At 39.5% G+C, this 241,229-nt stretch overlaps 3 protein-coding genes and 2 long non-coding RNA genes across 13 annotated transcripts; 2 read left to right on the top strand and 3 right to left on the bottom strand.

The window, feature by feature from the left end:
* Positions 1-532: 532 nt before the first annotated feature.
* LOC143725727 (uncharacterized) lies at positions 533-75,540 on the bottom strand. Of its 2 annotated transcripts, none has more exons than XR_013198316.1 (3): positions 75,400-75,540; positions 74,650-74,770; positions 533-896 (listed from the first exon to the last, which is right to left on the bottom strand). It is a non-coding gene; the product is annotated as an uncharacterized LOC143725727 (long non-coding RNA). The 2 variants fall into 2 exon arrangements; XR_013198317.1 differs by lacking the exon at positions 533-896 and adding an exon at positions 31,179-31,383.
* klf15 (Kruppel like factor 15) lies at positions 16,347-26,481 on the top strand. Of its 3 annotated transcripts, none has more exons than XM_077218364.1 (3): positions 16,347-16,726; positions 18,892-20,156; positions 24,149-26,481. In XM_077218364.1, the coding sequence occupies exons 2-3, from the start codon at positions 18,976-18,978 to the stop codon at positions 24,315-24,317; spliced, it is 1,350 nt and encodes a 449-aa protein (XP_077074479.1). In that variant the 5' UTR covers positions 16,347-16,726; positions 18,892-18,975; the 3' UTR covers positions 24,318-26,481. The 3 variants fall into 3 exon arrangements, with proteins under 3 accessions (XP_077074479.1, XP_077074478.1, XP_077074476.1); XM_077218363.1 differs by having other exon boundaries at positions 16,434-16,726; positions 18,899-20,156; XM_077218361.1 differs by lacking the exon at positions 16,347-16,726 and having other exon boundaries at positions 18,857-20,156.
* LOC143725724 (solute carrier family 41 member 1) lies at positions 67,424-97,779 on the top strand. 5 transcript variants are annotated; one of them, XM_077218358.1, is made up of 12 exons: positions 67,424-67,649; positions 73,469-73,555; positions 77,932-78,249; positions 83,227-83,334; positions 83,465-83,536; positions 83,805-83,949; positions 87,830-87,976; positions 88,668-88,812; positions 90,264-90,343; positions 91,322-91,456; positions 92,108-92,256; positions 96,904-97,779. In XM_077218358.1, the coding sequence occupies exons 3-12, from the start codon at positions 77,956-77,958 to the stop codon at positions 97,075-97,077; spliced, it is 1,449 nt and encodes a 482-aa protein (XP_077074473.1). In that variant the 5' UTR covers positions 67,424-67,649; positions 73,469-73,555; positions 77,932-77,955; the 3' UTR covers positions 97,078-97,779. The 5 variants fall into 5 exon arrangements, with proteins under 5 accessions (XP_077074473.1, XP_077074471.1, XP_077074472.1 ...); XM_077218356.1 differs by lacking the exons at positions 67,424-67,649; positions 73,469-73,555 and adding an exon at positions 75,220-75,344; XM_077218357.1 differs by lacking the exons at positions 67,424-67,649; positions 73,469-73,555 and adding an exon at positions 76,390-76,547.
* Positions 97,773-116,464, bottom strand: LOC143725726 (carbohydrate sulfotransferase 11). Its single transcript, XM_077218365.1, has 3 exons — positions 115,824-116,464; positions 102,457-102,539; positions 97,773-101,609 (listed from the first exon to the last, which is right to left on the bottom strand). The coding sequence occupies exons 1-3, from the start codon at positions 115,915-115,917 to the stop codon at positions 100,764-100,766; spliced, it is 1,023 nt and encodes a 340-aa protein (XP_077074480.1). The 5' UTR covers positions 115,918-116,464; the 3' UTR covers positions 97,773-100,763.
* A 69,776-nt stretch (positions 116,465-186,240) lies between these two features.
* Positions 186,241-200,527, bottom strand: LOC143725830 (uncharacterized). 2 transcript variants are annotated; one of them, XR_013198341.1, is made up of 3 exons: positions 200,411-200,527; positions 196,240-196,357; positions 186,241-186,758 (listed from the first exon to the last, which is right to left on the bottom strand). It is a non-coding gene; the product is annotated as an uncharacterized LOC143725830 (long non-coding RNA). The 2 variants fall into 2 exon arrangements; XR_013198340.1 differs by lacking the exon at positions 200,411-200,527 and adding an exon at positions 197,225-197,334.
* Between the last annotated feature and the right edge of the window lie 40,702 nt (positions 200,528-241,229).

The following is a 241,229-nucleotide window of genomic DNA, read 5'->3' as shown; positions in this document are numbered from 1 at the left end:
TGGCTCTCGTCTCTTTCCCACGGGGCTTCTCAGAGGATTCGAGACCTCCAGCACTTCTCCCACATGGATCTCGATGAGTAAACATCACTGGAAGGCTAAGTTTACTCTCACACCTCTCCACACACGCTTCTCCAGCGCCTATACAGTATTCTCACCAGTCCTCAGAGAAACAGAGGTGGTGGGTATTTGCTGTACTTGGTAAGGGGAACATTTTGTCCGATCACTGTCCTCTAGTGGTAACAGAAAACTTCTTTAATGTGCCAGTTCATATAAGCAGAGCATGCTTAGGCATTATACTGCTTTTTAGCCCCATAACCCCTATATTTAGCTATACTTTGATTACAGATTTCCTCAGAAGTGACCTAAATTTGAAAAACCCTCCTTTTTGTAATGTTTGTGAATATCCTCATTTTGAAAACTATTTAGAAATTCCCTTAGTTCTAAAAATGCAGTTTTTGGAGTAGGTTTAGGGTTAGTTTGCAGTAATTATAATTAGCATTAAATACACATTTATTTCAAGTTTAGCTTCAAGTTTAGTCTCTCACTGGAGAGAAGCCAAAAGAAAAAAACGTACAGTACAAAGAGGCCGCTGTATCTTTACAACTTTAACATTATCTCAACACTCTGCCATTTCCTTCAGATTAGATAATGTTTGGTCTTAAGTGGAGCTGTTAGGTAATTATCTTAACCAAAAAAGTCACGGCCGATTGATCGACCGCAGCAGAAGACATTCAGGAGAGTAGATCCACATGCAGCGATGAAAATGTTTACAAGGAGAGGCTCTTTACTGCTTCTCATTAGAGCGGAGAACTTTGTGGTGCTGTCGAGGAATATCTTGCTCAACTCGGCTCCAAAACCACAGAAGAATCCGTAGGGGTCTGGATCAGCATTCAATGCTGCAATAAAAAGGCAATTAAAATCCATGCTTTAGGAAAGTTCAGCCGGCAAATCAATTACGCTGAATAACTATCATTACTGAATCTTTCTGTTGTTTTCTTCTGCGGCACAATAAATGTTTTCCAGATTTAATTAAATACTATTTTAAGTTTTCTAATGCTCTGTCAGAGATTTTCACGCAAAGGATGCTCCACCCAAAATGTACTCACCCTCATGTGATTCTAAACTTGTATATATCTCTTTCTTCTGCAGAACCAAACAACACGGTAGCCAATTGGCTTCCATTGTATGGACAATTAGCTTTCTTGAAATGTCTTCTTTTAAGAAGTCATACAGTTTTGGAGCAACAAGAGGGTGAGTAAATGATAACAGCTGTTGTTCATTTTTGCATGGACGATCTCTTTAACTTCAACCAAACCCAACAAAGATGTGTCGGCAAACCTTATGTCTGCAATACTGAACACCCAAAATGATTGAGTGGCAGCAGTGAGCATGCAACAGAAGTGACGTCCCAGGACTCGGGGGTACCAGAGTTTACTCATAAATGTGAATTCTTGTTTAACGACTTTCATTACACAGGAGGCGCCTGTGCTTCTGAGAATTGTTGTCTCATGGGCCTGGAGGAGGTGGTGGGGTGGCTGCAGAAGAAATACGGTGTCTTTTACCCATCCTGATCAGACTAGTTGTTTTCCATCTTGACCTGTTTCCCATTACCAGAACAACTGGCTGGCTTTGAGAAAAACAGCTTGTTTCATCCTCTGGAAGGGTGTAGAGAATGTAAGCAGTGAAGAACAGGGGTATTCATAACATTTGCATTGAGCTCACACTAAATACAAGCACTTAGTTTGTTATGCGTCTTGTGGCTTCATGGGAAAAAAAAAAAGTTTGTGGACTTTCAGTTTCACTAGCATACGCAACATCTTCAGTCAGATTACGCACGCCGCTAAAATGCCTGCGGACTGATGGCTTTCAGGTGTTTATATATTCTTCATTTATTTATTTGCACTGGAAAAGTAACAGCGGGACAGCATCATTCAGGCCTGTGACGCTTCGCCTGCTTTAATGAGGGAGCGGAAAGAAATAAGGCAAACATGTGTTGAAAATGGAACGTTTTAAAGAGGCTCAAACAAAAACTGTTTTGTCAGAATGTGGTAGTAGGTCAGACGCAAGCTTAGCTCAGGGAAACTGGGCAAATATCAACAGAGGCTCTGATGGAGACGGACGTGTGGACTTAGCTTCTGGTGAAGTGCTCTCTGTTTCTGGAAAACAATGATAGATTGGCTGCATGTTTCCACTTACCTCATCTCCAACTGCTTTTATATAACAATGTGTTTGAAGTCGTTTTTCAATGACAGTGTAGAGACAGAGACTTGAGAATTGTCTGCAAAGTTAGTAGTGTTAGTGTCTTAGCTATAGACCATCTCAGACCCTGTCCCAAATGGCACACTTCATGTGGACTTGTGGTCATGTGGGCTTGCATTAGCCGTTGTGTGCACATGTCTGTTAAGACCGAAGGGTGTCCGATTTGTCATTTTAGGTTTCAGAAGGGACCGTCTCCACAGCAGTGACAGTGAAAGTGCCATTACATCACAAAAGTGTGAACTTGGGGTTCCTTTTGGGACAGGGCCTCACTTATACTACATTATCTGTAACAGTGTCATCAATCCTCACCACTCCCCTCTCTACAGTTTCTCAACAAACTGTTCATCATTGGCCCCTTCAAAATCAAAGTGTTTGTGATTTGTTTATTGGTACTTCATTGGTTTGGAGCTGTTCTAAATGGGATAGTTCACTCAAAAATGAACGTTCTGTCATTATTTACTAATTAATCACTATAGTCAACATTATACTTGAATTGCATTAATAGCTTACCTACATAAGATTGCAATGAACATGAATTACATTTAAATGTAATTTTATAGACTACAATCCAGAATTTAAAAGCTGTTTTGACCAGCCATTTCTCATCTTTCTTTCTTTCTTTCTTTCTTTCTTTCTTTCTTTCGATTTTGAGTGGAATTAAGAAATGAATACTTTTATTCCGTATACAGTTATAATCTTTCAAAAGATTTAAATTTTAAATAAATGCTGTTCTTTTGAACTTTCTATTCATCAAAGAATCCTGAAAAAATGGGTCATGGTTTCCACAAAAAAAATATTAAGCTGGTTTACTGGTTTTAGCTGGTTTCAACTTTAAAAATAAGAAATGTTTCTTGAGCAGAAAATCAGCATATTAGAATGATTTCTGTAGGTTCATGTGACACTGAAGACTGGGTAATAATGCCAAAAATTCAGCTTTGCCATCAAAAACAGTTATTTTAAGTAATATTTCACAGCTGTTTTTGTTGTATTTTTAAACAAATAAATCAAAAATCTGGGTGAGGTTCAAGAGCTCCTTCAAAAACTTTACAAATCTTACAATATTATATTTATAAATTAACATGAACCGAGATTTACAAATGCTGTAAAATTGTTTATTAGTACACGATACATAATGCATTTGCATAATTGATGCATAATGCATACTTTTACTTGAGGCAATTCAGATCTGGCTTTATTAGTCAGTACAAATATTGATATTTGATGTGGTCATCAGTGCATGAGTCAACAAATATGCAGACTAAAATGTGGACAAACGATATATTGTAAATGCTGTTTACAGGTGTGGGTGGGGGGGGAGGCAATTTAGTGCTACAGTGAGTAATAAGTGTACAGCCTACCGCCCAGGAGAATTGCACTGAAATTGAGAGTTGCACTAGTTGCATATAATTTACATAATTGCACTTGATGTGCTTTGTAAGTGTTCAGTCGAGGCTGCTGAGACGACAGATGGCCGCTGTCGTTTTTCCTCTCTCAGCCATCTGATACTGTTGCTTTTATTGTATTTAAAAGAACATACATTGATCGACTGCCGTATGTAGTCCTGGGATTACAAGACTATTTTTTAGCCTGTCAGCGGGTGCAATATCTACTATAATATAAAGAAATGTCTGCTTTTTAGTCAGAAACATAGTTACTTCTGAATGCAGAAACAGGCTTTTTTGTCCACATAATGGTGTTATGAAATCCACCAGCTGGGTCTAACTGGTAAAGTCTTTAAATCAACCTGAGAATTCGCTACGTCTGAATTCACATATTATAGTAGGTACCTCATTTGATTTGAAACTTACTTTGCGTTTGAAATTCGGATGTACAACATCCGCCATGTTGTATGTCACTCTCATGTGACCTACAGCTTCACTTGTGTCGCTTCACTGCCGTACAATAAACCACTCTCCCATGGACTCATGGGATAGTAAAATGTCCATCACATGAGCACTTCAGAATCTAAACTGAAGAAGTAAGTCATCTGGGTACTTTCCACCTACTGTTTTATGAATACTATGAATTCGGATACACTACTTGCTCACATACTGATTTTCGCCTACTATATTGTATGAAAGTAGTCTTATTTGGATGCAGGGATTGTTTACTTTATTGCTCTCTGCTGGGATATGAGAAAGTGTTCTAATATCGAATAAATTACCCCCATCACCTTTAATCAGCTTCACAGGGTTTGAGCTGCACACCCAGCGTGAGCAACAACAAGGTGATATTATTAAGAGTGGAACAACAGGATGTCTGGAAATTAATATTAAAACAATTCTAACTCCTGTGACATTAGCACGCTGGTTTAACAGCAGGTCGTTTGGCTGGTTCAGCCTCGCTGTGTGTGAGAGGCTTGAGGCCTTCGCTCTCACTGAGGGTGTTCCCATCAGCATGCTGTCTTCTCGAGTGAAGCTGAAGCTTTCAGTGACTACAGCACGGGCCCTTATTATGTATCATGGGGTCCTTGTGCTGATCAGGGTTAGGTATCGTTTGAATTTTAGCAATTCGGATTCCGACTTTGCTACCAAGTCTGTACTGAAATTTAAAAAATGTGACGATACCAGCATTTCCATCTAGTATTTTGAGCGCTGTTGAACTGATTCTTAAACACCTCTGATTGGCCATTGCGTTCACGCGTTCAACATATGTCTGTGATTGGCTACAATGATCAACGCTTCAAAAACAAGTTGTCTTCACCGTGTGCTTAGACGGATACACACGGGAACATTTGAAAGCAGGCATCTATCAGCTTATCCCTAATATATCCATTGATAGACGGACCCGCTGGTAGACACCTGCTCTCAAACGCACTGCTGTCACTTTATGATAAACTGTTACACATGTTTTGACATAATTTTGTGTGCATTTCTCAGTTCAAATATAACCAGTCTTACTTTACCCGCTACTTGACCAAGTTATGATGTTTTGGTGAACTATTGCCTTAATGGGACCAAATACATTCTGTGCTAAGTTAATTTACTTAGTTAATTTACTTTCAAAGTTTGCAGGTCTGTTGATGGGTTTTAGAGTGGTTTTGGTCACTTTTTAGCAGATCAAACTGTGAGACCAGTATGCAAACAGCTCAACTCAAGTTTATACCATTATGTTTCTACATCATGATTATACACCTTAAAGGATTAGTTCACCTCATAATGAAAATTTCCTAATAATTTACTCACCCCAATGCCATCCAAGATATCCATGTCTTTCTTTCCTCAGTGGAAGAGAAATTAAGTTTTTTGAGGAAAACATTTCTTGATTTTTCTTCGAATAATGGACTTCAATGACAACCAGCATTTTGAAGTCCAAATCAATGCAGTTTCAAAGGTCTTTGAAGTGCTTCAACGGACTGTGCACGATCGCAGCTGAGGAGTCACCGGCGCCGGCGGAAGTACCGCCATACTGTTTATAATGCAACCAAACCAAATTGAACTATCCTCCTTCGCACGGTCGAGTGGGGCGGTACTTCCGCTGGCGCCGGCGACATCGAGCCTGACCTTTCAACGTGATGACGTAGTTCCAGGTGCGTTGCAGAACAGCTCAATCCAAACAATTGTAGTTTTAAAGTATATATATATATATATTTCTTTTTTTGAAAATTACCTATTGTTTCGCTCGATAAGACCCTCTTCCTCAGCTGCGAACTTCAGCTCACCTCCACTTAAAAGACCTTTGAAACTCCATTGATTTGGGCTTCAAAATGTTGGTTGTCATTGAAGTCCATTATTCAGAGAAAAATCCAGAAATGTTTTCCTCAAAAAACTTAATTTCTCTTCTACTGAGGAAAGAAAGACATGGATATCTTGGATGGCATTGGGGTGAGTAAATTATTAGGAAATTTTCATTTTGAGGTGAACTAATCCTTTAATACCATATCGTTATAATGACTAATAGTATTTCATTGCAATGGTCTTTTAAATTCATTTTGAATTTTTATGAGACTTTTATGTGTTTTCTCATTCAGTATTCCAGGGATGTGGCTGGTTTTGTCCAGTTATCCTCTGGTGTTGTGACCTGCATAAAGTTCAGAAAGAGTTTAGTGTCTTGAGACGAAAAGGCCTCCCACTCCACCTGTCACTGGGGGAGGAAATTAACATGTCCAGGTTGGTGGTATTTATAGATATGCGAGAGATATGCAAGTACTTTATTTTGACCCAGTATTTGACTACACTAAAGTTTTCTCCTTTCTTAATGATAGCCTGCTAGTGACATTTACATAATAAGTACCTTTTGGGCTCAAATTATGCTCCCACCAGCACATTGTGCCTTTAAAAAAAAAAGACACACTATTATTTATGGGCTATTAACAACAGTGATAAAAATATGCTAGATTTGATAAAATTAGAGATGTGTTTGTCAGTTGATAATGGTTAGGACACTTCAGCTGTCAGCTTGTTTTGTTGCTGATATGGCTCTGACGTAATAGAGGTTTAACGAGATGACAGGTGCATGACAGTTCAAGGGTTATAAGGGTTGACTGACAGAATTCAATGGTTTGCCATGTTGTTTTAACCATTACAAAGAAGATAAAGAACATTTCTTGTTGACAGCGTTGCTGGGAATAAAATCCAAATAAGCTTTAATCCTATCATTCATATATAACTGTATAATATATTATAAACATATTTTATCATTTTAAGTACTTAATGGCCATAAAGATGAATACAATCAGCCAGTCCTATTACATTCATTCATACTATTTTATTCTGGTGAAAACAACAACAACACACACATTATTGTTGTTAATGTGTATAAAGATATGTTGTTATAATAAATAACAATTATCAAATCACCATCATCATTATTGTTGTTAATATTGTATTCTTGTATAAATTACAGCAACAACAATACATTGTTGTTGTTTTCTCATATAAATAACAATAAAATATGTTACAATTGTTATTATGATGGCTGTTATAAATGTGTATAACTTATTATTATTATTATAATTAATAATAATTTAGTTGTAGTAATAATAATAATAAAGTATTATTATATTATTTAATATAAAGTATTATTAATATTATTGTGTAATTGTTTTTTTTGTGTATAAAGATTGTTGTGTAAATTTGTATAAATATGTATTATAATAAATAACAACATTGTTTCATCATTATTATTAATATTGTAATAAATGACAACAACAATAATATTTTTTCTTATTATTACTATTATATTATTGTTGTTGTTGTTGTCGTTAATGTGTATAAAGATTTATAAATGATAATAAGTATGATTATTATTATTATTACTACATATAATGCAGTTTACTATGTCTATAGTCATAGTTATGCTACTTTGAGTTATAAACAGCTCTGACCCCCTGTGAATATGTTCTTTGAACCTTGATCGCAGAGGGAAAACAGCAATTTTCATTCTGTGTAAGTGTACTTGTTGACCACACTGTGGGTAAAAACGACCTTGAGGACAATCAGAGTGCAAGTGTCCCTTGAACTCTGGGTGTGTTGTTTTTCTGCTATAAACAAACTAAGAAAAGTAAGGGACAAAGATTTATGTATCCTGGGGGACCGTAGTGTGTCCTGCAGTGAACTGTGCTGAAAGCTGTGGCCTCTGCCCCTCTTTGTGTTGTGATACTAATGCACATTTTGTTGTCCTTGTTTTGCTAATTTGAAAATATATGCAAGGCCTGATAAACATCATATTTCTATAATAGAGACTAGATTTTTATTTATTTATTTTTTAAGATTTCCTACAGTCACTTTTTGGAAAGAAATGACTTGATGTGCCGTTTACGCAGCACCATTTAAAAAAAAAACATGTTTTGGCAATTCATTCACATGAAAACAGCGTTTTGGGGGCCTGTAAACGTAAACCCAATACGGGTTTCAAAATGCAAGTTTTTGAAAACGATACAGTTATCGTCTCCGTGTAAACTACAAAACTACAAAACCACGAATTTGTGAAAATGTTGACATCATTCGCATGCGTATTTCGTGTTCAGTCTAGAAACACTGAACACATAATACGAATGTGCATGATGTCACCGTTTTCACAAATTTGTGTTTCCGTAGTTCACATGGAGATGATAATGGTATATTTTTCCAAAACTTGCACTTTGCACACGTTTTCATTAGGTTGTTTTCAGCCCCCCAAAACGTCTCTGGTTACTGATGTAACCTATGTTCTCTGAATAGGGAACGAGACGCTGCGTAGCTTAGACGCAGTGGGAACGCCCTCCGGGTGTGCCGATTGTCTGAAGCCCTTATAGAATCACGCCAATTAATTGGCTGATGGCGCGGGCGCCGCCATGACGCTCCTGCGTCATCTTATTATATTAGCGCGCGCGCCATCTGCTCCTCAGATTTCTCTGCCGAAAAAGGAAGCTTGACGGCAGCGCAAGGAGCTTGGCAGCGAACGCAGCGTCTCGTTCCCTATTCAGAGAACATAGGTTACATCAGTAACCAGAGACGTTCTCTTTCATAGGTTCACTTAACGCTGCGTAGCTTAGATGCAGTGGGAACGAAATACCAAACTCGCCAAGCTAAGCGCTGCAGCAACTAGTACAAGACCAGATAACTCACACGACTGGTTCAGGCAGACAAAACCTGGGAACCTGGAGTCGTGTCAAGATCCAAACTGTAGAATCTGACAAAAGTGTGCAGAGAGGACCATCCTGCCGCCACACAAATGTCCTCCAGGAGGGCACCTCTAAAAAGGCTTGAGAGGAAGCCACGTCCCTGGTGGAATGTGCTCTGATGCTAAGAGGTGAAGGTAGACCGCGCACCTCATAAGCCAGTGAAATAGCTTCTGTAACCCAGTGGGAAATTCTCTGCTTTGATGCGGCAAGTCCACGGCGGCCAGCACCAAAACATTACAAGAGCTGGTTGGATTTTCTCTAACCACCAGAGCGATCCACATATAACTTCAATGCCCGGACCGGGCAGAGCAAGTTAAGCTTTCTGTCCTCCTCAGAGACAAAAGGAGGAGGATGGAAAGAGCGAAGGCTAACAACCTGAGACCGGAAAGCTGTGGACAAAACTTTGGGCACATAACCTGGTTTCGGTCTGAAAGTCACTCTGACCAAGCCAGGAGCGAAATCAATACATGACTCGCTAACAGAAAGAGCTTGCAAATCCCCCACCCGCTTCAAAGAGGCCAAGGCTAACAAAAGTCAAAATCCGCTCTGGAGCTGACTCTAAGGGCTCAAAGGGGGCCTCCGTTAAGCCTTCCAGGACGACCGACAGGTCCCAGGAGGGGATTCCAGGGGAGCGTACTGGCTTCAGGCGCCTAACCCCACGCATAAAAGCTGAGACTAACCTCAACTTGCCCAGGGGGATCTCATCCGATTCTCAATGAGCAGCAATAGCGGCAACATACACTCTCAAAGTAGTAGCGGCCGCTCCAGAAGCAAACTTCTCCTGCAGGTATTCCAGCACTGAACCGACTGGGCAGTTGACTGGGTCTATAGCGTGTGCCGAACACCACGATTCAAAAACCCCCCACTTAGAAGAATACAACTTTCTTGTGGAGGGGGCTCTCGCATTCGCAATGGTCTCCTGGACGTCAGCGGGAAGACCAAAGTTTAAACCTAACGGCCCCTGATGGGCCACACGCATAACTTCCAAATTTTGGGGCGAGGATGCCATATCCTGCCCTGAAGCTGGGACAGCAGATCCTCCCTGACCGGAATCTCCCAAGGGAGGAGTTCCAGGAGAGGAACCAGCTCTGAGAACCACTGCTGGGACGGCCAGAAAGGGGCTACAAGTAGGAGACGAGCACCGCTCTCCCTTACTCTGGACAGAACTGCCTGTATCAATTTGAAAGGCGGGAATGCATAAAGCCTCCGCATCGGCCATGGGTGGGCGAATGCATCTATCCCCAGTGGCGCTGGGGGGCTCAGGGAGAACCAAAGTGGGCATTGGGATGACTCCTTTGATGCAAAAAGGTCCACTTCTGCCTTTCCGAACACTTCCCAGATCAGGGCTACTGTTCGGCGGTTCAACATCCATTCCCCCGACTCGAGTTTCTGCCTCGACAGAAAATCTGCTGCGAGGTTCAGGACCCCCGGAACATGGACTGCCCTCAGTGACAGGAATTTGTCTTGAGACCATAGGAGAAGGCGGCGCGCATGCCTGTCCAGGTTGCGCGACTGTGAACCCCCCTGTCGGTTTACATGAGACACCACCGCCATATTGTCTGTTCTGACAATGACATGATGCCCTTTGAGAAAGGGGAGAAAATGAAGGAGGGCCAGGGAAACAGCTCTCAGCTCTAAGCTGTTTATGTACAAATCGAGAATCTCCCCAGTCCAGACCCCGTATGCTGGCCTGCCCTCGAAAACCGCACCCCATCCGGTTAGAGAGGCATCCGTCGTAATCATTTTGCGATGGAAAACCGCACCCATGCTGACCCCTTTCTGAAGGAAAAGAGGGTCCCGCCAAATTGAAAGCGCGCGGAAACAACCTGAGAGTTTCATCCACCACAGAAACGGTCTCATGTGGAGCAACCCTAAGGGGAGCACGGGGGATGCTGTGGCCATGAGACCCAGCAGCCTGCGACAATTGCCCACAGAAACATGATGGCCGAGTGTGAAGCGGGCCAAACATGTCAGAAGACTGGAAATCCGGGCAGGAGCCAAACGGGCCTGCATCAGAACGAAATCCAGGCGCACCCCTAAGAAGACTGTGCATAGAGCTGGGCCAAGAACACTCTTCTCTGTGTTCAACCTCAGGCCGAGAGACTGAATGTGACGAAGGACAATGTCCCTGTGGTGAGTCACTAATTCCCTGGAGTTGGCCAAGAGGAGCCAATCGTCCAGGTAATTGAGTATACGGATGCCCTGGAGCCGCAACGGGGCCAGAGCAGCATCCATACACTTTATAAACGTTCTCGGTGCTAGAGCGAGACCAAAGGGGAGGACCCTGTACTGGTATGCTTTTTCTCCAAAGGCGAACCTGAGGAACCTCCTGTGTCACCGTAAGACCCGAATATGAAAATATGCATCCTTCAGGTCTACTGTCACGAACCAGTCCCCTGCCCGAATCTGAGATATGATAGCTTTTAGCGTCAACATCTTGAATTTCCCTTTGTAAAGAGAGAAATTCAGCCGGCGCAGGTCTAGTATCGGTCGCAGACCTCCGCCCTTTTTCGGGACCAAGAAGTAGCGGCTGAAGAAGCCTTGCTCGACTTCCTTCGGAGGAACTTCTTCTATAGCTCCCTTGAGGAGAAGGGACGAAATCTCCCGCTGTAGAACAGAAGCCTCTGAGGCGCTGTTGACTACAGTAGGACAGACCCCGTTGAAGCAAGGGGGCGGGCGACAGAACTGAAGTGTGTAGCCGAGCCGAACCGTGCGGAGGATCCAGGGCGATACCCCTGCCAGACGCCTCCATTCTGGAAAGAAGTGAGATAGAGGAGGTGGAGTGATGCAATGCAGCGGACATACCTGAGTTCGCTGTCTCCCGTGGTGTGGCGCGGTCCAGCGTGAAGGAAAGCACTTGACGTCCTGACACGTAGTGGGAGGCACCACTGCCTGCTTGACCAAGGCCAAAGGGTCTGCCTGCTCCTGAGAGAAAACGAAAGTGTCTCCGATTCGAGCGGCTGGTATCAAACGCGTCGGGTGCGAGGGGAGAAAGCTGAATGAGTCTCCTTCCTCCTGCGCCAGACGGCTTGAACAAAGTTGAGGGGTAACTGCACTTCGAAACACGCTGGGTGGCGAAGGTGACAGGTTTAGAGAAGGAGAGCAAGTGAGAGGTGGGCAGAAACGCTTGCGCGGTCTGTCCCAACCTCGTAGATCGAGGGAGGCTCTCCTTTTTCTGACCTGCGGGTCAGGAACGATTCGAGGAGGCTGGGGTGAAGGGATTGTTTGACCGCTTCAGCTCCAGACGCTTATGGGGCCGCTGGTGGGGGAACGGGCGACCGCGGGCTCCCCAGACCGTAGCGGGTGGGGGATGAGCCGAGTCACTTCTCCTAGTGGCAAAATCCGGCCTATGAGAAGGACGTTCTCTGGGCTGGGATTGGGAGGAGTTGGAGGATTCCCTAGCTCTCCTGGGCATAAATTGTCTGAGGGCAGCTGACTGGGATTTTGCGGCCCGAAATTTTTCAACCACAGTGTTGACCGCCTCCCCAAACAGACCAGATTGAGACACTGGGGCATCTAAGAGGAAAAACCTTCTCTTTATCACGGATTTCCGTGAGATTGAGCCATAGGTGGTGCTCTGCAGCAATCGCCCCCGCCATAGAACGCCCTATAGCGCGCGCAGTGTGCTTGGTGGCCCTTAAGGCCAGATCCGTGGCCTTGCGAAGCTCCTTGACAGCTTCCGGTGTGATCCCCGTTCCCTCATCCATTTCTTTTAAAACATCCGCCTGGTAGGCTTGGAGGATGGCCATAGTGTGTAGGGCCATGCCTGCCTGACCAGCTGCCATGTAGTACTTTCCGATAAGGGCGGAAGTAGTCCTGCACGGTTTAGAGGGAAGGAGGGGCCGAGATTTCCACGACGGAGCAGACGACGGGGAAAGGTGTGTAGCTAGCGTGTCCTCGACCGCTGGAATAGAGGAATAGCCCTGCTCCACAAAACCAACGAGGTTGGTGAAGTCAGCGGCTGCCGCGTTCGTTAGGCGCGCGGAGAAAGGCTGCTTCCAGGATCTGGTGATCTCGTGATGCAGATCGGTGAAAAAGGGCAGCTTTCTCCGCTCAGGCCTAGAATTAGGGCCACTAAAAAATCTTTCGTCGAGTTTAGATGATTGTGACTCGCGGGGCTCATCGGGCCAGTCGATGGAAAGCTTTTCAGTAGCGTGCGAAAGCACGTCGATAAGCTCCGTGTAGGCCGCGCCTCCTGGCCGCTAGGCGGGAGAGCGTCAGAAGCTAAAACAGGCCCGAAATCCTCGGAGTCGGGGCTGTAGTGTAAATAATATCTTCCAGCCCGAAAGAAACCGACTCGCGTGCTCTCGGGCTGGGGCATAAATAATCATGAGAAAACTCGACTGGCCTAACACCGCGTGCGTGCTCGGGAGAGGGAGGGAGAGAAAGGGCCTGGCCCGTCTGCTCGTACTCTATATCCTCGAGCTCTACATCCGAGACCCCAGACCGCGACGGGGGGAACGAATGACTCCTTCTCAAAAACCGCGAGCCGAGAGCGGAGGGTTTTGAGAAGGAGGTTGTCACAGAATTTACATTTAGACGAGCCTAAAACAGCCTCGCGCGCATGCGAAAACCCCAAACACTTGACACACTTACTGTGCGGGTCGTCGTTCGCAATAAGGCGAACGCATGGCGGCGGGCAACGGCGAAACTCCATGGCACTTCACCGCAAGGAGAACAGAGTTCCACTAATCGCAGTCGCTGAAGTGCAGATGAAGAAGCAGATGAAGAAGCTGGTGATAATCCGAATATACGGGCTCAGAAAAACCGAAATCGAAGGGCTAAGATGGCCGCTTCGTGAAGGCAGAGAAATCTGAGGAGCAGATGGTGCGTGCGCTAATATAATATGATGACGCAGGAGCGTCATGGCGGCGCCCGCGCCATCAGCCAATGAATTGGCGTGATTCTATAAGGGCTTCAGACAATCGGCACACCCGAAGGGCGTTCCCACTGCGTATAAGCTACGCAGCGTTGAGTGAACCTATGAAAGAGAACACTGTTATCGTGTAAATGAACTGCCAAAATGCATAAAAAGTTTCCCGTTTTCAGTTGAAAACTTAGTGTCGTGTACAGAATTTACCCTTTCCTGATTTACCCTGTTACAGAATATCCTGTTTCACGATATGGAAGTGTTGATTTTAAAACTAGAGCTTCTTTGACTTTTAATGAACTCTCTTAATCTTTGTTATATTGTCTTTTTGTTGTTTAAAGTGCTTGTTTTTATAGAATAACTGAAAAGCGATACTATATTTGTTCAATCTCACATCACCTGGACACACACAGTCTGGTCTGCTATCATAGGAAGTGGGTGAAAGGCTGTACAGTAATCCTCTAAAGCAGATAGAGAAACACTGTTAGCTGCTTAACACACGTAGTAAACGAGAGGAAGTTCAGCAGGGGACGAGCCATGTGGTGATTTCAGGCAGCATTAGGGTTCAGAAAACAGCTTACATAACACGCTCTCATCTTGTTTAGTGGCTGGCTTTTCTCCCGTGTTTGTCTCTGCACATTTTCTTCAGTGGTTCTTTGCAGAAACTTAGAACCCTTGTTCGCTGTATATGAAATGTTTTAAAGTTGACTATTGTTATATTATAGGTTTCTTCAGGTCAGTTTATTAGTTCCAGACATCATCTGTTAACTGAAGAAGCCCATCTGGGTTCTTTGAAGCAGCAGTCAATAGATGTTTTGTAACCACTCATACAGCATCCAAAGAAATTCTTTTATGGCATCAAACTGCAAAACCTATGTGGAAGCATTCTTTTTAAGAGTATACAGTATGTTAGTATATGTCCACTATGATTAGTCCAAAGCTGCCAGAGTTTACTGTATCTGAGTGCTTGCTTCAAAATTAGGTTATCAAGAAATAAATAAATCAGCTAATTCAATGGCATTATTGATGGCCTGTACATTTTTGATTTCCAGGGACTGTGACAGTCTGTTACTCAGACTCAAAGTCATATGTTGATATTAAAAACATATGCTAAATTAAGACAAGTGTGCAGTATTACCTGAATAGTAGCATTTATGTTTATAATATATACAAAACAACACTTATACCTGGCCATTACACATTTTTTCAGGCAATATGAGAAAACAAATCTACATAATGTTTTAGACTATTGAGAATGCTACACCTCAGTATTCCTACCAAAACTAGTTTTGACCAAAGTTTTGCTTACAAGTTCAAAAATATTTGGCAGCCATAAAGTCAATCATGCAAACAGGTTGACTCTCTTCAGCGGACAGGTCTGTGTTTGCCCTCTGTCATCACTTAACCACCCACTGGCACCACAACTGTGCCTTCTTCACCACAGTTCAAGTACGAAACTGCTCACTAGTGCTTGAAGACCCGTGAGTCTTGCTTGGCCATCTAGAAACAAAACACGTTTACTGTCAGTAAGCACTGAAGAGGTGAGTTAGCCGAGACAGATTTGATCCCCTCTACTAAAAATACACTGTGACTTCCTACAGCCACAAGTGGAAAGCAACAACAACACCTCGTGTGTAAGCTGCGTCCAAGATTATCCTTAAAGTCCTCCTGTAGTCCATTTCAAACCGTGTTTTTGAGATTGTTTAAAGGAGAAAATACACAGCAAAAGTGCTGACTGATGAATTTGCACACGGTTTGTCTTAAAGCATATTAAAAAACACCACATGACATATAAACATTAAAAAACTGATTTTCAACACAGAGGGACTTTAACACATAGGCCTATATCTATCTATCTATCTATCTATCTATCTATCTATCTATCTATCTATCTATCTATCTATCTATCTGTCTGTGCTATAAATATGTAGTTATAATTCATTTTTATTAATATATATATATATATATATTATTAATATATAAATGTCATTGTTTTCTATCTGTTACTTTAATGGCCAAATAGGCTATTTGTATTTCTAAGCAGGCAGAAAATCTTATCTATTGCAACATTGTTTTGACCTATTTGACTGCCTTTTATCAGTACGTATTGTACTGGTTGTGAGTTGTTTGACTTAATTGTGAATGTCTGCTTTTTTTTCTCATGAGCTCTGACACACCCTTGAAAAGTTACAGAAAAAATGCTGGTTCAAAGTCTTTCTTCCCTCTCATACATTTAAGCTAGACTGGTTAAAAGTTAATCCAGAACACAGAAATATTTTCACAGGCTCATAGTTTATTTATCAATGAAAAAGCATGAATCGGGTAGTCATTAACATTGCTATCACATTCAAATGCTTGATATGTAATTTGTCTATATGAGGACAAATATCCTATAGGACTTAAATCCCATATTAAATTGTCAGCAGCAGTAATCTTGTCAGATTAACCTCACAACACTCATGCCATTTGAGATTAATTTATTGTAGGCTATAATAGTGCTGTTATTAATTTGTGAAATAAAAAGCTCCCTTCATTTATGATAGTCACATTAATGAAAACGTTTGAACTTTGAACTCATCCTCACCAGTCTAAATCATCTTTCTTCGCCAGTTCAGATGCACTGATATTACAGCACCACTGCAACAGTTAAAGCTCCTCCAGTCGGACAGTTGACAGAAGCAACTATGTACTGTCCATTGACGACAAAAGGCAAGAGTCCTGCCTCCGTCGACAGCTCCACCAATCCCAGTGTGTGGAGCAGGCGAGCCTTCAGCAGCCTTCCCCAAATCTACTCTTAAAGCCCACAAGACAAGATCGTGTGACAGCAGCGTAATAGCTACTATAGAGGAGAGCATGATCTGCCATGAGACCCTTCATGTCTCAAGGGCACATTTAACGGCTAATGAAGCATTCTTTCGCGAAGAGAAACGGATCGTACTAGAACTTTAAACGGCAAGGATTAATCAGAGTTCTTTTTTTTTTTTTTTAGAAAGGTAAGTTTGATTGTTTTATGCTTTCATTTGCGCGTCGAGTAGTCGCTTGGCATGCGCGGAAACTGCAACTATTTGCTCCGTCGAAACGTGAGGCAGATACAGCAGGGGGAAAAGGCAAAACAGCCAGAATTAACTACTTATTGAGATAACTATATAAAGCGAGAGAGAGAACGAGAGTTTTAAAGGGAAGACAGGGCAGGGTAAACAAAATATAACCTATATTAAATATTTAATAGTCTATTATATAAAACATGCTCTTTGCATATTTTGAACTTTATTGTACTGTTCACATTTTGCTCGTAATTAATATTTTTAGTGCAATAATTACAAAAGTAATCGAACAAAAATTCAGCGCTTTGCATGTAGCCTAGTCATGAAGTTCATTATTAATAAGTATACTTTTGTAACATGAATGCTACACTTGAATGCTACAAAAATCATCCCACTAAGATTATTAAGTATAATCAAAGTTAATACACGGAATACGTTCATTGCATATTTCGACCACTTTGAATTGTAGCTATTACTGAAGTAAATCGAGTTCTGAAAACTTAGATTTTGAAAACCTCATTAACGACTGACATGATTGTGACAAGCTAAATAGATGGAAACGCAGGCTATGTGATGTCGAACGTGGAAGATTTAAAGTGTCTGAGGGTATTTAAAAAAAAACACAATGTCTACTCCTGAGTTTGCAGTGAACACATGTGGGTGTTGACACTGCCTGTAGGTGTCAGGGTTATTCTCGGACATTCTGCGGCAGACAGGGGGCGCTAGAATATGCGATTAATCAACAATTAAAGTTTCCAGTACTTATTAATGTGCTACTTCTGTCATTAGGCATCGCCATAGGAAGCTGATCTATAGACTTAGACCTTTAGTGTATGTTTTAAGGATGTGTTAGACTTTCATGTTTGCTTATAGAAAGATTGGGTCTAGTTGTCAATCATTACCATGGGTGCAGATTACCATTTAGGCTACACGTTCGCTGTTTCACGAGTTATTTTAGATTTCATAATTGTTTTACATTTGGTAAATGCTTATCATTACTTCTTATTATGACAGTATTTGTATTTGTATTGTATACAATCTCTGTTGGAGTGGTTATTGCATTTCTGTAGCTACAGATTTCTTTTTCTTCATTTCAGTGCACGGGCCAAGGAATGCTTTAATGTAATTATAGCTTCAGTATTGAAGTTAGACTTTAGTGCTCAAATTCCCAGAAATGAACAATGTTGCTTTCTTGGATGTCTTACATACAGCTGATATGCTGATAGCAGCAGTACAGTTGGTCTTTTATGCTAACAAAAAAGCATACAAGAGTGAAAACTAAGAGAGCAAACTAAACAGAGTGAAAACTAAACATTTTTTTATATCAAGTAGAACACAGACAAAAAATGGAGAAAACTCTAAGTTATTGAAGATAGCTTTTTGATTAAACGATGAGTTGTCTCACACATATCAGGATCACTTAATATGCTTGGTTTCCAATTAGCTAAGACTCTTTGTGTGCACACAATGCTATCTTGCCTTAATGTGGTTAGCTTATAGCAAGAATTGTAGTGAGGGAGTAACATATTCAGATCCTTGTTTTAACGTTGACTTACACAGCTATTACAGTTAATTGTTTCCAGTGTCTTACACATCCACAAGGCAGGAGGTAATGGTTGCTTAGCCATTTGCTTGGCTGTTTTCTAAAATATTCCTGTGGAGTGAAAGAGTAATTGATTGCACAGAGTATGTTAAAATGGACTTTTAGAACCTGACTTCAGCTGTTTTTTGCTAAGTCATTGAATATTTGAAGGATTAAATTCACTCTGCACATCACTGAAAAAATGCCAAGGCTAATTGTAATCTGATTAACGTGTGTATACAGTACATGACGAACGGCGTCTAGCTATCTAGGTCTGTTAACGCAGACTTCGCAAAAATGGGACTGGTATGAATTCAGTCGGATTAAATTATTACAAATTATTATTTTAGTCTGACTGAAATTTAACCTGTAAAGTGCATGTATACATACTGACTGAGATAAAAAAAAAATCTTGTCTCAAAGTCACTTCAGTTGGACAGCCATTAAAACGGTTTTACATTAAATCGCTTTAACTGTTATACAAAATGTCAAAATATTGCTAATCCCAAATTTGTTTCTTGTTTTTTTATAGACAGAAGACAGAGAAAGACCCGCATCATTCATAACAGGGAATTGTACAAGTTGCCGCCGTGCTAGGGACAGGCAGTAGCCAGGAATGGTGGATCACTTGCTGCTTGATGCAGAGACTTTCTTTCCTTACACTTGTTTGCTGCCAGCCTACAACCCATCGGATATGGTGACAGACGAGGGGGTGTACCATATGCTTCCATCTCCATTCTCAGAGGATAACCTGAGTGACTCATCTAGCCCACGTTCCTGTTCCAGCCCTGAGTCTCAGGTGTTGGGCTCTAGTTGTTGGAGTAACTCAAGTGGAGAAAGCCAAGATGGCCTTCTTGACTTCCTTCACTCTCAGTCCCTAACTTTGAGCCAAAACCTGTCCTCTTCTACCATTTTATCTCCCATGGTTCCTCCTGTCCTTCCCATGGGTCTGGCTTGGGAGTCACGACGGGACCGCACCACCAACACCAAAGAGGAGTGCTTTGAGTTCCCTGTTTTCCCTGGAGATTTGGAGGACCATGCTGGGCTACTGTTTCAGCCCACTCTTGAGGAGATCGAAGAGTTCCTAGAGGAGAACATGGAAGTGGTGGCCTTGAAGGAGGAAGCCGGTGAGGGTCTAGTGACCTGTACAAGCATCCAAGGAGCTATATCAGAACCTTGGGCCCAAAGCTTAGACCAAACAGTGCCTGTTTCATGTGACATAGTCAACGCCATTTCTGATCCAAAAAGTGTGCAATCCACAGTAGGGGCCTCCACAAATCCTCAAAGCTCGCTGAAAAAGGAGGACTCTTCAGGGAAGGTTGTGGTGGTGGAGAATCCTAGTATGCCTGTGATCCTACAGCTTCAGCCCATTCAAGTGAAACAGGAATTGAGCCCTAAAACAGCCCCCTCGCCACCAACACCACAACCTGCCTCGGACATCAAAATAACCCAGCTCCTTGTAAACATCCAGGGTCAAACCTTTGCCCTGGTACCTCAGGTGATCCCTCAAGCCAGCCTTAACAGCTCTTCCTCCAAGTTTGTCCGTATTGCCCCAGTTCCCATTGCCGCTAAGCCTTTAGGTATCGGGGAGAACGGAACAGGTGATGGCCAGGAAGCAGGGCTTGTTGGGGGTCACAAATTCCAAAAGAGCTCAGTAGCTGATCTTATTAAAATGCACAAGTGTACTTTCCCTGGCTGTGCCAAGATGTACACCAAGAGCAGCCACCTGAAGGCCCACCTGAGGAGACACACAGGCGAGAAACCTTTTGCCTGCACTTGGCCTGGCTGTGGCTGGAGGTGAGTGTACAAGGACAGGTATCCACAACTTATACATTGTCTTTGAAAATGTTGTTTGGACAGATAAGGCAACAGATTTTTGATCTGTACAGTTACAAATGTGATTGTTGTACACATGTTTTTTTCCCCTCACTCAAACACTGAGGTTAGCTGTCAAGGTCTGTACATGTACAAAGGGCTTTCACTCCACTAAGTTGTAGTTATTGCGAAAGCAGTGTGGTACATCATTATCTTTGTTGTCCATGAATGAACTTCAAACAGAGGCTACTTAGGACTATGTGGACTTGCCAAATCTAAAGATATGCTAGCTTATTATTCATATTCCTTGCTTTTAAGGCATTTTGTAAATTTTAAATGTAAGTGCACATTGTTGCCATGAACCAATTACATTAGGGGTGTCTAACCCTGCTCTTGGAGCGCCAATGTTCTGCATAGTTAGCTCCAACCTACCCCAACACACTTGCTTGGAAGTTTCTAGTAATCCTGAGGACCTTGGTTACCTGTTTTAGGTGTGGTTGATTCTGATTTGAGCTAAACTCTGCAGGAATAGTGTCCCTCCAGGAGCAGGATTGGATATCCCTGAATTGGATGAGCCGATTCACAAGAATGCATCAGACTTTCCAATGTAACATAAAGGATAACTTGTACAGTTTAGTAGAGCAAGTTTGGTTACTACCTTTACTTTGCATTTAAAATACAATGCGATTTAACATGCAATTGGGCCATGCTACACCACTACTTGTTGAAAATGTTAGCATGTTACTACAAAAAAAACTATACTATTTTGAAATCAGCTGAACTATGATCACGTCAGTGATAAAAGTTGTTTAGTTCAGTCAGTTCTCAACTCCAGTCCTCGGGACCCACTGCTCTGCACATTTTGTATGTTTCTCTTATCTGACACACTCAGTTCAGATCAAGGAGTCTCTCCTAATGAGCTGGTGATCTGAATCAGGTGTGTTAAATAAGGAGACATAAAAAATGTGCAGAGCAGTGGGTCCCGAGGACTGGAGTTGAGAACCACTGGTTTAGTTAGTAGCGTTGTTACTTTACTCCCCCAACATTGCTTGATAATCACTTTGTATTGTAGCTGTAAATTTCATTCACAATTTGTCCTTAGATTTTGGGTCTTGTTTTGTGTTATCTCTGCTGTTTGCAGATTAGATAAAGTCTTTGAAGAGGCAGACTTTGCCCTATTCACTGCTTCATTTGTTTACTCTTAGTCTATGTCCAACTCCAATCTTTCTGAACAGGCCTGGATACTGTGTAAAGCGCACCAGCAGTTGTAGTGAGGTCAGGATTGACATAATAGATAAAGTTTCAAGTGCCGGTCTTTGACAAAGACAAGTTTGGTTCTTATATTTTTGTATGCTTGTGGGTGATGAATCTTCAATTGATTGCATTAGTTGTCAGGTTTGAGTTACTACATTCTTCTAGCACTTGGTCTTAGTAGTATCCCTGATTTAGCTATTTCCAGGTTCCAATTCCCTCTTTCAGATTTTTTTGAAATGTCTTTCTCAGGCACTTTGGGTAGGCGACATTATTACGACCAACGACCCCCCCCCAGAAAGACAGGTTAATGCTGAGAGGCCACTTTCTGTTCGAGAGGTCTGTTGTTATCAGTGACCTTGGTTAGCCTTGCTTCTGGATAGCAGTTGGCAGTGACTGTCCTTCAGCAGTCTTAGAGTCTGATTGAGGTCTCCGGGACACTGTCAGGAAATGGATGTAGGGAAGAAAGTAACAGAAGAATGCCCCATTGGCTGCCTCAAGCCTGGCTTCAGCAATGCTTTGCCAGCATTTTTAGCATTCCTTTGGTACTCCGCAAATAAAAGTGTCCAAGTGACACAAACACACAAAACCATGCTCACACTTAGATTGGAAATTTCTTAGACCCAAAAGCACTCACAATAGCTTTAAACATGGTTCTTCATTGGAAAACACACCAGTTGGCTTAGCTGCAGCATGCTAACGTCTTTGCACACACCTCCTGTGCTTTGCCATTTCTCTTAGAGGGCCGAACACCTGAAAACAAACCAGGAAGTACATACTTTATTTTATACAACTTGCACACAAAGGTTAATAGAGGACAAAACCTGCATGAAAAGCTGCAATGGAACTGATGTAGTTTGCAGTATCAACATATGCGTGTAAGAGAGCAAACCAAAGTGCTCATCTGGTTTTGAAATGGAAAATGCAGATTTGAAATAAAGTTGAGGGCATAGATATAATATATTGCAAATGAATAACTCTGTCCACAATGCAAAAATGTGTGCATTTGAATGGAAGTTAGTTAATAGCATATGCTGTAGAGCGTGCTAGAACAGCTCTGTTTGTGAGCTCTGATGTCCAACAAGGAGGGGCACCTCATCCCATTCTATCCCACAGGGCAACAATTAGTCCACCACCATCCCATCCCAACATGCTTCAAAGATTTACTCGCATACCATGCATGTGATATTACAGAATAAGAGATACTTTGTCAGTCAAAAAAAAAATCATAGTTTGCTTGGCATCATAGTTAACCTATGCTATGTGAGTAAGATGTTGATATTGTCTCTTTTGAGAATGAAATGAGAATCATCTTGTTAGTTTTGTTAGTCATGTTGTCGCTGCAGGGGTTTTATTTTTGGATTGAGCACAAAGCTTGTGCATTACTGTTAGCATAGCTGCAACTGTACTTTTCCTGTTTAAGCTTGTTGTAAAACTGGAAGAAAAGCCTGGCAAAGACTGTTTTTTTATAGCCTTGCAAATACTCTACACATGTTCCCGGTACATTAGAAACAGATACTACCTCGCCTATGGCTTCATGTGAAACCGTGACATGGGCTTGAGCAAGAGTTTGTTCTCCTGGTTTTCTCATTTCAGAAAGAAGTACACACTATCTTCAGATGCTTTTTATTGAGTAAGATATATATTGGTAGTATAAAGGTAGTGTAAAGTTGACAGTTATTTGTATACCAGGGATGTAATATAACTAGTTTCCCAGGAGTCTCTATTAATTTGGTCTGTGTAGGGTTAATGGTATAACTTGAGAAAGAGAGAACTGCAAATTGAGTTAAAGAAAATGCTTCCATATATTTCTAAAAAATAAGAAGAAAAAAGCTGTGTGTTTTCCTCCTCCTGGGTCTTGGTTCTTATAGTTGCTTTCAGAAAACATTAACAGTCGTAAATGTGGTGCAAATCTACTTTTGGAACTTGAGCACCGGGTTAAGCGCCAAGTTAAATATAGTTGCTCATTAGATCTGCTCCGAGCTCAAACCATTTGCTGCTCAGTTGTGAAGACACTGAGCAATTGTTTGACAGTTTTAATGGACTTTGCATGCAGTCCCTATCAAACTATTCAACTCGAAGCCTGTGAAAAGGATTTCACTCTCACTGATTCAGTGCTTTTCATTTTGTTACTCAGTAACTCAGCACAATTTTTAACTTTTGTCTGATTTCACAGCAACGATTGCTATTACAAAATCACAAATATAAGGGAAGACCAAAAATGTCAAGTAGGGTTTATTAATGTGTCTACTGAGCTCTCTTGTCAAAGTAGGTTTTGATTTATGATCTGTTCTGCTCATTGACTTCTTTTCACAAACTTTTATTTCATAATCTGATGCATTTCTTCATGAAAAAAAGGATAATCAATTAGAAAAAAATAAATCTTGAAACTGTGGCGTAACAGGATATTGGTTTTGAAAAGAAAGAGGATAGATGTTTCAGAAGTGGAAGAAGTTGGCATACTCAAATGATTACGAAGATTACCTTGATTACAATGACGAGGAACATACAGATTAATTAAGGACCATGTTGTCTTCAAAACAACTGTAACTGAAGCATTTAGGCCCTCTGCCGTTTTTAGATACGGTCATAAATCAAAATACAAACGAAAGCAAAAAGCCTAGTACAGTGCTTTTCACAATGCATGAGCTTCACAGAGAAAAAAAAATCGGATCAGTGCACAACCATTGATATTTGGCTTTATCTCTGGATTCTTCTTGCAGATTCTCCCGGTCGGACGAGCTGTCACGGCATCGTCGGTCCCACTCTGGAGTTAAGCCCTACCAGTGCCCTGTCTGCGAGAAGAAATTTGCCCGCAGCGATCACCTGTCCAAACATATCAAAGTCCATCGCTTTCCACGAAGCAGCAGGACAGTGCGCACTGCACACTGACCCCACACAGCCCCCCGCCATGGAGAGAGATAGAGATAGAAAGAACGGACGAACAAAACAAAGAGAGAGAGAAGGACAGAATAATTTGTGGTACTGTGATAATTTATTACGTGAGGCTTGGATGAACTGAAGAAGAGTTTGTTCTGAAACTGTTACTTGACCTGTCGGCCTCACAGATGTTGTTAGCTTCGTAGATTGTATTTTTGTAGTGTTCATGATTGTTTTCTATGTTCCGAGAACAAATTTATTTGCAACATGTAACATTAAAAGTATTTTTTTTGTTGTACTTTGAGGTATGAATTGTTGATGTATCTGCCAGTCATCAACATTCCTTGCTCAATATCACGATAAAGTTGCTTCTTTTTGCCAACATAATGCGTTTAGCTCCTCTAAACCAAAAAAAAAAACAAAAAACTCGGGTTCATTTGAACTACTGATCATTGGTAGGACTGTGCCATTATAAGCTATTGGCAAACAAGGAGGCTTTTCCTGTTGACTTTCAGTTGTATGCTAGTAAACTGTGAAACGCCTCTTGGACAGACCATAGAGCGAATCATCGGAAGTCAAAACACGCACATTTGTCATATGTGAATTGCCCTCATGATCAGTATTGAATTTTTTCCCCTTATGTTGTCAATACAAAACCTTTTTTCATTTCATTTTTGTCATTTTATTGGTTGCTCTCATCATAAAAAATAAAACCTTCCATGCCTTTCTCTAATCTAAATGTTTGCAGCTGGGGCCAAGGCATTTGTGGTCAAGTGTTTGCAGTTAGAAAATATTTTTGACAGCAATGCAACACATTTCACATCTGAGAAATCCCATGATCCAAGTCAGTCAGTTGATGGCTAAGCTAGGTCAAAACACACGTATCAACCATTTCTAACCTGCCTCAAACAGTCCTTTTGACCTGGGACTACTTCACGATCTGCCAAAATGTCTCCGCGAGACAAGCTTGAATGACAGAAACTGGAATTGCAAGGTGCTAACCGGCCTCATCCGCGAGCTCCCGCTCAGGGGACTCATGCAGCTCAAATCCTCATGCTTGGGAAATGTAGTCTGGAACTCATCTGGAGTTCAGAGAGGACATTCTTCATGGGAACTGTAGTCATGGACACAGCTTGACTACTGATAGAGCATGCTGACCATGTGTTCGCTAAAGAATGCTGATAGTTAATGCTAATATTTAACTAAATTATACCGTGTTGTATAATTGGATTTTTAGGAGAGCTTCGGATCAACCTTGGCAATGCAATCTGTTCTATGCAATCTGTTTTTGCCAAAACAATAGCCTGAATGGAAACAAGTTAACCAGAGTGATCCAGAGCCTCAGGTGATGGATCAACTTGTTGCACTTTGTACTGCGCCAACAGGCACAACAGCCAGCGGTACCTATAGATGCATATATATATATATGTACATATAGTGTGATGACAGGAACTCTAGAGTTTTACCAATCATCTTTTCTGGTTCTCTACTTGTGCTCCGATTTGACTGTGGTTTAGAGGAAAACATAGAAACGATTATGGTATCATTTTGCTGCTCTGCTTATTTAGCAAATGTTGTGGTCAGGAAATCTGATCTCAGATCCGACATCGCAGAGCGGGAGAAACTAGAACCACTCAGACCTCTCGCAGACCAGAAGATTCTTCTAGAAATGAAGGAAACACATTTGTCTACATACAGTATATGAATGTTTTGCTGCTGTTGGTGCCTGTTTAACATACAAACCAGTGCCAAACATGTTTTTGTTGCTCTCGAAAAGAGAAAACCGCGCAAAGAGTCCATGATTGGTTCCGTTGTTCAAAACCCCACGCACTTAAAACAGAAAAATTACGTCACGAGTAACACAGACACCCAGGCGAAGGCTGCGTACTGTTAGTGATGCATTCCTTGCCGTCTACATGAAAGTCTAGGTGAAATCGGTGCTTATGGCCAACATTGAATGTATGTATACTGTATGTACAGACTTTGTACAAAATGTTGTTGGATCAGAGAGTACCGGATATTCTTTTACTGACGTATCTCATATCTTTGATTGTATAAATGTCCCCTGTAAAATGTAAACCAATGTACATAATAACAATTCAATATATATATATAAATATTATATATTTTTCTTGATATACATAAGATGCATTTACAAATAAATTGAAAATAAGAACTTTTTGTTTTCGAGTTACTCTGTTTTCTTGTAGCTTAGGTTTAAAACACACTGAAGTATGTGAATGCAAATGCAAAAGGCAACATGATCGATTTGATGTGAATGGAAACACAGCTGTGCACTGCATTGTCTGTTAGCGCAATCGTCAACAGTTGTAAGTGCATTTTGCAGAGTAATTGAATTAAAATAGATGTGATTTCTTGGTGCACTTGTGTAGAGTATGTTTCTGGCTTCTGATATACAATGTTGCCTTAGAATGACTCATGGCCTCATACCAGTGATGTCTAATTATAGTTGTACCAATTCAAAATACTATGTAAGGGGTCGAGAGAGAAATCGTGCCTTATAATTCCAACTCCTACATTGAAACCACTCACTTCCTAAAGAAAGAAAGCATTTGAGCAGCCATGTGCTTTTCTTTTTAACAACAGAGTATAAGTGAGCCAAAAGGTAAAGGTTAATATGTCATAAAAGATCTTTAGTAGATCTGTTAAATCTTTTACAGATGAACCTTATTTGATACTCATAATCTGATGCTGATAAAAGATTTATTTTAGGACAACAGCATTTTTATTTATATCTTTTTCGACTGTATTTTATGGAAGCTTGATTCCACTACTGAATAAAAAAAACATAATTGTGACTTTTTAATCCAACAAATCAGATTTTTTTTTCTCTCAGAATTGCACGATATGAACTCTCAATTGCGAGATATAAACTTGCAAAAAAAAGTCTGTCTTATTTTCCTTAGAATTGGACTTTATAATTTACAATTGCGAGTTTATATCTCACAATTCTGACTTTTTTTATCAGAATTTCGAGATATAAACTCGCAATAGTAAGAAAAAAGTCATTATTGTGAGTTTATATCTCGCAATTCTGACTTAATTTCTCAGTTGCGAGTTTATTTCCCGCAATTCTGACTTTATAACTCGCAATTGCTAGTTTGTATCTTATAAGATATATATTCAGAATTGTGAGATAAAAAGTAGCAATTATCTTCTAAATGGTTTTATTCCATGGTGGAAAAAAAGCTTCCATAGCATTTACTTTTAAAAATATAAAATAAATAAATAATAATAATATATACATATAAAAAAATTCCATATATTTAAGGTTTCAAAAAGCTTAATACCTGATTTTTTTGTGTTTATTTTGTTTTAATTGGATTTTTGTGTTTATTCCCTCGTAGGGAACGACTACTTGTACCGTAGTTCGCAACATAATCAGATTCACTAACATCTAAACAACATCAACAAGAACAACAACCAATAGTACAGGAGTCCAGTGCATGTTGTTTAAGCTGAGTCACCCAGGATAAAGGACATATTGAGTATGATGCTTGTGAAGGGCCCTGATGTTTATGGCTGACAACTCCAATTTATGTTGCTCCCTTCACAAGCCCCCTACCACATGTGGCACTCCTAAAGATGAGCGGGAGGGAGTCAGGAAGAAAAGAATGCAGTGAAGTGATTCTCTTTTTATGGCCATCTGTTGGACATACTCACTGGTATGAAGGCGATCCTCAGTAGATTGCCAATATCTCCAGACGTTAGCTAATATGACTGATCTTGGACCTGTTTGACCATAAACGGCAGTCCTGTCAGGATGACTCCAGATTTGGTTCTCGAAAATGTAATGGTTTTTTTTTTCTTCTTGCAAATCATACAGATCAACTATCATGAGGTCTTAGAGGAGAGTCAGCTGTTTACAGAGTGCTGGCAAATTTAGGTTCATAGTAAGAAATGAACTTTCAGTGGATCGTTTGCAGTAATGAATAATGCACTTATTGCATATAATGCATCTATTCTATTCTATGTCAGCAGGTACTTTGAGCTTCTTGATTTATTACAGTATACTATCCAGGCAACTTATTAAATGAACGTGTTTTATGATTTTATTTTGGTTTAAAGCTATTAATCAATTTTCCCGCGGTGGCTTCAACACTCACAGTTGTTTAGGGAACTATGTTTCCTCAGCTCTCTGGGTCTTGCTGTGCTCGGGGAAACGCAATGGTCTTCCAGCCATTTGACAGATTTATTTTTTGGAGCATTTGCCGTTGTTGGAAAGAGTAGATCAATCTGTCATGACACCAAGGTAACTTTAGGTCAAGCACATGACAGGTCACAGGAAATGATGTGGTGACTTATTTTATTAACGATTAAATGGAGTTGCTTACAAATGAGGCATTCATTTAAACCTGAATAAGGATGCAATTTCCATTTAGTAAATTTCTGTAATGTTTTAAACGTTGAGCAATGTTGCAATGAATGGGCAATCAGGTGAGATCTAAATTATCCAGATATAAATTTGTTGCACATTCTCAATGGGAAAGTGCCCAAGCAACATTACCCGGAAAATTTGCTCAAAGAAGTTGCCCCATGTATCATCACTTTTAGGCAATGAATGTATTTAAGTGTTAATCAATTGCATTGTGCAATTTTCAATAAAATACAAATAAAAATTAATATGTTATGAAAAGGCGGAATATTTCAAATCAAATTGCTGCTCTTTCTGTTATTAACGTTAGGTCTTATTTAATTGACAACAATATGACATTTCTATAAATAGTGGAAGAAATAAAGTATTAAAAATATTAAATATTTAGAAATAAATTATTGATGTTTTTATATATATATATATATATATATACATATACACACACACACATATATGTGTGTGTGTGTTCGTGAGAAGATTTTTATATGAAAACTCCATTAACTTTAAACTGACAGCTCAAATTATGTTACTTCCTTTTTTATTATAAAACTAGTGATAGAGAAACCAAAAAAATTTTTTTTATAAAACTGATTGATAGTGTTTGTTTTAAATTAATTTTAATTTCATGTAATTTTTAATAGCATTTTATAATACAATAATATTTAAATCTTATTTATATACTAAATAATATTTCTATAATATATAAAATTCTGAATAATAATAATTCAATATAAAACATTATAATATAATATATTGACTGGCTATATATGTAAAAAAGCATTCCATCACATGAACTAATATTTTTTTTATAGCAAAAGTTGTTCATAATATAAATATACAATTATTATAAATTAACATTCTCCTCCTAAAAAAAGGCAGAGCATTTTTAATTCTCAGTGGAAGCTGACAGCTTTAGTTTGAAAAACGACTTGCTGGTGTACATGTGTGAGATGATTTATGAATATTCCTGCACATATTGCTTTGCTTTTGTTCCCTCTGCACAGGATTTCATTATAACTCAAAGCTTTGCGGTGAACATTTGTAGGATTCTCATTCAAACCTCTGACCGCAACGTTACCATCAGATTCATCCCAGATAATAAAACACAGATTTGAACATTGTTGCTGTGGTCAGTATTCTGAAGGCTCTCTCTCTCAGCTATTCAGTTTTCATGTTATCATATCCAAACTTCATGCGGACGGGATTCTTTTTGTCTTGCAGGAGGGATCAGAATTTTAGATCCAAGTCCAAAGGATATAAATGTGTATAAACTTGATCTCTTCATCAAGATCTCAGTCTAGAAACATATTGAAGGAACGGAGAAGATGTTGGCAGCTCCTCTCACCTCTGTTTGACGTATTCTTTTCTTCCGGTAATAAAACTGTCTATCCCTCTAATTTACTGTGAGTCTGAAGGGATGACTGCAAAGCCTGTGCTGCAGTCACTTTGTGCACAAAATGTTTTCTGTGATCACATTCAAGAAATGAACTTGAATACATCGGTGCACATCTAGCTGCATACCCAGTTAACAGGGAGCATTCTCAGAACTTTGGCTAACGTTCTGTAAAGGTTCTCTCTCAAAGTTCTGAACAAATATAATGTTCATTCACAGTTATCTGGTCTTTAATAATGTTCTCAAAACATTAACAAAAACATTATACATCGTTCATGACAGCCCATTCTCATCCCAAGGCGTCATCTAACTGACGCTGTTGACCATGCTTCAACATCCGACGCACAAGGCACCCTTTAGCGTCAATATGAGACGCTAACCCTACCCCAGACCTAAACCTACCCATTACGGAAGCGTCATGTAACTGAGGCTAAAAACGGAAGCGTCATCTAACTGACGCTAAAGGCGTTAGATGACACGCGAGGATAAGCGTCATCTACCTGACGCTAAAGGGTGCCATGCGCGTCGGATTTGGAAGCATGGTCAAAAGTGTGAATAAAATGACGCCTTGGGATAAGAATGCGTTGTTCATGAAGCATTTCTTTCTAATGTTATTTAAATGTTACTAAAAAACTGTAAAAAAAGTAAGTAACCTTGTTGCCTTAAAATTGAGTTCATTGAACTTAAAAATTTGAATTAAAGGGATATTTCACCCAAAATCAAAATGTTGTCATCATTTACTCACCCTCAAGTTGTTTCAAACCTGTAGAGTTTCTTTCTTCTGATGAACACAATAGAAGATATTTTAAAGTATTTTGGTAACCAGACAGTTGACGGAAGTCATTGACTTCCATAGTATTTTTTTTACTACGATGGAAGTCAATGGCTATGTCAACTCTTTGATTACCAAACATTCTTTAAATTATCTTCTTTGTGTTCAGTAGAAGAAACTCATATGATGTATATAAAACGTTGGTAAATGGACTTGAACTTCTATAATTCTGTATTCATGACACATATAAGCAGAAAACAACTGGATTCCGATATTCTCAGATCGGTTTCACTCCTGATTGATATGTTTTACTTCCTTTTCGGCCTTAGCTTTTCCGGTTCAGTATGTCTTACCTTGGTTGTTTCGCCAAGTGTATAGTATAAATGCAGAGTCACTTTTAAAAGCTGGTTGGATATAATCAACAAATCGGAACTGGGCATCAAGACCTGCAGTGTAAATGCTGCCTGCGTCAGGCCTCAAACCTTGGCAGACATTCCTTTCCCTGGCGAGTACAAGCCTGAAAACAGAAGTGCATTTGTTAACTGTGAAGATCTTTTTTCCTTGCCAGCTCAAAGGAAAGGCAAGTGATTGCTGAAGAGAAAGGACAGCACCACAATACAAAATGTCAAGCATGGAAAAACCCTATCTAATATCTCACATCAGTATTTCTTTTTTTTTTATACTTGTAATAAGCAAGGATTTGTGAAATTGATCAAAACTGACAGTAAACACTTACATACACACACACACAAAAAATCTAATAAATGCTGTTTTTTGAATTTGGTATTCATCAAAGAATCATGAAATATTTGTATCACTGCTTCCACAAATAATTTGAAGCAGCACAGCTGTTTTCAATATTGATAACAGTAAGAAATGTTTCTTGAGCAGTAAATCAGCATATTAGAATGCTGTTTGAAGGATCATGTGACACTGAAGACTGAAGTAATGATGCTGAAAATTCAGCTTTTCCATAACAGGACATGTTAATGACATTTCAGAATATAATAAAATAGAAGACAGTTACTTTAAATTGTAATAATAAAAAATAAAAAGTGTTGCTGTATTTTTGATCAAATAAATGCAGCCTAAATGAGCATAAGAGGGTAATTTAAAAAAAAAATCATTTTGAACAATATTTGGATATACTGCTGTGATATATTGACTGCATAGAATAAATAAATATATATATATATTTTTTTTTTTGCACTGGGAATGAATTACTCATAAACCCCGTGGCACATCTGTTCCACTTCGATACAGATTAAGAAATATATTACCAGCTGACTGAGGCTGGCATGGACCAGGGTTATCATTAGACAATATGGTGTTACAAGAGCGAAAGGAGGAGACATGCACTCATTTCACTCTGCTGAAGGTTATTGGCTCACAGCCCCATTGTGTGTGTGTGTGTGTGTGTGTGAGAGAGAGAGAGAGAGAGAGAGAGAGAGAGAGAGAGAGAGAGAGAGAGAGAGAGAGAGAGAGAGAGAGAGAGAGAGAGAGAGAGAGAGAGAGAGAGAGAGTGAGAGAGAGAGAGAGAAATTGAGAAAAGATGCAATTCGTTGTGACAAAATCCTTCATCAGGAGGGTTTCTAAATGTATAATGTGATGGCCTCATTTCACACAGCTGTGCAACGTTTACATCGCTGAGACATGCAATTTAGTCTGTCTCGGGTCGGGTGATCCATGAATGTATGTTGTGTGTACATTAGTGTTTAGCATGCATGCATGGGTAATAGTGCTACATTTAAAAAGTACATAAATTAACAAAAAACAGGACTGCAAAAATAAATAGGTTATCCAAACAGGATTGGACCCCATTGACTTTTATTTTATGGATAAAAAACACAGAAGCGTTGTTCAAAGTATTGGTCGTGCTTCATAGAAGAAAGTATGTCAGAGGATTGGAATGACATGAAGGTGAGTAAATGATGACAGAATTTTCATTTTTTGGTGAACTATCCCTTTTAAGATTTTGTTTTATCCCATGTCTGACCAGAACAGCAGATGTCCAAACCCGCTGACCTCATCTGGAACTTCAGAAATATCCTGATGAAAAATGTTTACGCATCACGTGTGTGTGATCCTGTTGCATGCAAGAAAGTATATTTGGTCAGCCCTTGGGAACACTGCAGTTTCAACACTTGTAGTGATCAATAATGAAATAAAGCAATACTGCCAGATGCTTTATTTTACCAGATTTTTGTCAAATCCGAATGTCTGGAAGCACATCACATGCAATTTGCCTTTAATTATAGTCTGAGCACTATAATCTGATATGTGGAGGAAATGCAAATGATTCTCAACACATTGTTCTCCTGAACTCGCTGAAACAGAAACAGTGGCTGTAATCTTTCTTCCATAATAAAAGACTGCAGACAGACGGGGGTCTCTGTGAGTTTTTCCCCATATAGAGCTAAAGCAATTTACAGCAACTTGCACAATGGCCATAATTTGATGGTTTAGGAATCGGTCTTTACTAGAATATCAAATCAACAGCTAGAAAACATTGTTATCTGTGGTTCAGTCATCAACAGGAAACTTGCATAACTTAATGTGGATTTATTCAGTTAGAGTTTGTACAAATAAAAAAGACTTTGATCCAGTACAGAGGTATCAAATTACATTATTTTCAGTATATGCAATTGTATGTTTTTTCATCATATTTTCTAGTATTTTTTTTATTGCATATAAGAATGTGCTTAGTTAATGTGTGTAAGCTATGTGCAATCTTTACACAGTGCAAAAAATGTTTTGTCACGTAATTTAAAGGGCACCTATTATGCCCCTTTTTACAAGATGTAATATTGGTCTTGGGTGTCCCCAGAATGTATTTGTGAAGTTTCAGCATAAAATACCCCACAATTAATTTATTATGACCATTAGAAAATGTCATTTTGGGGCCTGTTTTAAAAAGAGCTGTTTTGGTGTGTACCAACTTAAATGTAAATGAGCTGCATATCCCTGCCCAGCCTTTGGATGAGGGCGTAACTTGCATACCTATGGCAATAAACCTGCAATAAACAGTCGGTAGCAGCAGAATGGGTGAGAATGACAGACCCGCTGTTTTGTATGGCATTCAGCCGTACATGTTTGAACCGGAATCAGACCCAGATGATGAAGAGACTCCGGCAGAAGAAACACATATGAGAATGGACCAGGACGTCTCGGAATGGTTATTTGATACATGTATAGTACTTATAGAGTTGTAATCGCGTCCCCTTTGCAATTATGGATGTGCAACACACACACAGACTCACACAAACTGTGATAACGTTGGCGCAATTTTTTGAAACTACAAACACAAATACTGTGATAACGTTTGCTACGTACAAACGAAATTACATTTATGCGAGGGACATGTTGCATCATGTTTACATTACTTGTCTTACAGGTGCTTATGTGGCAAATGTGAGAAGATGGCTACAGAACAAGAAAATATATGCAGCAGGGAGATAGAACAGGTATTAATTTATTTACATTTATAGTTGTTGCAAAAAATAATACGTGACAAAACTGTCTGACGCTATTTGTTGTATGGAAGGTTACAAGACGGATGAAACAGCAATTTTGATGTCTTGTCTTTACAGAAAACATGCACAGTTTTTAATACAACATCTTTAAAAAATATATTTATAAACGTGTGGTTACACACTATACAAACAAGGTTTAAATTATTACACAGACATCCTACGACGACGACAACAACTTTAGACGCATTTGTTGTTGAATTGGCTGTCATCGACTGAAATGACTATTTGCTCAAAAATCATAAAATACACTTACTTCTACTGGAGGTGACGTTGGATCGCGAACAGTAGGCAACGACCCACACTTGAGGATTAACTTTGAAGCAAGACCTGCTTTGAATTTACCCTCGTTCACAAAACAGTCTGTCAGAAAATGATTCGCGCAAACATAAATGTATTTTGGAAGTTTAAGTGGCGCCTTTCCTTCCTAAATAAAATCCATCCACTGCGTTTTCAGTGGCTCTGATGTCGGAAGTAAGTGAAAACTACAATGAACATTATTACATCCCACAACAGAACAGTTATGTTCCTTAGGAGACATTTTCGACAAGGCAGCACAAATCGTCAGAACACCGGCTGTCGTTGAAACAATGGAGGATGGTGAACACATTACCGAGGGCGGGGTCTATGCCAAAACCACAGTGTCAATCAAACCACGTGGGTGGGGCTTGCTCAATTCTACGTCACACTGAGTCGAATCTTAGAACAGCTTGTTCTTTGACAGTGCTTATAATTTATTGAGATTATAAAAAAAACACTGGGTGGATTTTTATCATTCTAGGGTGGTTTTGCTCACATACTGCCAACACACATTTATGTTCAAACACCTTGTAAAAGTGAATTTTGCATAATAGGTGCCCTTTAAAAAGAAATCGTCATTTGAAATGTGTGCTTTTAAGGGAAGAAAATTAATTAATGTTAATCAGTCAGCCATGATTAATTTATTAATATTTTCTCCACAAAAGTAATATTAATTTATGTGTAAAACTTTTTTAATGGGTAAACCTGAAAGGCATATAAAGTCTTATGTATTGAGACTAGTTTGTAATTCAAATAAATGTGTTCAAAATATATAATTCAAACAAACAGAAACCTATGACACTTTCTGACGCAGTTTTGCCAGGCTTGACCAGACACAACTTTCTCTCAGTCCTCTGTGTTATCGATCATGTGTTTACAGTGACGGTAAGAGCTCAGATTCAATCAATATTTGTCTCCGTGAACCTTTGCTGTTCAGGTAGCAATGACGTAAATGATTTCCAAACAGTCTGCTCTGGCAGATAAATGGTTCATAGGGACAGTTTCACCTCACTGGATGATGATGACAATCCTTGAGTACAATCTGAAAGTCCTGTATGGTGTGTTATTTGCTCTTTGATTAGAAGTCTTGATTTTTTAACAATCGCTAAAGCTGTAGTGTGTAATTTCTGTGGTAGAAGCTTCACCAAAGAGAATTGCAAATTTAGTGATTGTTTTCAAACAGGTTTCCTGAATATTCTCCCTGTCTCCCATTGGTCAGCTAGACTGATAGTCCCACCCCCAAACTCACACCATTGATTGAGCCCCTGTAGCCCCTACTGGTAGATTTTGTAACTACACCATCTGGCTTGAAAAAGCATCTTTTTGCATTGACTGCCATTCAATGTATCACTATAATCTGGTGAAAAAAATTCTGCATACAATTTTTTTTATTATTGCTATTTTTTTGTAGCAAATTTGCTTTAAATTATTTTAAAATCAGAAAAAAATAACATTAATCTGGTGTTATTTTTCTCCTTTGCTCCAGGTTTCATGTCTCAGTAAAGTGACCGTATTTACTATATGGTAGTGTATAGAGGCCCATTAACATGTCTATGTTTCTTGACTCCATTTCACTTCTGCAGTTATTTATGACGTCAGTGTTTTCAGGGTCATTAAATGCATCTTTAACTGATGTAACCGTGGCCTGTCGAGGAAAGCATGTGGATTTCATTGGGGTGGAACGCCAATCCATCTCAGTTCAGAAATGGACTGAGAGTTTGCACTGTCGTTTGATGATTTGTCAGTTGATATCGAAGATTTTAAAGCTCTGTAATTGTCAATGGGGATATTTCCTGAGAATGCAACAAGTTTTTTCAAAAGTATTTTTAGTGCTAAGGCAAACATCACTATAACTAATGCTCATACTTAAGATTTGGGGTTATACAAAAGCATTAACGCTAAGTATTAAACTTCTGTGCATAAATTATACTGTACCTCAAATTGCGCATTTGAGTGTTATTGGGGACATTTAATTCTATATTTAACAATATTATTGCAACATTATTTTCCTGTTATCTCTGTAAAGCTGTTTTGAAAGAATCTGTATTGTAAAAAGCGCTATATAAATAAAGGTGACTTGACTATTACTTTTCAAAGTGATTAGACTTTTCACCTAGCAAAAGACAAAATGCATGAATCCAGAGCCACTTACAAATTGTTTAAATATTTTCTATGTGCACCCATATCTCAAACGTTACGGTTATGCAAAGTTATTTCGATCATCTTATGATCTGCCAACACTCACTTGGCAAAAAACATAAATTGCATAAATCTATCTCATTAATCTTCAACCAAAAAAAGAATACTCCAATCTAAGCATGTATACAATAGCTCTGCTTGCCAATGGGTAAAAACAAGCCAAATTCAACACAGAATTTAGTAGTAAAACGTATTCCCTCAAGACAAACTACTGATCGTATAATCAGGTCTTGAACAACTAACACAGAGACACGATTTAGAAAGAAACTGAACAATTGTGCCAACCAGCCTGAAGAGAATTACTCAGTGTTGTGTAACATTATACAATGGGCTCCCTTCAACGGTGCGTACCTTAAATAAAGCTCTTTCTAAGTAACTAAGTGCATAGGAACAACACTCTTATGTCTCATTTGCCTCACTTGAGAGTTTGCGGTTGCCAATATTTTGCTGATCTCATAAAAGCCGCCCGTAGCTGTATGTCACCATCATGGATCGCTCAGCTGAAGCAGTGTGTGACGCATTCAGACTCCATGAATAGCATGAATGCTGAGTCATTTCTGCTGGACTAATCGGGGGCCATTGCTGAATTTATTCCATGCTGTGAGCCAATGATCGATGATCAATGGTTCAAAGAACAGATGGGCAACATCTTGAACAGTTTTACAGGGCCATTGAACAGAGATGGCTCTATAGGGTCAGTGGATATTCAGAGCTTAGCCAGACCTACCCTTTGAATAAATGTTGCAATAGAATGTTATAAAATTACACTTTGTTGAAATGTTATTTCTGTAAAAACTATTTTTATGAAATAAAAAGTACCTACTAAATTAGGAACAACCCCAGGTTTGCCCAGAGACCAGAAGTCTTGTGTTTTTATTGCTACGTGCTTTTTAAACCACTGTACTAATGTGCAGCTTTCCATTGTGCACTGAATCCACTAAAGTTCTTTATAGTATTCTGTAGTATTTATATAGGTTTGTTTATTCAGTGTGTATTTTGTAATCTTGACGTACTACATTTGTCATGCTGTTATTATCATGTGATCAAGTGTACCAGCGTCAGTTGTGTCGCTTCACTGCCATTCACAAATCCTCTCTCATGGCATCATGGGATTGTAAAGTGTCCATTGCACACTTCAGAATGTTGCCAGAAGAAGTAGGTCATCCGCGTACTTTTTGCCTTCTCTTTTACGAGTACTGTGAATTTGGACATACTTCTTTTGTCACATACTTTTTTTCCGCCTACAGTAGGGAAGTACTTTAATTTATTAACGTAACTATAAAACTATTTTTTAGAGCAAATCATTTTACTGTTTACTGAACATTATTATTTTAGTAGTTATTTACATAGCGGCTAAGGAATTGAAAGTCTCATACATTCATTCATGCATTGCAAAAAAAAAAGAAAGGTGGATACTGATGACAGTCAGGTCATACCACTGATTTTTTTAGTTATTTTTAGGATTGTTTAGAAGATAGAGTGCTTTTAAGGGAAATATATTTGCTGGATTATATAATTTTTTTGCAGTTTTGTAGGACAAACAGTAGGGCATAGAAATAGGCGGATTGGGAGCAGCACAGGAGTTTATCATTAGTCTCTCTGCTGCCCCCACCAGGTCTGGAGAATCCACACATTTATGTGATTTTTACTGCAGGTTGGCTTGTGCATGACATGAAAAGTTCACATTCTCTTGGAGATACTGGAGTTTGTGGTAAGTTAGCCTGATGGTTTTGTTTGTTAACTTCAATTGTAAGACACGGCTGGTCATTTGATTTCAAAATGGCTGCCCTCATTTTATATAAATCAACTTTAAAGTTTCACCCAGTATGTTTTTTTTTTTTACACGTCACTGGCTCTTTTTTGTTACCGTGGTTTTGATCTTTATATTGTTGCCTGTCAGTGTGGATGCATGAGATTTGCTGCCCAGTTCATACTGAAGCTGTATATTTTTTGTTGTGTTGTTGTCTCGTACATTTTGGCATTTTGGATTGAACCCAACAATTTTTCAGGTTTATGCTTGCACACTGGCTGAAAGTCCCATATAAAGCAAACATATTTTTTGAAAGTCCCATATAGAGCAAAAAATTATAATTGCTGTTATTATTATTATTAGTAACTAGTAATTTGGATGACCTGGCAGGTCATTATGTGACTTTAACATGGCATTGGGCCATATGCTCCATTTACACTAAAAAGTTATTTCTAGGCCACTAACAGGACTGGATCTTCATATTAATGATATTTCTCAGATGTACAGTTTGTTTTCCCTTGCATAAAACTTTTCTTAAATAGCTTTTTCTCAGTGCAATTTTAATGGATAATAAAAATAAATAGGAAACCAACGTCTTGACAATAAATGCCAAATAGTTTTACACATTTTGCCTCACATTTTTAAATAATTTATCTATAATAATCCTCCATCTTGTATTATATTACAATTTCATTGTGCAGTTTACAAGGAAAATTAGACTCTTGGTACTCTTTAAATCTGGGTGCTTCATATCAGTTATATAATTTAGCAATTTACTAATTTATGCTTGTTGCTGCATTTTTCTAATGAGTCCTTGTTTGAACTATCTGTCTTATCCTGAAGTATTGCCAACGTAACAAAGAATTTGTTTTTGTGCTGCTTCAAAAGAAATGAATTCCGGATATAAGTCTTTGTGCCCAAAATAGAATGTGAGCCAGAGAAAACACTGAATAGATAATGGTAGACTTTGATTGTATCTTGTTTAATTCACTCTGTCAGAACTCATCAGAAATGGCCGACCTCATCAGCTTCTAACAAGCTGATTTCAAAGAATGATGAAGTAGGCCATAGGCTTCTTTTTGTGTGTGTTCGCATGTTGCTGGAACACTGGGTCAGTGCTGGATCAACAGTGTTTTTCTTTTGTTAAGGGCATCTCGGGTACAAGGGTACACCTCAGTCCCTCAATATAACTGCAATAATATGATAAAGATTTGTTTTAGCTTGTCATGGTTGCAGAAAATTATATATATATATATATATATATATATATATATATATATATATATATATATATATATATATATATATATATATATATGAGGATTCGTTCAGAATTACAAACACAAATAAAAAGTGTTGAAAATTTTAGGCTTTGTTCACATGGCGGATGTGCACATCCAACGGTTATGTAGAGAGATTAAGATAAAGCGTTTGAGTGACTAATAAGCAACATTTAACCTGATAAAAAGGTTAAATTTAATGCCATCCGTGTTATATTTAACCTGCAACAACAATGTGAACTTCCGTGAAGATCTGTTTGGCCCAAACACACAAAAAGAGTGCATACTTTTAGGATGTAATATAAGTAGTCGAATTGGGACGCAGCAATGGTCAAGACAAACTGCTGAAGTTCAAACTGAGCATCAGAATGGGGAAGAAAGGTGATTTAAGTGACTTAGAACATGGCATGGTTGTTGGTGCCAGGCGGGCTAGCCTGAGTTTTTCAGAAACTGATGATCTACTGGTCTTTTCATGCACCATCTCTAGGGTTTACAAATAATGCTCAGAAAAAGAGAAAATATCCAGTGAGCAACAGTTCTGTGGGTGAAAATACCTTGTTGATGAGGAGAATGGCCAGACTGGTTCAATTGGTCTGGTCTGCAGAAGAGCATCTCTGAACGTACAACACGTCAAACCTTGAAGCAGCAGAATACACACCGGTGCCACTCCTGTCAGATAAGAACAGCAAACTGAGGCTACAATTCGCACAGACTCACCAAAATTGGACATAGAAGATTGGAAAAATGTCACCTGGTCTGATAAGTCTGGATTTCTTCTGCAACATTCAGATGGTAGGGTCAGGATTTGGCATAAACATAAAAGCATGGCTCCATCCTGCCTTGTATCAACGGTTCAGGCTGCTGGTGGTGTAATGGTATAGAGGATATTTTTTTGGCACACTTTGGGCCCCTTAGTACCAATTGAGCATCATTTAAACTCCACATCCAACCTGAGTATTGTTGCTGACCATGTCAATTACTTTATAACTACAGTGTACCCATCTTCTGATGACTACTTCCAGCAGGATAACACACCATATCACAAAGCTCAAATCATCTCAAACTGGTTTCTTGAACATGACAATGATTTCACTGGATCTCAATCCAATAGAGCCATTTTGGGATGGGGTGAAACGGGAGGTTAGCATCATGGATGTGCAGCCGACAAATCTGCAGCAACTGTGTGATGCTATCATGTCAATATGGACTGAAATCTCTGAGGAATGTTTCCAGCACCTTGTTGGATCTATGCCAAAAAAAGAATTCAGGCAGTTCAGAAGGAAAGACAGGGTCTAACCAGTACTAGCAAGGTTCACATAATATTATAGCATTTGAAGCATATATGGCTCATAACACTGTAGGGTTGTAACGGTATACCGGTATGGCGGTTTATCGCGATATTGACTTGTACGATTATCATATCGTGAACATTTGCTTATCCACGGTTTTGGAAAAAAAATTAAAGCAGATCTCAAATGCGCATATGCAACTTATTTCCACTTGACTACTCCACCTATACATGTGCACTGGAGAAAATGTCTGAGACTGAGGCTGCGAATTCTTCGAAAAAAAAAAGTTAAAATCTGCAGTGTGGGAATACTTTGGGTATCCGAAAAACGAACGTGGGTTTTTCCTTGAAGATTGATATCCAGTTAAGAGAGTGGCTGCAAAATGAGGAAATATGTCAAATATGTTCTCCCATATTCGCGAACACCTTCCCTCCCTGCAGATAAAGTTCCATTTATAACTTAAGTCCATATTATTTACGAGTTGCTGAGGGAATTTACAATATAACGCAGATGTCACGTAAAATGCGCGATTTGATAGATGGATGAATAAATCTAAAATATAGCTGTGCAATAAATAAAATCGCTATATGAGTGTGTCTATTAAACAGCGCAAAAAACTGTAAATCTATATTCTGCTTGTTCAGCGTGTCTGTGTGAATGAGCAGCACCGTTTCACTTAGTATATACTCAAGTATGTGGGACGCTCATGGTGTTTAAAGCGTCTGCCGTCTCACTCACTATATAAGGACGTGAACACATGAACATATCCAGAGCTGCTCTGAGAGAACTAAATCAGCATTTCATAATTTTGTTGAAAATAATCATTGTCAAATACACTCTGACTGAAACTCATAGGAGTTTAGTACAACCTGTCAAAATAAAAATTATCTTAAATAATAATTAATAAATTAAGAATTTTATTAATTCAATTGATCAAACATGTTTGTTCAAATGGGAGATCTGCAGCTTTATTTTTTCTTTCTTATTTTTTCAAAAGGTAGATTAAAAAAGTTTGTTTTAATAAACCATATGTTCAACCAAAAAACCCTATCAGTTTTCATTAATTTAAGGTTCATTGCAGCTGATAATAATAATCATTGTTTAATACCGTAAACCGTGAAACCGTGATATTTTCTGAGACTATTATCATACCGTGAAAATCTCATACCGTTACAACCCTATAACACTGGCGTTTTTGTGTGCAAGTTTTGCTAATGATCATAATCTCTTTAATCATATTTGGGGAGTTTGATTGATGTTGATGTGAATGTAGTCCTAAAAACATTTCTAGGACAAATTAATGATTAAACTTATACCTATATGGGCCTGTCTTCACATGTTTTTGAAAGCGAGAGAGAACACTGGTACATTTTGTGCCCTCCACAGCCCTGTCACTGCCAAACACATCAAATTAGATCAGTGTTGTTGTGTCTTTGGCTACGAACGGGCACCAGAAGGCCCTTTGTGGTTCCTTCCTACTCCCTTTTTTCACGTCTGCTCAATTACTTTTAGATATACAGTATCCACACAGATGCAGAGAGTGTAAGGTACATTTTGTGCATGCCTTTAAGACAAAAAAAGTTTCTAAACCCTTTTTCTCTATTCTGAAAAAATATTTTTAGCTCCTTTGACATGCTTTTATGAACATGATGTCATCGCACTTGGCCAATCGAGAGCCAAAGAGCCGTCTCTCATGATCAGAATATATTATACTTATCACAGAGGGGGTCGTAGAGAGAGTGTAAACACTGAGTGTAGTCACATTTCCTTAGCACAATACAGCACGGCTCACACACTGAAAGCTCCATTTGGGCCATAGATTGACTCTCCTCAAGAATGGGAGGGGGGTGTTGCTGGGGCCCTTCATCGCTTGAAGGGGTGTTGTGGGGCCCCTGTATCCCCATGCCCAAACACGCTCCACAAGTCTTTCACTCTGCACATTTCAAAATAAGCACGTTCTGGCTCAGTTAGGGACCGTAATACAGGACTGGCAAAGCACGCTCTGAAAAACAGTTCCTTGAAAACTACCCTCCGACCAACTCTGGCCCCAGTGAGATGAATTTTCTCTTCCAAATTGCTATGCAGGAAAAATCAGCAAATGGATGTCTTGTCTGAAAGAAACAAGTCTTGATATCTATGCACAGTACATTTGTCTAAAGGATTTTCAAATGGAAAACAAGACAAATATACTTATTAAGATCAAATTTTATTTAATTTTGGCAAACAACTGCATGCCATTACTAAATGTAAGCTTTTTCCCCTATAGCTTCACACAAATGATTTATATCCCTATACAACACTGCAAAAATGTGGCCTATTTTATTTTATTTAGTCATCCTCTTTAGATTTATTCTACGTGAACTAGGCTAAATTTATTTATACTATCACATTTGGTAAAGTGAGTTTTGTGTACTTTCTTTCAATATCTGTAGTGTACTTATAAAAATCTGCTAAAATTCACTTTTAGCAGAAATACAAATGTAGTCTTTTTGAAAATCAGACTATTAATGACTCTTTTATCCAATACATTTCTTTCTGGAATGAGAATGTCCCTCCCCTTTATACCATATATGGTGTGAAGTTCTGGCTGTGACATAACTAAAAGGCTATTGGCTATTTAACAAATAAATGACAAGTCATCCCAACTTCCTGGAAGTAAAAATCTGTAAAATCCTTTTATGGGGGGTTTCTTTGTCAAACTATGAAGGACTCTATAAATCTAGCTTGGTTTTATTTTTTCCTGGCTGTCCCCAAGTGCCAACTCGTCACCTCAGTATGGCTCAATCTGTGGCCACCGGGGATTTTGGCACTTTGCCAAAACTCCTCACAACAGGATTCTGTTTTGCCATTTCACTGATACCGACATGCTGCTTCTTCTGTATGCTCTCTCTCTCTCTCTCTCTCTCTCTCTCTCTCTCTCTCTCTCTCTCTCTCTCTCTCTCTCTCTCTCTCTCTCTCTCTCTCTCTCTCTCTCTCCCTCCCTCCCTCCCTCCCTCCCCAGTGCTTGTGTGAGGCCCATAGTCTGTCTAAAAGCTGTGCAAGTGTCTGTAAACATGCTGTATGATCTGGCCTTGAGAAGAGGATGTCTTGAATAAATTAACATAAAAACCGTCTGTAACATAAAAAAGTGTTTGAACTTTCCCTAATTACATTATTACCATGGGGTCCTCATAGACTCCCAACTCGGTGAAGCGTTCACCTAGAAGTTGTTCAGGTGTGGCGAAAATTACACAAGCGGCACCGCAAGGATTAAAAATCAAATTCAAACTGTAAATAAACTTGCTTCATAAATAAACTCTCTTGTGTTACCCCAAACCCAATTTCGGTTGTTGAAAAATGTCTCTCTCTCCAAAAATGATATGCTCGCCTGTAGAGTAAACACAGCCATGCATTGAGCAGTGTGTTTCTATTTTCATAAATGATCCCTGTTATGGATGACCTACATATTTAGAAGTGTTTGCTGAGGCAAGGTTTACTATGACTGTTGCTTTTGCGGTTTACCGATCTGAACAAACCCTGCATAAGTGTTCAATTTAAATCCTTCACCGTTTTAAATCCTTCATCCTTCACAGTTTGTACAACAAACATGATACTTCACATCATGCAGCTTCATGCACATCATGCAGCAGAAGTACATTTTTAACTGGTGGACAATAAAGCAGGTAAAAATTGCACAGATTTTAGAATAAGAAAAGGACTCGGGAAAGCAGCTCTCACATTTTCTTCAGAAATTGCAAAAAAAGAAGAAAGAAAATAATCTCTTGCCTTAATTTCTGTTAGTGCCTCAGAATGTATGTTTCATGCCACTCATTCATTTTTGATTAGGAAAAAGACTGAAGTGTGGAATGGAAATATGAAGTGCATAAAACAGGAAAGAGTGGGGAGAAGAGAGAAAGTTTGTCAGCTAGTGGTATATAGAGAAAAAACAACACAGAAACCCAATCTCCCAAGAGAACCAGTCAGAAAAACACAGAGCAAGGATATAAAATCACTGAAGACCCAATAGAGGGATTCTACTATCACTGTGACAACAGTAACCATAAACAAGAATGAAACTGAGGGACTAGAGAAGCTCCGCCCCCTCCCTCGCTTCACTTCAAAGATAGCTGATAATGATCCCTGTTACATAACAGTTGGAAGGAGAGCGAGAGAAAAAGAGGCCCATTCTGTGCAAGGGTGGATGGGGGCCGTTTTGTATAGGCCAAAAGAATGCCCATAAAGTGCTGCTTTTCACAGTAATTTATGAGTTCGGGGACATGAGGCCTGTGTTATGTTATTTACATTCACTTTTCATTTCTTTTTGCGAAACAACTCTCATCATGAGCCAAAGGTGAAGCTGTATAAAAACGCACTCTGCATGTTGGGCTGGTAAAGTTGTGCTCTCTGCCCTCTCAAAGAACTTTTATGAACGTACAGACCCCACTGTGTGTAGTTTGTACAGGGGAACATTTTGCACGATGGTTGCTTTTCAATCACACACAAGCAAATGTACTCAACGGGGAGCACTTAAACGCATGCAAAGCAAGCTTTATAGCTTTGTGTTTTTGTGAGGGATATTTGTTGCAAATGTAAAGCAGATTGTAGATGTTTGTATATCGCTTGTGCACTGCCAGAGAAAAAAAAATCATGCATTTTTCATTAATTTGCAGTTTAGTTAATTAATGCATATCAAGCAGAGATTCAATAGTCCTGCTTATAATGGGCTAAAAGCTATATGGAATGATTGAGATGAGTTTTTTTGTTGTTTGTTTTCACCTCATGAATGCAAGAGCCTCATGCTGTGCTTTTCTGAAGGTGAGGTTCATGTTCGCCCTTAACAGGTTTGTTTATTCAGTGGAAAATAAAAGTGGAAACAGTGAGTTCTTTCACAGTGTCTTTACAGTGTACACCCCCCCCCCCCCACACACACACACACGCAGATTGACTGATTTAAAACACCCCAGGAGTTCTAATAAGCAGTACAGTACACATTTGCTTTTTTTTTATTTTTATTATCTGTTGAATGAGCCAGCATACTTTGATAAGTTGACCATATTCTGCATCCATGCCATGTCTGAATTATAATAAGTCTTTTCTCACACTGTTCATGTGAGAGATGAGAGATATAATTTGTAATTATGAGTTTGATAAAGAGGTGGATGGTTTTTACAACCTGGAATCATGTAATTGCTGTAATTCTGACATGATATGAGTGCAGCATTCATTACCCATAGAAAATATACCATAGATTAGCCATACATCTGAAGTGTGTAGTTTGTTTTCAAACAGGTTTCCCATTTGCCATTGAGCTGTTGTTGCTGTGTTGGGCTGGATGCTTAGTGCTTACACTTTTTCAGAGAAATTGCTTAGACAGTAATTGGCTCAACAAATCAAAATGCAATAGTATTTGAACAAAATTGCAACAAAAAATAGATAAGATAAAAAATACGCAGTGTCATTTCTAGGATTTCCTGATCTTTCCTCACAATATTACAGCTATTGTGACTGCTGATTTGGACTGACGTTGCTTGCTCAGCGTTTGCATTTGGAACAGACCTTGAGGTTATCTGAGATTAGGTAAACACAAAAAAGGACAAAAAAACCTGCAAGTTTTTGTGACTTTAGCCAAGTTCTAGAAGTTTGTTAGCAACCATAAGAGTTAATATGCACTTCCTCTGCAGCGGGATGTGCCGTGTTCAGGGGTAGACAGGTGTGCTTGCCGCTTATAGTGCAGGTATGTGGCATGCTTACACGCGGCTCTGGGTTGTTTACGCACAAGCACGAGAGGGTCAGAGGGACTGGAAATATCCGTATTACTTCTGTGACTTGGCCGTTTGTATCTCTGTGATGGGGTCTAATTTTACACATGCTGAATAGGAGCGTTGAATCATGAGTGTTAATGCTAAAAGCTACTTTTTCAGGGCGGTGTGTGCGGTGAGTGAGAGCAGCTCTTTAACACCTCAGGCAGGTCTGTGTAAAGTGCCGGCCTCGCCCATCATCAACGGCTTAGAGGAAATGCAGGTCTGGAGGTCTGGGACTGGCCGGACAGTGCACAATTTCCGTCAGGGACTTTTAGGCTTGACGTCAATACCAGGGACATTACATTAAACCTAATTTAAAAAAATACTTAAGTTGTTGTAAATGTTTGGGCAATTGAAGGGCAATTGAATCAACGCACAAGACCGCTCCCTTTCAGTGATTTAAAATGACTGAAACCTCAGATCTCTGATGACCAAAGTTTGTTTGGATTTACAGTCAATGCAAGAAATGTAAAAGTCGACTGTTGTCACAAATTAATTGGAAGCTAATATTCTACTTTTCTTCAGAATGAATTATATTTTTTCTTTTGCAGAATTATTTTGAATGTGACCGGTTAACATCTTTGATGTCTTGAATTTTCTTCCCGATCTAAACTTACTTGGGCTCATTGGTAATACCAGAACATATTTTAATTAGATTTAATTAAATGACTGGGAATTACACAGAATTATAGTGAAATTATATACATCATTTTTGTTTGAAAAGATTTGTTGCGTGTTTGATTGCACCACATGGAGCTTTTCTCTCGAGACAAAGTGCTAAAATGTAGAGTCATATGTCTTCTGGTAAACTGAGTGATTTCATGTTAGCCTTCTTTAACAGTGGCTTCCTTCTAGCCACTTGCACATGGAGGACAGATCTCTGACACGCTGAGAGATTGTCCAGACATCCAGAGTTTCTTCCATTTTATCCAAAGAATTCTGGCTGCTTGGTCACTTCTCTGACAATTGCCCTTCTTGTTTAGTAGAAGTGCCTGATTTTAATAGTGTATGGGTTGTGGCATGTTTTTTTCCATTCTGATATAATGGAACAATCCACAGCTCCTAGCAAGATGTCAAATTCACCAATTATTTTATAACCTTTTCAAGATTTTTTTTATTACTCCAAATGACTTCTAATCGGATCTACTGCTTTATGCCGAGTTCACATTGCACGATTTTCAAAGTCGTGAGATCACTGTTGGATGGATCGGCGACAGGGGGTTACAACTCTGACTGGCCCACGAACTACATTTCACAACCAAACACACGCGAGAAGTGATTAAAGGCTAAACTTTCCCCCATTTCTTGGGTCTAAACAGACAGAGAAGGAGCCGAAGCTTTGCTTGCTGATATTCTGGCATGCCAAATATCTCACGGGCGACTGTGTCTTTGATAATGCACATTGTGTGATTGTCACAAAAAAATTTGCAAAACTCTGACCTTTCATTGAAGTAACATAATTGAAAGTGTGGGGGGGGGGGGGGGGGGGGGGATCTAACTGAATTGCAAAATAATGATTATTTTCAAAGATGTTTTACGATCACTACCACCATCTGCCATTGTCAGTCAAAACTGTTAGCTCCGCCCAGAATTCCAGTGGAATTCTTCAGAATACCGGAGTGTGGTAAGAAGTCATTTATATATCTTTTGCATTGTGATTTACGCCTCCTCAATGTTTGTTGGAAACTTCAGATTTATCAATCCCATAATTTTCAAATGTTTACTATTGACCCTTAAATTCTACTCAATTGTTAACATTGTGAAGTGTTACTAAAGGAATTGAAATACAGCTAATTTAAATCTGTTTGAAAACACTTGATTTACAACAACTCAGTATGGTTCAAATAATCACTCGGAAACTAAGCCTCCACTTCCTATGGTGCACGACATCTCAGTTTCTCTGAACATTTGTACAGCTTAAATTAAAGTTGAGGGATTTTTTTTAGTGCCGTACCATTCCCCACTGAGTCCCTGCGGCCTAAACTGTCCCAGCTGTAATTGCTCTTGGCTGACAGCAGTGTGTTTAGGTAAAACCGCTCGTAAGCCCCACCTGTGGGTATGGAGCCAATTAAGCAGGAATGAGGCTTACTGTATGGATCATAGTAATCATCATTCAATTCTGTTGGTTAAATACTAACTAGAAAATTCATCATGTGTGTTTCTGTGAAAGTGTGTGTACGTTTGGGAGCGTTTTTAACATTTGAACTTTTAGTTTGCCTCACAGTTCATTGACGTCAGAGTCTGGTTTGTTTGATTGGTTTAAAAGCTGTTTTTCAAAAAGGTGTGCAACCAGGAATTGCACCCAAGGCCACATTTAAACAGGAGTCGAGGGTAAGGTTGGGAAATCAAGAGTCGGTTCTAATTCTGTTTCCATTTAAAGCAACAACTACACTGCAACCAAATGACTTTGAAGATGTTTAGTTTGTTAATTTTTCTTGTAATGATGTTTAGAGTCAAAAACAATGCAAACATATAGTGCAAGCAGTTAAGCTTGACTCTTTTCAGTGAATTGTTCAGAAACACTCATGAATCACCCCAGAACTCATGACCAATCAGGTTAAATGTATTTGAATGAATAATTGATTTGTGTATGGATATATACACACACACACACACACACACACACACACACACACACACACACACACACACACACACACACACACACACACACACACACACACACACAGTGTTTGTTTTTCTGTGTAGGATTGATGTTACATGTGAATGTGACTGAGTGCAGTCACATGTGTCTAGTACCTGACTAATGTACAGTATGTAAGGACGCACACATTTGAGTCACAGTGGTGTGACCGTCAGCTGATAAGAGTGGCTGGATACCAGAGCGGCATTCTTTTGGCACTCTCCCCCCTCCACTGTTTCCACAAGCTTTCTGACCCCATGCCAGGATCACAGGGACTCAATCTGAACTGGCAAGCCTTGGGCCGGTGCTTTAAAACCTTACTAATGGAGTTGGCACCATTTCTATGATTGAGACACAAGCTAATTCTGCTGATTTTGCAGTGTTGCAGTCACATGCAGAGTCTCTCTCTATTCGTGCTCAGATTTCAGGCCTTTATTATGAAAGAGTGTGGCCGCTCTACCATGTCGAAAGACAGAAGGACAGTTTGTGATACAAAAAGCATGTGATTAGTCTGAGGATCATCCTCTATGCTTTTTATTAAGCATGCAACGTCTGAAGGCACATAGCTTCCCATCCACTTTTGCAAGAGGTACGATCAAAGTAACAACATGCTGCATATCATAAGTATCAAAATTCAAGATCAAAACTATCCACTGTAGGCCTGGCTATTGAGACAGAAAGAGAACTCTTTCTGTAGCCCGGGATTATCTTACCTTGTAAACATGGTAATTTATCTTGATGGGGTTTTAAATTCTGATTTGCGGTGCATGAGTTCTGTGCTTTTACTGTATCCATCTGGTTTCAAGCCACCAGGCGCAGTAACGAAGCTGTGGTTTGAAAGCTTGCAGTCCTCAAAAACATTAAGGCTGCATAACTTCATTACGTGTTAGCTTAGCACAGCATGGCTCGAGGCAGAGGTGCTGTTTCCTGAGCCCCCACAATCACGCAAGACCCCCTGCCCACTTATATTCACTGTATGTGGTTGAATATACAAAACAGGGAAATGGCAGATAAGCATTTCAATTTGACTTATGTGAGTTGGTGTAAATGAGACTAAATTCAACTACTACCACACACTATTATAAGCTCTCTGCAAAGATCTGATATGTGCTCTTACAAGATTAAAATGAGTGGTGCCATTGGCACTAACAAACCTGCATCTGTGCCTATGACAAAGATGGCAGTATTCAGGTCCTGTACATGTATAGGGGAATCATATGCCTGCCGAATAATGATTGATCTACCTTTTTGGGGCAGTTACCGAATAGCGTTGATATGTAAATGTAGGCAACCGGGAGGGCGAATGGATGGTCATATGTTAATGTAATCATGGTTTTGACATCAATACCTTTAAATGTTTTTTTTACAGGGTGAACTCATATTCATATGGTAACAAATCTTATGTAGTGTTTTCACATACACTACAATTCAAAAGTAGGTAAGATCTTTTTTATATTTTTGAAAGGGGTCTCTTAGGCTCAAAAAGGCTCCATTTATTTGATGAAAAATACAGTAAAAATAGTAATATTTGTGAAATATTCCCAAATATTGAAAGGGAATTGTGAAATATTATTACAAATAAGCCAAGGTAAGGTTTTCTATTTGAATATATTTTCAAATGTAATTTATTCATGTCTTCAGACTTCAGTCTTCAGTGTCCAGTGATAGTCATAAAAAACAAGAAAGCAATACAACAAAACAACAGCTGTTTACCATTAGGTAATTTAAATTTGATTAGAAAAAACTCGTTTAAATAAATACGTTTTAAGACATGATTTAAAAATAGTCAGACAATCCCTTTCTAGTATAAATTGTGGAAGAGAATTCCAGAGACAAGGAACAACTGAACACCCTGGATCCCATAGTGGCTAAACGAACAGAGGGTACAACAAGGGAAACAGAGGAAGAAGATCTAAGAGTACGCTTGGGGATGTTAATATGAAGCAAGTCGAAGAGATATGAGGGTGCAAGATTGTGAAGAGCTTTAAAAGTGAGAAGCTGAATCTTGTACTCTGCACAACATTTAAAAGGAAGCCACTGAAAATGATAAAGAACAAGAAAGATATGCTCAATAGAGAAGATTCAAGTAATTCTTGACCAACTGAAGTTTATGAAAAAGTTTTTGAGGTGACCCAAATAGGAGAGAGTAACAATAATCAATGCGTGAAGTGACAAGAGTGTGTACAATAATGGCTGTGTTATTGGGTGTGAGAAATGGATGAAGATGGCTGATGTTCCTTAAGTGGATATATGCAGATCGAGTAACATTGTTCACATGCGTTTCAAAAGACAAAGTGCTTTCAAGGAAGAGTCCCAGACTCTTAACCTGAGGAGATGGGGAGATTATAGAATTAACAATACAAAGTGAAAAGCTGTTGGATTTTGGCAAATTGGATTTAGTGTCAACATGAACAGCTTGAAAAAACTGTGTGAAAACCAGGGTTTAATCTCTTCTAGACAGACCAAGACAGAAGAAGAAAGAAGAGTAGAATTTTGCTAGGAGGACAAATAAAGCATGGTGTCGTCCACATAGCAATGAAAACTAATACCACATTTCCTAAAACTAAAACCAAACGATATTAGGTAAATGATAAATAAAAGAGGGCCCAAAACAGCCTTGAGGAACAGCAGTGGTAACAGATGATGAGTATGATCTGAAATGTTTAAGATTGACAAACTGAGTGTGCCCAGAGATAACATATAAACCAGGTGAGAGAATAATCTTTCTAAAAGAATTTAGATGAAGTAGGATAAGTATAGTTAATAGTCCATAATCAGCTGCCATAAACAAATCATTAACAACTTTTTCCATGGCAGTCTCTGTACTATGCAATGGACAAAAACCGGACAAAATTTTTTCAAACCTGTTCTTTTTTAAAAGGTGAACACAAACCTAAAATGCAACAACCTTTTCCAATTTTTGAAAGAAAAGGTTGGGCAAAAGTTGGAACTTAAAGGGATAGTTCGGCCAAAAATGATATTTAACCGATGCATTACTCACCCTCAAGCCGTTCGAGATGCATAAGTCAATCTTGTTTCAGACGAACACATTTTCAGTTATTTTAGAAAATGTCTTAGACCCTTCAGTGGATACAATGTGAAACAACGGGGTCCACCTCCTTCAAGTCCCAAAATGTGCATAGGCCTACATCCTTCACAAAAGTAATCCATCCGGCTCCAGGGGGATAAACGAAGGCCTTCTGAGGGTAATCCGTGCGATTTGTCGTAAAAATATATATATTTAAAACTTTATAAATGAAAATATCTGACTTCCGGCAACGATCGATGCGCGTTCACGGGTGATGGAAGTCGCCGTACGAGGTAGGACGTAGGAACGCGCCTGCGCAGCCAGAGAGCAGAGCAAATTGCTCTGCTCTCTGGCTGCGCAGGCGCGTTCGTTCTACGTCACAACGGTTGCTACGCTATGTCCTACCTCGTACGCCGACTTCCATTACCCGTGAACGCGCGTCGATCGTTGCTAGAAGTCAGATATTTTCTTGTATAAAGTTTTAAATATGTACAGGTCCTTCTCAAAAAATTAGCATATTGTGATAAAGTTAATTATTTTCCATAATGTAATGATAAAAATTAAACTTTCATATATTTTAGATTCATTGCACACCAACTGAAATATTTCAGGTCTTTTATTGTTTTAATACTGATGATTTTGGCATACAGCTCATGAAAACCCAAAATTTCTGTCTCAAAAAATTAGCATATCATGAAAAGGGTCTCTAAACAAGCTATTAACTTAATCATCTGAATCAACTAATTAACTCTAAACACCTGCAAAAGATTCCTGAGGCTTTTAAAAACTCCCAGCCTGTTTCATTACTCAAAACCGCAATCATGGGTAAGACTGCCGACCTGACTGCTGTCCAGAAGGCCATCATGGACACCCTCAAGCAAGAGGGTAAGACAGAAAGAAATTTCTGAACAAATAGGCTGTTCCCAGAGTGCTGTATCAAGGCACCTCAGTGGGAAGTCTGTGGGAAGGAAAAAGTGTGGCAAAAAACGCTCCACAACGAGAAGAGGTGACCGGACCCTGAGGAAGATTGTGGAGAAGGACCGATTCCAGACCTTGGGGGACCTGCGGAAGCAGTGGACTGAGTCTGGAGTAGAAACATCCTGAGCCACCGTGCATAGGCGTGTGCAGGAAATGGGCTACAGGTGCCGCATTCCCCAGGTCAAGCCACTTTTGAACCAGAAACAGCGGCAGAAGCGCCTGACCTGGGCTACAGAGAAGCAGCACTGGACTGTTGCTCAGTTTTGCATGTCATTCGGAAATCAAGGTGCCAGAGTCTGGAGGAAGACTGGGGAGAAGGAAATGCCAAAATGCCTGAAGTCCAGTGTCAAGTACCCACAGTCAGTGATGGTCTGGGGTGCCATGTCAGCTGCTGGTGTTGTTCCACTGTGTTTTATCAAGGGCAGGGTCAATGCAGCTAGCTATCAGGAGATTTTGGAGCACTTCATGCTTCCATCTGCTGAAAAGCTTTATGGAGATGAAGATTTCATTTTTCAGCACGACCTGGCACCTGCTCACAGTGCCAAAACCACTGGTAAATGGTTTACTGACCATGGTATTACTGTGCTCAATTGGCCTGCCAACTCTCCTGACCTGAACCCCATAGAGAATCTGTGGGATATTGTGAAGAGAAAGTTGAGAGACGCAAGACCCAACACTCTGGATGAGCTTAAGGCCGCTATCGAAGCATCCTGGGCCTCCATAACACCTCAGCAGTGCCACAGGCTGATTGCCTCCGTGCAACGCCGCATTGAAGCAGTCATTTCTGCAAAAGGATTCCCGACCAAGTATTGACTATTGTGTGCATAACTGAACATAATTATTTGAAGGTTGACTTTTTTTTTTGTATTAAAAACACTTCTTTTATTGGTCGGATGAAATATGCTAATTTTTTGAGACAGGAATTTTGGGTTTTCATGAGCTGTATGCCAAAATCATCAGTATTAAAACAATAAAATACCTGAAATATTTCAGTTGGTGTGCAATGAATCTAAAATATATGAAAGTTTAATTTTTATCATTACATTATGGAAAATAATGAACTTTATCACAATATGCTAATTTTTTGAGAAGGACCTGTATATTTTTATGACAAAACCGCACGGATTTCCCTCAGAAGGCCTTCGTTTATCCCCCTGGAGCCGGATGGATTACTTTTGTGAAGGATGTATGCACATTTTGGGACTTGAAGGAAATGGACCCTATTACTTCACATTATATCCACTGAAGGGTCTAAGACATTTTCTAAAATAACTGAAAATTTGTTCGTCTGAAACAAGATTGACATGCATCTCGAACGGCTTGAGGGTGAGTAATGCATCGGTTAAATATCATTTTTGGGCGAACTATCCCTTTAACATGTTTCACTCTTTTACTCAACCTATTAATTCCATGAATTCAACATTGCATTAACCTCAAATGATAAACAAACGTTTGTACATCTGAAAGCATAAAAGTTTATGCTTTGATGTTGTAAATATTGTTGATGCCGTAAATAATATTTTACATTTCAGTGTCTATACAAACATACAAAAATGTACCTTTGCGAGAACCATGCTTTATATAGACGTTTATATGAATTATAATGTCATCATGCTGGTTTTAATGATGTTTTGCGGTCTATTCATAACTTTTATGTGTCTACTAAAATATTAATTATGTGCCATACAGTATGTCTAAATTGTGAGAATGACACTTAATGTATAACAAAGGAGCGAGGAAACAATCCTGTTTCATAAGCATTTGTGACGCACCATTGGTCGGTCATTATTATTCTGCATCTATTCATTATATAAGGAGAGAAATGTGAAAATATGCCATGATTATATTCTACAGTTCCAAATGAAATCTGGTCATGATTGATAATTTCCAACAGCCGAAGCGTTTGTGTTTTTTTTTTTTAGACCAATACATTTTAGCTTTTATTGTGTTGGTGCTTGTAATTGTGAATAGTTTAAACCTCTGTAGTGTGTTCTGGGCTAAATGACAGAATTTAACGGGACAGGCTCCATTTATCATCCTGCAAATGAGAGATGAACGTGTATTTTCATGTGTCATTAAGACAAAGGGCGTATTATTCTGTCTGCATAAACGCCACAACATCATCTGTAGAGAATGTTTTTGCTTTTCAGTACATAAGATGGTGTCCATTCATCTTTGATCAACCGGCAGACAGATACATATGCACATGATTTTACTTCTGAGAGATGCATTTTATTACAAATGTGCTGCTGTTCACTGTTGCAAAATATTTCACAAATTCAGTTTTTTCACAATAAATTGATAAAAAAAACAATAATACTGAACATCATATGTGAGGCTATAGTCAACAAAAAGTGATCCAAGCCAGATACACACCATGTGTCTCTATCATTCCATATAAGCATGTGTATACTTTTATCTACAGTCACGCAACAGCGCGCTTAAACTGATTTCCATCCCTCACTTTTGAATCCGCATACAGTATTTTGTAATACTGATCCTAATGACCATTGCAGGGATATAGAGAGAATCGTCTGCTGCAAAAAAAGCTAAAAGAACAAGAGCTGGCAGAGCAGGGCTGATATTCCACCAGAGACTTCCATAAGAATGTCTGGGGGTGAAACAAAACACACACACACACACACACACACACACACACACACACACACACACACACACACACACACACACACACACACACACACACACACACACACACACACACACACACACACACACACACACACACACAGAGACACACACACACACACACACACACACAGACAAACAGACACAGACACACACACTGACACACACACACACACACACACACACACACACACACACACACACACACACACACACACACACACACACACACACACACACACACACACACACACACACACAGACAGACGCAGGTTTCAGGAGAAGCTTTTTTTGTGCCGCACCATTTCATTTAAGCTGGCATCTTGACAATGGGTCTCCTAGCAATTGTGGCTTTAGCAGCTTTGTAAACAGAATTACAGAGAAAGCTTACAATAGAGTGAGTAGCTAATGATACCTGAGATGGTGAGAGACTGACCAAAAAGAACAACAGAACCAGCTGAAAAAAAATCCCTTTTTGGTTTGGGGGAAGAATAATTTCAGCTGGTGTGGGTTCAGAAGTTTATTCTTAAGTGAAAGTTTTTTTTACTTATATTCACATGGTTTGTGCAAGGTACTTCTATTACAATACAAGGTACTGTATCAGATAGTAATACTGATTTATGTACCATGGTAGTACTATGGTACATGACCTAAAAAGCTTGATGTTACCACAGTACATATCTGAAAACCTGTATTGTAAATGTAAAAAACATGGTTGTATTAGGTCCTAAAAAACATAATATTATAGTAAATGTCCAACAATATGGTATTACCATAGTACGTCCAAAAAAACAACAACAACATTGTATTACTGTAGTATATGTTCAGAAAACATGGTATTTATTAACATAGTACATGAGTAGGGTACAGTGTAGGGATGGTGAAAACATACAGTACTTTAGCGGGCAAATTTCAAGCCAACTCCATGTGACAATCCTGCTTAGATATTAGTCAAATTGTGAACCATGTGTGATCCTTGTGATGACACTTATTAATTTCTCTTCTGACTGACTGTGTTTTCAGTTGACTGGACTGAAAGTGAAATCTCATCAGGCTTCGGTGTGGAGGTCAAGAAACCCAGAGAAGAGCATCTCTGAGGAGAAACAACCCTTTAGAGCCTCTTTCTTTACTGCAATGTTATGGACCAGGTGTTTCACTTTAGATACAGTATACTTGAAATATCCCTTGTCTTTCTTTTTAAGACCTTTTCGTCTTATAGCAAGTATCCATATCAAATATCTCAGAGATGGTAAACGAATAGAAGATCAATACCTGGTTCCAAAGACGTTTCAGCATTTTAATGAATCTATTAAATTACTTCTCAGATGATTCTATCTTTATCATTCTGCTACTGCTGTATGTGTTATATATCATTAGATATTATTACTGCTAAAACAATGAAGACAGTATAGCAAATTATGTTCATTTCCCCATTAAACCCTGAAGTCTGAAGCCACACTTTGGCAGTAACTCAAATACTAGTAAGTACTTCCTGGTAAGCGTTTTTCTAAGAACGGTAATGCGATTGCATGGAATGTGGGCCTGTTCAATCAAGCACAAGCAATATTGTCACATGAAACTTTACAAGGGCTCAATAAGTTGAAGAAGAATAAACCTCCTCAAAAGCCCAATGAAATTGTATTTTAGTTCTACACTGCAAAAATTCTATTCTTGATAAGCATTTTAGTCTAATTGTCCAACTAAAATACCTAAATCATTAAATATAAAAAATATATTTACAATGAAGATATTGAGACTTGTTTTTTATTGATTGTATCTTATACATTATACTGTAAATGTATTTAGTCTTGTCTCTAAAACTTTGTGTCATTGCACCTGCAGATTTTTTTTAAACATTTTTTAATATAAACAAGTTAATAGCAAAAAAATCTGCAGGTGCAATAACACAAAGTTTGGGGTCGGTAAGATTTTGAAAATGTTTTTGGATGTCTCTTATTTCCAGAAAGGCTGCATTGATTACAGTAAAAACAGTAATATTCTAAAATTTTATTACAATTTAAAATAACTGTTTCTGTATTTGAATATATTTTAAAATGTAATTTATTCCTGTGATGCAAAGTTGAGTTTTCAGCATTTCTCCAGACTTCTGTCACATGATCCTTTCACTCATATGCTGATTTGCAGCTGAATATTTTTATTGTGTAAACAGTGCTACTTTTTTCAGGATTCTTTGATTAATAGAAAGTTAAAAAGAGCAGCATTATTTACAATAGAATTCTAAATATCACTTTTGATCAATTTAATGTGTTCTTGCTGAATAAAAGTATTTATTTTAAAACTCTTTAAAAAGTGTATATAGTATAGTCTATATTAAAGTTAAGATCTAAGTCAAGTAATCTTGTCTTTAAAAATATTTTTACTGAAAAGCAAGTAAAAAAAATTCAATGCAAAAAAAGTTCCATCCTTTTAGTCACATTTTAATTTTACTTTGTTTTCAACAATCAGTTCTCTATGCATAGTTTCTGTAATAGTCATCCATTGAATGAATTTCCATTCTAAATTCATTTGAACATTCTTTTTTAAAATGCCGAATAGTTATCACATCACTGCAAGAGCCCCGTTTCTGAAACACCTCCAAATACACCTCGCTGTTTAAAGCTCCGAAGCACTCTGGACTCTAACACTTTCACTTCATTACTCTTGGCATCAAATCATCTTGTTTTTGCACTGTTGTAAAGTACAGTTTTTTTCCCTCTAACTCCTCTGCCACACTATTTACTAGTCTTTTGCGGGTCAACCCAAATGTGAGCGGTATTTCAATTAAAATTAATTCAAATGCTGCCTCACCGCCCCGCTGATTGAGAACAGTTGTTTTTCACAGTTTTCTGAAAGGTGACATTATTAAGCTTCCAGAAGCGTTAAACTTTTGGCTTCAGGAGGTCTGGCAACTCGCCATCCTGACTTTTGCTTTTTATCTGTCTCCTGCATCTTTTCTCTCTTCCCCTTTTCATTTAGCATCAGCGTTTTTTGGCTTGTGTACCTCATTATTGCGTAGGTTTGTTTAGGTTGGAGTGGGACGTGGGTGTGCTTTCTGCACTGATATCACTCCATTGAGCTTAACTTTCTCACAGAAGAGGTCAGTCCTCCAGTTAAAGGCTCTTTTTTCTCTTCACTCTGCAGGTTTGGCTCCTGGGAAATGCTATCATAGACTCAAGTCACAGAACCCAAAGCGCCAACTGTGTAGCCTGATTCATGAGAAACCTTGATGATGTTTCATTTTCAAGCACAGCGATCAGATTCAGCTAACGGTGGGCCATGGCGTTCCCAGCACCCACTGAGACAACCGTCAGATGATGAGGCAAAACAAAGTATCAGTGATTGTGTATATGAATTTTGAACTTAAACCTAAGCAACAAGTTTTTCTTAAATGACTGCTAAAGTGTGTGAAATTTGACAGGACATCTTTGAATTGACACTTTACTTTGTGAAGTGACTGTATATATATTTAGTACCTTTGACTCAATTAGAACAGTCTCCATTAGATAATTCAGAGAAAATTAAGTAAACTACTGCCACTTTTGCATGTGGTATATCAGCACAAAAACCTGATAATGACACTGATGATAATGAAGTTTAATCAGACTAATTACACCTAAAAAGTGCTATACTTTTCTTTTAAGCATAAACACTTTCCTTGCCATGGAAGCTATTTGCCACCTCATAGTAAAAGTTAAAAAGTTAATGCTGCGTTCACACCATGTCGTAATTACCGTAAATAAACCTGTAAGCTTTCGAATCCCTCTTGCCGTACTTTGATGTCATACACCGCTTCAAGTTGAGCACACTTCAAATCTGCAGAGGTCAGGTGGTACAGTGGACATGAGGTACACGTTGTAGCTCTCAGAAAATTAAACGTTTAAACGTTGTAATTACGAGTTCTACAAGCACTTGAAGGCTTTTTACAGTTAAGAATCGTTACGGTAATTACATGGCGTGAATATGGAAGCTTGTTTCCGCCACAGAATAAAAAATAAAAAAGGATTGCGAGAAATAAACTTAAAATTCTGACTTTATAACACAATTGGGAGATATAAAGTCATAATTGCATGATATAAAGTCGCAATAGAGTGTTATAAAGTCAGAATTGTGAGAGATAAACTCGCAATTCTGATGAAAAAAGTCAGTATATTTTTCCTCAGAATCGGACTTTATAATTCACAATTGTGAGTTTATACCTCACAATTCTGGGAAAAGATGTCAGAATTGCAAGATAAACTTGCAATTGCTAGAAAAAAAAGAGAAATTGCGAGACATTTCTTGCAGTTCTGACTTTATAACGCAATTGTGAGTTTAAATCTTGCAATTTTGACTTTATAACACACAATTGCGACTTTATATTTTACGCAGTTCTGACTTTATATCTCGCAATTCAAAGAAAAAAAAAGTCAGAATTGCAATTGTGAGATAAAAAGTCGCAGTTATCTTTTAAAATGTTTTATTCTATGGCAAAAACAAGCTACCATACGTGAACGCACTTTAATTGAGACTTTATTTCACAATGACTTTATATCTCACACATTGTGATAAATGTACACTGTGAGACATAATATAACGTTGTAAATTGTAAATTTCAAATATTAAAAAAAAAAAAACTCATTATTTGTCTAGTGCAATAAAATAAAATGTGTGAATTGTGTTCAAAAGATTACCTGGGCCCTTTTGCATCCTTACCCGATATGGATGATTCCCTTTGTGAATCAGGTACTAAAACTATACACAAACTATACTGTATTAATATCTGTATTAATAGCTGATTCAATTAATCTGACTCAATCATAGCTTCTCAGAGGCTGGGACGTTGTCTATAGTCTGTGGCTGCACTGGTCCCAGAGAGCTCATCCCACTGTATGGTTGGAACCAGTTGATCTAGTGAGACCTCCTAGCTGCTCTTGCTTTCAGAGAGAGGAGAAATTAAACACTCCCATATGGCCAGAAGAGAACTGTGATAGAGCCCAGATGTGTATGTATGAGGAGAGCCAGCATTAGCTGCTTTGGGCCTAAAACTACACCAGATTGTACATAATTTTGATGTCCAACACTGATGGTTTGGACCGATAGTGGGGCTGATTCAAATGAGTCTGATTGCTGGCCGTTGATCCTGTGGATTCTGAACAAATACAACCATTATGGGCTAAGAGTCATTTGATTTGATCCCAAGAGTATTTGCAGAGCTGAATATACACAGCGCTAACAAAGGGGTACAACAGCACTCAGAGTAACTTATGTTATAGCCGTTGGATGGAACCAGATATACTGTTCCAGGGACCATCATCATCTTCAATATCTTGGTCAATGTTACCGTTCCATGTGGTCAAAATCTCTCTCTGTGTTTCCCCTCCATTTTAAGAGTGTGAGGACACTGGTGTTCCCTTTCCAAGAAAGGCTGTGGCCAAGCCTCCGGCCTGCTTTAATGTCATAATGACTGTAGGAAATCACAAGCAGAAGATAGAGGCGCTCTGCCATTCGCCTGGTTGTTCTATGAATGAGCCTGCACACACACATATATATTGTATATTATTCTTGGATACTTTTGACATATTTATGTGTTAGCTGTGATTAGGATGTGGCATGTACATTGTTTTCTTTAATCTGCAACTGTCTCTCTGTGTAATCTTTTTTTTTTTTAAACAATTGATTAGATGATAGGGTCGGATGCTTCAGCTAGCCTGGGCCTGTTTGTTTAGCAAATAAAGAACAGGTTTTTCCCACCTCCAAGGTGACATTCAAAGGGGACAGCAGCTTACAACTGGTGTGCTACTATGTTTTAATGCAGCAGATGAAAGATCATGAAAACAACAAATTGATTAGATTAAATAAAACCTGTACTAATATACAAACAGGTAGACTCTTTAAAGGGGAACTATGCAGTTTTTTTTAGCTTAACTGAACAGCTTCAGAGTTATTGGAATGGTTATGTGACTTTTTTGGGGTTGAATGGTGGCCGTCTCGCCACCCCCTGCCATCAGGAAGTATCGCGTAATATCAGCTCTCACGATGTAACGAATTGCTTTACTGCACTGCACACATACACGCATACACGCCCCCATCCAGGATCCGGCTAGCTATAAGAACAACTATCGTCATGGCTAAGCCGGGATATAAGAAGCAGAAAGCTAGAAAAGCATTGTCGGAGGAACAGAGGAGAGGAAACGGCAGACTGACCGAGCGAGGAGTCAGACACGAGTAAACATCGGCCCTGCGTTTCAGAATGGCGAAAAAAAAACGAAGAAAGTGCGGTCGGAAGAGTCTAGAAAAAGGAAACGAGAATCTGGAAGTGTGAGGAACCGGACACACACTCGCACAGGCTTTCACTGTTAAAGTTGATTCCTGCGATTATCATGAGAACAGTTGTCAATATCTCACATAATTATCAGGACACAAATAATCCTACACGTTGTAAATGGTGTAAATGAGCGCAATTTGCAAACTATGATAATTTGCAATAATCATGGCTAACGACATCATAACAGACATTGTTACGAAATAATGCGACATACATGTAACTTTATTGATGTCATCTGGCATTTTGTAAAGTTTACATTAGGCTACACTAAAAAAAACAAATTAAATTATACAGTTGGCCTAGGCTATAGGCTATTTACTTGTAGTTTAGCTGCAATCATGCAAAAACGGTATAAGCCATCAAACGTGGTAGGCTACTTTATTATTATAAAGTGCATAGGCCGTGAGGCAGAGACACTCTGCGTGAGTGGTATTTACGACAGTAACGTTTAATACGAGTACTCTTCAGCGACTCTAGGGATCGCTGTTTGACAAAAACGGAATTCCTGCATAGTGTGCCTTTAATAAATGACAGACAGTCTGTGCTGTTACATCATGTGATGATGGCTATACATTAAAATGATGAAAACTATGATTTTTCAGTGAGCAGGAATTTAACTTTCTTTAGTGTACTTCAATGAACACTACATGACATTTTTCATAAATTATGAAAAACTTATGAAAAAATAAATTATGAAAAATGTCTTGTGTGTGTTTGTGTATAATTTCTGCTCCAAACGAGCAGCACCAATTAAAATCTGTTCAGGTGGCTCGACTGGGATGTACATAATGGCGTGACCTGGACTACAATGGAAGAGGAGGGAGTGTTTGAAACTTTTTTTTCCAGTCCTGTTGTGAAAATGTTTTGCTGCTGGTGGAGCAAAAATTACACACATTTTAAGGATATTAGAGAGAACGATTTGCAGATGGAAGAGGTTCTTGTGATTTATATCTGCTTTGGCTCAACAAAAATACAGAGCAGACTATGAAACTAAATATAGCCAATCATTTTAAGATATTTAAACCATAGTAACTTCAAAGATTCTGCAAAAAAATAAAGTGAAGGATGAGTCTCACATACAGAGACCTTAGAGGCGTTTTGCAGCACAAAGATGTTCCAGATGAGTTGTCCCTTTTTCTCAGGTTTTGCAGTGTTGTTCTGTAACCTCAGGCAGGAAGTTTTAGAGAGACATTTAGAGAGCTTTTCCTCATGTGCCATTATCAGTATCTGAAATGATTTTTTGGGGATTATCTAGAGCTTCCTTTAAACCATAAAGATACTACAATATTTCAATACTTCACTACACAAGACTACCTTTGGCAGGACAGTGCAGCTACTGTAGTTAAGCTCCTGTTTTTTTTTTTTTTTACACTGAAGCAGAAACAGTATAATAATACATTCTGGTCCCTCGATAGCTGTGTTAATGAGATGTATTTGCCCATTTTATGATCTGCTGGGTGAAATATAACGAAGATATAAATAACAGCACACAACTATCTGGGTAATTGAGGTATTGATCATGTGCACAGCTCAACCGGTGCAGTATGAGCTATGTGCTGAAATGTAATTTATGATTAATGGCCATTCACACAGATTGAAGAGGAATGAGACATTTAAAAGTTGAACTTCTTTTAACTTGAACGCTGTGTTTTTAGAATGCTGTGTCATGCACAAGATTCTGCAAAAGACGCAAAAGTGAGCGCAGTGGTTAAACATGTCCGTCTAGCATGTTTACATATCATGCCCTGTGTGATCGGACCCTAAACCCCTTACCTCTCAGTATGAGCTCAAGTAATAGTAACACTGCCTTGGCAATCACTGAATATTAATCAGCAGCTGTCACCTCTCATTATTAGTGCACAGAGTACATTATGACAGTCCTCTGAAAATTTTATTGAGAGGGAGCATGTCTGTCTACACCTATGAGTGCCGTAACACTCCCCAAAAAGCACTAAAGCTTGTTCCGTGAGTCTCCTGTTCAATGACGTGATGTCAAAGAAAGAACGGCTCACTATTCCCATGAAACTTATCACAGAAGTTTTCCATGACTCTTCTCTTGGAAAGTCTATTCGTTTCTTTTCTGCTGCACAGTTATGCTCAAACATTGTTCTGATAAGAGTGAAAGTCCCTGTACTGATAACAGATGTTTAATGGTCTAACAGGGTTTTTCCTGCATAGAGAAAATACGAGGCGGCCGCCTCCAGCTCTGGACAAAACTCGGACAGACAGTCACATCAAAGCCCGTCTACGGAAAGCCTTGCCACTCCCTATTAAGTCCTATTGTACCGAATTTTGGTTGTAGTTCCACCAGAGTTCCACTGGGGGGCGATCGTCCGAGTGCAAAATGAATGGGAGTCTATGGGGCTAGACAGCTAAATTTGTCTCTTTCACCTTATTGCCGTTGAGAAATCTCAGATTTGAATGTAGGTTTTGCAAGTTCAACATGGGTTATAGGTCGAAAGTTGAATGAACGAGTACTTAAGTCCTTTTGATTTCTTACAGGTTGAGTTGTTGTTGCCCATAACACGCTAGCATTAGCGTGTGGACGCTGATTGGTCAGTGAAGGACTGATTGCGACCAGACATACCGCCTGATGGCATCGTGGCATCTGAAGCGGGACCAGAATGTTAAGGTGGACTTAACTCTTCTAGCACGTGTATTTACCCGTGTCAGCTGAGTTGTCGATGCCTCGAGAGCCCGAAAGAAAGTGCAGATCGCGAAAGCACCAAAGTGACTGAAGGATTGCCGTAAAGCAGTTCTCTGGTGGTACGATGTGTATGACGTCATTGACAAGACTTTTTAAAGCTGCAGTAGGGAGTTTTGAGAAAATGTTGACTTAGCCTGAAAATTTGAACAAGCACAACTTACAGGTCCAACCCCCTTGCTCTCTGCTGCGCTACAGCCCTCCCTCCACAGCTCCTCCCCCACAGCGGAGCCTGCCGTGAACGCGCAGGCTAGTAAGCAGGACCACCGATCAAAATGAACAAATCTTTTTTCGAGTCATTTCGTTCGTTGAATGAACAAAATGACTCGAAAAAAAGATTTGTTCATTTGGATGAACGAGTTCGAACAGAAGAGTCACGAACGACGGTACGCGCTCGCGCTGTGCAAGAGAGGGGTGATCAGCGCGTACACGAGCGTGATTGACACTGCTAAGGCATTCCTCCTGGCTCTGATTGGTTGTTTCTGACCGGGAGCGGTGTATTTCTGCAAACGGCAATAGGACCACTGGGAGGAGCCAGAGGAGCTTGATTTTTTCACAGATTATCTGTCTGATATTCTACTGTCAGGACATAATGACATTTTTAACAAATATTTGTTTACAAAAGTTACCTAATGGAGCTTTAAAGCAAATAAGTGACTCTAAACAATCTAACACCCAGTAATCTGTAATTTCTTTGCATCTCCTTTCGAAAACAACATTCAAATTACTAGACAAAAAATGATATCCTGAGAAAAGTGGATTTTTAGGGGTATATCTCCATAGACCCCCATTCATTCTGCACTCGTCCTGTGAGCGCCCTCATATGGAACCAGAGTGGAACTGCAACCAGTTCAGAACCCGGAAGTTTACTGCAAGTGAAACTTCTCCCCATATTAGACATTCTCTGGTCACATGCTCTTACTTTTTTCACTTCCATTCTCTAACCGATAGTTTGCCAATCCGGTCGATGGGCCAAGTAATAAAAACATAACATTACAATTAATCGAGGGTGGATGACAGATACATCATTATAATGTGTTGAGTTTAATAAAGACACGGATCTCTCATCACGGTAAAACGCAATGAATGGGCGTCACTCTTTTAATTTCGTTTTCAACAATGTAATTCTCTTCAGGAAAAAACAATCAAGGAAAATGTATATCAGGTCTCGACATAAACGCTTGTCCGGGACACGTGTGTTTTTTTGAAGGGACAACTGAAAGAGAATTGTACTTGCCCAACCGGACAAATGCCCTGATTAAAATAATTTTCAATATCAAAAAAATAAAATAAAAAATAACCAGGGACACACTGATTGCATAACAGTCCAATAAACAAATAGTTAAGATTAAGTCACTTACATTTTTTGTTTTGTTTCAGCAGCGAAAATATTTCCAAACAAAGATCACAGCAGAATCACAGCCCATCTCACAGGAACACTCAGCCATGATTTATTACTGAATGATTCAGCGTTTTGAATGAATCGGTTGAGTCAAAGATTCAATTACCCATTCAAAAACTGCCTCATTCTGAATAAATCAGCCATTTGAATGAATGACTCAATGACTCCGGTGACTCAATGAGTCACCTGCTGTCACCTACTGGCGGTTTAGTTTCAAAGTATAATTCTTTTCAACATTCCTTATTTGTATATTCAAAAAATATATTCCTCCGGACCCCCTCTAAAAGTACCGAACTCAACCCACAAAAATACTGTGGGAAACACAGTAGGCTATATGATGATCTACGAAAAATACAAATTTAATTATCTTATTATTCAAATAAATTATCAGGATTTTATCACCTCCGCCTCGTTTTGAGGTAGGAAAAACCCTGTGATATCAGAATTGAGTAATACTTCGGGTTGGTGCAGAAAACCCAATAGTGCGTGAACAAGAGAGTAGTAATGCAAGAATTACATTTGCTAGACAAAAAGGAGACCTCAGGAGACCTTTCTGTGTGCTAAGAGTGCAGTTTGCTGCAAGTGCAATATGTGTCATTTCATCAGCGTGTTGTGACATGAATGAGATTAAGCTCATAAAACTGGATGACTCAGTTTTGCACTTGTGCCCTGCCAGCAGACTGTCTTATCATCTCTTTTTCTGAAGGATTTACTTTGCCTCTTCTTTGTCCTATTCTGAAGATGAAAAGATTGAGATATAAAGCGCAAGGAGACGGGAAAGTTAATGCAGACTAAGACTGGACAGAGGAGAGAGAATGGACACTTGGCAGTGAGAGGAAATCTGAGAGCTCATCAATCACTCTGTAACGTTATGTAATCGAGCTCTGCTGGAGAGGGTGGAGACCCACACGAACAGCTGCGGCCGATCTAAGCACGCTAAGCAAGAGTAAGCGCGCTGTGGGAAAGCGAAGAAATGTGGGAGTGGGGTGGAAAGCAGTTACACCGCATTTATCCTGCAACTAACATCACGATCAGCAATAGTCAGGAAGATTATTTTATTGTAATGAACTCTTTACACTGTCTGCAAAGATCTGGAGTGAAATTTGAAAATTGCTCCATTATCTTGGTGATAGTGTGAAAACGGTGAATCCATGCACAATGCATGGACTAAATACACATTTAGTTTTAAAGGATAGCCTGTAATGGGGTGGTGTTTTGTTGTAGTGGATACAATGCAGGGTCTGTAACTGGAACAATCTAGGGTTGGGTTCTGGAAATAAAAATCCCAATCCTTTTTTCATAGAGAAATCAATTTTAACGATTATATACAAACCTTTTGTGACAGACGTACCATAAGATTGGAGGTTATACATCAATGGTATATGGTTCTGTTGAAGCCATAATTCGGAGTAATTTTAACGTCATTTAAAAAAAATCATATTTAATATAGAATTTTTAGGTGAAGAACTACACTACCCATGAATCCTAAAGAAAAAGCAATCTCAAACTCAATTGACATAATCAAGCCAGTATTCCTACATTCTTAACTCTCTTATTTGTATATGCACATACAATACCATTCAATTTTTAGGGCTGATAAGATTTTTTTTGTTTTTGAAAGAAGTCTCACCTAAGCTGCATTTATTTGATAAAAAGAGTAAAAACAGTAATGTCAAATATTATTACAATTTAAAATAGCTGTTTTGTATTTTATTACATTTTAAAATATAGCCTACAGTGTGTGTGTGTGTGTGTATATATATATATATATATATATATATATATATATATATAGTTAGCTATTTTAAATTACTGTGATGGTAAATCTGAATTCTCAGCATCCATTACTTCAATCTTCAGTGTCACATACTCCATCTATGCTGCTTTGAATTATATTTTTTATACTTATGAAATATTACTAAAAATTACGAATTTAAATTACTAAAAATCTATTATCAATAATAAATCAGTTTTACTTGTACTATTGTTTTTCATTCAAGTACGTCTGTCGCGAAACTGCTCTGAGACAGGCAAGTTAAGATCCAAACGCAGCTTTTATTATAATATAAAGTGGTAATCCAGAATCATGGTCGAACAGATAAGCAATAGATCAAAGTCCCGGTAGGCAGTCCAAACAAACAAAACATAAAAGGCAGGGAACAAGGCAAACGGGAAATCCAAAGACAGGCAGGGAAAAAAGGCAAAATATAGAAACCAGGTAAACGCTCAGAGATGCAGTGGGACACAAACAAAACTTAGCCCTGAGTGAGTGAATGAACATGGAATAAATAGACAAGGACTAACAGGGTGATGAGACAGAGGTGAATTACATGATGAATGCTGATGAATCCGGGCATTGAGTTATGGGAAATGTTGTTAGTGAGGAAGTGATCAAAGTCTATTGTGGAGCGCCCTCTGGTGGCTCTCGAGGGCACTCCAGCTGGTGATCGTTACATAGCCCCCCCCCCCAATGGGCGGCTTCCAGACGCTCCAAAACTGTCCAGGTGGGAGGTGGCATGGAGGCGGATCCGGGGGCAGGATGGAGGGCCAGGTCCGTGGAGTAGAAGAGGGCCTGGAGACTGCGGCAGGATGGAAGGCCAGGGCGGAGCAGGCTGTGCAGGCGACCAGGGCGGAAACGACCCCTCGGGCGGCCAGGGCGGAGACGACCACTCGGGCGGCCAGGGCGGAGACGACCACTCGGGCGGCCAGGGTTATGAAGACCCCTCGGGCGGCCAGGGTGGTGAAGACCCCGGCTCAGGAACAGCAGACACCGGCTCAGGAACAGCAGACACCGGCTCAGGAACAGTAGACACCAGCTCAGGAACAGCAGACACCGGCTCAGGAACAGCAGACACCGGCTCAGGAACAGCAGACAACACACACACACCGGCTCGGGAACAGCAGACAACACACACACACTGGCTCGGGAACAGCAGACAACACACACACACTGGCTCGGGAACAGACAACACACACACTGGCTCGGGAACAGACATCACACACACTGGCTCGGGAACAGACATCACACACACTGGCTCGGGAACAGACATCACACTCACTGGCTCGGGAACAGAAACGGTCTCTGGATCGGCAGACGTGACTTGAACAGTCTCTGGATCGGCAGACGTGACTTGAACAGTCTCTGGATCGGCAGACGTGACTTGAAAAGTCTCTGGATCGGCAGACGTGACTTGAAAAGTCTCTGGATCGGCAGACGTGACTTGAACAGTCTCTGGATCGGCAGACGTGACTTGAACAGTCTCTGGATCGGCAGACGTGACTTGAACAGTCTCTGGATCGGCAGACATGACTTGAACAGTCTCTGGATCGGCAGAAGTGACTTGAACAGTCTCTGGATCGGCAGAAGTGACTTGAACAGTCTCTGGATCGGCAGAAGTGACTTGAACAATCTCCGTGCTGGACAGGACCAGCGGCGAAGGCTCAGTGCTGGACGGGACCAGCGGCGAAGAGGGCCTTGAGCTGGGCAGGACCAGCGGCGAAGAGGATTGAGCGCTGGGCAGGACCAGCAGCGAAGAGGTCCTTGAGCTGGGCAGGACCAGCGGCGAAGAGGACTGAGCGCTGGGCAGGACCAGCGGCGAAGAGGACTGAGTGCTAGGCAGGACCAGCAGCGAAGAGGGCCTTGAGCTGGGCAGGACCAGTGGTGAAGAGGGCCTTGGCTCTTGCTGGACGTGGCTGACGTGAAGCTCTGGCTGGACGTGGCTGACGTGAAGCTCTGGCTGGACGTGGCTGACGTGAAGCTCTGGCTGGACGTGGCTGACGTGAAGCTCTGGCTGGACGTGGCTGACGTGAAGCTCTGGCTGGACGTGGCTGACGTGAAGCTCTGGCTGGACGTGGCTGACGTGAAGCTCTGACTGGACGTGGCTGACGTGAAGCTCTGGCTGGACGTGGCTGACGTGAAGCTCTGGCTGGACGTGGCTGACGTGAAGCTCTGGCTGGACGTGGCTGACGTGAAGCTCTGGCTGGACGGTCTCTGGGTCGTTGTGGTTGACGTGAAACTGAGGGGATACTGTGGATTCATGGAGTTCCTCATTTACCACACCGCTTAACAGAAGGGCCAGTTCAATATAGCTCTCCAATGTCCCGTGAGGCTCATGCAAGGCCATGAATGAACTGAGCGGTTCTGATAGCCTTCCTCGGAAGAAGATCATCAGGCATTCCTCGCTCATAGAGGTGAAAGGTGCCAGCTTGATAAAATATTCTACGTACTCCTCAATCAAACGATTCCTCTGACGGAGACACAGGATTTGGACTGCTGTGTCCATGGCTAGTATTGCTGCTGGATCTGGGTGTGGCTAAGTTTTCTGTCACGAAACTGCTCTGAGACAGGCAAGTTAAGATCCAAACGCAGCTTTTATTATAATATAAAGTGGTAATCCAGAATCGTGGTCGAACAGATAAGCAATAGGTCAAAGTCCCGGTAGGCAGTCCAAACAAACAAAACATAAAAGGCAGGGAACAAGGCAAATGGGAAATCCAAAGACAGGCAGGGAAAAAAGGCAAAATATAGAAACCAGGTAAACGCTCAGAGATGCAGTGGGACACAATCAAAACTTAGCCCTGAGTGAGTGAATGAACATGAAATAAATAGACAAGGACTAACAGGGTGATGAGACACAGGTGAATGACATGATGAATGCTGATGAATCCGGGCAGTGAGTTATGGGAAATGTAGTTAGTGAGGAAGTGATCAAAGTCTATTGTGGAGCGCCCTCTGGTGGTTCTCGAGGGCACTCCAGCTGGTGATCGTTACAACGTCATGTTGCAGTGCTTCATTGGATTGTTGTTCATTGCTTCATAGAAGACATTAGTTTTGAACACTTGTTGTTTTCTGATTTTCATGCATTGTATTATGTATATGTTGATTTTTTGCTTCAAAACAGTCAATGTTGTGAGTATTCTCAGAGGTGATTGCTTTGGTTCATGGCTAAGAGCTAAAGCTTTTTTTTAAAATCCTTATGGAGAAAAAGAATGGGAAAAATGGGAACCAATGCCACTGAAAAAGTGGCTAGTCACTGTTGTGCTCTATTGACTAGTTAGCGTCAACACCTTCATCCCTACTCGTGGATGTCTTACTACACCATTATGTTGTCAAAAAACATGTTTAATGGCCTTAGTAAAAAAGTAACTGCTTTTGTTCAAGCCACACAAATATTTCATTATATTAGATGCTTTATTTGGAGGGATCTTAAAAGCATCAAATTGACTTTTTTTGACAAGTGATCAGTCACATGTTTCTGGAAGCGAGTACCCATGAAACGAAGATGGCATCCTCAAGGCTGCGTACTTCAAGGGGGCCATGTGCCTTCTGATGACTGCAGCTGAGATGAGTGGGAAATGTATCAGATAACTTTGTGTATTATATCTTTGGTTTATTCCCCATAATGAGGAAGCCAAGAGCCATCACCACTGTGCCCTTGAGCAAGGCACTTAACCTCAGGTTTCTCCAGGGGAATTGTCCCAATAATAAAACCATGCCATCATTCAAATGCAACATCTCACAGGCTTGTTCATTTGCTAATACATAAAGGTTATATTTTATTTTGAGACAAAATCTGCTCATCACGAATGCACTTTCTTTGGCAGGCTGTTTGACAGCTATTACAGTGAGACTTATGTGCCAAACTTATCCTTCATTCAGCATGTGCCATGGCAGGGATTCTTCCCTCTTGGATGAGACCACGTTTTCATGAACGTTAGGGCTCAGAAACATGAGACATCATATTTTTGTTGGGGTATAACAGAGTCGTTGCTAAATTAGGAAACGTTTTGATGCCGCCCAAAATATATGAATAACGTTATAAACAATTGTGTGTTGAAGGTTCGCTGTTCGTCTTCAAGAGCTCTAAGTAGAAAGCTGTCAGTCACACTCCTGACCTTCACATCCATAACATGACCTCATAGGCCTGGAATCAGAGCCATATGATCACCACGTTCTGAACGCAGAGTCGAGAGGTCATTTGAGAACCTGTTATTAGCTCTGAGCTAAGGGTGAAGGAAACATGTAGTGTTCCGCAGTCACGCTGTGACTTCAGTCAATGATCAAATTTGCTTTTGATATTTCGTACAATATATGCACTGGGGCTGTTTCTCTCTGCAAGAAAGATTTCAAGGATTTTACACGATCCTGGCGCAGGTGCTGATAAGCTCTTTGGAATGTGTGACACTAATCCCATTTCAGTTTAAAGTATTAAACCATCTTATAAATTTTGATTTATCGGTTCCCTGTTAAGACCTTGTTAACATGTGCGAAGCTACTGCATTTCAGGAAAGGTTAGGGGTTATGTGTTTCTTGGAACTCTAGTCGATTCCCGCTGTTGTAGTCTCTTCATGTTAGTGAAGTACACTAGAGATAAAACATATGTACTTATAGGTTTTACTAAAGGCTTCACTGCCTTGTAATTTTTGTGGAAACCGGCCCTGTTTACTTGTTACTGTGATTTCTTTTGATGTGACAGTTTTATGGGGTACGTTTGAGGTGATTTGCTCGGAGGAAGCAATTAGCCATCTTTTCCTTCTTTAGAAGTGGGAATACGCCACTTGTCAACATTTGAATTAATGACTTTGATGGGCATTTATGGGTTTTGAAATGCTATAGAATGTACAGTATGCCTGCAATATGTTTCCTTTTGAATTGTCGCTGAGCACAGAGCGTCAGGTTGTCAAACAAACTGATTGATACAGAATCTGTGCGTTTTTCCAGGCATAACATTCCTTCATTTTTGCTCCTTCTCTTTTGCTTTGAAGTTTGAGATGAAGGGGAGAACAGCTGGGACGTCTGAAGCCAAAGGAAGAGTGTGGGAGGAGGTGTAATGTGAAAGTTAAGCATTGTGGGTAAGTGTTTGTGTGCGTGTGTGTGACAGGTGTCCACTGTGTCTCGCTGGAAAGGGACAGTAGCTATATTTAGCATCTCTGACAAGTTTCCACCACTCCTGTCAGGCAACAGCATACCCATAATTACAGCGTATTTGTGTGTGTGTTTGCTTCTATTTTACTACGTTTTATTCCGGTATTTAATGTCAGAGGTCCATAAGAGGCATTGTGGGAGTTCTTGTTATGTGTGTAATTCATCCACCGACACATTATTTTGCTCTATTTTTGATCAATATGCAAACCCTGCAATCCAACTGTTCTTTTAATTACGAAAACACATTTTCTTTACTTTACTTCCACCTAGTGGAACACTGTAACATTACACAGGAAGCAGAAACATATTTAGGTCATTCTCGGATATTTAGAGAATGTTATGGAATAGCATACTACCATACTATACCTACCATTCCTGTAGTATATATTTTAGTATGTATATTTGTCTCAGTATGCACATTTTCTGTATGCATAAAAAAAACTATTAAAAATAGTTTTCATTAAATAAAGCGGAAATAAAATAAAATATTAAATATAAGATGAAAAACGTATACAAATAAAAAAAACATAAATGAAAATGTGAAATGTTTCATTGGCAACTAACAACAATTAAGTAAAAGTACTAAAGTTATTAAAACTGGAATAAAGATAAATAGAAAAAAAACTATAAAAACATAAAAAAATAGAAAAAACATAACAAAAGTACAAGAACTTAACTAAAAAAGAATATATATATATATATATATATATATATATATATATATATAAAAGCTAATATTTATATTACTATATAAACATACTAAAATAACACTGGCTCTATACTGTAGTCTTTACTGTACTGTAGTCTGTAGTCATTCCATTTCCAATGTGATGAAAGAACCTAAAGTAATGAATTATTTTTACACTCATTATTTGATGTGACTGCCAAAAATAAAGATCTTTTTAATAAATATGAACTGGCAAAATGCCCATTTCATTTCCGAGAAGTTAATGTCACACACATGTAATTGTGAGATAATTTAAAGTACTATTCTTTGAAACCTTTACTATACTGTACTTACTGTTTTTGAAGCGTATACTGTGCAGTATTCAGTGAGATAGTATTCCAGTCCGAACACATACTATGATCCTTAATCAATGTCGTATTTGATTCTGGAACTGTCTGGCTTCTTCATCATGTTCCTGTAACAATAAATAACAACATTTGCTGACAACAATTTAAATAAGAATATCATTGCTATAATACTGCTATGAAATATATATAAACAAATACTGAAAATATGCTTATGTAACAGCCCTTTGAGATGATGTGAAACCAACAGAATTACTGCAAGGTAAATTTATTGTGAAGTGACCCAGTCAGTCAAAATCATACGCTGTGCTCTAACACTATTTGCATAATTACTGCACCAAATTAGGTCTAAAAGCCTTTTTCAAAACCTGTGCCTGCAAACACTGTCATTTCAAATTTGGTGGTAGTGAAGAGACAGTGATATGTGTATGGAAACCGTTTAACTGAAGTTCTTTGAAGGGAGAGGAGCATGGGTTTCCCTGTCAACACCATCTTCTCAGTGGCAGATGAGGTCAGACAGGAGGGGGTTGTTCTAAACTGCCAGCAGGATGAAATTTAAGACACTCTCCGAGCCACCCCCCATCTGTGACTCCCCCAATCCGACTGCACGTTGTTATTCTCGGTGCCATTTAAGATTTATGCTGGTCACTTACGACTTTCCTTCGCTTTGCGACATTGTGATAGGTAAGACGTATGTATGTATGTTAGATTTGCATGGACAAATCTGTGCTGTACTTACACCGTAGCAGAATTTGGGATTAGTTTGTGTTATCAGCTTTCCATTTAATTCTATGGACCATTCATATATCCAGTTATAAGTTGTCTGCCTGGTATGCAACTTTTCATGACCTTTGGAAGTTAGATGCATGCGTGGACACCTGCAATGTGGACAAATGCAAGGTAGAGAAGTCAAATTATTATATACTCAACTCTAGAAGTAGACAGCACTTTTAATCTGTCATCTCTTAAAATAAAGTTGCAGTGCCAAATTTAATATAAGAATTATCGATCAAGGTTTACACACTAAATAAAATAAATGTATACATAAAATGTTACATACGAAATGTATAATTAACAACATCACCTAGTTTCATTCTATTTGGGTTTTGACTAGAGTGCACTGCTGACAACAACTAGTGTTGTTTCGTTTTTGAATGAATCATTTAAGTGAACAAAGCATTCCGGTTCGAATGAATCATTCATGTTTTCCGTTCACTGAAGCACGTGACCAATTTCCTCTTTAAGTGAGAACGAAGCTTGTTCGTGAATAACTGATGTATATAAACGTGACGTCATTTATTATACCTTAAAATATGTGTAGCTTTGTAGCCTATGTTATAATATTCTAAGTCAGTCTGCGATCAGCGTCGTTCAAAACAAGTAGAGAAATAACAGTGCGGAAGAATTATGAATGTAAACATGATAGCCTACATAAAAAAAGGGAGAATATATTGACACAACATTAAACTACTAAATGTATTTATGCTGTTAGCTGTAGGCTAAATAAATTGGGGGCTTTATGGGTCGTTATGGATTTGAACGATTAAATTAATGATTCGATTCACTCCCTTTATTTTCGCTTGTCACCACCTACTGGCACTGTCGAATCACCAAATACTGTACGACATAACGAATTAATATTAATTTCATCATGCATACGTTGCTTTGATTCCTTCTAGGCGCGTCCCATCACGTGACTAATAAATATTCATGAGCCAAGCTTTTCTCTGTAGTACTATTGGTGAATTCGTTTCCTATCGAGGAAGTTATCATTTCGAGTAGTGATTCTACGCGCTTAAGCATTTACAGTGAATAATAGCATTATCGATAGCGAAGCTTCATATAATGTGATGAACATAAACACAAAAGAAGGGCTAATTTGAGACGGTAGGCTGTTCTTTACGTGGCTTTCTATTGCTGATGTGGAGCACAACCTAACACCGTGTGTAACCTATCATTGTTTTCATCTGTCATTGTCAATATAATAGGTCGACAGCATTTAGCTTCGATCCATATACGTGTGAGATACATTTATTAGTTAGAGGAACGGTTGTTGTGAGATTTGAGGCAAGCTTCAGTGATATATCTGTGGGAATGTGCGTTTTGATATTGCTATGGCAACGTGTCATCAGTGCCTATGGACCAAAACATGAGCATCATCGTCGGTGTGATTAAACTAAAGATCGAAGTGTTACAAACCTTTCAGATCAGACTGTTGATACATTGTGGATCATTAGTGGTAACAAGTTCTGTTTAAAAGTAGCCCGAAAAAGCTAATTTCCAAAATACTGATTAACATTATTAACGCTAATGCAGTAATATTTATGCAGCTTCACCGTTTATAAATGCCTTACATTCAAAATCACTTACAGATAACGTTAAATCACTAAAATACACGTTAGACTACTCAGATTGTACAGTGGAGTTCAAGAGTATGCAGCCACATTGAAAATCTGGGATGTGCAATCAATGTAAATGAAATGTGTAACTTAATTAAATAGATTTTTTTTAACACAAGAAAAAAATAACACAAATCAAACCTGGTTGGGCAAGTTCTGTTTTTTACTAAGATATAAACATATATTTAATATTAGTACTTATTTATACAATTAATATTTGAGCGACATATTTCATGTCACATTCAATTTTATTTAATGCTTTTCTTTACATAAATAATGCTACAAATATATGATTAGAATGACATTCTAGAATCAGAATTAAAAACAACAATGTTCATCACCAAATATTTAAAAGGATAGTTCATCCAAAAATGAAAATGATGTAATTTACTTACCCTCAAGTTGTTCGAAACCTGTACGAGTTTCTATGTTCTGCTGAACACAAAGGAAGATATTTGGAAGAATGTTGATAACTAGACAGTTGACGGTAGCCATTGGCCTTTATAGTAGGAAAGAAATACTATGGAAGTTAATGAGGCCCTGAAACTGTCTGGTTACTGACATTCTTCAAAATATCACCCTGTGTTCAACAGAACAACGAAAACTCATACAGGTTTGGAACAATTGAGGATGAGAAAATGATCACAGAATTTTCATTTTTGGGTGAAATATCCCTTTAAATTTGTTCAGCTTTTCACTCAAAATTATTTTTCTGATATTATTATCATGTAATGAATACATTTGTGTTAAATTAGAAGAAAAAAATGCAAAAGAGGCATTTTGACTTATGAATCCCAACTGTATGTTTTGGCATAAATTAAAGGTTTTATTGTATTTGACTTTGACTGAGTGATGGAATTCCGGTTTCTCAGAGGGAGCGGACAGGAGACTCCACCATGGCAGGAGACGAAGTTCGACAGAGGAAAGGAGGTGGCCGCAAGAAGTCCAAAAAGGGGAAAGGAAAGGGGCAGGTTCCTTTGGATCGGGCTGGCAGTCTAGATGAGCAAAATGACCTGCTGTTGCCGCCTCCCATCATACCACCTAAACAGCCTGTGGAGGAGAGGATCAAAACAGCCCAGGCTAAGATAGAAGATGAGTCAGCCATTTCTATCTGCCTGCAGGTGCTGATCCCATACCTGCTGGCTGGGATGGGGATGGTGATGGCAGGTATGGTGCTGGACAGTGTGCAGGTAAGAGACTTTTGAAGAACTTTCTGCCACTTTACATAACGTTTTATTGCCTGACATGTCTTTGCAACAGTGTGAGGTTGATGCTATAGCAACTAATGTGCCCACTTTAATTATCCAGCATGTCAAGTGCTGATATTTATGGTCCTCACTTACAGGTAGCAGAGTGTGAGGCAAATTAATGTGGTGGTCATTAAAATTCATTCGGAAGGAGAGAGACCGGACAAAACACTCCTATCATGAAAAGCATTAAAGCAATAGTTCACCCAAAAATGTTGTCAATTTGAAGTCACTACAAATCTGTTTTGTGGAACATAAATTGAGATGTTTAACAAAATGTTAATGCAACTTTTCTTTCCATGCAACCAAAGTGAATGGGAAAAGTGTCTAAAGCTCTAAAAATAACAAAAAGATGTAATAAAAGTCTCTAAAAAATGGAATGTCACAAAACATTTATTGAACGAAATCTGCATTTCATGATGCTGATGGATCCTTTCATCCATGAAATTAGGTGTCCCTCAAAAGATCTCAGAGGAAAAAAGTCCAAATTGCGAGATGTGAACTCAAACTTCTTTTTTTTTACAACATCTCCTTTTGTGGTCCATAAAAGAAAGAAAGACGTACACCATTAGAACAGGGTGAGTAATTTATGACTTAATCTTCATTTTAGGGTGAACTATCCCTTTACCTCAAAATTGAGAGATAAACTCAGATTTGCAAGAAATAAAGTCAGAATTATTAGATAAAAAGTCTATTATTATTCTTAAACAGGCTTACACATGAGAGCGAGTAAATATTGACAAAAAAGATTATTTTAAAGAATGCCTGCCTAATAATCGTTGTCTCAAGAGATGCTGTGTCCTGATGGTGTTCAATGCATGCGTTCAGAGGTGTGTGTGGGTGATGTGGGTCTGGATTTGCTGCGTCACTGTGCCTGCTCACGACCGAGCTGGGGTTGTTTTTAGCTGAATCATGCCCCTCTTTCCAGCATGTCCTCTACGCACTGGCAAGCAGTAGAGTGGTGAGTAATCGAACAACGCTGCTTTTACAACCCCATGGGTTCTCAATCTGTCTCTTTGTCTCTCATACACACTTGTTCTATCTCGCTCTCCTCCTTCTTCTTTCCCCCCTCTCGTCCGGCTGCCAAGCACTCAGCCCTTTCATAGCTGATAAGACAGGTTCAGTTATACGTCAGAGTAGACATTAGCAGAGAGCAGGACGGGGGACAGACGCAGGACTCTGAGCAGATGAAATGGTTGATAGGAAGTAATAAGGCTCAGACTAGCGACTGTTTAAAGGCCTGATGCACCGGTGAGGAGGGGGGTGAAGAGGAACGAGTAGAAAAAAGCCTCAACGTGTTTCTGTCACGTTCTGGACCTGTTAGACCAGGCCTGGTGACGGAGACGTCGATCCGGACAGGACTGTTTGTCTTGTGAGTCACAACTTCTGTGGCGGAGTGAAGATGCGCTCGGGAGATCATAGCGCTCGTGTACATGGACGTTCCAGCGACCTGTGAGTGGAAAAAGAAGGCGGCTTGGGAATTATCGTAAGAGTCCTCTAGAGACAGCTCTCATCAGGCATATGACGAGACTTTTTAAAAGTGGATTTTGATGCTCAGAGAACCAACTGAGGAGAAAGGAGACTTTTGAATGTGAAGATTCCTGTTGGATTTGTTGGCATTGATAGAACTGAAATATACATCAGCCAACTTGTTGGGCCTTTGCTAGCCTGGGACTATCTGAAGATACTAAATTGCCTCATTGTTTAATCTTAAGAACATCTTGTCTTTCTGAGTGTAGAGAAAAATGAGCATATTATTTTTCTTCTTCCTAATCTAGATCATTTTCTTGCCTGTTTGTCTTGAGCATCTTATTTTGTTTTCGAGACATTATGAAAGGTACGTTCAGCTATCTAAGAGAGTGTTAAAAGCTTCCAGGAACCCTCGTTGAACCTTCCGGTTACGCTGGGGAATGGGGTAGCAGAGATGGTGGTCACTCAGTTAGAGCTGGAGCTCTGTTATCATGGGACGAAGCTCAGAGGTTTCACCTGCAAACTCACCCGTTCGGCTCATGGCTTTCTGCCGGAGAGCTCGTACATCATCGCTGCGCAGGTCTTCCTGCCGTATCTGCTGGGCGGCCTGGGGATGGTGGCGGCCGGTATCGTCATGGACATTATCCAAGTATGAGCAATTTAATCTAGATTTGCCATATTTCTTGGTTGATATGTAATTGAAATTGCATTTTTACAAACTGTAAGTAATGCTGTTTTCCAAAAGTATTGATAAATGTTGGCGATACCATGGTTTAGTGGTGGGATTAGATGTAATGCCATCATACTTTGATATATCCCTCCATTATAAAAAAGTACCTTTTTTTTGGACATGTACCATGGTAGTGCTATGACTTTCTGACTTGGAGTACCATGTAAATACCATGGGAATCCTACAGTAGTTTTATGAAGGCTTGATACTACCATATTCATATACCATCTTCATGTTACTTCAAGAATTCCATGATATACATGTCTAAAAATCCTATTTCCATTGCAGCATGTCCCTAAAATCATAATACCATGGTACTTTTCTACCTTTTTGTGTGTTTTCTTAGTTAGTGGGTAAATGTTGAAGCATATAGATATTGAAGTTTAAAGAAATAAGCCAGATTAATAAATGTATTAAGTAAGTAAGAGAGGTAAAATCACTGTGATTCATGGCTTTACCTGGTTTTAATGCTTTAATAACATGACAGCGAATAAAACAAAATTGTATCATAATTTATTAATAACTTATCTCAAATTCATTAATTAATTTATCAATTTATTTAAAAACTGGTTCACTTAATATTTGCTTAATCACTAAAAAATTATTTCCTTTCTTTCTGAAAGCATTTCAAATACAAATGAAATTGAAATAAAGCTGAAATAAAATAAAATATAAATATTCGATTAAATTTTTAAACCAAAAACCTTAAGTTCAAATAATATAAATTAAATTTAAGTACTAATATTACAACTAAAAATGAAATAGATTGAAATTAAATCTGAATATAAATGAATGAAAAAAATGCACATAACAAAATGACTAAAACTAAAATTAAAATGAAAACTGAAAGTCTAAAAATAAAAGCTAATTCAAAATGTGAATAAATTATATAATAGTATATAAATAATACAAAAATAACACTGCTTTTGTATGTTCCATTATTGCACCTTTACATCAGATATGTAGAAAAATGTGTGTCGATCGTAAGTTACTGTGTTCTAACGCAAAATATCCCCTAGTTAATATACTTAATGTTTTATACAGTATGCAGTTGTCTCATCATGGAATATCAGCACACTTCACAAGCACATGCTAACTTCCAGTAACAGCTCCTCATGTCCCTCATCATGTCCTCCAGCGGTTGGCATGGACTGTGTTGTGTGTCTATTAATTGAATTCTCATGGGGGCAGGTGAGATAGACAGGGTGAGAGAATGAGAGCTTGTTTGTAGAGGGCTGAGAGAGAGAGGATGAGAAGTGGGCTAGATCCCAAGACGGGCCTGTGACACCAGCCTCTCGAAACAGCCTGCACTGTGCTTGTGGTAAAAATACCATCCCCTGGCTGACTGGCTAGCTGGCACCGGTCTCTTATCTGTTTATTTAAACATTACGGTTATTTTTAACTGCATGATGGCTTGTGAAGAGAGGAGCGCTCAACTTGTATACTGACACGTACTAAATATAAACGCACACACAGCACAAGAAGCCATTCATGTTCAGTGAGTCACTTCGACTCTTTTTTGTCAGCATGCCCATTATGAGATGATATTTATAATTTAGCTGATGACTGGTTTGTGTTTTGACTGTAAGAATCAGAATAAAGAGTTGAAACTGACACATAGTTGGATTAATCTGAAAGTATTAAGACGTCACACAGTTTAAAAATATTGACTGATGCTCACATTAGCAGTGATATATGGGAAAGCCAATGCACTATTCTGTGTAAAGTATCTGTTTAGCTAAAATTCTTGAAAAGTTCAGTACCTCAGGGCATTGCTTCAGTTCCCAGCATGCAGTGTGACTTAAATGGATAATGAGAATTATTATTTTACTGTGTAGCCTACCTTTTTATTTCTGCACCAGTGTTGTTGTATTTGTTGCCTCTTTGAATTATGTAGTGATAATTGAAAGCGATTTAAATTTTAAATGCATTTTCATTTTCAAAATGCGTGAATTTTCTAGTTTCATAAGATTTTATTTTTATTTATTTATTTATTTGTTTATTTTTTGCATATTGAAACATATTTTTGCATTGTGTTGCTATTTTTTTGTATTTAGCATATCCCTCCCCCTAGTCTCTTGTTAATCCTGTAATAATCATGCCTAGACACATTCATTTATTATTTTTTAAATTAATTTTAAAATCTGAATTAACTACATTAATCTTAATAAATACTTAAATAATTTATAAATATATTTTAAAAATAATTTTGATTTTCTTTTGAAATACTTAATACCTAATACTAAAACTTATTCTTTTTTAGATATTACCCAGAGATTACTTGAAAATTTTAATGAGATTTACACTTAAAAAGATTTTTATTTCTGGATACAGGAAATTATTTAACAACTATATTGATATATTATAAATATTATATTTTACTAACAGTTTTTATGAAATACTTTAAAATTCAGAATTATTTTGAGACTTTTTTAAATATGACCCAGATATTACTTGGCCGTTTTGAGATTCACACTTGTTTTATTTATTTGTTTATTTATTTGTAAATCCTGAATGTGTTTGTGCCAAACACTGTGCTTTCTAAAATACCAGGAAAATCTATTTTTGTTGTCTACTTGTTTTTGTGCCTACTTACACATTTCTCTTTTCATTTCATAAATACTGTTTTAATGGTTCCTGGTCAACCTTGATATCATGGAGAACAGTATGTATTCAGTTTCAGACTGTTTGTGTAAATCTGCTCTGTGTGTGTGTTTCAGCATTGGGATGTGTTTAAGGTGATCACAGAGGTGTTCATCCTGGTACCTGCTCTGGTCGGGCTCAAGGGAAACCTGGAGATGACTCTAGCATCTCGTCTCTCTACTGCTGTATGTAAAAATATTAATAATCTATCTCAAGCTGTAACCTTAGGGTTTAATGACCCTGAGTGTGTTATTACATCAAAACACTTGAAGCGGTTATGTTCTTCACTGTGGTTTTGTTTCCCATCTTCCTCAGGCTAACACTGGACAGATGGACGACCCCAAACAGCAGTGGTTGATGGTGACCTGTAATCTTGCTCTTATTCAGGTGGGTGAATCAGAATATCCTGGAATACACTGGAAACTGCCTTTAGTACCAGTCAGAGATAAATTAGACATTACAAACATGAATTAACAGAACAAACTTTCATTAAACATTAAATAAATAAGAATATGAACAATTAATCTGAGACTTCATTCTGGAGGAGTCCTCAGTCTTGAATACCAATGAGAACTCATTATAAAATGAATTTTTAATCTCTGTTTAATTATGAATGAAGGCATATGATCTGTGATTATGTGCATGTCTTCCTCAGGTTCAGGCCACTGTGGTGGGCTTCCTGGCAGCTCTGGCGGCCGTAGGGCTTGGTGCTCTGTCCAGAGGGGGTGTAGAGCTGGACCAGGCAGCTGTCCTGTGTGCTAGCAGTGTTACCACCGCATTCATGGCCGCGCTGTCCTTAGGTACACCACTTCAAGATGACATGAAATCAATTTACTTTTCTTTATAAATATCTATGGTCTTATTATTTATTATAAGAAAAAAAAAACCTGACTTTCATAATAAAGAAGTTAAAATGTAAAGAAATTTCTGTGCCTCTAAAACCATTTTTAAAAACAAGAAGAATGCATAGGTAGGAAAAAACGTACATATAATAAATAAAATTACTTCACAATACAATGGATAAAATAAAATTGCAATATTTCTATAAACAAAAATGTGTTCAGTAAAGACTCTAACACTGTTATGAAAAATTCAATTTAAAATAAATTCTGTTCTTTTGAACTTTCTATCAATATCGATATTTATTGAAGAATCCTGAGTTTTTTTCCACAAAAATATAAAGCAGTTTTCAACATTGAGAATAATATGAAATATTTGCTTAGTGGCAAATCAGCATATTAGAATGGTTTCTGAAGGATCACACTAAAGACTGCAGTAATGATGCTGAAAATTCAGCTTTGACAACACAGGAAAAAATTATATATTTTACAATACATTTAAATAGAAAACGGTTCATTTAAATTGCAATAATATTTCATGATATGACTGTTGAACTGTATTTTTGATCAAATGCAGCCTTGGTGAGCATAAAAGACAACAACATAAAAACAATTGACCCCAAACTTGGCAATGGCAAGGAAATGCCATGGGTCTGTGGAATTTGCATAGCACAACTCCGGCCCACTGCATGGATATAAAAGGAGGGACGCTGGCAATCTCACATTATGTTTTTTTGCTTCGAGCCAGGAGCTTCTCATTTAGAGGATCCTGGGGTATATAGCGTCCGCAGCGGCTGCCACACCGCTCGGACTGCTTAATTTGAGACCGCTTCAGCACTGGCTTCGTGATCGAGTCCCAAGATGGGCATGGCAATCAGGCATTTTCTGAGTACCAGTGACTCGGGGGTGCCGTCAGACCTTCACCCCGTGGTCGAACCTCTCCTTTCTATGGGCCGGAGTACCCTTAGAACAAGTTTCCAGGCGTGTTGTTGTCTCAACAGATGCCTCCACCAAGGACTGGGGTGCCATGTGCAATGGACAGGACCCTTGGCATGTCAATTGCCTCGAGTTGCTGGCAGTACGTTTTGCTCTGCACCGCTTTCGGGCGTTGCTCATCCGTTTAGACAAGACGGCGACAGTAGCGTACATCAACCAACAAGGTGGTCTACGCTTCCGCCATCTGTTGCAACTCGCCCGCCATCTCCTCCTATGGAGTCAGAAGCATCTGAGGTCGTTTCGAGCCATTCACATCCCGGGAGAGTGGAACCGTGCAGCCGACGACTGTTTCAGCCACTTCCTGGGGAATGGAGACTCCATCCTCAGTCGGTTCAGCTAATTTGGGAACACTTCGGCGACGCCCAGGTAAATCTGTTTGCCTCCCAAGACTCTTCACACTGCCGCTTGTTTTATTCCTTGACCGAGGGGACCCTCGGCACGAATGCTGTCGCGCACAGCTGGCCGTGGGGCCTCCTCAAGTATGCGTTTCCTCCAGTGAGCCTTCTTGCACAGGTCCTGTGCAAGATCAGGGAGGACGAGGAGCAGGTACCTTTGGTTGCGCCTCATTGGCCCACCCGGACTTGGTTCTCCAAACTGGTGGACCTTGCGACAGCCCCTCTCTTGCCAATTCCTCTGAGGAAGGACCTCCTTTCTCAGAGACGGGGCACCCTCTGGGGTACCACCTCCGGTGGTGGCTACCATCACTTCAGCTAGAGCCCTGTCCACAAGACACGCCTATGCTCTGAAGTGGAACCTCTTCGTCACCTGGTGTTCTTCTTGCCGAGAAGACCCCAGAAAATGCCCGATCGGGTCAGTGCTCTCCTTCCTCAAAGAAGGGTTGGAACGAATGCTGTCTCCTTCCCCCCTGAAGGTTTACGTGACTGTGATCTCTGTGCACCACAACCTTGTGAAGTCGAAAACAGTAGGTCAGCAGGACCTGGTCATCAGGTTCCTGAGGGGGGCGAGGAAACTAAATCCTCCTCGCTCTCCTCTCATACCCTCTTGGGACCTCGCAGTGGTCTTATCCGCCCTGCAGAGAGCTCCCTTCGAGCCATTGCGATCAGTGGAGCTTCAGCTCCTGTCTATGAAGACAGGACGCACCTGGTCGCTTTGGCCTCCATCAAAAGGGTAGGGGACCTGCAGGCATTTTCGGTTCACGAAGCGTCCCTGGAATTCGGGGTGATCCTGATCCTGAGACCCTGGCCTGGGTACGTGCCCAAGGTTCCCACCACTCCTTTCAGGGATCAGGTGATGAACATGCAAGCGCTGCCCTCGGAGGAGTAGTATGCACCCTCCTTGCTTACTTAGACAGAAGTCTTACCTCAGACCAGCTCTTTGTCTGTTATGGTGGGAAACTGAAGGGAAAGGCTCTCTCCAAGCAAAGGTTGTCCCAATGGATAGTGGACGTCATTGTCTTGGCTTACCAGACGCATGGTCAACCATGCCCCTTTGGTGTGAAGGCTCACTCCACCCGGAGTGTGGCTTCCTCTTGGGCTCTAGCGCATGGCCTCACTAACAGAGATCTGCAGTGCTGCAGGGTGGGCGACACCCAACACATTCGCGAGATTCTATAATCTCCAGGTAGAGCCAGTGTCCTCTCATGTACTCGTTTCCACTAGCCAGTAAGTAGGACCTGCTTGGTGTCCTCGCTTGCTGCACCATTCCACTCCATGGACTAGATACATACATTATTTAATTCAGATGAGTTTTTCTTAGACCCTGAGTTCCTCCTGCACTGTTGATGCCGTCACCTGAGTGCATGCCCAGTTGGTCAGCCCTCGTGATTGGCTAGGTGCTGTGGAAATACACATACCCCCACATGTGTATTTCCACGGTAAGTGTCCTCCGAGCACGTGTCTTTCCCTTGCCTCGAGGTTGGAACATTCCACCCTGCGAGCTGGATACCTCTGAGTTTCCATATGCATCCCACACTCGGGTCATATGTGTATTCTAAGTCCTCCCTACGGGTAGGCGCTGTGTTACTTATTCCTCCTGGGATATGCCACCCAGTGTACCTTGGTATTCTTGCGTTAAGCCTAGCCCTTCGTCCGTGCTATTCTCACGACAGGGAGCTCAGTCTTGCGCAGGGCACTGGAAGACAGTCCCTGTGGTGGGATTAAAATGGGACCCCCATTTCGTCAGTCACTGACGTAACTCGGAGTGACTGAACAAAGGGGAATGTCTCAGTTCCCTCCTCAGGGAACGAGGGTTACATAACCGACACGTTTCCTTTCGTTCAGTTACGTCCCTCTGCCACAACCGCTGTACCCCTGGAACGGCCTGGAGTTCAGTCTCGGATCTTCAGCAGGAAAACATAATGCGAGATTGCCAGCGTCCCTCTTTTTATACCCACGCAGTGGGGCGGAGTTGCGCTATGCAAATTCCGCAGACCCATGGCATTTCCTTGCCATTGGCTTGTTTTGTAGAACTGGAAGGTGATAGGCTTCTAAGCGCAACCCCCATTTCGTGAGTCACTGACATAATGTCTCCGTTCCCTCCTCAGGCACCGAGGGTTACATTCGTAACCGAGACGTTTTGCTTATTGTTGGTTCATTTTATTTAATTCATTAACTAAATTTATCTAATGAACCTTATTGTAAAGTGTTACCAAATATATATAGTATAAAAATAATTATGTCTCTGGAAAGTCCCCATAAAACATGGACAACATGTGTGTGTATAGAGTTGAATAATTTTGTTACTATTTTAATGTCTTGAGGTTTCATGTTGTTTTCACCTTTCTGAATGATGCAACATAATCTTTTTCTCTTTTTTCTTTGAATCTTTCATTTAACATTACCACTGAAATGCAGTATTTGACTCGGCTGCTTTCTTCTATGTCCAGGTCTGGTGATGATTGGTGTGGTCATTGGCTCCAGGAAGGTGGGCATCAACCCTGATAATGTGGCCACCCCAATAGCAGCCAGTCTGGGAGATCTCATCACTCTTTCTCTATTGGCTGGAGTCAGCACCACATTGTTCCAGTACAGAGGTATGGGGCCATCTAGTAATTCAGTCATTGATACTGTTTACGTAACCTAATAACTGCTAGTTTTATAGCCTAGAATATTTATTTTATGCATTACAGCGCATATCGTTACAAAACTGCCTAATATTTAATAGACTATTGTTAATTATTAACAATCGTTAGATAATAGCATTGTGGAAAAATTTTACGAATTTAATCTTAAATTACATAAATCATTTGGTTTTATAAATAAATTAACTAATCTAAACAAAAATAAATTAATTTAAAATATCCACAAACTGATCAATATATATTGATTAAATCAGTTACAAATATCACATATTTTTATAGTTTTATATTTGAGCCTCTAAATACTAAATGATTGTGAGCTGTTTAAAGTGTACCTGAAGAGGGCAGTAGAAATTCACAAAAAAATATTACTTAAACATTTTTTTTTAGCTTTGCTAAACCATTTGGTTCCCATGATTAAAGATTAATAGTGGGAATCTCCTCCCCTTGGGAAAATCATCTCTTTGTTTTGTTTAGAGACATTAGAGATCTACAGAATGTGGTTCTGATGTCGTTTTATTCTCTAGAGCCTTTAAAATCGGCATGTACTTAAATCATATAGCACATTATCTGAAAATATGCATTTATAAGACCAGCATGTACTGTATCATCAGGGTAATCTAAACATTTTTGTGTGTGTGTCCAGATGTGTGGTATTTGTCCCCGTTGGTGTGTGTCTTCTTCCTGCTGCTCATTCCTCTCTGGGTGCTTATCGCTATACGGAGTCCACAGATTAAAGAGGTTCTGAAGTCCGGCTGGCAGCCTGTTATAGTAGCCATGTCCATCAGCAGGTACAACTGTGCATGCAGAGATACACTCTTCAAACAATGTGTCAGAATAGAGTGGTGCAGGTGACATCAGAAGCTGGAATACTAATTCACAACTGGTTCCTTCGGGATTTTCCAATGGGGTTTTATGATTTACGTGTAAAATAAAGTAATTATAACTTGACTATACTTTGACGTTTTGTCTTACAAAGTAAATTACACACACCCATAGCGAAAATGTGAACTTTGAAGAAGTTAATTTTTGAAAACATACTTTTTTTTTTATAAGTAACTAGATACGACAGCTTGGGGTGTGAGTGTTTGCAGTGTACATTGTAGAACAAAACGTTGTAGAACAAAACAAGTATCGTCAAGTTATGTTTACCATAGGCTTTTTTTTTACTCATATATTGAAAACCCCGAAAATCTCGAAGGAACCAGTGGCGAATTAGGCTTCCGGGTTCTGATGTCATACCTGCAGCACTCTTTAGATATAACAAAATTAAATGTATTCTTATATATTTAATAATGTATTCAATGCAGAAAAACAATTGTGCCTGTAATATAGGACACATGAGTTGCGTCCCAAATGATACACTATACACTAAGCACTTATACACTATTTTAAGTGCACCTTTTCTTTTTGGAACTATTCTATTTCGTACTATTTATACTTAAAAACATCATAGAATAGTGCATAAGTACGCGAATTGAGACACACCTATGGTAAAAAAAATCGATGTACATTTTTCTTATTATGCTCTACTCTAGATGGTTTTATTAGTTAGAAATTGCTCTGTTTAGAGTGCAAAATTAATCATAAATGATAGGTAAACTAATTAGTTTGCATGAACGTATGGGAACCCTGTTGATTAGATCTGACATAATTTTGACTTAATTTTTTTTTGTATTTCTTAGAATCCACTGAAAAAAAAACAATAAATTTGTCTGATTCCCTCAGTCATTTTATTTGACAATAAATTTGTTTCTCTTCTAAAATATTGATTAATGTAATTCTCTAAAACGTGTAATCTACTAACAGCACTTGATTATGATTAAAATGATAATTGCTGTTGACATTACTGAAAGTAGCATATTAGTAAGCTAATATGTTCTATTCTTAGCTAATAGATTGTTAGCTGGGAAGCTATCTAGTATAATATTATTCAGTAATATGACACAGTAATATTATATTAAGTTGAATACATTTGAAATTAATAAAATAACTTTGAGGCTATTTAATTGGACCACTTAAAAATAACTTAATTTCATGAAGTTATGTGAGCAAATTGTCTTTCTTGACCAAGAATTATATAAAATAAAATAAAAAGAAGTTGAAATGATTCTTGTTTTTTTTCCATGATTAAACCATGTAAATTCAACATACTTTTCTTAGGATGTGTAACTAATGAAGGAATTATTATTTGTGGGTCAACTAATCCATTTAAAATTTATTAAACTCTTCCCAACTTAAGTTTCGGAGGCCTTATTCTTGATAAGACTGTGAGCGATCCCAACTTTGAGGGCATGGCGGTCTTCACACCAGTCATAAACGGTGAGTAAATGTCAAACACAAACCACACTTTGAGCAAAGACGCCTTTCACATACTCAGATACATTCTCAATGTACAGCAGTTATAGTACAAAGTAACAATAAACCTGAAAAACAAGTTTAGAAACTTAATTTAAGGCCCAATTCCCTCCTCAACTCCTCATTACAGTAAAATTGATCACCTATCTCTCAGTGTTTGGAACTCAACTCGTGGATTCAGGGAGGCGATCGGCCTCTGCTGCCAAAATAAAACCTTCTCATTCCAAATCGTCGCAATAAATCAGAGCACTGGCTCTTCGCTTGCGACGTTTTATCGTACATGAAAGAAGTCAAGCATTTTGACGGGAGTGTAACTAATAGACTTAAAAACCCCAGCCGAGGCAGAGTTTGTTTGGTTTTACGTAATATATTACGTGTGGTGATTTGTCAACTTCAGCAATCTGGTTTAGATTTCCCCTAGCTGGTTCTGTTCCTACTCAGCTGCACATGTGCTCTACCAATGTCCCGTCCCTCTCGAACCATGACTCAATACTATATTGGCAGAAACTACACGCATCCCAATGAGAATAGAGCATGTTGTGGTTGTAAAAGCGGCCTAATCCAGTAGTAGCTGTGATTCCTCAGCCGACAACTTTTCTGATATCTTCCCTAGTTATTTATCTGAATCTGGTTCCCTATTTTTCCAGCTCAGTCCTGAAACAAACTACTCTTAATGAGGAACAAAAGCTGGCATAGGATTCATGATGACTAATTAGATACCTCAAGCAATACCCCTCGAGCTAAAATGTGGAAAAGCTGTTAATTGTACACACAATACTCTGAAATATGCTGAAAATGTATCATTTGACAGATATCAGTGTGCATACGTCCATAGACGCATGCTGCGTTCTAACATTTGCATCTGAAATGAGGGGAATATGAGAATTCTAATGGTGTAATGGTTGGAAAGCTCTCACATTCTTTCCTTTTTGAACTTTTCAGGGGTAGGGGGGAATCTGGTGGCCATCCAGGCCAGTCGGATCTCCACCTACCTTCATTTCTTGAGCATACCTGGAGTCCTGCCCTATAAGATGAGACAGCACTGGCCCAACCCCTGTGTCACATTCTTCTCCTCAGGTGAGGTCACTTTGAAACTATTTGTGCTCCTGGGATAAATTCACTCCTTTAGATCTTTAAGATAAACTCGGTAATTAGTAGAGTTTGCTAAGTCAAGCTTCGTACTTCAGGTTCGGCATTTGAACAAAACTTGAACCCTGATATTTACTCTTTACACGCATAAATCATCTGCACCATTGTGTTGCAGTTATGAATGGTATCTCAAACCCTGCTGTTTGTTGAGGAGGGATGTTCTATTCATTTTCTTAAGTGGTTACACAGTGATTTTACAACAACAATCCCAAAGACTTACATTGAGGGAGAGGCCCGAGCCATATTTAGAGACCAGACCAGGGGCCGGATTCACAAAAAGTTTCTTAAAGCTGGGTGCACACTGTATGAGTTATAATAGTCCTTTATGACTTTTGCTTTCAGACTGTCAGAAATCGCTTACTGCACCTTTAAGTTAGAAATAAAAAAGAAAATAGCAGTTATAAAGAGTTTTATTCTTATGAATGTTTCGTAAATCCATCCCCAGAATATCACTTGGAAATGGGCTTTTTAGTTGGTACCACCCATAACCCCTTTGACAAATGTAAAAGTCTAGTTTTGATTAATGTCGATCTCGATCATTTTGAAATAATTGAAATTGCTCATGCCATTTCTCCTCAGGAGTGAACTCAAAGTCAGCGCGGGTGCTGTTCCTCCTGGTGGTTCCAGGTCATCTCTTGTTTCTTTTCGCCATCAATATGCTTCAAGGAGGTCACACTGCCATCACACCAGCATTCACCTGCTGCTACCTGAGTGCTGCTCTGCTTCAGGTGAGCCGTAGTCTACATACTTTAGAAAGCGTTTCATTTCTGCTCCGCCAGTGCTGGCAAAAATAATTACAATAAAAAATATAGCTGCAAGCAGCCATTACAGGGGCCAAGCGCAAGAAGCGGCAACAGATGCCATCATGGGTGGGAGTGGCAGACCAACTGCAGCAAGGAGCAATTAAAGACATTTTAAGAGAATTTTGGGAAAATGGCTGAAAAATCATATATAAAGTAACTTATAAGATGATTTAATGGTTTATCATTTTCAACAAATAGGTGGGGCGCAGTTACGAAATTGATGTGATGTGGTCAGAGTGAGGTGACAAAGACACATACAAAGTTTGGTTTCAAAATGTCAAGGCATTGCAGAGATAAAGTCTGAATAGTCATTTTGGCAGCATGCCTTAACTTTGATGCTGCGGTATACGAAAACGGTTTCGTCTATCAACACAAAATCCACAACTTTTAGTCGGCACGGTCTGGAGAAGATACGATTCGATTTTGGTGAAAATCGGACAAACGGTCTAGGAGGAGATCGAAAAAGTAGGTATTTAATGAAAATCAAGATGGCGGACAGGAAGTTTGGCTGACTTTGGCAAAATTGGTATCGTTGTTTTCAGCATAACCCAAGGAATCAATTAAGACCAGAGTCATTACAATAGGCAAATTCATTAAAAAGTTATTAGTGTGTGCCAAATTTGGTGAAAATATCTCAATTCAGTTATTGATATTTATATGAAAAAAACACGTAGAAAATGACTGACACGTGACTTTGATTGAATTTTATTACCCCTTACTATCAATATTTTGGCATTTTGGCAATTTCATAAAGTTAACAAGCTATGATTCCAAACTTCTGACGGTGGTATCGTCTCGATTGGACTAACGGTTTCGAAGATATAGCCAAATGTTTTTTTCGCACTAAATCACAACGCTACACAAACCGTAAGACGAAACCCAGCATGTTTGGTATCGTTGGACTCTGCAACGATTCAGGAACTCAAAAAGACGACTCCCGTGAAAATAAGTCGACCAAACCCAAAGTTATAAGCATTTGAAAAAATAAATTCACCACTAGGTGGCGCTGTTTCAAAACTTCTCAGGCTCCTTCAGGGTATCGCACTGATGACCCATACCGAGTTTCGTAACAATTCGTTCATGCGTTCAGAAAGTACAGCATTTTAGCACATAATTCAAAATGGCCGACAGACAAAATGGCCGATATGGGAAAATTGGATATCAGTCGACTCGGCATGACGCCCTGAATCTAACAGAATTTTATGATTTTTGGACAAACTGTTCAGAAGTTATAAGCAAAAATAGGCATTTTTCATATCTCCGGACCAGTAGGTGGCGCTGCGCCGAAACGCAGCATGTTTCCTCAGGTTATGCTTGTGATGACACGTACCAAGTTTGGTCTGAATACGATTAACCGATGCGAAGATACAGCCTTACGACTGTTTTTGCAAGCGCTACATAAAATTAGTTTCGAGTGGTTGTCGAAAACGATTTAACGAATCAATTTGAATCTAATAACTTTTTGTCAGCACTGCCTGAAGATGATCTGGTTCAATTTTCGTGCAAATCGGACAAACCGTCTAGGACGAATTCGAAAAAGTAGCTTTTTCAGGAAGTTCAAGATGGCGGCCATATTTTTATGACGGAAAATGACGGCATAGGGTGCAATCTAGGGGTGGGGGAAAAAATCGATTCTTAGATGCATCGCGATACGGACGTGGACGATCCTGAATCGATTCACAAATGTCAAAAATCGATTTTCAAAAAAAAAAATTTATTTTTTATTTTTTTAGATATGTAGCCTATATATAATGACGTAATATTGACGGAACGCAAAAGACGGAACTCTGAAGCGCGGAAGTGCAGTGCCAAGACCGTCTGTCTGTGGCGTGTGCACATAACACAGACGCGATGGCTGAGCGCGAAATCCAAACACCCTCCTCGTTAAAAGCTGACGTGTGGAAATATTTTGGCTTCTATGAAGTTGAAGGGGGAAAGGAGCTGGACAAGAACCACACTAGTTGTAAGCTTTGTAGAATAAAACTAAAATATTTCGGCAACACGACAAATATGAGAAGCCATATGACACGTTTCCACCCAGAGGAGGAAAAACACTCGGCTGTACCAGAGCCGTTTCTCTCTATGGCTCTGGGCTGTACCGGTGTTCAGACGATTTCTGCTGCCTTGTCGAAAAATGCTACCCAAACGCGAATCGATCACAGATAATGTTGATTAATTCTCTATTGTTTCCATAATGGTGTAAATCTCACAAATACTATGACATCGTTATTTCATTTTAATCAGGGTAAGTGTATGGGGGGCATATTTTGATATTTTAAATGAACTAGCAATTATCACATTTGATATAACAAGTAAAAATGATATAATTATATGAAATAAAATTATAATACAATTCGAAGTTAAGAGTACAGTATAATGTACTGTTTTTATTTTTAAAACGGGTGTGAAAAGTAAAAATTATCATCAAATATTCATCTTTGACCTGTCAAAGTTTCCTACAAGTCTCCACAGCAAGGATGCATAGATTTATGGGCGTGGTAAGCAGAAGAAAAATGAGTCTGCACATGCGCATAACCAGTAAGTAGCACATCTCGATGGGTAGCATGAATCGTCAGAACACCTGTTGTTGTTATATTATTAATTTACTACAAGTATGCTCATGCTGCTAGTTCAAAGACAATTTATTTTCCTGTTGGTTCTTTGCAATTTTAATAAAATATATTGTACGTTAATTCTTTATGGGTCATTACTTTGTACTTTTAAAGCAAAGTATTTATATTCACACACACACACACACACACACACACACAAAGATTCAGATAATCGTTAATCGTTTTAGAATCGAATCGCAGGCCACTGAATCGTAATCGAATCGAATCGTGAGGTGCCTCGAGATTCCCACCCCTAGTGCAATCGAACCGTCATGAGCTCAGGAATCAGATGAAAAAATAATTTTGTTGATTGGCCTTACAGTTCAAAAGTTATTAGCAAAATAAAAGTGAAATTTTGGACAGGTGGTGGCGCTAGAGGGAATGACTTAGAAACACCAAAATTTGTGTATGTTGGGACTGTCCTCTATTAGAATCTCAAACCAAAACAACTTTCCCGCAATCGGTTCTATGGGCTGCCATAGACTCCAAGAGCGGAAGAAGAGGAATAATAATAAGAACGGGAACAATAACAATAGGTGCCTCCGCACCTTCGGTGCTTGGCCCCTAATAAGAACGGGAACAATAACAATAGGTGCCTCCGCACCTTCGGTGCTTGGCCCCTATTAAGAACGGCAACGATTACAATAGGTGCCTCCGCACCTTTGGTGCTTGGCCCCTAATGACACAAATCACTTTTAAACCACTGCAAAGTTTAGATAAACATTGACTCTAATTTTTTACATGCATATGAAACAAGCACTGAAAATGCACTATTCTCACGGATGGGATCACTATATATATATATATATATATATATATATATATATATTATTATTATTTTTTATTTTTTTTTATCATCTAGCTGGAAACCAAATAAAATAGTGCTTTCGTAGTTTCAGGTAAAATGTGGAAATTGGCGTGACTGTATTCATCCTCCTCCTAATCTCCTACTTAATTATATGGATTCAAATGCAATCTATTGGCATTATCAAATGGGGTCTGTGAACAGACTGATTCTGGGTTTTACTTGAAAATTGAAAATAATTCAATATTGTGTCCAATTATTAATTTCAGATTGGAAATCTCTCTGAGGTATTATTAATAAAGGACCCCAACATGAATTAAAAATGTTGGTCAGTTTTACTATAATTTATATAATGTTTTAAAAGAATTGTCTTGCACCCCAAGGCTTCAATTATTTAATTAAAATTATAATACAGTAAATAATTAAGACAGTAAAACAGTAATATTGTACAATATTATTAAATTTAAATAAACTGCTTGATGTTTTGATATATTTTAAAATTAATTTATTCCTGTGAATTTTCAGCATCATTACCATTAAAAAAATTCAGTCTGTAATAAATCATTCTAATATGCTGATTTGGTGCTCAAGAAACGATAACGTGCTGTAAAGTCAGAATTGTGAGATATAAACTAGCAATTCTGAGAAAAAGACTTTTTTCCCCCGCAGAATTGGACTTTATAACTCGCAGTTGCAAGTTTATATCTCACAATTTTGAGAAAAGAAGTCAGAATTGCGAGATATAAACTAGCAATTGTAAGAAAAGTCAGAATTACGAGATATAGACTTGCAAGTGTGAGAAGTCAGAATTGCGAGTTTACAGCTCAGAATTCTGATAAAATAAAAGTCTCTTTCAATTTTCTTTAAAAAAAAATACTTTTGTGGCGTAAACAAGCGTCCATAGAAAACATTTGTGCTGCTTAATATTTTGGTGGAACCGTGGTAAATAATTTCAGGATTATTTGATGGATAGAAAGTTCAAAAGAACAATATTCGATAATTCAAAACGAAATCGATTTGTATACGTTGCTGAACAAAAGTATTATTTATTAATAAAATATTAAAATGTATGTTTGTTAAAAAAATCTGTCTGTAATAAGTTAGCAGGAATTGAATGTGAAATAACTGAACGTTTAATCATGTTATTCCTCACAGGTCGGGATCCTCATTTATATGGCAGACTTGATTGTGCGTTTTACGTGGAGGAAAGGTCTGGACCCTGATAACTTCTCCATCCCATACCTGACGGCACTGGGAGACCTGTTGGGCACGGGTTTCCTGGCCCTGTGTTTCCGTCTGGTCATGTTAGTGGAGGATCACGGCTTATAAAATGTTAGACCTCCTCCTTCTCCAGTTACAGCTGTCTGTTCACGGGACCTTTGCCACCCAGGCTGGCTGCAGTGGCTTTGGAGATTCAAACTTTTCTGTGCAAAGCTAAAGACACTTTGTTTCTATGCTAACAGGATAGGTTGACTGGAAATATGAAGTACACTTTTGACCATTGGCAGGTATGGACTACTACCTATTGGTCTGTAACATGATTATATTCTAGGTGTGTTGTCCTGTTGCTTCAATAATGCTGCTCTCATACACACTAGTCACCTGATCACTGTATATTAAGGTCTAAATTTAGGTGCGTGTTACAAACCTTTATGTGCCACGTATAAATTGAATTTGAAGTTTACAAAATATCAGACCCTGAAGGTCTCTAGGTTTCTTTTGTCTGACGAATGTTTCAGGATTGATTGTAAAGAAAATAGTAAAGTATCAAAATTTTGAAGGTCATTCCTTTGCTGTTTTAGTAACTATATAAAATATCATAATTGCTGCTAGATATTTATACTGGATACAATAACTTATATGGCCTACAGAGGGCCCAATGTACCTCTCCGTTTGTAATTTTTTTGCACCTACAATATTTCTCTCAAAATACCACACTTTGGGAAAAAGGCAAAATAACTATCTAATGTAATGAATGTAATTGGTTGTTCATTTGAATAAATTGATGACAATAAACACAATGATATTGTTGATGTGGCAGTTTTATTCAGTACACGTTTGTATTCAGTACACCTTAATCACATGATTCTTCCACAGTTTGAGCGTTGTGGGGCCTCATTTATAAAATGTTGCATAGAAACAGTCCTACATTTGATCTTACAATCATTTCTCAAATGTGCCTACATGTGATTCAGAGAATGAGCATACACACAAAAAACGTGTGTACGCCTCTCTTCCAGAAGATAAATGTATAAATCGCAAATGATCGTGAAATTGTGCGGAGCTGAATGGTTTCAGATCTCTGGCTTGTAAGCGGTGCATAATGAATCGCGAGCGAATACCTGCAGTACTCAGAAAGACTGCCAAGACCGTTTTTTATAAATATGAACGTTGGTGTGAATTTTAGCATATGTACAATTTAAATTCAAATCTGTCCATACGCACGTTTTATAAAGAGGCCCCTGGTCCTTAAAACAGTACAAAAAAAATCCATATTTTTCCATAAAAAGTTCCACTGTTGTACCAAAGGCAATATAATTAAAATGGTAAGAAGAAATTATGAAATGATGACTTAGTCCCTGTTGTCGACTGAAAAACAAAAATACAATTAAAAACAAGTTTATTTACCCTTCAAAGCAAGACTCCATACTGGGATTCACAGTTATGTAGCACGTGTAGCCTATGCCCACAAGCTTTCAAAACAGGTGCAAACTGTTAGTTGCATCAAATGCCACATACTGTTGCCACACTCTCAACAGCTCAGCTCATACAATGAAAGGCTTTCCTACACTCACATTTTCAACTTACAATACATTCAATGTTTTACATCAGAATAATGACATTTTGACAGAGCAAATGAATTGGGACTCCTGTAACTTTCATATCAAGGCATGATGCTCCTCTTCAAATGACAAGATATATCATCTGTTGATATGTGTTATAATACTAGACATTTACAGTTCTGCTCATAAGTTTATATCCCTTGCAGAAGATACAAATATTAATAATATTAATAAAATAATCAGGGATGCACCAATATGAAAAATTTGGCTTATACCAATAACCGATAATTCTTTATATTTGAAAGCCGAGGACGATGTATTGGCCGATAAATCTAAATCCAAATTTTATGTATAATTTTTTAGCCTGATTACAAAAACAAAAACACAATTAAAAGCCATGTCCCAAGCACATAATTATAATGATGTTCTCATTATAATTTTATGTACCCTATATGACGTATGGCGTTGCACGTGTTGCACTGAATTTTCCTTTTTGAAGTGATTCCAATCATATTTCAAGCAATTCAAAAACATCATGGCAAACAGTTCGCATCAGAAGTCTCTCAGCTGAAGGATAATTTTTCGGCTTTAATATATCGGCGTGATATATTAGGTGAAGGTGAAAAGATTCACTGATGCTCAAGATGGCAAAACGATGCATTAAGAGTCGAGATTCTGTTTAAAGATTGTTTATACTTCCCTTTAAAAGCTACATGAAATATATACATGTTTCCACAAAGAAAAAAATAAGTACAATTTACCCCGGTCATCCAATTCAAAAGGTTTACACCCACCAGCTCTCAATGCATATTCTGCAAGGGGAATGCAAATTTATGAGCATAACTGTTGATGACTCTTTTTGTCCTTAGGAAATTATGGATGATTCCAGTTCAACAATAAAATAGTGAGTAACTAGCTAGATTGAAAATATTTTCCAACAAAGCATTTCCAAGAGCAATTTTGTAAGGCAATGTGGCACACAAGGTACCCACTGTGCACCAGGACATGTCTGCCTGTCGGCCAGATATTAGTCAGACTCATTTTCATTCTCTCTAAATATTTCATAACCATTTCAACCATAAAAAAATAGTTATTAGCCTTTTCCGCAGACAAAAAGAAAGAAAGAGAAAAAAAATTATTAAAGGTAATTTCCACCAAGTGCTAATGAACCACAATAACATTTCTTAAAGTCGTGAAAACTAGCAGGACTTTAAACTGTATTGTAGTGCACAGACACAATTTTCTCACACTTTAGGAGTTTGAAGGGATAGATAATCTTCTGCAGACTAAAACACATACTGGTACCTTACTAAAACCTTTATTGCACTTCAACCCTTATAACGAATTCATAAGACGAGTGTTTCCTCCCAGAATCATGCTGATGTTTGACCTGCAATGCCCAGTGGGTAGTTTGCACCTCACCCTGCATCCATAACTCAACAAGAGGCGCACTGATGAGGGTCTACCTTTCCCCAACCACAGGTATGCACTGTTTACCCTGCCCGTTGCATGCTAAATAAAGGGGTGACTCTGTAAGAACACTGTTTCATTCCAGATTAGCTAAACCGGCCAAGGTAGACAGCCTTGTCCAGTTTGCCACTGCAAGAGAAGTCTAAATTCATCCCTTACCCTCTGACTCTCTCCGATATATGACCAGCTATCTGATTGCAAATGTTGATGGTTTGTTAGATTTAGACTTGGAAACTACCTTTGTGATCGGGGAGTGAGGTTATGGTCTGAAATCATATCCAGAGAATGTTAGAAAGGAGGCTTTAAGATCAGCCGCAAGGAGTCTCTTCGAGATTAACGTCAAGGCCTTGCTGGTTCCAGTTCAAGAACAAAATCCACAATAAATATGCTATGTAAACAATACTATAAATATCCATTTGGGTGGTGAAGATTAAAGGAGATGAAACATTCATAGCATTTGTCCGTTGATGAAGAATCCCGCTTCACTTATCAACATTCAGAAGGACAAAGGCACATACTTGGAGCTCGGTGAAAAGTATTTTGTGAACTTTTGGGATGGGAGGCAACACCCCTGCCAGTAGTAATCTGTTCACAGTGCTGAATTTCGCTTCAAGGGAGTGAGGGCAGCGCAATATTCAAGACGCATCTTCCACAGGTTCCCCCAGGCAGTTCACTTGAATCCAGACACAAGAGCAAAATTCAAACGTCTGTGCCCACAAGACATGTGCAAGATTTGGGATCAGTTGAAACACGTTCAAACCCTCATCTCAACTTCAAGTATGCCGGCACAGAGTAGTTAAAAAGCAAGAAGTCCATTCGGTAAAGATTGAAGAGTTTCTTTTGGTAAAACGGACTGATGTTTTGAAAGAACTTGGCAGCCATGTCGCCCGTGGTCCTGGTGCTCTTGGAGATGGCTGGGAATTTCACCTCTCTTTCGGCATCTGCTAACTTCAGGATGTAGCGGGAATCTTGCGCAAGAGTCTCGTACTTGCCAACCACGTCATAACGGATCAGGCAAGGGTGGCAGAGTGAGTGAACCCTTTCCCAGTGCTCATTAAATGGTTCCTCTCTCTGAGTCTGAGGGTCTACTAAATAATACACAAACTCCTCGAAGGAGACATCGTTTCCTTTTTCCAGTGCTTCAGCCTGGGGGTCGGCACGATGTCTCCTGATGATTTTGGTCCCGTAACGTTTATGAAAGGCTGTGTTGTAGCTACGGGTGAACTTGTTACGATAGGCTGAGACGAGTCTCTCGAAGGGTTCGCGCACAAAGACAAACTTCAGATATGTGCGCAGACGCTTGTTGATCTCGGCCGTGGAGTACTCCGAGAGTGAACGCAGGTTGCCCGCTACGTGAGCTACGTTGGCAGGAATAGCCAGCGGTTCACGGTAGCGCCCATCGCCTGTTAGCACCATCATTACACGCTTCCAGTTGGTGCATGCCACTTTGGGGACATAGCAATACAGTAGCTTGTGTTTATCATCCACTATGAGGTGGCGGAGGTCCTCTGGGCCGAGTACGCGTCTTTTGCGGGTGTGGGTGTGACAGGTTTCCTCCAGGAGTTCCCTTCGACCCAGCAGAGTGGCCTGCACTGCAGACTTCTCCAGCTGGAGGACAGGAAAGAGTGGTATTAGAGGAAAACGAATGAAAAAAAAAGTCACCATTTTTTACATGAAAGTCAAATGGGTTCAGAACAGATTTCATATTTGGGTTAACTATTACTTTAAACCGAAAATCTTTTCTTCTGAAACCGAATGCAAGATTTCTTAACAGTGCAATTATGCAAACCACATATTGCACTACATGTAAGCACGTGTATTTGTGTGACTTTATATGATAAGACAGATGCTGTGTTTAGGGGAAGTTCTTGTGAAATCATGAGGCACATAGCAGTAATGGGAGGGTAACGGTTTTGCCTGGGGGATCCACAGATGGGTTTGATACAGGCAAGAATATAATAGGATTTGATGAGCTGGTAGTGATTCAACGAGATGGACCGTATCTAGAGATTCCACTCAGACCTTTAAAAGCATGGTTCATCCAAAAATGAAAGATCTGTCTTAATTTACTCACACATCATGTCATTCCAAACCTGTGTGACTATGTTGTCCATAAAACACAAGAGCAGATGTTTAGCAAATCTTGGCTGTTTGTTTTTCATACAATAAAGTTACACAATGAAAAGTGTCTGTATGTATGGCTTCAAAAAAGGTACGGTGCATTCACATCTGCGTTAACGCTTCTCATTTACTTTGAATGGTTGACGTCATGCGTTGCCGAATTGAATGGTGGGTTCTGTTGCGTCACGTCATGCCTATGCAAATACCCTAGCGCAGATGCTAGCCAATTGCTTTCATGCAACACGTGGAAAATTATTTCATAATTTAATAAATAAATATTGAATAATGATTGGTCGACAACATTCCTATGATTTCAGCTGAAAAAAATACATACCTGGTCATTTTCTTGTAGTGTCTGCAAAGGACTTCTTCCTGATTTAACTGGGAAACTGTTCCGACCCGAAATCTGTTCAGAAGCTATAAGCACACAACAAAAGCAAAAGATGAGAAATGGCAATATAAAGTTAATGGCTCCATAAGCAAAACACAATGGATACATTAACTGATAATATAGTAACTTCAATAGACCAGAATATCATAGAGACCTAGAAACCAGATAACATGCTAAAAAAGGCACTCGCCTTTGCGCATAGCAATGCCTTGGCAACCACCCACAACATCCCTGCATTCTGATGCAGAGTTTTGCATGTTCGATTATCACTTACATTTCCCTCAGAGTTTCTTTGGGGTTAAGAGACTCGTGACCTTGTGTTGCGAGAGCAGAGATCAAAGTCCTTTGTCTGAACGATCCCGTTATTGAGCTATAAAAGATTAGAGCTGTTAATTCTGGGCACATGGGGAGCAGCGGGAGCAGCGGGGGGTCGTGCTGATACACAATTACTGCCTTCTCTGACTCCTGCACCTAGCTGATCAGCCATAAAATTCCTCCTTCACATTTGTATTCTCTATAGGAACAGTCTGTTCTCTTCAGTCCAAGCCACTTCCCCCCTTACTCCCCTTCCCACCCATCAAACACACACACACACACACACACGCGCATGCACGCACGCACGCACGCACGCACACACGCACACACGCACACACACACGCTCCTTCAGTCTGTGTTGGGCCCCTTACCACTAACGTAAGTGATTGGTTTTGCACATGTGCCAGCTAGGTCAAACGGATACTTTAAACGCTCCAGCAAGTCTGGACACTGAGAGAGTAGAGTAAGCAACCATGATAAAAAAGAGAAAAAACACTTTCCATGAATAGGTTCTAAAAAAAAAAAACCTTACATTTTTCTTTTTTCAATAAATGATCAGTAAAAGATGTTTAACCCTCAAAAAATGCTTATCGTAAATCTCATGTAAAAAATGTTTACAATGATGTATGTAATTATAGCATTTTATTGACTTATTTTTTTTATCAATGAACAAAAAAAACAATCAAATTAAATGTATAGTATTGTGGGACACTGATAAAACTGAGCAAACTAAATTTAAATTAAGTTAAAAAATGTTTTACCTCTAATGATTAAAAATAATTAGTGGGACACCAAAGTGGCAAAAAGACCACAAAAAAGGACCATATGAGGATCAAATGGAAAATGGAAGGGAAAAAAAACCCTGATATAACATGGAAAAGGCAGAAAGAAGGAAATGGGGAGGGGGTTGAGTACATATACAGACCAAAAATTGTGCTATGAAAGCAGGCACTGATGGCTTCCCCAGCTCCTACATATCCTCATTATTCAATGAAAATGAATATAAGACTGCAAATCCAACAAAATACATATGTCATATCTACAGTGAAATCTAGCAGTCTCAATGTGCAGCTTTTCATTTTTGTTATTTATTTTACACTTATAGTAAAGAGTGACCATGCAATATTTGCAAGTAAAAAGCTTATCTTGTTTATAATGGACCTACACTAGTACAAACTAAGCTTTCACAATCAACACGAGAAGGGTATTTCTGCAATCTCGGAGGCTGCAGTTTCAGGACCACATTTTTAGAACCGCATTTTAAAAAGAAAATGTTATGTATTAGCAGTATACCATTTTATAGTACTTACTATTCAGTTATGTATTTATTTAATTATTTTTCAGGATTTTTTTATTTGTTTTATTATATAAATGTAATTGATATAGCCTATTGTCCTAAACAACACCTAACCCAAACATACCCATTGGTAAACACACTCTTCGAAATATTGAACCTAATTTGTTTCAATATATGAGCAACTATATTCTGTTTTTCTTGGAAAGAAAGACTATTTTCTGTGTATGTGGGAGTACATGTGTGACTGGCATACTTAAAGGGATAGTTCACCCAAAAAGGACATCATTTACTCACCCTCATGTTGTTCCAAACCTGTATGAGTTTCTTTCTTCTGTCGAACACAAAGAAATATATTTTAAAGAATGTCAGCAACCAAACAGTTGACGGCACTCATTGACTTCTAGTATTTTTTTTTTAATACTATGGAAGTTAATGGCTACCGTCAACTGTCTGGTTACCAACATCCTTTAAAATATCTTCCTTTGTGTTCAACAGAAGTAAAAACTCTTTCTAAAGGGTTTTGGAACAACTTGAGGGTGAGTAAATGACAATTTTTTTGTTTTATTGAGTCAACTATCTCTTTAACAATATGCAGTAGCCTAAACGGTAAAATAAAAGCTCTACAAACTTGCGTGTTTATTAGTACGTTAATAAATTAAAATAATTTGAAAACAAATACCAGTTTACAACATCCAGAAACACAATTAACTGTTTTTGCACAGCCATATAATAACTGGAGACTGCTGACACCAAAAGCCTCAAATATTCAAGTTTAAAATGGTCGCCCCTGCTCTTACGTTAAAAAATAAGCTGAAAAGATCATAAAAAATGAATAATTTCCGTGGGTCTAGTGTTTGCATCTGTTTGTTTGAAGTTTGAATCATATCTCCGTTGTTGAAGTAGAATTGGCTAGTGGCGCCATCACCCCAAAAAATAAATAAAACCAGGGTCTTAGAAATGCGCTCCTGAAACTACAGCCTCCAGTATTGCTGGAATATAGGATTGAATCAAACAGCTAGAGCGCTAAACAACCAGTTGAATGATAGCCTGAACAGCTAGGTCACGTATAAGCCCTGAATCATTAGGCTGCAAAATTTAGGCATGTGAATATTAATTAATTCAGTCATGAAGATGTTGCTTGGTGACCTTCCAGGAGCATTTAGTCATATACCTTAATTAATATTCCTGATTGCTTAATTTGCCCGATGATTAGCACCCACCCAACAACGTCTGCCTTTCAGCAAATAGACCCGCTTTGTGAATGTCACAAAAATGTTAGCGTAAAGCCTTGGTATGTGAGCATCACAGCTCAATGTGTCATGTGCTCACAACCACGTCATGTTCACATTTTATATAAAATACTTAAAATACTCCTATCTGTTGCAAACACCATAAGAGCTCATATTTATGACCTCACAACAGATAACTTGTTAAACAGGATACCACTTGTTAAATAGTGGTGTACAAACAAACTAAGGCATAAAAAAGGACCTATATAATGTTACTCAACGCCACAATTTGATGTCTGTGTCACTGCCAAGTACAATCATATCAGAGCTGCCATCGCAAAATGATAGGTCTTCACAAGATATTTATAATCATAAACATCGGCTGATAATCGTTTTTAAAAGGAAGTGTGTGCAAGAGGCCGTTAGAGGCAGTCTGATTCACAACCACAGAAAGACGTGAACTTCCTCTTGTTACTTTTTTTACAGGAACAGAGTAATCTATAGAGTAATTTTCTTGACGAAGCAAAGACAGATGAAATTAAATGATGACAAGGCAATACAGTATCACCCAAATGAGTTCCTCAAAACTAGCTACTTGGTAGAAGAAAAGCATTAAATGGCTCCCAAAGGTGGGCAATGAGGCCTCTTTTTTAAAAGATGTTAGTATGCACTATGAGTGAGGTTCCTCACGTCAACTGAGGCCATGCGGCAACAACAAAGGTTGTTTGTTGTAATGCTACACAGGCTTGTGGCAATTTATGTTGGCCTGTAAGGGTTTACAGAGGACAACACACAAATCAGCAGGCTTTTATCAAAAGTTCGCAAGGTAATGGGCAGGAAGCCCTCATGCGGCGCTGCAACTGCTCGCTTACTAATCGAATTCTGCTCAGCCTCGTGTGGAGAGTTTTTTGTTCTCTGAGGTGACTTTTGAGTTTTTGTTTTACTCCTGAAATCAAATGATTTATCTTCTCAATTGACTTCACAGCTGGTGCTCTCGCCCCTATAGTCAGATATAATTAGGCTGCGGTATTGGAAACACATTCAAATAACTTTGAGGATCATGTTTCTCTGGTGTAAACTACAATGGAAACATACGAGCTTATGCTTCCTGGATGTTGTGTGCTGTATGGAATCATCATATGTGTCATGAAACCCATCAGAAGTGAAACAATTCTGATGTTGATATCAGGGTGTTTCATAAGCTGTTTATAAGCATGTTGTCTCACACACTTTTTACCAGAAAATGCTACTTCAAAAACGCAATTTCCAGTAGTATAGTAAGATGTAACACTCCAGAAAAGCAGATCAAACTGACTTAGTAACTTCTGTGTTTGCCTTGTCTTCCCCACCGTTTTACTACAGTAGTTTGTCAGTATCCTCTTTTGTACATAGGGCTCATTTGTGTATCATATAGCAGCACAATACCAACCACATTTTTTACTGTAATGTTCAAAAAAATTGTGGTCATTACATTTTATTTTTATATTTTGTGAACAAAGTTATTTTTTAAATAATAATGAAATAACCATTTTTAAAATAACTATTTTCTATCTGAATATATTTTAAAATGTAATTTATTCCTGTAATGCAAAGCTGAATTTTCAGCATCATTACTCCAGTCTTCAGTCACATGATCCTTCAGAAAGCATAATAATATTCTGATTTAGTGCTCAAGAGACATTTCTTATTATTATCTTTGTTGAAAACAACAAAGATGAACAGCATTTATTTAAAAAATAATTTCTGTCACTTTTGATTTAAAGGTACACTAAGCCATTTTTTTAAATTCAAAATTAACATTTAAATGAGGCAATATATCATCAAACCATCAAAATGTTTTTTTTTGTCATACCCTTATTCACTATGGCAAGCCTATAAAAGAGTTATATTTGAGATCTGACGGAATGGTTTTCACAGGAAATTGCGTATACGTCTGAGAAATGTTGCTCCTGCTACTTTTGAAAGGTGTCTGGTGTGTGAGTATCAGAGGTTAGTTATCACAACGAGCAAAAAAGGTTGACATGGAGCAGCTAAATCTGGAACCTCCGGGGAATCACCCCTTTTAAAGAAATGCCGAACAGAAGAGAGTCTGCTGGCAAAAAGAGAGCGCAACAGAGCTTGTAATAAAACAAGAATCAACATTGGCTTGGCTTTAAGGAGATGGCAAAAACTGAGGGATTTGAAATGTTGTAAAAGCAATGCACAGATGGTGTTTTTATTACTCAACAGCCAAGCAAGGTATTTTATTGAACAGATACATTTCCGTATGTTGCTCTCTAACAGAGTCTATTGTAAAGCATCATCTGTTGTGAAAGGTCATATTTATCCGCAGTCAGTTAGAGCCATGTTGATTAAAGATATTAAAGGGGCATTTGGCAACCCTAGCTATTTCTTCGCTGATTTTCACTTTTGTTGTCGCATGTTTTCTCAGCGAGCTCCCCCTACATCTGTGAGGCGTATATTTCACAACAATGTCGTAAGAAAACTCACTTGCGGCACCCTCCTCCCCCTTTCTACCGCTGCTCATGTGCATTTGTTATTATCAGAGCCGGCCAACTTTATCGTGTGGAGCTATGTCTACTTCGTGTGTCTTTATGTCGAATTGCCATAAAGCAGTTTGTGTTTCTCGGTCGTTCTCGCTTCTCACGAGACTTCCTTTTTCTAATATAACGGGACGTTAATCCTCATGTTGCAAGGCTGGTTTTCCGCCTAGGAACGTTGGGGGGGGGGGGGGGGGGGGGGGGGGGGGGTGGGGGCGGGGAAAGTCACCATTCTCACCAGAACAGGTTATTAAACCATCCAAATGATTTCCAAACGGTTTTATGCAGCTGAAATAGTTGCCAAATGCCCCTTTTAAAAAAACTTCTACAGTAAAATCCTGTAGGGCATAATATTTCTTTTAATGTCCATGTTTTTAAAACCATAGTTTTATTTAATTGAATCGCCATTTAGAGCAATCTTTGTTTGAACATGCCCAGATATGAATGAATGTTCAATTAAAGTGGACATTCTGAATAAGCACCTCATAATAATGGGTGCTGCAAAATAGAGGCAGCTATGAAAAGTTAAAGGTAGGGTAGGCAATTTCAGAGAGGCCAGAAATAACAAGCTAGCTTTGAAAGCATGAGATCTGCCAATGCCACACCTCCTCCAAAACACGTGAACGCAAACAGCAGATTCTGCAAAGCGTCACGAGACAGTGTTACATTGCCTCATGTCTCAGAGCACATAATATTACAACAATAATGAACGTAAACAACTTACAGAGCTCTTACTTGTACCACCTGACTGCTGCAGACTCATTTCAGCATCGATAGTGTTGACATAGAAACGCATAAAGTCCAATTTATACTTCTGCGTCGAACTCACGCCGTAGCTGTAAAGTAGATGTAGGCTGAGTGGAATCCATAAGCGGAAAGCTGGTGGACTGGTGCCTGATCAAACGTTACAGTAGCTACGTCGTAGGCAGTACGTAGCGCACGTACCCTTCGGCGTACCCTGACTTGCACCTCTCCAAAAATGTAACAACGCGTCAATTCTACGCGGACGCAAGCACTGTGATTGGTCTGCTAGCCCCTCCCTCGGGTTTCACATGTTCCCTCTGCATGTGTAATTGCGCGTCAACCCGGACAACGACGCAGAAGTATAAATGAAAACTAACGCGTAGTGTATAGCGTAGAGGCTCCGGCGTAGGTCCGAAGCAGAAGTATAAATCAGCCTTAACTCTGAGTCTGAGGACGTGAACAGCTCCGGGTAGAACCTCACAGGTTGCCATCTCATAACTACGGTTACGACATGGCGTGAACCCAGCATAAACTCGTTGTTTTGGTTCAGGCGGAACTGTACAAGGCTGCTGTTTGTTGTGGTGACGTGTGATGTCTGCATGAGCAGGTGCACGGAGGTATGGAAATACATATGTTGACAGGCAGGTAGGACATCCTATCATTGCATTCGGACCAAATGCAAAGATTGAATGAACATTTTTTGGTCCTGAGACTTCCACATAAGATATACAGTATGTACATGTTTTTAATATTTAGACCACTTCTATTATTGATTGCTATCAGGATGTGAAGAGTTTCAACCAGTATAAAAAAAGTGTTTATATATATAAAGAGATTGCCTACCCTACCTTTAAGCTATGAAGGAAACACATTTTTAAACAAGAAAGAACATGACTGAGAATTACTGATTTGATTCAATTACTGTGCAAAATTACTAAAATGCTTATCCTGAAATTCTAATGAATACCTACAGTGACCTGTTTCTGTAAAAAGTAGCTTTACTAACCATAAAGTGTTCTTAGGGCAGAAGTGAATAGTTATCTGACTAAAGCAATCATTTTCCTTTCTGCCCCAAGCACACTAAAGGAAGTAGAACTCCAGTGGGTGTCTTAATATGCCATAAAGCAAAATCCATTACTGAATGAAGAGTGTGCTTAATCAGAGATTTGGATAGTTACGTCCACTCATAGTGGCCCATCATGTTGTACTGTACAGTATTCCATTTATAGCAATGGTTTTACTCTCATAAGATGAATTTGAGAAGAGAGAAAGAGATGCATATGATATGAAAAGGTGAAGAAAGACCGTACTTCACTGAGCCTCTTTGTGAGGAAGTCACTCTATCCCTGACTAATATAGAGCCGTGACTGTTCATCCCAAATCCCAAAATTCCATTTAAGGCAGGAAATGGCCCTTTATTTATTAAAAGAACGCAGCCTTTTTCTCCTTTCCAGTCCTGAAGAGTGAAAATTACCAACACAAAAAGATATAACAAACTTGCAATCCTCAAGCTGTTCTGCATCAAGGAATTGCCTTATATCCAAACGAGTGCCATGGTTTGGCAATCAAACAACCTGTTTAAGTCACCTAGCATGATTTGTGTATTCCATCCAAATCTCTGACTGCTTAAAATCTGTCTTGGCTGTCTGAAAGGAAGAGCGAATGATTGGGAGAGCTGGAGGATACTGACCAATGCCCCGGCAGCACGTTAAATCAAAAGCATCTTGTGCGCAGTTGCTCATAAAATATAAAACAGGTCCATTGGGAAACTTGGCCCTGTAGAGCAGTATGGCTCCCAGAGTTATGTCATTAAATGGGTAATGTAATGCTTAGACAAACCAGCATTGGCTGATGATGCTATACTAAACACGTGCTGTAGGATCCAGTCAGAAAGTGCTGAAAGTTTATTTATCTGTGCAAGAGAGCTTCTGCAAATTGTATCATGCTTTGCACATAGGATCAAGGATAAAGGTAGGGTAATAATAAAGGGTTAGTTCACTCCAAAACAAAACTTCTGTCATCATTTACTCACCCAAGTGTTATTTCAAACTATGACTTTCTTTCTTCAGTGGAACACAAATATATTATTAGACATTTACTTACACTGAGTATAAACATCCTTAAAAATGTATTATTTGTGTGTGTGTGTGTGTGTGTGTGTGTGTGTGTGTGTGTGTGTGTGTGTGTGTGTGTGTGTGTGTGTGTGTGTGTGTGTGTGTGAGTGTGTGTGTGTGTGTGTGTGTGTGTGTGTGTGTGTTCTTGTAGAAGAGGCAAAGCTCTACAGGTTTAGAAACAACATGAAGGGGAGTAAAAAATGTCATACTTTTCAATTGAACTACCCCTTCAAATCTGTTGTTAAATACAGGTTTTCAGTCCTTGGATTATAGCCGGGGTGATTTATTCCAAAATCGATAAGGCTGACACCAACCTGGGCGAGCATAATCACTCCAATTCACAACAACTAGAGCGTAAAATGTGTAAAAGACACGTAAACAATTTAGGAAACAATTTAGGCTGCATTACTGGAGAAAATACAAATCCAAAATCCAATTTGACCTTCAATCACTTCATAATGTGACTCAATTTTCAAGGATCAAAGATAGTTTCGCTTCTAGGCCTCTGGAGTAATGGACTTCATAAACTTCATAAAAGCATTTGGAGGTTTGCTTGATGGTAAAGAATGAGCTTATGTTTTCTGGCATGCGGTATAAATGCTTTGGAACAAATTTTCCGTGTACAAATCAATCCTGTTGCCCTGCATAATTTGTCGACTAGTCGGTTGTCAGACAACTAGTTGACTGTCGTGACCCATTTCATTGCTGCAATAAAAAAGTAAAAAACAATTGTGACAATCAACAATGCCTAAAACGAATTTACCTTTTTTTAAATAGGCCTATGCATTTTTACCACAGCAAACTATAAGGGAGCGGAGTAAAACGATCGACTGAAATTAAGCAGACTGTTTGTCAAACTAAACAAGCAAAAAGAAGTGAGACGTGTGGTGAAGTCAGCAGCATGAGCAGAAGTAACTGATGGTGGTCAGATAAGCGATAAAACTGCTGCACATTCAGCAGATGCAGCATTAACCTTTATCAGAAGAGAACAAGCCTTTAAAAGGACTAGAACAGGACAAAGACATCTTCTTAGTTTCAAACTGCCCACAGTGGAGCTGAGGGCAAAGAAATGACCCTCACTTTATTGAAAATGTTCAAAGGTCTTTTGACAAAAGCGCACTCAAGGCCGAGTTGAGTATCTGATCTGTGCACTGACTCACAAGCACTTACTGCACAGAAAGGGAAGGAGCTCCATATGTTTCTCATGGACAAACCGCTCAACTTTTATTAGTTGCACCTCACAGATTGCCTTTTGGCTGGACAAGTTTTCTTGATGTTGGCTTCAGGTAAAATGAAGCAGAGCAGCAGAAGAATGAGGGGAAATTCAATATTCGATAATTAAACAACTTTCCTATTGCGAACTTGATCACAGAATAAATGCCCCAACACACAAGGACAGTTACCAAGCGGTTTCGTGAAGAAACATACATAAACAGAAAATCCATTTTAAGGTAATTACTGATTGCTGCTGCGAGTTTTAGGCCAAGACACCGACAGGGCACTACTTTAAAGATCACTTGTATCAGCTCTTTTTACTGGAACCACTTTTTAGTAGAACCACTAGGAGGGCAGAAGCTTAGAGGACACAGTGGTATATATAGCCAAACTTCCTGTGAAGTGTGTTTGACCCTGTGAACACTGAAGAGGTGTGGCTCAGCAAATATCTACCCATGACCCAAACAAGAAAAGCTTTAAGCAAATAACGCACAGAATTAACATTAATTTGCGTTATACACTCATTGGGTCTTCACTAATCAAATATTTCAAAATCATGAATAATAAGATGTTAATAATAATACAAATATATAGTAATATAGTAAACTTTAAAAATATTGCACAATATTAATTATACAGTTATGAATATAATTAAAAGTTTTAAGCTTAATCACATGTCTAAGCCTATCTTAAAGCCTATGGACATTTGTTTCTGTGAGCACCTAATTTGTACGCACTTATTAGTGAATGAGAGCCATCGAGATAAGCGTCTTCAATAATGCAGGTGTGAACATCTACAAACACCTGTTAAGGAGAGACAAATGAAGGATCACATGATGTTCTTTTGCCATAGTCAAGCTATTTGCCTCTGGCAGGAGAATTCTTAAGGGTCAGATCCTGAACTATTCTTGAGAAGCTATTTAACTGCATACTAACAAGCCTAAACAAGAACGGTTCAATGGAGCCAAATCTAGTCAGGGGAAGTGGATTATTCATTTAATAAAAAAATAATAAAAAAAGGGCAACGGCAAATTGACGCCAGCCTTGCAATCTTGGCTGTATAATATAATTTTCACCAAACAATCTATACTTGCCTCTAGTCTATGTCTTCTGGGCAAAGGGAGAGGTTTTGTTTGCAAAATAAATAGAAAAAAGATTAGCTATTATTACTACCAGGTTATGTTCAAAGTCTCTCATCCATAATTCACAGGAGACTTACCATAACGGAGAAATATTTTGTAGTGACATACTTCACCACTTCATGCTGTTTCTGATTTTGTCCAGATGGACTTCATACTCATAACTTATGGGGGTTTACCTCCATACCCTCTCATGAATGTGTAAAGTAATGAGTGGGTGAAAAATCAGATATGGTCATATGAGGCCAATCCCAAAACTCTGGGACAAAGTCAAAGCCACTGACCTTTAATTCCCCCTTCTTCTCTAATCTCATGCTATCCTTCTTCAAGGTGATCCGTTTCTCTCTGAGGCATCAGGGGAAAGGTTTAAAATGTTTTGGAATGCCCCAGAGTCTCCCAGTGGGGGCCTTCCAAACATTCCACGGGTAGTTTTTCTCACCGTCTGCTTTGTTTCCAGTGGGTTTAAACAGTCTTTTTTGTTCGCTCGGTGTTCTAAACAGGCTAAAGTCTACACATGTGCACTCTGAGGAAAGTCTGTTGTCCTTTTTTGTATGTCAGAGGAACTGCCATTATGTGGCATGCATGTCTATGTTATCTAAACTTTATCTACCTAAGCTTGTCAAATGGAACTGATGACAATGCACTAAATCGTTATTTCAATCAGACAGTCATTGCTTAAGAGCTCCCTGGTTCCCTTTAAGTCTTTAACAGTGGTTTGAAGAGTAGTTTTCAACCGGGGGACTTTAAGCCTCTTTGTTTTAGTGTCCCAACTGCTTACAGTTATATAGTTAGTTTATTTTTTTAGCACAGTATCCCTGCTCTCACAATATTGTTTATTGTGAGAGCACGGATACTGTGCTAAATAAATTAAACTAACTAATTAACTGTAAGCAGTTGGGACACTAAAACAAAGAGGCTTAAAGTCCCCCATAAAATCAAAATTGAAGTTTTTTTGGCTTTTAGTATGAATCTGTTAGCCTCACTATTATCTATAATGTAGTGTGCTCCAAAACAATGACAAAATTCGCATTTAGAAGACATAAGCGTTCAAAACTGACAATTCTGCCAATATGGATCAATGAATTTGATGACATCACACTTTTCATCAGATTTTCTGTCCAATCAAATGCTCTCTAGAATCTAAAGCGCCCCGCCCCCTATATTATAAATAGACGTTGACGCCAGTTATTTGTTCACACAATTACTATTTTCTGCATGGTGAATGGCACATAGTGAACTATTTGGGTGAAAGGGAACGATTCAGACAGTGTAAATATGCTTTCCATTGGGGCGAATGAAGTTTCACGTTAGTGACACTGAACCACCGCAGCATGCACACAGTCTGCTCCGATCCAGAGACACGATAACACAGAGCGGATTATATGCATGAGTCGGCGCAGACCAGAAAACGTATCGGACCCATTGAATTCTGCACAGAATGCTATATTTTAAATCAATATAGAGGAGATTATGAGGAGTAACAGTTAGGAAACTGCAGCTTTACCGAGCTCAACGGCTCTAGCTGAGCTGTGATATAAACAAAATGCTATTGGCTATTTAAAAAAGGGGAGGAGCTATTTGATATGTCCCACCCTGTCTTCCTGTTTCAGTGGAAATTATGTCAACACACTGAATAATGCTGCACATTTCAAGGAACTTCAGTAAACTGTTAACTTTGTTTTTTTTCATGGATTGGCCCTTTTGGGGTTCAAACTAGCAATCATTCAGCAACCAACTTAGAACTTTCACCAACACACCCCTTATGAAGTTATGTTAAAACTTAATAACTTTGATCAGACCAAAGTAAAAATAACAACCTTCCTTGATGGCATTGACCCCAGATTCCAGACCTGGGAGGAGATATGCATCAAAATGCACTTGAATCATTATTGCCCACAGTTAATGTTAATGTCATCACTGAACTAATGAATTTAGGATTCCTGATACAAGAAGTCTGGTTTGTAACCTTCATTTGGCTGGTGAAACAAGTTATTAGCTGTACACCAATTTAAAAAAAAGTACTATATTGTAGCAGTTGAATATTATGATCTTTACTCAATCTCCAACTAAATTTAAGTAGACATCTAAAAACATGGATACCGCCAACACACTCTCATGCCAATTCATGAAAATGTTAAAATGTTTTGGCAAATTCATATGATCTCATTCGTACATTAGCCTACTGTAGGATCTGTTTATGCCCCAATGACAGACACATTGTTAAACTGCAAATGAAATTGGATGTTGCAGCTTATTACTATATTATAAGCATCATATAGCCTACTGAACATATGATTATTTAAGATTTTCCCTAAATGCTTTATTGTAATTAATGTGTCTAGTTCATTTGTTGACTGCATCCCAGATTCAGCTCATAAAAACAATGTCATTTAATTAGAACCTAAATAGCTAGGCTACTGTATAACATTTACAGTGAACAATTGAAAAGCGTTTCAGCATGTTTAAATAAAATTCAAAACCAAATCTGGTGTTGATAAAACTGACATACGATTTAATGAGTCAAATCAGAATGAATGAGAAATGTCAGAATGAGACGGGTTCTTGGCTCAATGAATCGGAGAAACGCTCGGACCAATTCAGTCTGATTTAAGAACAAATTGTTCAGACCGGTTTTGTGAACCGGCTCATTTAAAAGATCCGACTCAAATGAACAAATCCATTATGAATTAGACTTTTTTATGTAGCCTAATACTCACCTGATCTTGAGATGTTCTGGAAGTATAATATGAGAATAAAAAACGACCCGACGCATGTCGCCAGAAACATCCGACCCACTTTGGGCTTTATCATTCTGATACTCCTCTAAAGGACGATGCCCGACTCTCGCCCGGCGACAGAGGTCCGCGATGGGCTGAAGAACAATCCTAAAAGCGTCTGTCCAGCGGGTTCCTCATTTTAGAGAGAAACAACATATTTGCAGTCCAAATACAACTCCGTGAAAACTAATTCTGATACACGTTTCATCCGAAGCAGCCCGCTTGTCTAACGGAGAACAGACCGCTTTATAGTTGGGTGTTACACGAACCATTCACCTAAAAAACTTTACAGGTCCAACTCTGTTTCATCGAGCCGTCGCTTCCCACGCGGTCCCGTCAACTACGCATACATTCCATTGAACATCTACATGTCTTCTGTACGTCACATGTTGCTGTTGTCAGTTGAATTCAACTTCCCTTAAACATGGAGGGCATTGTATCAAACTTTCGGGCATGACGTCACGCCCACCAGGCAGCATCTAGCTGACTGAGTGCCCAGGGGCCCCTGGATGTGACGCAACGCCTGGAACCCCTCTGAAGTGTGAACGTAAAACTCGAGCGTTTTGTAACCTGAACGAAACAAAAAAAAAAGCAAACCTGTCTTTTCAGAATTAAAAAGTAAATGTAAATTCACATAATATTTCACTTTTATGACTTTAAAGAAAAAATGTCTAATCTATCTTTTTTTCATTTTAAAATCTCAGAACTTTCGATGTGATAATCAGGCACTTTTATAAATGTGTCCAGTTCTAAAATACCATACATTATGTGTCAAAAGTGATTTTTGTACAAATAATGTATGTTTAGTGACATCTGGTGGAAAATGCAGGAACATTCTGACTGATTGCTTCACTCTTATCTCTAATAAATTTTAAGAGTACCTGTAATTAGACCTGGAGGCAAGCTGGTTGAGAACCCAAATGCAATTTTAATTCAAAACACAATCAAACATAAAACAAAGGCATGGAACTCGGAACAAGAACTTGGACAAACAATTAATACTAGACAAAGACACAGGGCAAACATACATGAGGGCTTAAATACACAGACTAATTTCGACTAATTACGATCAGACGGTTAAAAAATGACAAGACACATGGCAGGATCACATGACAATCAGGGAATCACATGACAAGACACAGAAACATGACAATTACAAGTAAGAAACAAAACCCAAACCGTGACAGTATCTGAGCAGTTTATGCAACAGACTGGTCTTCAAACTTCAAGAACTCCTTCACTGATAAATAGACAGAAGCTGTTAATCACTGCATAACATTGAGTGTTGCATTTCAAACCTGTTGATGCATTTACATCAGCTATATTTACATCGCAATGGCATTTAATAATAATCATTATTGATGTAAGCCATACTTGTAAATTAAAGTTTTCTTAAGGTTGTGGTGAATTGGCCAAACACAGCCTAAGTACGGCTTCAATTACTGAAAACCGCACAATCAGCATAAACCTGTTTCTATGATAAGGTATCACCAGTTGTCCAGCTTCACCTTTTGTTCAGCACAAAGAAAAGCAGACCTGTGTATTTACAGTGCACGCAGAAATGCCGGGTTTACAGGTTGCTAACAATATCCTGTATTCAACCAAGATTTAAATATTAACAATTTAAAATCTGATTTTAAACAAGTTCCCCATGTGAAGAGCTTTAATTATTTGCCCTATTGGAACAAGTTATGTTGATCCGGGTCAGAGTTAAAGTCCAATAATGACTGGTCTGATGTCTGGTTCATGTTGATTCAGAGTCAAAATGACCCAGGAAATGCTGTACCACTATTTATATACATGCAATATATTATGTGTTATATTTAAAATAGCAAGAAATATAATACTTATATTCCCATATTATAAAGTCATTGATCTTACAAACCAAACTTAAGGACAATAATGTATACTGGTCGAAACGGATTTCACAATATAAAAAAAACCCTGCTCAAAACTGCTGGATATAGAGATGGACAGTGAGTTAAAGAGACTTTTTGAGGATGTACTGTAATTTTAGAGGATGGTGGAGTTACACATTTCCATATTATTCTTTATAAATATTATATGTATAGTAACAAGTATAAACGAATTACAATGAATTTAAATGCCAAATTAATTAATTAATTAATTAATTAATTAATTCATTCATTCATTCATACATACATACATACATTTATTCAATGATTTTTCAGTGACAGATTGAAACACACACACACACACACACACACACACACACACACACACACACACACACACACACACACTTTTTTTATTTTTTATTTTTTTACTTTTTTAGAGTAAAAAAATGTTTGGGAAAATATATTTAATGTAAAATGTTGCATTTTTCACAACAATGAAGTTAACTTTTTTCAACTTTTTTTTTTACTTCAGCAATAATCTGCTTAAGTGCTGTTTGTAAAAAGAGACTGTGCTCCAAAGCATTCACGATTTATAACAGTTTAAGTTGGACATTTTATTTTCAGTCAAAAAGTGAATAACTGGATTATAACTACTGCATAACCACTGTATAATTTTGTAACATAAAATCCCCTATAAATACAAGATGTTAAATAAAATACATTATCAAACTAAAAACTGCACTATACTACAATAATTTCATTGAAATAATATATTTTTTTAAAAATCTGTAATTTTTGACCGAGAGTACCAGAGGCTTAAACAGGTCAGCTATTCAGATGGACATTGACTAATGCATCAGTGTGTGTGCATCTAATGTTGTTTGCTTGGCCACAGAGGTGTACTGAATGCACACAAACACATTTAGTTCACGGTCAAGATGATACATTAATATTGGTTAAATACAGGAGGAAAAACAGTCATCCCATAGGTGGGTTTACTTGTAGAGTAAATCATGTTTGTCCTCCCTTTATCACCCCAAAGCAGAAACCTTAGATATCAATCAGTGCCTGAAAGCGAGAAACAACCAGGTGTGAGTTAAAGTTCACTTGATTCAGTAACTGCTTTTTAAACACGTCATAAGGGTGTTTGAAGTGAAATATGTTTGATATGTAGCCTGGCGGGATCTTTCCTGTCAGAAAGGTCAGTACTGTGGGATTGAGTGATCCACTGCTGAAGCTTCTGTTGCTCTGAATTTATGCGCCAAATATGGTCATGATGATGTTTTTGTGGGAAGGCTTTTTCTCACTTACAGTAGATTTACACTTAGTCGGTTATATGCATTTGGCATAAACTTGGTCAAGGTATTTATCTGACAAAATTATTTGTCAAAAAAGGCAAACCACAGCTCAAGTTTTACTTCCTAGGTGAAAAAAACTAAATGTACTCTCCTGTTTATGCATGTGTTCACGATTTCACTGTCATAGACCGTGTTCATGATTTCGCTGGCCCAGAATTTGGCATCATATCTTATTGTGTTATCACAAATAAAACAATTCTCTCCAAGCTCAACTATATAATACGATTACAAAATCTTTATCTAATTTTTAATCATATTTAAATAAAGGGTTAAGATATACAGTATATATATATATATATATATATATATATATATATATATATATATATATATATATATATATATATATATATATTGCATGGATTGGTCATCATGTTGAACTGTATTTTGCTGAATTAATCAAAGACTAATTGTCAATTTGGCTGTTAAAACAAACAAAAATGACTTTGTGCACTTTTAAAGCTAAAAACATCAATAAAACAAATAATCAATTTAAATGTTTACATTTTTAGGATATTTAAAAAAAGTTACATCTTTGAAGATATCACAGAGCAAATAATCAATCCAAACACCCTTTATACATTTAGAAATATAGCTCTTTATTGTTCTGTTTTCTCTGGCCTTTGTCTCACTTGTTTTGGCAGTCGTCTCGCGGTCTCTGTGAGCCAGCATGAACGAGTCTCCACTGAGATCAGCCAGAGCTGCTCTCAAAAAGACCTTGATCTGAACCCTTTTTATTCAGGAAGTGCATCGCTTCATAAGGGCAATGAAACCAGAGTCATTTCATGACCTCCAGACCTCTGCTGACCTCTGTCTGAAGGTTATGAAAGTCTGTCATATCTCTTTTTTTAGTCCGTTTATTAAAAGCAGCAGGTTGGGTCAATGACTTCTTAGTTCACTTTTCTGATCAGATCAGAAGATAACAGAGCAATTTTTAACATAATATTCCAACGCTATCTCATGACCAATTGGTACGAATTCGTAATATTCTCATTTGATAACGCCATTTATCTTAAGGACAATACTGTATAATAATAATTATCAACCAATATTAATTTCTCTATTAATTAATCTAAAAATATATGCTTTGAACTGCCGGATATGGAGATGGACTGGACAGACGGTAAGTTAAAGAGCTGTTCGGGGATGTTAGAAAAAAGGTTAAATGAGGCTCTATAGAACTCTTAAGGTTTTTGACTCAATTTTAAAGAACACTTTATGCCAAAAAGGCATAAGGAGAAATAGTTGTATGATACTTTCATCTTTTTTTTCTTCTAGTGAAAAAGGATGTTTATGAGCTGCTTAATTTATGATATTTAATTTAAATTAAAAATGAATTAAAACTAAATTAATTAATTAATTGAAACTAAATCCCTAAAATGATTCCATGATGGGAGCCCCTAAAATGTTCTATATATGAAGCGCCTGACAGAGCTAAAAGTCTATATACAGAATACAGAACCTGAAGTGTTCTGTATTCTCAGAGGAAGATGGTGTAAAATATCACATATGTCCATGCTATCATTCAACTAAAAATTTTAATGGAAATGGAATTTACACAAAATATGTGTAATCTGTGATGCAAACAGCAGCTCCTTCCCTCAGAATTTTCTCATCTTTTTAAGGTAAATCACATGTTATAAAATGAATAGTAGTTGACTTTCTCTTATGTTCATACTCGATAAAACAAAATCATTTTCAGTCTAGTGAATACCTTTTGTCAACATTTTTTTTGAGGATTTTAATATTTAATATAAGTTGAGAAAGATTGTGTGTTTAAGCTGTACATTACCGTTCAAAGGTTTTGGGTCTTAAAGATTTTTCATGTGTTTGAAAGAAGGTTGTCTTTTATTTGGAAATAAATAGCACTATTGTGAAATATGATTCAATTTAAAATAACTGATTTCTATTTCAATTATTATAAAATGTAATTCATTCCTGTGATGCAAAGCTGAATTTTCAGCATCATTACTCCAGTCTTCAGTGTCACATGATCCTTCAGAAATCATTCTAATATGCTGATTTGCTGCTCAAGAAACATTTATTCCTTATCAGTCGGTCTCGACGTACGTAGTGACTGACTAATAGGAATCTCACTAGAGAGGCCAATCTACTTCAAGTGAAACTAAACAAGCCAATACACATTGGCGTGCAATCATTTGCATCAGCTGTTCAGCCTCGCAGCGCGTGTATATAATGAGCAGCTGGTGCGAATGCACTTCATCTTTTGAACTTGCACCGCAACTTTCTTAGGGGGGCGAGACGATGAAATCCTCCTCGACCCCCCTCCATGCCCTCTTGGGACCTTTCCCTGGTGCTTCGAGCACTTCAGGATGCTCCCTTTGAGCCTTTGCAGTCAGTAGACTTAAAGCTTCCAAGCTACCAAGCAATAGGTGTGCCCTGTCCCGCTCAGGTTGCATGCTCACTCCACGAGAGGTGTTGCATCCTCCTGGGCACTGGCACGTGACTCCTCGCTAACAGATATCTGTAGAGCTGCGGGCTGGGCGACACTTAACACGTTCACGTCTCCTCCCGTGTTCTCACCCTAAATGGGTAGGAGGAACGAGAGGTCCGGCTCTGTCGGCTTTCTGCACCCTACTGTGCACCCTTATTACTCCAGAGTGAAGAACCTGTTGAGTCCTCCAACACCCTCGGCCTGGACATGGCGGAAAGTCCAGTGCCAGGCCTTTATCCGCTGATTCCTTGAGAACCGGTTCTAGGCTGGGTCCCTATATGTGTGACCCTACAGGGATCCCATATGTGTATATCTTCTCCACGGCTGCTCCTAACGGAAGCCTGTGTCTTTCCCTTGGGCTAAGTCACCCAGTATAACCTTCAGGCTAGTCCATATGTATTTCCCACATAACTCCTTGAAGAAATTGGCTTCCGCAGCGTTCTCCTTCCTAACAGAAATGGCACGCTTTCCCAGTGCTATCCAATGTCTCACTGTATGGGTTATCATGGCACAACAGTGACAGATTCACTCTGTGTAAGCCCTCTCCTATCGTCCTTCCAGGCAAGAAGGGGTAGAGGCTTGCACGGGCTGCTGGATGGGGTGCAGCAGCTGTGACGCTTTGGTAGGGATTCCTATTAGTCGCTCATGGCGTACGCCGAGAGACCGACTGATAGGGAACATCTCAGGTAACCCTTGTTCCCTGAAGGAGGGAACAGAGAAGTACGTCCCATCGCCACATCTGCTGCCGCCCGCCGGGGCGGCCAGCTTTTCAGGCTTGGCTCCTCAGCAAAAAGCTGAAGTGCAATCGCACCTACTGCTCATTATATACCCACGCTGCGAGGCTGAACAGCTGATGCAAATGATTGCACACAAATATGCATTGTTTAGTTTCACTCGAAGTAGATTAGCCTCTCTAGCGAGATTCCTATTAGTCGGTCACGACAATCTGTATGTCTCCGTTCCCTCCTTCAGGGAACAAGGGTTACCAGATGTAACCGAGACGTTATGCTAGTCAATGTTGAAAACAGTTGTGCTGCTTAATATTTTATTGAAACTGCGATGCATTTTTCTGGATTTATTGATGAACATTAATAATCCATTATAATCCATTAATATTCATCTGGATTTATTGATGAATATTAAAAGAACAGCATTTATTTGTCATATAAATCTTTTGTAACATTATAAATGTATTTACTGTCAATCTTGACTAAATTTAATCCATGCTAAATATAAATATTAATTTCTTTAAAAACAATCTGACCATAAACATTTGAATGGTATGTTTCTTATTTGATATGCTCCATATAAGCAAACTTCATTTGAATTTACATGTGCATTTTTTTCAAGCCCTGGTCCACTTTGCGAGAGGACCGCCAAGAGCTCTGACACAATTCCAACACTGATGTGAACTTTAATTAAGTTATGTTAATCACAGTGTCACTGGACTGTGAAAACAAACCTCAGTGTTCTCTCAGCCTCGCTGGTCCTGCTTTAAACATTGTTCTTGATTCAGAAGCTAAAACATTTCTTCCAATCTTTACATCGATCTTTAAAATTCCTCATACTTTATATGCATCCCATTACTCAGATGCATTAGAAAACCGTGTCCTCCTATGAGAGAAGGTGACAGACTGGTCAAGCGTGAAGAGATGCGAGGTGTCAGATAGTTCAGAGGCAGAGAAGACACCAAGCTGAGCAGAGACTGATAGGTGAGAGATGATATATGAGAGATTTTTTGATCATCAGAACTGAACTGCAGTTCTTAAAAGCAATCAATAATGATATAAGGTTTTCAAAAGGTATAATATCCTCTCCTAGTCTTTGATTTATTTGTTTTATGTGCGGCTCAGGGATTTGTACACACACATTGAAATGTCCAAAATAGTGAACATTTTTATACGGTTCACATGTTCAATGGTTGATAGTATTTATAATCTTGTACATCTGGAATAAATGTCACAACTAGGATCAATCATTTGTGTGATCATTTTGAATTCATGTTGACTCTATAAATGTTCTACAGTTTAGCACTGGATAAACTTCAACATTCTACGGTCATAAGGTCTTACCTGTTAGAGTGAGCTCTCGACCAGGAGAGGGAAAGGAAATAAGTGCAGGCCAGTTGTCAGTGGAGTTCTGCACTACACCATCTCAGCCAGCAGGGGGCACTACAAATATGTTCTAGTCTAGTCTACAGTTTGATCAGGGGTATGAGAGGAGGAACTAAATGTGACCCTGGATCACAAAACCAGTCTTAAAGGGGTGGTTCGAAATTTTTGACATCAGGCCTCATTTCCAAGTGAGCCTTAGTGTTATTTATCAGTGGAGACAGTTTAAAAAAAATTTCATCCAGTCATTCCAGTTGCATATTTCGCCAGTGCTAGGCTAGCGCGAGTCAGTTTTAACCACTTCACAGTACACCAAAAGCAAATAAATTATAACGCCAGACTATCAATGTAAATGTCTGTTGAGGAGAATAATGTTAGAAATCAAACTACAGTTACCGTTGACTCGCGCTAGCCTAGCACCGGCGAAATTTGCAACTGTAACGATGGGATGAAAATTTTTGAAAACTGTCTCCACTGATAAATAACACTAAGGCTCACTTGGAAATGAGGCCCGATATCCAAAATTCCGAACCACCCCTTTAAGTAGCACGGGTATATTTGTGGGAATAGCCAGCAATACATTGTATGGGTCAATATTATCAATTTTTCTTTTCATGTTCCATGAAGATATTTTGAAAAATGTCCTACCGTAAATGTATAAAACATTTATTTTTGTGATTGAATGCAGCACAATTGTGAACACAAATGGACGACTTTAAAGGCGATTTTCTAAGTTTTTCGATTTTTTTGCACCCTCATTTTCATTTTCAAATAGTTGTATCTTGGCCAAATATTGTCCTATCCTAACAAACCATACATCAATGGAAAGCTTATTTATTCAGCTTTCATGTGATGTATAAATCTCAATTTCAAAAAAATGACCCATGTGACTGGTTTTGTCATCCAGGGTCACAAATTATTGTGATGATATAAGAGAATCCAAGACATTTTCTACTGTTTTTTTTTTTAAAACGTTGAGATCACTGTTATATTTATTGAACATCCGAAGTGTATGAAATAGGCATACCTCATTGAAGAGCTCTTCGGGAAAAATAAACTCCGTTTACAGCAAAGAAATTACTCGGTTGTGCGTGTTTTTACACACAGCCCTCGGCCGGACACTGTTCTGATGGAACAATCAATGGAACCATTAAAAACACAGAAAACGAATGACGTTTTGTTCCGTAATAGTTCATGTGCATTCTTCCGTAAATGTGGGCTGTTAACTTAGTTTCCTAAAAACATACAGCACAACCACAAATCCTTCTTTTTTCAATACAAGTCTTATTTCTGCTATTGTAGGCTCATTTTGTAAATGTAAGCAATTAATTTGGACAAGCACAAACTGTAAAGTTACAAAAAATGCTGTACATGCCGCCACCGAAATGGGGAGATTTCAACACGTTATGTAAGAGATAGTGTACATCCAGCCGGTTGTTATCTCAGAATAAACCCCCGACAGGGTGATGAGGATGTGTTAAATATCTGTGAAACAAGCGAATTTTAGGTGTTGTTAACGATCAAAAACATCCAGTAGGACTCCCGATTTAATCTTTTGAGACGGTTCTTTTTTTAGTGAATTAAAAACACAACTCAATGAACGCATCCAACAGTTCAACTCCTTAACGAATTAAATCTTATGACAGTTCTTTTAAGTAGAAAGTCAAAAACATTACAGGCTAGTCAATATATAGGCCAATATAGGCTAGTCTGACTCCCGAACAAATAGCTCTTTTTAGACGACTCTTTTTAGACTCCCGAATGAATAACTCTCTTGAGCCAACTTCTTTTTTACTCAAACTAAAATGGAAAGTTTGGAACTGTTAAATTCTTTGCAATCCCCATCCCTAACACACACGCACACACACACACACACACACACACAAACACACACACACACACACACACACACACACAAACACACACACATCAAAGTGCCAAAAAAAAAAATATATAATTCCATGAAGAATTTATTAATTATATTTCACATCAAAACGAGTTCATGAAAACATACCACTTCTTGATGTGAATTTCAACCAGATGTTACTTTTTAATCAAGATGTTACATTTTTTAGATATCATATTCCATATCCCTGTATCGCCTGCAGTGGGCAACACATCAAAGGCATCTTGATCTTCTCCTCTGTCCTCTGCTGCCATAGAGAAACCGAAGAGATGTAAGAATTCTGATAGGACCAAAAACAGCAGGTCATCCCAAAGACACAGGAAACATCCTCAAAGCAAACCATGCAGTGAGGTCTGTTCAATCACAGCCGGGTTAAAGCTGTCTCATAAGGTGGAGTCAAGTCTGAGACTAAAGAGAGAATGCTTCCTAACTTGCTTTGTAACAAGACAATATTTTATGATACAAAACACATGATCAGCATAACAATTTGAGTGAAAAGTTTTGATTTGTTGTGTCTTTTGCTTTACTGTGCTTCAGTGAAAGCTAGAACATCTGACCATCTGTACAAAGTTTTTATGATCAATGTCACTAATGTACCTATAGTCTAAGCAGAGAAGAGGTATAAAGCAAAGATTAAGGATTTACTGTAGGCCTAATAATGCTGACATAAGTTTTAAAATAATAATAATATAACACCAATAGTAAACTGAAATTAAAACTGGCAAGTGTACATTTTCTACCCTTATCTGAAAACGTACCTAATCCTACAGCAATATAAAAATAGCAAATGTTTGTCAGGAATGTCCTTTTAAAATCTTTCAAACAGAACATGAAAGTGTGACTCTTTCAGAGGTGCTTCTAGCTGTTCTTCTGTTCTCTGCTGGGCGTCTCTCACATACGGCACAGCCTCTCTTCTGAAACTCAGCCCGACAGAAGAAAACCTACATGGATTATTGTATCAATTCTGCAATTCTGTAGAAGCGTTAAAGTATTTAGACCGATAGAAAAAAGAAAAGCACTTTGGCAAGGAATAAAACAGATCAAAGTCAACTTTATTTATTTGAGACATCCACCCCCAACCCCCCCAAAAAAGCTGTGATCACTTACTCATCGCCATGTCATCCCAAACACGCGATTTTCTTTCCTCTGTGGAACATTTGATGCATTTATATATATGATTTTGTTGTTTCCAGCAACAACTACTCTTTTAGCCAAGAGCACACATCTTACAAATACGTGTTTGTCCTTTTCTGTGCTATTCTATTCTAATGTTTACGGTGTCATTTTGGCCTGGTTTTGACCTTAAAGTGAAAAGTGAAAGTGACATGTGAAGGCTGTGGTAACCATACTCAGAATTTGTCCTCTGCATTTAACCCATCCAAGTTAGAGCACACACATTAGGAGTGAACACACACACACACACACACACAGAGAGCAGTGGGCAGACATTTTTCGCTGTGGTGCCCAGGGAGCGATTGGGGGTTAGGTGCCTTGCTCATAAAGCCCAGCACGGGCCTCAAATCTACGCCCTAGCCCGGCCCTGGCCCAAGATGCTCAGGCCCGACCCGTGTCCGACAGCTCATCAGAATTCTCAGCCCGAGTCCGACTGGAGCCCATTTATTTCCCCACACAGCCTGTCCTATACTGTTGCAGCCATTAAAATAGTTCAGTTTTGTTTTCAATTGCAAAGTAGTTATGCTTCTTTTAACTTCTTTATTAAGTTAATTTAGACAAATGTTCGGAGAGATTTTTGTTTGTTAAAGTTTTTTTTTTTTTAATGACGACCAAGCAGTTGACAGCGAGTTAAACCTCAATTTAGCCTCTCAAATCAACACTTTACTTGGCTACAATAAAATCCATAGATATAAAACACTTCAAGCATATCACACAGAAAATTTAAACGTTTATTATCACAACCGCAGTAAAAGAACATTTTTGAAAAGCTGAGGCAGGCTGCTTGCAGTCGCAACAGCGCTCGCAAACAAAATGAGCTATACAATCTAAACAAATAAAATAAAATAAATTACATTAAAAACAAACATGGAGGTTATCTCACCTCAAGAATCAGTAAGTAAACTTGTTGCTTACAGACGGGTGTGGGCTGCGCCTACATTTATTAGCTCTTGTGCTAACTGGATGAACCCGTTCCCTGCTACCGTTTTAAATGGCCGAATGTCCATACAACAGAAATTAACGCATTTAGCTGTGATTAGTGATTAGTCACACTCAGTTGTTTGCTGCTGCTGGTTGGTCCGCTACCGTTACATCCACTACGCTCAAAATGTCTCTGTAAATGAGATGATCCCATCTTCTTACTATTGTAGCTTAGCACAGCCTTGCAAATTGTGCATTGTGCATAACCTAGTTGGCTCGTCATTTAAGGTTGCCACTATTTGAAAAACAGCCGATACATGTGCCTCTCCTCTGGTGATTTTCTCAGTTTTAAGTTCGCCATCGGCGATTTTTCTCTTAATGTTCTCTATTGCACATGAGGGGAAACCTTCTGTGTGCGTGTGCGTGAGCAGACTGTCATGTGTCAGTCATATGTCAGTGTGATAGGTTATAAAATGTCTTTCTATGTTTGTTTTTCCATCGTCAACTTCTGATATTTTCTTTTAATTAATGTCTTAAATATAAAAAGAAGGATAAGCGTAAAACAGGCCCGAGGCCCAGTCCGTGTGTGTACTATGACGTGAAAATTGGCCCGTAACACGGCACTAGGGGCGTACATAAATCGGGGCCTGTTGGGCTCGGGCTGAAATGCAGGGCTTTTAAAATAGTCCTAAGTTAAAATAGTCCAACCCCAAGTCTCTATTATAATTTAGTCTCTATAGATACAGCTGACGTAGGTTTTTCAGTTTAAGTCTATGGCATTTTTCACAGAGAGATTACTGTAGTCACACTAATCAGAAGGACTGTCACACACTGGTGGCCGCTAGTCGCACCTGAAGAGTCTTGTGAGTGAATTCGGGTATCAGACGCAGATAGTTACACACAGAGAGCCAGAGATAAAGACTGAGAGACTGTAAGGTGAAGGATCGGGTCGATCACAGGCTTGTGTGACATAAAAAAACATGACCAGACTGACAAGCTTTAACTTCCCATCAAGAAGACCATATAGTCTCGATCTTGTATGAACTCAATAGGGAACATGAGGAGTTAATCTGGACATCATGATCATAAAGTAATGAGTAATATTTGCTTTGACCATCCACACCCAACACATCAGCAACGAATTATTTAATCACAAAACTAAACTCCAGCCTATAGACCAAGTTTAGAGTTCAAAATAATTATTTGATAATCAATATTGCATTTAGAGAGTGACATTTTTACTTATTATTTTTGGTTGTCTTACTTCCCTTTGATTCCATCGTCTATCTATGTGATATATCGAAAACAAACAGATTTGAGATCCCATTGGCCAGATCAGTTCCACAAGACAGTCTGATGTTGAGCTACTGAGAAAAGTCATCTGGCATACTTACCTGTACAGCTTTAATTACAGTTACAAAACACTGTATTTTGTTGTGTGAACAACAGCATATTTCTAAAGACTTCTTCAGCCAAAACATGCAATACACATCCGTTTAACATATGTTGTAACTAAATGGTCCATTAGAGGGCAGTAGTGCATTATGCATCATGACTCGAGAGTCTTAATCATATGCCAAAGCTTCAACTCGTTGATTATTATCTTCAGGGAGAGGTTAACTGTTCTGACAAACTGTATTAAAACCATATGGATGCAAAAACCAAACACTGTTGTTTTTCAAATTGCTGCAGTAACCTAAAATGTATACAGAACTAAAGCACAAGACTTCAAATGTAAGTTTAAAATGCCAGAGTCTAATAAATGTGCCTATCGCAAAGCTGATCAATATTCTGATGTTGTAGGAAGCCTGAGTAGTGCAAAAAGGACCAAATTGCCCCATGCTGAGCGAAAATGTTGAGTGTTTCGTGTCATTCAAACTTGAGTGTCGCTCCTCTTATCGTGATTGGTTTGTCAGATCATCATTTGATGGAGGATAAACACACACTTGCATACTTTGGAAATCATTGAGGTTTTTAATTCCCAAATCACCTCTCATCTTATAAGGAGAGATGCCCAGAGTGCCCTTACTTACCAGCTTTTCATTGGCAAATTACCACACTTTTCAGTCAAACACGGTTCTTAGCAGCTGTATCTGAATTGGTCAGACGTCTACTGAGAACTGCAAAATGGAGGATGTCAAACCGAAGAGAAGACTTCAACATGAAAAATTGCAGGGCGGTGTATAATTGAACACATGCATGGCACATCAGAGCAGGTCAAAGATTTTCTAAATCGCTCCTACGCCAAGGTGGTTACGGAGGATTACAGTCAGCGGCTGATAGGCCTACAGAAAGTGAAGGGACCTTATGTGGTTCTCGAGAGCTTTGCTGTTTGAGCGACGTTGCATTACATTATTTATTTACATCATTATTCTATAATAAAACAAACCCTGACTGAATGTGCTAAGGCCATTTGAAATTCCTCTTTTCCCCCTTCTGTGAATTATCATAAGAAGATTAGGAAAGTTCCATGATGACAGAGCAGAAGTCTATCAAACGCCTTTGATCTGCAGCTCCAGTCCCAGGTACTGCACAAAGCTTTTGACAGGGATTTGCTTTGGGCTGACTCTTTTTCAAATGATAATTACTGTTTTGTTGCTGCGCTCGCACTATAAGAACACACCGACTTTAACAAGCCAAAGAAGCTTTAAAATACACCCAAATAACCAAAGTGCATCTATGGATAGAGCTGATTATTTGTGCCCTTCATTCGAGCCTGTGATTGAAGGTTTTATTGGAGGGAACAGGACACTTAGATAACATCAACAGTATTTTCTTTTGGATCTGTGTTTTTTGTTTGTCTTCAAATGCTAATTAAGTCTTTTCTTATATTATATTTCTTATACTCTTAAATTATTCCAAATCTGTACATTTTCTCATCATGGAATACAACTCCACACTCTATTCCATAAAACGATAACAACGTTTTTGAAAGAATAATTTAAGTGAACGAATCAATCTTGTTCCCTTCCGTGGACTGACTTATATTTCAATGAAGTCTTTTTTCCCTACATTACATGAATAAACGAGATGTGGCATCTTATTCGTGAACAAACTGTGACATCTTGTCTGTGAACGGTTTGCTAAATTTACATTTACATTTATGCATTTAGCTGACGCTTTTATCCAAAGCGACTTACAATTGCTATATTTCAGAGGTCGCACGCCTCTGGAGCAACTAGGGGTTAAGTGTCTTGCTCAGGGACACAGTGGTGTCTCACAGTGGATTCGAACCCGGGTCTCTCACACCAGAGGCATGTGTCTTATCCACTGCGCCATTACCACCCCCATTACCATTAAATGAGAAGGGTCTCTTGTTCATGCAGTTTATTTCGTTAAAATTATTTATCACATTATAAGAATTACAAATATACACCCAATATTTAAACCTACTGATATAACCATGTAACCTGCAGAAAGAGTCATGGGACAAATCCATAAATGAATTCAAAAGATTCACTGGGAACAAACTTCACATCTTTGAAGCTCCAAATAAAGCATCATACAAGCGGATCATATGCTGTCGTTGTCACCAAAAGCTAACTGGTTCATGCATTTTGTGTTCCTCTGGGAAAATAACCGTTAGTAGGAACTAACAGCATAAATAATGAAAGAATTGTTGGTGCGTACTTTAAGGCACAGAAAGAATTGAAAATCAATTAAGAATGTTTTTTTTAATTAAAATTAGTATTTGGTTTGCTCAAATGATTCTCCAGCATTGAAGGCCATCGACAACACTAAAATCAAGCAAGAGGAGCCTGAGTTTTGAAATCTGTGCAATTAAAACACAAATCTACCCTTCACCTGTATATATGAGGAAAAGAGATGAGACATGAAAAATGTGCATGTCTGTATTATTTTTGTTACATGCCACAGATGACTAAGCAGAGAAATGGCAGCATTTTCAAATTAAAATTTAAGCACTAAAATTGCTTAATTGTGCGGTTATTTCACCGGCTTTATTAACATAAGCAATTCCTGGGACATAGCACTACTATAGCAGAAAATTGGCATTCTGGCCAGAGGGAATTAAAAAGCTCAGCTTGTAAACGGTAGACTGAGATTTCTAAGCTAGCGGAACTGACATTTTCAGTTTCTCACCAATTATGATCCCAGCCCTGTTCCTCCCTCGCCTCTTGAACACACTTTTAAACATTACAGATTACCATGCACATAGGGAGTGAATGCTTTAGCATGTGATACTGGTACAAGTCTACTATGGACTGGCCTAAACACCCAGCATATGATATCTGTGTAATACCATGCATCACTGATTCTAGTGTATCCTGAAGAGGACACCTTGGACTATAATATGTCGGGCCCTATCACACACGGACAACGCAAGTGTTTTTTGCTAGTTTCAGCCTGACACAGTTATCATTTTCATGTCTTGCACCATGCTGTTTAAATAGCAAATGCATTCGCGCCCATTTGAGCGCCCATGCCCGTGCTGGTCTGAAAATGAAGTGTGTTCAGGCGCATTGTTGGCGCGTTGCCTTTTTAGGCAACTGAAAGACTGTGCCATTGATCAACTGAAACCTGGCCTAAAGTCAATGGCGTAGTATATTTTTTTTGTTATATTAAACTTAAATCGTTAAAATAGGGCCCATAATAATAATTTAATACAATTAAAAAATCAAATAGATAATACATACAAATATTTTAGTATATTAAGTGTACAATAAAGTATATCTCATGAATGTCTTCATTTACCCCTTTAAAATAGAATTTACAAAAATCCTGCAGTAAAACTACTTTTAAATTTAAATCAGCGAAATGAAAATACAACAAATGATTGCATAAAGAGAATGGGGATTGTGAATGTTTTGTCTTATTTAAAATGTCTTTGTTTTGATTTTTGGGGTGAAAAACATCTGGGATTCATATGTACGGGGGGGGGGGGGGGGGGCTTTACTTGTTAAGGCTTGAAATCACTTGAAATCAGCTCATGCCACATATTCTAGCATGAAAATGCATGCAATGAAGCATTGAAGCCTTTACACTTTTGATTCCAGCAATCAAAATAGGCACCCTCCCCCCCCAAAAAAACATCCTTTGCTTGTACTGTTGTAACACTCTCCCCGTTTTTCTTGCTCATCTCCCTTCAGTCGAGCTCATCCATCCACAGCGACCGAGTAAATAAAACGTTTTTGAACGAGATCCATACACCATGTAATCTCGCTAAATAACTGCAAGACTCCCGCTGCTTTTTGTGGGGAATGAAAATGATTTGCGTGCTCTCAGACTAAATGCATCACGCAGATGCGGAAATGAAGATGGTACGGGTGCGTCTGGAGCCTGTTGAAATATCTGAATCGATTTTAAAACGCAGTGAGTTTGAAGACAGAAGCCTCGTACCTGAAGAGCAAAAGAGGGGTGGCAGATATATATTTAAAGAGTGAAAATTGTGTTTAATGCTTTAGGGAGGGTAAATGGAAAAATTACAGTGTGGATCACATTGTCAAGTGAAACTGACTTATTCTGGCTATTATAAAAAACAAAAACAATTATAAAATAAGACCCTATTTGCAGTATAGCACAGCTTTATGTACCTTATAGCTTAAACAAAGCACTTTCAATTGAAAAAAAGATAAAGTATGATTGCTCTCTTACCTTACAGTGTCTAAAAGGGACCTGTTTCATACAAAAGGAGAGCTGAAAAGAATAATACACGACTCAGTTTAGTAATTCAAGCTAAAGGAACTGGATGAATATTTGAATGCTACTGATCCCGATCTGAATTCTGACTTGTGATGCAGCCTAAATCATAATGACACCGTGTTCGTTCGTTGGCCAGAGGAGAACTGGCCCATGACTGAGCCTGGTTCCTCCCAAGATTTTTTTTCTCTATTCTGTCACCTGATTGAGTTTGGGTTCCTTGCAACCTCTAGCTTGCTTTGTTAGGGGACATTTAATATTCAACAATATTATTGATGCGACTGTTGTATGAGAACTGAATTGAGCTGGACGATGACATCATTTTTTTGCAGAGCTGCTTTATACTGTAGATGAAAATTACTAATTTTGAATTGATGATCTTTACAACAAAACTGAATCAACACTGAACTGAGGCCGGCTGAACAACAGCCGAAATGCATCATTTTCCTGTTATCACTGTAAAGTTGCTTTGAAACCGTGTGTATTGTATAAAGCGCTATATAAATAAAGGTGACTTGACTTGAATTGCAAGGTTAAAATGTTTTTTATAACATTACATTTTTATATAAATCAGTATTCTATATATAAAAAGAATACTTCAGTTTGAAGCGCTTTTTTCTTTTCTCGAAATTAATAGGCTACACATCATGTTGCAGCTGATTTTTCATGCTTGAAAAACCACAAAGAAAATATTTATATAGTAACCAAAGCTAAGGCTAATTATCATGCTAAATGCTGTATTAAATGAAACTTTTCTGCTCATTTTATCACTCTGCACTCATTTGAGCTGACAAGCAACTCGGTACAGACGTCAGAACTGACGACTTCTTGCAGCAGATCGCTCTGAATGCAAGGATGCTCTGAAAGCAGGAATAACAGGTCATTTTCTTTTTTGGTCCGGACCAAAAGAACCAAGAGAACCGAATTCCAAGTGTGAATACACCCTATGACAGAAAGACCAAGCATTTATTCATCAATCAGTATGAACAGTATGGTATGGTATACAATAGTATGGTCTGGTGTTTAAGTGAGCATTCAGTTGTAGTTAGTCTCACCTTCCACCCACGGCATGTCATCAGGTGATACGGGACAGGAGCTGTCCAGGGTGCTGAAGAACATCTACGGTCCAATCCTGTGAATGAGGAGATGAGATAATAGACTAGTTTCAAAGACTTTTGCATTTGATAATGATGGGAGGTTCCTATATGAGTTTGGAAATAATAGTTATAGTAATGTGCGTTCAACTGAATTTAGGCTAAATTAAAATAAATGTGATCTCACTTCCTGAGAAAAACAGGATGATATTTAGTCATGATGACCTATTTCCGGGTAATGCATTACAAGTAAAGCGAGTTATATAATCAGATTACTTTTTTCAAGTAACTAACTCTAAAAGTATTAGATTGTAGTAGACTAGTTGGGGTTCAGGTAAATAAGTTGACATGTACTTGCAAAGTTACTTATAGTCAGAATGTCTGTTGGGGGACCATCAAAATAAAGTGTTAGCATTAAGCAGACAGTCTACTAATACTCCAATGAGAGTTAGTTGAAAGTTACATATTGTCAGTAGAATGTCTTAAGTGTTTTTGTTTTTATTTCCAAAGTAAGAGGATGTATCCGAAATAGCATACTTCACTACTATATAGTAGGCGAAAAACAGTTTGACACAAAAGAAGTATGTCCAAATTCACAGATTCATAAAAGAGAAGGCAAAAAGTACCCGGATGACCTGCTAGTTCCGTCGAGATTCTGAAGTGTTCATACGATGGACACTTTACAATCCCATGAGGCCATGAGGAGGATTTGTGAATGGCAGTGAAGCGATGCAACTCATGCTGGTAGATCACATGATAATGGCAGCATGACAAATGTAGTACGTCCAGATTACACTTATACTACACACACTAAATAAAGCATACTTTTTTAGTGGTCATGAAGTAATTACTTATTCAAATAAGTACCTACTCAAGAGAGAGATGTGATTTTGGGCGCAGCCAGAGTGTATTCTTCATATTCTTCTGCAATCCAGAATGGCAGCACAGATGAATGGTTTGTTTGAGCTGCGGCCTCTACTGTACAGGCATGAATTTTCATAACCTGCAGCCTGAGGCTTATTCATTTAATCTTTTATGTGAAAGGGCCTTTACATCTGCCAAAAATAGAACTTTTTTTGACATTAAAAACAAACAAGAAAGCTCAGCCCAGGTGAGAAAAAGTAACACAAAATTAACGTAATGCATTGCTTTCCGTAAAACAGTAATTAAGTAATGCAATTAGTTACTTTTTAAGGGAGTAACGCAATATTGTAATGTATTACTTTTAAAAGTAACTTTCCCCAACACTGATCATGACCAATACAAAGAAGCTTTCGATATAGTTAAAAGAAAATCCTGTTTGTGCTTATCGTTTCTAAAACTTTATATTTCACAGTGCAACTGTCAGCAAAAACAGAAAGACCTATTATTTCCCTGACAGGCTTTCTCTTATTGACCCTTAAAGTCTTATTTAGCCTGCTGGCACCCACACTGGCCGCTGTTGTAACGTCTCAGGATGTAATCCCACCTCTTAATGCTTTAGTGCTTTTTTTGGCTATAAAGCCTGTAATTACGCTTCCTCCTGGATTTCCATACACAAACAGCCTGCCTATGATGGATTTGCATTCATTCATCTCAGCTTCAGTAGTCAGAATGATTGTTTTATGGTCATGTAAGGATCCCGACCCCCGTTTTCCCCAGATTAATCACTTTATTCTTTAATGAGTATGCAAACACACACAGGAATACTTGATCAGGTTGCAATTACAACAACCGATCATGCAATGCTTCTCCGATTAAATTCCCCGTTTACTTCTCCAATGCATGAGTGAAACAGGATATCAGACCTAATTAGACCTGATTTTACTCATAAAGAATTGATCAAATCATGACAATAGAGTATATATATATATATATAAAAGATTTTCTTTCTCATTATGTTGTCTTGTTTTCCAGTATAGCTTTCTTAAATAAAGATGCACTTACTTGAGATCCAAAATTACTTAAGTTATTAAGTATTATTTTCTGAAAAAACAAAAACAAAATTAGACAGTTTATGCTTAAAACAAGAAAAAGTATGTGCAAGTGGGCTCAGAAAAATAAACTTAATTCAAAGAGAAAACAAGATTATTTTTCTGACCCCATTGGCAGTTTCTTGTTTTAAAGCACAAACATTTAAAAATATTTTGTTGTTGCATAAAACTTTTATTAAAAAATTAAGTAATTTTGCTTCTCAAGTAATTGTATCTTCATTTAAATGTGTTTAGATAGTTGTACTGAAAAAGACAAACATGCTAAGAAAAAAAATATATATTTAAATATCTATATTTATATATATATATATAATGCAATTGCAGTGCATTATAAAGGGACTTAAACTAAAAATTATTATTCAGGTGACCAAAATAGAAAACGCATAATGAAAAAAGAAAGCTCAAAATGCCGTTACATTTGTTATCGTTCAACAAAAATGTATCAATTTTTAATGAGGGCGGCCGACACACCTCAATAATGGTGGAATTTGTTTGGCTATTTTCATAATCAGACAGTGGTAAATATACAATTAATTATGCATGAATCTGATGCATAAATTACAGGAAGGAAGTACAATTTGGGAGAGGAAAATGTTAGTCACGGAAGCTATCAAAGGACAGTGTCAGAAAATCTTCGAAGTGTGCATAAGATGAGAAAATAAATGTTTATCCTCGGGTCAGTGGGAATGTTAATTAGAATGTGTTTTTTCCTTCGCTTTGAATATGCGTTCGTGTTCGGATACAGGAAGGGGGGGGGCCCGAGTGAAATTGCTATCGTGTTTTGTCGTCTCCGAAGCATTGTAAATGACAGCTTGTCAGCTGAGAGGACGTTTTCAATGACAAGTGGCCCGCGCAGTTTGCAGTTTGCAACACAACCTTTAGAGAAAACCCTAAAATTCATTATTATTTGTCAAAGCGATACATGAGAGGACCAATGATGTTGTGCTTAATGAAACTCTGTACATTGCACCATACATTGTTTATCTTCCAAAAAAAAACATAATCATAATCATAGATTACACATAGTTTCTATTAAGCTAAACCATGAGTTTCAAAGCAAAATAAATTGTTACACTTTATTTTGATGGTCCCCTTTCAGACATTCAGTTGACTATAAGTAACTTTGAACTTCTTTTAGCTGTAAAGGCCATTAGTGGGCAAAGCATGCAGTGGATCAATCAGGACATGAACTATCTGGTTTAGAACTTGCTTTTATCCATTTACCAGTTATATAGATGAGGCCAAGTAAAGAAAAACAGATGAGAAGAAAATAACAAAGCCTAAAGCAATCTCTCTCAAACGCAAGCTTTTATTTTACTAGATGGGCTAAACGTGGAATTGGGCCCTTTAATGAAGAGTCCTTGTTAAGATCCGCAACGGATAACCTGTAAACACCTCTATTCTAGACACAAACTGTCTGATAAGGGGGCACTTATTGTTGTTCTGGAACTGGAGTATTTCATGAGGCAGAGGAAACAAGAGAGCGAAGGAGAGAGGCTTAATAACCAGATCTTACCGGGGCTGCAGCTCTTAAATATTACTGACTGCAGGAGACTGCTGTGTGTTTGCAGAGCTCACTGGACTGAGACAGCCTTCAGCAGACAGTAGGCGCTCCAAACACCACCAAAATGATTCACTTGATAGGAAACCATGTCTCTGGGAGCGAATGAATGCATTTCCATAGGGCCTCTCTCTTGCCTGAACCTTCATTTGCTGCATCTACTGTATATTGCTTCTAGGCTCTATATGGATCTAGGCCTTAAAAGAATAGGAATAGGGCTAACATTTACCCTTTGTGTTGGTCCAAACCCACAGGAGGTTTTTATTTTAAAAAGAAGAAAGTCCAAGCATCTCTTTTCCAGTTCATCAAGCTCCATAAGGATTAAAAACACACTAAAAGTAATTCATATAAGGGTTCTTCAAGATTTATGATCTTAAGGATATACTGTGTGCACGCACCCACGCACACACACACACACAGCCACAAAAAAAGGGAAAATTTGTCACTATTTGGATTTAAATAGGTGATTGCTTAAGAGTCAATGATTGGATCATTATTGCAGTGATTATTATGTTTCTAGCATGTTCTATGTTTGGCAACAGTTCTTCTAACCCTAATTGATGGAGTGTGTAGCTTTTCATTTCTTAAACAACCATGGGAAGACACATCATGGCCATATTCCATCAATTAGGGTTAAAAGAACTGTTGCCAAACATTTAACATGCTAGAAACATCACAATCACTGTGTATCCACCTTATTCTTCGCCCGTTCTATTTCCCATGAGCGGGTTCAACGGACTAAGCGATTTTCTACTTCCGGCTGAAGTGTTTGTTAGCGTAAAGGCTATGGTGATATTTTTTTAAATTAAATAAAGTAGTAGATAATTGTTCGGTCAAGATGGGAAGTAGTCGGTGGCTACAAATTTTCATTTTGTTTTTATCAGTGATTTAATAAAAATAACGTGATTCGATTTAGTTTAGCGATGTGGGGGATATAGCCTAGATCAGACTCTGGTAACTAGGGATGAGTCACGATTTTCGAATATTCGATTAGTTGATTTTATTATAGAATATCGAATAGGTTGTGCGATTAATGTCTATAAAAAATCCCCATGTTTTCGGTTCTGATGCGGTGACACGTTCATGTAACCAGAGGGTGACGATGCCAATAATGCATCTAAAAGCTGTCAATCAACTCTCAGACAAAAGAAGAAGATACACATTGTCTCACACCAGAGCATGTGAGCGGAGTGCTAATATTTCCTCCAGAGCGGAGAGCGTCTTTCTGAAGATTACGCGCTGCTCGTCTGCGGGTCTGGTTAAATAATATGTGAAATAAGTAGGGCTCAATATATGCAAAAAAATATTATTATAAAAAGATGTTTATTAATTAAATTGCCATTTATGTTGAGCATACAAAGTCTAAAGAAATTATACCCCTATTAAGTAACACTTATAATAACTAAGCAGTTTATAAATACAGCTATAAAAGCTTTATTCTTGATTCATATTTATAAGCATAAAACCCACGGTTCGGTTCGTATCACGGTTTTAGGGTCACGGTTTTCGGTTCTGTACGGTTCTTGTTATTTTTTCTTTTAATCTTTAACACTCCAGAAATGTGCTTCAGCATATGATATAGGCTATAGCTTAATTATCCACAATTCAGGATACAGTATTTTAAAAAAAATGTATATCATGTTATCATGCACAAACTGAATTTGACTTGACTTTAAGCACATTATTGAGACCATCTCTGAGGAAAGCTAGGTGACATTTTGATACAGCAAGAGAGAAGACATTGATGAAAGGCTTTTGTTTATTTGGCAAAAAAGGAGAATGTGTATTGCTATCTCTACAGGGACTTATGTGCATTTTTAGCACACAAAGATTAAAATTAACTTGCATTTATCAAACTGTCAACGTCAGTGTAGCTCTTACAAAATGTTTATCTTTTAAAAGAAAAAGAGAGAAACTCTTTAGCACTATCTTTTAAATAAGTCAAAATATGTTACACATAATTGCCTATAATGAGGCTTTAACAATAGCAAAGGCATAACCATAAAGTGAAACATAAGTTCAACCTCAACACAAAAACAGTATCAACAATCCTTCTATTCCCTGAGAGTGAGGATACATTTTTTTCACTTGAAATTAAAGTGCATTATTTGGAAACATATGAATGGAGTTCTTATCTTAAACTTGGTGTCACTGTATTTAAATATCATAGGTAACATGAAATCCAAAATGTTCCCACACACCGGACTTATACGACGCTGGCGCAACCTCCAACTCCGGTTAGCCTTCCTTATATCTCCCACTTGGCATTTCTATACGTGACGAGACCTGCAGCACTCCATGCTCCACTTTTACTGTAGGCTTGTTCGACTTGAACCGGCGCTGCACAGATCGATCGGTTTATGACATCAAAGTACCGCGAGCGTGATTGAAAAGCATACGGAGCCGTTGCTCTCGCGGTACTTTGATGTTATTCATCGATCGGTCTGTGCAGCGCCGGTTCAAGTCGAACAAGCCGGGGGGCGTGCCAAGATGGCCGAGTGAGTAGACGCTTTCTACCGAGCTCTGCAAACTAAAGTTTTGGAAACGGTAAAACTGAATTTATTATCTCGCCAAGCACAAAATTTTGTTTTCATAAATACTACAGCACTCGTAAGACGAACGATTGAGCAATGTCGAACCAACGAGAAAGGAAAAGAGGCCAAGAGAGCGCCGGACGGAAACCAAAGCCAGATGCTAGTAATATTACTCTTAAGGCTGGCAATGCTCTAGTTGACAGTTGTCACGCTTATACCTCCACTTCTCTGCCTCTCTCCACTACGGAAGACTTCATGGATGATTTTCCACTACTACCTGTCACTCCCAGTAAGTCGCCAGCACCGAAGAAAATGATGCACGCAATCGTGTCAGAGGAAACCAACACCAGCGATATCATAGCTAGCCTCTCAGCTCTGATAAACACGCGGTCAGACAACATTGAAAGCATGGTCAGTGCCAATGCACTTAAAATTGAAGGTCTTAAAAAGACAATTGACTTTGTGTGTGCAGAGATTAAGGAGGTAAAGAGCAAAGTGCGTACACTCGAGGTGAAAATGGCAAAAGAAGAAAAACGAGTAGACACGTGTCAGCAAAGGGTCTCGGAGTTAGAAAGATACTCCAGGAGATGGAACCTTCGACTTTATGGAGTTGAAGAATCGGAAAAGGAAAACGTACGAAAGAAGGCCATCGAGGTCTGTCAGGCTGTTCTGCCGGAGGAGAAGAACAGGCTGGCTAACACTATCGACACCGTACATCGCCTCGGTACCAGGCGGCAGGATGACGGCAGACCCAGATGCATCATCATCCAGTTCATCGCACGTGTCTGCAGAGACGCCGTATGGAAAGCTGCCAAAACGTCACCGCACCTGCGCGACAACGGTTTAAGATTTGCGGAGGATCTCTCTAAGGAAGACAGAGAACGACGAAGCAAATTATGGCCAGTGATAAAAAAAGCTCGGGAGGAGGGCAAACCTGCATTCTTCATTGGTGGTCGCGGTTTTATCAACGGTTCAGAAGTCTCACTGCCCACCTAAGCAACTGACCCGCCTGCTGCATGTTAATACAAGAACACTTACTGGTTTGATTTGCACTACATTCAGAGTTATTGTAAGGTTATAGTTTTTTTGTTGTACTGCACTTTGAAAAGGTACTTTATTTTACAAATTCGCTGCCTTTTCTACTATATGTTCTGTTTTTAAGGCCATTTAATAACCGAGGCAGCTGAACGCTGTGTTTTTTTGTTGTTGTTTTTTTAAGCTGGCCGGAACTATTTACTTTATTCTTTACCGTTATATTTCTACTATAAAGCAACGCTCGGTCCCCTTATTCGGTAATACACCTCTAACTATTTGGTTATTGTTTACTTTCTAGTTTATTCCTCGTTCACGTACTTTAATAACTTTGTCTTTATCTATTGTTTCTTTAAATGCCAGGGGACTAAGACAGATCTGTAAAAGGAAAGCTTTATTTCTATTTGCAAAACAACTTCGTACGGGTTTTTGTTTTTTTCAAGAAAGTCATTCCACATCTGCTGATATCAATTTTTGGAAATCTCAATGGGGTAATGATACTTGGTTCTCTCATGGCTCAGAGAGATCTGCTGGAGTAACCACGCTTAAAAATGCTTTTACTGGTGATGTCCTACACTCAGACTCTGACTCCCTAGGACACTACGTATGTCTGATAATTAGAGTTGACAACATTTCTATCATAGTTATTAATCTTTACGGTTATAATAACAAACTTGAGAATGATAAATTACTTGATTCATTAGAGGAAAGAATTACATTTTGGCTCACAAGATATCCAAATTCTCTTCTTTTAGTTGGTGGAGACTTTAATATTGCTCTAGATAATGCTATTGACAGGTGGCCCCCTGGGCGGCCCTCCTCCCTCAGTACAAACCTTAAAAGACTCATGGGTAGATTTAACATTGTGGATGTATGGAGAGAAAAATTTCCTGATGAAAGATCTTTCACTTGGAGCAACAGGTCAGGCTCCAGCCAGTCTCGCATTGATTTTTGGCTATTGTCCAATAGCATTGATAAAGAGAAAATAACAGTAAATATCCATGCCACACCACTCACTGACCATAGAGCAATTCATATAAGCATTCAATTTAGTGCATCTAATACTTTCCATAGATCTTGCTACTGGAAATTAAACAATTCCGTGTTAAGGCATGAAAAGGTGAAGAAGGAAATTATTAAGTTAATTAATCTTTTTTACAACAAGGCTAAAAAGGAAAAATCCTACAACACTAACTGGGAACTATTTAAGTTTGAGTCAGGGAAATTATTCAGACAGTATGGAACCTCTATTGCCAAAGCTAAAAGAGCAGAAGAAGATGAAGTCATTACTAAAATTTCCTCATTCTATCAGAGACCCCCAGAGGAAGTTTCAGAGGAGGATAAACTACTTCTTTTACAACTCCAAAACAAATTAGACGAATTATATCGACAAAAAGCCAAGGGAGCCTTTGTAAGGTCTAGAAAGAGATGGCTGGAGGAGGGGGAGCAAAATTCTGCTTACTTTTTTCGTCTTGAAAGATACCGATCTAAAGTCAATACCATTTATAATTTAAGTGTTAATGGGGTCGTTACTGATGACGCTAGATTAATTTCAAATTTTTGTTCAGAATTTTATAGCAATTTATACAGCTCAAATTATAATAAAGAAGTTACTTCTCATTTTCTTAACTCCGTAAATAACATCAGAAAGATTGATTCGGCAGACAAAGATTATTGTGACTCCCCTCTTACATTGGCAGAGGTCTCTGATTCGATTGCTCTACTCAAAAACAATAAATCCCCCGGCACTGACGGTTTAACCGCTGAATTTTACAAAGCGTTCTCAGATCTCTTAGCCCCATTTTTACTACAGGTTTTTATGGAAAGTATAGAGAATGATACCCTTCCTCCTAGCCTCACTCAAGGGCTGGTTACATTGATTCCCAAACCTAGAAAAGATGTGCTTTTTATTGACAGCTGGAGACCCATTTGTCTGCTAAACAATGATTACAAAATTATGGCGTCGTTGTTTGCGAGGAGAATTAAAGAAACTCTTGACACAATTATAGATGAATCACAATCAGGCTTTTTGAGAAACAGGCACATCTCTAACAATATTAGGCTAGTATTAGATGTTCTTGACTACTCTGACTTGATATCTGAAGATGGCTTCATCCTCTTCTTAGATTTCTATAAGGCTTTTGATACGATAGAACACCAATTTATTTTTCTGTCTTTAGAGAAATTTGGTTTTGGGGACTTCTTCTGCAAAGCAATTAAAACCTTATATGTTAATGGAAATAGCTCCATCATACTGAAAAATGGAACTTCCCCTAGATTTAATCTGGAAAGGGGCATTCGTCAGGGATGCCCGATTTCCCCTTATCTCTTCTCACAACTCATGTCGGTAACAGTGCTATACAGGGAATTTCTATTGCGGGTAGAGAAATCATCATCAGTCAGCTTGCTGACGATACCACAATCTTTTTAAAAAATGCAAGTCAGGTACCTGTCGCCATTCAAGTAATTGATCAGTTTTCAGAGGCCTCTGGTCTATGCCTAAATATTAATAAATGTGAGCTATTGCCTTTAAAAGAGTGTAATACACAAACTATTTGCAACATTCCGATCAAGGAAGAAGTTACGTATTTGGGTATTATTATCTCTAAAGATCAGAAAGTTAGATGCCCACTAAATTTCTCACCAATTGTTAAAAAAACTCAGAGCAAACTGAACCAGTGGTTGCAAAGGGATTTATCTCTAAAAGGCAGAGTGTTGCTTACCAAGGCTGAAGGTATATCCCGGCTTACATACGCAGCTCTCTCTTTACACCTAGACAGTAAAATTTGTAAAGGCATTGATAGAATGCTTTTTGACTTCATCTGGAAAAATCGTACCCATTATATCAAAAGAAGTGTTGTTATGAATAATTATGAATCTGGTGGGCTCAACTTTTTGGATTTTAATACTCTAAATAATACTTTTAAGATTAATTGGGCTAAGAATTTTCTTAAAAACCCTGTCTCGATTTGGAATTTTATTCCCCACTATATATTCTCTCGATTTGGGGGTCTGGGCTTTATTTTGAACTGTAACTACAATGTGGACAAACTCCCTGTAAAACTGTCCACTTTTCACAAGCAGGTCTTTTTAGCTTGGTCTCTCATTTATAAGCATAATTTCTCACCTCACAGGTATCTAATTTGGAATAACAGAGATATTTTATATAAGAACAAGTCACTCTTTTTTGAAAATTGGGTAGTCAATCAGATTCTGCTGGTGGACCAGCTATTTAATGGAGAGGGGCGACTTTTCTCCTATAGTGAATTTTTATCAACATATAACATCCCAGTTACGCCAAGAGAATTTGCAATTGTATTTGACGCCATTCCATCAGGCGTAATCATGCTTTTTAGGTGTACTAGCAGACTTCCGCTTACTTCTGTCTCCCTCCCTGATGTGGCTGAATCACCAGTTGGAAAAGTCTGTTTTTCCCAAATACCTCAAAATAATAAGAATGTTCGAGCACTATTTCAGAAAGAAATTGTATCTATTCCAAATGTTACATTTTATTGGAACCGATTTGTAAATGGCATTGACTGGAAAAAGGTTTGGATGATTCCTCACAGATACTTGATAGTAAATAAGGTGAAAGAAGTATCTTTCAGAATAATTCACAAATATTACCCTGCTAATCATTACATGGTTAAATTTAAAAGAGACATCAATACAAAATGTTCTTTTTGTGAAGATCACCCAGAAACTGTTTTGCATCTCTTTTGGTATTGCTCACACACCAGAACATTTTGGCAAAATTTCAGCAGATTCATAATTGACCATATTTATAAAGACTTTGCCTTATTATGGAAGAATGTTGTGTTTTGCTTTTATGAAATTCAAACTAAAGATAAGAGGTACTTCATTATAAATTTATTAATTCTTTTGGCAAAATTTCACATTCATAAGTCCAAATTTAGCGCTAAAACCCCTAATTTTGTTCTGTTTCTCCACGAAGTTGCACATTATATTAATCTGATTTCTGGTTCCAACAACAAAAAGGCAATTAAAACTGTCAACATATGGTCTTCTTTCTCTTTGTAATGGTCCGTAAGCTTCCCCTGGCAAAATTGTATTGTATTCTTTTTATGTGTTGTATTTTTGTATATTGTTATGTATATGTTGATTACTTATTTGTGATTTGTACCCTTCTCTGAAATTGAAGTATAAAAAAAAAAAAAAAAAAAGTCGAACAAGCCTCATATGTATGTCCGTTGTCCGCACACATCTCTTATTTCGCGCGAAAAGTAAACACACTGTCTGAGGTCACGGGCACGAGGTTACATTGCGCATGCGTAGAACCGTGCGACGCACACACGCACCGAACCGAGACAAGCGAACCGAACGGTTCGGATGTTTTTTCACGTAGCTTACCGTGCCACCCCTAATATATATAATGTGTTTAACAATTGTATTTTCATACATCATTTCTAAAGTATGTATTACATTATTTACAAACCAGTTATTTAGGAGTTGTCAGGGGTTCATAAGATCATTTAGAAAATGTAAGTAAATGATTAATAAATGTACATTTATACATCTTATTATTTAGTCTTATAGTAGATACTCAGGGTGTTAATAAATGCTTTATTAACATGTATTCTGGTAATTCATGATTAATTAAGGTGTTTTGTTATAAATGTTATAAAACATTTAGTAGTGGTCAGTTAACTATTTTTGTGAGCTCATCTAAAGTGAGAACTATTTATGCCCGTAAAGCTTTTATAAAGGAGATTTAAAGGCTCAGTTATCTTCTAAACAGAAAAATGATACAAACACAATACAGAGTGATACATATAGCCTAAATATGTATTTCAAGATGCAAAAAAAAAAAAAAAATTTTTAAACTGTACAACCGGTAACTTGATATAAAATGAAAATATAGAAAAAAAAAATCTTGTACACCTCCAGAAAACAGTAAGCTGAAATTAAGCCTCTAAAATCTGATATAAAAATAAAAAATATTTTTTTGATCTTTTAAATTATCTTTAAAAATCTGTAAAGTGTAAACCTTGCTGAATAAAAATTTACCAGTGCCAACACTGGATTACAGGAGTGCCAAAATGCAACAAATATATATATATATATATATATATATATATATATATATATATATATATATATATATATATATATATATATATTTTATAAAACAATATTAATATAATAAAATATTGCATAGTGTCAAAACTAACTCAGTACTAACTTCAAAACATTAGAGAACAGCAGTGTGAAAGATACATCTCCTTTGTAAAAGCTTTATGAGCCATAAATAGTCTCACTTTATATGAGCTCACAAAAATAGATAATTGACAACTACTAAATATTTTATAACTACCTGAATTAATCATGAATACCGAAGGAATACATATTAATAAAGCATGTATTAACACTGCTATTACTATATATATAAACAATAAGATATAGGCTATAAATGTAAATTTAAATAGTTTATTAATCATTTACTTGCACTTTCTAAATGATTTTATGAACCACTGACAACTCCTAAATAACTGTTTTTTAGATAATGTAATACTTCATTTAGAAATTATAAATTGATTGTTAATAAAGATGGATCAATTATTAAACACATTATAGATATTCTTATAAATCAAGGATAAAGCATTTATAGATGTATTTATAAACTGCTTATTAATGTCTCATAATGTTTTATAAAGGAAAAATTAACTATTTACTAATGCTTAACTAATGATTCATAACGTGCAGTTATTATAAAGTGTTACCAAATAGGGTAAACAATGTGTTATAATAATAAAATAAAATAATACATATGACAAAACTATATTATATATAAAAGGAATACAGTATAATTATAATGAAAAATTAAAATTTTATTACAACTACTACTACTACTAATATTACTACTACTACTACTAATAATACATAAAATAATACAACAATAAAAAAAATGTTGCACATAATACAAAGCCTAAAGTAATTATTAAAATTGTATCTGGAAATTGTTTTATTATTTAAAAACGCATTTTAAAAAAATGCTGGTCGACAACATTTGTGTGAGGGATACACCAAATTTTAAGTTTATTCTCAATGAAAATCTTCCCCTCTGTTGCCACTCTCACATCTCATGAGTTGTAAAACACATTTCCCCTTTTGAAAGTTTGAATGGCATGTTTCAGGGCAAACCAGAGCATTCCATCAGTCGGGATAAAGGATGATGCATCTACACGCTGGGTGTTTTAAATACAGACATTACACACATGCACACACGTTCACACACATAGAGAACACCAAAGGTTCTGGGGCGATATGTGGATTTAGAACCCGCCATCTGTTCTTTTGTGTTCTCTTTGTGAATGCATTAAAACCAGCATTAAAGGCCTATTAGGCTTCATTATCTTTAAGTGCCACCCATTGTGAAAACAGATGCGAATGTTTAAATAATGAGGAAACATTTTCAAAAATTTGAATTTCCTGTGCATACAAAAGAGTTTGATGAAGACCGCGGCTGGTAGCTCTTAGTTCCTCAGTACCTATCCAAACATCCTGCGCAAAGACGCTAAAGAGAAAACCAAAAGCAAATGATCTACAAAGATCCAGTCGCAGCCAAGGTGAAAAATAAGAATCAAGATGGAGATGAAAGCTCAGTCTCTGCTCTGTTTTATAGATTAGACTGGTGTTTTCAAATGCTAAACATCCATCCATCCATCCATCCATCCATCCATCCATCCATCCATCCATCCATCCATCCATCCAACCATCCATCCATCCATCCATCCATCCATCCATCCATCCATCCATCCATCCATCCATCCATCCATCCATCCATCCATCTATCTATCTATCTATCTATCTATCTATCTATCTATCTATCTATCATCTAATCTTAACCAACATTTAACATAGTTGTCTCGATAAACTATGCTTTTCTCCTTACAAAATAGTTATATGCATTTCTTTGAATCTCAGTTCATTTTAATTCTACTTTCCTAAATTCAAATTTGAATTGCAGTTCGAGTGCCAGTCAACAAATCTAGTTTATGTTGTTTACCCTCATATTAAAATGGCTGAACAGTAAATAAAAGAAAACAGAATGCAGTACACTAAACACATGCTTTTCAATGCTGTTTTCAATTATCAGGGTGTGTTCTTATATAAAACTAGCTAACAAGCATATCTGTCAATTATTCCATTCTAATACACTGTGAGCAGTGCCCTTTATACCAGAGCCGCTGACCTTTTCTTTTATGTCCCACAATTCATCTCTCCACACTGTCCTGGAGCTTTTAGCCTGCATCACAACACTCTCCCTCAAATCCTGCAATCAATTGAACGAAAGCGCAAACCAATTAAACAATTCCACAAAGCACTCAAGGCTGACAGGGTGCTGCTTTCTGTTTGGAAAATGCCATTTCAGAAGAGAAACCCATGAATACATAATTTCACAAATGAATCAGAAGAGTGCTGCTTCCATCTCATGAATTCGCTGTGGACGTGTTAGGCTAGTTTGTGGTGTGGTTACTGCTCAGGCATCCGGGTTTTCAGGCAGAGCTGTTGATCAAATCAAATAACTTATCCCTCTTTCTTTAACTTGTGGATAAGTAATGTTGTCCTTAAGTGTTGTAATAATATAAAAGAAAACATCAAATTGTTTATCTGTGTAAAACTTATGACAATTTTAGGGTGTTGTGGGAAGTTATCAAGCAGAGCTGTGGAAAACAAAAGTACTTGATGTTCTGAAGCAATGTAATCTACAATCTATAATCTAAAACTAACTAACTAACTAACTAACTAACTAACTAACTAACTAACTAACTAACTAACTAACTAACTAACTAACTAACTAACTAGCTAAATAAATAAATATATAAAATAAAATAATAAAATATCAACATGACATAACATAACATAACTTAAAAACAAAACAAAACATAACAAAACAAAAGTTTATCTGTGCTTACCAAAACGTACGATCACTAGGTGTTGTAAGATGAATTGAAACTACATATCCCTCTTTCTTATAATGTTCTGAAGCATAGTAATAAAATGAAATAAATACTATATCTGTGCAAAAACTATGGGAAACACAAAGACAAGATCCAATAAACCGGTCACACTTTAGTTTAGGGTCCAATTCTCATTATTAACTAACTATTAACTATGACTTTTGCCTCAATAAACTTAATTACTGCTTATTAATAGTTATAAGATAGTTGTTGGATTAAGGGATGTAGAATATGGTCATGCAGAATAAGGCATTAATATGTGTTTTATAAGTAATAAACAGCCAATATCCTAGTGACATGCATGCTCATAAAGAACTAGTTGATAGTGAGAATTAGACTCTAAACTAAAGTGTTTCCAATAAACTTACTTATCACACTTTCGTACCCTAGTGAATAAGTAATTTTGTTCTGAAGTGTTGTAACAAAAAATTGTCAATCTGTGCAAAACTTACCATCACAAAGCTGCAGTGTTGTTGGTTGTTATTAAGCAGAGCTGAGGAAAACAAAAAGAAGATGAAGTGAAATTATTATCCCTCTTTACGAATATATAATACGTTGTTCTGAAGATTGCTAGGGTGTTGCTGACCAGTTCAAGTCAAACCAGCACCCCATCAAGCCTCTATGATATTCTGGTCCCTTCCTCATTGTGTGTATGATTGACATGTCTACAGCACAAACAATGCAATACAAGTTATTACACCAAAGTTTAATACTTTAACAAGCATCTCTAATGATTCATTACAGAAATAATTGATCTTCTCTGAAATGAAACATTAATATAAAGGATGAAGATATAATTAAATCCAAGTGTTAATTGTTCATGCTTTCATGCTGGGCATCAATTTAAGTTCCACTTTCATTCGAGAACATCCGTCACCACGTCTAACATTTGACTTTGATGTCTGTTTTTCCCCAGTTTCCAAAGTTTCAGGACAACATTAATTGATTTTGAAGGCAGGCACAAGAATCTAATTTGAGCGCTGGCAAAGACACAGTCAACGACGACTAACAGACAAGAAAAATACTAGAATTAAACACACACACACACACACACACACACACACACACACACACACACACACACACACACACACACACACACACACACACACACACACACACACACACACACACACACACACACACACACACACACACACACACACACACACACACACACACACACACACACACACACACACACACACACACACACACACACACACACACACACACACACACACACTGATGAGACCATTATGAAAGATGCAAACTGTAATTGCTGTTGTTGGTTTATGAGTCTCATATTTGGATGTGGTCCTCGCCTACACCCTTGGTCCAGTTCATTACCCATGATGTCTACAAACGAAAAAAAAGAAGAAAAAAAAAGAAGAGCGTCTAGGTTTCATTTAGCTTGAGCAAGATAATTGAGCCCAAATTAGATGTGTCAAATGAAGAGATATGCAAACGCTTCCTCACAGTGGTGGTCTTTAAAAGCTTTGGCACTGGATGAAAATCACAAACATTTCTCCTGAACAAATGTGACATCCTTAACAGTTTCCCTGTGATGTTTTAACTAGGGAGCCATGGAGATTTCCAGCGGATGAGAACTCTTGCACATTTAAAACAGATGGTGGCTATGGCTTTACACTCATTAGAGACATCCTTATAAACCGAACCAAAACACTGCAGTAAAACACAAGACTACTTAAGCATTTCAAACCTACATTGAAGTAAACCTACCAAACCTTGAATATTTCCCCTCAGACACCTGTTGAATCGACTCTAAACATGTTTTAATTCGCCTAACGAGTGAAGATTTTCTGCCGTGCTTTGAAATAGAAACTCCTACTCATCAATTAAGGTGTTTAGCATTAAATGAATTGTAGCGGTAGCTTGCAAAGAGTTAGCAGCTGCTGTTTTATCCTCCTGTAATACATCAATATGTCGGTTTAAGCCCTCTATGTACTTTTAAACGACACCATCGTGCTTATATCGCGCCGTGGCTCTATAGAAAAACGGATTCGTCTCTGTAAACTGTAAACACTAAACACCTTTCCCGCTCTCAGCCTGACAAGATTAGAGTTGCAAAAGATTTCTTCAGTTGAAGGCACTTTGCTGACCGTCACGAATCGCTCAAGCGGAATTTTTCCAGATTACATGTTGATTCGCTAATCGCTGGCTGGCTTAATGCATCAAGGCAGCGACTTTTAATTGGTCCCTTTGTGGAAGCAGCGTTTCTGATTATGATGTCGCAATCAAAAGGGAATGTTTTGGGAAAACTTTCTCAACGCTTTTAAGTAATTGATAACTGAAGGCTCCCGTAGCACAAATCTGAGCGCAGCTGATCCAGCGAAATCCTAGCAAGAAATGCTGATCCGTGGCGTGCAACACCAAAATGTAATCTTATCTCATACTAAAATGTGTGTCTGTGGTCTTGGGGTGTTTTTTTTTCTCCAGAGCATCAGATTTTTTATCCATAGGGAAGGGGGCAGATGTGTAAGAAAGAAATGATGTTTGAACACCAGGGGGCAGTGTTAACTTCAGGAAAACCTGAGCAGGGAAACGAGCAGCAGTCAGACAGAAGTGAGCTGGATCTTCTCAACCAATGTGGGAATATGCCAAGAACATGGAGATCTTCATTGCACTGTAGCGCATGCATTATAAAAACAGCCCTGGAGTCATCCCATGTGAACGTAATCACGACTACTTCCTCTTTCACCTGTCGCTCTCACTAAATAGCAATGGTTTTGGAGGAAAGCACTTCATATTTCCGTTCAGCACAATACCAGCAGGTCTCCAGTCAGCTCAGTCTACACTTAGATAAATATTACATGAGGAACAGTAATAGCTGACACAGCCATTGAAATTTAATAGGTTACTTATTATGGACAAGAACCTTGACTTATGTCTCTGTTATGGGCCGTCAGCTAAACATATCCTTATTCAGGATGTTCATGGTTTTATAATATAATCTGTATAGAGTCAAAACTTGCCATAATTGGGTCTAAAAGGCTATATATATATATATATATATATATATATATATATATATATATATATATATATATATATATATATATATATATATATATATATATTCTCATTTCACGTCACACGCAGAGTGATTTTACCATGGGTAATGGGTGTTTAGGGGCTGAAATCTCTTACACATGGTGAAATCACTGTAATGAAGGGTAAGTGGCAAATGCATTAAGGCAGCAAAAGTTAAATAAGACACCAATGTTCAATAGTCGTAGTCACATAATAATAATAATAGTAATCATAATAATTTATTATTATTATTATGCTTCTTAATTATAACAATTGTCATTACAATATATTTGCAATAACAACAGAAACCCCAATTATAATAATTGTTATTAAATAATAAATATACATATAATTTGTCGTTATAAATAAATTAAAAATAATATGAATATTTAATGTAAAAATAATAATTATATATTTTATTATTATTATTCAATAATTTTTCTGAGTTCATTAACCTGTTTATATATTTACAATAATAGCCTACTAATAATTATAATAATTATTATAAAATAATAATTTCATAATAGTTGTTATAATTATTATATTATACTCATTATTATACAATAATATAAACATAATTTATTGTTATTAACATAATAAAATAATATTTACATTTTTTGGGTATAATAATAATTATAATAATAATAATCACACCATCAACGGCTATTTTTATCTTTTCTTTTTTTTTGTAAATAGTAATTTATAAATCAATAAATATACATTTATTGTATACAAGCATTATAGATGCTTCTTTATAACATGAATTACTGAATTGACTGCACATACAATATTATTAGTGTTTGTTTACAATCCGACTTATCCAATCAGAATTCAGAGAAAGACATTTTCTATTTGGCATTAAATATAGTTGGATCTGTTAATGCAGTTACACTACATATGTGAATACAATTGTGCTGCACTGATTACTAAGACCATTATTTTGTTAATGAGCGTTTCAAAGAGAAATATGATGAGCTTTGAAACGGAATGCGATCGAGTGGGAGCGAAAGCCTGAATGGCTTATAGTTTGATACACATCTGAAAACATTCTCAGAATGTTGTATAAGCTTCTTTAGTTGCTATAATTACTGTGTGTTTCACTAAAGCAGTTCTTCAAGCTCTGCATTAAGCCGATGTGAGCAGAAGTCTCCACCTGATCGATAACTCCAGCAGTCAGGAATGTAAGAAACGTCAATAGTTAAAAGTTCACAGTGCAAAAAAAAAAAAAAAGCATCTCTGGCCCAAATCAGCCAGGAACCCCCATTTAAAAGATCAGAGAGATGTGTGTCTACCCCTCTGTAGGACCTGTGTCACCTTGAAGTGCTCTTACCGATGCCAGGGTAATTACTTTGAGAACATACGTACGAGTAAAGGAGAAAGAGCTATTAATATAAAGCACGTTCCTCTCCCCGCACCCCCTCGCCAAACCTTCAAAGAGCAGTTCAGTCAACGGGGCTCTAGTCTCTGAATGTTTGGGATGTTTATTTATTTTCTAAATAATTTTGCGGTGAATCATTGCAAAATGGCTACAGCTGTAATCACTAGATAAGTAGGAACCAACATGGCAGGTGTTTGGGCAGAGATAAGCAGGAACCATTGTGAGGAAAGACGATGCTTCCAGGAGGGAATGATTTGGGGCTCGGATTCGTGTTTGATTTGTTACCTACAGCCCTCCTCGAGGGTAGGGAGAAGATAGGGCGAGCGGCTCCTTAATATATTTTCAGCAAAGTGTGTTTATACATCCTCCAGACGTATTCAGAGAGAAACACTTTTTTTTTAACCTGGCTGCCACGCTTGTCTTCTCATGTCCAAGTGATGAACTGGGGGTCTGGAAAACTGTACACCAATGTAAAATATCTGGTTTTGTCATAGTATAGTTATACTCGTATTCAAATTGGCATGTTGCAATTATTTTACAGATGTTACAGCTACTAAATAGTACAATATAGTATATATATATGGAACAAGGAATAGATTAAAAGACCATAGATTGCCTGATTGATATACCCAAATGGAATAATATCTTGTGTTAAAAGGTAGGCAATTTTTTATGAACACTTTTTGTTATACTGGTTGAAACTCTTTTCACATCCAGATAGCAATCAATAATAGAAGTGGTCTAAATATTAAAACATACATGTACATCTTATTTGGAAGTCTCAGGACCAAAAATTATTCCTCCAATCATTGGACCGAATAGGATGTCCTACCTGCCCGTCAACATGTACTTCCATACCTCCACGCAAACATCACACGTCATCAACTTGTTTCATGAAGCTATGCAGAATAGACAGAGGCTGCATCCGAAATCGCGTACTTTCTTGAGTAGGTACTTAAAACTTACTTGTATAACTTTAAGTAATTAATATTTTTTTGAGAACCACACAAAATGTGATGTGTGTGTGTGTGTGTATGTATATATATATATAAATAATGTATATATCAGTAAAAAAATATAATTTAAAATAATATAAAATCATAATATATAAAATATAAATAAATATGAAAAAAACTGAATCTTTAAGAAAAGTTCAACACATAATCAGTCATTTTGATCAAGTCTCCTTTGTTTCTAGTTCCCGTCTGAGTTTGTCACTAAAGTAACTAATTTGATTTCGTTATTCTGTTCGGCTGTGTGTCATTAATTATCCTTATTTGCCTGTGTATTTATTTGCCTGTGTTTTCAGTTCTGTTTGTCGGTTGTTGCTAACGCATGAACTACTGTAAGGGTACGTTTACACAACAACGATATTGTCACGTTTGGGTTTTGTTCCTTGTTCATGTATGTCATGTGATCCCTTGTTCAAGTCATGTGATCCTGCCATGTGTTTCCTTGTCTGATGTGTCATGTTGTTATTGGATCATTGTTCACAGGTGTCCCTTGTCTAGTAATTAGTCCGTGTATTTAAGCCCTCATGTTTGCCTTGTGTCTTTGTCTAGTATTGAATGTTTGTCCAGGTTCTTGTTCCCAGTTTCCAGCTTTTGTTTTATGTTTGATCATGTGTTGATTATTAAAGTTGCATTTGGGTTCTCAACCAGCTTGCCTCCAGTGATTCATGACAGATATGCTTAAAACTGTGAAGTTTTTACTTCGAGTTTTCCTCGTACAAACGATGAAAAACTATAGACTGAACATGTAATACGCATGTGCATGACGTCATCGTTTACACGTTTGTATTATTTACACGGAGGCCGTTTTCAAAAACTTGAACTTTGAAACCCGTTTTCAAAAGTTTGCGTTTTCAGGCACCCAAAACACCATTGTTGTGTGTAAACAAATGGCCAAAACGCATAAGTTTTACAGTTTTAGTTGAAAACGGTGTCGTGTAAACAGCCCCTAAGTTTGGTTATGGTTTTCGGTCCTTTGATAAAGTAGTTTGTGAATTCTCCATCCTCGTCCTGTCTTCAACCTTTCCCACGCTTCGACACTGTGACAATAAGCAGTTACCAGTTAAGATACTAAAATTATTTAGATTAAACCAATATTTCTTGTTAATGTAGCCATGAACTATGCTGGATAACATACGTTATTCCTTACAAACAAGGTCAATCTGTTGTCTTTAAATACTCTAAAACTAAGTTGGTACAAGACTGCTGTTATTGCGCCTGAAACTTTTGCCTTTTATTTTGATTTGCCTTTGAAAAATAAGAACACAAGCCAGACAGGAATGCTGGACTGTGTACAGAAGCAGACAGAGATGGCTGGATCTTTAATCTGCTGCACATCTATGTGATGTTTTTCTTCATCGGCCAGCTTTTACAGGGAGTCACGGAGGGATTCCTGAAGCACTAACCCCAAAAAGTCAACTTTACTGAGAGTTACTCAGCTGATGAAGGCTGGAGCGGCATCTACAGTACAGAAGCAGCAATAAATACTTTATAGTTAACTCTCACTTGATCTCTTTCTCACTGGGATAAGAGAAGCTACAAACATACTTTGTGATAGTTTTTATCTAAATATGTGAAGTCTTTTGCCTTGAGGTGTCATGAGCATTTAGATTTTTAAAGCCAAGTGGATTTAAAAAAATATTATTTTAATAATTTATTATATTCAATTACGAATTATAACATTGAAATTAAAATCAAGTTGTATAATTATTGTAGGACAAAAAAAGCGTTTGCATCAGGGTTATTATTATAACAAAGTAAAACTAAAACCATAAAAAAACAACTTTTTTTAATGCAATTATGCTTAATCACAAATTAGGATCAGATATGAACCCAGATCATATTGCCTGCTAAACGTAAATCTGTACGAGACTAATTTTACACACACGCACGCACGCACGCACGCACGCACGCACACACACACACACACACACACACACACACACACACACACCTTTGTTTTTTTTTGATTTGTGAGGACATTCCATAGGCGTAATGGTTTTTATATTGGACAAACTGTATATTCTATCCCCTTACACTGCCCCAATCCCTAAACCTACCCATCACAGGAGACATTCTGCATTTTTACATTTTTAATAAAACACTGCTTAGTATGTTTTTAAAGCCATTTGAAATATGAGGACTCAGGAAATGTCCTCATAAATCACATTCAAGTTGTAATACCGGTGTAATACCCATGTCATTATACACATTTGTGTCCTCACAAATCACAAAAACAAACAAACAAACACACACACACACAGACACACACACACACACACACACAGACACACACACACACACACACACACACACACACACACACACACACACACACACACACACACACACACACACACACACACACACACACACGCACACGCACACGATAATACCACCTGACACTGCCAATGTACACTGATACTCCGATAGTATTTTTTTTTTTTTGTAAAAAGACCTGTTTCTTTCTGGTAGAGTATTTGTTCAAAATAAAAATGCCTGACTGAAAAATATTCAAAAAATGTCTGCATGAATTTCCTTTCTGAATCTACCTTACAGACTTGGCATTCTAGAGTTTGTGGGTTATTATTATGTACTGCTTTTGACAAAAAGTTATTGCATACTTGAAACAACACCAACATGCAAAAATACAGTAACAATGAGTGGTTTAGCCTTGGTTACCATAGAAACGCAAGCAAGGTTTTCAGAGGAATGATGAAAATAAGACCTGAGGTCCAGACTTATCAAGTGTCTCTATTAAGCAAATGTTGCTGTTGCCATTAGCCACCAGAGCCACATACACCTACCTTCAGTGTTCAAAACAAGCATTTTGAAATGTTGAAAAACTGGCAAGTGCATATTTTTTTTTTGCACATAGCAATTTAGTCAGCACCTGCGCTCAGCTGTTATTGTGGTTCTTTAAAGGAATATTTCTTTTCTCAAAAATCTCGTCACGTCGTTCTAAATCTATATGATTCTCTTTCTTCTGTTGAACACAAAAGGATTCTCTATGATACTACAAATAATGGGGACTAGAGCTTTCAAGCTTCAAAAAGAACCATAAAATATAATAAATGTAGTCCATTTGACTCACACGTTTGTATATCTTATATATCTTTTGAAGCCATACAATAGCTTTGTGTGACAAACATGCAAACATTTAAGTCTTTGGAAAGTTCATAAGAGTTCATGAGAGAAGTAGCAGAGTCTGGTTTGTTTTCTAAGTTTCAACAGATCTTTTCAATGAATTGGTTGCTCTGGTTCACTAAACCTCTTTCTGAACGATTCGTTCAGTAATCTGACTGATCACTGACTCTTCACTAACTGACTGAACGTCGAACTGATTCAATGTCAAATCCAGTCACAGCAGTAAACAGCTCATTGGAGGTGAAGCAGTGAATAACAAGTTCAGTTTCGCTTTCATGTTGCTTCAAAAGATTTGAAATATAATGCACAAGTCATGTGAACAATTTTTAAGTAATTTTTCAAAGTCGCAAAGCTCCAGTCCCCATTCTAAAATAAACAAACAGTATGTAAAAAAAATTAATTTTGTGTTTAACTGAGAAAAAGTCATGCAAGTTTGGAATAGCGGGCTGATAAAATGCCAGAAATGTAATTGTTGGGTGAACTGTTCATTAAAATGATATATAAAGAATAATTAAGCACACATATGTGTGTGCAGTGAAAAAAAATGGATGGTCAAAGCGACAAAAGCACAATTTTTCCAGCCACATAATGGCCCCCTTTCTGTTTAAGTTGATATACCACAGAGTATGATAACACTGTGATATTGTGCACCTAAAGAGGCCAGGAATTAATCTGAGGCAGCACTTCAGCCAAATTGATCAATTTCAAACAAGCACTCGAGTTTCTGCGAGGACTGAGACGCAGTCTACAGTACATCAGTGGGGGGCACATAATGACTCTCAGAAGCAGGTGAGGGGAAATGTTTCCACAGGAGACTCTTTGCTTCTCACTAAGAAACTGTGAGTGGTTTCCACAGAAGTAATGCTCTAAAATTCTCTCTGCTGGCAAAATATAAAAGGTAACAGCTGAATATTATTATAGACCTGAGGTCCAATGACTGTCAGATAATGCCTCAAGCCTTTCTACCTTGCTCTTTGCAAGTTCAGGATTCAATTTAAGACAGCCTTGACCGAGGGTGAAGGGTTCACTTGACACACAGAGCTCAAGGTGGATGTGTCTATTAACTGTGCCTTTTAATCATGATTTTTTTTTTGCTCCTTGAAAGATAGGTCTTCTAAAAAGAAACATTCTGTAATTATTAACTAACCTCGTGTCATTCCATCTCTCAAATACTTGTTCCACATATTCAAAAGGTACATTATGTATGAGAACCAATGTAGTCAAATCTGGTGCGATGGGTTGAGGTATCTTTTTCCAGTCTGAAGGAGTTTGAGTTTCGTGTGAGATTATCAGTGAATAATTAATGTGAATTTAGGAAATATTTAAACATGTTCTAACATCTATAGGTTGTTGTGCCATATAGAATTGTATTGAGAATGCCTTTTAAATTGCATTTCAATTCCTGCCTTTGAACTGAGGAAGCAAAACAGAATGGATTTATTTCTTACAGGTTGATAGACAGACAGACAGACAGACAGATAGATAGATAGATAGATAGATAGATAGATAGATAGATAGACAGATAGATAGACAGACAGACAGACAGAATGAACAGACAGACAAATAGACGGATATTTACATTTCTGTGTATTCAGTAAATTTGGAATGAATTATTCATTTTAGATAGCTGTGCCTGTGACCAAAGTGAAGCATTTATTTTGATGCACGACCTCAAGGTGGATGCGTCTATTAATTGTGCCTTTTAATCAAGTCATTTTTGCACATTATGTCAGGCCGTGCGTCTCAGCGGTGTAGAGATCTGCCTGGATGCTTCATCTCCCATGATAAAGAAATCGATTTATCCTGCCTTTCATCTTCAATGCCAGACACTCCAATAAAGTTGTGGTATATTTTTGTTGATAGCTTCATACGCCGCTGCTTTGAAACTCCCTAAACATCATTTTCCAAGCGAGAAGTTCACCCCTGTCTAACTCGACTCGGAGCTGCATTGGTGTTGAGCCAACCTGTCTACTCCTTAGCGCAAGAAAGCCATGTTTTCAACTAATTGGGAGGTCTGTGCTTGGCATATTAATGGCTGACAGCTTCTAAGGTTTGTGTTAATATTCTGGACATCCCTGCAGCATCACCCAAATAAAACCAGCTTCCTCCTGTGAGAGAGAGAGAGAGAGAGAGAGAGAGAGAGAGAGAGAGAGAGAGAGAGAGAGAGAGAGAGAGAGAGAGAGAGAGAGAGAGAGAGAGAGAGAGACATACAGCACATGCAAAACGAGATCAGAATGGTAAGCAGCATTACAAAACTCTGCCATGAGTCGTCCAGGGTTGTGTTTTCCAAGGTTACGTCCACGCTGAGACAGACATCAATATTGGAGGAACAAAAACGACCTGAATGCCACACGGGCAGATAAAACCCTGAAATAGCATGTCTTTGATTGCGTGCCTGGAGCCCATAAAGGCTCAAGATGGCCGACACAGTGACCATGTGCAAGTGCAATGTGTGTGGGCTTGTCTTCCTTGTCATCTCCTGGTCCCTTTGAGTGGATTTGGCATGGCAAGAAGGAGTTACAGATGGCAAGAAAGGCATGCACACACACACACACACACACACACACGTTTGTGGTCCCTCGTTCAGCCCATCATACAGCCAGAGAAACTCACATGCGTGATGAGTCTTTTGTCAACGCCCACGCAGCCAGAACACACGCAGGATGCCATGCCTCCACACACGCTGCGTGATCGCTCTTTGTTTTAAGTAATTATCTTTCTCTCAGTGCGACTGCTTCGTTTCTTTACTTTGATTATGTTTGTGTGCATGACAAGTCTCTGAGCTAGAAAATTGATGTTGTTTTTCTCAGAGATAGATGAACTCTGTGTATTCAATTTTGTAAGAGTCTATTCTAAAAATGTTAAACAGGGTAAAAATGTGACAAAATCATTCAAGAGTGTTTTGGAAGGTTGCTAGGGGGTTTCTTACTGGCCCAATCTTAGTCATCATAGTACTGAATCATTACTAGGCCAATATCCATCAGGGTATTTAACAAAGAATACTATGGTTCTTTCATGGTACACTGGTAACTGTATTGTATCTCCATGATACTAATTACAAAAAAGCATGGTATTACCATAGTATATGTAAATGACCACAACACTCAGCATCATAGCAAGTTTTGCACGGCCAAGCATCCTTACATTGTCTTCAGAAAAAATCTCTGAAAAAACAGATTAATTTATTACCCAAAGGAAAGCACTGCTAATTATCATTCTAAGCCATTCAGTTCAAACCATTGAGCCATTTTAAAATATATTAAAGGCAGGGTAAGCAATTTGTTGTATTTTTTTAAATATTCTGGTTGAAAGTCTCTTCACATCCTGATAGCAATCACTAAGTTAAGTGGTCTAAATGTATTTATATGTATATAGGTATATATTGTCTGTGGAAGGCGTAGGGCCATAAAATTTTCATCCAATCATTGAATTGAGTCCGAATGCATGTAACCACGCCATCACTGCTGTAATTAAGAGATGGAAACTCGTGACGTTATACTCGGAGTGGTTCGTGACTCGAATTTATGCGTTTCAAAGTCAACACTATCAATGCCGAAAGAATCTCTAGAAGTCAGGTGGTACAGGTCAGTGCTTTTTAAGTTGTTTGCGTTTATTATTATTGTAAAGTTATGTGCTTTGTGACATGAGGTAGTTTAACATAAGTGAGACGCTCTGAAGGGAGGGTGGGATCTCAAGCTATCAAAGCTAACTCGCTATTGCTAACAGCTCCGAAAATTGCCCTACCCTACCTTTAAAGTAGCCACTCAGTATTCAGGGAGGCAAGCACAGTAGAAGAGGACCACTTCCTGTGAATGTATGGTGGCCTGGCGAGACCATAAAGCAGTGGTCTGTGGATTACACAGGATAAATCCGAGTCTCTCAGAGACACGCTGACTGCTGCTTGTCAAACACACACTGAGGGGGAACGTTTGGAGCTCATCCAGGCTTTTGTGCTTGGATGATTTCCAGGAATTCCTCCCTGCACCATATTTCAGTAAATGGATCAGTGTTTAGTGTAAACTGACGACAGACTCTTATCATGTTCATCAATTATTTAGATGACTTCAACATGGACTGAGTGTCAGTATAAAGGAGGGGTGGGGGAGAATATTCTGCTTGAATGACTGAATCATTAGGGCGGAAATCAAATTACTTTTTCATTCCGAATCTCAGAGGAAAAATTCATTTCTTCGATGTTGCTCTTTCATTGGAGACTTTGTGAAATTCTCAGATATTTCATTTCAAAGATCAAATTCTTCTCAGATTTGTTTTTTCCTAAAATCCCGTAGGAGAAATTGATGGAAATCAGACGATCGTTAAGAGAACTTAAGAGTACAAGTATATAATTAATGTGCACTGCATACTTTTTGGAGAAAAATTACAAGAAATGTTAATGATAAAATCTCTTGCCTTCGATAGCATATCTTGGGAAATCTGAACACAGCTTGAAATATTGTTGAGATCTCTTGTGAAACTGTAAAGGAGATACAGGTGAGATTACTGAGAGAAATCAGAGAAGAAGCTTCAGGAAACATCTCAAGACGTTCTCCACGGAGATGTCATTGCAGACAGAGAGAAACAAATGAGTTACAGTGATATGTGATGAAAATCTTTCTAATGAAATTAAATGACTTCCAATATTAGTTGACTTCTAAAATAAGCTATTATTATTGTTTATTAATATTTTGAATTAGCTTTTATATGTTTAGTTTTAATGTTAAAGGGTAACTAAACACTAAAACAACTTTTTTTAGTTAATGATCTGTAAGAATTGAGCTTCATAATGTTCATTGATTCGAGTACATTTTTTGACATTTGGGTTTAAAGTGTTTTAATTCTACAATATATGGTGTAAGAACGTCTGAGTGCTGCCCTCTTCAGGTTGAATGGTGGCTACTGCAGTTGAATTTTCCTATTGGAAGTTGTGGTACCCTCTGAAGTCAGAGGCTACCAGCTAACCACGCCCTCGCCTAGAGAGATGCGTCTCAGGTGCTGCTGTTATTCAGTTTTGGGGAGAAAATAAAACCAAAATGGTATTTTACCCTTGCCGAGCTTTAGTCCTGTTACCTGTTAGTCAGTCAACAATAACATTAGGGTTCATGTCATGTTCGGTTGCTCTTTTAAGTGATGTTGCTCAGTAACTACATAGCTTACGGAAGTCTTAGCTGAGGTTGTCTGAGTACACTTCACAAAGCACTGTCAACATTATAATCCATACTCTTTTGTCAAGAATTAAAAGTGCAGTGAAAATGATATTTAGTCTCCCAACACATAGCTCTCGCACTTTTTTCAGCGTAATTTGTGTGCAGAGAGGAGGGAGAGAGAGAGAGAGAAGAGCTGGAAGAATGAAGCCATCACTCAGATGCTAGCAGCACGGATATGCTCAAATGTAAGAGTGAAAAGAGGTGTGAGAGAGAAAGATAGAGTGTGTGTTGGGAGTGCATGGACAGAATGGTAAATAAGCAAAGTCTGTGTGGCTGAAACACACACACACACACACACACACACACACACACACACACACACACACACACACACACACACACACACACACACACACACACAAAGGCACAGATGGCTAGGGTAGTCCCTCTGAAAGAGCTCTCAAAGCCAGTGCTGGAGATCCATAATAATAATAAAAAAACAGTACTGTGGAAGTGTAGACTGACATAAACAATAGGAGACTATCCACAACATACTGAAAGCTAATTACATATTCATTTTGTTTTTATTTATCAGGAAATTGATCAAAATCTCAAACAGGTGTGTTTGAATTATATTCTTTTCATTTTACTGCACTCTAAGGACATCTGATATCGTCATGTACATGAATATGAACAGACACTTGGGTAATAATTAAAACAAAATTGGATTTTGCCCTCAAAATGTCTTTGAAAAGAAATTGTTAGTGGTGTTTAGCCATGCAAAACTCACTGCTGTGATGATAAGGTTTGTAGGTGGCTAGGACTTTGGTTCCTACTACTAGGGTGTTGCTAAGATATTCCTTCTTCGCCGTCATCATGTCAACAGTTTCCGACCAGCAGTCTCAGGAAAGAGGTTTCCTGTTTGGCTAAGCGTTTACTCGCTAACCGCTAAGCTAGCTGTTTACTGTTAAATGCAATTGAAGCTTATTGACTTAATTAAACACATAAAATACATTCATCAACATATACAATACAAAATACATTTAATAATTTATAGATGCCAAGATACTGCCCTTTTCGGTTTTATTTAGGGTGAATTCAGGTTGACTGAGACACTTTTTCCAAGTCATGTCAATGGCAAAAAGTATCCCAATCACCCTGAATTCATCCCTATATAGGGTTTTTAATAATGCACATGATTTCAAAGGAGTTTAACAGAAAATAATGATATTTATGTTTATAATATTTCAATATTTTCATGCCTTATAGTCACATTTAGCAGATTAGAGCTGTGTACAGTCAAGTAAAGCTAGATAGCCTATACTTAATATATCTAACTTTATATATGAAGCTGTGCGATACTATAGTTTACATTTTGTGACAATATAAGCATTCACACTGATAAGATTTGCTATACATTATATACAGTATACTTTACAGTAAAAGTTGGATGTACTTACATGTGCAACTTTTAAATAGATCATTGGGCGATGATACAATTTATTTTGTGATGAGTACCATGCACAGCTTTTATTTATTTATATATATATATATATATATATATATATATATATATATATATATATATATATATATATATATATATATATATATATATATATATATACTGTATATAAGATTAAACATTTAATATTTCAGCACACTTTAAATCAGCAAACATCATTCAAAATGACATCTGTCACATGAACATGTAAAAGTTGGTTGAAGCAGTGTGGAAGAATATGTTTCCACAAGACGAGAACATGAAATGAAACTTTAATGTATAATATGCTTTAATTTGAAGTACTTTCGAGCATAATAAAGAATAACTGCCAGATCAATTAGACTGATGTTGAGGTGTTGAGGAGATGTATGGGCACTGCAATTATTTAAACCAGCGTGACCTTGTATAGAAAGGTGTTCGTTTTTGAGTCCATTCCTTTTTTGCGAGTTCAGAAGAGTAGGATTTTGCTCCTTCGGCATGCTAGTTCTCTATGCTTCACCGCCCACTCGCATGCACGCACTTCACACACATACGCAGCCTAACACAAGACACTCTTCAGAGTTTAATTAGAAGCCTCTGTGTTACTTTAAGAAGCATCTGTAAAGGAGAGAGTGTGGGAGGAGGCTAATTGGCTCGTGGTGCTAATTCGACTCTGGCCCTCAGCGATTTCAGAGTGTGTGTTTGTGTGTGTGTGTGTGTGTGTGTGTGTGTGTGCGCGAGGGCTGTGTGTTGGAATGTGAAGAACAAAGAAAGAGCAAAAGAAAATGATCGGTCCTAAAGGACAAACAGATACTCCCAACCCTCTTTTGTGTCTAACTACACCTCTCACCCACATCAGTTAGCTGTCAATTAGCATGGCAGCCCCGACATCTGTGCATCAACATCAGCCTAATCTGAGTCTTTAAGTGCCTAACCTCCTACGTAATTGAAAGCGGGATTCTCCAAATAAGTTACAGACAAATTTAAATAGCTACTTTTCAAAATGAGGTGCATCTTTAGACTAAATGTCTCCCTCAATTCAATAGTCACATTTTCATTAAACAACAGTATTCTTTTTAAAGCAGATATGAAACTATAAGTAACCATATTTACTTTTCTTACTGGTCTTATGAGAAAAGGTGTTCTCAGTAATATTTCATCAAAAACCTTTGAAACGACTTTCCTTTTTGAACTGACGTCACCAATTTTTCATTTAATTTTCATTGGTCATTTTCCACCTCATGACCATTTGTCCATTTGTTGACCACCAATTTCACAAATCTTTCTTATTTTACTTAGAAATAGGCATGGCTGCAAAGGGGGGCCATGGTGGGCCTGGCCCAACCAATCCCTGGCCCAAAGCCAAATAACGAAATTGGTGTGATGTAAAATTCAGCTCCAGATTTTGAGGGAGATCATGGTTTTTGACCACTTGCTATCAAAATTCCACTTGTTATTTAGAAACTAGCAAACAGCACTAGAACGGGAAAGCGGTCTTCATGAGGATTCAAACGATTCTAAACCGTTCAAGAAGACGTGAAAGAAACTCAATTCGGTAGACATGCCCATACACACAAAGCGCGCACAGAGAGTTCGGTCAGCACGCCATACTGAACTGCTCTCTTAAATGGACGAATTCACTCAAAATTCAAGTCAAAATGCCTTTTTTGGCAAGTATCCACGCCAGAACAGTCTTAACTGAGCTAAAATAAAAGTCTTAATGCACATCAGCAGTTGGGAGAAAATCTGATGTGTGTCAGACCTGAGCATTTGGTCTTAAAGTTACAGTAGCCTAAAACTCTGCTCAAAAAGGATGAATGTACATTTAATTTATACATTATAGCATTTGGTATCTGAATACTGAAGACCTACCTGAAATATGTTTACTTAATGTGTATCTTGTTCTATTATATTTATTTGTGCTGTTGCTTGTAATTTGTTCATAAGTGTATTTATTTAACATTATTTAGTATTGATTTATATATATCATTTATTCATTTATTTTTGTGGTGGGTCCAGTGAAACTGTTGGCAGGGCAAAAACTCCTTAGTGTTGAGCCCTGTGTGTTTATACATAGAGCGCCTTTTAAGACCCGCTCCTTTTGTTATAAAAAAAGTTACAAAATCTTTTACAGGGAAAAAAATAAAATAATGTTAAAACTCCAGCCCAGCAGGAATGTCACTTGGCCAGCCTTACATCTCAAAGCTGGAGTCGGGCCTCCTTAGAAATAAGCCCCGTCACAGAAGTGTAGGGGGCTGTGAATTTCTTTACATGTTGGCTTTAGAAATACTTCAACCATTGATGAAAATGTGGTCATCATCAACTCACCTTTCACCTTACTCACCTCACATTTACACGCAGTTTCAACCCGTACTAATTTCTTTCAACTGTAAAACACAAAATGAGATCTTAGGCAACATGTTCACGCTGCTATTCAACACAACTAAGAGATTTACAGTGTAAATCCCATTTCACTGTCGTTGTGTAGCAAAGAAGCCTAATATCTCCTTTTCGGTTTCGCAGAAGAACAAAAATAACAAGTACAGGGTTAGAATGACATGGGAGTGAGTAAACACTAACAAAACATTCTTTTTTTGTGTAAACCATTTTCTATTGTAAAAACTAAACCTTTAGATTAAAGTGTCACAGCTTTAAACATGAGGCGAGGCTTCCATTCAGAACTTTGCACCTGTTTTTCTGCTAACCTTAAAGTTGAATCTGTGGCGAACCAAAAGGTTTTGTATCTGGCCTTCTTCACTTTTGCTCCAAGGCCGCCCAGACCTGAATGCTTCAACGGTAGGCTTCTCTGGGTGAAATGTCTGCCAAAGATGTTTTCACTCTGGAAAGTCAGGGAACACGGGGGTCAAAGCTGTCTCCTGTCTGGCTAATTGGATGAGTTTGTAGTCAGAGCTTGCAGAGATTGAATCATCAAGCTGTTCCTTTACAAAGCTCCAGGGTTTTCTCTCATTGACTGTTAATGACCATTCCGTCTTCACGGCGGAACTCTGCGGAAAGTCTTAGCTCTTCTTTTCTTTGGCTTATACAGTTGGACAACTGGTTTTGAAAAGCAAAAGAAGCACGGAGGTCATTGTGGGGAAGTGGACGCTCGCTAGCTTCAAAGAGAAATTTGGACCGTGGCGTCTGTTCTGCTGTGAAGACAGTGAGTTCTACTATGAATTATTCAGTGTTTGTTAGAAATCGAGTGATGTTCACTGCGAGCATACAGATTTTCTTGCCAACTGAAAGTCCCCATGATGTATTGTGCGTGAAAGCATGCTTCTTTCTGAACATTATTAGGTGTAAAAGAAGCACTTATTTTCATTCTCACATCACTTTTATCTCTTGGTTGGTGCAGAATAGGAAAAAAATCAATTTGTTTCTTTCTTTTCGCTCAAAAGGAAACAGACGATCCTGGCAGTAGTGCCAGGGAGGAGTGTGACCGCTGTGACCAGGCTCCCTGCTGATTTCCTGACAAACCTAGCATTATAGGACAATCACTATTCACAGAGTAAGTCTCCCAACTACAGGGTGAGTATGCACTCAGACACACAGGATAAGTCAGAGAGATTTTAAGAGAGACGTTTAAATACTGGTGAAAACAAGAGAGATGTAAACTCAAGAGAAAACATGCACATAGCTTAAGGTTAGGCTACTGACTGTGTGTGTAAGTGTCTCGTAAGGGCATACACTGATAAACTAGCACAGAAACAGGTACAAATGCCATTTAAATTTGAGCAATTTAGTGTGTAAACTAGGAAAAGAATTTTCATGTACCAAATAAAAAAAGTTTTTTTTTGCTCTAACAGCCTATGTTGGGAAATAATATCATTTAAAAATGAATATTGGAAAAATGTTCCCTGTGTTACCTTCTTACACAGTTATATGTGTGATATTTCTCAGTCCCCACATTGGGGATTTTTTCCCTCTCTTGCCTCATCAATGAGTTTTAAACAAAACATTATAAATCTCCTTATCAATATATGGATAGTTGCCTGTGGCTTTTTGCACCAGAATATTTCTTTAAAAATTCTAATATCTAAATATAACCAGACTTACTTCTTTCTTAGAGCATAGTGAATTTTAAGCATTCTTTTTTTAAAGTAAATATGTCTATAATAGTCAAATAAATATACTTGACTATTACAGTTACAACACCATCAATCCAAACGGTATAATTTATAATAACAATAACATAACTACTGCTACACCTATGCTAAAATAAATAAGAATAACCAATATGCAAAATTTAAAATACCCGTAATATCAATAAAAAATGGTTTGATTGGGTCTTATGATGATTGGGTGATTAGATTTATTATTATTATATCTGAAATAATAACCAAAACTATGCATATCAGTTGCTATTTATGACTGAAATATGTCCAAATGAATCAGAATTTATTCAGAATTAATGATCAAATCAAATTTTAATATCATAAAACATAAACTCTGACGCTAAATATATGATTGTAATATCAAGTATCATAAAAATCATGTTCATGTTCAGTTTGTTTTAGTTTTCTTGGACTTTCTGTTTCTTTTCATTCATCACATGTGTTACTTTGTTCTAGTTTACCGCCACTCGTCAGTCACCATGGACACTAACACTAATCATGACAGCTGTTCGTCTTTTAGTTAATTATCACTGTGTATTTAAGTTCCTTCCTGGGTTCTGTTCAGGGTCTGGTATTGTTCGTGTTTGCATGCTGTTTCGCATGTTGGCTGTCTATTTGGATTTATTAAACCTTGGGTTAATACTATCATAATCATCTTCTTCGTCTTCACTGGATTTGAGCATTACAAATACATTATATTCCCATTCTTTTAAAGCCTTAAGCGGAGTTAGATTTCAGTATGTACCATGAGTGAACTCCTTTTATTATACGTTTCTGTTGCTTTTGTTCGCTTCAGGTTTGTGGAGAGTTCCTGCCTCAAGTGGAGGAGTTCAAGTATCTCGGGGTCTTGTTCACGAGTGAGGGAAGGATGGAACGGGAGATCGACACATGGATCGGTGCAGCTTCTGCAGTAATGCGGTCGACATACCGGTCTGTCGTGGTGAAGAAGGAGCTGAGCTGCAAGGCGAAGCTCTCGATTTACCGGTCGATCTACGGTCCTACTCTCACCTATGGTCATGAGCTGTGGGTCATGACCGAAAGGACAAGATCCCGGATACAGGGGGCCGAAATGAGCTTTCTCAGCAGGGTGGCTGGGCGCTCCCTTAGAGATAGGGTGAGGAGCTCTGTCACTCGGGAGGAGCCCAGAGTAGAGCCGCTGCTCCTCCACTTCGAGAGGGGTCAGCTGAGGTGGCTCTGTTCCACGTTGGGGGAATTATGTCTCCCGGCTGGCCTAGGAACGCCTCGATTTTCCCTGGAAGAGCTGGAGGAAGTGTCTAGGGAGAGGGAAGTCTGGGCGTCTCTGCTTAGACTGCTGCCCCCGCGACCCAGTCCCGGATAAGCGGAAGAAGATGATGAGATGATGATGTTGCTTTTGTGTCACTTTGTAGCTCGACAGCCCCAGTCCTCATTTACTTTTCATTATATTAAAACAGACGGCAAAATATTTTTTCTCTTCCTTGGAAAAAGTGATAACAAACATCATGAGGGAGAGAGAATAATAACAGAAGTGAACTATCCTTAAAGGCCAACTGAAGTTTTCACAGTGTTTCTAGTCCAGGATCTTCTAGGCACCGTATTTTTTTTTTATTTTTTTTTTACATTTTCCAAGGTCTGCATGCATCCACATGACCTCTAGCCTGCTGCACATAGCCTGGAGAGATTTCCTTTTGATTTGGTTCTTTGAGTTTGTTCAGTTCGATACCTGCTACAGTGTTAATGAACCAAGGATATCCACTGTGTCCTCTAGAGCCCTATGCCCTGTTCAAACACCCACCTAAACCAACAAGGTGAATCATCTCTGAGCAAACACCTGATGACTTTGTTTGCCAAGAGAAAAGTCAGATTCTTCCAATGAGTACTTGGATGCAACAGCAATGCATGTGGAGCTCTGCAGAATACAACTTTTAGAGATCTTTATTATATAAATGTGCGATCACATTTACAGCTGTTCGCAGTAATTTCATCGATGAAATCCAAAATCCCCACACAGATTTTGGTTGTGATCAAGTTGCTTATGCGAATTAGCTGTGCTGACCAATAGAAAGCTTCTTGGTTTGAAAGTCGCTAAGCTGACAAGCCATCAGAGTTCTCTCTCTCAGTGATGACGCTGACGGCGATTCAACATGCTCAATTGGCCAAAAAATTGTCAGACAGTGCAGAACATGCAGCAAAAACTGGGCTGGCCGATTTCCTTACCAGGCTTCAGTTAGACCAGTAGTAACTAGCAAATTCAAACTTGGGTGAGTTTATGCTGGCCTTTTCCGCAGGGTTATTGTGTGGGAAGCTTTACAAAACATTTCCCTACCTACCAAACATATAATCGCCACAGTGAAGCTCTCGCTTGAAAAGATGAAGGCTGCACGTCTTCACCTTGAACTCAATTACTCCACTATTGTCTTGCGTCAATGAGTTTGAACTTCCCCATTCTAATTCCGTCCTCCTCCTCCTTATCCGCTGCTCCTCTCCCTCCCTCCCTCCCGCCACCGACAGCTTTTCAGAAGTAGGCCGTGAGTGGGAGCCCCTTTCATATGCAGACAGTTTGCAGGCCCTGCTACTGTACAGAGCTCCCAGAGGGGCCTATTATCAGTGACACCAGACTCCAGCGTAAAGGATCTGCAGAGCAGGGCAGAATCAGACGCTAGATCCCAGCGCTGGCTCAGTTATTAATACCGCTCATCTCCCAGGCACTGCAGCAAAGGCCATAGAGTATGTGATGTCATAACCCTCACCGCAGCTACAGCAAGTGGACTTACAAACGTGTTTAATCTCAATGTGACAGTAGAAGGTTCGTGATGCACCTCATATATCCATCCACACAGTGCTGACCGGAAAGTTAAAACCACTTGAGGACTGTGGAGATTTCCTCCACATAAGCGCCCTAGGGGGGATCTCGCAAAACCTGTCAGGAACGTATATGGGACATATTTCACTCCAATTCAAAAGGTTTTATAATTTTTCTGTTTTTAAATAATATACAATTAAATCTGCATGTGGCACCAATATGATTTTTTTTTTGTCATTTTGAGATTTTCATGGCAATTTAGCAGGGTCATTATCATTAGCTAAAACTACAACTATTAACAAAAAATTTTGTTTATTGAAATGATCTAAAATCAAATAAAATATAAATACTAGATAAATAAAAACTAAATGAAAATTTGAACGGTTGTCTTTGAAACTAACTGAAATAAGTCTAAGTTGAAGCACTAAAATTTCTAATTGAAAATAAAAACTAAACTGAAATAAATTAACCAATAAAAAAAAATAAAAAATGACAAAACCTAAATTAAAAAGCTGAAAATATAAAAATAAAAGCTAATTAAAATGATTGATAAAAAGTATATTATATTAAAACACTTAAATAACACTGCAATTTCACAATGTTATTTTAGTATTATTTATATATGCTATTATAGCTTTTATGTATGTATGTATATATATATATATATTGTAAATAACATTAGTATCATTGGAGTATGTTTTACAAGAAAATACTATTTTAGTTGTTTTTTTTTTTTACTTCAAATTGTGTTACTTGTCATTTCTCATTGTTTGTGAAACTTACTATGGTTTAAACATAGGCTTAATTTGCGCACAAATACAATATAATTTATTGAAAAATATATTTGCAGTATTTTTTCTTTAGATATTGATCTGAAATGTGACCTGGACATTGTTTTTGTGCGATTCATCTGTAAGTGTTTCTGCTGGTGTGCTTAAAGTTGCTTATAGGTATCTATAAGTATTCAGTATCTCACAGTTATGTTTACCTCGTCTAGTTTCTTTTCAGTGACATGTGGCAATTACTCTCTAGAATAAGAAGAGCTAATTCTGTTAGCACTGAATTAAGTTAATTAACTTAATTGCGTTTGATCCCGTCATCTGGCGTTCCATCCCACTTCACATATAAACTGTTGACTTTCAAACTGCTAATATGTTTTTTTTCTCCATCTTTTTTTAAACATTAGCCATTATCACACAATCCTTTGACCCAGCCCAAAAACATAACGTCACAAAAGGCCTCATGGCCTCCAGCAACCATCATTTTTCTGCAATAATGGTGCGCAGTTGTTGAGACGCAGTTATTACGCTGACAGACGAGTCAACCTCAGTACGCAGATGTTGACTCTCCTCACCCGTCTGTTGGGTTGTCTGAGAGGCAACAATGTGGCAAGAACAGCTCAGAGTCAATTAGCTAAAAAGAGAGATAATGATGAGGATAATCATGGTGATGGTGATAACAATGATAATTATGTTGACAGTGGTAATGACTAAGAGGGACAGCATTTAGAAACAGCAAGGACACTTTCTTTTAAATATCACAGATTTCTCTCTGTAGATACAAATGACCCATCCTTTGTGCAACACACTCATGTCTTTTGGTTTGTTTGTTTTTCAATCTCACAACTTGTGGCATTTTTTTTTTTTTCAGTTACTATCCTAATGATTCCAAAGATCAGGGTTGGGTTGGTGTGTCGTCACAAATTTTTAAAGTAGTAGTTCATGCAAAAAAAGAAGTAGTAGTCATTTTATAATCATTTACACACCCTCATGTCGTTCCAAACCCTTTGACTTTCTTCTGTGGAACACAAAAGGAGAAATTCTGAAGTATGTTCATATATGAGATTCAGGTTGGGAATGACATGACGGTGAGTAAATAATGACAGAATTTTTATTCCTGTGTAAACTATCCCTTTTAAATGCAGACATGTCTTTAAAACATTGAGTGGATGTTTAAAATGCAACATGTCAAGTAACATGAGTGTTTGCTAAAGTGCTGATAAAAACCTCTCTTCGAGAACTATTTGATGACTATAAAAAGTATGTGCTTAAACCAAACGCCTCCCTGATATTCTGCAGTATTTTCATCTATGTTTCATTAGATTGTACAGTAAGATAAAGTAACTATGACAGCTATAAAAACACCTGCTTTGAGGACTGCTTAATATATTTAGTTTCCAAGGCAACTCTATATGGTACATACAGAAAGTTGTGCAATTTTATGGAAAAGTTAATTTGTTGCAAAAGGTGAAACTTAGTGGCAGATGAAAAGGGATACTTTTCATAACACTGTTGAAGAAAATGAAATTTAAAACATGTACATTCGTATGACATAAGAGACAGGGCAAGTTTTTTTTACACTACTGAATATTTCTCAGCATGAGATTATTTTTAAAAGTTAAGTATAAACATTTATAAAAAAAAGCTATTGAATATGTTCACTTTTATTGAATGGGGCATGTTGTCACAATGGAATACTGTAGGCCTATTATAGGCTTTCAGCTAAATTTAAACAGTAAAAAAAAAAGGGAAAAATTGAAACCACACAAAATAAATAAACAGCAAAATATCAAAAAAATTGAATTTGTATTTGGTAATAGGTATAAATTTATAACATTTAAACAACTTGCCCTAACCTGACATTATGAAAAAAAACTCGTTATGAGAACACAGGACAGAATTCCCAAAAATTATGGTAACACTTTACACTAAAATTCCATTAGATAAATTGGTAAATGCATTAACTAACATGACCTAATAACAGAGGTGGAAAGAGTAATAAAATATTCTACTCAAGTAAAAGTACTACTACTTCAATGAAATTTTACTTAAGTACAAGTAAAAGTACCGGTCTAAAAATCTACTCAAGTAAAAGTAAAAAGTAGCTCATTTAAAATTGACTCAGAGTAAAAGTTACTGAGTTACTTTTTTAACAGCGGGGGTGGGGTGGGGGACCCTCCCGTGTAGGGTTGTAATGGTATGAGATTTTCACAGTATGGTAACGTTTCAGAAAATATCACGGTTTACAGTATTAATCAATTGTTAAATAAATAAACTGTATTATTAAATTATGGGTATTATTATTATTATTATCATCAGTTAAAATGACAGTTAAATTAATGAAAACAGGATTTTTTTTTGGTTGAACAAATGCTTTTATTATAACAAACTTGAAATAATTTGTTTATTAAAATTTCAATAAAACATGTCTAATCAATTAAATTTGATAATTAATAATGAATTAGATTAACAACTTATTTTTAACATTAATAATTTATTAAAATGTTTAAGAATAATATTGTCCTATGAAATGTATTTTATTCAGAAAATTAATGTTTCTTTTTATTAGGGTGATATTCGAACCAAACCGAAGAACTGCGATACAGAACCCACGATTCGAATGGCGATACTCTCATGGCGTACCGAACACGCCCCGCCCTGCAAGCTACCCCGGCCCCGCCCAGCCCGGCTCATTGATTGGACCTGGAATCAGTGTTGCCAAGTCCGCTTATTATAAGCGACTTTGGGCTTGTTTTGCTGTAAAGTCGCTTACAAATATTGGTAGTCGCGGATCGCGGTTTTTTTTTGGGCTTGTTTCTAAAGTGTAGTTGCTTATTTGAGCTTGTTCTCAGCTCGTTGTCAAGCAGATATTTTCTATATGTTATTTAAACGTAGGAGTTTGTCTTGCCTGTTCCCTCTGTCTCTCCCCTTTCCCCACCCACATCCTGCTTCTAATTGGCTCTGACCCAGATGGCAATGAGTACTAGCCAATCAGAGGCAGAGCAGGGCAATCGTTTTTTTTTTCTGGTTAGGAAAACGTCAGTGAGTGACGTTTAAATGAAAATACGTGCGAGTCGCGACCGTCGCGACTGATGGTGACTGGACTGTAGGAGAGTTTTTATATATAAATTATATTTTAGATATTATAGATATAGATATTATAGTTTAATATTGTTTAACCCTTTAACTGTCACTCCCCCTTTTTTCGCATAGACATGAAAATCACTATTCAAACTTAAATGGTTGTAATTCAAGAATGCTTTCGAATATAGACCTATGGTTGGTCTTGTTTTAAAGAAGACATTTGCCAGATTAATGTTGAAGTGAAGTATTATGAAGTTATGAAAGTGAAACAGAAAAAAAGTTATACAAGTTTGATTTTATGAAAATGAATAATGTAAAAATATAATTATTTATATTTTATATAAAATATATATATTACAAAATATATTTTACTCTAAAACTGCCAGAAAATGTAAGCCAAAAATCTGAAGAAGTTGTGTTCCAAATTTTAGGTTGATATCTCAAAAAAATGAGCTTTCAGTAAGATTTTATTTGGCCGCAGTACCAACATTTTTCACTAGATGGACAGCCAAGCTTCATTACAGAAGAAAAATAAACTACCGTGTGCACAGTTTTACAAAACTAGGCACAGTTTAACAATCTGTCCACATGGATGTAAATTGACAATCTGTACCCACAGTTTAAAACTATCTGTCACCACGGATTGTAACAGTAGCGGCAGCGCGGAGTAAACGCGATCATCTCTTCCTCAGTTACAGAATAAACATGAATGGACACCTATGTATGTTGAAAAATACAGTATACTTACTGAAAGGCATCACAACTCGTGTAATCGCTCAATCAGCGTTTCAGCAGCGCAAAGACGTCAATATAACTGCATAGCTTGTCACTAGCATTATATTTACCTCAGCAGGCTAGTGATTAAGTGTCCACAACTTGTTGGTTCCTAGAGAAATTAACTCTTGCACTAAATAAATGCACAATATTATCCTATATATTATATTTTTACTTAACCTGTTAATTATATCTTGATTATTTAAAGTACGTTTAAAATATCTTTAATGAAAATGACAGCAACTGTGTAAATTATTATATTTCAATAACAAATTAGAGTAAAGTTAATGCAAAAACTGCCTTATGTTCAGTTTACATGTTTTCATACAATGTGTTGGGTGTTGATTATTATATCTAAAAAATAAATAGCATCTAAATTTAGGCTCTGTTGTTAACCTTTAATGTTATAGTAATGTGCGGCTCCCTATACAGCATTAGCAGATTTTTAATCCTTGCAAAACGTTTATTTGTAATTGAATTAATTTCAAGACAAAGACACAATTTTTTCATTAAACCACTGTTTAATTTTTTTTTTTAGCTTTCTAAACCGAACCGAACCGAGACGTCAAAACCGTGGGAAAACCGAACCGTCAGTTTTGTGTATCGTTATTCGTTACACCCCTACTTTTTATGATTTAATCCAAATATATTATCAAAAACGGTGGTAGGCTAATCAAATGTAAATTTAAACTTGTGTCCTTTTATATTTTTGGGGAAGCGCTGCAAAAAAAAGATTTACTAAATTAAACCATGGACAAAAAAAAATATTCCTATAAATAATGTTCAAATAAAATGTATTATTATTGTTATTATTATTATTTTGAGAAGTAGGCTACGTTCTACTGTATGCCTACAATAGTAATATATTTCTGTCATAATTTCTCCTAGTAAAACCGAACTTTTATTTTGACGGGTTGTGGAGACCTGTTAAAAGTGTATTTGACAATGGATTTTCTCAAATAAAATTATGAAAATGCTCATTAGGCGTTCTCTCAGAGCAGCTCTGGAAATGTTCATGTATTCCTCAAATTGTTTGTGAGACGCTGAAAACACCATGAACGTCACGAGTACTTCAGTATGTAGTAGACAAACGCAGCTCAGCAGAACAAATAGGGTTATATATTTACTTGCAGTATTTTTGTGCTTAGCTTAAATATCCACAGACCATGTCGCGATTGGATTTATTGCACAGTTCTACTTTCCATGTATTCATCCATCCATTATTTTGCATGTTTTACGTGACATCTGCATTAAGTGAATTCCATTTTCATGACTGGATTCTGGGATTCCCTTTGCATCACGTAAATCGGGACATACCTTTATCTGCAGGAGGGATGGTGTCCTATATCCTCTTTTTGCAGCCACTTTGCGTCCACATTTTTTGCAAATTGGATATCTATCCTCGAGGACAACCACGCTTTTTTTCTACTTTTCATACTGGCCATAATTCGCTTGGCGCTTAGCTTTCAGCTTCAGCTGGGTCTGGGTCTGCGTCAACTTTTTTGCGCGTTTGTTCTCCCGCCCTTCAATCAATTCAGTAGTTTCCGGAGTGTGTGATTTTTTTTTCCCCCTTGTATTATTATTTTTTACTCAGTAATGGATATGATTTCAAATGTAGCGAAGTACAATACTTCAAAGAAAACGTACTTAAGTAAAAGTAAAAGTTCAGATTTTAAAAACTACTTTAAAAAGTAGAAGTACACAAAAAAACTACTCAATTACGTAACGCGAGTAAATGTAATTCGTTACTTTCCACCTCTGCCTAATAATAAGCAATCCGTTACGGTATTTATTAATCTTTGTTAACATTAGTTAATGTTGCTGTTATCTTATAACCCCCTCACACAAACGCTTGTTGTTGCAGTCTCCGGTACAATTTTGTTGTTGTTGTTCCATCTCTTTAATTTCGTCCATTTCTCAATATGCGTTCTTAACACCGTGTCTACACCGGACGCAACCATTGTTGTTCGTGTCATGCCTCTCGCATCCGGTGTAGACAAGGGCTGCATCCGAAAACTGAAAAATGCTGCCTTCGGAGGACGCATTCCAATGAAGGCAACAAGGCACGTCTAAATCCAAAGTTAGCTTCACTTCCTCTCTCATGAGATGCCTTCATCTGATCGATTTTTGAAGGGAGCATAGATGTATCCGTCGCTGCCTTTGATATCCCACAATCCTATGCATCCCATTAGTGACAGTTGAGCTAAAAAAAATAAAGATGGCGTCTGAAAGTTGCGGCAAATGTAAATGGAAGTTTCTGATCATTGTTTTCCACTTTTGATGTCATTTCTAGCGAGAAATTACTATTGATATACTAAGTATTCGCTTAGTTACCACCAAAGCTCGCTCTATTTTCCTGTAGATCATGAAAGTGCTACACTGCCTCAGAAGTCTGTCCAAAATCAGTTTCGTGAGGTACCTTCAGGCGCAAACGCTGCCTACAAAGTCATTGCCTGATAGGGCAGCGAGGCATCAAGTCAGCTGCCTAAGTTTTCAGATGCAGCCATGGTGTTAAGCGATCTTGCGTCCTTGTGTTCTCGTACAACGTCATCATCAACCGTCGAAGTTCAATTCCAATACGCAAGAACACAAGTACTGGACTGTTAGTTTTAAGGGATGGCCAGGACTTTCCAAAGCAATCAGTGTGATTGGACGAGACAGCACCACTTGGCGTCTGTGATGTGATTGGATTGGGTTCCTGGGGATCAATCCGAAGGTCTGATAAGTTTTCGGATGCAGCCGAGGTGTTAAGCGATTTTGCGTCCTTGTCTTCTCGTACAACGTCATCATCAACCGTCTAAGTTCAATTCCAATACTCAAGAACGCAAGTACAGAAAACATGAAAGTAAGGCAAGGCAAGGCAAGGCAAGTTTATTTATATAGCACATTTCATACACAATGGTAATTCAAAGTGCTTTACATAGAAGAAATTAAAATAATCAAAAGAAATCAGAATAATTAAAACAGTTTAGAATAAAAGATAAAATACAGAAATCAGAATAATTAAAACATAAAATAAAATACAGTGCAAACAGTCGGACGAACAGTGGCACAGTGCTCATTCAGTAAATGCACAGTTAAACAGATGTGTTTTGAGTCTGGATTTGAATGTGACTACTGTAGGAGCACATCTGATCTCTTCTGGAAGCTGGTTCCAGCTGCGGCTGGCATAGTAGCTAAAAGCAGACTCGCCGTGCTTAGAGTGAACCCTTGGTATTTCTAGCCGATGTGATCCTAATGATCTGAGTGATCTGTTGGGTTTATATTCACTGAGCATATCTGCAATGTATTGAGGTCCTAGGCCATTGAATGATTTATATACCAGTAATAATACTTTAAAATCAATCCTAAATGTAACTGGCAGCCAGTGTAAAGACCTGAGGACTGGTGTGATGTGTTCATATTTTCTGGTTCTGCTCAGAATCCTAGCAGCAGCGTTCTGTATGAGCTGCAACTGTCTTATGGTCTTTTTGGGAAGGCCAGTGAGAAGTCCATTACAATAATCCACCCTACTGGTGATGAAAGCATGCACAAGTTTTTCCAAGTCTTGACTGGAAACAAAGCATCTAATTCTTGCAATATTTTTCAGGTGATAATATGCTGATTTAGTTATTGCTTTGACATGACTACTGAAACTAAGGTCTGACTCCAGAGACACACCCAGATTCCTGACTTGATTTTTAGTTGTTTGACCCCTAGACTGAAGGTATGCGTTCACCTTGAGAACTTCATCTTTGTTTCCAAACGCAATGACTTCAGTTTTGTCTTTGTTTAACTGAAGAAAGTTTTGGCACATCCAATTGTTTACTTCATCAATGCATTGGCAAAGGGAGTCAATGGGGCTGTAATCGTTAGGCGATAGGGATAAGTAGAGCTGTGTGTCGTCTGCATAGCTATGGTAAGCGATTTGGTTCTTTCTCATTATTTGGCTCATTGGGAGCATGTACAGGTTGAATAGGAGTGGCGCAAGAATTGAGCCTTGAGGGACTCCGCATGTCATGGATGTCCACTCAGACTTATGGTCTCCTATACTCACATAATAACCTCTGCCTCCTAAGTATGACCTGAACCATTTTAGGACTATCCCAGAAAGCCCGACCCAGTTTTCCAGCCTGTCAAGAAGTATTTTGTGATCGACAGTGTCAAATGCAGCACTGAGGTCGAGTAGTACCAGCACTGATAATTTGCCTGTATCAGTATTTAAGCGAATATCATTTATTATCTTTATGAGCGCGGTCTCTGTACTGTGGTGCGGTCGGAAACCAGATTGAAAATGGTCAAAGTATCCATTCGAGCTTAAGAATTTGTTCAGCTGATTGAAGACAACTTTTTCAATGATCTTGCCTATGAAAGGAAGATTTGAGATCGGTCTATAGTTGTTTAATATGGTCTTATCCAGATTGCTCTTTTTCAGGAGGGGCTTGACAACAGCAGTTTTCAGGGAGGTCGGAAAACTCCCAGAGAGAAGAGAGGCATTTACCACTTCTAGGAGATCTGCTTCTAAGCTGTGTAACACATTTTTGAAAAAAGATGTGGGAAGTGGATCAAGGGCGCAGGTTGATGTTTTTAGTTGCTGTACGGTTTCTTCCAAAATTTTGCCATCAATTTCTTCGAAATCAGACATAGTGGCTACTTTCTCGTGCTGTTGTCTGATCTGCCTGACACCAGCGCAACTCAAGGATGAGCTGATCACCTTTCTGATATTATTGATTTTCTCAGAGAAGAAAGAAGCAAACTCACTGCACTTTCTCACTGAGAGCATTTCACTGGGAATCTGGCTTGGGGGGTTTGTCAGTCTCTCTACAGTAGCAAAAAGAGTGCGCGTGTTGTTTATATTGCTGTTTATAATATTCGAGAAAAAAGTCTGTCTAGCTTTGCTTTGTTCCTTATTGAAAGCATGGATGCTGTCTTTGTAGATGTTATAATGGACTACAAGTTTTGTCTTCCGCCACATGCGCTCTGCTTTTCTGCATTGTCTTTTCATATTTTGCACTGCTGTTGAGTTTCTCCAAGGTGCTTTTTGTCTGCCACTCTTCTTCCTGACTTTCACAGGAGCAATATCATCAATTACACTCTTAACTTTTGAGTTAAAAGAATCAAGGAGAAAATCAACAGAGTCAGCAGATATGCTTGGTGTTAAAGATATAGCCTTCATAAATAGTACACTAGTGTTCTCATTTAAGCATCTCTTCTTGACAGACACAGATCTAGCTTCAATGGCAGGAGAGATCAATATATCAAAGAAAATACAAAAATGATCAGACAGTGCTACATCCTTAATAACAATTGATGAAATGTTTAGACCCTTACTGATAAGTAAATCTAGAGTGTGTCCACGATTATGTGTGGCTCCATGTACATGCTGAGTCAGATCAAAAGTTTTTAAAACAGTTTTGATTTCTTTTGCCATATTGTTTTCTGCATTATCTATGTGGATGTTAAAATCTCCAGCAATGGCAAAGCAGTCAAACTCTGAGGAAATTGTTGATAACAGTTCTGTTAAGTTCTCAGCAAAAGCTGGAGAGTATTTTGGAGGCCTGTAAACAATGATAAGTAAAATGCGTGGAGCACCTTTTAACACAATACCCAGATATTCGAAAGACGGGTAATTCCCAAATGATATTTGCTTACATTGATAGACATCTTTATAAAGAGCAGCTAAACCTCCGCCTCTTCTGACAGCTCTGCAGACACTCATAAAAGTAAAGTTAGGAGGGGCTGTTTCATTGAGGACTGTTGCACTGCAACTTTCTTCTAGCCAAGTTTCATTTAGCAACATAAAATCCAGGTTGTATGTGGTTATTAAGTCGTTGACTAAAAGTGATTTATTTTTAAGTGAGCGGATGTTTAAAAGTGCTAACTTAACAGTCTTACTTTTTGTCCCCACAGCAATCTTGGTATGTCGTGTAATAGGCACCAGATTAGATGGGTTTGCTGTACGGCTTTTGAAGGCCTTAGACTTTCTATCATGTAATCGAACAGCAATAGAAAAAGATACAGGCACACTGGGTTCCCGCTTGTTCTGTAAACATTTGAGAAAGTTATTGTTATCATAGCGGGGACCCGACACATATCACTGAGAGCTGGTATCAGTTGTTTTTGGTTCACCTCGAGCCGCCGGAGGAGGGTGTGGGCCCTGGCGCTGTGGCAGAGACCGAAGAGCTCTCACAGGAGGAGGGGGAGGGGGAGGGCGAGCTGGGCCCGTAGGCTTTGGTGGTTGTGGGGCCTGGCGTTTTTTGGTTGGTATCTGGGGGCTCGCAGCAAAAGAGTGGGATAGTCTAGTTCCAGCATGCACCAGTTGTTCCATTTTCTCTGAGAAGCACAGAAGTGGAGATGCTGGAGAGAGTGATAATGTTTCCGGTGAGAGTGATTTTTGCTCTGGTGTTATTGGAGGCTGTAATATGCTTTCCTGGTTTCCCTGGCTGTTTTCCAGAAAGTCGTCCTTGGGTGCTGTATATTGGAGCAGTGCTGGTATGTCACAGTCTGTCTGTGGTGAGCTCTGTGGGCAGGGCTCAGCTGAGATTGTGTCCGTGAGCAGAGGTTGTTGTGGCTGAGTGGTGTTATCACTGTCCTTGTGTGATGTGTCAACCGCATGTCCATTCAGGGGCTGAAGTGAAATCCTGTGGTCATTCATACTGTATCCAGGTGTGTGTGTGCCATTCAGGTTGAGTGGATTGGCACACATTGCAGAAGGATGACGGAGGGAGAAGTAGATATTGTCCTTTAGCACTCTTGAACCAAGTTTGTTTGGGTGGTGGCCATCCTGTTTAAACAGTTGCCTCTGACTCCAGAAAAGATTGAAGTTGTCAATAAAGTTCACTCCTTTTATATTGCAGGTTTTTTGCAGCCATGTATTAAGCCCAAGCAACCGTGAAAACCTGTTTGTTCCTCTTGCTGGGAGTGGTCCACTGATGAATGTTTGAACTTTCAGTCTTTTAAGTGTTTCAAAAAGTTCATTGAAATCCTTTTTAAGAAGTTCCGACTGCTCTTTATGAATATCATTCTTCCCCACATGAATGATGAGTCGATTTGCAGTCTTATGTTTCATCAGAATGTTCTGAAGTTCCCTGTTTACATCAGATGTTGTTGCTTGTGGAAGGCAGCACGTTGTTGTATCCCTGCTATTAATGTTTCTGATTACGGAGTCGCCCACTATCAGAGTCCTGGGCTCGGCTGCACTGTGAGCTGAGTGCCGCTGTCTGCTCGACCTTGAGCCCCAGTTAGCATCAGTGTTAGCTACTGGCTGATTCTGTCTGTGTGTGATCACATTCATCAAATTTGGGGATTCCTCATTCATTAATACTTCAAATCTGTTCTCAAGATGTATAGGCGGTGGTAGGAGACCAGTGTTTGCAGTCCTTGTCAGAGCCGTATTTGGGGTAGAGGATGCTACTGCAGTAATATGTGATGCTCGTGACAATCTGATGTCGCGAGTGCCTTTGGGTCTCGCACCCTGTTTGTGCCATCGATTAGTAAAACGATCGGCTTGTTTCTCTACACTCAGTATGGCCTGTCGAGAAGCACTAGATTCATGGGACTCACCGGCTGTATGCTGAGGACGTCCATGACGAAGCTCTGTTGTGTGTTCCGTCTGGTTTGGTGGTCCCGCAATTAACTTTGTTTCAAGAATTGCAATCCTTTGTAAAAGTCTGTGGCAGTTGGAGCAGCAAGTAGATTCCAGAGGAGGCATTTTCTTATCCTTATGAATGTAGGCAGTTGTGTTTTCTCTTCCCCGGAATGTAAGCTTTCAGTGGGAGGCTGGTTGAATAAAATAAATCTGCTTTTTTTTTGTAGTAATCCAAACGTTTGAGCACTGTGCTGATTTGCTGAAGTTAAAATTAGGTGATAAAAGGAGATAAAATATAGAAATATAAAAGCGATAGAGCAAAGCGCGGAGCAGTAAGCGAGAGCGTCCGAACAGTAGCTGAGCAGGAAGTGTCAAGTACCCGGATGAGTTCTTGATATCGAGGATGCATGAAATGCATTCTTGAGAGAATCGTCCTCGCATCCTTCTGAATTTGTTATTTTAAGGTCGCCTGTCAAGACCAGTCTCCAGGAGAACGCAAGTCCATTCTTTGTGTTCTTGGAATTGAGAGACATTTACTGTGAAACAAGGGCCCGCTCAACTGTTGCCACCTTCTAGAACAACTGATCAGGGCAAAACAAATTCAATGCTCATGTGCGAACTGAGTGTACAAAGTACTTGGGCCTTTAGAAGAATTCCTTTGTTAGTTCATGCTTACTATAATAATACAATATAATTACAGTATTATAGTTAACTAATTTTAACAAATATAACCATATTGTAAAGTTTTACAAAAAAATTAGAATAATATTATTCGTTTTGAAGTAGATGTTTGAAACCCTTTTGTGACAACTAATGTCTCCTTTACATGCTAGAATTTGACTGAGGGCAGTTGTGCCAATTTGTCCCTATTTCTTTCTCAAATAAAAATAAACTTCAAAGACCTTAAGCGTTCAACTCTCCATGAGCCGCTTCTATTTACCTGGATGCATTCGGCTAAGTTTGGCTACACATTCATGCGAACAGGAAATGGCTTTGAATGATAAGGTTGCGTTGATGGCCAGGAAGCGAGGACGTGGCGTGGCAGCTGAAGAAAGCTGAGGGAGGACAATGACAGGGCGAAGCGGGCCCATATGGATGAGGAAAGTAAAGTTCAAACGTTTCAGGTGCCATTTCCCCATTACGATTATCACCCCGACACACGCTGATGATAGACCCAGATAGAGTAAGCGCCGTGTTTACTGCCAATATTGCTTTTAAAATACAGCTGCCCTTCAAGGCCTTTGAAGATGGCCATGACATTTGGAGGGAAAAATCTTAAAGGAATTCTCTTTATTGTGATGGCTATTGAAAACGACAACAGCAGCATATTCAGTGGCACACGGGGAGCAGCAGCATCCCGCCATGCAATTTACTCTGTGGATGTCACAGTCTTACAGCATTTCCACAAACTACCCTGAGAAAATGCTAGAAAATATCAGCAGCTCTTTCTGGTGAAATGACATTCCACTTCAGTAATAGGCAAACTGTGTACAAATCTTATTTCATTATTTTTGTCATTTTCCTGGTCTGCAGTATGATTCTGCTTAATCTCAGTCATCTGTAGTGGTTCTGTGTATGTATTTTCTATGCTCTCGAAAAGCTGAATATTCCAGACTTGGCAGAGAACATGAAGCACTTTGTGTGCTCACAGAGAATCTGTAGATCTATTTTGATATTTGGATCAGATTTATCTCTGTTTTAATATTTTTGCCCATGTGGTCTTATTGAAAATATCATTCATTCAAGCAAGCCAATTATATTTACAGACTCAAAAATAAATTCCGACAAATGTTTACAAAATTTTATATGCAAAAAGTGCCTATACTATGAATGTAAAATGTGAATGCGACAATGTGAAATTTAATATTATTAGCTCAAAGTGCTTTGCGAGTCATACTATAATTATAAATAATAGAAAATAAAAATAAAAATTATAATTTTAATCCTTTACCATCAATAATAACTAATAATAACAATAATACAATTTATTATTATTACTTATGAAACACTTTAAGTACTATTTAATTAAAGTAATTTGTATGAATATTATTATTAATAATAATCTGTATTATAAATAATTATTATTTATAATATTCATACAAATTATTATTAATAATAATGTGCATTAATAGTATTAATAATAATATTATGTATTATAATTAATTATTATTAATAGTCATGATAATAATAATTTTAATCATCTATCATCAACATCTAATTAATAATAATACAATGCATTATTTTTGACTGAGTCCTTTTTATCAACATTAATAATAATAATAATAATAATAATAATAATAAATCACATTATTGTTGTTGTTAATAATGAATAATGAACATTGAACACGTTATACAAGTTGGCAATTTGTTGAAAATAATCCTTGTTTTATTCCAATTTACTTTTGAAGAAAGTTCAGTTTACTCTTCACCACATTTTTAGTCTCGCTCACATGAGCCGTGGAGCTGATTGATCCGCCTTCTCCAACCCCTCCATCCATTATTCCACCCAATCTCTCAATGAACTCTTTCCTCATGATCCGTCTGATTGTTGCGCCCTTCAAACCCGTCTCTCACTTCCTCTATCTCCAACTTCCTTTCTTCTCCCTTAAACAGCTCCCACCTCAATTAATCACCTTCACCCATCCATCCCTCCACCCCCTCTTTCCCTTTATGAGACACTTCCAGTAATTGCACTGTTAGCTTAAGGGATAGCCAGGACTTTCCAAAGCAATCAGTGTGATTGGACGGGACCGCACCACTTGGCGTCTGTGATGTGATGTGATTGGATGGGGTTCCTGGAGGGCTAACCTGAAGGAGACAGGAGGGGATCAATCCGAAGGTCTGCAGGCTCCTGTTTGAGGCCTCGGGGCTCAAAGTCATTAACGGGAAGAGAATGTGTGATTTCAACCATCCAGGTCTTCATATCAGTCATTCCGGTGACCTGGACCCAAAAGGAAAGTCATCCACATCTTAATGATGCATCTTGGAATGGCCATACTTGGAAGAAACATGGTTAAATGGCTCATAATTCTGAGAATTCACGGAGAAAAAAATACAGTAAGCCGAAACTATGATAATATTGTCAGTCTGCAGGAATTGCATCAGCTCATAACAACTTAAGGTGGTCAAACTTATTTTGGGAGCATCACAGCCTAAATACACAGCTTAAAGATGGGTTGTTGCTCCACCAAAATGGTTTACACTGCTCAAGTCGGGGTGATTTGACTGTTTTAACCAGCTGGTTGACTATCTAAACACCAGCTTGACCAGGCATGGAGACCAAATATACAAGCTAAGACCAGCAAAGCATCTTAGACTGGTTTGTAGGTCTGGAATGGCCAGCAATATGCTTTCTAATGCTCAAGTCAGTCTGGTTTAATGGCTTAGACGGGGCTTGGAGTCCAGTTGGCTATTAGCTAAACCAGCCGAACCCCGACATGACCAGGTTTGGAGACCAGCTAAGCCACCGTAGATCAAGCTATTTTTTTTCAGCTGGTTTATAGTCTATACTTGTTCAACTTGACCAACATTATCTACTAAGTTGACCTAAGCCCTACCAATTGGTATTCAAAATGATCAGTGGTATAGACAAATTTGGACCAGTTGATAATCATAAATAGCCAGGGCAGACCACGCAAAACCATTTAAACTGGATTTTCCAGGAAGGCAAATGCTTCAAAAACACTCACCTGTGTTGGTGTGCATTCTCAGAGCATTTTATTTGGCTTTGCACACTATATTGTAATTTAGCGAGAGTGACATTACCTTACAATTCCATTAAAAAAAAGAAAACGAAAACATGCCTACGCTATACGAATATGTACCCAGTACTGTTTTCAAGATACTTGGAAGGATAATAGTGTTGCATGAGTATGTGTGTGTGTGTGTGTGTGTGTGTCTGTGTGTGTGTGTGTGTGTGTGTGTGTGTGTGTGTGTGTGTGTGTGTGTGTGTGTGTGTGTGTGTGTGTGTGTGTGTGTGTGTGTGTAAATAAGGAGGATGGATCAAGGGAGAAAAGAGATGAGAGTGTGGGAGAAAAGAGATGAGAGAGCGAGAGAAAATAAAAAGAGAAGAGTGCAACAATAAGCCTGAGCTGCACAAGCACAAATTGCCGTATCCAGCACGGGTACTGCCATTATGTCTTAATGTATTGAAAACTGCAAGTGTCCATGCAGACCTCTAAACCGATGCATCACCATGGCAACCAGGCCCAGAGTAAAATGACAGTGTCTGTGTGTTTAGGAGAAATTGTGTTTGAGTATTGTGCGTGAAGTGCTTGTATAGAACATCTTTACTAATTTTCACCACACCAGTCTCCTTCACAATAGGCACAATGTTATTGATGCATTATTTTCCATTTGCAGGCTGAAGGACACAGCGGTGCACTTCAAAGATGCTACCAAATCACAGCGCTGAAGGATTGTGTCGAGAGTGAATTGAAAATGGGTTTCTGCTGTCCTTTATAACTGCAAGAAAACTGCAGCTGAACATAGGAGAGATGACAACAGAGTGAAAGATAGTGTCACATATTTTGAAACCAACAGCATCTGATAATTTATTCATATTCGTGTTTTTGTCTTTCTCTTAAAACTCACAAAGGGGAAAAAATACGAGTTCCATTAAAACGTAATCAGCCCTTTCAAATAAAACACCTTCGTTCAGTCTAACAACTGTACCCAGGAGAAAATACTATTGCTCAAATCTTTCTCTTTTATAGAGACTTAATGGACTTGTTCCATATGAGTATTATTTTGACTGATGCTTTTTCTAAAAGGCCTTAGGAGAAATAAAAATAGAAAATAATCATATGGATTAAAATAAATTCCACAGCTCCGATAATTTAGCCTCAGAAGAGTCTGATGGGAAATATTTGAGTTCATACTGAGATCCCTGACTGTTCATTACATACTTTAAAAAACTTGAGCAAAATTTGACAAATATGTGAGATTACCGGTTTCTGAAGAAAAAACAGAAAATGTTTCAATTTGGTTTCCATTAAGTCTCATTGCTGTCAGAGAGGAACAATTGTGAAACAATTATACATACTAGAGATGCACCGATGTATCGGCCAATTTTTATTTTATTCAATTTAAAACCATTGCATATCGACTAAAGCATTAAAAAGTCTGATATAAAAAACTAACCGATAGTTTATTAATTAACAATTAAAATTAACATATTCCTCTGAGGTAAATTAATTGAGTACTTGCCAAAAAATAAATAAAAAATTGTACAAAATATAGCAGGGCTCAAAAATATACTGCCCGATGGCCCGGTGGCAGCGTGGAAGATGCTTGGGATCGGGCCAGTGCTGCATCGTCAAGAAAGTTTAACATTTGCACGTGTTTTCAAGCCTTGCCAATTGAAATATTTAAGCAAAAACATGCCAGAGAACTTAATTAGATATTGTGAGTAGAAGTTTTGTGTGGACACACATCTGAAGAGCGCACACAGAAAGCCACGTTTCAGACAGCACACCGGTACTGAATTCTCTCTCACGTCGTCTTTGGCTTGAACAGACATATTCACACAAACATTATGTCAAAATGCCCATCTTGGTGAGCATCCTAGTAAACATAGTCGGTTATGTCTCAAGTGAGCGTAAACAGTTGAGAAAGAAAACGCATGTCTATCAGTATATTGGATACGTTCATTCAGTCTTAAAGTGGCAGCAGCCTAATATTCTGTGATTTTAATGTTAATCAAACAACATGAGACAAAAACAAATTTGCTCACTGCTCATGACTGAATCACTTTTTGTAACTTTAATTTTAGGATTAACTTAATTTATACAGCGAAGAATATGTATAGAGTTATTTTACATTTGATTATATCAATTTCTGTACCTAAAAACCATAGGCCTACTGTTAGAACTATCTGAAAAGCATTATTTCATTTCTATCTTTGTTTTATTGTATTTATTTGTTTGTGCTAGAAAAGTTCCTTAGCTTTGAGCACTGTATAGTTTTCACACTAAACTTTAGTGGGGAAAAAGCAGTCAATCTATTTCTGAAGTAGCAAAATTTAATTATTATAAAAGTTCTATAATAATGAGTCAAAAATGAGTGTTAAATGTTGTTAAATATTTGGTAGTAGAAATAACCTCTGAAGGTTGTCATGTTGTCTAATTTTTTTTTGTGCCTCTCTTTTAATGTTGGCATGCTGAATGTTAAATGGATCCAATCAACGATCACAGAAAAAAAACATAAGACTTCATGTCTTTGGAGCAATAGGCTCCATTTAACAATTGCAATATATAAGGGACCTGGCATGTGATTTTTCTTTCCTGCAGCCTCGGGAGGTCAAAGGTGATGTCCAAGAACTGGAGGTCTGAGGTTAGAAAGAGATAATCACAGTCAGTTAGGTTGAGGGTAACCGTGTCACTGAGCTCTCTCTGATTTCATTTTACCCACGATCACGCAGAGCGGCCGGTTCCGCGCTGCTGCCTGACCCCCATGTGCTGGAGTCTCAGATCAGGTCACAGTACGACTGAAACATTTCATAGTCATTATAAATCTCTGGGGTGGGACGTCCATTGATAAATCTATCTGATGAGGTGGTCTGTGTTTACAGCGAGTTTGGGAGATGATTCGCTTCAACTGGCCAAATAAAAATCGAATTGACCCAGTTCAATCCAATTGCGCTGGTATGGTTAATGTATTTCAACGAGCCATAAATGAGCGCAGTAAATGAGCAGGAAAAAAATCAGCGCTTGCAAGGGACCAAACACTGACATTTTCTTCATTAATCCGGACTATATATCACGCATGCAGAAACACACCTGTCCTCGTTTGATAGGAGATGCATAAGAGGTAATATAGGAGAAATAAAATGACTTAGATTAGAAAATACAAAAGCAGCGGGTGGTCTGCCATCAGTATGCGGTTGAAAGAAGCCCCAGACAATTATCTATTGATTACATTTGTAAATCCAACAGTGCAATTTAATGGGCTTTAGCTGGTAATAGGAAAGTTTCTTTGGCAAGAAGGAAACACAGATATTTTGTTGAGAGGATTAGTTTAATCTATTACCCTCTGAAATCACCAGGCAATTACACAATTGTCTCATTAAGAAAGAAAGACTATGAGCAGGAACACTGGCGATTATAAAGTGAACCTTCTAGTGTGTGCCAGTAATCCCAGCTGACATGTTGACACCTCGGCAGAACTTTGAACTTGCTGAACTCATTCTACTGGTCACTAGGGATGGGAATTGATAAGAATTTAACAATTCTGATTCCATTATCGATATTGCTTATCGATTCGATTCCTTATCAGCATTCAGCAGTGTACATATATGTTTGAGTAGTATACGTGTATGCAGGTGTTTCATATTTGTGTGCGTGGATGAAGTTTGATTTAAGCCCTATAGACGGCGCCTCATATTGTCGTCTTTTCGCGTAAAATATAACCAAACTTTAGAGTATTTCTGCCTCGATGCAATGTTTGCTGCGTTCTGAACCAAAACAAGGCAGCGCGTGCGTCACGTCATGACACATTTGCAACGAGCGGAACCGATAAGCGGAATCGTTAAGCAGGCATACTAACGGTTCCAAGGAATTGGCTGACTGGGCACCGGTTCTGAAGAAGAACCGGTTCTCGATTTCCATCCCTACTGGTCACAGCAACACGTTAGACTGTAAATATAAGCTACATTTGTTCATTTTACAAAATAACGTGAGGGTTCCTTGTCTGTGCACAAGGTGCCTTTATGATGCTGTGGGTCTCTGTGATGTCTTGGTCTTTACATATTGCTCTGGTCCTTCCTTCATTGCAGTTGTTTTATCATACACCTGGAGTAAATCATAAGTTCAGACACTTACACCTCACAAACTGCACAATTGGAGTTACTTCCTTCCTTCTGAATGGATAATTTTTTGCTAAACAGATTTCAGAATTCAGGGCTTTGTAGAAGTGCACTACGGTGGCAGGGGCTTTTGGAAGTACTTGAGCCTTTGTCTAGGGATGCCCTGATATGAAAATGCTGGCCAATACTGATAACCGATATTTCTTTATATTTGAAAGCCGATAACTGATATATTGGTCGATAAATCCAAATCCAATTTTTTATATAATATTTGAGAGTCAGATTACAAAAACAAAAGATTCACCATTAAATGCCACGTCCAAAGCACACAATTATAATGATGTTCTCATTATAATTTTATGTAGCCTATATGACAGAATTGCGCTGCAAATGTTGCACTTAACTGTATTTTCCTTTTTGAAGTGATTCCAATCATATTTCTTACAATTCAAACCCATTATGCGTGTCTGAAGTGTCTCAGCTGAAGGAAATTCAAACATTATTTATCGGCTTTAATATATTGGCCAAGTTTTCTTATTGGGCCGATAACAATAACAATAACAATAGCAATGAACATATATCGGTACCGGTTCCAGAAGTAAAGTCTCCATTCATTTTCTCCATAGGGAAATCGATTTTTAACAATAACTTATAAACCTTTAAAGACATCCTTACTGTGAGGTACGGGGTTGTTAATCGATAGCATCTGCTTCCGTTGAAGCCGTCAGCCAGCATTATTTCAACTTAGGTTTAAAATAATCATGTTTAACAGCGAGATTTGTGGTGAAAAACTACATTACCCATGATGCTGTACAGAAAATGTTACTAATAAGTCTAAACAAGCAAAATACGCCAAAAGATCTTAGCTACGCCCACTCCAATGAAGTTCTGCGTAATATATTTTACACACACACACACACACATATATATAAAAGGAAAACTCAACTACATACACTGTATTTGTGAAAATATGTCCTGTATATATATATATATATATATATATATATATATATATATATATATATATATATAGTACATATTTTCACAAATACACAGTGTATGTATGCATGTATGTAGTTGAGTTTTCCTTTTTTATATGATATATATATATATATATATATATATAAACATTATATAAAAACTGTCTCAGCCAATGGAATTGGATAATAGACAACTTAGTCATTCTGTCTCTAAGCACCTTATAGGCAATTGTCCATGATAAACCAGGATACTGATATTATTTTTCAGTCCTCAGGCTACAAATCCCATCCATACATCTAGCCATTGCTTGTGGGCTAAACAACACGCTAAAGACCAGCTTTCGAGGTTCAATACAACAGAAGCATAATAGCGCATGAGCAATGTGAATAACACAATTAAGTACAACCTTGAACTTGCAAGCTGGGTTATTTATGACGGTGGTCAGATATAATTACACATTGATCGAGTCTCCTGACAGCCTGTGGTGAGAGTTAGATTGACCCTGCATTGGCATAACACCGTCCTAATGAATGATCAGTGATACACGGAGGCGCTAATGCCACAGAAGTTTGGCTAAGCGTGTCCGTTCAGCATGGAAAAACGTCCGAGGAGAGAGAGCGATTAGGCATTCTGTGTGATCGGTCTTTTGAAATTATGGATCTGTCATGAGCGGACAATACCACTGACAAATACTGTAATGGGGTGACATCAAACCGGAATGAGAGCATGACAGCTGACAAATTACACTTTGTGCTCTCTCTCTCTCTCTCTCTCTTTTTAAACTTCCCTCTCTTTTTCTCTTAACCATCTCTTTCATTGCACCTTAGAGCTTCACGCTTTTTGTTGTGTCTTCTAAATCAGGAGGTTCTCTTAAAATTGACCATCAAATGCCAATCCAAAACACAACCAAATCAAAATTTAAACCAAATTAAAATCAAACATTGTACTGATGTATTGTACAATGAACTGATAATGAACTACACAGGCCAAACAATATACAAAATGATTAACATTCTGATTTCTTAAATGCAAAACGTACACGTTACTGTATTGCTCTTGTAAGTAGTCAAAAAGGACTTCCAAAATGACACTTGGACTAATGTTTTTAAACTTGAATGTGGGTAAGTTTCATAAAAAAGCAACATTTTGAGCAAAAAGCTGAGAAAATCATGTTTTTGTCAAAAACTACATCCAGATCGGATTCAGAACGATGATCGGGTCCATCAACACCACCAAAGCTTCACAGTCGCTAGCCCTGGTAGACATTTCATTCGGTAACATTAGGCAGTTTTGATTTATGCCATTTAATGTTGGTGATCGTGTTATTTTACATACGATTACATACGCTATCGCTTGTTTCTGCATCTTCTTCGCATGTGTTTGATCAGGAGATTCAGTACTCTTTCAGAAGATGTGTAATATTGCCCCCTGTGACAGTGAAAACAAGGAAATGGAAAATTCCATCAATGGCAGGGAAGTGTTGTCTCACAAATGAAAGAAATTTCTGTCAATGACTGGTAAAGAGTTAACTACATCTGTACACATTCAAATAAAATGTATGTTATACAAACACTTTTTTCTTCACACTTTTTACTCCACATTATAAATGTCTTTAGTTTACTGTCACTTTTGATCAATTTCATGCATCCTTGCTGAAAAAAAGTATTAATTTCTTTTAAAAAATGACCTTTTCGGATCCCCAACTTTTGTACATCAGTGTACTTCCGCAGTTGTTTTGACCAGCCTTTCCTGTGATCAAACAACTGTGACAGTAATGAGAAATAGTGGGGGTCAGGCACTAGCTGAAGGTAACATGAGGTGGATTCCCTTTTTGGACACACACTTCACTTACGACCATGTTGCTTATGGCTGACTGACCCTTCTGTCACTTCTCTGCTTTTCCTCTTACCAACAGCAGAGCGTAGACCACTGAAGGGGGAGACAAAGGGAAAAATGGCACTGATTGTAAAGCCGTGACAAGAGAAGCCATCGATTTCAGAGTAGAAATAATGAAGGTCCAGTCAGCGTTGACAGAGCTGTGGCAGCTTCAGAGGAATTATATTGAGCACTTTGCACTTGTGGCTATTAGACTAGAGATAAAGTGTGTCCAGTGATGACAGAATAAAGGATTCAAGCTGTTAAAAAGGCATTCATTAAAAAACAATTTACTCAAATGCTGTTTTACAAGAGACTGGACCATTGTTTGATTTCACCCCAACTCTAATTGAACTTTGTCAAAACTTTGATGTTCTGTCAGCCACGTCTGACCATTTATTTCAGCAAATCTTTTGTGGAACTGAAGTTTATTACATATCTGGATGATGAACCAAACCAAACGTAAGGCTTTATTTTCAGTTAACCACACCCATGTGACATTATCACGACAAAATCCATAAAGATACTTGTTTTTGTGTATAATTTTCTGTTCAGCTTGACAATACTGCTAAAACTTCTGAAAAACAATAATTTGGAAAAGAGTACCTGATGTGAACAGGTGCAATGGAAAAAAACATAAAAAATAAAACAATAATATAAAATCAAATAAAAACAATACTAATAATACAATATCCTTCATGTTCCGTGACGTTCCTTATACGCCACTTTGGATAAAATCATCTGGTAAATGACTAAACATAAATACATAAGTCAAGATGCAAGACTTGCATCAGATGGCCTGTACAGACCAGCTGACAACGAGAGCCAGCAAGACACCCCATAACATTTCCATTTCAGGTTAGGGCACACTTACGACAGTTATTATGGCGAATATAAAACTGTTCCCAGCCAGAAAACAATCATAATAGATGACGTTATTCATGGCTATTTACCCCAGCATTTCCTTACAAACATTTAATATCTTTAGTCCTCTATCCGAAGCGCACTAGCTCTGAAATACCAATAGGATTTTCAATCTCAGCACCTGCCCTTGATCTCCAGCCCTATACAAATGCAAAGCCATGATTTATTTTTCCATTCCCTGTCAGAAAAGAGCTGCTCGTGGCATCAGCCGCAGTGGCTCCACAGCTGGACCTTTCATACCATAAATACATCCTCCAAAAGAAGGTGCCAATACTGATTAAGGAGAAGAAGTGTCCCACTTTGACCTGGATTAGAGAGGTATTAGGTGGAGTGGGCTGTGTGCCGCGAGCCATCTCCCTTCATCGCCACTGCTAATGCGGAGGCATAGCTCTGCTCGCATCTAAATGTTTCATTATGGTGCGAGCGGAGATACCAATTTCTCTCCCCATCTCTCCCCGCTGCCGCCCGCTTCTCCCGCAGAGGGGGGGAGCAAAGCATGACAAATTGAAATAAATGAGAGTGCAGAAAAGGTGATGGGGGAGGCCGCTGGTCTGAAAGGTTGGGGGGGGTGGGGGGGTCGGACCCTTTTTACATGCATCTCACTCTTTCTCTCTCTCGCACTTTACTTCTTCGTCTCCTCCTTTTTTGTTCGACAAAAATAATGAAATACACTTGATTGTTATTGCCCACGACCTTCATAGAGTGATGACATTAGTGGGATTGACAGGGGCCTTTTATAGCTGGATGGCCATTTGTGTATGCTGAAATCTTTGTAGGCCCAATTTCTCAGATGCTTCCTTCGCTAGCGTGTGAAGATCAAAAAATTATGTTTTCTTACCCGTATTGGTTTGAACTTCCATTTTCATATAGTGGACGTGACTGTAGATCTCTCTGGAAAGTTATGCTTCTGATGCAAGAAAAGTTTGGCTCGCTCTCGCCTGCAGATCAAAGATGTTCTGTGGGATATAGAGAAAAGCAGTCAGTGTTTGCCAGTGCTGGTGTATGTAGCACATTTTGAAACTATGAGTAAATAAGGCATTAAGTCAAGGCAAAAAAACTACTTTATAAAAATAAAATATTTTTTGCTCCCAAAGTATTAAGACAGAATCTAAATGTTCACCGACTGAATTACAAAATCATCCAACCCTCTGATTAAACAAAAGGGAAAGCAAAAAACACTAAAGCATTGGAGTATACGATCCCACAACTTAATTTGTTTCCTCATTTTAGTAATTCGTGGCCACGTTGAACTAGCATTTTCCCTCATTTTGATTAAACTAAAACAAGGATCAACGAATTATTACTGTCAGAAATTGGTTGCAAATAAAGAGGAATGAATGGATCTAAACGCAGTAGTTTAGATTTTAACTAGGCAACAAAGAACTCAGGAACTAGTAGAAACAAGAACAGAACCACCAAATGTAATGTGATGAGAACTGATAATGAACAGAAACCCCCCCACAGGGCTTAAATACACAGAAAAAAACAATCAACAAAATTAATAATGGGTGCGCAAATTAATCAAACAATGAAAAACCATAAACGAAGGATCTGAAAACACAGGCAACTGAACTAAACCCACAAACAGACACAAACCCCAGATAGTCCCTTACACTTCTCCCCATCAAGACAACGCATCTTAACTGTAATAACAAAAAAATCCAACAGGAGAGTGCGGGAGGGGGCTTAGAAGGCTGGCGCAGGGCAGGGAAAAAGGGAAGACCACAGGGACCAGAGTGGAGCAAACTGCGGAAGAATCCAGAGAGGTGCCAGCAGAAGGAGGTGTCAGAGCAGAATCCCAGAAAGACACAAGTGGTACTCACTGCAGAGTCAATTGACGTCCAGCTCCTCCTCTCTGGACGTCTAATGTGGTGGGGATAGTCCAGCTCCTCCTCTCTGAAGGTCTAATGCAGTGGGGATAGTCCAGCTCCTCCTTTCTTGACGTCTAAATGGAGTGGGGATAGTCCAGCTCCTCCTCTCTGGACGTCTTAATGGGGTGGGGATAGTCCGGCTCCTCCTCACTGGACGTCTAAATGGGGTGGGGATAGTCCAGCTCCTCCTCTCTGGACGTCTAAATGGGGTGGGAATAGTCCAGCCCCTCCTCTCTGGATGTCTAAATGGAGTGGGGATAGTCCAGCTCCTCCTCTCTGGACGTCTAGATGGGGTGGGGATAATCCAGCTCCTCCTCTCTGGACATCTAAATGGGGTGGGGATAGTCCAGCTCCTCCTCTCTGGACATCTATATGGGGTGGGGATAGTCCAGCTCCTCCTCTCTGGACATCTAAATGGGGTGGGGATAGTCCAGCTCCACCTCTCTGGACGTCTAATGGGTTGGAGGGTTAGAGTTGTGGGTAGGGTTATGGTGCGGTTGGATATACTCGCTCCACCCATTATGCCCAAATTACATTAGCTCCTCCTCGCTGGACGTCTAGCGAGGGGGAGCAAGACGTAAGCTCTGACCATTTGCTCTGCAGTGAGCAGCCTCTCTGATGACAGCCCACAGCGGAGACGAGGGAGGGAGGTGCCATGGTGTAGACTTTGCAGACGGAACCATGGAGACGACCGATCAAGACGAGGCTGATGATAATGCGACAGGCGTAGCCAAAAAGCCAACGAGACCGGGCGACACATAAGGTCCTGGAGACCAAGGTGAAGACACAGGGACGAGCGGCCGAGGCGAAGCCAGGGTGCCAGAGGACTGAACTGGAGCCGGTGCGCCTGAGGACTGAGGTGAAGCTGGATACCTAAAGGCACAAAACCCACCCAAACAGTTATTAAACTTTCTGCACACTTTACTTAAAACGAGGGAGTGAATTAAAACTTGCTGATGTGTAAGTCATGGGAACGAAATGTTAATTTAAAAAAATATATTATGTGCACAGCTAAATCATTTATACTAAATACTGAATATTCCATAAAAATAGAGATTTGTTCATTTTCATTTAATGGTGACATGAACAAAATTCATGCTGATTTTTTTCATAATTTCATCATCAAAATTCATCATTTTTTTATTTGTATTCATATTTTTGTCCATTTGAGAAAAATAAGTTCCTATTTTCTTGGTCAATTACGATGTTCTGGAATAATTGGAGAATTTATTTGTAAACCTAATTGTAAAATATGCTGAGACATGTGCTTTGTGATGATCAATTTTGTTCTTTATATGGCATTTATTGATAGCTATAAATTATTGGACCCTGATAGATTTAAAGCAGGGCCTTAACTGTCTGTCCTTGACAGATTTAAAGGGTTAGTTTAGGGTTAGGGTTAGTAGGGTTAATCATTTACTCACCCTCATGTCGTTCCAATTCCCTAAGACTTTCGTTCAACGTCAAAACACAATTGAAGATATTTTAATGAAGTTTGAGAGATTTTTTTCCCTCCATAGACAGTAATGCAATTACCATTTTGGCGCTTCAAAAAGTTCACAAAGAGATCATAAAACTAATCCCTATGAATGCAGTGGTTTAGTCCAAAATTTACTCCACAATAGCTTTATATGGTGAACAGATTTAAATTAATTTAGACTTTTATTCTCATCAACGCACAAATGAAAGATCAAGCACCAATGTGTGTCATTCTCGTGTGTTAAGCAGTACATTTGAGCGTCCGCAAGAACCAATGAGGTTCATTCTTGTGTTACGCAGCACATTTGAGCTTCTGCAAGAATGCATCAAGAAAGTACTATTGAGCTTCTGTTTATGTTCATTGATCAAGAACCCTAGTATCTGAGAATTCAGGGCTACAGCACTCTAGAAGTAAAGGTTCTATCAGACACTTCATACAGTATATAGAACCTTTAAGGGTTCTTATCATGGCATCATTTTATGGATTAATTCATTTTTAATTTTATTAAACCTTATGAATTAAACAGTTTGTAGAAAAAAAATTGATCAAACATTTAAACATGAAAGTATAATGCAATCATTTAAGACATTTCTCCTTATATAGAACCTTTTTGGCATAAGATTCTTTAAAATTGAGTCAAGAACCCTAGTATTGAACCCCATTCAACCTTTTTTTTACTAAGAGAGAGATTTCAACATACAAATATGCAATGCAGCTGTATATAAAGTGCTCGTCAATCCCACTGTCATCACTAGATGAAGGTCGTTGGCAATAACAATTCTGTTCAACAAAAAAGATGATGAAGCGAGAGAGTGAAATGGTAATTCAATCAACACTTCTTACATATTCATAAACATTCAGACAGTCCTCCCTCACTTATTACTATATAGTTACTTTTGTTCCAGCTAGCTCACAGAAAACTAATCAAATCCTCAAATATGACTATAACACAATCTTTAAAAGAATATCCTTCTCAAATCTAAAGCTCAGTGTTGCTGTTATTATAGTTTTCATGGGGGAAAAAAAGACCAATTCATTTGGATTGGATTGAATTGTTTTTCATCAGCTAGAAAAGAAAACTATCATTGTAAAATATTTATCAAAAAGTTGCTGCGTCGATTTAGATAATATATAAGCCATGAGCCAAAAAGAGTCAGATTGTTTGAGCAACTCTTATAAAGACGTTTATCTACGATTCTCTTTGAACTTAAGCCTGTGAGAAAATCATTCCCTGTAGTGTCCACTATCTAAATCTATGATGTCTATGTTTTTTGTGTTGCACAGCAGATAAAAGGCATAGCCTAGTAGTGAATGAGTCTTAAGTGAACAGGGCTGGGATTAATAAGCTTTGTGTCTGAATTGAGCTTTTAATTATTCACAGCCTGTTACTGTGAGAGAAACGTGTTGAATTCACATTGTCAACGGCCCCTTTGTTTTTTAGTTGTTTTTAAGTCAATGTGTGTAAGAGACAAACAAAACATGAGTGAAATGTTCAACTAATCCGAAGAAGATTCCAGAGAAAACATCTGTCAACATTCAAGGCTTAAAAAGAGACTTATCTGCTAAATATTGTGTGTGCTCTTTTCTTTGAATCAAACCACGTAGCAATTCATTAGACATCGAATCAAACGAAGAGGCACGGTGAATCGCTCGCTCACCGGCACATTCCGGAGTCCTGGGAATCACAGTTATAAAAATATCACATATTGGTATGCTGCGCAGACATATCCAGCTATAATTTACGATGTGCACTGTCAGTATTCACTGACATCAGCCCTCCCACATCCCCAAAGGTCTCTCGCTCTTCCGTGGAAACTCGCGAGCGCACATTCACTTGGCGGTGTGCTCTAGTTACCACAGCAACCGGGCTAAAGCAGTTTATTGTACATTCCGCGCACAGTTCCCGAACCCTCCATCCTCAACAAGTCAATCAAAGACACGTTCTCCCATTTAATTCTCTACTAAGGCTTAAAAAAATAGTTGTTATTGTAATGTACGCAACTGTTCTAATCTAGAGTCGCATAAATGAGTGTCAACCTAACGATCAGCCTCATCTGAATGCAAACAACTCATTTATTTTTTAATAGCCGTTTCAGAAGGCTACCCAATGACAGGATGATGCAATCATCAGAAAGACCTATTGAAATATGACATCTGTGACATGTGACATCCTGTTTTATGTGCTGTACACATGCCGTGGTTCAGCTAGAGGAGTGTGACTGTGTGTACTGTCATAACTGGAAACGGATGCGATCAGGTCGCATGCGGGGTTCTGATGCGTGAACGGCCGGTCACACTGGCTGATGAAGGCAATTAAGAGTTTTGCTAAATGCGTCACGCTGCTCTGACAAGGCTGACCTGTCTGGAAGACTCATAATTGGGATGTCAGGTGGAGGTAAAAGAAGCTCAACAGTTAAGAAAACTTCTCTTGGACTTTTATACTTCTATTCTAATTTTAGAGTGAAGAATCAGGACTGTTTAAGTAGCAGCCTAATTGGTTATGGGTGTTTCTTCAACTATAGGCTATGTGGACTTATAAGCCCTGTGGACTTTTAGAATATAAACTCACTAGTTTATTTGACAATGAACAACTGCATATTCAAGCAACCGAAGAACTTTTTTATGAATCAGTTTGTATTTCATAGCTAGCATTTTGTGTATCTACTACATTAAATACTGTTTTCACACGCCTTCCATAATTTAGGCCTAACACATTTAAGGGCCGCTTCTACACCATTTTCAAATAAAAATAGTTATGCGTTTTGGCTGTTCACTTACACTTTGAAAATGTTCTTCAAAGTGCAAGTTTTGGAAAATGATAGCGTTATCGTCTCCGTGCAAACTACACAAATACGAATTTGTGAAAATGGTGCGTCATGCGCATACACTGTAAAAAATGTTTTGTTGACTTAACTTATTTTTTGTTATCTTTTTGCATGGGATTAGTAAATATCCTACACTACCTATCAAAATGATTGATTGACAGGTGGGCGTGTCTATCCTTTGATCTTCCCCTGCCCCTTCTGGTTCCTCCCCTTCCTGTCTCGCCCCTTCCGGTTCCGCCCCTTCCTGTTACCTTTGACCTAGATTCCGCCCCTTCCTGTTACCTTTGACCTAGTTCCGCCCCTTCCGGTTAAACTTTCTGTCAAAATGATGGATGATGACCGTTGATCTAGTTCCGCCCCTTGCGATTACAGCTTCTGTCAAAATTATGGATTGTGACAGTTAGTTTGATCAAGAAAAGGGGAGGTATTGGCCTTTGATGTTAACATAAGCTTTGCTGTTACAGTTACAAAGTGATGTGACAGTTAGTTTGAGATGTATTGGCTTTGATGGTGACAGTTAGTTTGAGCTGTATTGGCTTTGATGGTGACAGTTAGTTTGATTGTTTGAAGTTGGTGTTTTGTCATCGCATCCCCTGCATTCCTGAGCAGCAGCATGTATAAATGGGTCAGCCGTGAAAGTGATAAGAAAAAATGTGGAAGTTTATCTGTTCTGTAAAAGAATATAAAATAAAACCTCACACAAAAAGTTTAAAATAAATGTAGAACTATTCACTGAACCAAGCATTTCAGTTTAAATAAAATGGTGAAAGTTTATCTGTTCTTTAAAAGAATATAAAATAAAATCTAACACAAAAAGTTTGAATAAAATGGAGCCACAAAAATATTGCAAACAATCCAAATGTATGAATCATCTCTCTCTGCCTCAAAAAACATAGCGAGCTCGCGTCTATGTATGTGTGTGTGTGTGTGTGTGTGTCAAAGCAGGAATTCACCTCCCTCCGCATTGCTGAGGACGTTGGAAGTTTATGTCACACAGAAGTTGAAAAAGCATTATGTTCTTTTAAATGAAATGATTATCAAATTTACATTTAGTCATTCACAAATATTTGACACTGACTCAAGTTGAAAAACCATGCTGTTCAATTAAAAGTATATAAATTAAACAAAAATAAAATCATCTTACTGTTTCACCATGGTTGAAAAAAACCCACAAGTGTTTCCCCTGAAGTCTTTTCTCTCTGTCACACCAGCGTGTGGCTGGCCTGGTATCTTTTTTTTTTTGACACGTTCCTGAGCCCATTGAAAAGCATTGTGTTCCTTTAAAAGTGTATAAATTAAAATATATCATATATAAAATAGTTTACTAATTGTTGTTCATTTAAAATCTTACTAAATTACTGAAGTTGAAAATCATGCCGTTCATTAACAAATCTTACTAAATTACTGAAGTTGAAAAGCATTCTGTTCATTTAAAATAAATATTTTACAAATTTACTGTACCAATTATGTTAGATTTAGATAAAAATAAAATCATCTTACATTTTCACCAGGGTTGAAGTAACTCCTATCACATAGATGTCTATATTGACCATTTAAAGTTGAAAATAACTATTTCCAAGTATTTCTCGCTCACACCAGCGTTTGACAATCAAATGGGTGTGTTCAGTGATCAGAATACGACTGTGAATGTTTTGCTAAATTTATTTCATAGTGTTTAAGCATTAAAAGTTTGAAATAGTTTCAAACTTATTCAATGAATTCATAAAAAAAAAAAATGCTATATCGATGGTCTCTGGGGAAAACTTGACTATATTTTTTTATTTATCAGGGTGCATGTAAAGAACTTTGAAATTTGCGGCTCTCACAAGTTATCTCACACATTGTGTGAAATGTTTAATAATTCCTCATGTAGTATCTGTGAGAAAATCCCCACATAGGCCTATCTGTAGTGAGAGAGCAACAATGAAGACTTTTAGAATCTGTGATGCCTCAGGCCGAGCCCCATTGATAGCCTGCTTATAAGCTCCTTCCGATCACCAGCACATCTTCAGAGAAATACGTTACTTTTACAATAATGTTAGCTTCAGGATATAGGGTGACAGAGCAGATGAGCCTCTGTGCATCATGTAATGTTAGTCTGCTAACGCCTTTCCAGAGCCTGAGTTTTGTTCGTACTAAATTTATTTCAAAGCATAATCGTAAAAGTTTAAATATGGTCTTTTAAAAATGAACAGATTGTTTAAATTAAATCTATACAGTTTCAATACATTCATATCTTTTAGAAGATTACTGTAATGATTTTTGTTTAACGGTGACCTAAAGTATAATTGTTATTAATATAGCCATAATGATTTTTGTACTGCAAGCATATTCTACCCCGTACACCTAAACACGACCATGACAGAAAACTGTATTTTTACATTGTTTTTTACATACTGTTTTGCACTCTAACACACTAAGTTGGTTCCATAAAATCAAATAAAGTATATAACTCAATGTATAATTACAAAATGTATTCAAACAATTTAACCTTAGTTTTAGCTAAATTAATATATATAAAAATTATATATATAAATATAAAATATAAAAACTCCTTACATTTTCATAGAACTGAAGAAGTAGTAGAAACTAACAATAAAAAAAAAATAGTTTAAGATGTCATAAACAAAAACCCTCCCAGATCCTTCAGGGATAAACTACAGGGTGAGATGAAGCTTCACACCCTCACAGAGACGAGAGGAGTGACAGGCCAGATGAGCCTCTGGGGTCACAATGCCCCAGCAAATGCAAAGTTAGTCTGCTTTCCACGGTTTTATTCATATTAAACTCATTTAAAAGCTTAATCTTAAAATATTTAAATGAGATCTTTTCAAATTAAAAGACCGTTTAAATCAAATCTGTAAAGTTTTATTAAAATCGTATCTTCTATTTATCTTCTACTTCTGTATGATGTAAATGATTTTCATAAATTTAACCTAAGGTATTATTTTTACTAAACATCGTTTGTTCAAAAAATAAAATAAAACATTTTATAAATCAAGAACTGTGCTTTGGCGTCTTAGAGATTATTTCAAACAGTATTTTTGTCCATGCGACATGAAACATCTTTTAAAAGAAATCTCTGTCACGGTGCGTGGTGTGGAATAAATCCGTAGATTCAAGTGCAGAGTAAGAAGTATTTAATAAAGACAAAAACATAAAATAAACAAAAGAAAACTACAATGTACAAACTTAATCCAGAACAAACAAGGCAGGGCAGGAACAGAACTCAACACGACGAATACAAATACAAATACAACGAACGAGCACAGGACAGCAAACACAGGAAGACTAAATAGGGAGGCAAACAAAGGAGGGTAACGAGACAGACAGGTGGAGCAATTAAACCAATAATCAGATAACAAGGGGGAGGGATTAAACAATGACAAGAGCACATGGCTCAAAATAACAAAACACCCATGTGCATAACAAGACAGGACAGACATGTGACATAACCCCCTCCCTACGGAGCGGCTACCAGACGCTCCATCCGACCCGGGCGGGACAGGAGGGACAGGCCAGGGGGGGAACAGGAGAGACAGACCAGGGCAAAACACACAACACAAGAGTTCAGGAGGGAGGTGGAATGGTGGAGGATCAGGGGGAGGGATGGGGGGCCAGGTCCATGAAAGGGAACAGAAACAGGGGGTGATGGTTTAGCCGGGGGCCAGGGCGAAGCAGACAGTCCATCGGGCGGCCAGGGCGAAGCAGACAGTCCATCGGACGGCCAGGGCGAAGCAGACGACCCATAGGGCGGCCAGGGCGAAGCAGACGACCCATCGGGCGGCCAGGGCGGTGAAGACCCCTCTGGCGGCCAGGGAGGGGGAAGAGCCCTCGGGTGGCCAGGGCGGTGAAGACCCCTCGGGCGGCCAGGGCGGTGAAGACCCCTCGGGCGGCCAGGGCGGTGAAGACCCCTCGGGCGGCCAGGGCGGTGACGACCAGGGCGAGGGCGACCATGGCACAGGAACAGCAACAGACACCGGCTCATGAACAGACACCGGCTCATGCACTGGAACAGGCACTGGCTTTGGAACAGACTTTGGCTCCCGCTCTGGAACAGGCACTGGCTCTGCCTCCGGCTCTGGAACCGGCACTGGCTCTGCCTCCGGCTCTGGAACAGACACTGGCTCTGCCTCCGGCTCTGGAACAGACACTGGCTCTGCCTCCAGCTCTGGAACAGACACTGGCTCTGCCTCCGGCTCTGGAACAGACACTGGCTCTGCCTCCGGCTCTGGAACAGACACTGGCTCTGCCTCCGGCTCTGGAACAGACACTGGCTCTGCCTCCGGCTCTGGAACACACACTGGCTCCGCCTCCGGCTCTGGAACAGACACTGGCTCCGGCTCTGGAACAGACACTGGCTCTGCCTCCGGCTCTGGAACAGACACTGGCTCTGCCTCCGGCTCTGGAACAGACACTGGCTCTGCCTCCGGCTCAGGAACGGGCACAGGCTCTGCCTCCGGCTCAGGAACGGGCACTGGCTCTGCCTCCGGCTCAGGAACGGGTACTGGCTCTGCCTCCGGCTCAGGAACGGGCACAGGCTCTGCCTCCGGCTCAGGAACGGGCACAGGCTCTGCCTCCGGCTCAGGAACGGCAGACACGGGCATGTCCAGGATCCGAGCCAGACGCTCCAGATAGTCCGTAACTGCCTTGGCGGCCACACAAATGGGCATTTCCGGATCTGTCTCAGAATGGGCAGACTGAACGTGCTCAGTCTCTCGCTGGGCAGACTGGACGTGCTCAGTCTCTCGCTGGGCAGACTGGACGTGCTCAGTCTCTCGCTGGGCAGACTGGACGTGCTCAGTCTCTCGCTGGGCAGACTGGACGTGCTCAGTCTCTCGCTGGGCAGACGTGACGTGCTCAGTCTCTCGCTGGGCAGACGTGACGTGCTCAGTCTCTCGCTGGGCAGACGTGACGTGCTCAGTCTCTCGCTGGGCAGACGTGACGTGCTCAGTCTCTCGCTGGGCAGACGTGACGTGCTCAGTCTCTCGCTGGGCAGACGTGACGTGCTCAGTCTCTCGCTGGGCAGACGTGACGTGCTCAGTCTCTCGCTGGGCAGACGTGACGTGCTCAGTCTCTCGCTGGGCAGACGTGACGTGCTCAGTCTCTCGCTGGGCAGACGTGACGTGCTCAGTCTCTCGCTGGGCAGACTTGACGTGCTCAGTCTCTCGCTGGGCAGACGTGACGTGCTCGTGAACAGTCTCTCGCTGGGCAGACGGGACGTGAACAGTCTCTCGCTGGGCAGACGGGACGTGAACAGTCTCTCGCTGGGCAGACGGGACGTGAACAGTCTCTCGCTGGGCAGACGGGACGTGAACAGTCTCTCGCTGGGCAGACGGGACGTGAACAGTCTCTCGCTGGGCAGACGGGACGTGAACAGTCTCTGACTGGGCAGACGGGACGTGAACAGTCTCTGACTGGCAGGCGGGACGTGAACAGTCTCTCGCTGGGCAGACGGGACGTGAACAGTCTCTGACTGGGCAGACGGGACGTGAACAGTCTCCGAATGGACAGGCGCAGGTCTCCTCCTCCTCCTCCGTCCCTTCTGACGGATATGCGCAGACTCAGGGCTGGCTAAAACCATCGACGGAGTACCAACACTGCACGGATCCAGTGACGATGATTTTCTTCCCGAAGAGACCAGTAGAGAAGACTCTGCTGCCCTCGTCTCCTCATTCCTTTGAGCGCACAGAGAGAAATATTTTAAAAGAGAAATCCCATTCTCCCTTTCTGCAGGACAAAGTTCGCTCCGCTGAATCCACATAATGGCTCGTTCGTTCTGTCACGGTGCGTGGTGTGGAATAAATCCGTAGATTCAAGTGCAGAGTAAGAAGTATTTAATAAAGACAAAAACATAAAATAAACAAAAGAAAACTACAACGTACAAACTTAATCCAGAAAAAACAAGGCAGGGCAGGACCAGAACACAACACGACGAATACAAATACAAATACAACGAACGAGCACAGGACAGCAAACACAGGAAGACTAAATACGATTCCTGTCACGATTCCTGTCTTATGTTTTCCTTGTCTTGTGTTGACTTTTGTTATTTCCTGTCCTGTGCCATGTTTTGTAGTCCTTTGTAGTTTTTCTTGTTTATTAGTCTCTCCAGGTGTTTCTAATTAGCCCCGCCCCCTTGTTATCTTGTTTGCCTGTTTATTTAAACCCCTGTGCTTCAGTTGTGTTTTGTCGGTCGTTGTTTAATGTTGCTTGTAGTCTGAGTTCTGAGTACCTTGTTCCTAGTTCTGAGTTTACCCTGGATTACCTGTTTGTTGGATTATTAAAGTGCTTGCATTTGGATTCACTCTCTGCTTTGTCCTTGCTGGGACGTAACAGAAGGCAAACAAAGGAGGGTAACGAGACAGACAGGTGGAGCAATTAAACCAATAATCAGATAACAAGGGGGAGGGATTAAACAATGACAAGAGCACATGGCTCAAAATAACAAAACACCCATGTGCATAACAAGACAGGACAGACATGTGACAATCCCAGGACTCTACATTGCTCTTATTTAGATTAAGTTGTATCATTTAGAAAATCACCACACATGTTCAGAGACGCGATGTGCCTCTGTGGTCCATGAGTAATAAGTAAAGTTTGTCTTGAGCGAATATTTAATTTTACTCGTCTTAATTTAAAGCATGATCTTACTTTTTCTACGGTAGCTATGATCTATTGTACGTATAAGATCATTTTTACTTTTCTTGTATCTCCCGAACTATCCTTATTCATTGTGGAAACACACAGGGTGAACCCCTTTACTGAGAGTATACTATCGGTTATCTACTCAAAATATATGAAGAATTTTAAAATGTTAGCCTTTGTTGATGCGACAGGCCACATGAACAGACTTTGGAGAGAGCTGACGATACTATAGCGGGAAGCATGCCCTTTGACCTCCTCGATTTTCTAGGCTTTTTGTCAAATACCCTACAACTTAGTCCTTAATGGTACGCTGTGTAGGAATTTCTCCCATCTAGCGGTGATATTGTATTTTGCATTCAAACGCATAGTGCTCTCTAGCGTTTTGCTTTTTCAAATGCGTGTTGCAACTACAGTAGCCGTTATGTGCCAAGAAGCTATGACAACACGTCTTCCAATAGCACTTCATCGAGTTTAACTATATATGTTCTACTGTTATGCTGCCTATATAATGAATTACACAAACACGGAATGAAAAAGCTTGTAATTTAGACCGTAACATCGACTTACCTGTCGAGAAGAAAGCAGAAAACTTCTCCTTCATTAGCTCTATCCACCTGGGAAAAGCTATCCCCATATTTACCCTCGTTTTGAATTTGCCGGACACGTCCCCCCTTTAACTGAATTTGTATGCTTTATCACGGCTACGAGAATGGCATTATGAAGTACTGTGTAGTGCCACCTTTCAAGCGCCTCTCACTGACCGCTTCAGATGGTTTCAGTCAGCCGGCTCTGAACGAAAAGGTTGGCTAGTTGAGCTAGGCTGGTGCTTTTTGTCCCTCTCTGCTATTATAGTTTTTCAAGATGGCGGAACGACATGGAGGCCTCCATGGACTTAGCCGTACCATGTAAATAAAGATAAGAAATTCTTTGCTTACGAGGATAAGTCAGTTCGTTGGCAAAGGTAATTTTACACCAATGAGAAAATATTTATGAATAAAGACATTGATTTTAGCTAATAAAATACTTTATAAAAAACTACCATAAGTTTAATTTCAGATGTGTAAATTACAAAACTCAATTTTTCAACCGAGTGAATCTACGCATGAGAGATCTTCAGTAGTCATAACTTCAAACCAAAACATTAAAAACCAAAGATTAAGCTAAATGACACTAGGTTCCAGCGTACCCCCCAAAATCAAATACTGTTTTACACTTTTCAAAGTATAATCTAGCTTTAAAGTTAGCATAAAAAAGTTAAAATCATGCATATCTACATACGTGTTGTGTTCTGACACAAGGCCATTAGCTGATTATTTTTGTTTTATAAATTTACTTTACTTATTTCTACAAATATCAGCCTGATACATATGTACTTAATACACAATGAAACAAGATAATCATGCTACCAATTACGTCTGACACAATGTTTTTTAAGAAAAGTAGTGTTTTAAAATGCAACTAAACCAGATGATTTTTCTTTTGACAAACCGTCTCAGGTTACGTATGTAACCCTGGTTCCCTGAGAGGGAACGAGACGCTGCGTTGAGACGCGGTGGGAACGCTCTGCGTGATTGCGTCGTGAAGCACGTGTATAATCAGTCCAATGGAAGAGCGAGACGTCATAGGCGGTGACGTCATAGACCAGGAAGCTATAAAGCACACCAGAAAACAGACCGCGACAGCTTCTGAAAAAGCCTGAAGCAAGTCGATCAGGGCATGCAGGAAGTATGGCAGGAGAACGCAGCGTCTCGTTCCCTCTCAGGGAACCAGGGTTACATACGTAACCTGACACGTTCCCTTTCAAGGGAACTCGAGCTGCGTTGAGACGCGGTGGGAACCCCATACCCACTACGCCATAAGACAAATGCCCGTTCTGTGTGAAGTCCTTGCGCACACTAGAAGCAAGCAACCTAGCCCCGGGAGTGGAGAGGTGTAGGTCATAAAATCTGACAAATGTATGAGGTGAGGACCAGCCTGCCGCATTACAAATATCCTGAAGGGAAACACCCGAAATTAAAGCCTAGAGGCAGCCATACTCCTTGTAGAATGGGCCTGAACAGCCACAGGTGAACGCTGTCCGGCCGCTTCATAAGCAAGTGAGATCAACTACCCTCAACTACCCACTAGCTCATTATCTGTTTAGATGCAGGGCAACCTATCTTAGGTTACCCGAAGCAGACAAATAATTGTTCTGATAAACGCCACTGAGCAGCTCTATGGACCTAAGCATCCAAAGTCCGGACAGGGCATAACAGATTTAAGATTTTCCTGATCTGGGGTATTAAAGGTGGAGGACAGAAGGCCTGGAGCACAAATGACCCGCACATTTAGTAGGGACCTAGAAATACAACCCGATCTGGGGTGAAGAAATACTACCACCAACCAGGTGCAAATCCAAGTACGTGCATGCCTCAGCCTCATGTACCACGGAGAAGACGAAATTAAGGATCTCTCCTCAGAGATAGCCCAGCAAAGAAACATTCATTACAGAAATCAAGTACTGTACCAACAGGGCAGAAACGAGATTCAGAAGGCGTTCTCTGCACCAGGCAGAGAACAGCATATTAGTCTTCTCGTGGAGGGAGCTCTAGACTGGAGTATGGTCTCCACGACCTCGGTCGAGAAACCTGAATCTATGAGCTGGGCCCCCTCAGAGGCCGAGCCCACAGTATCCACAACTCCAGAGCTCCCAGGAGCAAAGATATCGGGAAAAGCTTATAGGTGTAGTGGCAACCACACCTATTACATTACATCCAGTCCAAGCGGAGCTGGATGCGTGAGGGAGAACCACAAGGGCAATGCATTGTACAAGCGATGCGAAAGGTCGACTTTTAGTTTGACCGAAGTTCTCCCTAAGAAGCTCCACCACCTCGGGGTGAAGTCTCCATTCCCCGGGCCACAGCCCCTGCCTCAACAGGATATCTGCTCGGATATACGAGACCATCAGTGTGTTGTCCGGACCCTTCGCCGACCAACCACTCATGACCGCCCCCGACTTGTGAGGGAAACATCCGTCGATAGCATTATGCGTCGACAAGAAGCCCCCAACACTGGGCCTGGGCGAGGAACCAAGGTTCTTCCACATGACCGAGGCACGAAGGCATAGCCGCGTGACCTTGATCATTCGAAAACGGATTTCCCCTCGGAGAAAACCCCTTGGTCCCGAGCCACCACTGCAGGGGTCTCATGTACAGAAGGCCAAAAGTAACTACGTTGGACGCAACTGCCATGAGCCCCAGCCAAAGACCTTTCACCGAGCGGCCACTCATGACCGCCACCCATCCTGTGAGGGAAGCATCCGTCGATAGCGTGACGCGTCGACAAGAAGCACCCAGCACTGGGCCCTGGGCGAGGAACCAAGGTTTCTTCCACATGACCGAGGCACGAAGGCATAGCCGCGTGACCTTGATCATGCGAAAACGGATTTCCCCTCTGAGAAAACCCCTTGGTCCCGAGCCACCACTGCATGGGTCTCATGTACAGAAGGCCAAAAGTAACTACGTTAGACGCAACTACCATGAGCCCCAACAGTCTCAGAGACTGTTTGCAGTGAGTGACTGACCTAGTTTTACATTCTTTACGGCTGTGAGAATCGCAGAAATATGTGCAGGAGACAGACGTGCTTGCATTGTTGTCGAATCCCATAATACACCAGAAAGTGGTCCTCTGAGCTGGGAGGAGTACACTCTTTTTGGTGTTGAGCCGCAACCCCAACCTCCTTATGTGGGACAGAACGACATCTCGATGTTGAACTGCCAAAAGCTCGGACTGAGCTAAAATCAACCAATCGTCGATATAATTTAATACGCGAATGCCCTGGAATCTCAGAGGAGCCAGAGCTGCATCCACGCATATTGTAAAAGGTGTGGGGTGATAACCTTGGCCGAATGGAAGAACCCGATACTGGTATGCTTCGCCCCTGAAAGCAAACCTCAGGAACCTCCTGTGATGAGGATGGATAGATAAGTAAGCGTCCTTTAAGTCTATTGTGACAAACCAGTCCTCGGACTGAATCTGTGACACAATCATATTTAGCGTAAGCATACTTTGAACTTAAGATTCTGAAACCTGCTGTTTAATTGACGCAGGGCTAGACTAGGACGCAACCCCTCATCCTCTTTCGGAACAATGAAGTAATGGCAGTAAAACCCTGACTGTCTGCCGGGAGGAGGAACCCCTTTTACAGCTCCTTTTGCAGAAGTGTCAGTACTTCCTGCTCCATAACCAAAGCCTGCTCGGGGTCCACCACAGTGGGGAGGGCCCCTAGAAATCTGGGCGGACAAGAACCGAATTCTGAATCCTTTTCTATAGTGTGCAGGACCCACCGAGAAATATGTGGCAGTAGTTTCCACGCTGCCAGAAATTCTACTGGGGAACCAGTCTCTCATTTGGTTGAACAGTCACTACGGTGCCCTGAAGCGGCGAACCGGCAGGGAACAACCGAACTGACCGTTCTACGACCCTCCTCGGAGGATCGTATGGGGACGCTGACACCTTGGTGCCCTAAACGGCGAACCGGCAGGGAACAACCGAACTGGCAGCGCTGCGACCCGCCTCAAAGAGTCGCACCCCAGAGGGCGCCGAGGAGAAACGATTTCTCAAAACCGTCCCTGCCCCGGAGGAGCCCTCAGAAGCTTTATTAGAGATGACGACAGTCCTCAGATCTTGCCTCCCTTTAAATAACTTAGTTCCAACGACCCTCCTCGGAGGATCATTGGAAAAAGCAGGCACCTCGGCACCCTGAAACGGCGAACCGGCAGGGAAACCGAACTGACTGCTCTACGACCCCCCTCGGAGGATCGTTTGGGGACACTGACACCTTGGTGTCCTGAACGGCGAACCGGCAGGAAAACCGAACTGGCAGCGCTGCGACCCTCCTCAGAGAGTCGCAGCCCAGGGGGGCCGAGGAGAAACGATTTTCTCAAAACCATCCCTACCCCGGAGGGGACCACCCTTTAGAAGCCTGATAGCCTCGGCATCAGGGCTTCCTATTGTCCAAGCTTTTTTAGAGATAAAATAGTCATCAGATCTTGCATTACTCTAACTGGCTAGACTGCTACCGCCACCCAAGTCCCCTTCGATTGTGGAGGAGCCCAAATGGCGATGCTCGTTCTTCCACTCTGTGCTGCGAGGAGCTTAGTAGACTGAGACTGCTCCGCCCAGCAGTCTCGGGAACATTAGATTGGTGAGGAAGAAACCTCTGGAACGCCGCTGAACGGTTTAGTCTTAGTTTTGTTTTTGTTTTGTTTTTTGAAAGCAGAGCGTCCAGAAGAACAGACATAATTTTATCTTATTTTTCTTTATTTTTAAATCAGAAAAACGTATATATATATATATATATATATATATATATATATAAATATATCACTCCGTGGCCACCAGCAGGAAAAACAACCGAACTGGCCGTGCTGCGACCCTCCTCAGAGAGTCGCCACCCAGAGGACGCAGAGGAGAAACGATTTCTCGAAACCGTCCCTCCCCAGTATAGTTTATCTGTTTTTGCACGACGCAATTCTCGAATAGCGTCAGTGCTGACAACCTCACATTTACACACCAGCGTTGCCTAATAAAAAAATTTATTTAGATGGCTGGTGGGTAACGTCGGGGTTAAAAATGATGACGCCGACTCGGGAGAGAGAAAGCTAGCAAGCGTCTCTTTAACCCGAGGCACTTTCATACCATGATACTTAATACCCATAGCATTACTATAGTTAGACGTTGGGCATTAAACACATAAAATAGAAACCGACTTATTCCACGATCTCGACACCTCAGTGTGGTGTGGAGATAGGGAAAAAACGGCAGTCCCCGACGAGGAGTTTTTCTGTTTTTAGATTTATTTCATCTAATAAACTCTTTTTATTTTCACTCTCATAATGTTCAGCTGGCCAGAAAATATTTAACTAGCAACAGCACTTGATAAACCTCCTTTTAAAGCTCCTCTTTATTCAACAGAGTTATGAGCTGACTTATTTATTCATTAATTGAAAACCAAAACATCTGCCTTTTCTTAATATCTTTATTCGTTTTGTTCTCTTTTTCTAAACAAAACACTAACGATACCAATTCCTCGGAACTGGAAATCGCCAGCACTGGATCTGGCAGGTCAAATCAAATCAAATCAAATCCTTTTATTGTCACACAACCATATACACAAGTGCAACAGTGGGTGAAATTCTTAGGTGCAGTTCCGAGCAACATAGCAGTATGACACGATGTGACGAAAACAATTACAGCAAACATCAGATTTACAGTACCATATACACTAACAGAACAATAATAATATACAATGTACAATATACAACAGTTTACAATATACAACAATATACAATATACAACAATTTACATATACAACAGTATACAAAAATACAAAAAGAGGTAATTATACATAGAGTAGATACTCGTAAGGTGCAAATATATATATATATATATATATATATATATATATATATATATATATTATGTAAATGCAGTAGGTTATGTTGTGCTGTGTTGACAGTTAGAATGTTTATGGTTATTGATCATGAGGGATCAGGAGTTTAGAAATCTAATTGCTTGTGGGAAGAAGCTGTCATGGAGTCGGCTAGTGTGTGTCCTGATGCTGCGGTACCGCCGGCCTGAGGGTAGCAGTGAGAGCAGCCCATGGCTCGGGTGGCTAGAGTCTCTGATGATCCTCCGAGCTTTCTTCACACACCGCCTGGCATAAATATCCTGGAGGGAGGGAAGCTCACCTCCGATGATACGGCTGGCAGTGCGCACCACCCTTCGCAAGGCTTTGCGGTTACGGCTGGTAGTATTGCCATACCAGGCAGTGATGCAGCCAGTCAGGATGCTCTCGACGGTGCTGGTGTAGAACTGTGTGAGGATGTGGCGGTTCATTCCAAACTTCCTCAGCCGTCTCAGGAAGAAGAGGCGCTGATGAGCCTTCTTCACGACGGCCTCAGTGTGGACGGACCATGTGAGTTCCTCTGTGATGTGGACACCGAGGAACTTGAAGCTGCTGACTCTCTCCACCGGTGCTCCATTGATGGTGATGGGGCTGTGTTCTCTGTCGTTCTTCCTGAAGTCGACCACTAGCTCCTTGGTTTTGCTGATGTTGAGGGAGAGGTTGTTCCTCTGACACCAGTGCGTCAGAGTGAGCACCTCCTCTCTGTAGGCCGTTTCATCGTTGTCGGTGATCAGACCTACGACCGTAGTATCATCAGCAAACTTGATGATGGAATTAGAGCTGTGAGTTGCCACGCAGTCATATGTGTACAAGGAGTACAAGAGTGGGCTGAGAACACAGCCCTGTGGGGCTCCAGTGTTGAGGGTCAGTGATGAGGAGATGTTGCTGCCTATTCTAACCACCTGGCGTCTGTTTGACAGGAAGTCCAGGATCCAGCTGCACAGCAAGCTGTTTAAGCCCAGAGCCCGGAGTTTCACATCAAGCAAGAAGGTCAAGCAAGCAAGAAGAACTCTAGAATCTGTTTAGCAAAGCATATCGTCAACACCCAGGCGGAGCACTTTACACTCATCATAGAGGAGCTCAACACCTAAGTGGACATGTTGCATCTCGGATTTTTACCGAAATGAAGGCAAGCACTAAGTGCAACTTTGCATGGAAACAGCCTTCCCTCTCTGTTGAGTTCCAAAAGATATTTGTAGAGCTGGTCTGAGGTCTATGGCTTGAATTCTGTACACGTCCAAGCGAACGGACAGAGAAGCCAGGGCTGGATCTGCCTCCTCCAGGGCAGCGCTTGCAGGCTCACCACCTGCTCCTATTACGGGAGAGGTAGGAACCTTGGGCACAATCCGAGCCGGGGTCTCAGCTTGTGAGAGTTAGCCGGCCCAGACTCCAGGCACAATACGTTGACCGAAAGCGAGCAAGTCCCTACCCTCTAGTAGAGACCACGCGAGCAGGAGAACTGATATAACAGAATTTTTAACTCACTGCCTGCAGTGGCTCAGGGGCGGTCTCTGCAGTGCAGTCGCACCAGGGACAAGGCCCAAGAGGATAAAGAGGGACGCAAGGATTTATCAAGACCTTGCTCCTCAGGAACCTGACGATCAGAACGTGCTTCTGCACACTTCTACAACATGATGAGCGTCGTTTAAACACCGAGGCAACATCATTTTGAGGGTGAAGGAAAACAGCCTACTCCAACCTATTTTGCAGGAAAGAGAGCACTGAAGTGATCGAAAGCTTTCAGGATCTCCACTGGAGAGAAGACGCACTCAACGACTAGGTTCCACTTCTAAAGGCGTAAGCACGCTACCCATTTCTAGGGGGTGCTCGCAGAAGTGATGGTAACTATCACATGTCCCTGTGATAGCCACCTGAACCTCCGCGTTCAGATGTAAGACCGCCCGGAATCTCCGGGGGAAGAACGCGGGTGCCATCGTGCCCCGTCCCTGAAAGAGTTTTCAGGGGAAGTCAGGAGGGCTGTCGATGGGAACCAGGTCTAGTTGGGCCAATAAGGGGCAACTATGAAGACCTGTTCCTCTCCTGACTTGGCACGTAGGTGCAAGCGACGGGCGCAAAAAGACAGGCGCATTGCTCAACACAACATGTGAAGATCACTGGGCTTCAGGAGCATTTTCTGCTCAGCACTTGAGTGTGATAAGTTCACTGAGCTTCAGGAGCATTCCTGCTCAACACCTGAGTGTGATAAACTCACTGAGCTTCAGGAGCATTTCTGCTCAACACTTGAGTGCGAAGAACTTCACTGAGCACCAGGAGCATTTCTGCTCAGCACTGCGTGTGATGAATTCACTGAGCTACAGGAGCATTTCTGCTCAACACCTGAGTGTGATGAACTCACTGAGCTACAGGAGCATTGCTGCTCAACACCTGAGTGCGATGAACTTCACTGAGTTTCAGAAGCATTTCTGCTCAACATGAAGTGTGATGAATTCACTGACTTGAGCAGACGCAAGGCGACCATGAGTCGCAGTCGCCTTTAGAAGGCTCACTGGGGTTAAACGCATTTCTGCGGGCCTCTGGGGCAGCTGAGAGCCAGTGTTTGTCCAAGGGTAGTCCGCTCGGTTTGTACAAACACTGGCAGGAACACGAAACCGGAGGGGCAACTGAGCGGCCCCGGAATGGTCATGACCCAGCTGGACCCAGGGGATGGAGTCTCCACTTGCCCTGGCTATAACTGTCGTGAGGCTCGATGACGGCACGATTGAGTAGAGCGGGAAGAGTGGAACAAAGCGTCCTCAGAAGCTTCTGACTCCAAGGAGGAGGTGACGGGTGAGTTGTGACACGCAAGGGAAGCTTGCGCAACGGTCGCAATGTCTAACAACTCGAGGCACGAATGCCCGTGTAGTCGAGGGTCGCCCAGGCCCCCGTTAAAACACACCCTTTGTACATGGCCCCTCTGGAGGGTTTGGTAGCAGACCGGGATGAACTATAGTCACACAGGGTGAGCTGCTCTGCCACGGTCACCTCGGGACTCGATCGTGAAGCTAGCGCTAAAGCGGTCACATATCGAGGAAGCTAATCGCTGCAACTACCATATACCCCAGGAGCCTCTGAAAGTTCTTTCAGTCGGACCCTTTCTCACTTCAAGCACCAGCTGAACACATTCTCATTGGAGAGACGTGTTAGACCGAGTCCATCTCCAAAACTGAAAAAGAGATACTCAGCCCATGGGCGAGATTAATCTCTTCCAGTTGACCTGAAGACCCAACGGGCTCTCGAAGGGAAGGACACTGTACTGATACTCCACCCTTACACGCAACCCACAGGATGGCCTGCGGTGCGGAAGGTAGAGATTTGTTTTTAAGCACATGTCTTTCAGGTCGGAGCTGCAGACCAATCTTGGGCCAAGATGGTCACGACCCACCACCTAGTAGCACGAAGAACGAGTTTACAACTGGCCTTCGTACCGGCTGGAGGAGCGGCTATATCAAATCCTTCGCCAGCAGTATAAGATAAGCACGCACAAGTCAGGAGCACTGCTCAACACTCGGTGTGATGAATATCACTGAATTTTCAGAATTACGTCTGCTCAACACCTAATGTGATGATTATCACTGACTTGAGCAGGGTAGCCGAGCCTGAGGTGGGGCAGGAAAGTAGAGAGAGTGGTGTTAGTGTGCTTTGCAACACTTACCTGTCTCCACTGGCGGCAGGGGGCGCGTGAGAAGGCGGATGACCGGGTCCTCGAACGCACCAAGCTGCCTGCTGGCGACCAAGGGGGAGCTGAGGGGTGTAAGGCTATACAGGGTCACACCCGCCAGACTGGCCCTCTTGGGACCCAGGAACAGATGAAATTGCTCTCTCTTTGAAGTGTGGGTACCGCTTGCTCCGCTTTTTTTTTTTTTTTTTAGGGAGCCAGCGGCGGAACAGACACACACACAAACAAAGCCTCCACCCGGCCCTCACCCGGGGGGAGGGAGTGATCGTGCCACTCCAAGAGCATCTCATCCATTCCTGGGCGGCCCGCTATGGAAAGCTTCCGCTGTCGCTTGCCATCTGGATTGGCAGCGCCTGGAGCGGGCTGGGCGTCTCTACTGTGGCCGGCTCCATGCTGAGGCCTGGGTGGAGGCTGCTGCGGAGGGCCAGCAGGAGCGGCGGCCGGGGAACGCCCACGGCGACGAGCAGGCGGAGGAGCTGCCACCGGCGGCGATTGGAGGCAGCAGCTGGCCACCGGGGCAGGATGTGCCGGATGACCTCCGTCTGCGCTTGAGCGGCAGAGAACTGTTGGATGCAGTTCTCCACCGCGTCGCCGACCAGCCCAGCCTGGGAAATTGGGGAGACCAGGAACCGAACCTTGTCCGCATCCGCCATACCAACCAGGCTGAGCCAACGAAGGCGCTACTGGACCACCAAGGTGGACATCGCCAGACCGATCACGCACGCTACGACACTCATGCCCCGGAGGGTGAGGTCGGATGCAGTGCGGTGCTCACCTATGAGCGCACGGTCTGGATTACCCTCGTGCATGCCATGGGTGCCCTAGCCTGCAGCAACGCCATGGCACGCAAGAGGAAGCGGCTTGCCCACAGGCTTTGTAAGCTCTGCCCGTCGGAACGGACGAAAACTCACAGGCCTTAGGGGGGAGACGAGGATCCCCCCAAAAGGCAGCAGCCGCCGGACACAGGTGCACCTGTGTCGACAGACGGCTCCAATGGAGGGACACCTCGCAACCCTTCACCGTTCCTCCATCAAGGGTAATGAGGGGGAAAAGCTATTCAGGCAGTTTCTGGCAGAGAAAGATGCTGTTCACCACCTGATAAGCTCTCAATGCATTTCGGGAAAGAAAGGCACTGGGGCGGCGAGCTGAGAACCAGCGCGGCCCGCCCCAAGATACCAAACTCCAGATTCCAACCGAGACTGAACGGGACACGGTGGAGGTTCCACTCGAGCCTGGCAGCCTCGGGGGCCCAGATAATTCTGGATCCGGCTTGGGCAACATTGAACTCCCGGAGGGGGACAATGCAGCCGGGTCATCATCTCTAGAAGTCAGCTCACCCTCCGATGCTGAAATCGGCGTCCTGTCCTCCAGGGGAGCCCCAAGTGAAACCGCTGGCCCACCCATTACAGATGGACCAGCAGACAACACAGGAGGCTCCAGTGGTTGCAGTGGAAGGGAGGAGTGAGGAGCCCACAGGGAATGGTTACCGGGCGGGACATCCAACACTCTCCTCCGGTCACCCATCCCACACAGCACCCGAGGGTGGGGCATGGTAATAGGGACTCGCTCTCCGCGAACGAAGGCGAGTCTCGCCCTCAACACTGCGACAGTCATGTTCCCACAGTGAAAACATGAGCTGTCCACAAAAGCTGTCTCAGCGTGCTGTAAGCCCAAACACGTGACACAACAGTTGTGACCATCAGAGAGAGACAGGGAACTACCGCACCCAGAAACGCACGGGCGGAATGACATCTTGAAAAAGACGCAAACGCACCCGTGTTGCTCTTTCAGAAAATAGGACCGTCACCAGTGCCGGAGCACACAGGGGAATGACCGCGGCAACACTGAACAGAGAACTGAAACAGTGAAGCACTCACTTTTCCGCCCTCTAACCAGCCATCAACACACACAAACATTTAGAAATTTGTTGCTGTTAAAACAGCAGTTGAGAGCTCAAAGCTCGCGATCACCGCTGCACTCGCGCTGTAGAACACCAGCACTGGGAGAGTCTTCCTGAAGAACACCGACACACTCGCTCGTTGTAGATAACAGCACTCTCAGAGACATCAAACGATCGGCTCCGAAGCGAAAGGCAACTAGTGCATGCATCCACTTCCGTATTTATACCCGCGCTGCGGGGGCGGAGTGTGTGATGCGAATCACGCACGCCAATTACATTGGCTCGTTCAATAGTACTCGAAGAGGATAGGCTCTCTAGCGAGATCCCATTTCAGTCAACCGTCGACTACATCTGACATTATCGACTGAAAGGGAACTAAAGTTACGTTTTCTAAACTGCATCCAATAAGTTCAGCAAACTAAAGTGGTGTTTTGAAACCTGCAGCAGTATGTTTTCAGTCTATAGGCGCATAGTGTTTCTTTACAAAGTCACATCGCCAACTACTGGTCTGGCATGAATAATACAGCGTTTTTAATCATTTTTGCGTATCCTTGTGAACGGGATAATTTTGACAACGCTGTCGTCTGAATAAGAAAAAAGCAAAAGGAAAAACGTTTCCGTTTTTAGTACATCATTGTCATGTAAACTTCAGTCTTCGCACCTATAGAGCAAATCATTTCCAATCTAAATATGTCAAAATGCCCGGCTTGGTGAGTATTCGATTAAACACTAATGGTTATGTCTTAAATTAACATATACGATAAACAGGTGGGAAATAAGTCGATTGTGTAACAATAAATTGGATCCGTACATTTGGTCTTAAAGTAACAACAGCCTAATATTCCTGCTGCCCTCTGTGTCATAAAAAAATTGCAGCAACTTCCATTTTTCTTAGTGATATTTTGCCCCAGTTTATCAGGAAGTGGCAATTTTGTTCTTTTCGACTCACTGATGCTTTATTCGCAAATGTGTTATGCGAAATTCCAATTTTGTGCATAAGTTAAATCTGCAACTTTGGATAGAAACAGCTATTGAGAGCTCAAAAACACACCATAAAACTTTTTCATTGTGTGAGTAACTTAATATTGTAGATTTTATTCCATTCTTTACTTTTCAGTTGGGATTCTTGTTGCTTTCCATAACCAGTAAAAAATGTGTTGGTGTAGGAAGTCACGACCTTGCTGAGAATTTCTCTTGCTCAAAACATCCCAGAAATCACATTATTCTTACCTACTGATGACTTTGAATTGGTGTTCTTTTTAGTCCTAAACATACTTAAACTAAGTTATTATAAAGAAAATTCAGTTTTACTCTGTTTGAAATTAGTTTCACACAAAAGCAAAGTGTGCAACCAAGGCTGAACATAACTTGGCTATTAAAATAAAATAACGATTAAAAAATGAATGTGCGCAAGAATGTTCCCTGAAAGGAGAAGTATTTACACATGATGTCTGTTACGAACTTCCCACCTACATTCTTGGTAAAGAGCTTAACTATTCCTTTATATTGTATTCAAGGTCTGTGATTGCTTTTATTGTAAGCTTTGTGAAAATGTTCAGCAAATTCAAAAAGAACATGTCTAACAAGTTAAGATTTTTGAAGGAGTTTTAGGGTCTACTGCTTCAATCTTTCTGTACTTTTGAGTTTTTCCATTTCCCTATGTTTGAGAAACAAATTATTCATAGAAATGCTGTCAAGGTCACAATCTTTCCCACTTGAGCTTGCAAAATTGCAAAAAATATTATATCCACAGCATTTTCTGTATATATATTTCACTTTGCATTGAAACATTCCTCCACTTTTCTCAACTTTTAGAAACTGTTCTCAGTCTATACTCACAAAAACAGTGTATTTTATTCCTCAGTCCCTCTTTCGCTCCTCCACAACATTCCTTTCCACATACAAATGCAAACATTTTCTTTTTATTTTGATTTACTGCATTTTCATAGCTCAAATCGATGTCCATTCAGCCGTAAGATTGTATTCTTTCTGTCTTCTCCAAAATAATTGGCCTGTGAAATACATCTACCTGCTGTGATAACGACATTTTTTAAACAGAAAAACATTGTTACAGAGCTTCGTTTAGCGGGAGAATGAGAATGAGTCGCTAGTTACGGCTGATCTGTGGAGATGGCTAAATGTGAGAAGCTCAGGGCAGGCAGAGAGACATTAGCTGTCTGCTTCACATAAAAGGCTCAGTGCACATCCTAATTGCTTGCGTTGTAAATGTTTACGCTTTTGTGACACGATTGCGCAACACAGAAGAGTTCTGTCATTCAGTGTTAGTCTACATTCTGTTCTTTAAGACCAAGGATTTAAAAAAGGGCATTGGTATTTTTATAGTATAGCTTAACTGGTGGTGCTAGCAACAGTTTGGTTGCGGTTCCCAGAGAAATCTCTCAAGGATACAATCATAAAAAACAAAGATCATTTCCAAACAGGTAGTTCTGCTTCAAACTCATGCCATTGGTTAAGTCAATGTTGCCATGTTGGGTCACTAGAACAAACAACGCAATGCTGAAAATACCACAGTGTTTACATTTTTGGGGTGAAACTGCATTACCAATAGCTTAATTATAATTGTTTCTTCTTCCCAGCAAAGACAGAACATTCTCAGAACTCTGGCTATTGTTCTAGCCATCTACAAACATTATCATAGCAAGGTAAATAATTTGTTCGTTCAAAGGTATCTGATGTTTAATAATGTTCTCAAAATGTTGGCACAAAAATGTTATACACCTTCCATGGAAATTTTTGTGAAATTAGTTGGACATTCATCTAATGTTTTTTTTTTTAAAGTTAATGATTTCAGAACGTTCAGAGAACATTCGGTTGGTTAGGAAGGAAGGATGGATGGATGGATGGAACAGACAGACAGATTGAACAGACAGACAGACAGACAAATAGATAGATAGATAGATAGATAGATAGATAGATAGATAGATAGATAGATAGATAGATAGATAGATAGATAGATAGATAGATAGATAGATAGATAGATAGATAGATAGATAGATAGATGAAATTATAGTAATGGGAAACATTGCAACACTCACTATGGCATCTATAGGAAAATAAATCATTCACAGATGGATAACCTGTTTTGAGCTAAATAATTTAAATAATAATTAATAATAATATAGTAATTAAATAATAAAACTAAATAACAATTGAGCTATATTTATGCTACCACTGTCATCAGATTTAAGTCAAAGTTTAGCTTAGTCAAAGTTTGACCCTACTTTATCCCTGCCTTTGTGTCTCCTCTCTTCTGGTCCTGTCAAATAAGTGACAAGAAGTCATAAAAATCATTGTGGTCCACCATGTCCCTCATGCACATGTTGTGAACACACTTCAAAAGCTCACACATATTAAGTAAAAAACATTTTTCTGACGACAAAAGCTTGTGAAGTTGACAGTGTGGTTGCAAGGTGTTGCAAATCTACTTCTCACGGCAGAGGTCTGCTGAGTCCACTCCCTGTGTAGTGACCACAAATCCAGGATGAGCGGCACCTCAAATGTCACAGCAATCCGTACAGCATACTCCACTCCGCTAGGGATTTATCATGTATCCAATACATCCAAACAGCAGCCGGACAAGCAATTCATCCATTTTCACTGTGAGTGAGAATTATCATTGTGCCTGTGGGAAAAGACCTGAAACTCGAGCTCAGTGCCATTGCAACTGTTACCGTATGATTCTGGGGCTCTGGTGCGTGTTCAAGAGGCATGTGGAATATAAGACGCAGATATAGGAAGGACACGGAAGAGCCTGGAATGCTTAGAGGTGAATGCCCGAATAAATTTCTGCCGTGACTTTTTCCTTCCCCCTCATTTTCTCCTTCCGTTTTTTCTTGACCTCTCTCTCTTTTGTCACCTCTATCAAGTATGGGCCAGCGGTTAGCAACACAGATGGTTAAAGTAAATGTCTGCAATAGTGTCTCCTAAAATGGTGAGGGATGAAAATGGATGGAGGTTTTTAGAAGAACGATGACCCTTCTAACTCAGTTATCCTCAAGGCTAACTAGAGACTGACTAGAGACTTTATGGAGCATTTGATATGAAACAAAAGTGGATTATTCAAGGTCTCTGCATCATTACGGATGAGGTCTAAAGATGAATCCATATAAAATGAACGGATCAGTAACATTACTAGTCATGCAAACAATCATTTTAGTTAAAGATTTAATCAAATTAAATAAAAGACATCGGGCCACTGCAAATAAATGTAGCTATGAAAAAAGCAGTTTCTATAGCACAAATTTCTGCGTAAACCCTAAAGACATTCTTACAGATATGTCCAAAAATTCACTAATCTAAAATTGTATTTTGTGTCTCACGTTATGAGGTAAACCCGGCCTGGGTAATGGTATACATTTGTCTATTAATCTATAAATTGAGATGTTACATACTCCTTCTCACCATATAAATGACAGATCTTTGCATCATTTTTTAATTTTGACAATGTTGTGCAAGGTTACCCACTCAAACCTTTTCAGTTACAGATGTCAGGTTCATTGCAGGGTCTGCAGCAAACCCCCAATAGGCCTTACTAGATACACAGGTACCAGCCAACAATTCATGGTGGGGCCAATGTAGGCACGATATGGACTTGAGTTATAGGCCATTTTGGATGGATTTTGTCACTGGATGGAGTTTACTGTTGCCTTTGGCTTGCTTAATATTCAGTAATTTCAATTTGACTGCACTGACACCATCAAATGAGAACACAACTTGAACTGAATTCAGCTGGATAATGACACTATTGTAATTTTGCATCATCAACACTGCGATTGAACTGAATTAAATCAGCATTGAACTAACTCAAAGTGAATAACTGGGAGAACTGGGTCAGGCAATCCATTTGTCAATTCATCTATAACATCAGAGGTTCCATACTCCTCCTCACCATTTAAATGACAAATCATTGTGTCATTTTTTAATTCCAACAATGTTGTCCAAGGTTACCCGCTCAAACCTTTCCATTTGTACATGTCAAGTTAATTGTAGGGTCTGCAGCAAACCCCCAATAGGCCTTATTAGATACATGCAGGATCCATTGGTCTTGGGTCAGTGCTCAGCTCGCCCACATTGTCTGGGGTTTGAAGGCTGCTGAGATCTGGATAGGAGTCACACTTCGGTCAAAATACCCATTGAGGAGATGGAGACAACAAAGCATTCTCACAAGAGAGCTGACGCCAAGGAAAACTGGACTGGTTGGTATCACATCTCTGAAGAGACATATGCTGAAAAATGTAAGTAATACACATGATATGATTGATTACAGCCGATGATGAATTGAAGAACCGCGATATAAAATGGTGAAAAAATAGCTGCAAACCATTATCAGAAACCCAACCAACCTTATGATTGGCTGTTTAAGCCGAATAAACCAAAGCTCTCTGTGTCACAACTCAAATAGCACGAATAAACAGGAAAACGCTTTGAAGATTAGTTTAAATGAAAAAAGCTTTGATGGAAAAACATGAAAAACCCTTATCGCTGCATTTGTTTGACTATATTTCCGAATTTGACTAAGTGTAGCCATTTTGAAAAAGTTCCTTATCAGCTAATCCAGGAGAGAAAATTACTGCTTTTCAGAAGTTCTCCTAGTGCCGTCTAATTGACACTCAAGAGTGAAACAAACACTGTTGTGAAGTGCTAACTATGAGAGGCACCTAAATGAGACCAGTCTCATTAGCAAACGCTCTTTTTTTTCGACTGTCCTCATAGCTAACTAGCACTTCATATGATCTGAATTTGAATAAAACACATCTATGGATCCACAGACCTCGCTTTGCTCTCTTTAAAGGAAAAATGCATGATTAGAATCTCATTCATCTACAGAAAAGAAACAAATGAATGCTAGTTAGTCTATGAACAAGATTTTGATGGCAGTTTTATTGAACTAAACGGAAGCATTTACAGCGTTTAAAATGGGATGCAGAGATTAAAGGTTAATTAGAGGAACAGAAAATGCCACAGTATTGTAGCAATTAGTAAAATTACATTTTACAGACACAAACTTGCCAAATTTTGAACAATATGAGGTTAAGTAAATGATCACAAAATGTACTTTCTTGGAAGAACTATCCGTTTCACTTAATTTTTTCTGTATAAATGTATATTTTCATTGTGTAACTTTTGGTTTTCAGTTCTAATATATCTTTAAAAATCATCAATATCAAACGCATATCAGATCCAAACACTTTCCATCCACCTGGACAAACACGTCAGCACACATCCCGGTTCTGAAGACTCAGCCTGGCTTTGGGATACACATCATCACACAGCTGCTTTCACACCCTCAAAGGCAAATGAAGGCATTGAGGATTTCTTGAAATGAAAAATTGGCAGCCGCTCTCGGGTGACGTGGCCCGTGCCTGTCAGAGCGCTGAAATCTTCTTTAATGTTTCCATCTTGTTGGCTGTGCAGTGGCGTGGGGAAAGGGCAGGAAGTGAGATATTCAATAACCCTGACCTTTCTGCTCACCAGACGTGCATGGCCATTTGCCTGTTAAACAGGGACTGGTGGCCCTGAAACTACAAGTGTTAAGAAGATGAGGGTTATTATGAAGGAATGGTGATTCTAGTATTTTACAACTCAGATTTCACCACAACTGTCCGTTTTAAAATGGTTGCCTGTCAGTTATTGAGCTCTGGCAATTTAATTAATTGCTGCAGGAGCCTTTCTGTCATGAATTTAATTCAGCAGCATTCTGTATTTTTTGTTGACATTAACCAGAAAGTCAGAAAAACAATTCTTTGCTTTAAATTCTTCCCTGTAACACTTTTGATCATATTTAAATTCGTTTTCACAATGCTTTAATTTTGCATTTGACATGTCAGCGAATGATGCGACCAGAGTGATATGTTCTCTCAAATTGGTTGCAACTGAGATATGCCAAAAATTAAATTGACCGTCTGTGCTAAATTAAACTCAAACATAAAAGAATAAGTTGCTGACTCGTATATTAAAGAAGCAAGGCAGTGCAAATAAGCATGGTTTTTAGCAGGCTTTTAAACAAAAAACCTAACATAACATGAAAATGAAACCATCATTTATAATTGAAAGGAACATGGCACGGTGTAAATGCTAAAAATGAAAATTTGAACCAAAAATGAAAATTGTTGTCATCTGGTGCCACGTGTTTACAAAGCTTGGTTTATCCCAAGATTTTATGTCCATTTCTGTCAGCGCATAAAATGTGGGTTTTTATGACACTGTCTCCTTTGGCTTTCTTAGTTTATTAATATTTAGTAGCCTAATATAATCAATTTTACTGCACTGATGCCATTAGATGAGAACAAAAAAATAACTGAATTGAGCTAAATAATGACACTATTTTCTTATGTAGTGCTGCTTTATAGCAGAATCAAATTTGCTTCATAATCGACAAATTTTGCAATGTCGACATTGTTATTGTACTGAATTAAATCAATACTGAACTAACCTGAGTTAGATTAGAGTTATCTTCTGTAGAACTTATAATTGAACTGGTTTTTATTGAGTCTATTTTCCTGTTTATTACTGTGAAGCTGCTTTGAAACTATCTGTATTGTATAAAGCATTGCATAGATAAGGGTGATATGTCTTTTTTTTTAAATTGAAAACAAGCAGGAATGAGATTTGAGAGTGATTATCAATGAACTCCTTTTTGTAGTTTGGCAGTATAATTCACCATCCCCGTTCATTCTATGGAAAACAGAAGCTCGAACACTCTGCCCTTTTTGTGTTGCACTGAAGAAAAAGTCAATCAGGGTTGGAACGAAATGAGGGTGAGCAATCTATATGACAAAATTGTACTTTTTAGTGTTAACTAGCCCTTTATCAATAAAAAAATCTGTATCTCACTGGGTTTCTCAAGAGTTGTCAGCATTATGAACTCCATCACCCAGTATTTCTCCTCTAGGATTCCACACTTCACAGCCCTGAAATCCAATGAATCGAAACCTCAAACAAAGTGAAACAGACTGAGAGAAAATGAGAGGGAGAACGAGACTGATCCCATTTTCTTCCACTCGCATACCCCGTTTGCTCATCGATTGCCACCGCAGGTGAGTAGTTAGCGTCTGCGTCTCGAGTTCGCAGTGAAGGGCCGATGACTGATCTGAGCAACACATTTAGAACTGAAACGATTTTTTTTTACGGCAAATTATCGACTGGCGTTTTTTTCCTTCACTCAAACCGACGCAGCAAGAAAAACCTCCGATTAATAATAAGTGTGGATAATGAAGCATGAGCCTGAAAAGAGAATTTAGGAAGATATAGTGGGAGTTGGAAGAGGGGAAAAAGGGGAAAGAATAAGGGAAAAGACCCCCTGCAGGGCTTCTAACGGGTTCCTGGCTGATCTTTGCCATAGATATCACACATTATAGCCCGAGACGTAAACGCCTCTCCCTGCAGAAACAGACCACTATCATTCTGCTCGGAGGGAGACCATTACACTCCCGCTCAGTAACAGAGAATAATTAATGTGCCCCGCTCCCCAACCCCCAGCCTATCATTCAGAGCCTTTTGAAGTCTGTTTATTAATGATAAAGATGTAACCCAGTTGAGAGACTGTTGGCGTGTGCTTTGAAGGTTACGATTCTCTGGGGTTGATTAAACAGAATCAGTGTGATGGGTTGACTTCATGTAGTTGTGTATTTTGAAGAACCCATTTTTTGGGACATGAGCTTACAGTGCATTCAAGCATTATATGGTTTTTCAGAAGAATTTAAATCAGCAACCTTGGTGCTAGCACAATGCTTTCTGAATCGGAACATGTTGTGATTTGGATTCGAACCTGGATTCAAGCTTCGTGGCTTATTTAGTTGGGAAACCTGGTCCGCATTGACTCTGAACGCATTTTGTCTGAATGGCATTTAATAATTCTTATTAGAATTCAAATTCCACTTAATGATTCTAGCTCCTTAATGATTCCATTAATTATTCTTTTAGTGCTTTTAAGGAACAAAATAATTTGCTCCAGTAAATCTGTGCAGTGCAATGAGTGAGTCAAGAACTGTTCTAAATGATTCAATAATTAAGTGAGGCATTAAGCCAATACCAATAAAGGCCTGTTCACACCAAGAATTGCTATAACGATAACTAGAACTATATATTAATATTTGCACCAATGATAACATCCTGGTTATTATAAGCATGTGCTGCAGTTCCCTTTCAGTCGATAACGTCGGACGTAGTCGACGCGACTGAAATGGGATCACGCTAGGGAGCCTATCATCTTCGAGTACTATTGAACGAGCCAATGTAATTGGCGTGCGTGATTCGCATCACACACTCCGCCCCCGCGGCGCGGGTATAAATACGGAAGTGGATGCACGCACTAGTTGCCTTTCGCTTCGGAGCCGATCGTTTGATGTCTCTGAGAGTGCTGTTGTCTACAACGAGCGAGTGTGTCGGTGTTCTTCAGGAAGACTCTCCCAGTGCTGGTGTTCTACAGCGCGAGTGCAGCGTTGATCGCGAGCTTTGAGCTCTCAACTGCTGTTTTAACAGCAACAAATTTCTAAATGTTTGTGTGTGTTGATGGCTGGTTAGAGGGCGGAAAAGTGAGTGCTTCACTGTTTCAGTTCTCTGTTCAGTGTTGCCGCGGTCATTTCCCTGTGTGCTCCGGCACTGGTGACGGTCCTATTTTCTGAAAGAGCAACACGGGTGCGTTTGCGTCTTTTTCAAGATGTCATTCCGCCCGTGCGTTTCTGGGTGCGGTCGTTCCCTGTCTCTCTCTGATGGTCACAACTGTTGTGTCACGTGTTTGGCTTACAGCACGCTGAGACAGCTTTTGTGGACAGCTCATGTTTTCACTGTGGGAACATGACTGTCGCAGTGTTGAGGGCGAGACTCGCCTTCGTTCGCGGAGAGCGAGTCCCCATTACCATGCCCCACCCTCGGGTGCTGTGTGGGATGGGTGACCGGAGGATAGTGTTGGATGTCCCGCCCGGTAACCATTCCCTGTGGGCTCCTCACTCCTCCCTTCCACTGCAACCACTGGAGCCTCCTGTGTTGTCTGCTGGTCCATCTGTAATGGGTGGGCCAGCGGTTTCACTCGGGGCTCCCCTGGAGGACAGGACGCCGATTGCAGCATCAGAGGGTGAGCTGACTTCTGGAGATGATGACTCGGCTGCATTGTCTCCCTCCGGGAGTTCAATGTTGCCCGAGCCGGATCCAGAATTATCAGCTATGCTGAAACGGGCCGCCGAGGCTGCCGGGCTCGAGTGGAACCTCCACCGTGTCCCGTTCAGTCTCGGTTGGAATCTGGAGTTTGGTATCTTGGGGCGGGCCGCGCCGGTTCTCAGCTCGCCGCCCCAGTGCCTTTCTTTCCCGAAATGCATGGAGAGCTTATCAGGTGGTGAACAGCATCTTTCTCTGCCAGAAACTGCCTGAATAGCTTTTCCCCCTCATTACCCTTGATGGAGGAACGGTGAAGGGTTGCGAGGTGTCCCTCCATTGGAGCGGTCTGTCGACACAGGTGCACCTGTGTCCGGCGGCCGCTGCCTTTTGGGGGGATCCTCGTCTCCCCCCTAGGGCCTGTGAGTTTCGTCCGTTCCGACGGGCAGAGCTTACAAAGCCTGTGGGCAAGCCCCTTCCTCTTGCGTGCCATGGCGTTGCTGCAGGCTAGGGCACCCATGGCATGCACGAGGGTAATCCAGACCGTGCGCTCATAGGTGAGCACCGCACTGCATCCGACCTCACCCTCCGGGGTACGGGTGTCGTAGCGTGCGTGATCGGTCTGGCGATGTCCACCTTGGTGGTCCAGTAGCGCCTTCGTTGGCTCAGCCTGGTTGGTATGGCGGATGCGGACAAGGTTCGGTTCCTGGTCTCCCCAATTTCCCAGGTTGGGCTGGTCGGCGACGCGGTGGAGAACTGCATCAAACAGTTCTCTGCCGCTCAAGCGCAGACGGAGGTCATCCGGCACATCCTGCCCCGGTGGCCAGCTGCTGCCTCCACCCGCCGCCGGTGGCAGCTCCTCCGCCTGCTCGTCGCCGTGGGCGTTCTCCGGCCGCCGCTCCTGCTGGCCCTCCGCAGCAGCCTCCACCCAGGCCTCAGCAGGGAGCCGGCCGCAGTAGAGACGCCAAGCCCGCTCCAGGCGCTGCCAAGCCAGGTGGCAAGCGACAGCGAAAGCATTCCGGAGCGGGCCGCCCAGGAATGGATGAGATGCTCTTGGAGTGGCACGATCACTCCCTCTCCCCGGGTGAGGGCCGGGTGGAGCCTTTGTTTGTGTGTGTGTCTGTTCCGCCGCTGGCTCCCTAAAAAAAAAAAAAAAAAAAAAGCGGAGCAAGCGGTACCCACACTTCAAAGAGAGAGCAATTTCATCTGTTCCTGGGTCCCAAGAGGGCCAGTCTGGCGGGTGTGACCCTGTATAGCCTTACACCCCTCAGCTCTCCCTTGGTCGCCAGCAGGCAGCTTGGTGCGTTCGAGGACCCGGTCATCCGCCTTCTCACGCGCCCCCTGCCGCTTGTGGAGACAGGTAAGTGTTGCACAGCACACTAACACCACTCTCTCTACTTTGCTGCCCCACCTCAGGCTCGGCTACCCCGCTCAAGTCAGTGATAGTCATCACATTAGGTGTTGAGCAGACGTGCTCCTGAAAATTCAGTGATATTCATCACACCGAGTGTTGAGCAGTGCTCCTGACTTGTGCGTGCTTATCTTATCCTGCTGGCGAAGGATTTGATATAGCCGCTCCTCCAGCCGGTACGAAGGCCAGTTGTAAACTCGTTCTTCGTGCTACTAGGTGGTGGGTCGTGACCATCTTGGCCCAAGATTGGTCTGCAGCTTTGACCTGAAAGACATGTGCTTCAGATCTCTACCTCCCGCACCGCAGGCCATCCTGTGTGTTGCGTCTAAGGGTGGAGTGTCAGTACAGTGTCCTTCCCCTCGACTGCTCCAGAGCCCGTTGGGTCTTCAGGTCAACTGGAAGAGAGTAGTCTCGCCCACGGGCTGAGTATCTCTTTTCTAGTTTTGGAGAGGTACTCGGTCCAACATGTCTCTCCAATGAGATTGTGTTCAGCTGGTGTTGAAGTGAGAAAGGGTCCCACTGAAAGAACTTTCAGAGGCTCCTGGGGTATATGGTAGTCGCAGCCTTTGGCTCCCTCCATATGTGACCGCTTCAGCGCTAGCTTCACGATCGAGTCCCGAGGTGACCGTGGCAGAGCAGCTCCCCCTTTGTGACTATAGTTCATCCCGGTCTGCTGCCAAACCCTCTTCAACAGAGCGGCCATGTACAAAGGGCGTGTTTTAACGGGGGCCTGGGCGACCCCCGACTACACGGGCATTCGTGCCTCGAGTTGTTAGACATTGCGACCGATGCGCAAGCTTCCCCTGCATGTCACAAACTCACCCGTCACCTCCTCCTTGGAGTCAGACGCTTCTGAGGGCGCCTTATTCCACTCCTCCCGCTTACTCAATCGTGCCGCCATCGAGCCTCACGACAGTTATAGCCAGGGCAAGTGGAGACTCCATCCCCTGGGTCCGGCTGGGTCATGACCATTCCGGGGCCGCTCAGTTGCCCCCCCGGTTTTATTTTTCCGCCAGTGTTTGGGTAAACCGAGCGGACTACCCTTGGACAAACACTGGGACTCAGCGGCCCCAGGGGCCCGCAGAAATGCGTTTAACCCCAGTGAGCCTTCTAAAAGTGACTGCGACTCATGGTCGCCTTGCGCCTGCAAGTCAGTGAAATCATCACTCTTCATGTTGAGCAGATTTGCTCCTGAAACTCAGTGAAGTTCATCGCACTCTGTGTTGAGCAGCAATGCTCCTGTAGCTCAGTGAGTCCATCACAGGTAGCTCAGTGAATTCATCACACGCAGTGCTGAGCAGAAATGCTCCTGGTGCTCAGTGAAGTTCCTCGCACTCAAGTGTTGAGCAGAAATGCTCCTGAAGCTCAGTGAGTTTATCACACTCAGGTGTTGAGCAGTAATGCTCCTGAAGCTCAGTGAACTTGTCACACTCAAGTGCTGAGCAGAAATGCTCCTGTCGCTCAGTGAGGTTCTTCGTACTCAAGTGTTGAGCAGAAATGCTCCTGAAGCTCGGTGAGTTTATCACACTCAGGTGTTGAGCAGGAATGCTCCTGAAGCTCAGTGAACTTGTCACACCCAAGTGCTGAGCAGAAAATGCTCCTGAAGCCCAGTGATCTTCACATGTTGTGTTGAGCAATGCTCCTGTCTTTTGCGCCCGTCACTTGCACCTACGTGCCATGTCAGGAGAGGAACAGGTCTTCATAGTTGCCCCTCATTGGCCCAACTAGACCTGGTTCCCTTCTACAGCCTTCCTGACTTCCCCTGGAAACTCTTTCGGGGACGGGGCACGATGGCACACGCGTTCTTCCCCCGGAGATTCCGGGCGGTCTTACATCTGAACGCGGAGGTTCAGGTGGCTATCACAAGAACATGTGTTAGTTACCATCACTTCTGCGAGCACCCCCTAGAATTGGGTAGCGTGCTTACGCCTTTAGAAGTGGAACCTAGTCGTTGAGTGCGTCTTCTCTCCTGAGGAGATCCTGAAAGCTTTCGATCACTTCAGTGCTCTCTTTCCTGCAAAATGGGTTGCAGTAGGCTGTTTTCCTAAATCACCCTCAAAATGATGTTGCCTCGGTGTTTAAACGACGCTCATCGTGTTGCAGAAGTATGCAGAAGCACGTTCTGATCGTCAGGTTCCTGAGGAGCAAGGTCTTGTAAATCCTTGTGTCCCTCTTTATCCTCTTGGGCCTTGTCCCTGGTGCGACTGCACTGCAGAGACCGCCCCTGAGCCACTGCAGGTAGTGAGTTAAAAATTCTGTTATATCAGTTCTCCTGCTCGCGTGGTCTCTACTAGAGGGTAGGGACTTGCTCGCTTTCGGTCAACGTATTGTGCCTGGAGTCTGGGCCGGCTAACTCTCACAAGCTGAGACCCCGGCTCGGATTGTGCCCAAGGTTCCTACCTCTCCCGTAATAGGAGCAGGTGGTGAGCCTGCAAGCGCTGCCCTGGAGGAGGCAGATCCAGCCCTGGCTTCTCTGTCCGATTCGCTTGGACGTGTACAGAATGCAAGTCATAGACCTCAGACCAGCTCTTCAAATATCTGTTGGAATTCAGCAGAGAGGGAAGGCTGTTTCCATGCAAAGTTGCACTTAGTGCTTGCCTTCATTTCGGCAAAGATCCGAGATGCAACATGTCCACTTAGGTGTTGAGCTCCTCTATGATGAGTGTAAAGTGCTCCGCCTGGGCGTTGACGATATACTTTGCTAAACAGATTCTAGAGTTGGGGGCTGGACGACACCTAGTTGAACCGCTGCTTCCCGTGGGCTCCCTTCTCATGAAGCCAGTTTCACCGTGAGCCCGGTTCAAGTGTCGGCTTGCGGCGCCATTCCCCTCCTATGGACTGGATACGGGCGCCTTTCTACTCCATTTGAGTTCCCTTAAAATTGAACCCTGTTGAGTTCCTCCACACCCCTCCGACGTCGGACGTGCGGAACGTCTGGTGTTAGGCCTACCACTCGTAAGCAGTGTGGAACCTGTGTTAGGCTGGGTCCATATGTTGCGGTCCCTTCGGTGACCCCATATGTGTATTCTTCCACGATACGGCTCCCTGCGGTGAGCCCGTGTCTTCCCTCGGCAGAGTCTCTCTGCCGTCACTGTCCGGTGTGTCTCCCCCCGTCTTAGGCTGGAGCCACCCCAGTGACATTCCATATGTTAGACTGCCCGGTTTCCGCCCAGTTCATATGTGTATTCTCCACATTTCCTCCCTCGGGTTGGATGTGGCTTCCGCACATCCCTTCCTTCCAACGTACGGGGAACGCTTTCCCAGTGGTCCTGTAGGAACAGCAGTGACTTCCCTGGCCTAAGCCCTGTCCTTCCCCGCCTTAAGTTTGCGGGGGCATCAGGAGGCTTTGGTTTAGGCACTGGAAGGTGGCAGCGTTAGTGGCGTGTTCAATGGTTGATCCCATTTCAGTCGCGTCGACTACGTCCGACGTTATCGACTGAAAGGGAACGTCCTGGTTGCGTATGCAACCCACCGTTCCCTGAAGGAGGGAACGGAGGACGTAGTCCCCTTGCCACTACCGCTGGACCACCGCTGACCCCGGGTTACTCTCGGCTCCTCAGCGAAAAGCAACTAGTGCGTGCATCCACTTCCGTATTTATACCCGCGCCGCGGGGGCGGAGTGTGTGATGCGAATCACGCACGCCAATTACATTGGCTCGTTCAATAGTACTCGAAGATGATAGGCTCCCTAGCGTGATCCCATTTCAGTCGCGTCGACTACGTCCTCCGTTCCCTCCTTCAGGGAACGGTGGGTTGCATACGCAACCAGGACGTTCTGTTATCTGACGTTTTAAGTGTTTGGGTTCTTTAATGCAGGATGGATTCTGATTGGCTGTCAATGTTTTTTATTGTACATCAGCAGTAAAAAAAAATGTTTTGAAAGGGATTCCAACGACATTGTTTCTCTGTGCCGTTTACATTTTAGTTGTGGTGTGGACTCTGCTTTTCTTTTAAATTTAGATTGATTTTTGTAACTATATCGTTATTGTTATATGAAGTTTGAGATTCTGCAAGAACCAATGAGGTTCATTATCGTGTAACACAGCACGTTTGAGCTTCCTCAAGAACCAATTCTGTTCATTCTCGTGTGCTATACGCAGAAAGTTTGAGCTTCCTCAGGAGCCAATGAGATTCATTATCGTGTTACGTAGCCTGTTTGAGCTTCCTCAAGAACCAATGAGGTTCATTATTGTGTTACGCAGCACGTTTGAGCTTTCGCAAGAACCATTGAGGTTCATTCTTGTGTGTTACGCAGCACGTTTGAGCTTTCGCAAGAACCAATGAGGTTTTTGAAGCGTCAAAGTGGTAGTTGGGTAGTTGTCTATGGAGGGACAGAAATCGCTCAGATTTCATTAAAAAATATCTTCATTAGTGTTCCGAAGATGAACGAAAGTCTTACAGGTTTGGAACGACATGAGAGTGAGTAAATGATGACAGAATTTTCATTTTTGGGTAAACTATCCCTTTAAAGGTAGGGTATGCACTTTCGAAGTGGCTAGCATTTCTTTGAAAGCATGAGATCCCACCCTCCCTTCAGAGAGTCTCCAAACTCGCCACGCCTCCTCCAAAACACATGAACGCACACAGCAGATTCCTCAAAGCGTCACGAGACTAGAGAGGGCATTCAATTGTTTCAAAGCACATAATATTACAATAATAATGAATGTAAACAACTTTCAGAGCTCTTACTTGTACCACCTGACTGCTGCAGATTCATTTTGGCTGAGTCTGAGGACATGAACAGCTATTGATAGAACCTCATGGGTTGCCACTTTGTAATACATTTATAGTTACGACATGGCGTGAACGCATCATAAGCTGGTTGTTTTGGTTCAAGAAGAACTGTAAAAGGCTGCCGTTTGTTCGTGGTGCTCGGTGAGGGTCTGTCTACAACTCTGCATAGCTTCATGAAACATGCTGATGACATGTGATATTTGCACGGAGGTATGAAAATACATGTTGACAGGCAGCTAGGACATCCTATCATTGCATTCAGACCGAATACAATGATTGGACAAACATTTTTTGGTCCTGAGACTTCCAGATATATATACACATGTTTTAATATTTAGACCACTTCTATTATTGATTGCTATCAGGATGTGAAGAGTTTCAACCAGTATTCTTAGCCACAACTCTGAACGCAATTTATCAATGTCTGAATGGTATTTAATTTAATAATTTGGGATTACAATTCAAATTTCACTTTATGATTCAAATTCTTTTCACATTTATTTGTATAGCACTTTTCACAATACAATGATTGTGATAATGATTCTTTTAGTGCTGTTAACTCGCTCCAGTCGGTCAGTGCAGTTCAGTGAGTGAGTCAAGATCTTTTCTGAATGATTCAGTATTTGAGTCATTAATTCCAATAAGTCATCAGCTTAACTTGTGAATCTTTTTGGCTGATTTTTTAAAACGATTCAGTTCACAAGAGTCATTCATTCACAAATCGAACATGCAGTTTTGCCAGTTCTTAATATCATTGCATAACATCCATCACATTCAGTTCTTTCTCTCTGATAACATTCATTTCAGACTGCAAGCTCACACGTCACCACTCATTATAACCACTCATTATAAACAAGAGGTAGTACAAGCTTCACAGAACTACCCAGCAACCAATAGCTGTCATTTCACCGTCTCGGATAACTATAGACCCGATATAGTCCGGCTATGAGTAACCCATTTCTATAGCCAAAATAACTTTGAATTTGATTACATGTCGTTTTTGCCTAAATAACTTGCCAGATGTTTGATATTGCATCATGTAAGCAAAGTCAACAGTGATTACAAGGTGTTTGGTTTCATTTCTTTGACATGTTCATGTTATAGATGACTAGTCTATTCTTGGGCTATGGTAAGATGTCTATTACATTTTTGTAGCTTTTGGGCACTGACAGTCCAAATATTGCCTTGTTTTAGCCTTGACATCAGGGCTATATTTGGAAAGCTATTAGATTATTTTAAATGCAAAATTGCTTGCTGGTTAGTTGGTTGTAGTACCACCCCATCACCAGGTGGAGGTGCCATCAAACAATCCTATCCCCCAAAATGCCATATCCCACAGACCTGTTCCACCCTCAGCAGTTCCATCCTTCCCTCATACAACTTCTATAGCGCATTTCTCTCAAAGCGATGAATAATCACCACTTTCACAGATATTCAGATTCTCATGCAAACACATGCTTCACCAAAGCATCATACACACTAATGCTGGGGAAGCTACTTTAAATCATGTAGCTTGACCAAGTTTTTAGAGTACTACAGTCAAGCAACTCTTTTGAAAACAAGCTACATCTTTCTACAAGAATGATAAAGTACTAACAAAAAACACCAGGCTCCATTGAAGCTACTAAAGTGTAGTTTAAAATATATAACCAGGGTTACCATCTCTGGTTGCCTGACTGGAGTGAGATTCTGATGTCATGGGCTGAATCATTGACACACTTCTATTTGAGGTCACCTGACAATTATTTTTTTAATGTCTTAAATTCAGATAAAAGTCATATTTAAGTCAGATAAAATCATATTTATTTTTTTATGCTTGTTTCTTTTATACATTGTGAGGCAAAAATGTGTTATATACAAATTATAGAAAATATAAACCTGTTTGTTCACAGAAATGTATGTGAGACAGTTTAAATCACTAAATCATAGATAAGCAAATGCGCAATCGCAGTGTTAAGAGGTCAGAGGCAGAATGTGCATTTATGATGCATGAAAATGCATATTTTAATTTGCTCCGAAACACGAATCCCGTGCTGGTCATAAAATCTTAGCAGAAATAGTGTTATTATTTGGTGTGAGATTTTCTGTGACAAAAACATTTTGAATTAACAAATTTTGGCTAAAAAGTAATAATGAATGGCAACATTAACATTCTGCTTTAAATAAATAAAAAAGTTACAAAATGGCACCAGACACTTCAAGAACTTCCTCTGAGAGACTTGAATCAGTAATATTCCTAAAATAAATCAAGCCAATTCAACAAACTAAAATGTCCAACATATTAAAGAAAATCAAAACATTGAAAAAAGAGTGATGTAATGTCTTGTAACAAAACACTGGTACTTAAAGCTCCAGTAGGTAACTTTTGTAAACAAATATTTGTTAAAACTGTCATTGTGTCCTGACAATAGAATATGAGACAGATAATCTGTGAAAAAAATCAAGCTCCCTGGCTCCTCCCTGTGGTCCTATTGCCATTTGCAGAAGTACATCGCTCCCGGTCAGAAACAACCAATCAGAGCCAGGAGGAATGTCTTAGCAGTGTCAATCACGCTCGTGTACGCGCTGATAATCCCTCTCTTACACAGCGCGAGCGCGTACCGTCGTTCGTGACTCTTCTGTTCGAACTCGTTCATCCAAATGAACAAATCTTTTTTTCGAGTCATTTTATTCATTCAACGAACGAAATGACTCGAAAAAAGATTTGTTCATTTTGATGAACGAGTTCGAACAGGATCACAAACGTGCATCACAGAACAGAGCAAGGCGAGCATTTGTGCTTATAAAACTTAAAGTTTTTTATTTATTTTTGAAATGACCGATCGTTTCGCTAGATAATACCCTTATTCATCGTCTGGTATCGTTTTAAGCCATTTGAAGCTGCACTGAAACTGTAATTTGGTCCTTGAAACGTTTGTGTCCTATTGAAGTCCATTATATGGAGAAAAAGCCTGGACATTTTTCATCAAAAACCTTAATTTCCTTTCGACTGAAGAAAGAAAGACATGGACATCTTTGTATGACATGGGGGTGAGTAAATTATCAGCAAAAGTTTTTTTAAAAGTGAACTAATCCTTTAACGTTATCTTACTAGCTATTTATAACTTATAGAAAGAGTGCAACGTTATAAAGTTACATGTATTGCAAAATACATAATGATTTGAGGACCAAGTTTGTAGTCAAAGTATGGGAAGGCCATAGTCAATGTAAAGCATATTGTTGATGTTTCTTCCCTATTATTGAATGTTCCATAACTGTTTATAATCCGCCGTCATCGGTGGTCCTGCTTACTAGCCTGCGCGTTCACGGCAGGCTCCGCTGTGGGGGAGGAGCTGTGGAGGGAGGGTTGTAGCGTAGCAGAGAGCGAGGGGGTTGGACCTGTAAGTTGTGCTTGTTTAAATTTTCAGGCTAAGTTAACATTTTCTCAAAACTCCCTACTGCAAAAAAAAAAAAAAAACGTTGTAAACAGCTAAACTACTGTAAAAATTATTTTTCAAAGTTGTAATATGATTATTGGAGGATGATTTACAAGAAAATACTATTTTAGTCTTTCTACAAAATTTCACATTTACTTAAATGCGTTACTTTTTTTTCTTTTCTAATTATTTGGGAAATTTACTTTAAATTAAGTTAAATTAGCATGGCTAATTTAATGCCCTGCTTACACCTGCCATTAAGATGTGTTTTGGTCGATCGGAACACAAGTGGACAATGCTAAATACAGGTGTAAACGGGGTCTAAAACGTTTTAAGCTTGTCCACTTCCACCACTTCCAGAGGTAGTCGAAAACAGATTCGACTGGATTGCTTTCGTAGTGTAAACACTCATGTGTTCGAATGTGTTCGAACAGAAACAAAAGACTGCATACTCTCTGCCTAGTCATCTTACACTTAAACATTATGGGAAGTGCACTGGTCAGACGGGATTTAAAGTTTGTCGGCAGAAGACCCAAGTTTGGTTTTAAGACGAAAAACGTAACAAGCACTATGTTCTCTCATAATTTCTAACACACACTCACAGCGTTCGGTTGGTCTTGCGGCTGTCAAAGCAGAAACGAAAGCTGATGCTCTCTGTATATTTTTTCGCTGTCTCCGAGTCACGTTCATGTGTAATTTGCGCAAGTTTAGTCTATTAGATCGAAAGATCTGAAAAAGCCCATACGTTTACCCGTCATTGACCCTCCCCTCAAAGAAATAAGGACAGAAGCGGTTGTAAGTGGACAAAAGATACAGATTAAAACACCAGGTGTGAGAGGGAATGTGTCTCCCTCATCTACTTTTGATCCGATCGACTAAAACATCTTAATACCAGGTGTAAACAGGTCCTAAGTTAGTCACTTCCCCATTGTGGATGCACACTCAGAGGTGAGGAAACACAATAAATTCAAATACATGCACACATGCCCTCGGTTCAGTGCTAAGGTGGAAAAAGTGTGACAAACACACTCAAGCTCCTCCGGAGCTGCCTGGAAAAGCAATTGATGAGAGGAAAGATGCAGCAACCCCCCGGCCTAGTTAAGCTCGAAGGAAGGCGAGAGACGGAAGAGAGAGGGAGAGAAAGAGAGAGAGAGAATGTGGTTCTTTTCATTAACCGCCTGATTTTTGAAGCCTCAGTTTCCCCCTGGTTGGAGCCAGTCTACTTTAGCTCGTTCTAAACAGCCAATGCATAATTCAAAAATTCTCTTCCCTTCAAAAGGAAGCTGCTTTGAAATACTAAACTTTG

This window comes from Siphateles boraxobius, unplaced genomic scaffold, assembly GCF_051911475.1.
Source record: "Siphateles boraxobius isolate OS27281-9 unplaced genomic scaffold, OSU_SipBor_1 77, whole genome shotgun sequence".
NCBI classification, from domain to species: Eukaryota; Metazoa; Chordata; class Actinopteri; order Cypriniformes; family Leuciscidae; genus Siphateles; species Siphateles boraxobius.
This window is presented reverse-complemented; position numbering and strand designations above follow the sequence as displayed.

Bases quoted from the DNA above. Each gene is read 5' to 3' on its own strand.
- klf15 (XM_077218364.1), top strand. From the start codon at position 18,976: ATGGTGGATCACTTGCTGCTTGATGCAGAGACTTTCTTTCCTTACACT. The intron at 20,157-24,148 runs GTGAGTGTACAA...TTCTTCTTGCAG, and splicing joins TGGCCTGGCTGTGGCTGGAG to ATTCTCCCGGTCGGACGAGC.
- LOC143725724 (XM_077218358.1), top strand. From the start codon at position 77,956: ATGGCAGGAGACGAAGTTCGACAGAGGAAAGGAGGTGGCCGCAAGAAG. The intron at 78,250-83,226 runs GTAAGAGACTTT...TGTGTGTTTCAG, and splicing joins TGGTGCTGGACAGTGTGCAG to CATTGGGATGTGTTTAAGGT. The intron at 90,344-91,321 runs GTGAGTAAATGT...TGAACTTTTCAG, and splicing joins CTTCACACCAGTCATAAACG to GGGTAGGGGGGAATCTGGTG.
- LOC143725726 (XM_077218365.1), bottom strand. From the start codon at position 115,917: ATGATAAAGCCCAAAGTGGGTCGGATGTTTCTGGCGACATGCGTCGGG. The intron at 102,540-115,823 runs GTGAGTATTAGG...GTGTGCTTATAG, and splicing joins CCAGAACATCTCAAGATCAG to CTTCTGAACAGATTTCGGGT. The intron at 101,610-102,456 runs GTATGTATTTTT...CCTGTCCTCCAG, and splicing joins CACTACAAGAAAATGACCAG to CTGGAGAAGTCTGCAGTGCA.